The sequence below is a fragment of the Polyodon spathula genome, chromosome 14 (assembly GCF_017654505.1).
Source record: "Polyodon spathula isolate WHYD16114869_AA chromosome 14, ASM1765450v1, whole genome shotgun sequence".
Lineage (NCBI taxonomy): Eukaryota > Metazoa > Chordata > Actinopteri > Acipenseriformes > Polyodontidae > Polyodon > Polyodon spathula.
Genome location: NC_054547.1, coordinates 15,831,073 through 16,077,299, shown reverse-complemented (window position 1 = coordinate 16,077,299; position 246,227 = coordinate 15,831,073). Strand labels below are relative to the sequence as shown.

At 39.1% G+C, this 246,227-nt stretch overlaps 1 protein-coding gene and 1 long non-coding RNA gene across 11 annotated transcripts; one reads left to right on the top strand and one right to left on the bottom strand.

Moving 5' to 3' along the window:
* Positions 1–12,398: 12,398 nt before the first annotated feature.
* On the bottom strand, positions 12,399–197,591 carry LOC121327010 (leucine-rich repeat-containing protein 7-like). 10 transcript variants are annotated; one of them, XM_041270756.1, is made up of 27 exons: positions 196,928–197,591; positions 116,557–116,759; positions 108,137–108,254; positions 105,647–105,725; positions 104,789–104,878; positions 104,510–104,566; positions 97,958–98,021; positions 72,288–72,362; positions 71,112–71,256; positions 70,402–70,474; positions 66,869–66,886; positions 64,671–64,800; positions 56,368–56,483; positions 54,019–54,088; positions 53,389–53,488; positions 52,684–52,805; positions 51,621–51,821; positions 48,980–49,102; positions 47,531–47,608; positions 42,466–42,577; positions 42,080–42,260; positions 30,437–32,114; positions 27,413–27,532; positions 23,007–23,258; positions 20,915–21,007; positions 14,510–14,584; positions 12,399–12,892 (listed from the first exon to the last, which is right to left on the bottom strand). In XM_041270756.1, exons 1-27 carry the CDS (start codon positions 196,950–196,952, stop codon positions 12,785–12,787), a joined length of 4,506 nt encoding a protein of 1,501 aa, XP_041126690.1. In that variant the 5' UTR covers positions 196,953–197,591; the 3' UTR covers positions 12,399–12,784. The 10 variants fall into 10 exon arrangements, with proteins under 10 accessions (XP_041126690.1, XP_041126693.1, XP_041126687.1 ...); XM_041270759.1 differs by having other exon boundaries at positions 23,007–23,207; XM_041270753.1 differs by having other exon boundaries at positions 23,007–23,297; positions 51,633–51,821.
* LOC121327013 lies at positions 40,508–44,581 on the top strand. The gene is made up of 3 exons (XR_005951522.1): positions 40,508–40,743; positions 41,313–41,479; positions 43,588–44,581. It is a non-coding gene; the product is annotated as an uncharacterized LOC121327013 (long non-coding RNA).
* Positions 197,592–246,227: the final 48,636 nt, after the last annotated feature.

Below are 246,227 nucleotides of genomic sequence, written 5' to 3'. Positions count from 1 at the left end.
TCTTGGAGCACAATAAAGACATTAAGACGTGGAAGGTCTATGGCACCACCAAGACCCTGCCTAGATCAGGCCGTCCTTCCGAACTGGATGACCGAGCAAACCGACTGATCAGAGGCGCTACCAAGAGGCCAATGGCAACTTTGCAAGAGCTACAGGCTTTTATGACCAAGACTGGTCAAAGTGCATGTGACAACAATATTCCAAACACTCCACAAATCTGGCCTGTGTGGTAGGGTGGCAAAAAGGAAGCCATTACTCAAGAAGGCCCACCTTGAATCCCATTTGAAGTATGCAAAAAACCACTCAGGAGAGTATGTAGCCACGTGGCAAAAAGTTTTGTGGTCTGACGAAACTAAAATGGAACTTTTTGGCTTAAATGCAAAGCGTTATGTTTGGCGTAAACCCAACATAGTGCATCACCCCAAGAACACCATCCCTACTGTGAAGCATGATGGTGGCAGCATCAGGTTATGGGGATGTTTCTCAGCAGCAGGGACTGGGGCACTTGTCAGGATAGAAGGGAAAATGAATGGAGTAAAGTACAGAGAAGTCCTTGAGGAAAAAGTGCTGCTGAAAGCTGAAACTGGGACGGAAGTTCACCTTTCAGCATGACAACGACTCAAAGCACACAGCCAAAGCTACACTGGAGTGGCTAAGGAACAAAAAGGTAAATGTCCTTGAGTGGCCCAGTCATAGCCCCGACCTAAATCCAATTGAAAATTTGTGGCATGACTTGAAGATTGCTGTCCATCAACGCTCCCCAAGGAACTTGACAGAGCTTGAACGGTTTTGTAAAGAAGAATGGTCAAATATTGCTAAATCTAGGTGTGCAAAGTTGGTAGAGATCTATCCCAGCAGACTTACACCTGTAATTGCTGCCAAAGATGCTTCCACCAAGTTTTAACTCGGGGGTGGAGACTTCTCCAATTATGATCTTTCAGTTTTGTATTTTTATTTTATTATATAATTTTTTCTCAATAAAAACGTTTTTTCCCCTTAACAGTGTGGAGTATGGTGTGTAGATAAGTGGGAAAATGCATAAAACTCTGAGGCACTGACACAACAAAATGAAAAAAGCTCAAGGGGGTGTAGACTTTATATAGGCACTATATATATATATATATATATATATATATATATATATATATATATATATATATATATATATATATATATATATTTTTTTTTTACACATACACACACACACACAGTGTGTGTGTCTATCTTACATATGTTGGCCATTCTTCAGAAATGGACACCTTGGTTACAAATATCTATTGTTTAAAAATCCTTTTCTATTATAAAAAATGGCCAAATGCACAGATCACTCCACAATATGGCATTTACAATATTTTTAGAACATTTTATACCAGTATGTTTGTTCTGTGTGTAACAGAAATGAAAAGCTATACCTACATATTGTATATTGCAATCTTAGGGAGAATGTATGCCTCCAATTTGGTAGATTTCAACTTCAGTAGCCCCCCCCAGCTTGGGAATCCATTAGACCGATCCAGTACCTACCCTTTAAACAAAAGTACCAAGCCTGTGGTAGAGAGATACTGGAGAAAAGTAAGGTGCTTAAAATACATTGTTTATATTTAATTGTAAGAGTAAAAGGTGGTGCCTTGGTCTCCATAATCTTTCATGATTTAATATATTTGCTATTTATATTACACTTTGTAGTAAATCATGTTGCACATTTAGACATTTAAATAAATGTAACACAATAAAAACCTAGAAAGTTATTACTAATAAGGTCAAACAAAAGAAAATAAAGTAGATAAACATTTTGGCACAGTACACTGAAGAGGGCACTAGTGGATACATTTCACTTTATAATTCTGATTTAGAGTTTGGGATGATTTTTTATTTAAAATAATCCTATGATTTGCATCATTAGTACACTCAGGACATGCACAGCACAATTTGGACTGTAGGTAGCATAAGGAATGGTTACCATTTATTATTCTGGTGTCGATCATCCTTTATCAAAACTTTTAAGGACCATAGGCGATTGTACCAAAATAACAAAACAAAAAATGTACGTTAAGATGGGATTTGCATGTAATTTAATTTCTCCCCAGGGGGTGTCATCGTCCTGTGGTGATTATGCTGGGATGACTTCTAAAATAAATAAATAAAAGAGATTATAAGCCTGAGGTACCCTGAATGATGCTTGTAACGTATCTTCTGTGATGGCAGGGTAAATTTCAATTAAGTTTGAACCAGTGTTTTTTTTTTTTTTTTAGTTAACTAATCATAAAGAACATCTCTATTAATGAACATAAATCATATCCATTAATAGTAACTGTAAAAAATAATGTAAAACTATAACAAAATAGTAACAAAAAAAAAAAAAAAACATTCTGTTAGTTAGGCTTGCTGCTTCTCGTTTGTAATCGGTAAAGCTCATTAAACTTCCCAAAAATATGAGTTCGACTGAAATAAATGTATCTATGTATAAACGTATGTAAAACCACTTGCTATGTTTTCTTACCAAAAAATAATCACTTAGAAATCCTATTTGGTCTATGTAGTTTTTATACTTGATGTCTGTCCTGTCTCCATTCTGCTCTGAATGGCTAGATGTCTCTGTCAGCGATGTCGCTGTCACTCAGTGGTCCCAGATCTTGTTGACTAAAACAGCGCTAGAATGCTCTCATTTGTTTAAATGACTGTCAGTCATCAAGACCTGGACCCTGTGCACTTTCATTTGCCAGCTACAGTGCCTGTCATTCAAGCGCCTATGTTGAAATTATCGGGGTAAGGTGTAGGTAAGCTTTTGCTATAGGTATACAGTGAAAATTACTATTTTGATTTGAAAATGGGGCATAAGAGGAAAACACTTAACAGGAGCATAGCGTATAGCCGCCTCGGTAAAAATCAGCTAGGTAAATTTTTTAAAGAAAAAAACAAAAATATATATTTTTTTTTAAATGTCCCCACTTACATTTTTAAGAGTGGCATATAATCAACATGTTTTCATATTATTTTTTATTTGCCAGTTCTTTGTAACATTATTGTTATCTTAGGCTGTATATAAATTTGATAGCCAGGGTATTGAAACTTCGCACCAAACAGATATGTTCGCTTCTCGTTCTCATTGATCAGTTTCCTTAGTTATGCTGTGTGTAGCTCCAGAATTGTATCCAACGTCTGTTTATGATCCGACTCCAGTGAATTCGGATCCAATCCCATTTTTTGTTCTCGTTATTGCAACCAGACCCTGGAGCAGCGGGTAGTCCCGTATATTATTTAGCGGACGGTTCGGTACTGATACTTTTTCATAAATCGGTGTTTTTTCTTGTGCAATGGTAGATCCTCAGGCCATCCCTCTAAACTGGATGACCGAGCAAGAAGGAGACTGATCAGAGAGGCTACAGGCTTTTATGGCCAAGACTGGTCGAAGTGTGCATGTGACAACAATATCCCAAGTGGCCTGTATGGTAGGGTGGCAAGATGGAAGCCATTACTCAAGAAAGCCCACCTTGAATCCCGTTTGAAGTATGCAAAAAAACACTCAGGAGATTCTGTAGCCATGGCACATAAATTTGACAGCCAGGGTATTGAAACTTTGCACAAAACAGACACGTTCGCTCCTGCTCCTGCTCCTGCTCCTCCTCCAATGGGACAGTCGCTGCTTCATCCTGCAGATGAGATGTTAAGTCAATGTCCTATTGTGAGTGACTCTGCATATAATGATCACAGCCTACTTCTGTAAAGTTCTTTTTGATGGTGGTCCACTATGAAAGACGCTATATAAAAAAAAAAGATATTATTATACAGGAACTGTGCACGGACAGTGCCTGTAGCTCACTGACCCACTTATCGAGGTGATAGCTGACAGAAAGGTTGTCTTCAAAGAGAGATATTTCAGCTCTATGGTATCTATGGGCTCAAACGGGGCCTTTGTGAGAGCCTCCAGTACCACGTCTAAACTCCATTCAGGGAGGACCTCCTTTATAGTAGGTCGCAGCCGCTAAACACCCTTTAGAAAACAGGTCACCATAATATAAACGCCCGGGGATACCGAGTCGATGGAAACATGGAAGATATGGCTGGAAAGTACACTTTCAATTTAGAGGGGGATTTACCCACCGCTAGTAGATCTTGTAGAAACTAAAATAACTTCTATAGGGTAAAACATGGGATCATAGTCTCTGGCCATGCACCAGTTTTGAAAATATTTCCACTTATAGGCATACAACACTCTTGTGGAAGAAGCCCTAGCGTTCTGCAGTGTACTAGTGAGTCCTAGGACGGACAAACGGTCCCATTCAGGGGCCAGGCCCACAGCTGGAGTCTACCTGGTTCTGCATGCCAGAGGGCACCTTTCACCTGGCAGTAGGATCTCCCAGGGCTGGTCTTGCAGCAGCTGGCAGAGGCCAATAGTCTGATAGGGTGTCAACACCTAGTGGACCCCCGCAGCTGTGGAGGAAGAACTACAGGGAACATCTCTGTCATGGCAAACAGGTCGACCTGGGCTTCCCTGATGCATTCCCAAATGCGCTGCACCACCTGAGGGTGGAGTCCCCATTCTGACAGATGAGGACCTTCCCTGAAGAGCAGTTCATCACTCCTGGGAGTTGTACAGCCCGGAGGGACAAGAGGTGCCTCTGTACCCAGATCAGCAGTCCAAGGGCTATGCGGTGTAACACGGGGGACTGAAGCCCTCCCCGGTGGTTCATGTACGCAACCACTGACATGTTGTCCGTGCAGACAAGGACATGTTTATTGTGGAGCACAGGGCAAAAATGTTGCAGAGCAAGGTGAACTGTCTCGGCTGTAGCTCATTTATGTGGAGGGACGGCCAGTGGCTGACCAGGATCCTTTCACCTTCGCTCAGGTGAGGGGCTTGCCTCCACCAGCGTAGCACTGTCCAGCACAGACGAGACACTGCCAGTCGCACTTAGGGTGTAGCCGAAAGGCATTGAGCCACACTTGAAGCGGGCGCATGTGAAGTAACCCCAGTTGGATGGCTGAGGATGCTGCAGCCATCAGACTCAGTAGTTTCTTGCACAACACTAATTGCACTATGAACCCTGGTTGAAACGGGGCCAGGCAGTTGCGAATAGCATTGAAAGGGAATCCAGCCGGAGACCCAGATAGACCGTACTCTGCACCGGTGTTAACTGGCTTTTTGCATCGTTGAAGGTAGCCTCGAGAGATGCTCCATCACATTCGCTGTGTGGGCCACTGCTCCTTCCTGGAACTGGAAACAAATCAACTAATTGTCCGGGCAATTCATCACCCTGATCCCTTGCAGCCACAAGGGAGATAGGATGGCATCCATGCACTATGAAAATGTGCGGTGGGCTAAAGAGAGGCCGAGTGGCAGCATGGAGAACTCGAAATGTGAAGCAGAGATATTTCCTGTGCGCTGGACAGACAGGAATATGAAAATACGTGTCCTTCAGGTCTACTGTTGTAAACTAGTTGTCCGGTGGGACATACTGTAGGATATGGCGATGTGTGACCATGTGGAACCTCCTCTTCCTCAAAAACCCATTGAGGTGTCTAGGGTCTAGAATGGAGCAAAGGCCATTGTCCTTTTTGAGAACCAAGAAATACCTTGAGTAGACCGCACACACCAAGTGGTCATACTGAGGTCGCCCAGATCCCTCGAGTCAACAGTGGCTGTAGAGCGAGACTGGACTGGCTGGAGGGTCGTGTTCCCTGTTCTTTTTTTTTTCTTTGCAAGAAGGAGAGGAACTTATAGTAAGAACGTGCAGCAAGCTGCAGAGGTTAGAAGCAGGCTGCAATCGCCGAGAGATGTAGGCCGATGAAGAAAGTTTTTTTTTTTCAAAACGAAACGTAGTTGCGCGTATGTGTTAGCTCAATCTTCAGATGCCAAGTTTCTGCTTACTGGGAAGTGGCAAGCTTACTTCCAGCAAATAATTGCAAGGGAACTCACAAAAACTCAAAGAAGGAGCTCTAAAAAGTCAATCACAACTGGAAAAAAGGGTTAGAGTAATACCCATTGATTTACCTGTAATACTCAATGATTTACACTGATTTGTCTGTGAAAGGCAAGAGGCTGAGATCTCCGCTCAATGACTATTTATTACCTCGGTGAGGCGGGACCGAGGACGTCACTCCACGGAGGGCCTATCGGCAGCTGATATAAAATGCTCAGCAAATACCTGACAAGCAGGCGTATCCCAAAAGTATGCAAATTGGCAGTCATCTTTGAATTGAAAGGGAACCACTGTTTGGCAACAAAAGTTAAAATAAATAAATAAATAGTTATTTTCCTAATGTTTTTGTTAGAGCAAAAACTGCAAGAAAGTACTGTTTTAATATTGATGATTTTTAAAACATTTTTTAAATAATTTTCACTATCTTTAAACAGCTTGTTCAATGGTAACAGCGCACTGGATAGAGAAGTAAACTGCAGCTATGTTCTAGCATGAGTGTGACAGCGCGTCTCTTTCAACTTTGACCTCTGTACACCAGAAGCAGTTTAAAGTATATTTAAGTAAATTTAAAGCAATGTTGTCTGTGTTGATGGTTTATATATGATAAGTGTATTGGTTTGGTTATCAAACAAAAAAACAAAAAAGCTACATGCTTTTTGCCGAGCCCCAAGTGTAAAACAAAAAATTCTCCGACAGCATATGGACAATCCGTGTTTTCAGTAGCAAACAGATTCCTAGGGTCCCTGTTCATGACAAGAGTTTAACTGAGTGCATCATTTTGATATGTTTGATTGGTCTTGCAGCAGAAAGGTAAAAATAGACTGAATGGCCATGCCATGCTCTGTGTCCCCAGAGACATATGTCCCAGGAGGAAGTGTTACAGCGTTTCGATTGATAAGGCCACTGGAGGATTGGCAAACTATTTAAAGTAAAGCCTTCTAATCAGTCTTTTTAATCGTGGCATCATACAGTCTCAGCATTCTTGCACTAGTATCGGCAATCTTACCAGTCCCAGCAGTGTCAGAACCAGTCTTACCAGTTCCAGCAGTGGCAGCATCAGTCTTACCAGTACCAGCAGTAGCAGCACCAGTCTTGCCAGTGGGTCGTCAGTCGTCGTGGGTCAGACACGGTCAAGGTCAACATCGTATCATCACAGTGGTCAGAGTCGTAATAGCAGCACCACCTAGTACAAAGTCATCGTCACTTGGTTTGTCTCCAGAGTTACTTCATATACCTTTTTGGGTAGATGAAAGGTATGCCGTTGTTTTTATATAAAAAGTATATATTATTTACACATACTAGAATATAAAAGGGTTTGTAGTTGTAGTAAGCAAAAACTTAATTTATCTTATATAATCAAAAGATTTAATATATATTATAGTTCTATAAAAAATGTAACAAATATGTGGTTTTAACCCGGGAAAAACATTTATACTATTTTTATACTATATACCCCTTTATGATTTATATATATATATATATATATATATATATATATATATTATATATATATATATATATGTGTGTGTGTGTGTGTGTGTGTGTGTGTATATGTTAAATAGATCTTTAATGCTTCTAAAATATAAAGTAAATATACAGAGAAATATAAAATTCTTTTGAAATACATGATGTACACATTTTGAAATATTGAATTTAATACATGTACTCATGTTCGACACAATAAAAAACAAACAATATTGCAGCCGAGCAGAGCACTTAAAATCACCTTTATGGATTCATAAAGGAAGCAACAACTTGAGCTCTTTTTAAAACACCAGAGGTGTTTCACACACACACACACACACACACACACACACACACACACACACACACACACACACACACACACACACACACACACACACACAGGTGATTTTCACTGATTTAATAACAGATCACAGAAATACTCCCAAATGAACAATAAACATGTAAGACAATAGCTTGTGCAATTATCACAAAAACATTAATCAAATATTTACAATAATCCACAAATAATAAGTTTCAACGCAAAGAATCCCAAGCCCCAGCCTCCTTTGCAAGCAACTAAAGCAACTTTACAAGAATCCCCTCAGGCAATATCTATATATTACAAATACATGTTTTAGGCAGTCCGTTTGCAATAGATATATATTACATTACATATTTAATGCTTATTATATATACATAGATAATTTGTCCTTTTAAACAAAAAAATGTAAACAAGTTCAATACAAGGAAATATATTATTTAGTGTACGGGAGGTACATACCACTATAAACGAATCATTTACAAAAAAAATAGTTACAAATTAGTTACCGATTCCAGTTGTAGTGTATATATATATATATATATATATATATATCTATATATATGATATATATATATATACATATACATATACTATTTTTATTAAAATGTACGCAATGGTGATGGATGACAAATGGATTTTACATGCGTGTTACCTCATTTTTATACCCCAGTGAAACAGGAAGCCATGTAAGGCCACAATACAGTTCCTTAATTCTGAGATGTACTTAAAAAGTAGAATGTTAATGTAGATTTAATTTTGATTTGTTTGATCTTATTTATAAGAATCTTTCAGGGTGTCAATAATTTTTGAGAAAAAAATTATTACTTGTTAAAAATAAATGTTTTTTCTGAACAATTGTATTAGTATAAAAGAATATAGTTTTCCCATATTTTTGAGCATAAAATATAGCTCATTACCTGGGTTGTTTATTTTATACAGCCTTTTTTGCTTAACTTCATCAAGGGTGCCAATAATTTTGGAGGTCCTCCCTCCCTCCTCCCTCTCTCTCTCTCTCTCTCTCTCTCTCTCTCTCTCTCTCTCTCTATATATATATATATATATAATGTTTTTGCAGTCACTTTGAGTAGACTATACATATTTTGAGAGCACTGCGACACAGCCTTGTGTGCTTTAAAAAGATAACACCAGGTCAAAATAGAGTTTTGTGTTTAAGATCAATGGTACGGGTTTAGCTATGTGTCAGACCAAGCAGTTCTTAATAGCCCAGGCTTCAATTATGCAAGTATATGGGAGACATGTTTTGTGATGGTTGGCTTTGGTCTTTACTAACTATGCAGTTATGAGACAAAAACTCCCAAAGCATTTTAACAATAAAGTGACATTTTATTGTTTGTACAATAAAGAGACTTTCATACATTATTCAAAACACTTCTTAAATACTGAAAAAATTGTACTTCCAAAGCCGAAAATTGCCCTGTTATACACTGCACAGCATTTAGTTTTAGTTATTTTTGTTTATTTAGTAAAATTTCTTTTAAATATATACAGGTAGCATCTGCGAAATGCATTCTAGACATAGAATATACTTTATCAATTACATATCTTAGTGTCAATACATAAATAAAACTCAAAGGATTAAACTTGCATGTGCAAATCAAGAAACATGATAATAAATTCTCACAAAATTTGTCAACCTAAACTGAATATCTTCATTAATTACTTTTTGCACAAAAAATGAAGCAGCATACTGCAGAAGTCTTCATACTGCAGAAGCTTGGAATACATTCACAATTTATATGAATAAATTATTTAAATGTGTCTTCATTCACAATTATTTACATCAATACTGCAATTAGACTGAAAAGTACCATATATTAGCTGTATTATATTTAGCTGTCTTTTAAACACATACAAAAAATGACCAATGTTTTGTTTTTTTACAGATATATTTTTATATATATATATAGTATATATAATATATATATATATATAGATATATATATATAATAAGACAACGAATATGTGTTTTAATGACACAAATTCACAATTACTGTAGAAATTAATTTTATAAGTCAGTTGTCCAACTCATTATCCTGAATGCTTATCTCTTCCTTATACTCTTGGATTCACTATAAAACAGCAGAATTTGCGCAAAGCTAAGTATACCAATGCATTAGAAAGTCAATTACCTGAAAACAGTTGGTAGAAAAAATTATATTATCAAAGTTTTCTATAGTACTTTTTATTCGCTGTAGCAGTATTTTACAATGTGTAGCTTCCTATTTTTTATGCTCTTATCCAAACTTCTGTTTGGCAAAATTGCAACACAGCACCTGTACTTGTAGCTGGCAAAGCTAGGAACGCATTTATTAGATCATTTCATAGGTCTAGAAATTGTAACTGCTTAGATTTGCTCAAAAATGTCTCGAATGCTACATTTGTTTTTGTTTTTTTTAAAGTAGTAGAACATTCTATATAAGGTGTTTCTTGGGGGTTTTTTTGTCTATACATATTTGACAGCAATTCATATGGCACTGACTGTTACAATATTGACTTTCATTTGCATATTGAAAACCGCTTTATTACTGAAATATGAAGAAAAGTTAACTTAAACATTTATAACTGTCAAGAAAGCGCAAAGTAAATTTATTTTTTAAAAATACCTTTCTTGATATGCAATGGTATACTTTTAAAATAACATGCTAAAAGGGGATTCCCTCAAAAATGTGCTACATTTAAAATGCCCATTCCCCGATGTTTCAAAACTTGAATTAAAATGTCCTCGTTTGAAGTTTAAATAGCATACTGTAATAATGGGATGAACAGTCACTTTCTTTTTCACTTATTACTAAGCAAGTCTGGCCTTTCAGATTTAGTCATTTACATTCTATTCATTTAGCTTCTCACACTTGTCACGATTACATCTTAACGCCACACACTGGATTTGTTGTGAAAGTAAATGCTATTAAAAAAATACTTAAAGCCTTTGTGCACTAAGGTTACAAAATTTATTTATTTTAATTTATTTATTTTTTCCCTAAAACACAAAGGTTTTATGTCTTCGTAAATACATTGCTAAAAGAAATTGATACTTGGCTGCACTCTGCCTAGGTAAGAATCACCGGGCTTCCTACCTTAACCTTGCAAGGTTCTGAAGTGCTTTAATCAGCTGCTGCTTATTTTGTCCCCCCTTCTTTCTTCCCGGGACTGTGTGTGTACTTTTAATTATGTGTAATCAGGGTTGACTGGAAGTATAGTACTCAGGGGCCAGTGCTATGGGAAACTGGAATAGCAGAACCACTGTAGTGAGTTTTAGTAATTTTGGACCTTTTGTGTCAGCACACATTCAGAGCCACGTCCATTATAAAATGCTTCAAAATCAAAATAGTACATTTGTATTAAAGTCCACCGGTATAGAAAGACCACCTGTCTATAGTCGCCAATTCTCCAATACAGGCAAACAGTGTAAACTAGAGGTTTCCTTAATATTGTATAACCCCAATACACAACCTCCAATTGTTACATGCAGGTGTGGTCAAATCCCATAATGAACACTCACTCATATTCTGGGCATACTGATAACAAAATAACATACTCTAAGATATTATACTGCTTAGAAAGCAAACCTAAAAAGTATTTTCCAAGTTAGCCATGACCTCAAGAGTAAAGAAATCAAATATTTTCAGTTGGGCCATGGCATGTTAGATTTCTACAATGTTACCATTAACGAAACCAGAGGGTGAGATGAGATTTTTACAAAAAAAAAATCTGACACAACCCAGCAGCTGCAGTGTGTGTTTTTCAATAACAGTAAGAAAGGCAGCGAGACTGTATTTAGTGAAGATTTTTGATTTTAAGATCGCTGATCCTTCTATTTAAAACAGATCCAGAGAAGCAGGTTCTGCTTTGGAAGGATGTTATTCTGACTTAGTGCACATTTACTTAACGCCTAAGTTCAGATCCTCTCCTTACTTATTCTTTTGTGACATCCACAACATCCTCAAATAATGTCATCTCCAACCTCAAAATGAACATGGTTTATCTTGTATTTTATACAATTTAAAAACATTTTGCATTCTTTTTTCTTAAATTGACCCTTGAAAGCCATGTTGTAAGTTTAGCTGAACTTTTCGATTTAACTGTAGGTAAGCTATGTATCAGTGCACTGTATTATTCACATACAGTATTGCACTACAGTCCTGCAAGGAAGAGCCAGTCCTTACACCAGTAGGTGGCACTGTAGCATGCACTTACCACTGCTTTGGTTTACTTCATGGCGTCTTTAGATGACTAGTGCAGAGGAAAGAAATGTGTCTGTTGGGAAGCCTTGCAATGTAATGTGCTTACAGTGCAGATGGGATAATTGTTCTTAAGCCACAACATTACTGTCATGGCAGCACACACTCAGTCACATCAAACACTGCCATCCATTTTATACATATATAATGAGAAAGCTGGAAGATGCCAGAAACAATACAAAGCAATTAAAAATGTATATAACGAGTTCTAAATTTTTTTTTTTTTTTTTTTTTTTTTTTTTTAAATATAATTTGCAGGGCATTTTAAAAATTCCATACTATATATATATATATAAATATATAGATATATATTATATATATATATATAGCATACATTCTTTTGTTTCTTCACACAGAATCTGTCTAGACAATGTTAAGTTTTTCTTTTTAAATATATATTTACAAAAGGCATATACAAACTTGAGGCAGTGTTAATGGCAAATGTAATTCCTAAAGAGCTTGTATGCTTTAGTGCTCTCAATATCTTCAAAGAAAAACCTACTAATGGAAATCAATAAATAAAAAATAAATGCATAAAAAAAGAAAAGAAAATACATATTGGCACCAATCTACAGCCTCTGGCTGAAAGATATAACTGAATTGCAATTACAACAACACATTTTAAACAGACAACTCTTTTCTTCTTAATATTCATGATAATAATACTATAAGATATGTAACCTATTATACATTTGGCACTAATATTTGCCATTGGTCCAGCAATTGGCAAATGTGACTATTCCTAGATATAAATCAGTATCTATATATTTTTGTATGTCCTTTCCGATTGGGTTACCAGCGTAGTATAAAAATATTTAAGATGGATTCTCCCTCAAGATTACCAGGTCCACTGTTTTCGGGAAACTCTTCAGCAAAGACACAGCCTCTTCATGTTCCAGGTGTGAAAAACTATGTCCATTCGCCTGTAATGCAAGAATGGAGATGCATCATTACTGTCAATGCAGAATTATCGAATGGGATCAGAGGAATTCTGGGAGCACCCTAAAGGGGAAGCTTTTTGAGCCCCCTAACAACATCCTTGCACGTAGTATCGAAACTGCAGCTAAAATAACTCAGCAGTCACACTTGCTTAATGTCTGTGACTGTAGCCTTCATGTTTCCTTTACACCACCCTGCTGGGCTCACCTAGAAAACTGGTTTGCCTCCTAGCAAGAACGTCCACTTTCTTAGCACATGTAATATTTTTAATTACACAGATTCCTCCCTTTCCTGGTTCTCTAGCACAAACCGTATAGCCTTAATAGTGAAAAACCAGCACCTCATACAGGGCTGAATAGAGCACCAATTCTCATTTGCCATCTCTTCGTCATCATCGGTACAGTAAAAGTCACATTTAGAGCCAGTGAAGTTGAAAACATGGAGAACCAATAGAAGACTCACGTTTAAAACACTTGGTGCCTATAATCTGCTATACAGATACATGTCAAAAGTAAACAGACCCCCCAGGGTCATGAGTGGTCAGCAGCCAGATACACCCAGGTGTTGATTGAAGGACTCTGTCTTTGCAGAACACTGTGTCTGTAGATTGTGGTGCATCATCAGCGCTCCGCGTGGAGTGGAGGATGCGCCCTATTTACTTCTGACATGCCTCTTTATTTCTTGTATTATTCTGAAGCTTCTCCTTAAACTTGTAACTAGACATAAGGAAAGTTAAATGCAAACTGATTTTTCAGTGGTAAAGGAGGGGAAAATACATGCTGAAAAGGAAAAAGCAAAAATAAGTGATGCCTCGACAGGCCGTCCCTCAGTAAATACTGTGTCTGTGGAGAGAGCAGAAATGTTTTGATCAAGGGAAATCTAATTTCGCACGGTCAAAGCAACACAACACTCAAGACAAGTCAAACTATGTACACGCCACAATACAACTGTGCTGCTTCTTGTTTGTTGTAGTGCTGCTCTCTCAAATGTGGCTTACGGAACTGTAAATCTCCAATGCCCTAAAGGTGACAAAATTGTCTGTAGTCCTTTTTAAATTAACTGGATTTGATTGGTTAAAGCTAGTTCTTTTTATTTTGAGTTATTTCTTTTAATATTTATATCAATGTTATCTTTTTTTCATGACATGGTTCGTTAGTAATTCATTAAAATATATACTAGAAAATACCTAATTTTGTAAAGATAATGATCTGGTGTCTGTGAGTGATCAATGTCTAATATTAAGGTTCAGACATTACCTTATTATTCACATTTTGCCGAGCTAATATTTCCATTAGATCTTAAGAAAGACTTGTTAATGTTCAACGTATTTCCAGAGAAATACTTTGGATGTATTATTTATCAGCCGAAACAGACAGATCACATATAGGACGGATTGACAAGAAGCAATCGCATCACAAATAAGATGTGATACAAAAATCAGTATGCTTGTATAATAATTTGCAAGGAAAAACCATGCAAGAAGGGGTTAGTAACTAACATCCTTAAGAGTTGCCTCATGCTACGCTTTTAAAAGCACAGTACAAGCGCAATGTTTTAAACAGCAAGAAAAATGCAAGAAAAGAAAATAACTGTCCCCTTACCTTTAGAATCTTATCCCCAGGTTGTAAGACATTGCAGGCCGCTCCGTCAGGCTGTACCCTAGTAACAAAGATACCCTATAAGTCAGAAGTGATATGAGGTTAGGAACCACATGGTAAAGATTGTCTAGAATCTTTGCCTTTCAGTGTTTTTTTTTTTTTTGTGTATTCTAAACAGTGTGGTGTCGTGCATCCTTTCGGATGTACAGAACTGTTTAACAAACTGACAGATGAGTCACATACACACTATTTGACACATGAGGACAATTATGAAAAAAGTTGCCATTTTTAAAAACAAATACTACCAAAGCAATGCATTGTTACTAATTTACATTTTATTAAAAAAAAAAAAAAAATAATAATAAAAAAAGTGTAACAAAACAGTTTTGTATTGGCTGAATCGCAAAAGGGAATTCAATTTTTGATTACAGTAGATTACAACTAACCATTGGTTGGTTACTACTCCAATACTCTAACAGTGCTTTTGATTAGCTGTTAATGTTTTTGTCAAAGGGGTACAATTATAACAGACACAAAGGGCCGGACCAAATCAAACCCTGACCGCTCTTGCAAAGGAGTATTTATGTGATAATATTGCTAGTTTCTATATCGCACTTGCTTTATCCCGAAACCAAAACTAGCCATTTCCAATCCACGAAAGAGGGGGAGAGAAGTTTCGCAGGAGTAGAAGGGACCGCCGAAAGCAACATGAAAACAGCTGTTGATCAAACCCCAGCTGGTATTTGTGACATTTTGAAGGGGTGGAAACAAGACAGTAACATGCGAAAAGTCACACACTTGTCAATTACCTTGTTTCCACGACGTCTGCAGCATCGTGCTGCATTGTTCCGTCACTGTTCTGAAAGCGTGCCACATTGTTTTCATGATTTTTGTAAAAATCCATACCATGCCCTGGCCTATTGTCAGCCCCATGCAATCAATACCAGTATCCTCATAACTGACTAGGGTTGACACCCATTCTGTTTTTGCCTGGATTGTTCTCTTTTTGAGGCAGCTGTCCTGGGAAATCTGTAAGACTTCCTGGAACTTTAAATGTCATCAAAATATATGATTTTTGTGTTTTTTGTATGAACTGACTGGTGTCTCGTTTTTTGTAAATCAGAGGTGGGAACCCAATACCCGACTTGCACGGTGCTGCCCAGAGCCCTGTTGTGCACAAGGCTGTATAGTAGGTAATCAGGATCGGTACTGGTACATATGCTATCCAGTGCCATGAAAGTCTACTGCAGATTTTTAATTTTTTTTAAATGGACGGGTAGTTTTATTATTATTATTATTATTATTATTATTATTATTATTATTATTATTATTATTATTATTATTATTTCTTGTCGTAAACACAAAGCAAATTTAAGACTTAATCTTGATGCTTCTGAGATGACAGTTATATCATTATAGGTATTACGTAATTTTGTTATCTACACAGATTTATAGGTTTCGAGGTGACCGCTTGCCATGCTGACACGGTAAAGCCAAAATAAAATGTGTGCTCTCCTCTACTGGAACGGTGGGCTTGTTCTTACCTGCCAAGAAGTTGGGCTTACTGTAATGTTTCTGTGTAGGCCTACATGTTAAAGTACTGTACAACAGTAACCAAATGTAAAAAGTAAAACTTAACATCTTTAAGTGGTTAAAACATTCTAGATTCTTTATTAGCATTCTAGTTTGTTTACATTTGCTAGCCCTGAGTTTGATCAAAGTTCAATGTAATGGAGCATTGTGCCTTTAAGAAATGAATCATTTGAACAGAAGGAGGTGACGTCACAAATAACGTGTGAGTATGTCCACAGACTTAAAAATAAAAATGCACCGCAGTCAAGCTTACTACAAAGATAAGAAATAAAAGAAAATATCTCTAAAAAGCTTTACCATCACTGAAAGAGACACTGCTCCACGCAAAGCTCTCTGTGCGTAGAAAATAGTTTATTGTTTGTACGTATTAAAGAAATAATACATATTTATTTATTAAACATTTAACTCAAACTGTGGCAAAAAAATAAATAAATAAATTGCAGGCTAAAGAAGAAAATGGTCTTGTGTATGTTTTGTTTAAGGGTGTGACAAACACAACATATATTATGATAATAATATGATTACTACATATAATAATATTTGATACTGTAAATTATTAATTTAAAATTTAAAATTATTGCAAATATCAGGATGTTTAGTGTTGTTTTTTTTTTTCTATTTGCTTCATACGCGATAGCTTTCGACAACTTCGAAGTTGACTATAAAATCCAGTCCTGCGAAAGTCTTGTGGTGTGATTTATAGCTGGAACTGAGTAGATTTGGTCAGGCGATAGAACATCACTCCCCCTTCTCAACCCACTTGTAGTCAACAAGCGATAGCTGCTTTTTGAAGAGTGAAAAGGGCTTGTTTTGGTTCCGCGAGATTTCGCTTTGAATTTTTCTTATGTTTTAAGTCCGTAAATGCTTTCACATCCTCGTTTGCTAAGTGCTAACTTTGATTTGGTCCGGCCCAAAGGTATCTGGAAATACTGTTTGTCAGTTGGCAACCCCAACCTTTCTTGCACCACAGTACATTTTCGGTAATGGAACATGGTAGAGTACTAGTAGCAGTTGAAGCACTACATAACATTGAGATGACTCAATTTACTATATAAAACTTGGTAAAATCTTTGTATTCTGTTAAATTATACAAGCAGATCCTCTAAATCTTGCCTCGATCAAGCATACCTAGTTTGTATATAATTTCAAGATATAGATCATAAATTCAATAATACAAATATCATTACAGACAACTCACACACACACACACACAGACAAACAGATGTTAGATTGACATTAAATACAGAACATTCTTATTATTTGTTGCAAATTAAAGATCAGCTGAAAACAAGTAAAATGTTATGAGGTTAATGGGGACCAGTCTTAAAAAACAAAGAACAATTATTTCAGCATATGCAGAAATCGATCCTCTTTTGAAAAGTTATTAAGACTTTATTTTATAAAGAATAATAACTTTTATTTCAAAGCGTGAAGTGACAAAACAAAAAGACCACATAAGAAAGCTACAGTTAGACGATGCACACTCGGAGTACAGTACTGTTCCCAGGATGATGGCCTCATCATTGCTAAACTGTAGACTACAATGCAGCAGTGATCCAGGAAAAGGCTAGACCCAGCGAAGAGTACAGATAGGCTGATCTTGAAGGGGGAAGTCATCGAGAAGTGGAGAGCAGGGAGAGCTTGTTAGATCATGATCACTTACACATCAACAAGATACTCGTAACTATGTGCATTGAAAATTATATTTATGGTATTTTACATAAAGTTTGATCTATTAATCGTGGTATATTTTCTACTTGAAACTTGGCTTTAACTTTTGTTCAAAGGAGTACAACCAAAAATCATATTTTTGTTATTTTAATTTCATCAAAATGGAGATGCTATTTTGTTAATTGCACTGTTCATATCCTTACACTTTGAAATGTTTTTTTCACACCAACTTTGGGCCAAATATTCTACCCTCCTCCTTTATAAAAGACTTAGTCTGCCCAATTAATGAATACATACAAAATGAATGAACCAATTCAAGTTAATTAAAACAAGAAAATTAATAGAAATGGGAGAGTGTTTTGGAAGATTATAGGCTTTACTTTGGCTATCTAAAGGCATAATAAGGTGGGGACAAGTCAAAGATAAACAGGTACCTCCTTGTATCCCCAGATTAAGATTTGTGTGAAGGATGTCCTTACCAAATTTCATCATAATTATTTCTACAGAGGCAACATACAGATTAACCTAGGTAAATAGGTACTAAAGGGGCCACTTTTATATCCACAGTGCCTAAATCCCCACAAGGCACACTGTGCAGTACAAAGACCTGCCAGTTCAATTTGGCAGGCTTTGATACCCAACAAGACAACAGAAACCTAACGCTTAAAGGTAATAGAGATGAAAAAGTCAATCAATATCAACAATCAATAATCAAGGCCGCCTGGAAAAAAAGAAAGAACATTTGTTAAAATGAACTTAAGGCCTCATAATCGTCTCAGTTAAAAAAATATCTTTCCAATAATACTTGAAATTACAGAACTTGTCTGCTTTATCTGAGCATGTGCTATATAGGCTCCGACACCCAGAGAAGAAAGATATTCGACTTTGACACTGTCCTGGAGCACAGCCGTCGGTGAACATACCAACCCATCCAAAAATGTTCTCTAAGATAAGTCCATAACATGAGCCTGTTTTGCACTTCAATTAGCTACTTTAGGTCTCAAATGTGCAGTTTTGAAAAATATATATATATATATATATATATATATATATATATATATATATATTTAAATGTTATTGCAGACAGCTTTCTTTCATCAAGTTCCATAACAGATATCAGACCATGTTTTCAAAGAGTTTACTTTAGTCTTTAACGAACAAGCATGAAATATCTAAGTAATTAAATCAAAGGCCTCTGAAGCACTCAAGTTGTTTGCTTGTCAGTTTTGTGCACTAATGTAGAATTTGTATCTGTCAAAAAACAGGAGATTAAAGACTGGAGTAAATGCTTTGAAAATATGGCCCATCAAGTTTTAAAATACAAATACATATTTACTATAACATGTTTATGGAATTATTTTGTTAGATACAATCACTTTTATCTCCCAATTTATTGGTATTCAATTCCTGACTAAGTCTCTTGGCACTAGTATTCTTAGGCTGCATTCACACTGGGTCAGTGGGTCAATGTGCTTGCTGTTCACACTTATCTGTGAGCAAAGGGATGCACTGTTGTCCTACTGTCGGCAATAAACAAAGTAATTTATAAAACACTGAATATATTTTACCAATCCAGTTTGGCTTGGATTTTGTTGTCTGACCAAATTTCTGTCAGAGCTCCAGTTTCTAGTTTTTTTTTTCACTAATTTACTGACGCCGTAGCAACGATACAAGGGCATGATACAAGGGATCCTCCCCTCTTAGTTACTTCTTACCAATAACATCTGCTAAACCCCTACTTAAACTCAAGCCATAAGACCTCCCCTCCTCCCCCACTAGTTTCCTCATCTAGTCTGCCTCTCCACCTCTGGAACGGTCCCCCTCTGGGAGCAAAGTGAAGCTCACTTCCCAACTTTTGAAGCCCAGCGGCAGCTGACTTCATCCTCCACAGTGGAAGGTTCATGCCAGAAGGGGAACCCCCAGCTCTAGATCCCCCTTGGGGGAAGTATTGGTTGCTTCCCAGCCTTGGAGACAGATTGGTTTGGTCTCATCTCTGTGAGGGCGGCTTTCCGCGAGACAAGGGGAATCTCCTAACTCATCTCTTAATACATACCTCCTAATCAAATTCATGAGGTCTTGTCCTCTACACAGCCCTTGATCATGTCCACTGAATATTAAAACTATTATTGATTTCTGTAGGAAGGGCCTCAAAGTGCCCTGTTCCCCATGGACACTGTGAAGTACAAAGACACAACTGTCTAATTTGACAGGCTTTGATATACAGTGCCAGTGATAAGGGAAACCTAAACATTATAATGTTGAAAAAGTATATAAAGAATGAAGACTGTCTGAAAAAATTTTCAGTTGAATGTAATGCTTTTCTAAGCAGTCATTAGACATCACTGAAACCTTTAAAATGGTTGTTTGCTTGTTTTTTCAGCATGACTTTCTAAATGCATTTCTTAATCAAGGCTTTTACAAGTTGTAGAGTCCATTTCTTTGTGATTCTGGATACTACAGTGTTATGAATTATATATTCAGAACAGAGTGTTTACATGTCAGCAGCAACACTATATCTGAAATATTTCAAATTCACATGCTCACCAATATCACTAGTAATTCCCTGACCATTCATGTAAGGGTTTTGTTAGCAAGACATTTCTCCAACATAGTTCATAGTTTCATTGCCGTAACTATGTTCATGCAACAGTATACATGGACTATTGCTAAAAATGAAATAGAAAAGCCCATAATACCTTTTAAAGCTACTACAGGTAATGTTAAACTGAACCCAAATTGTTTTTACATTGTGTGTTAAACTCATCTTTCACCAACATACTTCTAATACAGCACTATAACGATCACAACATACAGTATAACACAATGTTACGATTAGAATGGAGCTGGATATTTCCCACTGTATTGTCAAGTTCAATAACCAAAATCAAATTTAATAACTGTTCTTACATTAGTCGTCAGCATTACAAAACAGCAATGGAAGTGTATTACACTGATGTGCAGTCCTTGCAGTACTTGTTTCTATGGTAAGAATTCAATGAGACCTAGTTATTTTATTTTCCACTCAAAGCTTTCATCCCCCCAAACAAACGTTATGTCATTTTCTGCATGAAAAGTACAACCACCTCAGTAAAATGATGAGAACAATTGTTCTAAACTGTCTAGAACAGTTTCCAGCAGTCTTACCATATCTGAAGGCTTAAATGGGTTACCCTGTCCGCTAATTCCTCCTGAGATGCTGAAACCAAGGCCAGGATTCTTCTCGATTCGAACACAAAACTGCAACAAAAACACATAACAATAACATAATAATCTTTATTTTATATAGAACCTTTCATAGTGGACCACCATCACAAAGCCTTTACAAGATAAGAGACTAGGGTGTGTAAACTATGCATCAGCTGCAGAGTCACTTACAGTAACGTTTTACCCAAAAGATGGAGTACAAGGAGGTCAAGTGACTTGCTTGGGGGGGGGTCACATAATGAATCAGTGGCTGAGCTGGGATTTGAACTGGGTACCTGCTGGTTACAAGCCTGTTTCTTTGATCACACAGCCTCCAAAGCCACAGCTTCCTATAGCACAATAACACACGTTGTAAACACTGCACACATAGCACTAGGTGTCCTGGGTCTGAAAAACCTTTTGAAATCGTTTCTGACATGTATACTTAAACATACAACTATGGACACAGGTTTTGCATCACCCACAATTTTAGGATTGAGACATAATTAAAAAAAAAAAAAAAAAAAAAAACTAAACTATGAATTTTGATCTTTTATTTAACATCATGTAATCAAAGAAACTACAAAATGATAATCGCAAAAGTCTACCATAACCTATAATAGTGATGCAGTATTTCATGTTAGATTGTCACAATGTCACAAAGAATGTCACATTTTTTCAATTATATGGAAAACTACATTTTTCAATTATATGCGATTCAATATGTTAACGTTACATTATTCACCAGGTTTCACTCAACTTTATGAAGCAAAATTTGTTAATTCTATAGGGTAATGCAAAACTTTTGGCCAGATCTGTACATATATTCTGAGGGTTGCTGGTGTCATCTGTTCCTTGAGGTTTGGAGTCCTTTTTCTTTTATAGGTGTCAATAAATAATTAAATGATTGGACCTGGAAGGAGGTTAAATTGGTTCAATTAAGTAATTTAAGGTATTAGTGAAACAGTGACCAGAATTGTGGGTTTGACTTTTGTTCACCCGGTGGCACAGTGGCAGGGTGCCCCACCCGTGTGCGTATTTTTGTGTTTTATGTTTTATGTGGTGTGTATGTATTGGTGCACGGAGTGTGGGTTATGTAGCATGGGTGACTTAAAATGTATATTTGTATTTAGGCACAGGGATTGCATAATCACTTCACTTGCAGATAAAATGTGTGTTAGTATGTAGACATGGAGATTGAGCAAATTTCAAATGCTGGGATTCAAGTGAATGATTCATTAGTAATTGGATCCCCGCACAGCTGTATATATAGATGCACAAATCATTTGCTTGAGATTGGTGTGTTCAGGGAGTGGAGAACGGGAGAGAGCAGGAGAAACAAATAAATATAACAATTTCTACTCGGCGGGAGGACCGGCACAATATTTGTTTGGGGTTCATCCACTGTGTGTTTTCTGATCACCACACGAGCAACCCGTGACAGACAGAAAACTAGCTATTGCAAGACCGCATTATCCGTTAGTCATTGTGCATACATTCCATCACCTCCATACAACTGGACAAGAAATTGTTAGTAGCAAGAAATACCAATGTTCATATTGCTCACTATTCTTTATTATTTAAACTGCTAATTGTGCTATAATCAGTAACTGACATTAGCTATCAACATTGCTTACCCTTTTGATAGTACATTGCCTAGTATGCTGCAAGAGTATTGTCTATGTTTAAAACACAATGAGATTTATTCAATTGGTCTAAAAGGTGATAGATCTAACTGCCATTGTTTAATCATTAAAAGTACGTGGCTTTGTGATAACCAACATCTATAACAGAGTGTGGGAGTCTCTTTCGTGTATAAGTCTTTGAAAGTAAGTAATATATCAGTTGGGTCCTGTTTATAATATTTAAACAGTGACAGTATTTAGATCGGTTTAGATAATTTAAACAGTCTCCAGTGCTGGACACTGTTCTTTATCCTGTATGGCTAACCATTACAGTGCAGCTTGTTACAAAGGTCACCTGAATTATATGTTGTTTCTGTCTTCCTGTCTATCCATGCTTGTAATTAAATAGCTTGACAAAAAAAACCAACCTGGTCCTGATACCCATCCATACTCTTCTGCCCCTTCGTCTGTATCAGGCAGCGTCCACTTTGAGCCCCCCGCGGGCTGGAAAGGCTTTGCGTGGAGGAGATGGAGATGGGGATGGGCAGCGGTGACTGATACTGCTGGATGGAGATTTTATTGATGGCACCTTCGTACTGTTGGTCTCGGGCGGATCGGTGCTGGGGGTTCTGCGTGGAGGACAACATCATCGTCTGAACTTGGTGAGAGTGGCTACCTGCCTGTGGGTAATTTAACCCATTGGGCAAAGAGTCAGGGAGCTGAAAAGATGCAAATGTTACATCTTACACAGGACTAACAGACATCCAACAGATGTTTATGAGGCAGGCATTCATGAGGCATGCAACAGGAGCAGACAACATAATCAAGTGGCAAATGGGCAATCTAAAAACTGGCACTCGTCAAGCCTACATTCCTGCCCCTTTTGGTGCATCAGTGGTGCTGAAAGTTTAACAAAATGCAACTAACCAGTGCTGATCCCCAGTTTAGATTTTTACACCTCTCTGATACCAAGGAATTTGAAGTGAAAGTCTATTTCCATTGGTACACAAAACAGGGGTCCTCTCATTGTCTCCGATACTTTGAATGCAGCCATGCTTCTGTCAAAAGCCCTATTCTGATTATCACAGATTGGTTCAACAGAAGAAAAGTGCTTTGTCATTGGCTCTGGGATCTGAAGAACAGTCACACACTAAACAATGTCAATGTCAATCAATTCAAGTATTGATCCATTATACAGTACACATGAACATAATCTTTGGAAATTTTGAGACACTTCAACAGGAATAAAAAATTATCTATTTAATTTTATTAAGTAAACCAAAATGTCCTGCCAGACAAACCAGAAGAAACTGCACCATGGGCAGCTGTTAACCAACATCAAAAATGGCATTATAGCATTCCTGTTGTCCTGTCAGGGTAAAGGTAGGTATTTAGGTACATGAGTCCCAAATGCAGTATTTTTTTTATCTATTTATTTTGTGCTTTTTTTTTTTTTTTTAATGCTTCTCCTGTATTTTTCAGCCCCTTTTGATTTCAAAGAATAACGTTACAAAATAAAGGAAAAGAGCCCTAATATCCAGGCCAATTGTAAACAAAATAATAAGCACGTAAACACAAAAACATCATGCCCTTTGGTCTTAAGTTCATGTTTATTTTTGTTCATTAAGCAGACACTCTAGTGGACATTGCCTGCATGTTGCCATAGTAATGAACAACAAAGGGCCACTTCAATAGGCCTGGTTCTGTTGCACTGCATTCATATAATGTAGGTTATGTAAAGATTCATATTTCACGAGATACAGGTAAGTCTATAATTAAACATTGATTCCTCACAATTACTGTATACATAAAGCAAATACTGTTAAAAATAATAATACCAAATACATTTTGTTTACCCCTCTCTTGCATTTTACAATGTTTCAGGTTTTTTATTTTATTATTATTTTTGCTTGAATTGACTGCCATCTTGCTTGATGGCCGGTGTTGTTGTACCACATTTTTCTTTGATGGTTTTGAAAAATCATGTGCTATTGTGTTTTGTATTGAGTATATGTCTTTTAAATTGCATGAGACACAGTTAAAAGTTCACACACAAGAAAGTGCCTAAATATAAAAGAGCTGCATGCCAGTACTGTACTTGTTTTTGTTTTTATTATGATCATTGTAGAAAGTTATGCTTTAAAACTCTATGACTAGTTGTATGATTTAAGACTGGTTAACATTTTCTTAGCCTTCCAACTTGATCTGAACTGAGGTTGCCTTGTGAACCTTACAATTGAAGCATGAATCAATGCAGAGATGGAAATAAGACTCCAATTGCATAGCAGTTTGATCCATTCCGCGTTTTACTATAAGTTTAAGAAGACACACCGGAGCTTGTTACTTATACACTATGGCATACCAAGGTTGAAATGAAACCTGGAATGGATCAAACTACTATGCAATAGGAGTCTTATTTCCAACCCACATATGAACTGCTAGTGTACGTTAGAGGAGTGATGAGATCTTCAGTCTGCCATTAATTTTGCGTTGCACAAACACACACAGAAACACATAAAAGTTACAAAGAAATATGGTATGTCAGTTATCACACAGGACACAGAAAACACAGAATAACCTTTTAAAATCATAATGTACAAATACAAATCAAAATGCAGGGAGAACTGTTTGAAATGTACTGCAGTAACTGCTATGGACTGAAAAAAAATGTCATTGTTCTTCTGAAAATATAATAGTGCTGGGTCACGGTTAGGACTTGTGCTATTACAGTAGCTGTGACAGCCTGGTTTACTGATTGAAGCCAATTGTAAATAAATCTCATAAGTAGTCTTGCCTCTAAACATGAATACTGAATGCACATTTTCAGCCATTTTATAAAAAAACAAACATTAAATGTTTGCAGAGACCTCTCAAAATTGCTTTCAATAATGCTGTATAGGTGGCAAGAAGTTCACTTTGAGCCCTGAATACCAGTGGGAATGTTTACATTTAAACCTACAATCAGAATTATGTAGTTAGCTTAAAATATACTTTCTGGTAGTATGACAATTAACCGTGTAAAGCATTGAAATGCTACCAAAAAATGACTACATTTAAATGACTACAGTAACAAAGCCCAGACAGTGTTACTCATCCTTCCGGAAACATTTGAATACTACAGCTTGTTGTTCTACACAAAGCAATCTATTCTACAGGACTGGACTGTGGGAGTTCCTCAGAAAGTACCGCTGAGTCACCTGACAGCAGTTGCAGAACCTTGATCTCCTGAAGAGAAAACAGCTCTTCCTCAGGTAAACAGAGTGGGTTTACAAAGTCTCCCTTTCGTTTCCGCTGCTGCTTACCGCACTGTCACAGGGCAAACCAGAAATGCTACTCTAATTAAAATATTATTGTATGTTGCAAGAGTGGGCTCCACTCTGACTGAATCATCAGAAAAAATCAGGCGGGTGTGTGCAATCCGGCATGACGGCTTTGATTTGTTTCAGATCTCTAATCAGAGTACTGGGTCGATATGGTCAACACATACCCGGCTGGGATGAGACGCTGTATTCTAGCAGCATTTTACATCACAGGGGAACCACCCCGGGTTGCTTCAACCTCCTGTTTTTAGAGATAATCCTGGATAACCATGGTTTGATGGTTGATGCAATCCAGGGTGATGCTCCAGTGCTGTGAAATGCTGAAAACAAAACAGCTGTGGCTTATCCCATTGGAGTTCAGATTGATCAAACTGACCCCTAAGATTACTTAAAAAAGAAGAACTAGGATCCTAGGGCCATACCCACTTTTATTTCCCTTTACAAAGTATTTGAGTAGACAATGGACAATTAAAATGAAGAGAATTTCAGTTGTAAATTGTAAATAGTTCTATAACTATCCTATCCTTTTATTATGTAACCAAGTATTATAATACAAAACAATACCCCGGATCTGATCTAATCACCAGTGCTCCACAGCTGAATTTCACCTTTAATATGTAGTTAAATACACATTGTTCCTCATAATTATAACCACTGTGAGTACTGTTGCTGATAGACACAGCAATACAGTTTGTATAGCCTTTCAAAAAAAAAATTATTTTATTCTCAACACCACATTTGTATGGGTCAATAATTCTCAAAGACTGCCTGGTTAGTCAACTAATAACTGAGGCAGTCCCTTCAACAGCTGGAGCCAAGCCAGATTTGTATACAAAACACTGATTCAGTAAAAGCCTGCAATTTCACAAATCACAGACATTAAAATCCAGCCTGAATAGCAGTCAATGGGGGAAAGCGCCTTATAATACCCCTTTGGTTACTGCCACACTCCCATTAATGTATCACTCCTACAACTGATCCTCACCCCACTAAATTCCTCTTTGGAAAATAAAAACATGAGAAGATTTACATTCAAGTTAGTGAATGTACAGTATTGAAATCTTCCAAACATAAAGCAAAAAGAACAACACAATATGTCTACTTACTGCTTAGTCTTTACTTATTACAATGTGTTGTACAGCTATAGTGTAGCAGACTGTATCAAAAACTATTGTAGACACTACTTTTGTAATAAATGCAATATGTCATATTTATAGTGCATCAGCACCTCTGTGTTTCAATGGCTATTTTGCCAGGTTTAAGTCAACTATGTTTAAATGTCACAATTTTTCTCTGTTATTTTATAGTGGTGTTAAAACTGCATTTAGATCTGGCCTCATTTTTTAAATCTTTTATTTTTATCATTTGTCATATTAGCACTGCAGTAAAATGTCGCTAATCCCTCAATATTACATCAGGGAATACCCATGTAATCATTGTGGGCTGCCCATTTCTGTGTGACTGAATGTGAAAGAACCCATCTTGTCACTGAAGATTAGCAGCTCAATTCTTACTTTTTTTATGACGTTCTCCGGTGGTACGTCCCTCCGGCCCAGTGAATATGGAGCCCACTGGCTGGTTGGAGACATGTCTTCCTGTCCATTATCCAAGACGTTGCTCTGCTGAGATGGAGTCTAACAACAAAAGGGAAAAGCAGAATTAGTGTGTACAGTAATCCCTCGCCAACCGCGGGGGTTACATTCTTGACAACCCCCGTGGTTGGCAAAACAGTGTTGGTAAATACTAGACCTTATGTGAAATAGGGGGTTAGGTTCTCCACGGCCGCGGTTACGCTTATCAAAGTCTATGTAAGTTGCATTTTCCTTCACTAAACACAAGTGAAAAATACAGTAACATAAAAACAATGCAAATACTATAACACACTGGGTAATGTTACATGTAAACAATAATAAAATTATAACATAATAAAAAGTAATGTTCTATTTATCTTGAATCGTTAGAGTTGAAGGCCAGGGTGTTGTTGACTGGTGACAGTTACGCTAAGCTAACACGGAGCAACGAGACTGAATGCGCACACTGCTATGACTAGTACACGAGACAAAGCTAGAGATGATGCTGGTACTGGTAGCAGGAGATGCTGGCGAGATGGGAACGCGCAAGAATACACACGAGGGCACAGAAGCAAATGTGGATGCGTCATATATTTCCGTGCAAAACTGCATATATACAAATCTATATGCCGCGGTTGGCAAATTGGTATACAAAAGGAAAACCACGTACATATGAATTCTGCGGTTGGCAAATACGCGGTTGGCGAGGGATTACTCTATATATTTTTCATTCATATTTAACTAAATACCACAATCCTTGAGCAAGTGCCTTCAAATTTATTCCACCATCATTGAGAGTGGTTCTAGGTTCTGTTGTTCCAATAATCATTTATCATTTTTTCTCTATATCTGTCTTCACCTGACTTAGAACTGGCTTTGAACTTGCTTTGAGTTTTTCTGAACAATTATAACTGCCTACATGTGTCTGCATTAATGTAAAAAATAAGCAAAGCATAAAAACATGCTCAGCTAGTGCTAATAGGAAGCACTCCTTTAAGAAACTTCTAATATATCTGCAAAAGTATTGCAAACATTCTGCTGTTATATTTGTATGTGTTAACGTAGAATAACAAAACAAACACCATTTAAAAACCCTTTACAACTAAACTACAGGTGAACTGCAGAAGGAAGCCACATTAACTAATGAGTTTATTAAATGACAAGCATGATGTTCTGTAATGCTTTATCATATATAACGTAAACACACATATAATAAAACTACGATTTTGTACCAGCATGTCTATTGCACACCCAGAAATAAACATATAGCGGTGTTACATGTTTTCTCTAGGTTGCTATTGAATTCGAAAAGTATACTCATATTGAGGATGTAGCCATTGTGTCTTTTGGCATTCATGCTTTGGGTTATTATAAAAGTTTAAAGTCATGCTTCTGTTTGCATGCACTGCAGAAAAACATCCAACATATAGCATGCCAAGGTTAACAGTTTTGTGCTTAAGGGAAGCATTCTGATTGGAGGAAACAGTCAGGTGACATGAGAGAACTAAGAGGAGGACACTCCAACTCATAACAAGCAACTTGGGTAACCAGCAAGGTTTCCATGTTTTATATTACTGTACATACATTGTCTCTTCTCTAAAGAGCAGCTTGGCACGCATCTGAAATATCAGATATCGAAAGTATTGCATGCTTCTCATTGTTTAGATTTGCTTTGTATATCATTTTCTTTTTCAGCTGTCACATCCCTGTGGCCTCTATAGAGCTCAAACATGTCTTCTCTCAAAGTAGAACTGGTACACCGGAGTGTAATCATTAACCTGTCCCCCTGAAACACTACCCCAACTGGATGTAAAAAAGACATCTGTAAGAAACGCCACCTAGAACCTATGTTTTGGTGGGGGGCGGGGGGGCAGGTTAACTGCTTACACACTTAGAGAGCATGTAGGAAAGCTTTAGTAAGGCTACTGGGGTGCTTTAAACTTAAATGTGATGACTAAAAAAGAAACTGATATACAAAGTTATTCCAAACAACAACAAGAATACTGTACTTATCCGAAATACCATAGTTACTTAAACTAATTTAAAAAAATGTTTTTTTAAGACAAGACTGTTTGCATACACCACAAACATGGAAAAAAAACAGTAGCTCTTAAGAAAGACTAAAACGAATACATCAATTTAGTACCATTCACTAACTAAAATGAAATTCTTTGTTGAAAGAACCACGCTTCCTCCAACTGAGCCTAATGCATCAAGTGACATGAGATTCCCAAGACTGCCATTCAAAAAATCAGACACATCTTGAAGTGAAATGAGCATATTCCATAATCAATAATTTTAGGCAACTGTAGTGAACAGCTTTGTTTTAATAGAAATATTTACTACATTATAGCTTTTGTCAATATTTCAAATTATATATTGCTGATTTGCAGTCACAACCTACTCTAATAATAATAATAATAATAATAATAATAATAATAATAATAATAATCATCTAAGTAGGGATACTGCAGATAGGAACAATTTCAATTCATCTATCTGGCACTGAAACCTAAATTGGCAATTTTACAGCCAAAAGCATGTGGTTGCAGATGACATAGCAGATGCTATACTGATAACTAGCAAGCTTAACAGATGCTTGGTAAGTCTCATACATGAAGATGACCTCTATGGCAGTCCACGACTTTGCCTAAGTAAGCAATACAAATTCCTTGGTCTGAAATTGGATTGTTTCTGGACCAACACATTATTAGTACATATTTTTACAAACCTTATGTTGTGCTATTTTCGTGCTTGAATGTTTGCTGTTGCATTGCTTCAAACTGCAACAGCACTTAAATTACTGACTCAGTTTTGCACACTACACAACACAGAAAGCTACTGTAACCCAGTGTACCTAAAATCAGTTACTAGATAACAGTGTCAGTTGTAGTTTTCTTTAGTATTACAAAAGAAGTACAGTTACTTTGTTATCAATAAAAAGTTTAAAAAAAACAAACAACTTACCCGGTCTAATCTTTTAGCCTCTATATGTCTAAGCAGCTGTTGCCTCCAGTCCACTGGCATTTTTGAAGAGCTGTCATCCCCTTTCATCTGTGCAGTACGCATCTTCATCTCGTTGTCGGAGGTCTTTTCCGTACAGGTGCTGAGATTGTAATCGGAAGGGACTTTTTCTAAGAGTGCAGCCATAGTAGGCCTTGCAGACACCGGTCTTGCTTGGGAAGCCCCGTAGCTCTCCGTGCTGTAGCTCCGGGCTGACAATGGCCGCCGCTGGGTTAGGTTTTTCACAGGAAAACCTGTGATGGGCTTTTTTGTCTCCTGATACGACAAGTATTCATCCTCATACCTACCATTCCTTTTGTGGAACTGGGATTCTGTCATGGTGGACATGCTGTTCTGGTGCTCCAACATGCCTTTATAATGCGTCCTGTTATACCGGTCGTTGAGTGGCAGCTCTTGGGCTTCTGTTACCCTTCTGAAGAGAGCCATCTCCGTGGAGCTGACCAGGGAGTCTGATCTCCGGAGGAATCCAGGCCGGGACCTCTGGCTGGGAAACTGCTGGCTGATAGAGTCCTCATTGACTGAAGGCTGGGAAAATGAGAACATGTGCTCCATAGGTGTATACCCCCTATATCCCCTTGGACTCAGCACCTCCTTGGGGATGTTCTTACCCTGTTGGCTCATATACTCAGGGTTGGTGTTAAAGGAGGTAGGTAGCCTCCTCTCAGACTTCACATCCACTGCCCCTTTAGGGTTGAAGCTTTGATCGAAGTGGTAAACTTTTTTAGGGATGGGAGGCTTCTGCTGCTGGGACCCCTTGCCGCTGGCGTACCCTTCCAAATCTTCATCCAGCATGGGGACTGACTGACTGCGCGACATGCTTTGTTCCTGCGATGGCTGGGTTTCGGGCTTATCCAAGCTGCCTTGGTTTTCCATACTGGAGCCGTAGTTATCAAGCGGGATGCTGTACACCTTATATGATCCGATATCAATCTCATCAATGCTCTGGGATTTTTTGAACTTGGCCTTCACTTCCTTCATCATGGGAGACAACCTCTCTGTGCTTTTACTGATGACAATAGCACCTTTAACGGGGTCTTGCCTGCAGTGGAATATGTTCGAATGGCTCCGGCTAGCTCCCGAATCTCGGGATTCCAAGAAGCCCCATGCCCCAGTAGACGGGAAGGTCCCAGGTAGCTCACCCATCTCTTGCTCAAAGTCCTTCTTGTCAGGGGCTGGGCTGCTTGCTGGAGTACTTTCCAGCTTGGAAGGAAACGCAGTCCTGTCTTCAAAGGGGCTGGGGGTTCTTGTCCAGTTCTGCCAAGGATTAGGAGCAGGCACTTCAGTTTCGGGTGTGTTTCGGACATTGTGGAACGTGTGTGGTGACTGCTCCAGCTCTAGAGGGACACCCACTATCCTATCCTGCCTTATTAGAGGCCTGCGTCCATGGCTGGAAGCGCTTCTGGAAGTGGAGCCTAGCATCGGGGTGGTGCCTGAATTTTCCATGGTGGTTTCCTCTGCAACGAAGCCAGTGTTGTCATAATGGGAGCTGTCGTTCCAGTTGTCGAAGGTATCGGTAAGTGGGTGCCTCTCATTGCGCTGCTGTGGGATTCCTGCTGGGGCAGATTCTCTCTGGCTGATCAATGGCTTTGTCTCGATGGGCTGGGGGAAAGATTGAGCTAGCCTGCAGAAAATAATCAGACAAAAGCAATTTAAAAAACAATACAGTATAGTAAGTTTGCTGACAGATTCTTGTAAATGTAGAAAGGCAAAAGTAAATTACAGCTGCATTCATAATATGAATATTACATTTTTTATTATATAATGTATTCATTTTAATATTGATTTTCGATAGCGCCTGCGATTCTGACCTGCTTGCTGGGCTATGACAAAGGATTTGTAAATTAAAAAGATAACATTTCTATAGATTTATTCCAGTACTAACTGAAAAAATACAGTATCACATACAGTCGCAGACAAAAGTATATGGGCAGTTAAAAAAAAAAAAAAAAGAGAAAAGAGAAAAGCCACAAAGAAAGGGATTAAGATTTCTGAATTTATGCTAAACTGAGTAGCATAAATGGTATTAAAATTGAAAAAAAAAAAAAAAAAAAAACGGTCCCACGGTTTAGCAATAAAAGCCAATGTGTGGCTGCTGGTTGGCAAAAGCAAACAGCATTTTCTGAATATATAAATAGCTATTATTAAGTTAAACTATGTTGTTTCAATCTGTGACCAATATTTAGCTTTATATATACGAATTCTAAGCAAAATTACACAACATCCTATACTTTAGCCTTGACTTAATTTTAATAATCTTAATATTTGTTTTTATATTGTGCCTTTCATAGTGGACCACCATCACAAAGTGCTATACAAGAAGTTTAGTGCCTTGGTGCCCTCGACAAATTTACTGAACTGAAGGTCATTTTGCACTTGCCATTTTTGTTGCCAATTTAGAGTCCTGTGAGTATATGTTATCTATAACAAAAACAATGTAAAAAGTAAAAAATGTAAAACAAAAAACAAGTTAGAAAAACGCAGCAGCCGTTTAAAGTGATGATATCAAGCACAAAAGCCTGGGTTAGGAGAAGCAACTGGGGCAACATTGTCAAGCATCAAGCAAATGGCACAATTGGAAAGGTGCTGGGGCCCAACATTCACACAATTGTTGCTTCTAACTTGGCTTCTTTTTTTCATCCACTCCACTTTATCGCTCCACTTTACTTTGAAATGCTCATTCCCTTATCAGCTTGGTTTAACCAGAATAAAGATGCTAAGACACAAGGAAAGTGCTCAACACAGAGTGAAGTGTTCTTGGTTATCCTTACAGGCACTACTACAGAGAGAAAGACAGACAGGGTATGGTAGAGGCGTCATCACAGGCGCAGACAAGTATGCTTTGGGAAGACACATGGACAACATGCAGGTAAGGCACAGGTAGATCAGGGCACACATAGACTTTAGCCCATACATACAAGAATACCTGAAAGAGCATGAAGCAATATATTTCCAACAATGAAGCTGATGAACAAGACCAATAATGGTGCAAGGGATAATGAGAATACAAGGCAAGTGTATGGGAAGTGACAGTTGATAGGGCAGGCATTGCAGATCCAGGGCTGGGGTGTTGGAGCCTTTTGTTTGGTTGTGCATTGTCAGTGTTTTTTGTTGCAGATGTGACTTTTGAGCTGAGAAGGGAATGGTCAGACTCCCCTTGAAGTTGTCCAAAGAGCATTTCAATGTAAAGTGGAGCGAGGAAAAAAAGAAGCCAAGTTAGAAGCAACAAATGTGTGAATGTTGGGCCCCAGCACCTTTCCAATTGTGCCTATTTGCTTGATGCTTGACAGTCTCAAGGTTGCCAATTGCTTCTCCCAACTTAGGCTTTTGTGTTTGATATCACCACTTCAAACGACTGTTTTGTTTTTCTAACTTGTTTTTTTACATTGACAATGTTTTTTGTTATAGATATCACTTCTATTTTCTACTTGATCAAATAATGAATAAAGCGAGGGAAAGCTATTCGAGAATGTGTATGGTAACTAGACAGACAAGACAAGACGGTAATAAGTAGAGTAATATAAGAGAAATGAGAAAATATTTAAAAGGAAAATAATGGTAGAAGGGACTTGAAGAGTATTGAAAGTGTAAACATTGTATTCTTTTAGTTGCAAATGTACATCCACGAGTGGTGAAAACAATATGTCTATTTTGGTAGGTATTAATATATTGATATTTATGTAAGTACAAAACTACAATGTTATGAATGGTTAAAAAGGTACCTATGCATGTCAGTGCTAAAGGGTAGTACACGAACACATTTTAATGCTGAAAAAAACCATTATTCTCCTTGTTTTAGATGTGTTATAAACTTCGGCCAATGTAAGGCATTTGTACAGCATTCAATCTCTTGATAAAAGGCCATATCCATGTCCTTTGCCTTTCTTGGTCATGGTTTGACTTCAATGAGTGCATCATTTGCATGCACCCATTTTCCAGTAGCACCCTCAGCAAGAAGAGACACACCCACACACACACACACACACAAAGAACACACTGTCCAGTGGCCACGCCCCACTTCTCGTGCCACAGTTCTGACTGAGGTCTCAGCTGTCAGTCTCATGCGCAGGACCACCCAGAGTGTGAGCAGAATGGAGCAAGCCAATTGTATATGGAGCGGGGGAGTGGAGCGGAGCGGTGTAGTTCCTTGAGCGGATGTTTCCGGCCTGCTCCTTTACAGCATTGAGAAGAACTGAACACGGTTTTATTTTTCTTAAATATATGTTCGGCCATGGATTTTGGACAAAAGAGTTATAAAAAAAAAGATGACAAATACAGATGCAGTCACTTTACAGTATTTCCCATTATGTCTGTGCATGGTAACCACTAATTTTCCAGTTTCAAACCACAATTAGGCACTTTTATGTTTTATAGACTTGAGAATTTTTTTATAAAAGGGTTTATTCTTCTTTTATATACAATGTGATTGATGTGGCACTTTATTAATTTTGATTGATATATATGATTGATATATCTACTATAAATACTAATGAGAGCAAAACAGATACAAAAGAAAAACAAGGGCATTGCAGATCTTTAAGAAAGATGGGAGACTTTGTATAAATGGATTTTATATTTTTAAATGCTGCGAAAACAGTTCTGCTTGTGAAGCATCCACACTATAATTTGACAGAACAGGTGATTTATTTGCACTGTGCAGAACATGAGTTTACCTACGGTAAACCTGGCTCCCTGAAAGAGAAGATGGCCACCAAACATCATTATGGGATATACTCCTGACTACTGGAGCTCCTATATAAAAGCTGCCAATAGGCCCCCTCCCCACTGTGGCCCCTTCGGTCCAGCCTCCCGAGGGTACTTAACCGTCACGCAGGGGGAAGAACATCCTCTTTCATGACAAACTGTGATGTTAACCGAAGCAACCTCGTGGTTGGTGGCCATCTTGTCTTTCAGGGATTATGGATATATGATTGATATATCTACTATAAATACTAATGAGAGCAAAACAGATACAAAAGAAAAACAAGGGCATTGCAGATCTTTAAGAAAGATGGGAGACTTTGTATAAATGGATTTTATATTTTTAAATGCTGCGAAAACAGTTCTGCTTGTGAAGCATCCACACTATAATTTGACAGAACAGGTGATTTATTTCACTGGCGGTTTCAGACCAATTATGGACCTCAGGGTCCTCAACTTGTTCCTCAAACAGAGGAAGTTCAACATGTTGACAGCACAGTGTATCCTCCAGTCCGTCCAACTGGGGGACTGGTTCACATCGATCGACCTGCAAGATGTCTATTTTCATGTCCTGATCCGTCCCACCGACAGAAAATATCTGCGCTTCGCCTTTAAAGGCAACACGTTCGAATTCTGCGTGCTGCCATTTGGCCTCTCGCTGGCGCCCCGCACATTTTCAAACTGCAAGGATGCAGCACTGGCTCCACTCAGGCTGAGGGGTAATCAGATCCTAAACTATCTGAATGATTGGTTGATTTGCATGCAGTCAAAAGCACGCATACAGGCGCACACAAAAGAGGTCATAGATCATGTGGCAAACTTATTGCTCTCAATACATCAACAGAAGAGCAACTTCTTACCGTCTCAGTCCACAGTGTTCCTTGGGATCAAACTGAACTCTGTAAGCATGCTTGCCTCACTGTCGGAAGACAGGATTCGGTCATTGCAGACCACACTCTCCCTATTCAGAGAGGACGCTCTCCTACAGGTCAAACTATATCAAAGGTTGTTGGGGCTGATGGCAACTGCCTTGAGAATCTTTCCACTTGGGCTGCTGAGAATGCGTCCACTTCAAGCCTGGGTGAATACGCTCAAGGTGCACCCGGTCCGAGATCGGTATCGGCTGGTGTGAGTGTCCAGACAATGCCGGAAGACACTGGAGTGGTGGCTCCATCACGGCAATCTGCGCCTTGGATCTCCCCTCGGATTCCCTCACAGAAGGGAAGTGATCACTACAGACACCTCCACTCTGGGCTAGGGAGCGGGCTTGAACGGGAGAGGAATAAGAGGTCAGTGGAAGGGACATTAGCAGCAGGCGCGCATAAATGCGTAAAAGCTGCATGCAGTGAGCCTGGCGTTATTAAATTTTCACCAGCAATTAGCGCACAAACATGTGCTGGTCTGGACGGACAGCAACACAGTGGTAGCCTACACAAAATCACCAAGGTGGCCTGCGCTCACCGGGCCTTCACCACGCAGCGCACAGATTCCTATCATGGACACATAGAAACTTGTGTTCCATCAGGGCAGTTCACCTCCCCGGTGTGAACAACAAGGCAGACAGCTCGGAGTGGGGGCTGCATCCTCAAGTGGTGAAACAGATTTGGGACATTTTCGACTGATACGAGTCCACTCATTGCCCCCTATGGTTCTCCATGGAGAGAGACGGGGGCCCCTTGGGAGGAGACGCGTTAGCTCACCCCTGCCCACAGGGGCTCTTGTATGCGTTCCCTCTGCTACCATTAATACCCAACACTAGAGAGGATCAGAGCGGAGAGAGCACAGGTTCTGCTGGTTGCACCCAGATGGCTGAGACGCCCCTGGTTTGCTCTCCTCTCCGACATGTTGTTGGATCAGCCATGGCAGCTCCAGCTGCGCAAGGACCTCCTGAGCCAAGGGGAGGGGCTATTATGGCACCCGAACCCAGCCCAGCTCCAACTCTGGGTCTGGCCGTTGAATGGAGCTGTCTATTCAGACGAGGTTTGCCAGATGCAGTAGTAGAAACACTAGTCTGCTACAGGGCCGAACACTAGAGCCCAGTACTCACACAAATGGAAAGTTTTCCAAGACTGGTGCCTTACCGAAGGTCACGATCCAGTGACTTGCCCGATTGAGACGAGAATAACCTTTTTACAACACCTGTTTGATGCAGGAAAATCAGCGTCCACTTTAAAGGTATACCTGGCAGCAATATCAGTGTGCCATGACAAAATTGACTCAGTGTCCCCTTGGGCACATTTCCTGGCAGTGCAATTTCTTAAAGGGGCTCGGAGGCTTCATCCTCTCTTGAAAAGTATGGTCCCCAAGTGGGATCTAGAACTGGTACTGCGGGCCCTTATGGGTCCCCCTTTTGAGCCCATGGCGTCATCAGAACTGCGCCCTGTTTCATTAAAAGTGGCATTTTTAATAGCCATTACGTCTGCCAGACAAGTAAGTGAGCTTCATGCGCTGTCCATCAATGACACTTATATGGCTTTCACTGGAAGTGACTCGCGGGTAACATTAAGAACAAATCCATCCTTTTTGACAAAGGTGGTATCCTCATTACATTTTAACCAATCAGTGGTTTTTTGGAAACCCCGCATGAGTCAGAGGAGGACCGTAGACAACATACACTATGCCCAGTTCGGGCTCTGCGCTGTTATTTGGATAGGACGGCACCCTGCAGACAGTCCAACCTGCTGTTTGTCTGCTGCGGGTCCCACTCTAAAGGTCAGTACCTATCGAAACAACGTCTAGCACACTGGGTGACAGATGCGATACGCTTGGCGTATGAACAGACGGACTCCCCGTTACTGGGGGACATTACATCCCATTCTACCAGAGGCCAGGCAACTTCGTGGGCTTTCCTTCATGGCGCCTCCTTAGATGAGTTATGCAATCCTGCTACGTGGACAGGTAGTCAGACATTTGTGCGTTTTTACTGCCTTGATGTGACAAACCGAACAAGACCCTCTCTGGGCTCTAGAGTTTTGCAAGCGGCATGCCCTTAGGAGTCATGTGGGCTTTGTTGCTATCGCCGTGGGGCTGTACTGTCGGTAATCTGGAACCACGACAGCTTTGGTACACCTTTCCCATTCAGTAATGGTTGTCATTTGAATTGAAAGGGAACGTTAGGTTATTACCATAACCCTGGTTCCCTGAAAAGAGAATGATACCATTACCCTTCGAGGTTGTGTCCCCAGCTGACCTCTGTTTTCGAAAGAAAATGGCAATGGGCTACTGTGAGGACGTCCCTCTTCAACAGGAGGTGGGCGGGACTTCCCCCCCCTCACAGCAGGGCCCTGATAGGGTAGCATTTGCAAATTTGCTCAGAGATTGACAGTCAGAGAGGCTCTTCCCATTCGGTAATGGTTGCCATTCTCTTTTCAGGGAACCAGGGTTATGGTAATAACCTAACGTTACTTTTCTTAGACAGTTCTACGGTTATGCACCATACAGCGATGTGAACACGGTTTATATTTTCTGCACTCTTAAATTAAGGATTGTTCCTACACTAGCACAGGGTGGTCTGTCAGCCCCGTCGACTCACTCATTTGTGTTTGTGGGTTGCTTTGAGCTCCCTATGACATATTCGGATAACAATAAGTCCTGTATAAAGCTAATTTGATATGAATCATATGGTTAGGGTTAGGGTTAGGGTTAGGTTTAGGAAAGTTTGAAATGTAAGCATTTTTTCAGTACCAAACAATAATAATGAGAAAGCGAATTCAATTAGATAACTTCTCTGAGCACTGTATGCAGCGTTTTTCATTGGTGGTCATAGCTGGGGATTTTTATTCATTTTTACTTGGGTCAAGGTATGCGATTAATAAGGACAATTAAATGTTATTCTTTTCTGAATTTACAATACATCTTTTCATTTGCAATCCGCAACACAATGGGGGAAAAACTGTTCGTTTATTTATAGATATATATTATAGATATATATATATATATATATATATATATATATATATATAACATTATTATATATATATATATATTATATATATACACACACACACACACACATACACACATATATATATATATATATATATATATATATATATATATATATATATATATATATATATTAATATATGGTATTTTGTCTGGATGTCTGGAGCAGGGGAGCGGAGTGGAATGAAAGAAAGAGCCGAGCAGAGCGGAGGGTATTATTATGAGCGGTGAACGGAATTGTCACCGCTTTGCTCCGCTCACATTCTCTGAATGCCGTTACAATACATTATCTTTAACACAGGATTTGCACATCACAGGAGAGTAGAAGTGAGTAAATGCTGTATCCCTTATACGAGAACTGGGTAAATGATACAGTGCCTAAATTCAAAGTGGGTAAACACCGTTTACCCTCGATTACACCACTGAGTAAAACTGAGTAAAAGTTTAAAGTACCTGGTATATCCCATCCAAGTACGCGTTGTATAACTAAATCTTGGCAGTTTCCGACAAGTTTTTCTAACTCTTATGAGGAACTATATATATATATATATATATAATATATATATATATATATATATATATATATATATATATATATATATATTACATGAAACTTGTACTTTTTATATAGATATATAAATGGCAATTGCTGTGGTAAACGCATCAGCTGAATCAATTAATATGACATGTATTTTTCTAGCTTGCTATTTATTAATTTATTTATACTACTGTAGCAAGCACGATAATTATTGGAGACACACACAAAGGATCTTGGGTTTAATGCAGTTTATTAGGCAGCTAACAGCAACCATCACACACACCACACACACACACACACACACACACACACACACACACACACACACACACACACACACACACACACACACACACACACACACACACACACACACACACACACACACACACACACACACACACACACACACACACACACACACACACACACACACCACACACACACACAGCCTTTCCCCACCCCAGAGCACTACTCCTCCTCTCAAGATGACATCCACATATTACACAAATAATACTGAAAGGGTAATAATTACAGCGTAATGCATTTAAGAATATTGGAACTTTACAATAACTAATAACGAAACACAACAATAATAATTCAGCTTCCCCTACCATATGTCTCACTCCCAGCATCCTCTGCTACACATTAACCTAAGTGTAGAAAATCTCTGAGTACGGCACTCCATTCGCCAACAGGTGGCAACAGCGAGTCAGTCCAGCTGTGCCCCTCACAATATAAACATGTATTCATTTCTACATTTATTTATTTATAAATGTATGCATTCCTCTATGCATTTGTTTAAATCATTTATTTATTTCTATCAAATAAATTATCCCTTTATTTTTGATTAAACAAAGAACTACAATCTACCAAACAGGAAGCCAGATATTTTCAAACAGGAAATAAAGCATTTCTACAATCGAGCAGAAACTTCAGGTTTTCATCCAAAGCTGATCAGGCATGGATGTAAGCTTAAAAAAATTGCACATTTCAACAACTGCCTGGTGACACAGCGGGCTAAGGCCGTGTGCTCTTCAAGGACGTCATGTTGCAAGTTCAAACCACGGTAATTATTATTTGTTTTATTTATTTTTTTTTTTTTGCGATATGTGCTGTTTTAAAACATAAATACATTGTTTAATATAAATGGTGTGGGTATCAAACTGCTTGCGTTCCCTGGTTTATTTTGACGCTGACCAACATGTGGAATCACATGATTGGTAGATGTCCAGTTATTTAGCTTTTCTGTTTGAATAGTCGCTACACACTCTTTAAAAAGTAAACGGAAGAGGAAGTAGGAGAATAACAATTTCACCTTAGTTTGACGACTTATATCTCATTGTGTAAATGAGGTATTTACGTTTGTTTTTTTTCACATTTGATGTAAGAAAGTTTCACACTTTTGGTACTGGTACAGATGGTAATTCTAAGTGATTTAGTTTTACCGCTGCAACATGGTGAAAACAGCAAAACTCATAGCGCTGTATAGAGACTCGCGGTAGTTTCAAACAAGTTTTTTTCTAACTACGAGGAACTACTGTGCCTCTAAATAATTAGTTTTTAACGATTGAGTCTTATCATAATTTTTAAACCATGCTTCAATTTGATCTTTCCTATTGTCATCCCAATGTGTAGCCTGACAAGATATTTAGCACATTACCAGCTATGTCCTAGACCAGATCCAGACTAATCCCAACACTTAAAGGGATAGGCTTCGAAGACAGGGTGATAGGACGCAGCAAGCTTCTTGATCTCTGTAAGGCTAGACAGGAGGAATGAGCCCTAACAGCCTCCTGCTTCAGGTAAGTTAAACCTGGACAGGCCACTGAGCCTTGAGCAGTAAAAAAAACTCAATGCCTTGACTTTATTTCCAATATATGAGGCTGAAACTGGAAGTGGTTGTTATATGGAGGGATTTAATTCACTAATACACTACAGGTGAACATTTTTAACTTTGGTAAACAGATTCAACAAGTTCAAGAATCATTATGGGATAGCTTCCATGACCACACTTCAAGAAAGTTTGGCAAAAGCGGATTGGATTACATATGAGAAGACCAGGCTTTTTTGTTTTACAGGCACTTTAGGTATGCACTGTAATATCAACCACCAGGAGAAACTGCCTAGAAGTGTGGTGGAATCCATGACTGATAAGCAAAGATGCAAGCTAGTTGCTATTGCAAAGCCTTTTAACAGAGGAGGTTGCAATATTACAGATAAGTCATGTGTTCAAGATGAAGGTTAACAGGGTTTAGTATAGTAAAAGGTATGCTAATAGTGAAAACGCTGTAAAGGAAAGGGAATCAGAGAGAACTACTGCTAACAGTGTGAAGAAGTTGATACTTAAGCATCACTAGCCACTGCAGTGGCTGTTGTTTTAATTTAAATAAAGCTCTGTATACCTGTTTGTCCAATGGGTGGGCACCACCCCGTCCTTGGAACCGGTCTGCAGTGCTCCCACATTCCCCGGGGGGTTCGAGGAGCCTGAGGACCCCTGGGAAGGGGAGTAGTCTGAGTAAGTGGCAGAGGAACCGCTGTTATTTGGACAGTGCATTTTATCTGCGTCTGACTCGTCTGTCGATTCTTAAAAAAAAAAAAACAATACACAAGAGAAAGCAATTAAGGATGGCAGTGTTAAAGATCTAATAATGAATGTCTATAATGATCACTGTTCTATGTTTCCTATCTTAAATTATTAATATTTATAAGAAGAAAGCCTTGCTTTTGGATGGCACATTACATCTAGCTTACATTGCTGTTTGAAACTTCTGCAATGTCCTGGCAGTACCTTTCTTTTCTTTACCCATCAAGACGACTTTTGGCTTGTACAAAGGAGGTTCAACTAAGGTAGGTCGCATATCCGAAATTCGAATGTCATTTGGGGAGCCTCCTAAGGAATCCTGCAGAAAAATTGAAAAAATACGGAGAACATTGGTTTAAACTGAATGTAGCTAACTCAGAACTATTCTGAGAATCTGCCAGTTATTGACACCACCATTTAGGCAGGTACTGTATGTCATTTTATGTATTTCTTGAAAAAAGCATACATTTGTGTTACAGGTTATTATAAATTAAATACCTCAGACATTATTGTACCCAAATCCATGTCCATTACTGGTTGTGATTACACAATAAAGTACTGTTGCCTAGTGAACTACAGACTCCGTTCTACCTAAGGTCTGTTTATAACTATCAGTACACTTTTCTCCATCTTGTATCAAAGCCTGAAAAGTAACCTTAAAATAGGATTTACGAACAGCTGCTTTACTCTTTCTTAATCCACATCGATGTACAACTCGAAGCTCACTGCCCTCCACTAATTCATGCAATAATCTAGTTCTTTGCTGCCGCTTGCTTCTTTATCCTGCCGTCTGTCAATTATCATGATACAACGACAGGCAGCTGATCATTTTGAGCTGCTGTTGTAGGAAAAGAAAACCTTCACCGTAGAGCATCTTGGCAGGTGGAGTCATTAAATGACGGGGAACATGATTCTAGAATAAAGGCCCTGAGGCAATCATATTAAGTTGCTCTGCTTAATATGAGCACAGTCCTCCACAACACAAGAAACACCATAATGCAGCCTTTTCCCAGGCACACACTGAAATTATAGTGACCCTGTATGTATAATCAAAAGGTATAATGTTCCCATATGAATACCATAGTATACTGCAGGACTGGTAAAACACTACATAGTAGGTTAATATATCTGCAATTAGTTCTGGCACCTAAAACCCAGCAAATCATTGGAATCGCCATAATTGATTTTTATCAGTGTGTCCACCTGTTCTGGGATGCTAAGTGTAGCGGACAGTAGACTCAAATCAAGTTATTGCTGGATGTAATATACACTGTTTAAACTTTTTTGAGAGTTTCGAGTTAATCTTTTTTCTCTTTTCCCCATCTCTAGCTCAAAGTAGATTAGATGCAGCTTTGAAGCACAGTCTAAAAATTCCTTTGCGTTACCACAAACTGAAATCTTTGCACAGGCCATTCTGGCAGACTGACGAGACACAGACACAAGGGTGAGTCATCCCCCCCCAAGAAAGCAGAGGGGGGGGAACCGTCAATCCCCTTTGACAGGACAAATGATATTCGAGTGAACTGTAAATCATGAGCAAGGGGCAAGACCAAGGAGTGGCTCCAAGACGAGCTAACCAATGCTTAGGCACGTTGTGTGACAATAAACGTCATCTGTGAATTCATCGGTTCAATCGAGATGGGTCGGCGCTTACTTCAAAAAGAATGGGACCGGCAAAGAAAGGGGGAAGTGGTTCTGAGGAATGAAATGGAAGCTGAACTGCCAAGAAGGAAGTTTCTGAAACTTGGAAAAAGCAGTGGGAAAGTGTGCTGGAATCATGGGAGAATCTATGGTCTGAAGAGAATCTAAGAATCTCTGAAGTCTGAAGAATCTAAGCTCTAAAATTATGTTCCGAGAATGTTGAAATTAGCTTTGCAGAGAGGCCTGCTCTTAAACTGAACCGCTAAAAAGGACCCTGCGTTGAACTGAAATCGGTCATGTACTAGTCGTACAGAACAATTGCAACGAGAATACTTTTACAGACAACGTAACTGTTAAATTGCAATGCATTCTTTGAACTGTGAGTTTACGTCTGGTCAACAGAACTATTTCCAGTTATCAAGTCGAAGATAATGTTGCAAGACTATTGGAAACCAACAAGCTGACCTCCATTTGAAAATAAGCATTTGTTTATTGCAAGCTGATGCAATACAATGCATACTTTAAGCAAAGTACCATCTTCTTTCGTTGAACTTCAGATCCAGGGAGAGAAGCTGCTGCAGTGTTCATCACCAAAGAATTATTTGTTGAAAATCAATAAGTATTCAACATATCAAATATTAAACATTTTATGAGAAATAAACTGTAGCTAATGCTATCAAGTTAGTCGATGAATTGTTCTAGGAATAGAATATAACTTCCTGTTTTAGAGTTTGTAAGAAATGTATTTTGTTTGTTGAAAAATGTGCAACTCAAAGGAGTTGCCTCGTAAATGCAGAGAATGTCATCATTGCCACATTTCTGAGTTACTTTGAATATATAAGTAACTGAGGTTGATAACATATTATTAGTTTGGTACATCATGTCTAAACTAAATTAACATGGTAAAACTAATTTGCCAAATTAGGTACTAGAATGTTGGATTCTGTTCTGAATGGGAAGTTGAATTAATTCTTTGCATTTTGATATGCAACATGATCGATTACAATGAGAAATGAGTTTTGAAAATACTAATGCAAAGTAGACACTTTGTACGATCAGCCACAATTTAATATTAGTGTATTAACCATGTATGCTAATAATGATATGGTCGTTGTAATCGCTTGACTATGAAATCAATGAACTGTATACTATACATCCATATCTCTAACCAATCGCCTTTCCTTTCTGTAATATTAGATTAGTTGTGCACCATTTTTATTCTTAAATAAAATATTGTTTTATATTTCTGACAAGTTGTGTTAATGTTGATTATTGTCAAGCCAATCTGAGTTCTACATGAACTTTAAACATGGTATATCTAATTTCTTACATTTTAATGTCCATGGGTGGGTGACTACAGACTATAATTAAATAAATTGTGTAACTAATTCTCTACATAAGCTTAGTAAAATATACCAATATGACATCCACTAGACGCATAAAATGCAGATTCTTGGTCTAATAGTTTATGTAAACAATCCCTCTTTTAGGTGTCTGGTTCTGGCAGAAGGTTCAGGTGCAAGGCCCCAACACACATAACACAAGAAACAAGAAAAACAGCCAAATGTTTCAAACTATCCAGGTGTGCTACCCGAACAGTTTGGAATGCTCACTATCCAAACAGATTGCTGGATATTTTAAAGCAGTGTATGTAACATGTTATTACTTTTCACCTGGGTGGTACACTGTATATGGAACACATGGACTGCAGCTGTGAATTGCTTGATTGTTTCTTATTATTTTCATTAGATGCCTGCTGTTTTCTAAAATATTCCGCTTCGAATGAATGGAAGTAAGCAGCATAATTCTGGGATAAGTGGTGTGGGTTTCAGAGACGCACCTCAGTGTGGGAGGTTAAGAATTAATATGAACAACCCTGTGATGCTACCGTGTCCCTACAGACTTTCATGCTGACTGAAAAATATGAGTCGGGGTCTAATCAACGAGAGTACTGATAAAGTGTACTAGGCTACACAAACAGACAGCAGCTGTTTGTTATTTTAAAACAAGCATGTCTTACAAAAGCACACTTATCATTCTGTGGTTCAACATAACAAGGGGCTATCGACTCTTAGAAGCCTGTTAACAAAGTGAGAAATCTGCACCATCTTTCTGAAAGGAAAATAGTACTTGCAGTGTTACCAAAGAAATTAGATTTATCTCATGATGCTACCTGAAGGCCTTTCATGTCCTGCCAGGTTTTTGTGACATTACTGTTGTGTTTTCCTTTTACACAGAAAGGTTAACCTGAAGTACAACACTTTGACAAATAGGGACCCTGGTCTCAACAGGCTGGAAAAGCATGCAGTTCATATTACTGGTTAACTCATCATTTTTTTATATAGATTTTCTTTTCAAAAGCTGTTTTTTATTAATACAATCTGAATAAAGCAGTGGTAGATGGTTTTTGAAGGAGACGCACTCATTGGCTGTTCTGTAACACTTTCTCATTGCTTACTATATTTTGTTACATTCATAATAGATTGATTGTGTTTGAAGGGTTGAGCTTCTTTGATGATGGGATGAGCCTTCCTCACTGCTTCCTCTGATAGCAAACTGCAACTCAGAATACAGAGCATATCACAAGAGCGAAGCCAGCAGCCGAATAAGAAGCTGGCGTCGGCATGCAGTAGCTAGGTGAATAGTGGTCTGGCCTGGCCTCTTTCTTCAAGCTAGCGTTGTTTAATCAGTCATGTATGAGAAATCCCAAGATAGGCAAGCAGAGAAAAATGAGGACAGTCAGCCATGAATGCAGTGATAATACGAAAAGAACTACTTGAAGTTAGAAATACTTACTTGTTGGGGTTGTTGATATAGGACACTTTATGGGGTCTATTTTTATCACTTTAAACAGCTGCAATATGAAATACCACATCGGTAACAATCTAAAACTACGGAATACCTCCTTCCTTGTGAGTAGAAATCTTTGGCTATAATTTTATAATCTTAACAACTTCGGAGCTAAACTCCTTAAACTTCACACGACTGTATTTTCATTGGATCATGTTAACCCCTTAACGGCCTATGTGAAATTTCACATAGGCAAAAAGTAAACCCTTTGCTTACTATACTGATGATAAGCCCATTTTCAGTTATGCTAGGTTGTTTCTGAAGGTATCCTCTAGCTGGCAGTGAGTACTATGCTCTTTTTTTAAATTTAGAATGCCCAATTATGTTCCTCACTGCAGCAACTCCCCACAACAAGCTCAAGAGAACTAAAGGTCAGTGGGTATCCTCTGATCCCACTACCAAGCCAGTTGCCAGTGAATGTCCACAGACTACATGTCCTTGGAGTACAACGGTCAGTAAAGGCCACTATAGTGTGGTTAAGAAAAGCAGACACAGATGATTTTCCTTCCATAACCTGTGGAGGTGCCAGAGTCAACGCAACACTGTGGGTAACTGCTACATGAGGTATTTAATGGCAGTAAATACACTTTTACTATTATGTAGTACTTAGTTATCACTATTGCAAGATAATATTTTGCACTGTTTAAAATAGACCCTTTTGTTTACATCATTCAAACTCAGACAAATGGAGCTTTTCCAAAGCACCCAGTGATTAAAGCAGTAGCATTTGACATGAGCGCAAATGTTTTCACATTCCCCTCGCTTTGAAGCAGCCACTTACTATGAGGCAGAAACAGGAAGCTGTAAGGGAGAGTGTCTCTGGCTGTTGCTGCTTGGGGACGACTCGATGTAAAGCAATCTATGCAAAAAGAAAAAAATATGGGATAGAGCACATACAGCATGACATCACAAGCGTGGTGAACATGGTGAGATGGGTTGTGTTTTGTAATGTTGTCATGGGGGTCGACCCTGAAAATGGCTTGAGTATGAAGGCAGTGTGAAGGTGACCCAGGTATAATTGCGAAAAGGTTATCCTCCTAGCAATCCCAGAATCACAAACAGTAACTGGCAGGAAGTCAATTCATCTTGTTTGATAGGTTTGCATTGACATTTTATATCATCATGCAATCTGAGCCCTTTACAAAAAAAAAAACCCCAGAGTGGCTGATTGTTTTAACCTTGATTTTCCCACCATTGTCCAATAATATAATGTCCAGTTGTCTTCCCTCACCACAGCAATTCCCCAAATAACTCAAGATAACTGAAGGTCAATGGGCGTCCTCTGATCCCACGACCAGGCATTAGCCACTTTTCTCCCAGGAACTTGAGCCCTGCAGGTGTCCACTCGAGCTTACTGGGTGCCTGGTCAGTAGGGTCTGCTGCAGCGCAATAAAGAGAAACAGCCAGGATACGGATTTGTGCTCCCCTAACAGTATGACTCACCTTGCACACACCACACATGCCTTTACCAGCTGAGCCATTCGGGCGCCCACCCCCCCATTATCCCCTAATCTGACTTCTTTTAAAACTGTTTGCATACTGTATCTTAAAATCCCGCTTGGTGTTGTGTGGTCTTTTCCTTAAAGGTACAGTATCACAGTGGTTATAGCCAATACAAGAATTCTATAAATCGTACATGTCATGCAGTTCCATTTGCTGGTCTCACATGCAGTTTTGAAAGCAACACATATTGTAGCAAACATCTTTAATGATATCTGGAACTATATTAAATTTCAAAATTTCTCAACTTTGCTAGATTTACTTTCAGGTAGTCTGTTACTGCTAGAAGTGTAAGATAAGGTAAGATTTGTGCTCATGTCTGCAGCAGTGTCATCTGCCTACAATATTATGCTGATAGAATTACAGCAGTGTCATCTGCCTACAATATTATGCTGATAGAATTCCCTGTCAACATCAACTAAAATGCAAATGCAGAATAATGTGATTGCAAGTCTGAAATTGTTCAGTTTGTGTTTTTTTTTTCTTTATAATCTTCATGTATTGTCTTTGCAATGTTGGACAGGGTTTCTTCATCAAGCTTGCAGTAATAGTAATGTGCCTTGTAATCTCCACCCCAAACCTTTTTTTGTACTCATAAAAGGGGGTTTCATATTTTCTAAGGCTATTGCATATAGATTTACTCATATGCAATTGTGTTTTTTCCAACATGGGTTATAGCTGTGTTCTCCCCTCTCTGGTGTTAACCATTGTAAATACCATCAGACTCTACCTCTGAGCTCTCAGTTAGCTCATCCTTCTCCTTTCGCTTTGGGATTTCCATGGCAGAATTATGGCTGGTACTTGATTCAGTCATCTGTGTCTTCTGGAAGTCTTTGGTTTCTCGCTCTGTAACCTAGCATTAAAAAGACGCCTACTAATTAGTATCACTGTAAATATTATCTATTTATATCAGGACGGTCCAACAGACACATTGTTGAAGAGTAAGTAGCTTTCTTATTTACTAATTTTTTACCGTCCGCCTTTTATGATGTTTGCAATGACTCTGAGTGATTCTTATTGCAAATATCGTGTCTTTAATAAGACTCTGTGAAGGCGCTTTTGCTACAAGTTTAGGAGATGCTCTTCAGTTCTAGTAGAATGATCTCCATGAACGTACCCAGTGGGGGCGTTCACGGCGATCATTCTGCCTAATTTAGCCAATGATCTTCTTAGAATTATCTCTGTGAAGCACCCATTGGCTAAATTGGTCAGATTCTGCACCGAATCTGCGCAGAATAATCTCCATTAACGCACCCATTCTATTAACAAGATACTCAACTCCGCTGATTTTCAATGGAGACTTCCGTCTCGCTGCGTGCAAAGCATTGTGGTATATACAGAGAGCCTGGCAGAATTTTGTCTATGGAAAGTCAATGGAGGCGTAAGAAATTTTGATGGTTTCCTGGTTTTCGCCATGTTAAAAAAATGCATCAAACTTTTGAAGTAGATTTAACATTTGCCCAAGGCCTTTTGAAGAAAACGGCAACATTAGCAAATAATGAGAAATATGTAATTATGAAAAATGCTATTTTCTGAGTACTGTCCCGTTCAGTGGCATATGCGCAGTAAATACAGTTTCAGCTGACCGCACATGTCTGATGATAATATCTATTGGCAGCTTTCCGAAGCGGGTAACGGGAAATTTAAAAGCTATATAATGTCACATGTATATTAATTATTTTTGAAATAATAACAATAATAACATATATACGGATGAACATTACCTTTTTTTTTTTTTTTTTTTTTTTTTTTTTTTTTACCAAATTGGTCAAGGAGCTACTGGTAGTTTGTTTGCTGTACTATATTGCTGTGTCTTGATAATATTTTATGTTGTAATATTATGTATTTCTAATGTAACCGGTGTTACCGGTCTGTTAAATTATTAAAAAATCAAATCAAATCAAGAACAAATGTGTAAATGTAAGTTTCTGGTTATGTAATTGTTGCAAATTAAGTTTTGTAAGTATAAACTGCGATCTGTTGACTTTACACTTTGTCTCTTATCCTCACCCGTATTTAATAAGATAATGTATCAATTAAAATACAAAAGTGTTATAAAAAATATAGCTTTAACTTCACTTTACACATAAAATACTATATAGTATGTAATTTCATGTTTAATTGTAATACCTATATTTAAATATATATAGATAAAAAAAGATTTTTAAACAAGGCTTTAACTTAATTTCAATATTAAGAATAATGAATACATAACTCACCAGCCTTTCCTACACACATCTGGACTTGCATGCAGTAGTCGCTTCTTTATAGCGATGTTTCTGCGCATGAGCCACTGAACTGGGCAGTGCTCAGAAAATAGCATTTTTCATAATAACTACGTATTGTCATAATTTGCTAATGTTGCCGTTTTCTTCAAAATGTCTTGGGCAAACGTGAAATCTAATTAAAAAGTTTGATGCATTTTTAACATGGCGAAAACCAGCACAAACCAGCAAAATTTCTTACGCCTCCATCGACTCTACATTGAAAAATTCTGCCGAGCTCTCTGTGTGTACCACAATGCTTTAAGCGCAGTGAGATGGAACTAAAGGCAGAGTTGAGTATCTTGTTAAATATAATATATTTGCTGAAACACTCCCTCCAGCGCATCAGAGGATACATCTCCCATAAAATTAACAATAAATGGCTTGTTCATTTTCGTTTTCAAAAAAATTAATTGTTTTTTTTTTTTTTTTTTTTTTTTTTAATTTTTATCACAACGACACAATTTTTGTTGTGTCCTTCAGTGGAATGACGAGAACGTAATAACGTGAAGCTCGGACTTACGCTCCAAATGCGCATGCGACGTCCTCAGTCTGCGTGAAAGCTGAAATGGCTGTGTAAAAGCAACACCACTGATCGTGCTGAAATGTACCGATACATTTGATCCGGATCAGAAATGTCAGTGTAAACGCGCCTAACGTTTGTAGTTTTCAATTACACAAAGTGAATCATGTACTCATTTTAAAAAAAGTAAATAAATTATTCATTGTTTCAGTCTGCAGCATTAACACATTTTTTTTGTTTAACTGAGGTTTTTATAAGCAATAAATAAAGAAAAAAGGAAAAAAAAAAACATATTTCTCTTTATAATTTTAAATTAAGATATTTTACACAGCAGTTCTTGGTGTAAATGAAAAAATGTGAGCAAATGAATTTCCATACATAGTACATGCATACCCATATTTCCAAAAGAAGGTAGTATTATCAATGTGAATTACAGACATTTTAATTGAAAAAACAGAAGAGGGTGGTAATACTTTTGACACTATTGTATGTAAAGTAGGATATAATTAAGCCTCTGATTTTTGATCTGATCTGTGCCCACAAATGAATTCAATCAAATGTTTTCCCCCCAGCTCTGATGTTACCTCGCTTGTTACCTCCTTTGTTGAGATGGGCCACTTGTGTTCGTATTTGTCCTTGACTTGGAGCTCCATGTTGGTGCTGGAATCGCGCTTATCTCCGGTTAGAGCGTGGCTAGTCTTTCCCACCAGATTCTGCACTGACTTCACCATGTTCTTCAGGTCCTCAGGGTAGGGTGTGGGATAGCGCTTCAGGTTTATTTCAACCTAACACAGAAGGAAAAGCTGGATTTTTATTGTACTGTCCTGAGTTGTCCGGATAAACTATTCAAATATGTATAAACATAGATCAGATCACAGATTTTATAGTTAAAGCAACAGAATTGATATTGGATAATACAAATGATTATAGGGTTATACGTATATTTACAATTCAGATAATATCACTGAAACTCCCCAAAGAGTAACATTCAGTAATCAATGTACTAATGCCCATCTTTTTTGGAAATTAAACAATTAAGATCAGATGTCTTAAAGAATAACAACATGATATTTGTCTGGTTTTATTCCACTAGGCATGTGAATAATAAATATCAAAAGCTAGAATATATATAAAATCCAAGTACTATTCTATCCTGGAATCATCCCTGCAAAGTTCTTGCTTTAATGTGTCTGTCTTGCTTGACCATAGAATGAATACAACTTCAGGGTTCCAAGGTTAAATTAACTTACTGAATTGAGAGTTCAGTTCAATTGAAGGGTTCCATTCAATGTAAGAGTCCCTCCTAATCACATGACAAGGAGCTTCTGTGTGTATATGTTTGTCAGTATCTGTCACAGTGTTTTTAAATCATTCAGTTGCATTCTGTTCAATGCTTTCAATGCTTGCTTGGCTTACACAACAGGTTTTATGAGTGGAATTGAAAACTAAAGAAAACGAAATGTTTGTTTAACAGCTCTTGCCTGCATTTTCATGCACAATTCTTTTTAGATTTAAACATTGCCATTGTATTTAATACAATACACCTGGTTCACAAGCTGAAAGTTACCCCTTTCTGTGGGTCTGTGTGTTTTTATTTATTTATTAAAGAAACAAACAAAAAATGTAAGAAAATGCAGTGACAGAAACCTTAACTTTCCCAGAGTTCTCCTCTTCCTTCTTGTCTTCAAAGTCAAAGGCCACAGTCATGCGCTGCTGTCGCTGCTCCTCCCATAGGGTTGGGTTGAAACTGTCGTTGTCTGACTGGTAATCTACAAGAGTCCACAGGCACACAATCAACACTGGGCGTTAGCCTAAAAAATCTGAAACTCAGCGTGAGCAATTAAGAATTCACATCTGACGCAGCGCAATACCTGTTACATACTCCACAGAGAAAGATAACAAAACAGGGTCAAGTAAATAATTACGCAGCTGATTGGAACTAAGGAACTAAGGTTGCCTTGGTTACCTAACCCTGCACTAATAAATACATAATATAATCAAACTTAGAAATTTCCTAACTTTCATCCGCCAATCAGGAAGCTCAGTTGCACGGCACGGTTTTTTAAAAAAAGGGAATGTAAGGAGATCAAAACATTATAAGGGTACATAAATCTGTACATGAAAGACATCATATCTTCACAGTAACAACAAAGGCACTGTTTACCAGTGTCTAATTGTAGTAAATCACGGATTATCAGGCATTCCCTTTTAGTTGATCTTGTCTCTACGGTAGCCTTCTCAACGTTATCAACTACCAGACTGTAATGCACTCTAATCAGGGTTATACTGCTTGACTACAACCCAAAAATGTAACATTTCATACAGATATTTTCAAATATGACCCAGTCCCACCTTCTTCGTTGCGTGGTTGCTGTGGAAACATGTAGTTGGTAAGCACCCTCAGCTTTGTTTCTGGATGAGCCTCGCTTTGTAGGGGAATAAGTGCCTTGGACTACAACAAAATGTGGAACAGTGGAGATTTTAGAATGAGGAACACTCTTGACAGTGCTTACTGGAGTCATTTTACAGAAGAAGTGAAGCCGAACACAAAGAGTTACACACAGGTTATTATACAAAAAAAAAAAATTGTTTTATTGTATTTGAATTTCAAGTCCAACAAATCAATTGCTAAATGTAATTGCAGCCTAAACATCAGTGGTGACAGTTGTCATGCAATTTCACATTTTGCTGTGGTGTCGTTAAACAGTGTAATTCCAATGAAATTCATGAAACTTCCAAATAAGGAGTCTCCAATAATTGAATAGAGCCACATGTGTGTATCTGATTGGTTTTGCTCAGTGTACTTAACCACTAATTAGTGTTGAACTTTTGTTTAAGATATACATTTTTTCACAGTACAAGCTAGGCTTTCGTTTGGCCTAGTTTGTAGCCTACTTTTCACAATTCAAATTGGGTGCTACTGAAATCTTATTTGTAACTTCTCTCTTTTAATGTTTGACTAATCAAACTAATCATCTGTACCTGATTATCTGAAAGCCAAAGTGCTGCAAGTTCCTTCAGCTTTGTAAAACTGAACGGCAAGTTTCTCAACCTGCAAAACATGACACTTGGTTAGTCAAGTATAGCCCAGAATTTTTTTTTCTTCTTCTGGTATCATACTGTTCTCACCAGATTACCTTTTTCATCATCTGTTGCTAGGAAACAGTTTGTAGTAAAAATTCTAAGCAGGACTTTGTTCTGAAAGTGCATCCATTGCACAGATCAGGGTTTCCTAGCATGGGGCACTTAATTAAAGTCTGGTAAAGCTTCTTTTCCTCATTCATTTATATCCCTATGACTGTTGTTTATTATTGAAGATATTTCAACAGGACAGAAACACAGAGATTAAATATTTAACTAAGTCTGTTTAGTCTCTCAGATTTTATGATGTATTTTCTAAAAGAATAAGCAGCTGTGAAGGTATAGAACTTATTTGTAGAAAAACCTTAAGCTCTCATTATGAATTTGCTATGCTTTACTACACTTCTCTATACTTTCAGCAATAGAAAACCACAGTACATTTTTAGCTTTTGCACTTATTTTAAAATAGGAATCGTTAAAGACAGAGCATACACAATGTTCTATTATAACTACTGTCAGAAGGCTGGTATGTGGTACAGTGTATTCTAATGTATACATAGTGGCTAAATGTAGATGTTTGACACATTGTTAAGTAAAGCCAGAGTGCTGACTACACCAATGGGCTATAATAGATTATTAATCTTGTTTTAAAACCTTTAATTAATTCTTCTAATAACAAACGGAAGCCCATTCTCAATAAGAATATTTCTCAACAGTAGCATATAATCAGTGACAGAGAATCAGAGATTTTGCGGCTTTAATTGGTGCCCCTCTTCCTTTTAAAAATACAGCTTTACAGCATCACTGTGCTGATCCTGTGCTGTAATCATCAGATAGCGGCTCTTTCAAAAGAATATGAAATATTTATAAGAATGCCTGCTGTTGGAATTTCTATAAAAAAGCAACATATTTTATTCTGCAGTGTGTGGGAGTTGGAGAAGACTGCTGTGACCAGGACTTGTGTAAACATCGATTGCCCTTTTGAATCACTCTTGTTTAATTATGCCTTTCAATAGAATTTAGACAGAGTCATTATGGTGCTGAATTCATTGTTACATGCCTGCTCAAAAGTAGTAGGAGAGGGATTTCACAGGGTAATTAACACAAAAAAGGGGAGGTGGTATCATCAGAAGATTCTCTCCACAGCATGTCCGTAGCCCCTTGAATTCAGCTGTGAATGGCATGTGTGCTTCACAACCTGGTTTAAACTGTTGGCCAAGCACTCATGTCTCTTTCCCGGTGAATGGAGGACCTGAGTCGGCTCAAAACAAATGATTCAAAAGGGAAGGGTCTTATTACGGTATTTTGTGCGTTGCTCAGAAATAAAACATTAAAAACACCAACAAACAATTACAAACTGTTAGGGGTAGAAATACAACTTCCATTGCCTAGCAGTTTGATCCTGTTTTGCTGTGGTCTTCAATAGGCCCATCTGAGCTCCTAATTGTTCAGCTTGCAGTTAGTCCTGTGTCTTGACAAGCACTGTTATCTTATGAAAAGCATCTTCTTGCCTTGGAGGGCACAAATATTTACAACGAAAACAGTTTTGGCTAATCATTTCAAAAACCTGCCTCAAAGTGAACAATATTTAGAACATCATTATCCACTTCACTAGCTTTTGAATATTGTATGTAGTAATTATAGGACAGTAGAATTTAGAAGTTAAGACATAGCCCTGGTATGGTTCAATTCTGTATGCAATGGGAGTCTAGTAATGATGCAATATTCTGCTCTACTAATCTAAACCCCTGACTTATCAGTTACCACAAGCAAACAGACCAAAGAGAGAAACAACAGAATCAAAGACATGGCACAATCAGTGTGCATTTCCATCCTGCTGTGCCTCATATCTCTCAGGATGAATGTTTATATCAAGCAATCATGTAGCAATAGGGTGGCCCTCGTGAGATAGGTTTGTGAAGATCTTCTGAAGAACAGGAATATGTTGAAGTTCTATACACAAGTAAGGGGTTCCTTAACAAACATGGTAGAAATGTACAAAGATGTTTTCTAAAAGGAGAAACAAAAACACCCACTGATTAAATAAAACCTTAAATAAACAACTGCATAATTTAATTTGTAATAATTTAAGTTGTTTGTTTCTAACTTTATGAAAAAAAAGTGTGCAAATAGACACTTGAGTAAATGTCTACCCTTTACTGTGGAATCTAATGAAACACAGCAGTACACATTTCAGGATTTTTTTAATTTTTTTTTTTTAAGAAAGCATTTTAAAACAGTAGAAAATACCTGTTGTCGCTCAAATTTAAAACCCTCAACTTCTGCATCTGTCCAATCTCCTCAGGCAGAAACTCAAGTTTATTGGAGCGCAGAGACATGACAGTCACATTTTTACAGCTTCCAATCTACAGACAATAAGGGACAGAAACAACAGATTTAAAAAAAAAAAACACATAAGTAGAAGTTTGGCATAGTCTTTTTTTCTATCTGACAGATATGTTCTGTCACATGAACATTGTAATTACAACAGATATTATTAGATTAAATTTAGTCAGAATTTCTCCTCATTTACCTTGGGCTTGTCATGTTATTCCACTCTACCAGAGATAAACAAGATATATTTTTTTACAAATGGCCACAAATGTGACCGTATGTTAGGTCTCTTCATCAGGTGAAAATGGAGAAGGTCTGTGTAATCTGTTTCTTTAATATGCATAATTAAACGATTAATTACAGTTTACTAAATGAAGCTTCAGCACTCCAAAATGGATACACATGTCTTGTTGTGCATATTTTTGGTCATCTATTATTTTACATAGTACTTGTTTTTGGCCATCAATTATCTTATATAGTATTTGGCCACATAAAGATTAAGCACATTTGCAAGAGAAATCTCAAATCAATGTTGGCAAAAGCAGATTATGTAGACTTTAGATTATGGGGTGTATATAACCATGTAATACCATGGTAACTGCTGTTCTAATCACTACATGTGTAAGGAATAAGGTCTTGTCTATCTGAGACTGATGTTTTTTTTTCTGCTTTTATCTTTTGGAGCTTCTTTCAGAACACACTTCTTTAGCCACATTGACAGTGCTGCAGTGTATTTATTTCTGACCAACTAAAAAGTCACATAACCAAATAAAAAAAAAAAAAAAAAAAAAAACAGTGGATCTTTAACAGGGAGAGATCTGTGCTGACTCTGCTGGCGCGTTCACAGAGCTGCAGGAAGAGGGTGGCAGTCGTCCAACAACCGTTTGTGAGTCATGGCAGTGACACGGGGAGGTGGGAAAGTGGGTGTGTGGACTTTCCCCCTCTCTGAATGGCTGAGAGGCGCGTCTTGGGAGATTGTTAGCCCTATAAATTAACGCTCTGTTGTTTCCTCAGGTCTGCCCTTTTAAACGCGCAGAGTGCGCGGAAACGCTGGTCCACGACCAAACGGAACGGAGGTTCAGAGCATGACAGTGACGGAGGGGGGAACCCTTGGGCAGATCCCTGAATAAGTATAGCTGAGCAGGCTAGGTGGCCGGCAGTGTAGGATGGTGATCCGGGTCGCATGGGCAGCGGCGACCGGGATATTGCTGCAAAATGCAACACCTTCTCTTTGTAGTTTTGTTACTGTTTTATTTTCCCTGTTTCTTTGTGCCTTCGATTTTTGCAGTATTGTTTTAAAGCACCTGCGTGTGCGCCTGGACTGTTTACCATTGCTTGGTATTCCCGTGGTTCTGTTTACCATAGTTGGTAAGCAGACCAAGGACTAACAGCACCCTCTGCGGGCTAAAGAAACCCAATGCGCCCCTGAAATAAAACTGGCCATCTGTGTGGTGTTTTCAATTACACCTGTCTGTCTCCTGGTCAGTGAATTACCCACACCCCTTCCACACGTGGTGTTAGCGGTGGGATTCACTGGCATTGCCCCAAGCAGTACATCCACAGAAGGAGCAGACGAGCCATGGATGCTACACAGTTTGCTGCGATGATGGACCTCCTGCGCCAGGCGCTCACCGCAGCAGTGCAGGGGGCGGTTAGATCCGCAGCTCCAGACCCCCAGTTACAACGGCCCACAAAAATGACGGCCGAGGATCGACCCAATGCCTATTTAGAGGTGTTTGAGGCAATGGCGACCTTGGCCGGGTGGGATCCAGCCCAGTGGGCTAGTTACCTGCTTCCTCAGCTCACGGGGGAGGCGCAAGCAGCGGCAAGAACGCTGTCCCAGGATCGGATGATGGGTTACCCCATGTTGAAAACCGTCATTCTTAATCGCGTGGGGGCCACACCGGAGGGGTATCGGAAGACATTCCAAGAGGAGCATTTTGCGGCAGGGGAGCACCCACGAGCCATCGCCCACTGTCTGAAGGATTACGCCCTTGGTTGGTTGAACCCGGATCTGAACACCAAAGCCAGGGTGGTGGAGATGATCGTGGTGGAGCGCTTCCTGGAGTGTCTAGCCCCGGGACCTTGGCTGTGGGTCCAGCGGCAGGCACCAGACACACTGGACCGGGCGGTCGAACTTGCTGAGCAGTACCAGGCAGCGGAGTCAATGCCTGCGAAACTGCCTGGGAGGAGTGCGGTTACTGGATGGTCCCCTCAACTGGCCCCGGAAAGGGAGAAGGGACTGGGGGGAAGGGGTAGTCCAGGATTTGGTCGGGGGGTGTTGGCGGAAGCTCCCGGCCTGGGAACTGGGGCAGGGTGGGGATACCCACGGGCTGCTGCAGTGTCGGACTGCCCCGTGATGGAGTGTGACCTCAGCCGACCAGGTAGGCGCATTCAATTACCTCAGTCACTTCAGCACCCGGGTTTTGTTATTCCTGTGACAGTGGATGGTACAAAAACCCAGGCTCTCCTGGACTCAGGGTTTAGTCAGTCTCTAGTACAGGAGAGCCTAATCTCACCGGGGCATAAACGCATATTGGGACGGGTGCATATTAAATGTATTCATGGGGATGTCCGCTCTTATCCCAAGATCAATTTATGTATGACTATTGGCCAGCAGGTGACGCAGGTGCAGGTAGGATTATGTCCTCGATTGCCGGTACCAGTAGTTCTGGGACGGGACTGTGAGCAGTTTAAAGATTGGTTGGCTGCTCTGACAGCCCCATCCTCTTTATTGGCTAAGAAAGAGGAAGTAATTGGAGAGATTTTTCCCTTTCGTGATCCAGAATGGTTTTGCCATAAACTTAAACCCCGTAAAACTAAAAGGGAGCTCCGGATCGCTAAGAATGAGGGCTAGCAATAGAGGGAGTCGGAGAAGTTTCAGGTGGGGGCGGTTGGTGAAGAATCCGGGGGGGAGGTCATGGAGCCAGCGCAGGGGTCTGGCTGGGCTGCCTCTGCTCGGGACCGACCTGACCCCGAATTGGAAGCCATGGGAGCTGATTTCTTAGCTCGCTCCCGTGACTTCCGACTCGAGCAAGGGCGTGACGACGTGCTGGGCAGGCTCTTTGACCAAGCAGCGGTGGTTAATGGTCGGGTGGTTGAGCCCAGACGCGCCGCCACATACCCCTACTTTGAAACTGATCGAGACCTGCTGTACCGTGTTGATAAATTACTCCAGACCGGTGAAGTACATCATCAGTTGTTCATTCCTCAGCCCTTTAAGGAGGATTTGTTGCAGCTGGCTCATGCTATACCCCTGTCTGGTCATTTGGGAAGGGATAAACTAAAGCAAGGCTTGTGTCACGGTTCTTCTGGATGGGGCTGAATGGCGATGTTAAGCGGTTTTGTGAGCGTTGTGGGGAATGTCAGAAGGCCAGCCCTAGAGCCGTTCCACGAGCCCCACTGGTGCCTTTGCCCCTAGTGGAAGCGCTGTTTGAGTGTATTGGGATGGACATAGTTGGGCCACTAGAAAGGAGTGCAGCAGGATACACCCACCTACTTGTCATTCTGGATTACGCTATGCTTGAGCTTGTGAAGGTTTTCTCCCGGGTGGGGATTCCAAAGGAGATACTAACCGATCAAGGCACCAGTTTTATGTCCCGGCTAATCTGCGGAATATGTAAGCTTTTGGGAATTAAGACCATTAGGGCTTCGGTGTTTCATCCTCAGACCGATGGTTTGGTGGAACGCTTTAATAAGACCCTTAAGAACATGTTGCGCAGATTTATTCGTAGTGATGTGCGTTACTGGGACCAGCTGATTCCTCCCCTTCTCTTTGCGATCAGAGAGGTTCCCCAGGCTTCTATGGGGTTTTCACCATTCGAGCTGTTGATTGGGCGGAGACCCCGGGGCGTGCTCGATCTAGTCAGAGAGATGTGGGAGGAGCAACAGGACAATTCGACCAATACCGTCCGGTATGTGTTAGACCTGCGCAAATGGCTTGAGTCTGTTGGAAAACGGGCGCATGACAATTTGCAGCAGGCACAGCACAGACAGGAGACCCAATATAACCGAGGAGCCCGGTTGCGCACATTTCAGCCGGGGGATAAGGTACTTCTCTTATTACCCAGTTCTGAGTCAAAACTCTTGGCTAAGTGGCAAGGACCCTTTGAGGTTACATGCCAGGTTGGGAAGGTGGATTATGAGATCTGCCAGCCGGAGCGACGGAGAGAGAAACACATTTATCATATCAATCTCTTAAAGCCTTGGTTGCAACCAGAGGCGTTGTTAGTTGCGCATGCAGATGATGTCACGGACCTGGGACCTGATCTTTCTGTGTTGGCAAGAAAAGTATCGGTACAGATTGCTGAGAATCTGACACCAACGCAGAAATGTCGGGCTCACGGTCTGGTGGCGGTGTTTCCTGACGTATTCTCTCCCGTCCCGGGGCAGACTCGAGTGAGCCAATCATCACACTGATATTGAGCCAGGGGCGTTAGTTTGCCAGAGGTCGTACCGTATACCTGAGCGTAAAAGACTAAGGTAATAAAAGCGGAAATTGACGAAATGCTGAGACTGGAGGTAATAGAAGAGTCCCAAAGTGACTGGAACAGTCCGATCATTTTAGTCAATAAGCCAGACGGGTCAATTCGATTTTGCATCGATTTCAGACAAATCAATGAGAAATCGAAATTTGACGCTTATCCGATGCCCCGGGTAGATGAGTTGCTGGAGCGTCTAGGCACAGCTCATTTTATGACGACACTGGATTTAACGAAGGGGTACTGGCAGATACCCCTGACCCCAGAATCTAGAGAGAGGACGGCGTATTCGACTCCCTTCGGGTTGTACCAATTCAGGACCATGACCTTTGGGTTGCACGGAGCCCCTGCCACTTTCCAGCGGATGATGGATTGTATCTTGCGGCCCCATCAGCAGTATGCCGCTGCTTACATAGATGACGTGGTTATCCACAGTGAGGATTGGCCGAGTCCTCTGTGTAAGGTGCCGGCGGTGCTGCAATCCTTGTGGGAGGCGGGGTTCACTGCTAACCCAAAGAAGTGTGCCATTGGGAAGAGTGAGTCGGAGTATTTGGGGTATCGAGTAGGGGGCGGCCAGATCAGACCAATAGTTGCTAAGGTGAAAGCCAAAACCCAGATGCGCTCTTTCTTGGGACTAGTGGGTTATTATAGAAAGTTCATCCTGAGCTTCGCTACGCTCGCTGCTCCCTTGACAGACCTCACCCGGAAGGCTGCCCCAAATACGGTTCAGTGGATGGAGTCGTGCCAGAGGGCCTTTCTCGGCTTGAAGCGGAGGCTATGTAGTAAGCCAGTACTATGCAGCCCGGATTTTGGTAAGAGGTTCTCCCTGCAGACGGATGCGCCAGAGACAGGTCTCGGGGCAGTGTTGTCTCAGGAGGTTCGGGGAAGCGAGCACCCAGTCCTGTATATCAGCAGGAAGCTCCTTCCCTGCGAGAAAAATGATAGCACCATCGAGAAGGAGTGTCTCGCAGTAAAATGGGCAGTCGAGTCACTCCGGTACTACCTCCTGGGGTGACACTTCACCCTGGTTACAGATCATGCCCCCTTAGCATGGCTTCACCGGATGAAAGATAGCAACGCCAGAATCACACGGTGGTACTTGGCCTTGCAGCCCTATGCCTTCAGGGTAGTCCACCGAGCAGGAAAGCTGCATCAAAACGCAAACTTTTTCTCTCGGGAAGGCATGGGGGTGTAAGATTTTCAAATGAACCGGTGGTGTCATTCTGAGGGGAAGGATATGTAACAGGGAGAGATCTGTGCTGACTCTGCTGGCGCGTTCACAGGGCTGCAGGAAGAGGGCTGCAGGAAGAGGGCGGCAGTCGTCCAACAACCATCTGTGAGTTATGGCAGTGACACAGGGAGGTGGGAAAGTGGGTGTGTGGACTTTCCCCCTCTCTGAATGGCTGAGAGGCGCGTCTTGGGAGATTGTTAGCCCTATAAATTAACGCTCTGTTGTTTCCTCAGGTCTGCCCTTTTAAACGCGCAGAGTGCGCGGAAACGCTGGTCCACGACCAAACGGAACGGAGGTTCAGAGCGAGACAGTGAGGGAGGGGAACCCTTGGGCATATCCCTGAATAAGTATAGCTGAGCAGGCTAGGTAGCCAGCAGCAGAGGACGGTGATCCTGGTCGCACGGGTAGTGGCGACCGGGATATTGCTGCAAAGTGCAGCACCTTTTCTTTGTAGTTTTGTTACTGTTTTATTTTCCCTGTTTCTTTGTGCGTTCGATTTTTGCAGTATTGTTTTGAAGCACCTGGGAGTGCGCCTGGACTGTTTACCATTGCTTGGTATTCCCGTGGTTCTGTTTACCATAGTTGGTAAGCAGACCACAGACCAACAGCGCCCTCTGCGGGCTAAAGAAACCCAACGCGCCCCTGATATAAAACTGGCCACCTGTGTGGTGTTTTCAATTACACCTGTCTGTCTCCTGGTCAGTGAATTACCCACACCCCTTCCACAGGATCAAACTGGGGAATAGAGGGCTTCATGACAGAAAGCAGACTCAAAATGTGTGAGAAATCATTATATTCTAAGCCACTACAAAAACAGACACTTTTTTTTTTTTTTAGACAAAAGAGACATCAGAAATTACAGCTCACCTCCCTAATTGAAGGCTTTTAGTGTACTGTATGTAAGGCAAAACTAAATGGAACTGAAACTATCATTTATAAGTGCAATACATAATTTACAAAGAAAGTCTGTGACAGGGAGCTGGGTCGCTGGCTCCTGCCCAAGTATGTCCGCAGCCAGAGACAGGCAGGCTGGCCGTGAGCCAAGGTGATCGGGAGGTCCGGATTGGCTCGGGGGCATGCCTGGGGATGCTGCGCAGAGCTCAGAAAGCAGCTGCGCTACAGCTCGGGGTGATTGCAATGCCATTTGCACTCAGACAGGCGCTGTGTGTTTGTTAACATCCAGGAGGGAAACGTCCGCTCTGCTTGAACTACTACCATGGAAACCTTTAACTGCAAGATGGGGCTTGTGAAGGCAAATGCCCAGCCAGGACCGTCAGAGTCGCTGGGAGGTCGGGACTTCAGAAATAACAAAACAGAAGTAGGTCAGCTTAGTGGATGTGGATCCCAAAACAGTACAGAGAGGATTACACAGAGTAGTAGGCTCCTGGAGCGGGACGTTCCTTTTAGTGGGACTAGCGCTCGTCATTTTGTGTGGCAAACTTTTATTTTTAGCTTTTTGTTTTTATTTCTTTATTAAATGTGACATTAGGTCTACCATTGCTGGTACCCTAGTGTCAATTCTGTGTTGAATTTAAATCTGCACGCCTGTTCGGGATATCAACACCAATGCTCTGTGTCTGTGTCAGTATTTATCAATGACTACCCACACATGTAACACATCACCCTGTTACAGAGTCTTTTCAATGTATTTTACAGGGAAGGCCAAAGTGCTTATTTATGATCAGCATGACATTGACAGAGAAGGAGGATAGCATAGGATAGAGTGCAGCAACCAACAGATAACATGATTTGAGTTTTCTGACTCTTTCCTTGACTATACATTCTGTTGTGTCATTTACGGTTTCCTTTTAAGTACTTTAACATGTAGAATTGCTACACAATTTCACAGAAAAAAAGTGATTTGATGTACCATTTTTAGCTTGAGCAGTGGGCTTTGATATATCACGGAAAATTATCCATGAATGTCTATGAAGTACTAAAGGTATTCCACAAATAAGGAAGGCTGAATAACTGATGAGCCCCCAAAGGGGGCGACTCGGAAACGTACAGCCATCCTTATGAGTTAAATGACCACAGCACTCCATGAATGAGTATTCTGCTCATATAACAAGCTCAATGCATGGGAAAGAAAGTTTAAACTTAAATGAAACAGCTGAACTTGGAACATTTTCTTTAGTTCAAGCTCTGCATTTTCTGAGCAATGCAGTATAATTTATAAAAGTGCGATTGCAACACAGATTCCAAAATATTCACAACAGGGTTTTTTTTTTTTTTAATACTAGAACTATCAACAGTAGAAATGTACTGTATAAAATTTTTCAACAAGTCTATCTCATTATTTTACATTTAGTATGCCCAGAAAATAAAAATGAGAATCGCATTCAAACATGGATCAGATGTTTGCCTGGGGACTGTGAGATAGCTGGTTCAGCATCTGTCAGTTACACCAAGATAAAAATCATATGTGTGAGTGTGTCTGGAATGGCCAGTGCAGTGCAATATGAGAAAGAGCCCTGGGCCTTGCCAGTGGGGGTGACAATGCTTACCTCTCTTGGCAACTCAGACAGAAAGTTTTCATCAGCAGCTAACGTCCGGAGATTATGGAGATATCCAATGGTGGGAGGAAGGGACTCAAGCTCGTTACAGCTACAATCAAACTCTTCTAAAAGCGATAAACTGAAAAAGGGAAATACAAATATAACCTGCTGTAAAAACAACTGCAGCCACACCAGTTGCTGACCTAGCAAACAAGATTCTGTCCTGGCCTAACTACTATTCACTCAAAGAGGAGAGGCCATCAAGAACGGAATTGTACTTATATTTATAATATACCATTACAATTGAACTTACTCTGATAAGCACTATTAAAGCAACACTATAAATTGGATGACAGGCTGAAGTAACACAGATCTAATTTCATAATTAATAATGTCGTTCCATTCGTTTCAATAGGGCACATATTTTGCATTTGGCATTTGCGTTTACAAAAACAAATTACATAATTATATTCTGTGATGAACTGGGATTTAAATTCCATTTAGTAATTCAAAATTACATTTTAAGCCCAAAACCAATAAACAGTGTCATTTCGACAAAAAACTACACCATTAACAAGCTTCTGAACAAGCTTCCATTACTAGATATACTCTTGTCACAGCCCCACTACTGATTTTAACACAGTCATTTCATAAGAGAACTATTATCCATTATTCTTCTTTAAACCCACAATTCTGACTAAAATCAAATGTATTCCTTGTGTGGGATTGACAAGAGCAGACCTAGTAGGAGTTATGCAAATATAAAGTTGCTAAGCTGTGATAATTGCCACTTGCTCCTGTATGATGCATTGTCGAAACTCTGTCTATTGGAGTGTCTTTAGTTCTATTCAGATCTTTCTCTGTCCTCATACTTTTTTTTTTTCTTTTAATCTAACATTACTCACAGCATAAGACTTAACAATCTAAAAAGTTATAAATAACAAGCTGTTGAACAGCTCTAGGTGTGCTATATTTATCCAGTCAAGTGCACATTATTTGACAAAATATTTTTTCATAGCACTGCAGTAGCTGTGACCATTCTGTGACCAAATATGGTGACCTTCAGAAAATGCTGGCAACATACATTGGTCCTGATCTCCAGCTGAATTTTTGCTTTGCTGTGAATGTCTCAGAATTTATTGGTGAACACATTCTGTCTCATCCACTGGTTTATTGGTTTATATTACATTGTGACTGCATACATTTGAATACATGACATACACCTCTAATTACTTGACCAGTGTAAAACAAGCAATAAACTAAAACAATACTGAAAAACTGCTCCTCCTTATAGCTAAGTTATTATTTTGATTGTTTTATTCCCCTCAGAAACTTTGCCTTTGATTGTGTGGCTTTGATAGCAAATATGTGCACTTATAGGATTTTACTGTAAACCCTCTTATTCTTGTGACATTCATTCTGAGACTTGACCACAGTGCTTTAGACCGCTAGGCCAGGCTGTCGTCTCAAATTTCTGTTTTATTTTCAATATTAGCCTGAGTCACAAATGTTGATCTTGTTTCTCTATAGCCCCAAACATTCCCCAGTTCATCTCAATCCCTACAAGTATGCCCTGTTTCAGAAAGATCCATCTTAATTTACTATGTTTTGATCCTTCAAAGAGGAGAAGAAGAAGATTGTTTTCCATTTTTCAACTGCCTGTATCTCCTGATATATCAACAGATATTACATTATTGTTTTATGTGTGATCTATTAGAGTGCTTGGAGCTGTCCAAAAAAAAACCCAAAACAATTTTAAATGCAGCTGAAACAACTTGGATAGTTGTGGCAATACCATCAATTTACAATGATGTTTGATCAGAATAGGAGGTCACTGCGGACTTTTCTTTATTCTAACTTGCCCGGAGTAACTACCATGACTCCCAATTAACATCGACCTTCAAAATGTACAGCTTCTAAATTTTGAGTTCAAAACAGAGTCAAAGCTGATAAAAGGGATTTGCAGGATTATAAAAGGACATCTTGGATAAACTGTAAAGCTTCCTACATGGTATTAATTTTTTATGTTTATCTGGTGTGGTAAATTCATTTTCAGTTTATCTTACAGGTGGTCACAGCTGTTTCCACATATGGATCCTTTTAAGCATGCACATTTGATTGGAAAATTGGCACACAGGAGTGCAGTTGACCTGATAAATATGCTATGAGCAATGGATACAAAATAAGTTGATTTTCAGTCTACTTACCCTAATTTGGCGCGTCCACTAAGTGCCCCATTTTAGATGCATGTACAATAAACACACAAAACCGACCAATGACAAACCAGGAGAAATATGCACTAAATACAATATCAAGCATGAAGCAGATAATACAAAGGCAATGGGCTGTGCAAAATTGCTTGAAATGAGCAAAGCAGTTTGACGAGAATATGCACAAGCTAATGCTGGCGTTTACTAAAGTTAACATCTACCTATCCATGCGTCAAAGGGAGATTTGTGAGATTTGAGATAAATAAATGAGATTTATTTATTAAACACATTTCAGTCTAAGCATTTGTTTTTAAAGAATCCTGTGCCACCAAATGTTAAGCTATGGTCATATATAACAATGCAACTATGGTTTCTTGATGAGACAGCAGTGTGGAAGGATTGTTGCTGGCATATACTCAAAGAACTACGACCACAATTTAAATTCAGAATGAATCACCATATTTATTGGTAGTAATTCAATTTCATGTTCTGAAAGTCTGTCAATGCCCCAGCTGTAATATTAGGTACTGTATCTATCCTTTAGAGTCGTTTCCCCTCTAGTTAAAGAACTGGTGTTTCTCAAAGTTCTATTTGCAGACTGAGGCATTGTCACAGATTGGCTGATATTTGTACCTCCACAATGTAAAACAACTACATTTTTTTTTCACACATGGTCTCACAGACATTCACTTATCGTCGACAGTTTCCCGACGATCAAATTTTTTGTGCCAAAATGCCACTGGTCATAGGGTTTCAGCACGGGGGATAAGGAACAGGCTCCATGGGGCTTGTTTATATGCCAGATGGCCAGATCATCTATCTGCCTTGTTTTAACAGAACGTCGAGTAGTCTAGACTGCCAGGGAGCATGCAATCTTTCAGCTGAGGTGCCTGAGGCACATTGACTTTACTGAAGAATCCAAGTTCTTGTGTGGATTATAAGGTTGGATGCTGGGAAGTGTGGTGAGCAATGGGAGAGTGATACTTGACAGCCATGTAAAACAGAACAAGTCTGTTTTGGAGGACCATCTGTGATGGACCAGGAAGGAGCATCATTTGTTATAAATTGGCAAATCAGCAATGAACATTTAATCACTGACAGTTCAGGCATATCAGAAGAAAATGTCACTGCAACATGCTTTTGAGAAAGTGAGATAACTTGTGTGTCTTATAACCTGCTGTTATAAGACACACAAGGAACAAGTACTTATGCAGTGGATGTAACACTGTCACGATTCCTTGTGTCTGGCAAACCGCTTCTCCAGTTGTGATGAAAATTATTAACATTATATAGAGAACTAGATTGTAATGAAATGTATATATATTTTTTACCACACGTTTATTTGACAGGGTACACCCCACCCCTGTGTGTATTTTGTATTATTTTGTATTGTATTTGATTAATTTATTACTAATCTGGAGACAGTCACATTCTGCACGAGTTTAGCATGGATGGGGAATTTTAACTGCACCGATGTTGTAAAATAAAACATGTTTCTAAACACCAAGCCACACATTTAAATCATAATACAACAAATAAAATACAAAATTACACAAACTAATACAAAATGCCCACAGTGAAGGGGTGTACCCTGTCACAGTTTGTTAATCAGATTGTCTCTCTGTCTGTACTCCATCTTATTGTAACTCTAATTTTAAATGTATAGCTGCAGCCTGGAAAGTATGTTACTGATGTATTTGTTGTCATAGAATAGAATAAAATGACTATTGTAATGGATGTAGCAGGACAGGGTGTAACGATCACTCTGCACAACTGAGAAGCAGTTGTACTGTCCTCCCTAAGAAGATACTACCGGCCCAATATCTATAACTAATTAAGTCAGCAAGAGTGACAGACAGCAAAAGTAGGGAAGTCAGAGGTGTCAATTTCACAAATAAACGGTTTATTGTTGTGAACTATAACGTAATAAATGAAATATAATGACAATAACTTATTACAGATAACAGTTAGTTAAGTGGAAGGTACAGGTGAGTAAGAAGAGAATTAAAGAAAGAATTAAACAAACATCCAAACAAACTAACACTAAAGCAAAATGAATGCGGTCCAGTGGGCCTCCAATAAACCCACACACACAAACACCACACCAATTAACAACTAACACACGGACAGGCAAAAGAGACGAAGGTGAATGAATAATTATACGGGGAAAACAATTACAAAGACAGTCTTGATGGCAATGGATGATAAATGAAATTTAGGCCTAACAAGTCCAGTGAAGCAATGCACATGTAATCCAAAGTAACAAAAGAACAAAACCAAAACTACAGGATCCAAAGTATCAAAGTAAAGTAGAAAAAACCAGCAAACAGAAAAGGAATAATCTCAACAAATAATGAAGTCCCGAATAGAGTCCTGTACTGATGATGGTGGATGAAGGTTGATGAAAAAATAGCAATCGTAGAAAATAGTGAGTCTGTTGAGTAGTACTGGGTTTAGTGGTGAACAGCCGTTTGGAAAATATCAGGAGAATCAGGAACAAAATGGAGACTGAACACACTACCAAAAAACAAACCCTGAACAGACCTTGGACAGCAACTAAACTTAAACAAGTAACAGTGTAAACAAAAAAGAAAGGTTTAGACAAAGTACAAGATTATGAAAAGAGAAAATGGATGCACCAGTATTTATCTAAAATAGTTAAAGGTACACTGTTAATTAAGTAATATGCTATTTGTTTGTAAATGGATTCCTGAAGAGAAAAATGGAGTCTCCTCCTGGCCTAGCCAACCAGCTTTAATACCAGAGCTGGCTTCCAAGAAGCTCTGAGATTGGAGGAGTGGATACCCGAATGAGCCAATGGGGGGAGAGGATGAACAGAGGGTGATAGCAAGGAATAAGGGGAATTTGAGTTTTAACCTGGCCAGGCTACTGACCCTAATTAAAGGAACAGGTGGGTGAAACTTACACCCACTTCATGGAGCAAGTGAATTGCTACAAGGGGGCCTGCGATCCCAAAAGTGTCTGCTGTATGGCAGAGATGGGGATAAAAAGCCTCCCTGCCAAGCTAACTGTTTAATTTAATTTATTGTTAATTCTCCCCTGCACCTGGGAACAATTGTGAATTAGAACCGGGTGCAGGGTATTTAAGGAGTGCAGTCAGTCCGCTCGGGACTGCTGAGTAGAAGGAGGCAGAAGGTGTGCTCTGCTTCCAAGCAGTCAATATAAAAAGTGCTGTGTTAAAACTGTTTGTTTTGTTTTTATGCCAGTTAAACTGCTTAGCCGTTCTGCAAGCTAGTCAGGGACCTGCATAACTGTTGAGTAAGAGCTCCGAAGGAGATAGGTGTTTGTTTTCATTGTTTTATTTTTATTTTTGCCTATTAAGATTAGTGCGCAAGCACTTTAAAAATTCCTGTGGCCTGGGTCTACTTTTAAAGGGGCAAACGAACAACTGTGAGTGTCGGACGATTACACTATCTATAAGTGTAGTGACTGAACTATTCTGAACCTAAATTGCGACCTTTAGTTTTACTGAGTATATTTGCGCATTTCATTTGCTTTGGCGTACTCACCTTCCTATTGTGTTAGGCAGAACGGTCAGCTGGTTGTCATCCACTTTTAGAGTTGTCAGCTTTTTTAACATTCCTGTGAAGACCGACAGGGAGACATCAGTAACTGTCATCATCCAGAATAAACTTTAAGGGTTCCAGCTTGTGGAACCATTTCAAAAGATGAATGTTCGCTTAAGGCATGTAAAAATCTATTTGGAATTTATAGCGACAATTAAAAACACCCCAGAGTGATACATATTTCTCAAGGGCATAACAGCTGTGACATCTGTAAGAAAACTACGCAAAAAATATTTGCATTTTTGTGTTTATGACTGAATTTGTATTTTTTATAATAGAGTTAATATTAATAAAGACAAGTTTAGATGCAGTAACCCAGGAAAAAGGTGACAAACCTTTACTGTTAGAGTTCAAGTGCCTTATTGTGCAACAAGACTCATCAAAGCAGTAAAGATCCATAGTACCAGCTTTCTCAAAATATTAACGGTGAGTACAATTTAATGAGGTGTCAAAACCCTTCTTAAAAATACGTTTTCCCAAGTTCATTCATATTACTGAGTTTCAGTACTTGGTTTAGATATGGCTGATGCTGCAATGACTATTAGTTTCTCCCTGCAATTTCACAATCTTTTCTCTGTGATATAGAGACAACAGAAGGTGAAGGAAAGCAGGTAAAGCATGCATGAGTCCCCATGAAGACAACATCAACTTACCTATAGAGTCTGGCAGCTGCTGCAACATATTGGATGACAGGAGGAGGTCCTCTAGAGCCTCGCAACCAGAAATCTCACTGTCAATGGTTTCTACCCTGTTCTTGGACATGTCCAAATACGTCAACTGCTTTAACTTCCCTATAGACTTCAGCAACAGGGAACAAAACACAACAATAAAACAACACGTATTTGGGACCTTGTGTGAAGTTGCAAATCCTATTCTGTACTAATCTGTAAAGAGTCATTTTTTTACTGCAGTCGGTAGCTGCACGTTAATTTCATATTTAATACTCAAGAGATAATGTATGCGTGTTTAGATTTTATTACAAATACAATTAAAATAACAACTCAGTATATGTATATCTGCTGATACACGATGTTGCAGATTACGATAGGCTGGTCTATATAAAACAGCAATCTTTTAGGATCATTCAAAATATATTGGTATCACTAATTCATTCGTTCAGTTGAAAGTAGATAACAGCAAGATAAATTAACTGTGTTGATATACAAAATGTTACACCTGAAGGTGAAACAAAACACTAACATTCACTTTTATCAAAAAGGAATTACAAACAGGGACATAATTATAATCCCCTACTCCCTTTTTTAGTCAGTTTTCTATATTTTATTTCTACAATGCGAGTACAGAGCTGTCATTAAAGGGTATATAAGGACCTTTTTTTTATTTTAGCAACACATAGGAACATGTAACACAATAAAATAAAAAGGTCCTTATATACCCTTGAAACGCCTATAGCTCTGGCCAACATCTCAAAATCACAGTTGGTTAGCTCTTAGTCCCACCATTCCTGTGAAATTAAAAATGGTATCTTCAAATGTCATGTTATTTATGTGTTCCCCCTTCCCTTGCCTTTTTATGACATTTGCAATTCTCTTAAGTGGTTCTTGGTTATGTATCCATTTTTTAGTTATTATCATTTTCCTCTTAATATCTGTATTCACCTGAATGTGAGCTTGTCTGCCAAATTATGCATAATTATGCATATTCGACAAAATGGCATTTGAACTTGGCCTCTGTGGCTCTAGTGTGGTTCAAAGCCATCAGAACAATAAAATTACACTGGAGCAAATAAATAGCAACTTCTTTAATTACTGGTACAAATGACAGAAGAAAAGCTGTTTGTTTGCACTGGTAATGTGGGTAATACCTACCCCTGGTAGTGTCTGCAATCCATTGTTATCCATCCACAGCTCCTTCAGGTTTTGTATTTGCTCCAGGACTTCCGGCTGAAACATCAAACACATATCCTAAACTTGAGAACATACCGTCAGGGTTAGACAAAAATAAATAAATAAATAAATAGATAAATAAATAAAAACAACAGAGACATCCACCATTACATTGGCACTAGAATGTACTATGAGCTTTTACTGACAGTGATTTTAGGTGATTATTGAGGTTACGTAAAATAATTAATTTAGTTTCTATAATTTCTTACCTGTTAAATATCCCAATATGTGTCTTGCATCATTCTCTATGGCTGTTTTTGATACAAATTACACCTGAAAACCCCACATGCTGATTTTTGGGAAGAATAAATATAGAAACTACAGAAAGTCAAGTACAGGGTGCCCTGCTCCTGTGTGCAGTTGACGTTATATGTTGTATGTGGCGTGTTAATGTTGCTTGTTATATGTATTATTGTAGTGGTGCACAGAGTATGGGTTATGTAACACAGGTGATGCCAAGTGTATAATTGTATTTAGGCCCTGGGATTGCACAATCACTCCACGTGCAGATTAAAGAGGGTATTAGTATGGACGCATGTGGAGCACAATTAGTTCACGTGTGGATGTACCGAGATTCCAATTGAATGACTGATTAGCAATCGCTCTCGGTACAGCTGCACAAAAAGAGTCAGTTTCACTCACTCAGTTGAGCGTTCATAAGTGGAGAAAGACAGAGCGAGAGAGGAGAGAAAGTCAAAGGAATAACAATTGCTACTGTTGCTAACCCACCTCAGCACGGTACTTGTTTGGATGACTGTTTTTATTTGTCTAGTTACTTTGGCCAATGCGTCATTTTGTTTTGTGAGTCTTTTGTTTTGTGTTTAAACCTTTTATTTTGCAACAGCGCATTTTCACTCACCACTCTGTGTGTATCTTCCTGGCCTGACATCACCCCTACCGCCATCATTGTCACAGGTGGGAAAGCATATTGGCAATGCGCTATGCATTCAAGCCCATCAGGTATCCATATGTAGCCATTTCCTCACTTCTTGTATTGTCGTTCTCTATCATGAGTGTCATGTGTTGTTAATAAACTTTTTTTTTTTATTTAAAAAAAAAAAACACCTTTCCCTAATAAATCACTTAAGCTGCAGTGACACTCTTGTATTCTATATGTCACAAAACAGTTTTATTGTTTACAGTTGGGTGTACATTATTCATTAAATTTATCCTGCTGGTGCTTTCACCCAGCAGTGGCTTATCAACTCCCTTATGAACATCTCAGAATACAGAATACAGTGGTGGCAGTATTAAGAGACATCATTACCAACTGTGACGACAACATAAATAATTTCAAACCGTCCTGAACTGTTTGCTTGTAATGGGTGATTAAAGAAATCATTTAAAGCTGCTGTATTGCTATTAGAGCACTCTCCCTTCGTATGGCTGCTGCCTTCTGTGTACAACACATTGTTGCAATTTAAATGGATCATTTTATCTACATGTCCTCAAGTTGTTTATTAAACTAGGTTCCTGCTCCAAGACAATTTTACTGGCTTCCTCTCAGGCTGAGAACACCTTCACTTTTCCATCTGAGAGGTAGATGTACTAAAATGCTCTGCCTGTTGCAATACTTGCAAACAACTCTGAAATCTAGGATGAAATGTACTTAAACAAGTGCAATGCTGTTAAGCAACTTTTTAAGGAATGCTTTGTGGCAGCAGTTTTTCTTTGTGGTTCAGCCTTCAATGAATATGTAACTATGGGCATTCCTGCATACATTTGCTAAAATGGGGTGGAGAGTGCAAATGAGGGTTCTCAGACATAATAATGAGATGTACTAAAACTTCTGGCAATTGCATACATTTGTTAAGAACTTCTGAAAGCAGGTTTTAAACAGTAATTAAAGGCTGTATGAAAAACACTATCCCCTAGCCATGGCTGTTGTTATTGCAACAAAAAGGAGACATTGTCTTCAGCAAGAACAAGTGATTTGTAGGATGAGAAGAGAAAGGGTATTTCGTGACCACATTGCCTTCTTTGATTAAAATGAAACCAAATTAGGCACAGGTACAGGCTCGGCAGCCACATAATTCTTGAGCTGCTGTCGACCTGGAACATGTCAGACGACCTGGAACATGTCAGCCAGAGAAGCCACGCTATCCCTGCAGCGGTCAAACTAGTGTCCACTCTGTATTATCTTGACTCTGGGTCCTTTCAGGGGACTGTGGCAGCTGTTGTTGGCATGTCCCATTACGTTTTTCCTAGTTCGTTGCCAATTGTGTTCAATGCATTTTTTAGGCAAACACCCAAATACCAATTTTTTTTCCTTAAAAGCAGGGTGTACTTACAAGCCTTAAAAACATTTTTATGACATTTCTGGTTTCCCCAATGTGTTGGGAGCAATAGACTGTACACATGTGCCACTAATCCCTCCAGCTCTTTCTGAGCATCTATGTAGGAATAGGAAACACACCTATTCTATTAATGTGCAGGTGGTTTGTAATTGTACACAATTTAGTACTGCACCACTGATTAACTTAAATAAAAACTGACCGTATACATTTACCTACTCATGATAAATAATACAAATTAGCAGAAGAAAAGCCCTGCACATAATTAGTTGGGCAGGGCAAAGCCCTGCTTGTAAATAAATGTATTGGGAAATGTATTGTGGAGGGTATGAAACACAGGTGATTTACTACTTCTAAATACGCTATTGTTGTTTCGTTTAAATGTGTTCTGGCAGAGGCGGGGTAGAAGCTCGTCTTTGCCAGACAGCTTGTGCAAATGCATGGTCGGCACTCTGGGATTACTGACAATTGTAAGTCGCCCTCCTGCAAGTATCATTTGTCAGTTTGGCACCATGATCTATTTTGTGTTTATTAAAAATAATAATACTTTTCAAAAACTCTGAAATCATTTATTTTCAATTTTAAAAAATACTGATAAAGAGCCGTCCACTAGGATTCTGGTACAGAGGAAAAATGCTGAAAATTCAACAATGGAACAACTCAGAACCATCTAGAATGACAATGAACCTCATTCAGTGTCTGTATCATGGTTGCTTCTTTGAAGTATGGGGGATGTTAGTGCTTCTAGTTTTGACTGCTGGTCCTGCATCTCAAGGAAAGAAGGAAACCGCCACCCTCTGAAAGAGGAACTGATGTGACGAGGCCAGGTCAGCAGGGTGGAACATATAAAAGCCAGGTGGACACTGAAGTTGCAACTCAAATTGAGCTGACAACAGCCAGGTTAATTTCTTTGGGGTGTAAGAGTTAGAAAGAAGGGATCAGTAGGAGAGGCAATGCCCCATGATCCCTTCCTCAAATCTCAGCTTATCCTTTCAATAAAAGTATGGGGGAAATTAAACAGTAAAAATACTACTCTACTAGTAATAACAATAATGTGACATTTGAAGTTGCACATATGAGCCGACATCTAAATGGTGATTATCTACTGAACCTCTGAGGTCTGTTGGCAAACACAGCCCATACAAGTATCTTAATTAAAAGCAGGTGTGATGTGGGTCACTGTGGCTTGAAATGCTGTACCTTTATTGATGTATTTTAAATGAAAGAAAGGACATTATCTAATAACAGATTAACCTAATAGCAGAATGTGACAGGATGACAGAGGGCTGAGGCTCAGAGACAATGAAAAGGCAAAAATAAAGTTCTTTATTAAACAAAAAAATCAAATAAACAGGCACAAGGGCCAATAGAAAGAGGTTCAAACACAAATAATCAAAGTGAACTTATTTAAACAAGACACTCCTTTCTTCCAAACAAAAAAAAAAACCTCTCCAACACAAAGCAAACTCCCAAACAGAAAACACACACCTCCAGCCAGGGCCTCTCCCCTGGCTTTTATCCCCTGTGGCTGGAGCCCAATTAATCAATAATTACTATTCATTCAGTTAGAGCTCCAGCCATAGTCTCACATGTTTTCCTGGCAGGGAGGAATTTAACCCCCTCCCTGCCAGTTCCAAACACATTCATTTAGACGGGGCAGTTCCCCGTCACATATACCCCCCCCCCCCCCCTTGTGCCAAGCACACATGCCCCAACAGCCACCTCCCCCCTCAAGTCCCAAAGTTCTTTGTCTGGTCCTCGAATGGGGAGACATCCGTGGTCCATGGGGGCGGCCAAAGTGGAATATCTTGTTCCCCATCTGGCGTCCTCCCAGAGGGACTGAACCCTCGTGACCGGGAACGGCGGCCCGGCTCCCTCTGTTGATGGAGGTGGGAACGGCGGTGGAGGTGACACCAGCAGGCACTCCTCCCCTGGTGGAGGTGGGAGCGACGGGCAGTCCTCCCGCGACGATGACGGCGGGACCAGCAGGTACACCTCCTCTGCTGGTGGCGGTGGGAACAGCCTGTATTCTTTCCCTGCAGGTCCCTTCAGCCCTGGGCCTGTGGGCTTCCCCTTTTTGGGCCGTGGACGTGCCGAGTCCTCCCGCTCGGGCCGTGGACTCCTCTCTGGGCTCTGGGAGCGGCGGCTCCTCCTCTCTGGGCTCTGGGAGCGGCGGCTCCCCCTCTGTGGGCGACGGCAGCGGCTCCCCCTCTGTGGGCGACGGCAGCGGCTCCACCCCCTTTTCTTTAAGGTGGGGGATCTCCCCCATGTCTATCGCCAGGTATGCCAGGACTATGATGAATATTTCCTGGAGGGACCCCGGGTGATGCCATCTGTCTCACTCCTCCCACCTCTCCCCATCTTGATGCCAGCGTGTTGATGGCGACGGGAAGGTCGTGGAAGAGGTCCGCTCTGGGGTGCACCAACCACTCCCAGATCTCCCGTGATGGTGGTGAAGGCGGTGTTGGTGGGGTGGCTGCTAAGGACGGGGTTGGTAGCTGCTCCTGGTCTGGGTTGTGGGGGCATCCTGCCCAGCTGTGGCCATCCTGCTCACAGCGCCCACACCAGTCAGCTAGTGGCCCATCCGGACAGGACCTCCACCCCAGAAAATACTGCTCTGAGCCTCTAGGTGGCGCTATCCCATTCTGACACCAAGTGTGACAGGATGACAGAGGGCTGAGGCTCAGAGACAATGTAAAGGCAAAAATAAAGTTATTTATTAAACAAAATAATCAAATAAACAGGCACAAGGGCCAACAGAAAGAGGTTCAAACACAAATAATCAAAGTGAACTTACAAAATAAATGGTCAGGTTCCAAGTCTTTAAACAAGACACTCCTTTCTTCCAAACAAAAAAAACTCTCCAACACAAAACAAACTCCCAAACAGAAAACATACATACACCTCCAGCCAGGGCCTCTCCCCTGACATTTATCCCCTGTGGCTGGAGCCCAATTAATCAATAATTACTAATCATTCAATTAGAGCTCCAGCCACATTCTCACATGTTTCCTGGCAGGGAGGAATTTAACCCCCTCCCTGCCAGTTTCAAACACATTCATATAGATGGGGCAGTTCCCTGTCACACAGAGTAATAATCAATTCTTCCCCTTTGAATTTTTAATTGGTAAGGCACTTGGAACAGAGTGAGCACGCATGCAAAAACGCATGTGCATGAGTGTGCATTTTTGCGCATTTAATATGCCAGAAAATATGTTTACATGGAGAGAGCATTTTTCATTCAAAATTCACACTCATATTTCATTCAAAATATGAGGCTATGAAACACATCTGTATCAGCAGTTATCCTTACAAGTGACAGCGCACAACGATATTTCGTGACAGATTTAGTTTATTTGGCGGGCTCTGCCTAATTCTCAGTCACAAACAGCCTTCAGTGTAGACATAGCCTAAGGCTATAACGGCTCAAACAGATTGAAGAAATAACCGTCCATGGGCGATCGTTAGCACTATAACTCCTCTGCTGCTCACTTCCAGAAATGTTACAGTATCACGAATCATGACTATGTAGCTAGCTAGCTACTAGATAGCTGTCAGCAGCCCTGATTAACTCTGTTTAACTAGCTAAGTCAGCCAGTCACCTAACAAAATGAACGGAAGACTGCACACATAAGAGTGAATGAGTTAAAATTTATTAGCTACTCAATGAACAAAATACAAACAACAAAACACATGCACAAAACAGAACACTGCCATACAACCTCTGCTCTGCTCGTTCTCAAGCCAGCCAGCTTCCTGGTAAGGCACCTCTCCATCAGTGCCTTATTAAGCCAAGAGTTGTCATGGAAACTGTCCCATTGGAGCCCATTATAGTTGCTTGTGTGGGTAAGGCCGACCCCTCCCGGTGCCTTACTAGATACATTGCGCTTGCGTGAAATCTCAAGGGAGTTGGAACACTCTCAGCCTAGCCACTGATAGCCTCCAGTCCAGGGCAGCGAATAGCACTAGTTGAGCTGCGGAAGTCTGGCGTTTTGAAAGATGATATTAATTAAGAGCAGTTTCATTGTATTTGTTTAGGAAAAAAAAATAACTGGACATATTAATGGTAAGGCCGTGCCTAACCTGCCTATAGTGACGAGCCACCATGGGTCTTAACCACTTTAACAGCATGATGTACACACGTGCGTCAAATGAAAACCCACTTACAGTACCATGCTGTATGTGCATACGTCAAGTTTCCCATTCTATTCTATGAGTGGTTTCTCAGTCTAGCGTTTCAGGTTTCATTCTCTAAGGCAGTGCAATGAATGTCGGGGGAGGGTCAGGTGACATTTTTTTCCAATTGCTTATCGTGTAGAGATTCCAATCTACCTGTGGGTGTTTAGAAGATTGAGATATATTGTGGTATATATATATATATATATAGATATATAGGGTTTTAAATTATTATTTTGGTTTGTTTTATGATTAGTTTTACTTGTTTAGTTGCAGTTTATATAGTTTTTAGCAAAAGCTAAACATGGCAACGTACGTGGAGAGTGACAACGGGAGTGATGAAGATTTCGAAGTTGGTTCGGAGGATTTTGATATATAAGCAACAGTGATGCTGACTTATCACTGAGCGATGATAATGAAGAGGATGTGGAGCCAAGAACAGCAGGGGATTGGGTGTTTATTACTGATCCCTACCATGATGCCAGTCCTCCATCATTTGATTTGGCACCTGTTTACACAGAAAGTTTGCATTCTCCATTGGAGTGCTTTTTGGCTTTTGTTCCCAAAAAAGCTAATCACTTATCTTTGTGACTGTACAAACAAAAGAACATGCAGCTACTTTACAGGTAAGCTAGGTGCAAACATGAAGCTGTTTGGTTTGAAATGGCAGTGCTGTGACGAAATACTATCAAAATACAGTAATGGGTACAAGGCAATAAAGCAGGCATCTGGTGCAGCCAGATCCATCACAATGCCTGCGCAAAGTAGCCCTGTACATGCATTTGTGACTATCCCTCCAACACAAGGAAAGCAGAGACCGCAAAAAATGTGCAGGGTCTGCTACGAAAATGTAAACAAAAGAAAGGACACAAGAAAAATGTTCACCATTTTCGAAGGCAAGCTGGGTTCTGTTCTGTTCAATAAATGGCACAGAGCAAGTCAATAATGGCACACGTTTTGATTGATTTTTATTTGATAATTACCGTTTACTGATTGGTATTGTTATTAGCAGCGTTTTTGTTTTCACTGTTCAAACAAAAAATAAAAAAATAAAATAAAAATAAAATCTTTTTATCTCTGCATTTAACATGGGTATGTAGTAAAGGGTTAATAAAAAACCAGTTTAGGTCATTTATTTGTGTTTTATTCATCATATGTTAACATTTTACAGCAATTACAGGTTTGTAAAATTAAAATAAAACAATATTATTATTATTTTCAAAATCTGGTAACTGGGAAGGGTTTTCATTTTTACACCTGGAGTTACACCAGAAGGCATGAGTATGTGTGTTTGTGTGCAATGTCAAGTGGGAGTCAGGCTGGAGCATGGTCGAAGGGTTATCAGTTCCAATGTTACTGGCTAAGGAAATGGGTTACTCTGAAGTAGGTCAAAAACCCTGGGAATTCAGATTAAAATGTGAAAGGGCCTGTGGGCCTCATTGCCATGGGCTGAAAGCAGGGTGTACGTACAAGCAAGCTCAACTAACTTACAAACCATCTGTTCAGTTAGCATCTTTAGAGGAAGTTCAGTCAAAATCAAAGAAACAAATGCATATTTTTTTATCATCATTACAGAAATCAGCAGCAATATGTAGTCCATTAGATTATACAATGACAAAACATAAGCAATACATGTGCAATACAAGATGCACAAAGATCTCTCTTACAGTTGCTCTCAAAAGTATTCACCACCCTTGGACTTTTCCACATTTTATTGTGTTACAACATGGAATCAAAATGGATTTAATTTTTTTGCCACTGATCAAGACAAAAATGTCCATATTGTCAAAGTGAAAAATAAAATCTAAAATTATTCTAAATTAATTACAAATATAAAATAGAAAATAATTGATTGCATAAATATTCATCCCCTTTGCTATGACACACCTAAATAAGCTCTGGTGCAACCAATTGTCTTTAGAAGTCACATAATTAGTTGAATGGAGTCCACCTGTGTGCAATTAAGGTGTTTCACATGATTTCAGGTTAAATACACCTGTCTCTGGGAGGTCCCACAGTTGGGACCTCCCATCATGAAGATGAAGGAACATTCAAAGCAAATCCGAAATAAGGTTCTTCAAAAGCAAAATCTCAGGGGGGTGTATTGATCTTGTAGGTGTCTTCTCTCTCGTTGTATGATGTGCATATTCCGCCTCATTCTCCAGAATAGGAGGAGCATGATGAGCTGGCATACGAATCTTACTAATCTTAACGAAGTCAGTAGCCATATGGGCGTGGACCTCGGCCAGAACTGCTTCATGCTGGATTTCAGTTAAAGCTGCAGTGATTTTCTTAATAGTTTGGCTGTGGTCTATTGTGTGTAGGAACGCTTGAGCTTGCTGGTTCTGGTATTTAATCAGATGAGGGGTAAGGGATGAATTACGTGGCTGCCTAAGGTTACAGTATGATTTACATATAAGCAGTAGCTGGTGTTAGTGGCACACTTGACGGGTACCCATTGAACAAATGAACTTGAACAAAGAAGACTACATGGCGACCTAATTCAAGCATTCAAAATTCTAAAAGGTATTGACAGTGTCGACCCAAGGGACTTTTTCAGCCTGAAAAAAGAAACAAGGACCAGGGGTCACAAATGGAGTTTAGACAAAGGGGCATTCAGAACAGAAAATAGGAGGCACTTTTTTACACAGAGAATTGTGAGGGTCTGGAATCAACTCCCCAGTAATATTGTTGAAGCTGACACCCTGGGATCCTTCAAGAAGCTGCCTGATGAGATTTTGGGATCAATAAGCTACTAACAACCAAACGAACAAGATGGGCCGAATGGCCTCCTCTTGTTTGTAAACTTTCTTATGTTCTTATGTTCTTATGATAGGTGACGCCGATCAGATGTCACGCAACAATGAGTCTGGTTTAGTTGCACAATTTGCTCAAATCCCCGTAGTGGGCATACTATCACCCTCAGTGATAGGTTAGCTAAATTCATACGAGCATTACAGGTACATACAACCGTAGCTTTTGTCTGAGTACAACATTCATTACTAAGTATACTGCCATTACCCACCCATCCCACATTATTAAGGGTATAGACATAGTTTCCCTCTGGCATCCCCAACGCTTGTACCCGTCTTAACGTCTGGCGTTGGACAGGTGTCCCGGCTGGGATCATTATTTGGTCTTTAAAGATAACCTGTGCGAAATAGGGAGCCTATTGCTTAACAGATCATTTATATCGTGATTAACGTGTGCCATCATGAGGGTTCCCACTCTATAACACCTTTCTTCATTCTGAGTAATATTTACACCTGACATTATGGCGGTAATTAAATCCCTGAGAGATCTCACTACCAGTTTGACGGCTATCGCATTATGATGCACTCCCGTAGCCGAGTTGATGGAGCTTTGCACATTATACCAGTTTGTCCCATCATTTTGCCGTTTCTGGAATTCGGCATTCACATTGTTCATAGTGGACTGACCACCCCAAACCACCCTGCTGCTTCAGACAGGATTTCCCGTTTACGCCTATGGGGCGTCATCGTGCTGGGGGGGTGCTAGATTGCACGTATCGCGTGAGGGCATCCTTCATTTGATCTAGGAATACCTTAGTTAGAGATGGGAAACCGGAGTAGTTGGTCTGGAACAGTTTCAGCGAGTAATCACAATGCACTGTGACTCGATGCCAGACCACATCCTCGATGAGCCCGAATGGTTCCCCCACTTCTATGAGCCCATGTGGTGAGGGAGTGAAGGTCTGGGGACATGGGGGGCAAAGGGGTATCCGAAGGATCCCCGATTCCATGTTTGGTTTCCTGTGACTGTGGCATTCCGTATGTTACACCAGGTGTGGGCTCTGGCGATTTGGTTGAGGCTTGTTTGATTAGTGGACTCGTACACGTTGTATAAACCATATCCTATAGGGGTCAGTAGGAGTGTACTCGTGTGGGAGAGTATATATGAGCCCTAGGTCTGAGCAATTGCCTCCGTCTCCCTGACATTGAGACTCCCGGTATCTTATGGTATATATGGAATGGTTGGACGGAGAAACATGGGGCAGAGAATTATCATTCCGGAGGGTAGGGACATCATTACAATTTTGGTCGAGGGGATAAGGGCGTCCCATTGCCCTTGGTTTTGTTTTTGGATGCATACACTGGTTGGAGTGGTCATGAGCACCATGTTGCACGAGAGCCATGAGGAGGGCTATCATTTCTGCCTCTTGTGCTGAGCAGCCCCCTCCCAGCTTCTCTTTTAGGATGATGCCATGATCGCCTTCTTCAGACAACCATGTTGCCCACCCGGTGACAAATTCTCCATCGTTCCAGTATCTGGAGCCATCAGTATATATGTGGAGGTCCCCAGGGGACCGTTCCTCCAATACCATACCTTTTTGCTCCTTTCCTGGTTCGCATACATGCGCGTCGCCGGTTTCTGGCATGGTGTCCGACATGGACACCCAGTTGTCTCGGACTACTGTAATGTCCCATTCCAAGAGGAGGGCCCATCGGGCCTTTGTAGCAGGTGCCACTCCTCTCACCTTACCCTGAACCATCATTTGTAATGGGGTGTGATTAGTATGTATGATCAAAGGGGTTCAGTAATGTTAATGGCCCAACATACAGCCCCTAAGTAGGTCTCACAGGTGGGGTACCTGTACTCGGTAGGAGTTTTCTTTCGGCTATAGTATCCCACTGGTCTTAGACGGCCGCCATGTTCTTGGCTTAATACACAATGTATGGTGTGTATTTTTACTGTAATTTGGAGATGAAAATCCCTATCTAGGCTGGGTATGCCGAGTGCAGGGGCCTCACTGATCTTTTGTTTCAGGTCGTTGAACCCCTGCTCCGCTTCCTCAGTCCACTCAATAGCTTCATATTTCTCATGGGTCCTGCTGCTATAGCATAGTCTTCTATGTATTCCCTGACGTAATTAGTGGTACCCAAAAACTGTCTTAACTCAGTAACAGTTCGAGGCTTGGGTATCAAGGTGAGGGCCAGTTTCCTATCTGGGCTCATAGTCTTGCTGTTATAGCTGAGAATATGTCCCAGGTACGTTACCTCTTGTTGTAGGAGCTGAGCCTTCTTTGGGTTGGCCTTGAACCCTTGGTCTTTTAGGAGCAGCAAGGTGGCCCTCAGCAGTTCCTTCAATTCTGTAAGAGAGGTACTACACAACAACAAGTCATCCACATAATGCAAAATAGTGCCATGTGGGTTGTCCTTCAAGGGTCTTAGAGCCTTGGCAAGACATTGGTGAAACACTACTGGGGAGTTATGATACCCCTGTGGCACGCAGGTCCAGGTGTATTGGACCCCTTGCACCGTGAACGCAAACTTCCATTGATCTGCAGGTCTTATGGGTAGGCTCCAGAATCCATTGCTTATGTCGAGGACAGAGAACCAGCTGGTCTCGGACGGTACTTCAGTCAATATAGTGTGGGGGTTGGCTACTATTTGAGCCATCTTGGGCAAGGCTTGGTTCAAGCTTTGGTAGTTAATAGTAAGCCTCCACTTGCCCTCTCCCTTAGAGATGGGCCAAATTGGGCTGTTAGTGGGGGAGTTACACTCGACTACAACCCCTTGCATTAGTAAATCAGTAATAATGCCCTTTACTGCTGACACTGCTTCAGGCTTGACAGAGTACTGCCGTTGTGGAGGATGGGCGTCTCCGTTGTGGAGGATGGGCGCCCACACTTCCGGGTACTGCTCAGTCAAGTCCTGGAGTGTGAGAGGGAAAGATGAGACGTACATTACATCTAACTCTAAAATGTTTTGCTCATGCATTTTAGCATGATACATTTCAACTAATGCGGATCGTGAGCCAATTACAAATTCCACGGGTTCAGTTCTAAATGCTATTTGCGTACTTCCATTGACTCCTTCGATTACTACAAACTCTTTTGTTACCGGGATTGGCAGATTCCAGCCCCAGTATCAACTAACATTTTACATGGGTGGCCTCTTACCTCTGCGTCTTTCATCCCCATCATCATTACCTCCCCCCTTTACTCCGACCGAGGCCACCGCATGTCACTCCCCTATCTGTGCCTGCAGCCGTCGAATCTTATCTTTCAACATTCTTCCAGTTCTATTGCATCGTTGTTGCAATCCATATTTTATTTTGTTATAAAATGTTATGTTATAATGTTTGTTATATTTTAGTCCCTGGCTTATACTACAACTGGAACATCTGCAGTTTATCACTGCATCGTCAATAATCACCTGTCATACATGATTTATTAATGTCTTAGTTCCCACATTAATTTAGTTATCATCACCTCTCCTGTTAGAAGCTCCGTAAAAATGTAATTGTGACCAACATAAACAAAACACCTCTATATGTGCAAATAAAACCAGTTAATACTAGTAACTTTGGTGCTTCATTAAACCAAGTGTTTTCCATTCAAGAAATCGCTATCTTCCTATTTAGTTCAACACAAATTAAACAATCATCAATATGCAGACTCTTGAAAATAAAAAGTTGATTTAATTCTGCATTTTAGAAACCAAATATTATACCTGCCATCTATTCTGTGTCGATTACTTTCCTGCTCAGTCAAATCTTTATTCTTAACAGACAGTTACTTACAATTTACCTTTGCAAAATCACATCACATTTGTAACTCCTCAACAGTTTGTCTCATCGTACTTATGTTCAGTTCCCAGCACACTTAACTACACTTACACTTACTTTCTTCACATCCCCTTTTCCTTCTTTATTCATCTGTTCCCAACCATACCTCCCCATGCCACCACCGCATCGGTTTCATGCTCTGCCTGTTTGCTTTCTGATAAAGCAGCCTGACATTGCTTTAACTCATTTATGACTTCCTCAAGCTCAGTGGCTAACCGCTCTGCCTTATGCAATAGGATTATCGCAGCATACTCTTGTCTGTCCTTTTTCTGTTATTGAAACCACTCAGTCTGCTTGTGGTCAGGACTGTCGGGTTGCCAGCCCTTTTTTAATGCTTTCTTTTTTTTTATCATCTGCCCACTTTGCGGTTAGGTACTCTCGTACTCCCGGCTGTGGCTTTGGTGTTGCCATCTTAATTACTTTCCCGTGGCTGATGAGACCACCTCTAAGCTATATCGTCTGCAGGAATGCTTCTTAGATATACTCCGTAAGCTATATCGTCTGCGGGAATACTTCTTAGATATACTACGTGGGTTAACTACCTCTAAGCTATATCATCTGCGGGAATGCTTCTTAGATATACTGTGGGTTAATACCACCTTACTGTATCAGAATACACAACTACTTATGTAATGGGGATGCCACCCCGCTACTAGAGTGTCTCTACTTACAGCCTGACTATGTAGTGATGATGCCCAACGGACAATCACCCCCTACCTAGTCACAACAGGATGTACACACTCAATGCCTTTTACTCATCAATCTCATACAACTTCACAACCCACAGGTTAAGGATTCCAGTTCACCCGCTATGCCACCCCTTAATGGAATTTCTTACCCCAGACCTCTAGTCCCGAGCCTACACACCAACAGTAGCACAATGAACATCCTGGAATCCTGCCGACTACGCCAATTTGTAGGGTCGTTTTAGGAAGCTCAGAGAAAATCAGAGACAATCACGCCAGATCGTTGCTTCAAAGGTTTATTGCAGTGATCATCAAACAACATAGTGCTCCAGAGAATAACAGTCACGTCATCAGTAACTAGTATATTCTACCAGGGTACAGCACATACATGGTTTATATAGTGTTTTCATAGAATCCCTTACCACTATTAGAAGTTAGCACGCAGTAAACTATTCTTTCTTTTACCCCCAGTTTGTACATATCAGTACTGACCTTGGGGCTCAATTATCCCCCTCCTGTGTGGTTGTTATGTTCGCTTTTAGGGCTTAACCTCCCTCCTTTGTGCTTGTTATGTTCAGGTCAGAAACCAGTTTAATACCAGTTTTTGATTGTGTAAGGATAAATGCTTATTTAACTTTCCTATGCCCCCGGACATCTGGCCCAACCTATTTGTGTTACAGTCTTCCACGGCTGAGCTGGGAGACACTGTGCATACGGCAACATTAGCCCGGGTGCTTCATAAAATTGGCATTTATGGGAGAGTGGCAAAAAGAAAGCCATTGTTGAAAAAAACTCACATCAGATCTCATCTAGAGTTTGCCAGAAGGCATGTGGGAGACTCTGAGACTGTGGAAGAAGATTCTATGGTCTGATGAGACCAAAATAGAGCTTTTTGGCCTCAACGCTAAGCACTATGTTTGGTGCAAGCCTAACACTGCACATCATCCTGAGAACACCATCCCTACCGTGAAGCATGGTACAGAGAAATCCTGGAGGAAAACCTGCTGAAGTCTGCAAGAGACCTGGGTCTTGAGAGAAGATTCATCTTCCAGCAGGACAATGACCCCAAACATACAAACAAAGCCACACTGGAGTGGCATAAAAACAAAAAGGTCAATATCCTGAAGTGACCCAGTCAAAGCCCGGACCTCAATCCAATTGAGAATATGTGGAAAGAGTTGAAAATTGCTGTTCACCAAAGATCCCCATCAAATTGAATGAGCAAATTTGCAAAGAAGAATGGGCAAAAATTGCTGTGTCCAGATGTGCAAAGCTGGTAGAAACTTATCCAAATAGACTCATGGCTGTAATTGCTGCCAAAGGTGCCTCTACCAAATATTGACTCAAGGGGGTGAATACTTATGCAATCAATTATTTTCTGTTTTGTATTTGTAATTAATTTAGAACAATTTGTAGATTTTATTTTTCACTTTGACATTATGGACTTTTTTGTGTTGATCAGTGGCAAAAACTCTTAATTAAATCCATTTTGATTCCATGTTGTAACACAATAAAATGTGGAAAAGTCCAAGGGGGGGGTGAATGCTTTTGAGAGCCACTGTATGTATTGTACTCTACAGGCATTAAAGACATCATGCTGGGTCTTATTAAAATGCGGAGTTTAATCATTTTCAGATATGCCTGAACTCAAGAATCTCAGAGAATGCAATACAAAATTTCCTTAAATCGATCTAACAGAACCTTTATTAACAACCTGAACCGAACAGCTTGGCTGAGAAACAGTCTTTTAACTGCTGGAAAAGTACTTTTTTTATCTGAACAGTTTTCAGTTTGGTTTATATTGTATTCATTCATTGGTATGGTTTAAACTCTGTGCTAAAGTCCCACCTGACTTCTTAGCTGTATTCTGAGCTCCTACTCAGATGTTTTTAAATCCTAAGCCAGCACTTCAATACAATATTCAGTACGTTTATCATGCCTGTTTGCCTTACACTATTGTCACGTGTGATCCTACAACCCTTCCTCCCTTGTAAAAGGTGTGAGCATCTTTTTGAGTAAAGGGTGTATTCAGCAGAGATGCATGGCTCTTTGATAGAACCAGCTTCATTTCTCTGGAGTTTCCCCCACTGATGATGGGAATAAGAATGTAAAGATGGGAGCCGAACTAACAAGGTTTAAGTTGTTTGCAGGTTTCATGCTTTTAAAGACTGTCACCCAAACCTGTGATGGGCAGAAATGGATAATGGATCCTGTAGTGGCTTGAACAGACCCACTGAGAGTAGAGCCTGACCCAAGACTGTCACGCCTGCTGGAAGCAAGCTGATCTTTGGGATAGAAATTGAACATCTGTGGGACTGCACCAATGTTATAATATTGTAATAATTCTGTACTGTGTTTTAAAGGATATAAGACCAGCAGAAAAAAATATTGAAGAAAAGGGTTAGCAGGCAATTATATAATATTAGAGAAAACCATGTCTGTGTGCCTCTGTTATGGGAGTACGTATGAGTTCTTGGAATCTGTCCAGACTTAAGACACGTGCCTCCTTTATCTGAGAGCTACTCAGAGCTGGACAAGAAAGAGGATTTGAATCTTGCTGGAACCAAGCTGCTCTGCTTGACATGAACTGGATGTTATAAACAAATTGTTAAAACATATTGTTCAGGATAATGTTATAATATACTCTGTATTAGCCTATGAGCATATTGTAGGACCCTATATTCCTTCTGAATATTTCAGTATAACTGTGTAAGTTGAGTTGAGGTTGTGCTGACTGGTAACACCCATGGAATGTACTAGGCTTTCCTTATCTGAGAGCTGCCGGAGCAGAAGTTTGTAACCTTGGGAGGAAAGGCAAAAACTAGCATCTCTTTTTATTAACTTGAAAATATGTTCACAGTGAAATTTCTTATCACAAAAAAACCCTTTAATTTGGAAGCTGTTTTTAAGCTAAAACACAGAGCCTCTTAGGTATTGCAATCTAGTAAAAAAGAATAACAAACTTTGGTAAATTAAAATCAGTGTTTCACTTATTTAAGGTTTTGGTGTAATAGAGAGCACAAGTATTATTACAGGAAAACTGTTCAGTCTAAAAATGAGACAATCAGTGCAAGCTATGATCTAATTTAATAACCTCTGCACAAGCAAGAAGCTACAAGCCCTTATCAGTAGACTTACCAAAAGAGGCCCCTAGTCTTTGCCTGCCTGAGTGAAGCAGTATTAGGCTTAGAAAATAGGAGTGATGAGCTTTGACATCCAAACTAAATGTATTGGTCAGCAGCTGTTCAAATTCAAGGTTTACCATGTATAATCCTGTTTATTCACTAACAAAATATACCTTATGGTACAACAAAAACAGAGTTAATGGTCTAATGTCTATTACCTCATTATGTTATCTATAAAATTAATGACAGCTTGGCAGTGAGAAGTGTAGGCATCTTATCAGTAGAGATATCGTTATTAGTAGTCTCTTAACTCTAGCAAGGTATGACTTCATGCAATGAATTTGGAAACTGCTTACAGTTGAGTTTCTTTTTAATTAAAAGTAAACTCTGGTTGGAAAGTGGGCCCCTTGAGTCCTTATCTATAAGTTGTCAAGGACTGCTGAAGCAGGGGATTTTCAGCTAGACAGAAGCCAAGTTTGTTAAAACACATTTATACAGAAAACAAAACCAGCTTATTGAGAACACATTGAAAAACAAACAAACAAAAAAAACAGTTTTACTATTAAGAAGGAAATATATTTTAGACCAAGGCTAGAATAATTAAACAGAGATTTAAAAAACACCTGTCTATATATACTTGTATCTTAATATGCAATAAAGAACTCTGTAGTAGAGGTCTGCTCGGGCCTAAATTTAAAATTTGATCCGATCTGAACCTGACCCAACCAAACAAAATCCGAACCTGACCCGAGTCCACCATCTTTGAAATATTTGCATACGGACCCAACCCAACCCCTTCCCACAAATATATTACTAACATACACTATTTTAACTACCTTCAGTGTAGAATATTCCTGGTTTCCAGTTAAAATGTAAATAAATAAAGAAAAAAATCACTCTCAATTAATCATGTCGCATTTACTTCCTTTCCTAATAATCCAACACTGTATGATTTAAAAGAGGACAACAACAGGCTTCTTCAAAACTTTGTTACTATAAACAGCCACACAGAAGATGCTCTTGCAAATTCGCATACTCATTTTGGACAAGCCCATATCATATGAAACCGTTAAATTGACAAACATTACACCACAACTATGGCTTTTAAAACAGCTACAGGACAAATGCATCACTTTTCAGTGTGCCGCTGCAGAGATGAATTTCCCTTCTTTTCGCTGTTATATTTCAATAATATTTGGCAAGATTTGCATTGTACAAAGCCACATAGACTTTTATTATCGCTGAATACAACAATGTAGTAATTTTCCAAACAGTGGATTTAGATGTACCCTTTCCAGCAACAGAACGCTCCACCATCTATGATAGCACATTACGAGTGCGAGAAAATAAGAAATAATGGTGAATTAAAGAGCAGTGTTTTAATACTGTACGTAAACACCCCGTTCACACTTACTGAGTCGGCCTTGGGCCGCCTCAAAATTTCCGTTCACAGTTGAGGTTTTAGAGGGCCTAAATGCGTTCACTTATGTGGCTGAAAAGGAAGCCTAAATTGTGGCGAAGTGCTTGTCGGGAATGTAAACAGTGACGTAAACACCGCATTCCCGGAAATCAACATAAGAGATTGATCTGGGAAATTTGCTTATGTAAATATAGCAATCTTATTTTTTGCAACACTGTTGGTATTGTACTTATTGCACAAGATACGATAAAGGCGTGTGTTGACAGTGCAGTCGGTTACTGTGGAAAGAAGCGATCGTGTTGGATCATGTGTAAATGCAACAAACAAGGATGTGTACATTACATTATTCACAATACAGATTATTATATTAATGGTGACTGAATACGCAACGTCATATGCATTATTTATCAATATTGGTACTATACAATCTTAGCTACAATCTGAAATGTATATATTGTGATAGAGAGAGAAAGGATCGATGCTGTAAATCTCCCTCCCGATTAGAAAGGGCGCTGTGTAAGGGGGAAGGTAAACTGCCTCCTACAGCTGCCACTTCTGTGGTAGGTGGAAACCGGAAGGTGACCATATTAGGAGGGGCGCGTAGCTGCAAGTACTCAGGACGATTCCATTGCAGTCAGCTGCGGGGCAGCCCTCTATTAGGGAAACCATGGCAACGCGGTGACTGCAGGGAGGAGTTTGCTGGGTACAAAGGGGAGCAGCTATGTCAAAACCTCCCCTTACGCTGATAATGAAAATAGACAGCCGGAGCCTGTATTGCTTTGTTTTTGGGATTATGTGTGTTTTGTGTTGCAGAGGAGGAGCGAGCCGCGGACCGGTAAAACACAGAGCACGTCCCTGCACAGCACAGCACCGCACCACTCACGGCACCACGCTTCTCAGCACCAAGAGCACTGCGTGCACGGAGAACGTGGGGATGGACAAAGTCCCGTTTTTGTTTACTTTTTATTTTCAACTAAGAAGAGCTGCTGTGTACCCCCCAATACCATTGCTGGTAAAGGGGTGAACTTATTTGTGTTGTTGTTTTGTTATTATTTTTGTTATCATTAAAACAAGCACAGTTTTGGGAGAAAGATTGTGTGGACCTGCTTCATTCACTGCACCTGACCACAATATATATATATATATATATATATACACACACACACACACACACACACACAGAGCGCGAGAGAGTGCAAGTTTTATCGTTTTAATGAAAGTTGTACGATGAAGAAATACTTACTATTCATGACTGACCCAGCATCATCATCGTCAAAAGTGTCGGTGTATTCAGTGCATTCCCCATTGCTATTTAACGTGCTGGAGATCGACGTAGGTGCCATAAAATCCAAGATCCGTGGTGGGTTTATCTCTGGCCCGCTGCTCAGAGTTCTCGGACAAACTTGCAGATTTTCACCAGAGATAAGAAGGATAGAAAGGAGATAGCTGCTTCTGCATCCAGCGCTCAAAGACCACAGACATATCATGGACATTTGCAGAGCTTTTTGAGATGTTATAGTAATAAAATAATGACTTGGATCGCATTATTGAGGAGTTTGGTGATAAAACGATTGATCAGGATTGTATCTATGTCTATAAGGTATGTGAAAAATACAGCAAACAAGGGGTGGGGCTTGGCTGGAGATGCAGGACTGTCCTTTTGCAATTCAATACATTTTAAACCTATTTTACTCTGGAAAAAAAAAATTTCAAACAGTGCGTGTGAAAATAAATTGGACCTGACGCGCCTGACAAGCGCTGAATAAATGGACCGCTAAGGGTTCATTTCTGCATCGTCCCACGTGCTACCCCTTAAAACCGACATTGTTTTGATCTACTACGCTCGACCTAGTAGGGGAGTGGTTTGACATACATCACCACACTGACTCGTTAAGGCCGGCCCAGGGCCTGCGTTGGGTTCACACATGCAGATAGGCCGGCCCTCAGGTGGCATTGGTACTTTAGGCCTCAGCAAAAAGCTGGTCTAAATTTCACCTGGCCCAGGGCCGCCTTTTCATTTTTCGAGTGTTCACACATGAGATAAGGCGGCCCTGGGCCGGCCTAAACTGCAAGAGTGAACGGGGTAGTCATTCTTTACATTTAAACAAATGTATATAGGTTAAGATAAATATGTTTTGTACCATTAAATGGAAGAAAACAGTCTGTGTCATTATCTAAAAAAAAATTGTCGACTGATGAGCACTATCATTTAGGCATTGCACTTGGTGTTTGTTTTTTTTGTGTGTATTTGTATAAGACTGACTCTGTTAAAATTTGGTGAGGTTGGTGTTTTGAAACTGAACTGTATCCTGTTAAGACCACCCATGCAGCATTTGTTGACAGGCTGCACAAAAAGTCTGTTTATCAGCCGAGATGATTATTGATTTTTAGTTGCGTTGGACATCCTGTTACTTAGTAAAGCCCAGCCACACAGCATTTGACAGGCTACACAAAACGAATAACCACGTTTGTGAGACGATATTAGAGAGGTAATTTGTCAAAGAACCTATCCTGCATGGCGAGTGGGTTTTCAAAAATCGTGAAGCAGGAAGTGAGTTTTAGGAAACAACTGCACATAGAGAAAGAAAAAAAAATACTCACGGAAAATAAAAAACGCCATAATCCTCTCACTGATAACACTAACCCAATCCAACCCGAACCGAGCCCAAACCATAATATACAAACTACACCTGACCCAACCCGAACCTGACACTTATTATGTGTAGAGTATTTTTTTTAAAGGTTTTATTTTAAATTAATTTGCTGTGTATGCAGTTATGGGGGATAATTTGTACCAAAATTAAAAAAATAAATACATAAATAACAGATGTAATTTATTTCCATTTTTATTTAATTATTTAATTATTTATTTATGTATTTATTTATTTAGCTTGTTATAATGTATTAGAACATTTTTATATCGTAGTTTTCCTTTGCAGCATGTTTACTTCTCATGACAAAAAAACTTGAATTATTGCATTACGTTGTTGCCTGTGTGTTGCCACATCACAAACTGTGTGACCTGTGTGACCAGGCAACCAATGTGTGTTCCTCTTGTTGCCGTCGACCAAAAGTGGCCCATGTGACCAGGCCTTAAGAGTGTGCTCAGAGCATAAACAGATTAAAGAAGTACGTGGAATCTGACACTATGCCTTACATAATAAGGCTTTCGTTTTATCAACTCAGTAAACCCAGGAATGGCATCTTATGTACAGTGGGAAGTATTCTATTTGTTATATTTAGTTTGTTTATTTTTGTCTGGTTTATTATCAGGTATGTTCATAGTAAATTTATATCTCTACTAGACAAAAAAAATGTTCACCATTTTCTTTTTTGAATACATATTTCTGTGTTGGGCTTTCGATCCTTTCAATCTCTCTTTCCTACTTTCACCTGAAGAAGAGACCTTTGAAGTCTTGAAAGCTTGTGAATAATTATTATTTAGTTAGTTCAATAAAAAGTATCACTTCCCCTTCTCTCTGTCTATCATCACTAATACGGCTACCATTTCATCTATCTACGGCCTTTAAGCAAAGTAAAATTGGCCCTTCCAACAGATACCAAAAAGATGACGGACAGAAGGGAGTATAGGCATGACTTTGAAGGCATCAGAAATGTCTGCTTTAGCTAACCAGGAACCCCGTCCTGATAACGTATAATGGGAAATTTTGGTGGGGAATTTATTTTTTCTTTATTGGCGGCTTTGATTGGATAGCCAGTAATATTTCCGCCAATCAGTGTTGCGTACTGTGCTCCTAACAAAGCGATCCCGCCCTCTGGCTGTGTAGCGTGGCGGAAAAGAGAATGTTCTTAACACAATTTAACTCACTGTTATATTGTAAATTAAAGCAAGGGAAATGTCTATTTTAAAGTACTTTAAGCGGTTAGACGGATTACCTGCTGTGCCCGACTGATCCAGGGCTTTTTGAATGTGAAGTGAATACTACAAATATGTTAGTGACTCAAGTTTTTGAAGACTCACAATTTGTAAGTAGAAAAAAACTTAGCACTGACCCTCGAGGATCGTATGCAAATTATACAGCCAAGCAGTGTCTTGAAATCTGTAAATATGCAAGTTTGTACAATGCTGCTGAAGTAGTTAAAAAATGTGGTATCCCTGAAAAAACAGATCAGCTTCTTAAAACATTATACAAGAGCAAACTGAAGTCTAAGGCTGCTGAAATGAAAAATAGCATAGAGATGCTTCAGTCTCTCTCAGGAAAAAAATGCAGCAGGTCTCTCTTACTTGGGGAACTAGATGATAAGGTCAAGCTCCACTTAAAAGCCTTACATGACTCTGGAGGAGTTGTCAATACTGTGGTTACTGTTGCTGCAGGAAAAAGAATTGTAATGTCACACGATTGTCTCCTGTGTCTGAGATTGGCAGTCCACTTATTTTGACACTGACCTGGGCTAAGTACTAGTCGAAATATGCCACTAGCAAACTTTGACAGTGTGAGAAATGAGTTTCTTAACATAGTGGTCAGCAGAGTGAAAGACGACAGCACCCCGGAAGAACTCATTTTTAACTGGGATCAAACAGCATTACCACTGGTACCATGTGGAAAGTGGACCATGGCTCAAGAAGGAATTAAAGCTATAGAAATTGTTGGATTTGATGACAGGGGTATTTCTGCCACCACAATTACTGTATGAAGGGAAGACCATCGGTTGCCACCCATGTTATACATTTTCACCGGACTTCGATGTATGGAATACACCAACTTATTGGAGTAATGAAAAAACAATGCTATGTTACATTGAACACATCATTGTGCCTCATGTGGGCTCTGTCAGACAAAGTTTGGGAATAATTGCAACACACTTCGCTTTAGCAATTTTTTTATGTGTTTAGAGCACAGAGAAGCCCATTAGAGTGGGGGTGGCAGCGGTGAGCCCGGTTGAAATAAACAATAATTAGGCTAGGAATAAATAAATAAATAAATAAATAAACAAATAAACAAAAAAGTAGACGGAGAGTTCATCAATGGATTTAAAAAATCTGGAATTTATGATGCTGTCAGAAACTCACAGTATAAGCTGCGCCTGCTATTGTAGTAACTGTTCTTTTTTATGTTATGCATGTTTGTGTTATTTATTATTTTGTTTACAAGGGGTTAATATTTCCTTTTTAAAAGTAACAACCACAATGTTTATGCCAGACTTGTTAGTAGTCTGTAACAAAATGGTGCACATTTGCTTTGGGTTGATAGTGTCGATACACAGTGTATGTAGACACTACCAGCAATTAATTTATTTTATTGCCAATTAAAATAAATCAGAGCTGACTTGCCAGTTCTTAACCAGTTTGAAATAACTGAACCATTTTTGTTTGTTTCAGTTTTAATGTTAAAGTTTTCAAACGTGGCAATACTGTGATCCTTTCTACTGTGTTACGTAGATTAGTGAACCATAGCTAAGTTTTAAAACTATCAGTTATAAAATGTGTATCGTGAAAGTTTGCTGCAATTAAAAGCTATATACTGTAAGAACGAAGGATGCTGTAAACCGCTTAGAAGACTGCCTTTGTTGTTCTTCAAGTTGCTGCAGTGACATTGTATGTGCAATAATGAGTTACTGTCAATCTGATGCTGGTACTGTTTTATCAGACAGATTTAATTAAGTAAAACATGTTTGAATGATTTTGAAATGAAAAGTGTTTTTGCATTTATAGAGAGAGAGAGAGTGTAAATGCAAAGCTGTGTGGCATTTATTTATTAACCATTGATTTTGAAGAGCATCTGATAGCTGGGATGTTGATGGGGGTAGAGGCTGTTAGTAATGATGAATGGCATTTAGATGAAAGAGGGCATGGTGGATAGGAGGAACGGCAGATGGATGATTCCTGAAAAAATAAGTGTTGTCGAGAGTAGGGGAAAAATAGTTTGAGGCTGATGAGGAGACTGAAGAGGAGGCTGTGTTTGGACACAGAGAGGTAGAATGGCAGGTGAAAGTACAAACACCACAAACATTAGCACAGAGACCACAGAACAATCTATTAAAAAGAGATCATGATCAGGTTAATACCAGTCAATCAGTGTATTGTCCAATGCTAACTGAGAAGCTGCTTTGGCTCAAATGGTACCGCCATATCTGACCGAGAGAGTAACAATGTTAAGTAAATGTGAGTCCAGTTCTTGTCGGTGGTGAGCATAAACTTCACAAAGGACATCGCGAAAAACACAAAATGCAAGCACAAATTCTCCAAGAGTGAGTTTTTTAGACAGCTGAGGATCCTGAGATTTTTTGTAAAACTTAAATCAGAGGAAGGATCAGATGAAATTGAGAGATGAATCAGAAGTGAATGGAGCCTGCACTGTGGGAACGGAGCATGAACTGACAAGTTTGTATCTCTGCTATGCCTTTTGAGGGGGAAGAAGAGGCTTGGCTGATATAGAATTGCAGTACAAAATAAATAAAGCAGCCCGATCGCTTCCTACTTCAATGGGGAATCCTTTTTTAAACAGAGCTTTCAGGAGTTTGTCGATGGGCCAATCTTTGTAAAAACGTTGTGCTGGAGAAACAGCCTGAGTTCTGAAGAGGAATGGCAGCGGGGCACAACTGAATGAATAGAAGTTGAAGCAGCAGCGTTGTCAGATGGAGGCAAAGTGGGATGGGCGGATTTTTTTTGAAAGTTTTTTCGTTGGATTATTTGTTGGAGGAAGACTGCCAGAAGGAGAAAAAAATTCTTCATCTGATTCAGATGAAAATGAAAGCTGCCTCGGGTGACTAATCATTTTATCTTGATTGAAAACAAAGGTTTGTTTTAAGGTTGATTCTGCAAGTCTACATTGTAACCGCAAACTGAAAAGCAAGCCGAGAATTAGGAAGCTGGCTATGGTTTAAATAGGGTCACTGACAGGTAATGAAATGTTGACTGACAGATGTTTTAGCGGGATAACACAGGGGAAGAGTCCCAGCTCCAGCCCCCCGAAAATTTTGAAAGAGGTCTATTCATGAGGTGGGAAAAGCTTTGGCTGACTCATGTTTGGATGTATTTGCAATAAAACAACTGATAGAGATTTTAGTTACCAGCATAACTAGAATGTTTTAAGTTTATTATATTGATATGAACCTGTGGCCCTTAATTTGTTAACAAAAAAAATGCAAAAAAAACCCCAAACATTTACTGTACATTGCCTGACAACGTAAATACTATAAACTTTTTGTTCTCAAAAGCAGAATATCCACACCAAAAGGCACATTTGAACTAATGAGTACTAACACATTGCTTCTTTGTCATAAAGGCCCATTTAAAGACAGCTGTTTCAGTCAAAATTGACAATCGCACTTTCCTTACCATTTCAGTGAATTCATTATTGCCCAGGTCTAAACGCTCCAGCTGTGTCAGTTTGTGCATTGACCTGCAGTAAACAACAAAAGACAGCATCAGCATGGAAAGATTATCACAGTGTTGAAAAAGAGGTGTTGGGAACTTCAAATGAAAAGGTTAGAACTTATTCCAGGACTTGAATTGAAATACATTTCATCATGAAGCCTGCGACATAATACATAGTATGTACATTCATGTTTCCATTACTCAAAACTGAATGTTATTGCTTGTCTTCATCTGTTCTTTAATGGCTCAAAATAAAAGAAAGAAAAGAAGCCTAAAAAAGACACAACACACATTTCCACAGATTGTTCGGTAATTTTTTATCCTGAAGGAACTTGTTAAGATATCTGTCTGTAATTTAGAACAAAGACGTTTCTCATGATGTCAAAATAAAATGATGACGAAATACCCCCAAAAACTATTGACTCGGAAGGATGGTTAGGCAGAGATCATTGTGGAGAAAGGTTCTGATGAATGATCGCCACTGGTCGTTCAAATCAATAAGAAAATAAATAGGTTGGGTAAAAGGGGTCTCTGAAGGCCATAGGCTTATCAGATTGGAGGTCCAAATTGGAGATATATGTTTGACTATGGGTCACACTGGAGAGTTTACAGAATCACTGAATTCACTCAGAAATTGATAATAATATTAATAATAATAATATAATAATAATAATAATAATAATAATAATAATAATAATATTATTATTATTATTATTATTATTATTATTATATTATATATTATTATTAAAACGCTCAGTATTAAAATGAAAACACTGTACAGGAAAATTGTATTTTTCCTGAAAGTATTTTTCCCGCAGATGATGCTATATCAATTTCTGAAGTGATACTCTAATCTATAAAACAGGCTACACACACAATAAATACTGTCCAGACATACTGCCAGTCTTATATGTGCCTCTCTGTGTGAAGGTACATTCCGGCTCTCAGTATTGTAGCACTCCAAATGTCCTAGATTCCCAGATAAATTCCCTAAAGTCCCTACAAAATTAAAATATTTTGCAGGTTACCAAAATATATCTATTATAACACAGCAGTAGTACCCTATTTTTTTTTACAAAGTCACACTTTATTGACTGAAATGAAATCAATATGGGCATTCAGGGGTGGCCTGGATTCTGGGTTTTCTTTACATTTGCAGGTATGTTTTCAGGGATAGTAGTACATATATCTGGAACCGTTGAGGGCTGCCACATCATGAAGGTCCTGGGAAGGTCTTACGCGAGTTTGGAGCGAGTCAACTTTGAATAATGCAATCACACACAAACACTGCTACTCTGTTTCTGTTTGAGATACTATACCCGATGCTTTTGCTAATGTAATGAATCAATGTTAGTACATTAAAATGAATGTTTTCTTGAGTAATAACAGCATGCTTCTAAATGCAACTTGCACTTAGGGATTTTTTTTTTTTCTTGAAGTGTGTGGCTTGGATTAATAGACTATTTTTTTCATGCAACAACACACATTTTGAGGATACACAAAGCAGCGACAGACCATCCCAAGTATGACCTTGATTACAAACAAAGGTGCACATGTACATCTGCATTAAATCAGGTATCTTGCAATGAATGGCAGTTTGCAGTGCTTCATTGACAGCCATCTTTTGTCACTGAGTGAACTGCTACTGATTGGCACATTGGAAAGTAAAGGGCATTATAAATGTACTTTGATATGCTATTTATCTTGTTTAATTAATATACAATCAAAAGCTCTACAGCTCTTAAAAGAGGTTTACAATTTCACCTGCCCCATTGCCATATTAATCATGCAGTTATAGAACCACTTTCGATCTCCACTACTAGGTTAGCACAGTCTCCTGGGAGGGGATTATAAATGAAATGTGATAAGTAGATAAATCAGTGTATGAAAGGCTGAGGTAATTGGGGACATCTTATTACTTTGTTACATTGCAGCTTTTCCTTTACTCACTCCCCTTTTCAGTATACAGTACTCAGCTTTAACCTTTTACTTGAGACTTACATGAGACCAGTCAGATACAGAATGATTTCATGACAGCTGTGGTAATGGAGCTGGTCGAAAGCCTTTCCAAAAACATATAATTCTACAGTATCATATGCACTCAATACAAACAACACTATTCTTTGGCAGCACATGATATGAAAAGTAAAATAATGTACAGTATATAACAGCCCACATAAATTGTAATACAGTACAGTAAAACATAAAAGCAAAACAGGTGTGTACAGTACCTTACTATAGATCTTGTGATTAGCAAAACAATATTTGATGGAAGTCTGCACAGTATTTGGCTGATTGCTGATAAACAACTGTAAAAAACTGTCATAAGACTGACAACCATTTGCCTCCATGAAGACTCGTAGTGTGCTGAGGGTCAAGACTTTTACAGATCTGCTTTGCCATTTTCTGTGCAACAACGATCTGCTAAGGATTCACTTATATTGGACAGGAGTTCATTGTACAAACACAGTTTTATTATTTGGGCGATAATAGTTGGTGAGTTTATATGCTACATTTACCAAAATATAATCACTTTTTGCACATGGCTATTTACTGTAGATTTGTGAGGCAACTTTACAAAAATGAAACTAAGACTAAAAAATTGCAAGGAAAAGCTTCATCTTGAAGAACTTTTGTGGTAAATTAATTCACCACTTTTTGTATTGTTGTCATTGCCTTGGTGTTGGGTATGTTTTCCTGATATATTATGTGTCCTTGAATAACAATATACAGTGCAGTTAACTGCACAGTAAAATACATTTCAATAAAGAAAAAATATAATAATTGAGTGCTGGGAGTTACAGTCTTCCACGGCTGAGCTGGGAGACACTGTGCATATGGTAACAATAGCCCGGGTGCTTCACAAAATTAGCCTTTATGGGAGAGTGGCAAAAAGAAAGCCATTGTTGAAAAAAACTCACATCAGATCTCGGCTAGAGTTTGCCAGACGGCATGTGGGAGACTCTGAGACTGTGGAAGAAGATTCTATGGTCTGATGAAACCAAAATAGAGCTTTTTGGCCTCAACGCTAAGTGCTATGTTTGGTGTAAGCCTAACACCACACATCATCCTGAGAACACCATCCCTAACGTGAAGCATGGTGGTGGCTGCATCATGTTAGGGGGATGTTTCTCTGCGCCAGGGCCTGGAAAGCTCGTGAAGATAGAGGGCAAAATGGAGGCAGCAAAGTACAGAGAAATCCTGGAGGAAAACCTGCTGAAGTCTACAAGAGATCTGGGACTTGGGAGAAGATTAATCTTCCAGCAGGACAATGACCCCAAATATACAGCCAAAGCCACACTGGAGTGGCTTAAAAACAAAAAGGTCAATGTCCTGGAGTGGCCCAGTCAAAGCCCGGACCTCAATACAATTGAGAATATGTGGAAAAAGTTGAAAATTGCTGTTCACCAAAGGTCCCCATCCACCTTGACGGAGCTTGAGCAATTTTGCAAAGAAGGATGGGCAAAAATTGCTGTGTCCAGATGTGCAAAGCTGGTAGAGACTTAACCAAACAGACTGATGGCTGTAATTGCTGCCAAAGGTGCCTCTATCAAATATTGAGTCAAGGGGGTGAATACTTATCCAGTCAATTATTTTCTGTTTTGTATTTGTAATTAATTTAGAACAATTTGTAGATTTTATTTTTCACTTTGACATTATGGACTTTTTTTGTGTTTATCAGTGGCAAAAACAATAAAATGTGGAAGAGCCGGAGCATGGCCAACTCTAGAGAATACCCGGTCCCAGATTGTCTACCTGTGCCGACTTCTAAATACATATTATATAATATGTTAATGTTATAATTATAAAGCAAATTGACATGATATTTTTCCTTTAGAAAAATACAAAAGCAACTGTATCAACCCACAAGATATGTGAGGCTCCAATTAGAGCACCAGGGTGATTTATTGATCAATGCATGTTTGATTGAGGCTTGCAAACTAAAGTCATGGTGATCAATAATCTATTAATTGATTACACACTTAATTCAGTGGTTCAAAACTGGAGGTCAGATCTCCTGGTAGGTGGACGGTTTTAGGGGTCTGACCACATCACAAGCAGCAGGTATATCAAGAAACCATTCAACTGGAAACCTGTCGTTGCTTTGATATTTATAAACTTACTGTACTGAAAAACAGAAGACATTTATATAATTTATTAGTAATGCTATATTTTATTAGGATCCAGGATCCTGAAAAATCTGCCTCTGTTCTCTCTGTAAAACTGTCCTGCAGCTGTGAGATAGTTAATTATTATAGGATGTATATCGTTTGCATAAGAAGGCTACAGAAATGTCACTTTCCCTGGGGTTAACTTGTGAAGTAAACCAGGAGGTCACATGTTATTCTGCTTTAGTAACTCAGTACATCATTCAGTCTGTTGCCTTTTACAGTATGCTAAGACACCATGTTACTGCATACCAGTTTAATTTTTATTATGGGTCATTCCACCCCAGCAAGCCAAAAAAGTGGTTGTATTAGCAGCATCAATTTGTTAGCTGATGTTAGATCCCCTTTTTTTATTGTTGATAAATCGCAAATGAAAGCCACTGTAGTGCAGGCTGGGCTTGATGGATCGAACCGCCTGCACCCCTGCAGCCTGGAGAACAGGCAGGGGAAGAGGTGGAAGGAGCAATGTGAAATATGACAATGTGAAATATGAAATGAAATTAAGACAGGGGCACTGTTTAAATACTTACATGGGTGCAAATTACATCACCAATGAAATGCTAGGTACATTTACAGGTAAAAAAGGATCAGGCTTTAAACTAGAATGGGATGTTTTGATGAACAAAAACAAATTGGGGGGGGGGGGGCATAATGTAAGGGGACTAGAATCTCTGAAAGAATGGTTTGTACAGATGAAATAGATCAAATATGTGAACAAAATACATAGTGGTTACAAACTTTCACTTTGAATGAATAGAAGTAAGTCCAGTTCCCACCAAAGCCTTACATTCCCTTTCTATGCTGCACATACAATAGTAAACCATGGGGGGGGGGGGGGGGGGGGTGTTCTGTTTCCTGAAACACGCTGTGGATGTTGTGGATGGATACACAGGCTTCATTTATAGAAAACAGAAATCAATATGTGTGAGAATGTTGCTATGCTAAAGCCTGAGCAACCTTTAAATGCAATGTGTTCTGCAGAGTAACACAAGGAACAAAAGTGCTTCTCCTAACACAGCATGCCCTGTTACATTTGTAAATCGAAGCTGACAGGAGATTGAAATGTCGACACTGCAAGCGTAGTACACTGACCTGTGCAACTGCAGACAGGAATGCCATTAGAAAAGCTTCTGAATTAAAACAGCTTCATCTGTATGCCCCAGTGAGGACCTTCACTGTTGATATATTCCAATTGAATTGAATCTTTTTGTAAAGTACTTTTTGTTATGGAGCTGGTCAAAAGACTGTGTCCTTGTTGAATTGTCCTGTAGGCTGGCTAACAGCTGACACTGTATTTAAGGTAACAGCAACATTTCAGAGTTCAATCACTGGCTATGGTACAGAGAGTGAACCTCCTAAAAATAGAGGAATGTGGGGGAGTTGAGTAGGCTTCTAAAAAGACTGACACATAAATGATTTCAAGTGAATTGAGATGATGCATAATGAGGCATTTTAGGAATGATCAACATAGTCTGTTTAAAGCTTAAGAGTGCCCCCACTGAAGAGTTCTGCTAGCCCAGTGCTGTTAGTGCAAAATGAACTGGAGATAAAGTGATAGTTGAACACATTAGATTGTCTCCTGTTTATACACCAAAGCTATATCATGCTTCGGTTTTAAGAACATTCAATTATTAATTGATTTTTAAGGAACAAGAACATTGATAGTCAAAACCAATGCAATTACCCAAGTTGTGTAAGTTCTGCTTTGGAAGGTCATCCGACTTCTCTCTGTCATATTTCATTTAAGTCCCAACACTGCAATTTCATCTGGCCTATAGTACTTATCAATTATGTAAAACCTGCGCATCCCAACACCATCAGCAGCAACGAAGATGGCAGATGTTAGTGAAAAAACTATGAAACTCCAATTCAAATAGACAAGAAATACCCCAGACAACCAAGGGAGCTGAAATTTAACATCAGTAACCATGCATGATGGGGAAGCTTATCCTGTTTAAGCCAAGAAATACCAACGAAGCAGATGGTACAAGGAGACATAATATATCAGGAGAACATGCCCCACACCAAGGTAATGACAAATGCAATGCCTTTGGGGAGTGGGGATAGGGGTGGGGGAATCTGCAAGGAATCATAATACAAACACTAGCCCAGATATCAGGAAAATAATTGATATGTAGCAATACGTTGGCAGTAGTCAAGTTCCTTTGTAATATCTTTCTGTATTCTTGTCAACAAACAAAATAATAAGATCACTATTGGTGACTCATGTTTGTTAATATAATTGTGGCACTAAAACAGCAAATCCCATTTTTATGATGATCAAATTGAGTAATTTTACTCCACTTAAAAGTTTTGAATAGAACTCCCAAGGTAGACTACTTACTTTGGTAAAGTTTTCAGGTGATTTTCCCGTAGTTCCAAGATGCGTAATTTGGTAAGCCTAGGAGGAAGATCCATAAATACGAAAGGGTTAGGGGTTATCATATATACAAAAACCACAAAAAATGTCAGCAGCCCACTTGGGAGTTAAGTTTCTGAAACTCTTTTCACTTGTAAATTGAGCTGGATTTGAACCCACACCTCCTGATAAGAAGACCTTAAACATGTAAAGATACATAGATAAGGGCTGGGTATGCAGTTGCCCTGAACTCTTGCTCCTTACCTCCCGAAGTTGGCAGGAAGATATTCCAGAAATGCATCATTTAAGTAGAGCTGCATTAAGTTTAACAGCTGTGTGAAGCCATCTGGGAGTCTGGAAAAACAGGAGTTAAGAATTAAGTTCAATTGTGAGGGAGTTTCCATGGTGATGGCATGAAAAACTAAGCTCTGAGAATACAACAGAAGAATCCGGCAATGTGACAAAACCTTAATCCTTGGTTGTCAATGCCCAGGAAAAGTGTTATATTTCCTGTTTAGTTTTCTGGGAAAAAAATAGAATCTATTAATATCTGTCCTCTTCTTGTACATGGTGCATTTGTGACCTAAAGCTCATGAAAGAAAATCCCTTGGAGCAACATTTTTTTAAATTTTACTATTCAACATGGATTCAACAGTTATTAACACAAAAATAATGGTTCATTGGTAATACGAATATAAGTTTGTTAGTGCAGCTGATTTGTAAACAGATAATGTATCATTTAATGTTATAATATTATATAAAATGTCCACTGTTGTCTTTGGACAGATTTTTTCCATCTAATAGCAACAAATTCCATTATCAGTCTTCGTAACAAGGATGGCTCAGGGTGTAACACTTATATTATTCTTTTCAGTATTAAAGATTGTCACGATACATAGGTGGATTTGTAAGCACACTCCACCTGTGCAGTATGAAGAAAACAAAGCTTTGTGTTTTTTTTGTCTTTTACAGTACACAGTTATTGTAGTGTAAACACATATATCTCTTTAAGTAGAAAATTCATCCTTCATGTTCTGTTCATGTATGGTGGGTTAGAGTAGGCCTTATGGATTATTGAATATAACGGCACAGCTATGCTTCTTATGACAGTACTGTACTTACTTGGCAATTGGATTGACACTGGCTTCAATAATTGTTAAACATTTACAGCATTTAATGTTATCTGGAAAATCTTGAATACCTATAAGGACAAATAGACAATATTCATTTAATAAGCACATGTATTTAATTAAAGTGTTTATAGCTAACAAAATAGTTCCATACATGTTACATGTTGTGCATGTCAATGTGCTAAAGGTCTCTTAAGGGCACTTCCTGGAATTAAGCCAATAGAGAACTTATTTATTTATTTAATTAGTGAGACTAATATAGTGAATGAAAGCACACAATTAAGATTGTGTTAGCTATGACCTTAAAGAAAAAAAGTAGGAAAATACAGGAAAGGTAACCACACAAATCAACAAATTGTTGATACAACTAAATATAACTAAGAATGCTGGTCAGCAAACATTTCACAGCATCTTGGTGTGTGGAAGAATGGCATTTCATTATCATGTGGTGCTTTTAACATGTGTTTTCAGGATTTATAACACCGCCAAGGAACATCTTTTTAGTTGAAGGGCATTAAGGCTTAGTGGAACAACCGAGTTAAAGTAAAGTCACTCAGTGAGTAGACAGCTGCACCAATAACACACACAACACTGTTTGGAATTACAGTAGAACCTCATAGTTACGAACACCTTGGGAATGGAGGTTTTTCATAACTCTGAAATGTTTATACCTCCGAAAAATACGCTATGGTTTTTCTTTCACAAATATTTAAAACTGAACATTGCCGTAATACTCATTATTATAGTTTGAAATGCTGTGGGCTGAATTTAACCATCTTAATTTTAATGTGGCACAAACACAGATCCAGCTTCATTTTAGATTTGAAAAATGTTTAACGGTATTGCGCTTTAGCTTGCTAACACACCTTTGTACTGCCAAACTGTGTAGCTCTTGAAGCATCATTAGGGTGACTGGTGTGGCTTCAGGCTGTTGTTCGAGCCATTGCTGACAGGTAGTGATGCACTCTAGTTGATTTATTTCTGTCTGATTATTGTTTTCCAAATGATCGTGTTCGATGTCATCACATGGCCAAAGTTTATTCCACAAGCGTCTCAAATACGCCAATCTCACTCCAGGCCTTAGCACACATGTAGACAGCCTCTTTGATTGCCAGCTGTTTACAAAAATTAGTGTAAAATTCAAACTCTACTGATCCCAGCAACATTTTTCAGATTGCCTTGGTCCATTGGCTGGAAAAGCTTGTGACATTCAGTGGCAAAAACAAACACTTCCGGCTTCCGTCATAAAAACAAACACTTCCCTCTTCCGTCACTAGATTTTCAATGGCAGGGTGGGATGGAGCATTAGCCATCAGTAGCACAGCTTGGACAGGTAAAGATTTTGACCAAAGGTAGTCTTTTACAAGTGGAACAAAATGCTTAAAAAAACAATTGGAGAAAATGCCTTTATCCATCCAAGCTTTGCACTGGCTGTAGTAATGGGCAGGTAGAGCTGACATAGTAAATTTTGCAAAGCAACAAGGTTTTGCACTTTTGTGAATGAACACCAAAGGGAGACGGAAATCCCTGCTCGCATTTGCAGTAGTCATCAGCGTGCCCTGATCTTTACTGGATTTGAAATTCTTGTCCTGTTTTTCGGAACTATCTGCCAGAGTCTTACTTGGAAGCAGGCACCAGTACAGGCCCGGCTCGTCACAGTTAATCACTTAGTCCCGGGTAAGTTTGTGCTGTTCAATAAATGATTTCAAAGTGTTTTTAAACTCATCAGAGGCATTCGAGTCAGCTGACAGGGACTCTCCTTGCATACTCAACTCAACATATTCCATGTCGATTTTTGAACTGACAGAGCCACCCCGCGCTTGCTTTAAAATGGTCCTCACCTTTCTCTGGATACATCTCTTTGCAGAGTAATTTTGCCTTTTCCATAACCATCACACCGCTTATTGGAGTGCCTTTTGATCTCTCCTGTGCAAACCATAGATGCATTGTCTTATCAAAATCATCCGAAGCAGCTTTACGTACAATACCCCTGCTTTTAACTGCTCTGCTGTCTTTGGCTTCTTTTGCAAACTGTTTTATTTTTTTCCTTGCTTTTCCTAATATCAGTGACAGTTGATTTCACGATACCATATCATAGAGCTATTTTGCTAAGGCTAACGCCACTGTCAAGTTTTTGTAACATTTTGAGTTTTGTGTTGATTGAAAGTGTAACTCGTTTGCGCTTCCCACCGCTTGCCATTTTGTTTACAGTTCGCTTCTTTTTTCTTGCGGCTCCCTGATTGCGTACTTCCGGTTCCAAATGAGGTGTGCGCAGGACAGGTCAGTTCATAACTATGGTGTTCGTGTCTCTGTGGTTCTACTGTACATATATGTCATAGCTATTGTACAAATACAATGAGCTAGGCAGCATTCAGAATTTGCTACTCATCATTCCATCAGTTCTTTATATATTTGAAAAGACTTTCCATTCAAATCCAATTGAGTGAAAAGTGAAAAAAGAACAGCTGGTCAGAACCCTTACCGTTTTTGCTGATGTCTAGCTCCTTAAGGTTTACAAGGCTGGCGATGGTGGCTGGCAGACTGGAAAGATCATTGTCGGGCATGCTCAGTTTGCGCAGTGCTTGACAGTTAAATAATTGCTGGAAAACAAAACGATGCAGACACTACTTAATGGCAAATTATTTGGGGGTACTTTCAAAATTCTGTATGCAGATTTTTAGTAAAAAGTTGAAATATACTTTCCTTAAAGTAATGTCCAGTAAAGTTTAGATACAGTGACATTTTCTACATTTTGTTATCAAAAGTTTTTGCCAATGATCAACACAAAAAAGTTCATAATGTCAAAAAGAAAAATAAAATCTACAAATTGTTCTAAATTAATTACAAATATAAAACAGACATAAGTATTCACCCACTTTGCTGTGACACACCTAAATAAGCTCTGGTGCAAACAATTGTCTTTAGAAGTCACATAATTAGTTGAATGGAGTCCACCTGTGTGCAATTAAGGTGTTTCACATGATTTCATGTTAAATACACCTGTCTCTGGGAGGTCCCACAGTTGGGTAGTACATTTCCTAACAAAAGCTACATCATGAAGACCATTCAAAGCAAATCCGGAATAAGGTTCTTCAAAAGCACCAATCAGGGGTAGGATATAAGAACATTTCCAAGGCATTGAATATCTCCCGGAGCACACTAAAGTCCATTATTAAGAAATATGAATTAATTATTAAGAAATATAAATTAAGGAGACAATATGGCACAACTGTGAATCTGTCTAGAACAGGTCGTCCTCAAAAACTGTGTATCCGGGTGAGAAGGGCACTAGTCAGGGAGGCCACCAAGAGGCCTATAGCAACTCTAAAGGAGTTACAGTCTTCCACTGTTGAGCTGGGAGCTGCATACGACAACAATAACCCGGGTGCTTCACAAAACTGGCCTTTATGGGAGTGGCAAAAAGAAAGCCATTGTTGAAAAAACTCACATCAAATCTTGGCTAGAATTTGCCAGAAGGCATGTGGGAGACCAAGTGGAAAAAGATCCTATAGAGCTTTTTGGCCTCAATGCTAAGTGCTATGTTTGGAGCAAGCCTAACACCACACATCATCCTGAGAACACCATCCCTACCATGAAGCATGGTGGTGGCAGCATCATGCTATGGGGATGCTTCTCTGCGTCAGGGCCTGGAAAGCTCGTGAAGATAGAGGGCAAAATGGATGCAGCAAAGTACAGAAAAATCCTGGAGGAAAACCTGCTGAAGTCTGCAAGAGACCTGGGACTTGGGAGAAGATTAATCTTCCAGCAGGACAATGACCCCAAACATACAGCCAAAGCCACACTGGAGTGGCTTAAAAATAAAAAGGTCAATGTCCTGGAGTGGCCCAGTCAAAGCCCGGACCTCAATTCAATTGAGAATACGTGGAAAGAGTTGAAAATTGCTGTTGACCAAAGGTCCCCAACTTGATGGAGCTTGAACAATTCTGTTGCAAAGAAGAATGGGCAAAAATTGCTGTGTCCAGATGTGAAAAGCTGGTAGAGACTTATCCAAATAGACTGATGGCTGTAATTGCTGCCAAAGGTGCCTCTATCAAATATTGACTCAAGGGGGCGAATACTTATGCAATCAATTATTTTCTGTTTTATATTTGTAATTAATTTAGAACAATTTGTAGGTTTTATTTTTCACTTTGACATTATGGACTTTTTTTGTGTTGATCAATGGCAAAAACACCTAATTAAATCCATTTTGATTCCATGTTGTAACACAATAAAATGTGGAAAAGTCCAAGGGGGTGAATACTTTTGAGAGCCACTGTAATTATACAGAAAATGTCTTTTGCTTTTTTAGTTCCAGATATTTGTTGTAGTACATAAATACGAATATACTGTACAGTTCAATGTATTCAACATACAAGTAGTACAAACTTAGTTAAAATATAATAATAATAATAATAATAATAATAATAATAATAATAATAATAATAATAATAATAATAATACAAAAACTCTAATTCATCTTAATGGATTTATTTTACGCAGTGACAGATTTTATCTCTTCCTGCTGCCAACTTTAAGCCAGGTTAACCAAGGGGCACAATTAGTTACCCAATAAACCACAGAAATGAGTTCTAAGTGAACAGTGCCTAGGATCTATTGCGATAGTTTTGTTTAGATGCTGTGATTGGCTGGTTAAGAAGAGCGCGCAGCAATAAAGATTCAATGGTGTTCAAGCTTCCTGACAGGATGATAGGCTCAGGAGACAGTTTCACAGGCAGTGCTTCAGCCCTGTGATTCTAATTATGGACTCTCAGAGCAAACCAACTTCCACTGAAGAGAAAAGAGTCATATTTCTACATTTAGTAATATATTACATGAATGTAGAAAATCACTCAAAAAGAATAAAAATAGATGTCTGATTGAGTGATACAGGAGAAAGGGTGTTGGGAGTAGTATATTCACTGTAGTAATAGATAGAAATCACAGTCAAAGATTTGGTTCAAGTACTTCTTATACTATATATATATATGTCACCCTTTGCAAAGAACATACAGTATCGATCTAAAGTTAAAACATTTTTATACTTAATAGTTCATGAGTAAAATCTTTAATTTTGTGATTTAAAACAAATTAATACTCTTGTCTAGACTGTCTCTTATTATAAAATAAATTATTTCCCACAGCCTTGCTTCGCTGCCAAAGTGCACAAGATCACTACATCCTGAAATGAGATTGTAAAGGTCCTATTCGACAACACTTTAGACGACACTTCAAAGTGCATTGACCGCCCAAGGATTTACGACATATTGAAACAAACACTATGGCTGAATCTGCTAAAATTACTCCTGACACCTGACAACCAACAAAAGAATTTTGCTCAGTTTGAGAATATTCTGCAATGAACAGACTACTGTTATTTTCTCCTGTGGTGTGCAGCCTTTTCCCGGTGTACAGAAATTTCAGATGGGTTCTACGAAAGGAAATGTTTCCAAAGGATTGTTCATGCTCTCTGTTTAAGTAATTGAGAATGACTAATTCTGTTATTTTTTGTTTCATCAAAGTTAAGATTAAATTGTGTGTGTGTGTGTGTGTGTGTGTGTGTGTGTGTGTGTGTGTGTGTGTGTGTGTGTGTGTGTATGTGTCTGCTTTCATTGTTACAAAGCTAATGCCATTATTTGGATAAGACAAACGAACAACATTTTATAGTCTGTGATTTATTTACTGCATTACCTAGACCACAATTACACAGGAAGAATCAATTCCCAACCTTTTGGAAATCTACATGAGTGTCAAAAAGCTGTCTTGTATAAAATTATTTCATAAAGTATACGCACACATACACAAAATGTGTTAACTTTTCACTATATTCATAATTTACATTTATTATGGAGAGTAATGAACAACAGCTATTTTGTACATCAATATGAAAAATTGTGGACTGCAATAAACACTATTGTATCTATGCTATTATTAGATCCACAACTGAACAGGCATATTTGTTGAATAAGCACTTCTTTTGTGCTTATAATGATTATATTTCCAGGGTATTAGTGAACTCCAGATAAAGTCAATTAAGTTTATTTTTTGTCACAATTTTAGCTCAGTAATAGTCAAAGGATTTGGCCATGTTAGTAAAATGGAGTCACAGAATTATAAACAGAGTAAATGCATTGATTTATTGTAAAAGACAAAAAAAAAAAAAAAAAAAAAATGCCGTATGTCTAGCCCAAGGCCCTGGTTCTGCAAAGATCATTTAAAGTTGCGTAAAATGATTTTCAATTTTTTTAACTGGAACAAAAGCTTTACGAAGGGAATGTGCACAGATTTGAATCCTAAGGGCATCTGCACTGGATGCCGCTATTTACAGAAGCTTTACTTACATAGCCGTTTATGTGCTTTAAGTCAAAGCCATCTCTGAGCTTGCTTCAGCACAGGAACAGCATACTGTCAATTGGAAAGCTTGCTATGCACCTGGTGTCCTCATTTATTTGATTGAATCGCTTCAATTTTTTAGGTCAAATCATAGTATGCAGAGTTTTATAGTGGTGTACAGAATATTACAATATTTGTAATCAAATAAGACCTTTTATAGTAATTTTGTATATGAGAAATAAGTCAGTACTGGGGAATGTCTGTAGTTATGCCATATTTTGTGTAGTCTAATGTAAGCAATCGCAAGGGTGGCTTCTGGTAACGTTAAGTGCCTGGGCACACTTTTATTACAATATTTATAGGCTGGTGCAAATGTTACTGTCACTTTAAATATTCAAACAAATAAGCAATCAACTTTTTTTTTTAAATGTCTTTCTTTTTTTTTTTTTAATTTAGTCGTTCCCAATTATTATTTTTTTATTTTCTCCCAATTTGGGGTCATGTGCGACTGCATAAAAGGGGACGGAGAGACGCAACTTGTTCCTTCGCTTTGGTTTGTGATTTGAACCTGAAAGGACCCACGAGAAACCCAGAGATAAAACCTATTGTGAGTGTTTTGTTTGTTTGTTTATAATTGTCTTGTTTGTTATTATTAAACAGGTACAACTTTCCGGAGCTGTCGCCAAGGGCCAGCACAAAACCTGGTACAGTAATTTAATTTTGACACGCTTAAACTTGTATCACCCACCACGAGCACTACAGCATGCACTCAAGACTGGTGACGGTGTTTGTATATTGTGGGAAAGATACGTGTCTTTATTATTTGGGACTGTAACCCGTTTATTTATTCCAGTACATTACATATTGTTGTGCATTGCCTGGAGTTATTGTTTGGTCACCAGACCAGGATTATAATTTAAAAAAAACCTTTTCCAACTGAATTACAACTCTCTGTCTGTTAATTACGCACTGCATCACTCCTGCACCTGTACACAATCAACCACTTTGCCACAGTCCGATACCCTATACTTATAAAGGAAGGAACATAAAGCTAAGGCCGATTTGAAAAGAGAGGCAGGTTTTGTAGATGAGCGATCAAGACAAGGATTAAGCACAGAATTAAAATCAACTCCAAGGATTAAATGGTGGGTGTGAATGTCTGGCAAAGATGAAAGTAATTTAGAAATAAACTGGCTATCATCCCAGTTGGAAGAGTAGATGTTGGCCAGAATCACCAGGGTATTACAGAGAGTGCCTGTCATAATCACATGCCAGTAAAAGGGATATCTATATGAATTAATATTGCCTCCCCAATGGATTTGTTATGACATTTAGAGTGGAACAGCTGCCCCACCCACCCCCTACGAATACAGAATTGATCAGTAGTGCAAAAACGAGTTTCCTGGAGGAAAGCTATACCCACCTTTAGATGTAAAAGATGGCTTAGTACTTTATTTATTTGAACTGGGTGGTTGAGCCCTTTGACCTTCCAGGTGATAAAGTTAATAGGGTGCTCGCCCACAGAAACCCTTCTATTTACCACTCACTGATAAGGGTGGAAAATAAATAAATATTGGTTAATAGAACATATCCCCCCTTTCGAGTACTAAAGAGTTGCAAAAAGCAAGGACACATAGGTGTTTGTGTGAAAAAAAAAGTCAAACGACAACCTCAAGACTGGTTGTTCATCCCACCTCAGCTCCTTTGGAAGAAAAGCCTCCCACCCCCTTAACACCTCCCCAAACAAGATGTACGCACACCCAAAAAACTACAATATCAGAACTGTGCATCTTGCACAGGTTGAGTACCACTTAGATACTCATGCTCCTACATATACAATAAACATGGTTTGCAGACCTAGGAAACACATATATATAAGCTTGTCACTCAAAGCGAGTGAAGCAGTTAAGGGCACTACGGATATATATAGATATATATATATATATATATATATATATATATATATATATATATATTCCCTAGGAAACTTATGTAAAATAATATTAATACCTATATCTTATATAGACTTCTGGTAAATGTAAACGATCCTCGCACTCACTGATTTATAGACCCATTACAAATTGATCTTTTACGGCGCTGACGCGCACTTTTTAATAAACACAGAAATGAAAACAAAACAAATGCCTAGCTCCCTCATTGACTAAACATAGACTGGTACCTCACTAACCCACAGGACGGCTAATACCTGACAAACACCAAAATCTCTCAACATCTCTTCAATACGACTGGACACTCACGCAGTCGGGCTCTTCACTCAGCACCCCCGATCAGTCTGGCTGCCTCCCCAAATACCCTGCACCTGTCTCTAATTACGATCAGGGGCCGAGGATTAACTAAATCATTAAAACAATTACAATTAAACCCAATAACACCCAAATGTGCATTCTCACAAGTTTTTTAGCAGGGAAGGATTTACCCCCCTCCCTGGTACCTACAATTCGTACGTCCGCTGTTCAGCTGTTATTTCCTGAATTTAAATTAAGTTCAGTGTTATTTCCTGACAATGTTGAGATATGCAGAGACCCAAAGTCCCAAGAAACAACAGTGATACCAGTAGCTTTCTATTGAGTTATATCATGGAAATGTGAAGATAAAACAAGGCTAGGGTTTGCACCAGTATTCATGCTGTGCACATAACAGTGGTACACAGCACATAAATTATAAAAACAGTGAAAACAGTATTGGAAAAAAGGAGGAAATGACAAAAAAAAAAAAGGAACTTGGTGAATCTCATATCAAACACTATCGAACTATGTGCCACATAAAGAAAACCCCACACAAATTGGAAATGAACGTACCACTTAGATAAACATGACCACAGTAACAAAAATAACACCTTCTTAAATGGATAGTAATAATTTAAAAAAAAAGCAACAAACATTATTATCATTAAAAGTCCAGAAGCCAGCAAGGGTTCAGCACCACAGTTCGGGTAACAATAATATCATTAACGGTTGTAAATCTAATAATAATAAAAGTCATGAAGCACAATGAAGTTGGGCACTCATCTGGTAACCTGTGGAGTAGTGGCACCTGTGGACTCCAGGCTTGGGATGACTGTCGTTATAGAAAGAAACTCAGGAGTGTTGAATGTGAACAGGGATTTGTTAACGGTGATCTGGAGACATGCAGGGTGCAGCAGGCCATATTGTATCCTCGCTTCATAGAGCTGAAACTTAACCCCTCCAAAAGCTGCTCTGCATTTTGAAACCTCAGAGCTGAAATCAGGGACGATGTGTTCTCTCTTGCCATGATAGTGAAGGGGGCCATATTCTCTGGCGAGACGCAAGATTTGCTTTTTCGCTTGATAGTGATGGATTCTGGCAATAATGGCTCGAGGATGCGCTCCAGGTTGTGGCTTTGGAGCAAGGGACCGGTGGGCCCTGTCTATTGTCAGGGGGCTATCAAACTTCTGTTTCCCAAAAAGTTCTATAAAAAAGTTAGCCATAAAAGCTGTTGGTTGTTGCCCTTCACTCCCCTCCTAGATCCCAATCACATGTAAAGTCTGTCTACAGATCCTGCATTCCAAATTGTCCAATTTATATTTTATGATAGAGGATAGAGCATATTTTTTGCAAGGCAGAAACCCTGCTGTCAACATCACGACAGATTTCTCCACTTCTTGCAGCCGGCTCCTGTGCCTTCAATTGTGGTTTGTAGGGTGGAGATGGAGGATCAGGTCTCGATTCGGAAAGATTCAATCAGGCCGTGGATATTAGACATCGAGGCTGCCAGCGAGGCCAGGGACGAATCACCGCCATCTTCAGCTGCATGGTCTGGCCTGTGTTTCAGAGGTCTCTGCATTCTGAGCCCGCTTGGTCTTGAATTTTGACATCATAAAAAGTGCTAATAACTTTTATAAAGCAGTAAATAAGAAATAATTGAAAAAATACAGTAGGTTTGCAGTAATTAAGAAAGGATTTTGTAGGAGCTAGCTTGAGACGCGTTTACTCACTTAGAATGCTAAACAGCCCCATATCCCATTCATCAGGGTCTTAAGCTTGCTTTATGTGGCAGGCCAGTTGCCATATTAAATCATTATCTATTTGGGAGCAGGCTTGTTTAAAAACTTTTTGCATAGAAATACAATCAAAACCTTTATTTATCCATATGAGTCAATTGAGAACACATTTTCATTTACAATGACGATCTGGCAAGAGGCTCACAGCAAACAACATAAAACACAATAAATAATCAATAATAAAACTTAAAACCCAGCAGCAACTTAACAGGTATAGATGTCAGTCAACATGAGTTGACCCTACGGCTAAAAGCAACCTCAGATATTGGACTGATTTACCATTTTCCCTTGAATTTAAAATGACCACTCATTCAGATGAAAACAGCCAGAAAATTATTGTACCCCTGCTTTTCTCCTCACTTTAGGATGTGAATCCCCTGTCACCCATTGGAGCTTCAGAGCCAATACAGCACTCCCTGAGGAAAACCCCAAAAAATGAAATCACAGAACATGTGATACAGTATATTTACTACATTAAATGTGGAAACAGTGGAAAATGCATTGTCTGTAACTATAGCTGCATGTACCTTGGGTAGCTCTTCAATCTGATTAGCATCTAGATAAAGTTCCTCTAGCGTGCGCTCGAAACTGAAGATCTCCTTTGGCACCTGTTGGAGGCTGCAGTGGGAGTAATCCAGCACTGAGATGACCTCTTCCTCACCCCGGAAGCATCGGCAGGGCACCAGGCGGCCAATGAGCTTCCTCTTGGTTGTCATCTCCAGACACTGCACTGGGGAAGAGAAGGGAAATAGACAGCTCTTTAGAATCATGAACAAGATAACTTACACTGCAGTGCATTCCCCAAAGCCATGCCCTTTGAAACAGGCTCAGTTATATTGGCATCCATGTATAAAAAAGGAATTATTCTTTGAATCTTCTCAATGTCTTTTGAAGCCCACTGGTTAGGAACACATTATCCCAACTTTTGCTATTACGACAAGTCAGCATAGGAACTTGACACAAATTTTGTCTAATGGCAACTCAGTTGTGCTGCTTGTGTGTTAATATGTGTACAGATTAGGGCCACAGGGAAATAGTTTTCAACTTTAAGCAACTCTGCTGTATAAGTAGATTCTTTACAGACTTTCGTACTGTATATGATCCCTCAGGAAATTACCCTTCTATAGGTGGAACATGCACTTTTTCATAAATTTCAATAGCTTCATATTGAGAGGCTCAAACAGGTGAAACAAAATAGAGAGATGTTCAGGTAAAGACCTACAGAATCCATAACTAATAAATAATGAAAAGTATTGAATTAAGTCATGCTAACAGTTTCTATTGGTATTTCTGAAAGGCCTACAGTACCTATGTAAGTGTTGCATATTTTTATGCAACATTTATCCATGAGGGCCATTCTCAAAGCCGGGAGTTTCAAACTCTAAAATGAAGAAAATACTAAAAGAAACGTAATAAATTAAATAGCAAGCATTTTTGACTAGAAGTCTTTCTAGAAGTATCTCTCAGCGTTACATTGAGACTTCTAGTCAAAAATGTTTGCTATTTAATTTATTATGTTTCTTTTAGTATTTAGTGAAAACATGTGCTGCTGAATTTTATTTTTTTAGTAATGCTTAATTTAGCAGTATTCAGTGTTTAATAATAATGGTTCATGTTTATTGGATACACAGAGTGAGCATTTGATTGAAATTGGCAATAAATCTTTCCAGAGGGTGACTTCTTAAAGTTAATGTAAAGTTCTAGGCTGTCTCATCCTGCAAGGTCTGCCTTTGCACTTACGCTCTACTCCACAGTTGAACGTTTTGGTTGTCATTCAGGCAACTTAATTAAATCCCTGGGTATAATGTGGTAATAAATAGCTACTGTTTCTAGATTATATTGTATGGGTCTGTACACTGAAAAAGTGTACTGAGCAACCCTTTCCACACATGCAAAACCACAAAATGTTTTATCAAGGCGTAAAAAAAAAAAAAAAAAAAAACAGTTACATAGACAGACACATAGAAGTCAGATGGCTTATGACAAGATTAAATGATTTTAAGGGATGAATGTACAATGTAGAAAAGGAATGAGCGAGAACATCCATCAATAATTGAATGTCCAAATGAGGCTATATCAGGAACACTTGGGAAATTAGCAATCCAGGTTGCTTTTCAAATTCTGGATAGTTTTAATACAAGACAATACTTTTGTGCATAGGATGCCTATTATTATTGCCATCATAAGCAGTTATGAAAACTGAGAAATAAAACTGAGCAAAATCACAATGAAAAAGAGAAATACTACACTCAGCTTATAAAATTAAGATAAATCAATAAAAACAAATTTCTCTTAAACATAAAATCTATACAGGATTATAAATCACATATGAGGAAAAAGAAAACCACTGTTGATTGTATGTCAGCATACCAGTATATCTTATATTGGGTACAGAACATACAGCAGAATTCTTTCAACAATGTTTAATATTAGTGTCTCAAACAGTTTGTGTAACTTAGCTTCGCTTTATGGTCCTCTCGCCCCAAACTGCACAAGATGACACCTCTTATACAATAAGAAATACCCTGCACACGACGATACAGCAATTTTTACAAACCAGTCATTGTGATCTGTTGATTTCAACAGTTAACTGCACAACCCAGTAATAAACACATTGGTGGGTAATCCAGGTATTCCAGAAGTTTCCACCATTTTATTCAGTTTCTTAATCTGAGCTATTCTGCTAATGCACGTTTATTCCTAGATACTGAGCATGTGTTTACAGTCGGAAAGTTACAATTCACTGAGTTTCTAATATAAACAGGTCAGGAAAGGCAGTGACATTCTTGACAGCGACTGACAACTTGACAAGTTGTCAAAAACTCTAGAGCTAAAAGATAAAGAGTGGGCCTGGTCAGGAATCTGGGATCTGTTTTAATTGAAACAGCAGTATGGCAGTTTAGTGGCAGCCTGGGAGGAATTATTTTACTTTTGTCTCGCCCCTTCAAAGAAATATGCCTTCAATTACTTTGTTCTTCCTGTTGTTCTTTTAGACATCTCAGATTGAAAACAATAAATGTGATATTAACTCAGACTTGCACCAATATAATAAAAAGTAGAAAGCAATAAACTCCAATGGAAAAAGAATAGGGTTTTCACAATTTACACAATCTCTTTATTTTGAACACGGCAGTTAAAATATAGCACCATACACTTCAGCTGTACAAAAACAATTTGCAAAAAGGCAAGCTCAGATGTTTTATAAAACAATGTTTTTAAAAATCTCCTTAGAATTGTAGATATTCACACATCTCCACGGCCTTTAGTGTTATAATAATTGTAGTTTCTTGTACCTCTTGTTTGAAGTTATGAATGTGCCGAATGATTCCCACTTTTCAGATTACACAATCCTCTGCAGCTGCTGTGGTTCCCCTATTAGTCAGTGGTCACATACAAACACATACTGACACTGGCCCTTCCTTAACAAGGCGAGACCCAGCGACTCTTAGTTTTGTGGTTGCAGCTGCAGATCGGGAGGAACCCGTTAGCAGTTGTCACTGAGGCTATACTACCATTGTATTGGAAGACTGGATGGGACTGCTGTTTATATAAAGACTGATTGGTGGACTTATTCTCTCCAGTGCATTTTCTCATGACAGTAGAATTTTCTTGCATTTACTTTTTTGGGTAATGTTCACAAAACAATTGAAGGTGAGGTTTCCTCGCTTATAGGTTCTAACAGGGATGTGATTCGTAACAAAAAGAAGGATACGTCAAGCAAACTCCCTCTTCACAGCATCACCACAGAAAAGCACAGTCCACATGTTGGTATTACTGTAGTGTTTTGATTGTTTATGCCCTCAACAACTAAACCCTGCTCTAAACTGACATTTTACCTTCATAAGTGCCTGTTCTCAAAGGAATAGCCATGTAAGTTATTGTGCTAATTAATTACAAAGAATGTATCCCAGAACAGTTACTAGAAAATGACATTTTGCTTTCAAGGATGACATCATTTGATTGTGTCTGAGTCATGCAGCACGCTCAGAACAAATCCACCTGCTGCCTTCTACAGTGCAGAATTGCCACAGACCTTAAAGTTCTGAACTGCATCCAAACAAGAGTTTAGAAATTCCACAATGTTATATCACTGGGCTACCAATGGCACCATGGAAACCAAATGACGTAAGTGGAAGAGTCTGCAACCATGACACTAAGCCCTTTAAAGCAAGAACAAAGTAGCTTTTAATCATGCATAGCTGTGCATGAGTGGGTGGTTTGAGAAGGAAAAGTGTTGCTTTCCTCTTAGACTTAATGCTTAATGTTTAGAGAAATAATGTTTGGATTCTAATTAGAAACATACATACATAACACACACACACACACACACACATACATATATATATATATATATATATATATATATATATATATATATAATTATGATGACACTTGTAAAACTTGCTGAAATACAACTAAGAATGGAAGAATCAGTATAAACTATTGATTTATATGAAAATATATTAACCTCAAAAGAATATGCAAAAAGCATGGTTCCTATATTCAAAAGGTTTGCGCATTGTGCAGAGGGGTATGCGCATCACAAATGGCCATTGTGCCAAAATTGTGCCAAGTTGCCATATTTGAAACGACCTTTTGCGCATCACAATACATTCTGCGCTGTGCAGAAATAAAATGTATGTGTGGCCGACAACATGCATGATCTTGGTATATTCGAAAGATTGCACCAAGCACAAAACCAGATTTGTGACGCACCGAATAAGGATTGTAAAAGGACTGTGTTAACTCCACGTGCACTACCATTCCAGCACTGACTACAAACATGTAACAATGGGAAACGTGGGTAGCATGCAGCGTGTCCGTCGACATGTGGATGTGAATGATGCAAGGCACACCCAGCAACAGCAACCCCGACATAGGCGAAGATATGCTGAAAGAGTGTACAGGCCTCGGCACACACATGAGGAGCTCAGCAATGAGTAAATCGTGTCCAGGTATCGTCTCGACTCATCTATGCCACATGCTGTATGATGACCTGGCTAGAACAAACCTGCGCAGTCATGCCTTGTCTGAGTAATTGGTAGTGTCTGTCTGTATGTGTATCCTGGCTACCGGAACCTTCCAGAAGGTAGCAGGTGATACAATGAGGATCAGCCAGTCAGCCATGTCCACCACCTCGACCGGTTCATAACCGCGTTGCTGCGAAGTGCTGAGGAACATATTAAATTCCAGAGCAAACAGTGAGTAGATAATGCAGGGTTTTTATGAGGTCGTGCACCTGCCGCACATGGTAGGTGCAATTGACTGCACCCATATTGCTATCCGGGTACCTGTTCCAATTGTCCTGTTCTACCAGGATTCCAGTTGTATTCGGAATAGTGGGAAATATGAATAGCTATTCCATGCTATGTAAACAAGGTATTCCGAATGAATCCGTCCGTATTCTGGATACCAGTATTCCGAAAATGTGATACCGAATACCCACTTAGGACACTATCGGAATACTAGCCCTTCTAGACACCTTATTCAGAAAACCAGTTTTTTTTTTTTCTAGACACACGAGTCATCATTTTATAATCTATAATATATGACAATGGCTTGTGTTCCCAACAAAGCCTTTGCAAAAATTGCACAGAAATATATTAGTACTTGTATGACCCCAAACTGTTTGCCGATTATGCAATATCTTCCTATTTTTTTTTAAGTTTTTTAGTAGAGCAACAGTCAATACCTGTTTATATATATATATATACACTACTGGTCAAAAGTTTTAAAACACCCCCATTTTTCCAGTTTTTATTGAAATTTAAGCAGTTCAAGTCCAGTGAATAACCTGAAATGGTACAAAGGTAAGCGGTAAACTGCCAGAGGTTAAAAAAAAAGTTTAGGTTAACAAAAACTGAAAAGTCATGTACATTTCAGAGTTATACAAAAAGGCCTTTTTCAGGGAACAAGTAATCGGTTAACAACTTACAGCTGTTCTGCAGCAATGGAAGTAAATTAAGCCTTGAAAGTTGATGCTAACAATTCCTACAGGTGTCCCAACTTTTGTTGATTACTTACAAACCCTCTGTCTGTATAAAAGCAGTGTTGGAACAGACTGTCACTACACACTCTTAAGCATTATTTGGACAGTATGGTACTGCAAGAAGTAGTATATTGCTATCATAATGGTGAGAAAAAGGCAATTAACAAAGGAAGACAGACCGACCATTATAACCTTTAAAAGTGTAGGTCTTTCCTTTAGAGAAATTGTAAAGAAAGCCAAGGTGTCAGTGAATACAGTTTCCTATACCATCAAAAGGCACTTGGAAACTGGAGAAAACTCTGACAGGAAGAGGTCTGGCAGACTCAAAACCACAACAGAATCAGAAGACAAGTTTCTGAGAGTCAACAGCTTGCATGATAGGCAGCTCACAGGACAACAGCTTCAACCACAGCTTACCACTGGTCGAAGTAAGCAAGTCTCAGTTTCAACTGTGAAGAGAAGACTTCGAGCAATAAGAAAGCCATTGCTAAGATGGCAAAATAAGAAAAAGAGGCTTGCGTGGGCCATGAAGCACAGCCAGTGGACTACTGAAGACTGGAAGAAGGTCTTATGATGAATCAAAAGTTGAAATCTTCGGTTCATCACACAGGGTTTTTGTAGGCCATCGAGTAGTTGAAAGGATAGTTCCTCATTGTGTGACACCTACTGTCAAACATGGAGGAGGAAGTGTGATGGTCTGGAGCTCTTTTGCTGGATCCAGAGTCAGTATCTTGCACAGAGTGACTGGCACCCTGAACCAAAATGGCTACCACAGCATTTTGCAGCGCCATGCAATACCCTCTGGTATATGCCTAGTTGGTTAGAGGTTCATCCTACAGCAAGATAATGACCCAAAACATACCTCCAGGCTATGTCAGAACTACCTTAGAAGAAAAGAACAAGACGGTAGGCTTCAGATCATGGAATGGCCAGCACAGTCTCCAGACTTAAACCCCATCGAGCTGTTATATCTGCAAAAGGTGTGTACTTTGATGAGTCAAAAATTTAGATTAAATTTTGTTAAACAAAATGATTCCATGATTTCTTTTTTTTCTCCAGTTGTTTATTTGTTCTATGCTTTAATTTCACTGAGTACATTGAGACATTAAACTGCATAAATTTCAATAAAAACTGGAAAAATTGAGGTGTTCTAAAACTTTTGACCAGTAGTGTGTGTGTGTGTGTGTGTGTGTGTGTGTGTGTGTGTGTGTGTGTGTGTGTGTGTGTGTATATATATATATATATATATATATATATATATATATATATATATATATATATATATACTTAATTATCATTGAAGTCACATTGATATTAAAACCTCTTTTACCAGTGAGACCTAGCCAAGCAGGTAACAGCAAGTCAATCGGACAATAAGAACAATACACAATAAAATACAATTAAGACACAGGCAAATCACATTTAAAACAATAATCAAAATACACAAAAGTAGTCAACTGTTTAAAACAATTACAACTCTCCGTCACAAAATCATGCAGTTTACTCTTAAATTGCAATAAAGATATCTGGGTCTGCAGTTTTAGTTTGGACTGGAACTCATTCCAGGACCATGGGGCATAATAAGTAAAGGATCCTTTACCAGCCTCAGTACGCACATTTGGGATTTTAAAATGCAAAAAAGAATGAGGTCTGAGGCTATGGTTACTATGGGAAGCTATAAGGTATTCATTTAAATAAGTATATTCATATAATTTACATTGAATACTTATATACCAGAATATACCAGTGCTTCAACCTGCGTAAAGCCAAAGAAGTCCAGCCTACCAAATCGTATAATATACAATGATGAGTATTAAATATTGTATTTGTATTGTACCTTAATGCTGCATGATATAGCAAGTCCAGTTTACCTAAAGTTGATGGTGATGCAAACCTCTATACTGCATCACCACAGTCAATTTGTGCAAAAACATACAAGCAATAAGCCTCTTTTTTTTGTTTCCATAACATATATAACATGTTCATATCATATTGACGTTTCTAGCGTATTCCCATGCCCAACAGACGAGTGTGGAAACATGCACTCACCTCTGTCCAGCACACTGCCTTCCTTCTGTTCCTTTAATACGGTCCTATTAGCATATTGTAATGCATCGGTAAATAGAAACATGAGATGCAAATGTATTCTAGGTGGACATTCAATATGAACATAGCGCAATCCAATTTGAATTGGTCGAAACCACTAATTCGTCTGAATATACCAATATCTGTGCGATAATTGTGATGCGCTAGTTCCAATAACTGTGCACTGCTGGCTCAAATGGTGTCGGAGTAACAGTCCACTCTGGAGTTGGGTACAATAGTACAATCGTACAATAAAACAGAACCCCAACCCCCCAGATGGGCAGATCAGTTATGTGTTTTATCACTGTATTGATATGATGGACAGCGGTAGTGTGTTTGCATATACAGTTATATGTGTTCTTCACTGCTCCACGGGCATATCGGCATCCAACGTGTACCATCAAAGTATGGAAATGTAGATTGAGAGAAGGATAAAGAGGGGAGGGGGGTCCTGCCAGTTATCTTTGCTGTGCCGTCTGTAAATTAATTGTATAAATACGTCATACACCCATCTTGTGGCCCATTGCTTTATTTGGCTATTCCATAGGTTGCTGTGCATTACAGGTGAGGGCTGGGCAGCTGCAGTTAACGTTTTCCTAAATTCAGACCGGTGATATGATCAACCAACCAAAGACCTGTATTTTCTGTGCAGTATTCCAATCATAAGTTTGTGGAGGTGGGACAAACAGTTCTATTAACTGTAATTTCTGGCCGTTTTTATGCAGCTGTCCAGTCTGCTGAATGTCGGTGTTGCTAATTATACAGAGACTGTTCATTTATTGGGAAATCATAATAGGCTACAATTAACATTTTTGGAGCATATTTAGAATTAATTATAATTCTTACAAAAAAATGGCATAATGAAAAAAACCTTACAAACTGGGCTTAATCATGATGTTCAAATAGGTGAGTAGAAAGAACAACATAACGCATTTCTGTGTATTGTGTATATAAAAAATGCTTGATTGATGTTTATTTTGCAGGTGAATGACCTCGTTACATTTACAAATCAGAGAGTGTGCTACCACAGTAGACTTTGTCACGGCACGACTTATATATATATATAAAAAAAAAATCATTCAGAAAAAAAGTATCCAAAGCCCTTTTTTTATTTTACTTAAAAAAACATACAGCTATGTTGGATCAGCTGGCCTTTAAAGAAACCTATATAGTATTTCCTCGTTATACAATACTGTCCGTATTCAATAAAACAGTGGCGTTATCAGTACATTAATTTGAAAACTCGGCGCCTAGCTATGGATCCAATTGTGTATTTGAATGGTAAGTATGTAGGTTTGCACGATATATTGTGTGGTCTCATCTGCTGTCATATCGGTACATACTGTGGCAACACCAATGATAGCAGCTTGTCGCATTACTAATGGTGCCTGTCCATCATTCTGCATTCTCGTTTGGCTGTTGTGCGCAGTTGCTATATTGGTAGTGAATGCACAAATGGTTTTGCGAGGCACAAACCGATTTGCGAATTGCTAAAAGAACTGCTATATTACAATGTCTCAGAACTGCTTTGTGCTGTTTTGGAAGATTTTCAAGATTTTCTCTCATTTTGTGTCAAAGCACTAATTTTGCGAGGCACAAATTTAGCGAGGGGATTGCACGAAGATTGAAGATAATTGAGTGAAGATACTTTTGTTTGCATAGCTACCAATCTTTATCTGTTGATTGTCATCTGCACTCTACTGTGCAAAACATAGACCCTTCTTGCAATTTCCCTACTGAATACTCTTCCTCACGAAGGATAATTATGAATACACAATCATCATATTTGATCTCCTTCCTTGGAGCCATGACACCTCACCTACTGTACACTCCATCTCCACCCTGTTTCAGGCTCCCCATTTAAAAGAACCAGCAGCTGATTGCCCAACCAGTCAGTAGCTGGCTTGTCACAGATTTTCACATGGCTTCCTAGGCTGTGGTTCTGAACGCTGTCTGTAGTCTTTTTGATCTATTATTTAGATTTGATGCATTTATTCCACATAGCGCCACCTTTAGTCCAAACCAAACTGCCCTTATGACTGCTGTACAGTTCTGTGTTAAAAAGTTTAATTTAGAGATATATCCTGATATTTCAAATGAAAATGAAAAGTCATGGAATGTATAGTACACATACTGTACTGTACTCCAGTACAGTATGTACATTATTTTACCTTTCAATTGATTTATAAACACTTCCCAGTGGGGTAGGCTGCTTGTCCATACAGACTCGCCCTACAGATAGCTCAGCTATGATGATATTATATTTTATGCTTATTAAAAATGTATGTTGATCCAACAGATTAAAGTTTAACAGGCAGTGACCACAGATTGTTACCAAGGCAACCATCTCTTGAGAGCTGTAGTTTACTCTTACATCAATAACATCTCAAACTGACAGACTAAACTATAAAAAGGTATACTAATAAATGCATGAAGTATAGAAAGACAACTGTTGTGAAGCATTAAGAAATCGGAAAACAATCCAAAATAAAGCCATTCCAATCTAGGCCTATTTTCTAGACTAATGGCAGTATATGACACAGAGCACAGTTGTAGGCTCACATATATTTGATTCACAATGCAGCCAAACATAGTATTCGCAGAGTGCCAAACAGCAAATACAGTAAAAAAAAAAAAAAAAAAAAACAACAACAAAAAAAACATAAAAAGTTAACTTGTAATTCATATACTTAATTCATAAAAAAATATGTTATTGATCCTTATTAAGCTTTGTTTAGCCTTTGAGTGCTCTTCAAACGCTACTGACATTTTGTTTATATTCCCTCAATGTAGTTTTTGCTGTAGGCAAGCAATATATATTCCAGACCCATAACTGCTGATGTGAGATAAGCAGATTATAACATTATTATTACTTGGTGGCCAAAATGCAAAGTTGTTTATCTTACTCAATGATGGTATCACAAACAGTGAAGAGGTATTACACACAGAGGACACATCGCTCACATACATCAAATAGGACAAAATATGATTCTCCTCCCCTCTTCCTCCCCCACCACTGACCTCTATCTCTATTCTGCTTGAATCCACCACCCTCTCCCCTCCTCATCCACCAAAAACCTTGGTGTCACCCTTGATCCCTCCCTTTCCTACTCTCAGCACATCTGTACTCTGGCACATCCTGTGCAACATGTGCATTATAAATATCAAATAATATAAAAATGTGCATTATAAATATCATGTGGGAGATATTGAAATTGAAGAAGGAACCTATGAAAAAGACCTAAAAGTTTATGTTGACTCAGAAATGTTTTCATCTAGACAAAATGTGGGGAAGCTACAGAAAAGGCCAACAAGATGCTCAGATATATTGTGAAAAGTGTTGAATTTAAACCAAGGGAAGTAATGTTAAAACTGTACAATGCATTAGTAAGACCTCATCTAGAATAGTGTGTTCACTTCTGGTCACCTCGCTACAAAAAGGATATTGCTGCTTTAGAAAGAGTGCAAAGAAGAGCAACCATAATTATTCCGGGTTTAAAAGGCTTGTCATATGCAGACAGGCTAAAAAGAATTAAATCTATTCAGTCTTGAACAAAAAAGACTACGCGGGGACCTGATTAAAGCATTCAAAATTCTAAAAGGTATTGACAATGTCAACCCAAGGTACTTTTTCGACCTGAAAAAAGAAACAAGGACCACGGGTCACAAATGGAGATTAGACAAAGGGGCATTCACAACGAAAATAGGAGGCACCTTTTTACACAGAGAATTGTGAGGGTGTGGAACCAACTCCCCAGTAATGTTGTTGAAGCTGACACCCTGGGATCCTTCGAGAAGCTGTTTGATGAGATTCTGGGATCAATAAGTTACTAACAACCAAACGAGCAAGATGGGCCAAATGGCCTCCTCTCATTTGTAAACTTTCTTATGTTCTTAACATACGCAGAATTCTCCCCTTCCTCACTGGTACTGTCCCGCCTTGACTACTGCAACTCACTCCTGGCTGGCCTTGCTGCCTCTGCTAACTGTCTGCTCTGGCTCATCCAAAACCCTACTGCTCACCTTGTCTTTTGCCTTCCTCGTTTCTCCCACACTACACCGCTGCTCCGCTCTCTGCACTGGCTCCCCATTGCTGCTCGCATCCAATTTAAAACTCTTGTACTCGCCTAACGCTGTCCTGACCTTTGTGCTCCCTCCTATCTCTCATTTCTCCCTACTTATCTGTATTATGATATTCTGTAATGTGATATTTTATAATGTGATAACTTGTACTGTGATATTTTGTAACAATTGTAAGTCGCCCTGGATAAGGGCGCCTGCTAATAAATAAATAAATAAATAAATACATAAATAAATAATAATAAAACTGTATTCTGTTGTTCTAACTATATTATCTTCAATAGATAGGATTGTATGAATTTTACTGTTCAAATTCACTTTCATTCTAAAACACTTTAATAATCTTCACACCAATTACAGGAAACACAGGGGAAAAAGTAATTTAACAGTTTAGTCAATATAACTGCCTGAATTGCCAAAACCAAATTTAATTAACTGAAAATTGTAAAGAAGTTCACTGACATTTTAGTGTTCTATCTCATTTCATTTGACTGTTAAAAAGCCAGAGACATAGAGGAATGGATGAGTTCTGGATGCTAACTGCTGAAGCACATAATGATGTCTCCTTTTTTTTGTCTGCTGAAAATGAAGTACTGTAGATCTATGAGGCAGTCTCCCTTTTTCAGGTCAGAATTGTATATATTGGTTTACAAGATTGGTGTATGAATTGGACTTATTCGTATGGCTGCAATGCTCTGTGTTACAACCAGCATTACCTTTTATCAGACTCCCTTTGTAAACACACTTACTATGTGCATCTGTACATGTATTCCTAACATTTTTGTTTCAAAACCAAAAGTACGATTGAAAATCCAGTGTTTCAAGAGCATGACTGTGGTCCTCACTACTGCTGTCACATCTTAAACCCAGCCAGCTAAAGGCAGATTTAGAGAAAATGGTAGCCACTCAATATTACTTCAATAGAACCCAGAACTACTGCCTATATAAAGTGAAACCATCTTGTGTTGAACCAGACATCATCATGACCCTTTACCTGAGTGGGCTAAGAGTATCCAGACTTTGATGGTGTGATGTTCATTTTAGACACTCCATTTTCCTTTTCTAATCCTCTGCTTAATTTCCTCCTGGATCCCTTTTTCCAGGTTGTAATCTTCATTTCATTTTCCACACTTTATTCCTCCATGCATGGACTCTGTATTGATGTTTGTAATCTTCTTCCTAACAACTCTCCCCCCTCCTTGGTTAAATTCATCATGCCTCAATTTCCAAGGCTTCTTTAAGTCTTGCAGTTTAGACTGGGAGTGCAGTTCAGGAAATAAAGGACAAACTGCTACAGCTCCGAAAAGCCATGCTGAAAGAGCTGATTGCTTAGCAGACTTAAAACAATGTTCAGCATTGGCAGTTTGTCTATTTAATACATTTCTTCTTTATTTAACTGGATTTGGCATCACCCTAATGTGGGGCTGTCACAGGGTGGATACCGGCAGGAATTAGACCCAGAGACAGAAAGCTGCCGTTTAAGCGTGTATGCGCATGTTTATTAAACACAAAAACAAACAGGAACAAACAAAACACAGCACGGGGGCCAACATAAAAGATTTAAACAAAAGAACAACATACTTGTAGGCTGGGCATGGGCCTTCATTACCACGTTGTAAAACAATACAAAAATCACAGCACAAACTCCTCCAGCAAACAAAGGATTTTGCGTCCTTTTTATACATGTGTCCACTCCCCAATTAGCACTCAATTACCTAATTGGGGAATGGTCACACCTGTGATTTTTGGCAGGGACAGACTCAACCCCATCCCTACCAACCTTACATTTCCCCACAAACTCTTTACATCAGCAGGGGCATGTTCTACAGTAGTATAACCTGGGTCCTGAATGAATGCCATAGTTTACTTAGATATCTTTGCCGATCAAGTCTACAACAATGCTGCATTTGTACAACGTTGATGACGATTACTTTCAAGATTATAATGCACCCATACACTGTGTCAGAATTGTGTGTGGATGGTTTGAGGAGCATCTTCCATGGCCATCTCAATCCAGTTCAGCATGTTTGGGATTAACTTGAATAACAAATGTGTCATCGAGATCCTTTGCTGAATGGATTGAGACAGCTTCCTTGTGGAGTCTATATCATGCTATATCAAAGCTGTAATCAGGGTAAACCCAAAATAAAGTTCCTAATAAAGTGATGAGACAGTGTATGTCCCTAACTATAGGCACATCACAAGATAGTGTTATGCAATGGGGTTGAACCTTTTGACGTGACACTCCTGTGCAGTATATCAGACCAAGAGCAGTTGGCTGGTAAGTTAGTAAGTCATTCAGTGCACACAGTAACCCAAATACTGAATCCAGCTAGTGAGCAAGCATTCTCGATCAGAACATTTAAGCAGAATCTTGTCTGCGTCCTGGCCACTTCATGTGCTATTAATGACTCTATTAGTATTTGTTACATAGCTATGTTTTGATTGCACAACAAGTTTGCTTGTTTTAGTTTCCAACATTCTGCCAGGTTTATAATTCAAAGTAACAGCCAATTATAATTGCTTATTATAGTAAGTACACAGCTGCATAGATTTACCTAGAACATTATTTTATCATATACTGTAGCCGGCTTTCTGGTTTTATTTCTACAGTCCAGTAGCCCAAACCAATACACATTATACATGTCATGAGAAAAGCATTGTGACAATATCACCCAGCACACTTGGGTTCACTGACATTACTCAGTACCTACTGTGTATAATTATTCTTACTGCCTGAAAATCCCACTAAAACACTGCATTATACAGTATATAGCTTGTATGGTATGCTATTGGGAAGCAGCTGTAACAACTCAAGAATCTGATCTCGTCATATGTTCGGAGCTCAGGAGAGCTTGGCCTGGTTTGTGCCTTGATGGGAAAACTAAATCTTCATGTAATTCTGAGGTAGTTTTAGAAATGACACAGTTAGTAAATGGAGAAATCAGAGTTGCAGAGGAGAGAGAAATTACAGTTGCACTTTAAAATCACCTTGTCTTTCATGGGTTCTTTCAGAGGTAGAAACGTTGGGATATGAAACCTGGTAAATAATGTTTTTAGCAGAAAACAATTAGAGAATAATAGTGAATAGGATAATTAATGGGAAAACTAATCTGAAAATTCTGACATTAAAATGTTTCTTGGCACACTTTAAAAGAGGTTTACAGAAAAATTTAAATACAGGCCAAAATCTTGACTTTCAACGTCTTTAATTCCACTGCACCTCTATATAAGAGGGGACATCCATAAAAAGCAAGATGTTCCCTTTAAGTATCCTTTCCTATATTTTTTCACTTGCCTCCTTCTGTTGAGCAGCTTTGAGTCAGTAGTCTCTTCAGAAGCTTCAGAAATCACAGTTTCAAAAGGACCAGCTGTTTCATCAACAGTAAGCACTGTCATACTTTATTAGCAACAACAAGCTGAACTTATTGTCCTGTCACCAGTCTATTCCTGTTACAACATTATTCACAGTTATTAAACAGCAGCCTTGAAATCCTCTTTTTTTTTAGTAAAGGGATCACAATTTTCCGAAGGCAACACAGGAGGAACCTTGCTTTTTCACAGCTGCTTGTTTAATGACCTTAATTTACATGACTTTCAGCTAAGATGCATGTGATATAAAAGGCTGTGCAATGTACTTTAAGCTTTTGGTACATTAACCTCCTAAGAACTATGTGCAATTCTACTAAAACTTGAACCAGGGAACTTGCATTTTGATATCTTCAGACTATCATAAAGTTGCTATAGAAATATGTTTTGAGATGTTGAGCAACAACAACATAGTGACAGGCCAAAAATATGTCCCTTAAAGGGTTAAAAGCTTCTGCAGCCTTAATGTAGCTATGGGTAAGGCACCAGGAGGCATATTTTAAAAGTGTCCATTAACTCCTTATTTATTTAAAAACACATGTTCCTTTTACAGAGCTAGAACACAGAATAGAGCAATAACTTTGATCTATCACAGCAAACACAGAATTCAAAACCTGAATGCATAACAATGAAAATAAAAGCATAATTAACATGCATTCATTGACTATACTTGCAATAATAGCAGAGGTTTCTCCTGCAATGTTTCCTGTATCATTACAAAAATTATTATGACCAACATTCACTCTGCTGCAAGTAAAAATGTGATATAAATACTTATGTAAGAATAGAATGACCTCCACAGAACGCTCAATAAATTGACTGTCACCCAAACCTGTGATGCGCAGAAATGGATAAAGAATCCTGTGGTGGCTTTGACAGACCCACTAAAGCAGAACCTGACCCAAAACTGTCACTCCTGCTGGAAGCAGGTTGATCTTTGGGATATAGACTGAACATTTGTGAAACTATAACAATGTTAAAATACTGTAATAGGTATGTGTTTTAAAGAATATAAAGCCAGCAGAAATACTATTGCAGCAAATTATGAGCAGGATAACAGGATTCAAACTATGAAATAACATCTGTGAAAAGTAGCCTACTAGCTTTTCTTATCTGAGAGCTTCCAGTGCAGAATCCTGTGTAACCTAGGGAGGAGAGAAAATAGGAAGACTAAGGGTTTTATTTAATTAACTTGGAAATGTGTTTGCAGTTGAAATTCCTTATCAGAAAAACAAGTTGTGGAACATCTTTTTAAACTAAACACAGAAGCTTTTATAAGCATTCTGATTTAACAGAAACAGAGTAAAACTCTCTGGAGAGTAATTATATGTTTTAAATAAATTCAAACAGAATAATTGAACTAAAATAAGTGTGTGTACTTGTTTAAGGTTTTACTCTAATAAAAATAGCCTTGTTACAGGAAGACTATGAAGGCAGAAAATGAGCATCTAATTTAATTGGCTTGAGAATGTGTTCACAGTCAAGTGTCTTATGAGAAAAGAAGGTAAACTTGATTTGGAAGCAGTCTTAAAGCTAAACACAGGTATTCTAATCTAATTGAAACATAAAAGAAGTGTACAGGTTTTGCTGTAATAAAACACCAAAGTATTATAACAGGAAAACTGTTAAGTCTAAAAATGAGACAATTCAATGCAAAACTGTGAACTAATTGAAAACCATTGGGAGATGAATGAAGCTTTTTCTTATCAGTAGATTGCTGATATATTTTGCTTCATATAAACTCTTTAGTACAATAAAAGAGCTTAGTGGGAAAATTAGGATATAAGGTTTTTCTTATCAGTGGACCTACCAATGTGGGCAGTTTCAAGTCCGGACATGAGCTCATATCCAATCAATTTTAAAGGAGTTGCTGGGACTTTTAAAATATATTATCCAAATAAAGATAAGCACTGCCAAATGTTTAGATTTAATTAAGTCTTCTGACGCATGAATTGGAGAAAAAGTTCTACAAAAATCGAGGCAAGGCTACAGTCAAGTATCATTCAACCTGCTAACACAAGCTGTTTGGTCCATTCTCTGAAGATCTCTGAAAAAGCTGGTTTCTGTTTGGTCATATTCAGAAGCCTCTGCCTACGGTGTCCATTTTAGGACATCCTCAGACCCCTCCTCTAGTGAATCGTCACCCCTCCTCCTCCTTAATCCTCACTCCTCCTTGACTCATTCCTCACCCCACCTTGACTCAAACCCCTTTTTAGTGGCTATACTGGAATAGCTGGACAGAAATTTAAGAGTACAGTTTTACTTGCTAGAGAGACCAGTGAGTACTATGATTTTTATAAAATAAAAATACACAAATTAAATAGGCCTATATTAATATAGGTACACAAATGTACACTAATAAGGCACTGTGAGTTAGTACAGTTAAATGTGTTATGCGTTAATTTGAAAGTACATTAAACAAACTACATAATATATTGTAATGTATGTGGGGTCTGTAAAGTACAGGAGCACTTGGGATGGGAGGGGCTGTGTTTTGCATCGGTCCAGCAGCCAATGGGCGACGGGCATGGAGTGCAGGAACTGCTGATGATTGGTCGTAGAGTTGGATGAGGTGGGACTGGCTGGTGCTGTACACCAGTGACAGGGGGAGTATTTATTTTTTGTTGGAAGCAGAGAGAGAAACGAGTAAACCTATATTATATTATATACAACCTATATTAATATAGGCCTATTTAATTTGTATATTTTTATTTTTTAATTTTTAAAAATGTTAGTACTCAAATTTCTGTCGAGCTGTTCTAGTATAACTGCAAAAAAGGGGAGGGGTCAGCATGGCTTGAAGCCGTCTGACGATTGAGTTGAGGAAAGGTGAAGATTGACTCAAGGAGGGGTGACGACTGAATCAAGGATGGGTGAGGTCTGATGTCTGACAACTGAGTCGCGGATGGGTGTGGACTGAGTTGAGCAGGGGTGAGGACTGAATTGAGGAGGGGTGACGATTGAGTAGAGGGGTGAGGACTGACACAAGGAGAGGTGAGGATTGACTCGATGAGGGGTGAGGTCTGAGCATTTCCTAAAATGGACACCATATCTGCCTTCAAAGACAGCTCTTGTCTTTACTTATATTCTGCACAAAGCTTACATATATTGGGAGGTAAGCACAGTCTTGAATTTATATCTCATTTATATTGAAGCATTGCTATGTGGATATGAATTATATTTTAGCTTTACAGAGTGACATATTGGATGCTTTAGGATTTAGCAATGGGCGCTTTAGCATTTTTGCAAGGGCAAAAAGTGATAATCATAATTGCATTGAAGTGTTAACACTGTTAAATCTGTAAAGCTACTGAATGGCCCAGATTGTCTATTAGCTGGGATCCGACGTGGTCTGTAACTGCTCGATCCATTTTTAAGCATTTAACATTATTACTACTATTACTGCTCTGATTCAATACAACTTGATTATTTGATTAACAATCCACTTACAGGAGTTCAAAACATCCCTGTGTCCTCCATAAACATCTCCCATGACTTTAAGAGTGTGCTCAGAGCATAAAAGAAGTATGTGGAATTTGACAGTACGAATCTAAAGACAGACAGTAATTTCCTTATAGACTCTGATTCTTTTTTCTCTTTTTTTTTTTTTACATCATGGATATATTTAAAGTATAGCTGATGTAGGGCAATAATCAAACTGTATAGTTACGTTTTATGTTTATTTGTGGATTTTTAAATGATCAAAAAATGATGTTCATGGCTTCTTTTTTTCATAGTGCCTGACAGTATATTGACTCTTTCTTACATTGTGCCAAAAAGAACTTGATTGGAGTTCAAAGAACAGCTCAAATTAAAACAACGATAAAGAAGATATGTTTGGACCTGACCCTATATGTACACTGGAAGCAAAGTGTTAACCACAAACCACAATGTAGGTTTCAAATGACTGAATCTACTGAAGTGAAGGCCTTTACACAGTAACTCTCCACATTTTCAAATATAATTGTTGGGCAACATTGTAACAGTTTTATTGTATACACACAATAACCCTTACTTGCTTGTCTGTTTGTACAGATATACAACACTGTATTTAAATTCTGATGCAGCAGCAGTATATACCTTCTGAAATTTACATTTAGATCGAATAAATTAAACTTTGTAAAGTGCAGCCTTCTCCTTCAAAGGAGATTGAAATAACCCAATGATTTTGATGCGCAATTTATTATTGCCAGAGGGAAGTCCAGAAATATCCTTTATCAAACAATTGCATTACTATACAGTAAGAATGAATAATCTATGCCTCAGTTCGTGTGAAAGCTGCAAGAGTGTCTGCAATACAGCATTGTATTGTTATGACAAAAAATGGCTATGCTGTATTACTTTATAAACATGAAACATGTGTTAACATGAATAACCGTGCTTTTGCTAGACAAGAAACTTCTGTTGTTAGGGAACACAAGGCAATTTACTGTGAATCTTACCCTAGGATTACATTTTAATTATGGCACTGCTATCCTTATAGCGGCTTTTAAAAAACACTTGCCAAATTCTGCTATAATGATAGCAGTGGGGTTAATATATTTAACATAAATATTATCATAAATTCATATTCATGTAATGTGCAGAACAGAAAAACACAGAAACCATCATGGAAAGTTTTATCCCAGGTGTTTTTGTTTGAGTCACCGGAAAGGAAGGTTCACAGCAACCGACGTACAGGTCAGCTCCCAACACTATGAGTGGCCCACATAGCAGAGCCCCAGACGAGTTGAATCTATCCTTGCTTTGCTCTGATGACCTTCACAGACGTCAGAGCCTAGCCACAAATTAAGTTTTGATCTTAAACCAACACATGTGCTCCAATAAAACCAATAGCAACCCAAAAACATGAGAACAAACCATGGGCATTAATTTAGCAAGGGACCAGGCTGAATCGAGTACCCAGGTTATGAGGAGAGTGAAGTAACCTGAGCCCAACTCTCTTTAACATCTATGTCGATGAGTTGGCTACATTGTTGGAGCAGTGCAGGAGACTCTGGATGACACTTAAATTAAATGCTTGCTCTGTGCTGATGATCTGGTTCTGTTATCTCCCACACAGCATGGGCTCCAGCAGAGTTTGAACCTGCTAGAGCAGTGTTGTGAAACATGGGCATTTAAATATAAATTATGGTTTTCCAAAAAATTAGCCACGATACACACAACAAATTACACCTACCAATCATGGTCTGGCTCAAACTCTTTGACCAAGTTATACAACCAATCATTTTGTACAGCACTGATGTTTGGGGTCTAAATTATGAGTACAGTAATTGGGACAAAAGTCCAACAGAAATCTTAAATGTAGAATTCTGCAAAAGCATCTTGCAGTTGCACAGAAATGCTCCAAGTAATGCTTGTAGAGCTGAGCTAGGATGTTTTCCCTTACTGCTCACTGTACAAAAGAGAGCTTTGAGGCGCTGGAGCCACCTGAACCAAAGCAACCCTGACTCCTACCTGTTCAAGGCCCGGAAGAGCCAGGAGAGCAACTCAAATAAAAAGACCATGATGGAGAAGCTCTGTGAGGAGAACCAGATCAGCATCACAGACCCTCAGAACGGGTGCTCTAATCAGGCTCCAGTGATATCAAAAAGCCTCCGTCCTGAAAAACAAATACCTGATAAACTGGGAGAACCAAATAAAATCACAGCATAAATTAGAGTGCTGCCAGAACTTAAACAGGCCATACGCCCTCGTAGAATATTTGGTCAGCGATTGAAAAGAGTTGACACAGAGCCACCTGGAGATCCAGAGACAGGAGATTGTGTGAGCACAGTGAGTTAGGCCACATTGATAAAGTTCCACTTCCTACTGCACTGCCCCACATACAAGCTGGTCAGGGAGACATTCGTCCCAAATTCACAAGTCACATAAGTGACTATACCCACCTCACAGAAACTGAAAAATTACAAATATTTTTAGGAGAGGTAGGGACACATGCGGACTAGCTGCAGAATATGTGACTGCCTGTCACAGTCTAAGAGGCAAAAATCTGCACTGAAAATAAGTATTTTCATTGTGTCTGTTTATATATTGTGACTGTCTGTTTGTATGTTTGTGTGTTTTTCTTTCTCATATATTGTCATTAGCGAAACTTGTTTACTTTTGTCCTGCCAATAAAGCTTATTGAGAGAGAGAGAGAGAGAGAGAGAGAGAGAGAGAAAAAGAGAGAGAGAAAGCTGACACGCTATAATGTTTTGATTCACTTTGCTGTGTGAAACAGTAGTGGTGTTATGATACCAGACTCATTTCAGTTCTGACATTAAGTTGGAATTGAACCCTGGCTAGAGATGGAAGGCTAGAGGTGCAACCAAACTGTGCCCTCTCTTGTCTCCTCAATCCTCCCTTTGTAAACTTTTATCACTGTACTGATAAGAATAAGGCCTTCATTTATAAAAGGCAATGGTAATATTTTATTTAACCTTTACTGTCTGATTTATACATGATATTTATGTCCAAGGTGACATGTTTTCTGTGGCTTTAATTTGATACATCTACCTTTCCTTTTTAAAGCTGTAGTGTCCTATAGCCATGTTCAGTTTTGCATTCCTGTAAACCTATGCATTTTCAGGCAGGGGACTCTAAATATGCCTGCACATATGATCATTTTATTAACTCTTTGCGGTCCTTTTCCTTTCTAGTTTGATGTTGGACCCTATCTGACATCAGCTAAAAGACGTAAAGCAAAGGTCTCTAGTCGTTTTTTCTCTGGAAAAAGCAGAGAAAGCCTTTCAATGGCCGAGTGAGACCGATAGGAGCCGAATGAAGTCTAAAGAAAAAAAAAAGGGCATATCTGATATCCCCATCCACCACAAAGATAACATGGACATAAAGGAGATAGTTGCTTCCGCATCCAGCGCGCATAGAATATCATTTGCCAAGCTTTTTGAGATGTTATAGTAAAAAATAATGTCTTGGATAGCATTATTGAGAAGTTTGGTGAAAAAACGAGTGCTCAAGAGAGGATTTATCAGTATGTACGTCTATAAAGAGGTATGTGGAAAATACAGAGAGCAAGGGGTGGGGCTTGGCTGGAGATGCAGTACTGATGTCGTTTTGCCATGCAATGCATTTTAAACCTGTTTTACTCTGAAAAAACCCCCCCAAAAAAACAGCACGTGTGAAAATAAATTGGACCTGACACACCTGACAAGCGCTGAATAAATGGACCGCTAAGGGTTAATAGGAAAATCCTTGCAACCATAAACCAAAGCCAAGCAGACACTGGAGGAGAAAACTCCCTGTCACAAAGACAGCCGGAGAATGTTTTTCGCTCAGCATTTAATAAATAAACAGAACAGACAGAAAATAAAAAGGTTGTACAAACAAAAACATAGGACACATTCACCAAAATAAACAGACTAACAAAACAGACGATACAGACAAACACGGTGAGCAGATATTTATCTACTATTATTATTCTTATGATTATTTTTACCTCCGTCTCCTATCCCGTTCTCCACTCACCGAAAACCCAAACCGCGAGTGGGTGAAAACACGTTGCTTTTATGCAGCTACCAAGACTCGATTGCTAATCAATCATTCAATTGGAGTCTCGGTACAACTGCACGTGAATTAATAAACTGCAATTCCCCATGCTCACATATTATTACTTTTTACTTGCACGTGAAGTGCTGTGCAATCCTCGTGCCTAAATACAAACATACATTTTAAACACTCGTGTTACACAGACCCATTTATATCCCGTGTACCAATGACTATACACCAACATTAACACACAATACGCAACATATAACAGAAAATATACACAGGGGCGGGCACTTTGTCACACTCCCACGTTCATGTCAACCTTCAATCAGTGGCAGCTATCATCAGTTTTCAAGCCATCATGTTCACTACTTGACAACTGACTGCTGAGGTTTTATCTGTAGGGTCACATGCTGTCCGAGTCTTTTCTGTGCAAATGCAAATGTCTATTTGAGGAAGAATCCAAGCTTTTTTTTTTTTTTTTTACCTCTGACTGAAGAGCACAAGAATCAGTTAAAGTAACTCAGTTTAAAGTAACAATCACGGACTGCTGTATCCAGCCAAGTCAGTTGAAATCAAGCAGCACAGATGTAGTCAAGACTCGCTGAGATAGAACACAGAGAAGACTGGATGACAACTTGAATATTATATTGCCACTAGATATACACTGCCTGACCTGTACCTAATTCGGGTTGTACCACTGTTTGCCCTGAATACAGCCTTGACACAAAATGTCACAAGGTGCTGGAAGGTGTCTTGAGCTATGTTGCTGTAAGTCCTCCAGTCATTATTACTTCAAGCAATTGGCACAGAGGAAGGCAGAGAACCGTGATGATGAATGTGTTGCGCAAGTTCAACCCAGATATGCTCAACTGGATTGAGATCCAGGGACTGTGGTGACCATGGAAGTTGCTTGAAGTCTTTATCTCACTCCTCAAGCCATGAATTTAGGCATCTTTACACAATTGTGGCCAGGTGGATGAGTACATTAGCTCCATGAATGTAGCTATAGCCTTCAGGGTATAAGTGTAGCCTTGTTGGATGGGCTTGGTCTGCGACAGTGCTTAAGTAAATGTAGCATTTGTTCAGCCTTCCAAAGTAATTAAGGGACTTGATGTATATCAGGAGAACATACATAGGAGTGAATCTGAGGACATTAAGAGGAATTGTTTCTTTTAATTGTTTCTTTGTTCATTTTCGTTTTTCAAATTTGTCGCAATGTTAATAGAGTTCCTGAATTACAGCTATGCTTTTCGTAATTGATTATACAATTTATTTTTGTAAGTAATTCATGTTTTTTATAATTACTGTCCAGTAAACTCAAATATCTTCACCATTTTTCTAAATGCTGTGCATAATTGCATGTTACTGGCTATTTACTGTGTTTTTATATTAAGGAGACCCTCTGGGTTTTTGTTTTACTGTGAGAAAAAGGCACTCCTATTAGGGGCTGATATAAATTTTCCTGACATCCTTCTCCTGCTTTACATCATTCACTGTAATTGCAGTCCTCCCAGCTCAGTATTAAAAGCAACATTGAAAGCAATATAGCTAAACTACATCTACATCTTTTAAAAAAAAAACAATCTATAACTACTTGACCATTCTTTTTCCAGTTTCTGATCGATGGCCCTCATCACTGGGAAATCATTGCTTTAACCCTAAGTGAAGGGCTTACAACTGTTGTCTTATATAAAACAGAATATACATGTACAGTACAGGGTAGCAATGTTATTAGTTTAGAGTTTGAACAATTAAACGTTTTCCAAAACTTACATTTTTTAAATCATTCCTTTGTCAAAGATACGCATGTCAACTATAGCTGTCAACTGAAGTGTATCTACAGCAGACGGTTATTTATTCAATATTTATTCAAAGCCTTTTCCATATACACAAAATGCTTTACATGTGTAGTCTCATCCACAATATCACCCTTACATGGGGATTTAAAGGGTAATTTACAATGCTTACTTAATATGTCAGTAAAAAGACTGAATCTGAGGTCAAGTTCTTTAAAAAAAATGTCTGCCATGTGCTAATTCACAGTTGCTAAAGTTGCAGAGTCACCAAAAAAAAAAAAACAGACCTTAGTAGTCATTTCTAAAACCACTAAGAAGCAGACCCCAGTTTTGTAAGTCTTAAAATGATCTAATAATGTGTCAGAAACATAAAATCTTAAAATTTTACAAGACTAGCACATACAGTGCCTATAGTAAGTATTCACCCCACTTGGACATTTTCACAGTTTGCTGTGTTACAACCTGAAATCTTGTAAATTTGCTTTTTTTCCCTTTGATTTACACAACCTACTCAACACTTTGAAGAGGCAATAGAATTGTGAATTGTGTTTATTGTGAAACAACAGTTAATGAAAAATAAAAAATAAATAGAAATGTCTTGGTTTGATAACACCGTGTAACCGTTTATTTTATTTTTTTTTTGTTCCTGGGTAGTAAGTGTTATTTCCTAATTGCTTATGCCTCAAAAGTATAGAAAATGGCTATTATTCCCCACAAACTTTGCTTTTGTGACCAGGACAGTGATATTTCAAAATATCACTATTTCCAATGGGAAAACGGGCAAATGTGTGTCTTTTCGTTCACATAAAGTCAGAAAAAAACAACATATGAATCCAAATTAACATGTATTTATACTAAAGTAGTATACTAAAAGTGAGTAGTTTTTCGAGATTTACGATTATACTGTATTTACAGTATAATCGTAAATCTTGAAAAACTACTCACTTCTAAATCTTTTGTAGTCATTTTTGTATTACTCTAGTATAAATACATGTTAATTTGGATTCATATGTTGTTTTTTTCTGACTTTATGTGAACGAAAAGACACACATTTGCCCGTTTTCCCATTGGAAATAGTGATATTTTGAAATATCACTGTCCTGGTCACAAAAGCAAAGTTTGTGGGGAATAATAGCCATTTTCTATACTTTTGAGGCATAAGCAATTAGGAAATAACACTTACTACCCAGGAACAAAAATTGTGTTACATAGTGTAATTATCCCCCCGAGTCAATACTTGGTAGAACCATCTTTGGCAGCAATTACAGCTGTGAGTCTTTTGGGGTAAGTCTCTACCAGGTTTGCACATTTGGATCATGCAATATTCGTCCATTCTTCTTGTTCAAGCCTTGTCAAGTTGGAAGGGGATCGTTGGTGGACAGCAATCTTCAAGTCTGGGCTTTGACTGGGCCACTCTAGGACATTCACTTTCTTGTTTTTAAGCCACTCCAGTGTCGCTTTGGCGGTGATCTTGGGGTCATTGTCCTGTTGAAAGGTGAATCTCCGTCCCAGTCATAGGTCTTTGCTGACTGAAGCTGTATTTAGCTCCATCCATTTTGCCCTCTACCCTGACAAGCATCCCAATAGCATGATGCTGCCACCACCATATTACATAGTAGGGATGGTGTTACCTGGGTGATGTGCTGTGTTGGGTTTGCGCCAGAGAAAGCGCTTTGCATTTAGGCCAAATAGTTCAATTTTTGTTTCATCGGACCACAGAATCTTTTCAGTCTCCCACATGCCTTTTTGCAAATTTACTTGCCACTCTTCCATACAGGCCAGATTTGTGGAGTACCTGAGCTTTTGTTGACACATGGACAGTTTTTCCCATCTCAGCCATGAAACGCTGTAGGTCTTTTACAGTTGTCATTGGTCTCTTGGTGGCTTCTCTGAACAATGCCCTTTAGTGCTGCTCAGTTTGGGAGGACGACCTGCTCTAAGCAGATTCTGGGTGGTGTTGTATACCTTCCACCTCTTAATGATCGACATGACTGTGCTCAAAGGGATATTCAATGCCTTTGAAATCTTTTTATACTCCTCCCCTGATCTGTGTCTTTCCACAACTTTATCCCGGAGTTGTTTTGAAAGTTCCTTGGTCTTCATGGTAGTATCTTTGCTTTGAATCCACTGCCCAACTGTGGGACCTTACAGAGACAGGTGTATTTAATCTGAAATCATGTGAACCACATTTATTGCACACAGATGGACTCCATTTAATTTATTGTGTGAATTCTGAAGGCAATTGGTTGCACCTGAGCTTGTTTAAGAGTATCATAGCAAAGGAGGTGAACACGTATCTAATAATGTTGAGTAGGTTGTGTAAATCAAAGAAAAAAAAATCCCATTTAAATGCATCAAGATTTCAGGTTGTAACACACACTGTGAAAATGTCCAAGGGGGGGGGGGGGGGGGGGGGGGGGTGAATACTTACTATAGGCACTGTATAGCAAACCATGTGATAATAATCCTATCTTCAAAAGCATAACCTTTTTGTCTCACAGCTCTACAGGACATATACTTGAAAATTAATGGAGCATGACCATAGTCATTTTTCAATTTGCTGGGTTATAATGTCAGATGCACTGTAGTCTGGGACTGAGAATTCAAATTTATAGGCTGCATTTCATATGGCTTCAGAATATCCTCAGTTAATTGAAGATGGTTAGATTGAACCTGAAAGCAGCATTTTATCATCATTAACCGTCTGTAAGATCATTTGTCAAGAGAACTGGATCAGAATACTGCCTTAGGTAAATAAATGGACTTCTATTAAAATATAGTTGCAGTTTGTAAAAGTTCTGTCATACTAAATTTTCTATGGCAAAACTATCTAGCTGAACAATGCAACGAGATGCCGTCTTTGACAATGAAGATACACTTTTAGAATCCATCATCCTATCAAGTTGCTGCTACCAATCTGTGCCTGCCATTTCAGGGTCATCCTTTCACTCTCAAAAAACAGGACACTTCCTTCCTGAAGTTTGTCCTTGATGTATTCCTTGCTATTACCAAACATGTTTGTCAATTCCCGTCTTTTCATTCTGGCACCAATTATGCGACTAATTGGACTTCCTATGCCCCATGCAGCTTTAGCTTCAGTGTGATACAGTGATAAACAAATGGAACACTGAATGTCATTCAAGCAAAAAGTATAAATGGGTCACACCAAGTACTAGATATGTTTCTGCAGACAGACTGTACTGTAATATTCTGGGAGGAATTCAAAATTAATCTTTCTGTAGGCTGAAAATAGATATATTAATAAACAAATAAATTAATAAATAAATACATACATACATGTTCCGGAATTTATTTAGCGAGAGTTTAGAAACATGTGGTAACTTGTTTGAGAACAAATTCCCATTATTGGAAGCACAGTAGCTTACATGACACTCAAAGGGGGCAGCATATGGTACACTGATAAGTTATACAATTGTGTTAGATGGAAACATGGTGCTTGTTGCTGCCAACTAGCGACACATGAGGGTAGTACATTTGGCATCGCTGTGTAAAACAGTCTTCAACTGTGTGACAGGGGAGGGTTTATTGAAGGAAGGGGGAATTAGTTCCACTTAATACCATGTGACATAGGGCTGTATTCTGATCACAGCGCAAATGCGAGTGCAAATTCTGTGGGTCAAAAATGGAGCGGAGATGTAAAGAAAATGGTACTGTGAAGACATGTCTTGCACTGTTATATAGCGCCTCCCTCATCGCCACATTTCAGACAGCTCTGCTCCAAACCATACTGTACGACAAAGCGACCCGGCACACCACCACAGGGATTTCACCAGCACTGGTGATGACAGGGCACACTTTTCTGTTGCTGGGACCATTACAAGATCATTCCCACTTCATCAACTGGGGCTGGAGTCCATAGCATTAATACAAGTCTGGGAATCAGAATTAATTTAATATTGAATTTATTTTAGTATTTCTTAATTTATATTTTTAACTGGACACAATTCACACGTAGGCACTTTATGAACCAACACAAAGACATAAAATCACCTATCGGCACAACGTAGTGCCTTAACCCATAAACACATAGTACAGGGGTGGTCAAACTGCCTGATCCTACACGTACTGTAAAACATTAAATGTTTGTGAGCAAGACATTTTAAATACTACCATTGCTGTGTAGTACAGCAGTTGTCTTCATGGCAGCAAAATACACATGAACAAAACATTGAACATTGCAGAGCCTACACAGTGTATGTGTATTTTGTATAGTAATGCAGATCTTTAGTGTATTAAACTTTAAATGTAACACTATGTTGTTTTTCCATTATTTCTGTTTATACTGTATGTATTACGCACTTTGTATAAAATATATTCAGTTATTATGAAGAAAAATACAATAACTGACCTGATTTCACAAAAAAAACAACAACATAAAAACACAATTTTTTTGTAATTTTTGAATGCTGGGTTTAACACAAAAAAAAGGGCACTGTGTTTTGTATGACAGCTGCATGTAGTAAATACTTTTGAGAGCTTTGTGGATGATAAATGCACAATGCATGACAATATATAAGATATATAAATATAATATACATTTTAGAGCTGCAATATAACATTTAAACATGCATTCTCTAGTCTAGCGCCAACACTCTAATTTTATAAAAATATTAATTCTGAATAAGGGCACGAGCAATATTTCATGCTTGTCATACAAAACTCACTTGAGTGGTTAAATCAGTTTCTTTAATAAACACCGAAAGGAGCCTCTGTTAACAGAGGACAGCTTGTTTCTCCTTAAGTCTGATCCAGGAGGACAGTCAGATGAAATTTGTTGTGATTTGTTTCATAATGATGTTTGAGGATTCTCACCTTGTATCGACTACAGTATGTATACGATTTGTTGCAGACGAGAGACACGGATTTACCGCTGTTTTCAGTGAAAGCAAACTCTTTTTCCCTGTCTGGTTTAAAACCTCATACGTTTGTTTATTACTTGTGGATGGCTTGCTCAATGCCACTGTCTCCACAAAGAGAACAAGCACTTAATTCAAAATTATGATATATACTTTCAACTGCATATTTGGCTGAAAAATGCAGGCTCAAAGAAACAGGAGAGAACGAGAGAACAGGAGAGAAGAAAGAATAATTAACACGAATGATTACACAGAATAAACATAATAAACTCGTTGGGTTTAGTTTTACTTTCTCTTTTCATTTTTGTTTATTATTCTTTCTTCAGTTCATTTGAGCCGCAAAATGGGCGTCACCCAGCATTTCACCAGGAGAGCACTTGATTGTAAAATAGCCTTGGTTTGGCCACCTCTGACATATGGTAGTACATACAGACATCACATTTACAGAGCTATATGGATTTGTGTGGAATTAAACACAATGGAAAGTTCAGGTGTCGGTACTTGCTGATGAATGTCCAGACCCAAGTTCTAGCCCAACTGGATGAGTGAAATGTAACTGTGAAAATGTAAGGGGGTATAATAAACAAGCTGCCTGCAACCCTTATGCATTGGATTTGGTGAAATTTATACATCAAGAAAAAAAAAAAAAACTATGTGTATTACTGAGTGTAAGAAAAAATATTGGAGGACAAGAATACATCAAATATGACACATTACTGTGTTACTTACACGTTTGCCTTTGGTTGCTAAGAGACAACTTTTACAGTACATGGATACCATTTGACGTTGAGGTCTTTCAGTTACAGTACATAATGTACTCATGGCCTTACATCTACTGCAAGTCTTTGAATTCACACAACTCCAAATATCAATATATTTGAAGCAGACAAAAATAATCCAGTCAATTTCAGAGCTCTTGCAACACCTTTTGATGTCAAATAAATGGAGTAGATATTTCTTGTAAAAAGTACTCCCATAAAATATGTAATTCATTTGGCAGATATAAATAAGGCAAACTGGCCTCCCTGGACAATGCTGTCTTGGCAGCTCTAGGTGATGCAGGCTCGGCAGCCCTAGGCATTGTAGGAATGGCAGCTCTAAGCGGTGCAGGCTTTGCAGGCTCGGGCAGGAGTTGACCACTGGGGGGTAATGGCAGAACCTGACCCTCGGGAGGTAGCTTCAACTCCACTGGTGGTGATGGTGGGAGCAACAGGTACTCTCCATCTGTTGGTGGAGGTGGGAGCAACAGGTAGTCTCCCTCTGATGGTGGAGGTGGGAGCAGCAGGTAGACACCCCCTGGCGGCAAAGGCAGAAGCAGCGAGTAGTCTCCCCCTGGTGGTAGAAGCAGGAGAAGGGAGCAGTCTCCCTCGGTCATAAAAACTGGTGCAGCTCTTCCTCGGTCTCTGGCATGGACGAGCCTACTACCTGTGGTGTTGCTCCTGCCAATGGGAATCAAACCTGTGGGGGCAATCCCATATCTGCAGGTAGTTGAGCAATGTCTGGGAGGGACACTGCGGGGTGTTGCTGTTCCCAGGCTTCCCATCACTCCCAATGACCTATCATGGGATGCTCGTGCTTTACCCTCCTGCACACAGGACGCTCAGGCTCCTCCCTTTTTGGTGCTGGCACTGGCACCTGCTTCATCCCCTTCTTCCGGGGACATCTGCTCCTTCCCTTCTTCCTCCTTGGGACCGGCAGTTCCACCTCCTGCTATGGACCTGCAAACACCATTGTTCACCTTTCAGGCAGGTGAGGCATATGTCCATCCCTTCACCACCATTATTCACCTATCAAACTCACAAAATCCTTTCAAAAATAAAGACAATACTCGCAGTACTATTCCTGGTCTGCGTATTGAAGGTGCTATATCCCACTCTAACACCACATGTGACACGATGGATTGTGTGGTGACGTCAGACCAGGAAGAAGTAACTCAGATCTGTGGTAATAAAAGCACTGATACACAAGTTTTATTAATAAATAAAAAGATTGAACAAAACAAAACATTTTGCAAAAGAAAACAGCACATTGGCCAAAACAAACAGACAAACAAAACCCAGCGAACTAACAAGTATCGTGCTGGTCCTCCAGCACGAGTAGCAATTGTTATTATGTTTATTACCTCATTTTTACTTCCTGACTCACTCTCTACTGTTCTCTCCACACTGAACACCCAACTTGTGTGTGTGAATCACTGACTCTTTATGCATCTGTACCGAGACTCGATTGCTAATCATTCAATTGAATCTCGGCACAGTCTGCACATCAACTAATTGTGCACTCCCTGTGCCCCCACACAAATGCCCACTTTAATCTGCATGTGAAATGACTGTGCAATCCCTGTTCCTAAATACAAATATACATTTCACATCATGTGTGCTACATAACCCACACTACACACACACACACACACACACACACACACACATATATATATATATATATATATATATATATATATATATATATATATATATATATATATATATATATATATATATACATCCCACACACAACATAAAACACAAAATACGCACAGGGGCAGGGCACCCCGCCACAACAAGCCTGCAGTCTTCCTGACAGCATCTATTCTAAAACCCTGACATTGCTATGGGGTTGCCATTCAGGACAGCCAGGTCAACAGTCTTCTTTTCCCTTCTCACAGATCAAACTGATGCATGGCTGCCCAGGGAATGTCTGACCATCAAGGAACAGTAAAAAAAAAAAAAAAAAAAAAAAAAAAAAAAACTCAATACAAAACATTTAATTTTCCGTATCTGATCTAATATATTGTATATATATATAAAAAATTTTTTAAAATTAGTTTTGTTGTTATTTGAATATAATGTAAAAAAAAGGTTGTTCATAAGAAGCCCATAAGTGTTACTTATATTTGTGCATCCATTCTCAGTTCTTCTGCATTATATGTTGCTATTAAACTTAAGCATCATCAGCTGGTTAATGGATTGACATGGCTCTGTGAAAATGTGTCCATATGAAGAAACATTTCTTTCAGCATCCACAGAATTAGTGGATGCTGACAAATATATCTGAGCCTTTCTTGCTAAACTGGGAAATAGTTATTCTGCATTTCTCCAAAATTCGGTCAAAGAAAATCCACTATTGCTTTCTTTTCTATATAGAGTACAACGTTGCATATCTAACAACCTGTGGACTGCGGTATAGGCAGATTTGTGAAAAAGTCGGATTTGCGAACATCCATGGAAAAAGCATTTACGCATGCATAGGTTATTGAGCAAAAACAACACTTAAACTGCTTTATACACAGGGAAAATCTTTGCTTTAAAAGTAAACAAATGTAAACAAGATTAATTAGGCTACAATACAGTGTTGCTATGTGGTTTATTATAAGCCATGTCCAGGCAAAGCTTTAAAAAAAATACAAAACAAACAGTAAATGTACAGTAACCTGCAACTGAGGGCTTCTTTCTTAACTGTAGAAGTCTCTGCCTCCTTGGTTCTGCTTTCTTAATATCTCCGTCACGATACTTTGCGCTCTTTCTTGATATTGCCAACAGCAGATAAGAAGCTTGGTTTAAATATTTTTTTCATGAAGCTTGCTTTGTTTAATTCAAATGCATTTAAAAACTACAACAATGTGCTGCCAATATCTGCAACCAAGTGCTCTATCATATAAACACATTGCACAAAAAAATAGTAAAACACAAAACTTTCTTAACTGGTGTACTGAAACATCACTGCTACACACAACCCGTCTCTCTTAAAGGGGAACGCACCAAAAGGCTGACTGCTATAATGCTTTCTTTCTGTTTCCATCATGGACGCTGCACTTGCTGACAATACCATTACTTTCTGTAGCCTAATTTTAATATTTATTTATTTATTTTGTGAAGTGATTAATTGATCAGGGCAGTTATGTGACAGTCGGATATGCGATGTTCCACTGTAGTTGATATCCCTTTTTCTGATCAAACCTTGGAATACAATCTAACCGGAGGGTTTCCTTATCCAAGTTACAAACATGTTGTGGTGCTAAAATCCTTACTGCCTTCAGAAACTTGTGAGCTGGTTGAATAAAACATGGTTTTATTCTGCATTGATCAGGGTTGCAGCAGCTCATCCATTTTTTATAAACTTTGTGGAAAGTTTTAACACACGGTTTATACTGGCATCTGTGCTGTCCAACTTTTGTGCCAGTGCTTGGTATGTATTTATTCATTCTGCAACTTTATTATATGTATGATGAACTCTAATGTTACAGGTGGATATTGCTGCGTGCAATCTATCATTGTTGTTATCCATATTTTTTCTCTTAGCATGTAAACAGCCTTACTTCAACCAGCACGGATTGGATTCATTGAACACAATAGAGTTTTTTCACTATAACTTTGTATGGTGCCAGGCGGGTGTGTTTCGATTGTCTGTCATAAGCCCTCTTCAGACCATAACTGTGGTATCACAGTGGAATATTACCTCAATGGCTCAGCACAACCTATTCTGACAAGTCATGGTGGTGTTTTTTTTTTTTTTTTCTTGAAAATAAAATGTACTGTGTAATCTGGCACACTATTTAATGTTTCTTTGAAAACCAGTATAGGTATCTAGTTGTTTTTTATATAGGGATCACAGAGGTGTTTGATGCAATTCAGGGTGATTCCCCAGTGCTGTAAATGCTCTAAAAAGACAGTGGTTTATCTCAGCGAGGTATAGGTTGATTAAATCAAACCTTATGCCATTTATTGGAATTTCACTTTAAGCTGCAATAGAATTCTTATCCTCCTCCCTGTATCCAGAAATAAAGTGAACTCAGATTTACATCTCACTTGATTCCTCTTCACACACCATGCAGAGATTACATCTGTTGAGAGAGAAGCTTGTCAAGGAGAATTCAAAGATGTTTTTCGCTATCCAAGAAACGAATGAGCGTCACTGAGTTAGCCAGAACCAGCGTGTCAAAGCAAAGGGCTTCTAGAATGAAAGGTAGGCTGTTGGAGGTGATCAAAAATAGAAAAAAAATGATAAAATGTGATAACGAGGCATGGCTTGCTGAGATTAAAACTTGTGAAATCTTTGTGTGGGTTGGTAAAGTGAATTCCTAGTTGGGCCCTGTAAGAATCAGGAATTTTATGAAACACATCCAAGTGAACCGTAGTCACTCTTAAGCATTTGAATACATTTCCACAGATAAGCAAACAACATTCCGTATTTGTGTCATACTACCATGTCATCAACAGAGCTCAGTAAAACTGTTTAGTGCGACAGTAATCCCTTTCTGCATTCTAAACTGCTTCTTTAAATAAAAGAGCCAGATGTACTCTAACAGATGTGGACTGTCACAAAAGGATGCCGATGCTAGTTTTCAGGGGTGCTTTGTAAAACATAACACCAGAGGTCTTTTTTAATCTTCAAGATTTGAAAAATTTGATACATTCATTTTCGTAATGTTTACTGTATAGTCCATATGCAGTCTTCAGTCTCCAAGGTAAGGCTTCTTTGTGCATTGCTAAATTGTTCACTAAAACAATGAAGTTTACAAAGTCTCTTCTGGCTGGTGTCCAAGAATAGTTTCTAAGACTGTTGATTAACAAATCGCTCTCAAAGGGTGAGACCAGACGTTGGTTGATCCTTTAATATTGTGCTACCGTACATGTTTCTAAGTGTTACTTGTCTTTCTGAGAGATGCGTCTCGTGCATTCGTCACTGTATCAGGCAAAGAGAAACCATTCTCTACATGGTTAAAGTTAGCCATGGTAAACGTCAAATCTAAAAATAAAAAATTGCAAGTCATTAATCTAAAACTAAAAATAAAACTCAAAGCATATATATAATGAACGAGAACCCCACCCCTTTCTATTGAAATTGAAAGTGGTTAAACTTGGGGTGGGGTTTTGACAATAGAATATAGAACACTATACAGGACTGAACCGAATATAGGGTGCTTATTGATTTTTTTTGGTCTGTAAGTTATCAAATTGCTCAGAAGGTACAGTACCTGCTACTGTATGTAACTGTGTTCTGGCACACTGTGGGGTGCTAGTGTAACAGCTAGTGTATTTTGGCTGGTTTCACAGACCCTGATTGCGTTACTTCGAGTCCAGCACACCCCCACCCCTTGGCTGGACAGGTAGTAGTCTGTGACTAGTGCTTCGTCTGTCAATCGAACTGATAATGCAAAAACATATTTTCTGTTTTTATTATTGATGAGCAACATACTGTAATTACATTTGAAGTTGTAATACACTGCTCTGACTGCCTCCTTTCCTTGCTTTTCCAGTGATCAATACAATGCCATGATGCTCCGCTAAACCAGTAATATGTGCACAGGACTCAACTATACTGTAAAACACACGCTTCAGAGCTCCAGCTTATTTTGTTAGGTGTCTCAGTATAGTTGATGACCAGAAAATGGATTGCTGCCAGAGCGGTATATGTTGATGATAGGACTTGGATATAGTGAAGAGAACATTAAATCACTGCTAGGCAAGTGCCTGTTTTAGGAACTTTCATATATGGGAATTCCAACAATGGACTCTTTAAAAGATAATCAAAATTGTACAAAAGCCAATAATAATATCAGATAACACCAACAATGCTGTCACAACAGTAGATCTTAATGCAACAGCGGTTACTTCAATGACGCATAATTATTTTATTTGATAAATACAATTTTATTCTTGTTGCCGTAAGTTAAAAGAACCTTCAAACCATATTATTTTAGGGAGATACATAATATAATTGTATTATTTGCATATAATAAGTATGACAAATACAGTAAAATAACTATAGAATCAATAGTTATAATCACAAGATAGATTCTTATTAAAGGTTTTAATTTAGGAAATGATAAACATGAGGAACAATAAGTTTTTGTAATAGGTTATAAATTATATAACACTGTATATCTGGATGCCCAAACACTAACAAATAATCTGAATAAAAATTAGAAGAGGGATCCTTAGTGTGACTCGTACTGCTAAACTAGAGGCAAAGAAAACGATGCACTTTTCAAGAAAGCCTACATTTACAGTTGTATGTGCTCTAGTCATTAACAAAAATGCAGCACTCAGCTACAGGTCACAGCAATGACTCTGATGAAGGCTTACTTGTTTTGGAACCAAAGACATGACCCCTTTGAATGTTTGAAATAATCTGTTGTGCCAACGGGAACAGCTGTGCCCTGCTCTAAAGACATTCACTTTCTGTGTCAACCTTCACGAGGATGTACATTAGCAGCAAAATGTCAAAGACACAACTCTTGGGGTACAGCAGATTGCTAAGCAAGGGCATGCAGTCCCCCATGGGTTTCAACCATTCAGGATCCTTTTTGGAAAGGCATGCACAGTAGGGGTGCAACAATTAATCAATGTATCGATTACCGATCATATGTCCTTAAATTTCCCAAGCTTCAATTACATATTTGTGAATCGATGCATCAAATTAGAACCCAGTTTGAAGTCTCTTGTTTGCCGGTTTACATTAAAACATTGAGTGTGTGAGAGTGCACTTCTTTTAGTGCTAGTACGGTAGATAAGCGCGTTGCTAGGACACACACTTTAGGCCTCTACAGTTGGGTTGGACAAGCCAAATCAGAAGTAGGAGTATTGTATTCACGTTTTCTTGATTTAAAAATGAAGACAAAATGTTGTGTTTGGATTATATGGCAATATTATATAAAAAATAAGCTGCATTTAGTATGATAGTTAAATTAGTCAGGATTTGTGAGATTAATTGAAATGTTTTGGTTTGCTTTTGGACATAAAATTTTAACAGCAATGAACAACGATAGTTCAGATAGAAATGATTTCTGTTAAAATATAGTGTTTTCTGTTATTATTACAATTGTCTAGAACCTCTGCGGGCAGTTTTATGACTGCGGTCAAGCTATCAACAGACGCTTTCGAAATGCCGGGCAAGCTATCACACACTTATCTCGCAATCAGACGCTTAACTTGTATAGACAGACAGTTTCCCTGTTTCAGGTAGTGAAATTCTTCAATCCGAGAGATTTAGAATTGCACTGGAATAAAATGAGCGATGAAATACAATTTAAAAAATAATGTAAAACGTAATACTTAATAAGTATGAATGAAACCTCACTAATAGCTTATTGTAACAGTCAATGGATGATTCTATGTTGCTTATATTATTGAAAAACGTAATAATTAATAAGTATGAATGAACTCTCACTAGTAGCGTATTGTAACACAGTCATATACCTGTTCACACACTAGTTTCTTTTGAAATGTTTATTTTATTATAGTTTTTCATTTTTTTAAAGTAGTGCTTTATACGTGGTAAGTTAGAAAATAAACCCTTTTATGTTTAATTGTTTATTTAAATACGTTGTTTCGGCTGTGCAGATGTTTGTCGTTCATAGTTTGTCGTTCATTTTAAGACTGATGTTTAAAATGTAACTTGTCATAATAAACTTCGAAATGCTGGTTAAGCTGTCAGACACTTATCGGCAATCAGATGCTTAACTTGTATAGCTAGTTTCCCTGTTTCAGGCAGTGAAAGTCTTCCCTCCGATAGATTTAGAATTGCACTGGAATAAAATGAGCGATGAAATACAATTTAAAAAATAATGTAAAACGTAATACTTAATAAGTATGAATGAAACCTCACTAATAGCTTATTGTAACAGTCAATGGATGATTCTATGTTGCTTATATTATTGAAAAACGTAATAATTAATAAGTATGAATGAACTCTCACTAGTAGCGTATTGTAACACAGTCATATACCTGTTCACACACTAGTTTCTTTTGAAATGTTTATTTTATTATAGTTTTTCATTTTTTAAAGTAGTGCTTTATCGTGGTAAGTTAGAAAATAAACCCTTTTATGTTTAATTGTTTATTTAAATACGTTGTTTCGGCTGTGCAGATGTTTGTCGTTCATAGTTTGTCGTTCATTTTAAGACTGATGTTTAAAATGTAACTTGTCATAATAAACTTCGAAATGCTGGTTAAGCTGTCAAACACTTATCGGACAATCAGATGCTTAACCTGTATAGCTAGTTTCCCTGTTTCAGGCAGTGAAAGTCTTCCCTCCGATAGATTTAGAATTGCACTGGAACAAAATGAGCGATGGAATACACTTTCATACCTTTTCAAAAAGAATGAAAAACGTAATATTTAATAAGTTTCACCCTTCCTTATTCTTTTCATTGTTAACATCCTGACAACTTACAATTTACCACGATAAAGCACTAGTTTAAAAAATGAAAAACTATAAAATAAACATTTCAAAAGAAACTAGTGTGTAAACAGGTATATGTACATACAAAACTGTAAAAACTTTTTTTTTCATTTAAAACAAAAGTAACATATGTTTTCTCTGCATGTGTCACTGTGTGTAGCATTGAATCCAGATTGAGCTGTAGCAGTTTTCTGATCGAAATGTTTCTGCTGAAGCGCTGTTCAAGATATTTTCCCTGGTGCATTCATTGTACAAAACAAAAGAATTGATGGCTGCCAGGTCCAGTAGAGATAAGTCCAGAATCCGCTCATGTCACTGTCCTATTGCAGCCGCCTAGAGCGAATGAGACTGAGGATTTGAAACAGAAGTGCATCCGTTTGCAAACAAAAATGGGTAAGGTCACAGGTACTCTTTATTTGTTTGTTGCTATTCAGTTTTATCTTTTAAATAAATGTTTAGCTTGTTTTATCTACTTGATTTCTGATATGTGGGTTTAAAAATAAGATCTGTTCCAATTATTACATCTAATTGTAAAACGCTGACACCTTAGCACATTGTTAACAGGTTCCCTTCACCTCTCTTATACATTATTCATACCTGTTGTTCCAGACCAGGCACGCTATATTCAAACTTCTTTCATTATTTATCTCTCAAGGGTTTCTTATGGTTATTGTATTATTTGCTTATTTGTATAGGTTATACATATGTATATCTCCATATATTAACAACAGGAGCAAAACAGTTCAATATTCTACACTTGAAGTATGGAAGCAGTGCTCTCCCTACACAAGAGAAGCGGGGGTGGGGGCCTACAATATAACCTACAATATTCTATTTATTTTTTAAATACACAAGCCTGTTGTTATCTCTACTGGACCTGTCAGCCACCAATTCTTTCATTTTGTACAAGGAATGCACCAGGGAAAATATCAGTAGGAGAGATTTCATCTTGAAGCTAGCCACAGCGCTTCAGCAGACATTTAGATCAGAAAACTGCAAAGCAGCAGGCTGCAGCAGCTCAGCCTGGATTCAGTGCTACAGAGTGGCACACGCAGAGAAAACATACATGCTTTCGTTTTAAATTACAAAATAAATTAGTTTTTACAGTTTTGTATGTACATATACCTGTTACACATTACTTTCCTTTGAAATGTTTAATCTATTATAATTTTTCATTTTTTGAATTAGTGCTTTATACGTGGTAAATTAGAAAATAAACCCTTTTGTGTTTAATTGTTCATTTAAATACAACGTTTCGGCTGTGCAGATGTTTGACATGATGTGGTTTAAAACAACTTTTGAGTTGTGTCCGATAGTTTGTCCCTTAATACTGATGTTGTTTAAAATATAACTGTCATAATGACTGCTGGCAGCGGTTTTAGGTGTCAGTATAACCACGGTGGTTAAAAGGACATTTAATGCAGATGCATGCATATTCTTTCCAGTTGTTAAAAACTCAAGTCCCTTGTATGTAATTTTTAATAAATGTTCTTATTTGAATGCAAGTTGTGCCTTTGTGTTTAAATATTATGCACAACAGTGTTTTTTAGTTATTGGACCTTCTGTTAAAAAACAAATATTTGTTCTTTATTTTGAAAACTAAAACGTCAATGCATCGATCCTCGTTGATAAATGCCTATACGATAATCAAATACAAAATTAGGGTGTCGATTGCCCCACTATGGCACAGAAGACTGAAGTGAATTCTGCATGGGTTTATCGGAAACCTCCAGGCATTAAAGACAGTGATTCAATACATTTTGTGATTATGAAAGTATATAACACTTGTTAATGTTCCAGGATCTATTTACTAGTGTATGTCTGGTGATATCTGTCTAAACAAGCCATATTTGTGTATAGGCAAGCAACTGATGACCTGACATTAAGATTCAGAGCACACAGTGACTGACACCTTGCTGTGATGTTGAAAGCCAATGGGCTACAAACATAAGAAGCTGTCACAAGTACATCTTCTTCTCTTTACACATACAAACAAACCCTTGTACAACACAATGTATTAAGAGCAAAAATATACTAAATTTGACTCACTAAGTCATTTGCTATTTAAGGCTAGCAAAAGCAAATGCACATGCTTTATTATTAATGCTTATTCAAATGAAACACAAACCTGAGAATTCCATTTTAATGGTGCTGCCATTGTTATGCCTATACAGTATACAGTACTGCAGGCTACTGGTAATACAAAATAAATCATGCTGCTGCATTGTACACATTGGGGTAAAATGTGAATAAAAGATTATTTCAAATTTAAACTAAATGATTTTAGCACTTTCTAATTATTATTATTATTATTATTATTATTATTATTATTATTATTATTATTATTAACTTGGCCTACTTAGCAGTTGTGACACAAATACGGGTCGCCAAACAATCTAAAAATATGAAGTTCAGATTTTATTTCACTATACAACTTATACCATACACATCATTAGCAGGAATTATGTAAAAAGTATGTTGTTTTTTCACCAGTCTTTTGCTTTAAATAAAAAATAAAGCATAACGTGACATTTTATGTGAGGTTACTTGTGATTTTATAAAACAAAAACATGTCTAATCCTACTTGCAACTCAAAAAACAAAAAACAAAACTCAGTTACCATCTTATAGTAACTGTTTTTTCTTACATTGGTGACGAGGATGATCCGCGTCCTCATGTGTCATTTGTATGAAAGTACTGGCTTCCGAAAAAAGGCATCCAGATTGCGTTGTGAAAGGGCACAAGTTTTTCCAGAAGAAAGCTGATCAATTAGCTAATCAAGACATTCTTAAAAAATAAGACACTGTCTCAGAGAAGGAGATGAATGTATCTTACCTGGTTACAATGCATATTGCAAAAAACTAAAAACTGCACAACTAACTGTTGTTGGTATGTTTGCAATGCTTGATGTTGAATTGAAAATTTAAACTGGTATTCATTATGTTGCAACACAATTTTAAAATGATATTGTAATGTGGAGGTAAAAAGCAATCCAGACAAGTATTCTGGTCTCAAATGAACAGTTTATTTTACAAGAATGAGCAGAACCTACACATTAATAGAACAGGTGTGTTTCTTATTCCTACAGATGTTCAGAATGAGCTGGAGTTAGCGGCACTTGTGTGCAGTCTATTGCTCCCCACACGTTGGGGAAACCAGAAATGTCATAGAAATGTGTTTTCAGGGCTTGTAAGTACACCGTGCTTTTAGGGAAATATACTATTTGGGTGTTCGCCTCAAAAGTGCATTGAGCACAACTGGCAACAAACGAGAAAAGGTGCACTAAGAAATTCCAGCAACTTTAAGTGTCGCAATTGCCGGCAGCTTTAGTACATATCATTATAATATTTGAGACATTTGCACTCCACTCTGTTTTTGCAAATTTATGTAGGAATTCCCATAATTACATATTCATCCCTAAAAAGTCGCTAACAGCATTGCGCGTGTTTAGTGCATTTCACCCTAGACTTCAGACTAGTTTGCGACTATTGCGACAGCCGCAACACTAGATTACATCTAGGCCTACCCCTCAGACTTTTGGGGTGTGTAAGATGCCTGAAAGAATAAGTAGTGGGGTTCCAATCAATACAAATAGAAATAGAACTGTTTAAATAACGTCCCTGTAAATTTTCATTTCATTGTTAGCATCCTAACAGCTTTTTAAACTAACAACTTTAAAGTCTTTTCAAAATGGCCACTCTAGTGCACTGACAGTGAAAATTATTGTCCACATTTTCAGACAGGTAGCACAGCAATAACGATCCATGATGTGGTATGGAACAGAAAAGCCAGAGCCTTCTTGTTATGTTTTTTTTTTTTAAATAATTTTTTTAAATCACTTTTCCTGCAATGATTTAGAGGACAGATCTCAAACCCCAGTGCACTAGTGCGGCCACTTTGAAAAGCGCTTTCAAACAGACTTTAAATTTATAAGTGTAAAATGTTGTCAGAATGTTAACAATGAAAAAAAAAATGACAGGTACGTTATTGTGCCCCGGGCACAGGACAGTCTGTAACACTTGGTTCACCCGGCTTGTTGGCCCGAGGTCATGAGGCTGGTGCATGATATCCCTTTTGCAGGGCACCTCAGAGCTGATAAAAAAGGGAATACATATTGGCTCAATTTTATTGGGTAGGGCTTCATAATGAAGTGTCGAAATATGTAGCCACATACTCAGACTGCCAGCGAGCAGCATCGGGTCGAGTGCACCCTGACCCTTTGGTCCCACTGCTAATAATTTCCACTCCTTTTGAGCGCATTGAAATGCACATAGTGGGCTCTTTGCTAGCTTCTGATTCTGGGTATATGCATATATTAGTGGTGGTAGATTATGCAACGTAATACCCAGAGGCAGTTCTATTGAGGTCCACTAGTGCAGCTGCAATAGCCAAAGCACTAGTGCAGATTAGTCGAGAGTAGGGATCCTCAAAAAGATATTGAATGATCATGAACTAACTTTTTGGCTGAAATGTTACAGCAGATGTATAAAATATAAAAAAATATGTCCCATCCAGACATCCGTTTATCATCCACAGACAGACGGTTTGGTGGAATGTTTTAATCAGATATTGAAGTAGATGCTGAGACGATTTGTGGACCAAGAGCAGAAACATTGGGCCGTGGTCATTCCCTAATTCCTTTTTTGTAGTGAGAGAGGTGCCGCATAGTTCAACAGCGTTCTCCCCCTTTGAGCTCTTGTACATCCGACAGCTTCACGGCATCCTCAATCTGTTGCGAGAGGTGTGGGAAAAGCACAGAGGCTTGATCAAAAATGTAGTGCAGCATGTGCTCCTACTTCGTGATTTCCTGGATTTACTGGGCCCAGGAAAATCTAAAATCAGCTCAGCACTGGCAATAGCAGCATTACAACAAAAATGCATGCATTCGGACCTTTCAACCAGGAGACAAGGTAATGCTGCTGCGTTCCACATCTGAATCCAAATTGTAAATGGCAGGGGACATATGAGGTGATTCGAGCTATAGGGAAAGTGAATTATGATATTATGATAATCCCAGGCAAGGTAGAGGATGATTTTGGACCCTGTATAGAGGCCCCTAGCACACAGAGCATTCTAATAGGGGAACAGTTTCTTCCAGATCAGCAAAGCAATCTGAGTAAGTTACTTGAGGAGTTCAAGGATGTTTTTCTGACTTGCTCGGCAGGACTAACCTTGTTGAATATAACACTATCACCTCCCCAGGTAACTCGCTTCAAGAAAGACCCTACTGGATCATGGAAAGTCAACAAAGTGGCGTTAGCAAAGAGGTGCATGCGATGCTTGAACTTGGGGTGATTGAGTCTTCCAGGAGCGAGTGGTGCAGTTCAATTGTGATAGTCACCAAAAAGGATGGCACCAACCGCTTCTGCATTGATTTCCATAAGGTAAATGCTTTTGCCAAGTTCGATGCCTACCCCATGCCTCGGGTCGACGAGCTTCTCGACAGACTGGGAACCACGAGGTTCATCTCGACTTTGGACCTGATGAAGGGATACTGGCAGATCTCCTTAACCTGCAGATCACGTGAGAAAACTGCATTTTCTACCACTGATGGTCTGTTTCATTTCACAACTATGCCGTTTGTGCTACATGGTGCGCCTGGTGCCTTTCAGAGACCAATGGACTAGGTCTTACACCCACATCATGAGTATGCAGCAGCATACATTGATGATGTGGTTATCTACAGCTCCACCTGGCGAGAGCATTTGATTAGGGTCACAGTAGTCTCTGAGTATAGCTCGGCTGACAGCCAACTTGGGTAAATGTGCATTTGTCAAAGTAGAAACGCAATATTTAGGATTTATTATGAGACATGGGCAGGTGAAACCCGTCGCCACCCATCTTCTATATAAGTAAAAAGATGCTCCCCAGGGGGGTGTAATTACTCCGTCACAGAGAAGGAATGTCTGGCCATTAAATGGGCTACTCAGATCATATGCTACTATCTATTGGAACATTCATTCAATCTTGTCACTGACCACGTCCCACTCAGATGGTTAAGCACGATGAAGGATAGCAACAGTGTCACATCCTCGCCCTAATGCGGTACGTGATGTCTCAGTCATGGATTGGAGGATATGTGATTGAACTAGCTATCGCAGGGGGTGTGACTAAGGGTATAACAAGGGGTGTAACAATGTAATCTGTTCCTTTAATGTGGTTACTGAAAGGACTTGTTTGGGAAACAGAAGTAATGTTGTTTACCGATTACCGTGAGTGTTAAGTGTTTGTTTGTTGCTAACTGTCTGTGCTTGTTATTGTAAAAGGCTAACCTCCGGGAGCTGTAGCTAAATCTCCAGCAATTAAACCTGGACTACACTTCACCATTGCACACAAATAAACCTGTAAATCACCACTTTCACTAAGAGCACTCACTCTGGACTTGTAACCGTGTTGTGATATGTGTGTTTTCAGACTGAACCCCATGATTTGCTGAGCGATACACATTGTTGTGTAGAGCCAGGTATTATTATTTGTGAGCAAATAAAGAGTTGCTTGTGTCTATCATTCCTGAGCACCGCATCACCACTGCACCTGTGCACTACAACCACTTTGTCACAGTTATTTAAACAGTTGTAGCAGCACATGGGGACATTTAATGCTAGGAAAAAACTGAGCTACTTACGATTTGAAGTAAATCTAGATGTTCAATGGCTTAACCCTTAGCGGTCCATTTTTTCAGTGCATGTCAGGAGCGTCAGGTCTAATTTATTTTCACACGCGCTGTTCATTTTACATGTGCAGCTTAATTTTTTTTTTTTTTAGAGGAAAACAGATTTAAGAGGCACGGCATTGCAAAGGACACTGCAGCCAAACCCCATCCCTTGTTCTCTGTATTTTTCACATGCCTCTTCATAGTCGTGCATTCTGATAAATCCTCTTCTGATCACCAAACTCCTCAATAATCCGATCCAAGTCATTATTTTATTACTATAACATCTCAAAAAGCTCGGCAAATGTCCACGATATTCATTAAGTGCTGGATGTGGAAGCAGCTATCTCCTTTGTTTGTGTCCGTGTTATCTCTGTAGTGCAGGGGCTATGTATATTTCTCAGATACGCCCCCTTTTTTCGGCTTCATTCGGCTCCTATCGGTCTCACTCGGCCATTGAAAGGTTTTCTCTGCTTTTTCCAGAGAAAAACAACTAGAAACCTGTGCTTGACATGTTTTTGATGATGTCGGCAGGGTCCGACATCAGACTAGAAAGGGAAAACTAATGCCGGACCTGTTCCGAAATAGGACCGCAAAGGGTTAATATTGCCTAAAATTAAATACAGTCTAAATCAGATATATAAAAAAAAGCTTCCATATTTTAAAAAGCACTAAATGTGTCTTATTCTACTGTAAGACGCATTAATTGTGGCACTCAATTTGTCATGATAACTGAAGCTTTATTCAGCCCATCGAGTTTGTTCCGGATGTACTGTATTCAGTTCTATACCTCCTTTCAATGCACAGGGTCACAGATGCATTGAATAGAACATGCTTTTATTAATGTTCTTAAGGCACTGTCTAAGTTGTTCTTAGATAGCATTCACCAAACTTGCAATACAAGAGCCTTGCACAAAAAAGAGAACAACTTGTGACTAAAAATAGCAGCCTTTACATAAATGAACCTTGAAGAACATTTAACTCAGGACTACATGTAGCTGCAAAAAAGTCCAAATCTTTTTCAATTTTGTTGTCCTAATATTTTATATATGTTCATTGGGAGCCTTGTAAAATGTAAATATGTTTATTAATTTATTATATAAAATGCAAGGGGAACATTAAAAAAGTGACAACCAAAGCTTGTGAAGTACACTTACAACTGGATTGTCCCTTATAAAAGTTTACCACAGTATATTTTGTGGTCATTTTTCAGTTTTTCATAGCTTTTTCTATGTTTATACTATGCATTTCCTACAGTTTACATTGATTTGCGTTTTATATGCTTTAGCATACTGTATCTGTCTGGGCTTTACAATGCTTACTTATGCTTTAGAATGCTTTCACTATGCTTACACTTAGCAATGCTTTTACTACGGGAAACTTTACTGACTCCATTGTTAAATGACACATGAAGATGAATTCCTGTCACATTATAGTGCTGTTAAAACAAGACTCTAGGTAGAAACCTCCACTGTGCAGACAGCATTGATAACTGAGCTAAAACCTTCAGGATGTGGCCTAGTTTTTCACACAGGACTGAACCACGAGGAAACTCTTCTATTTTAAGTTACGCTCTCAGTAGAGCCATTAAACAAGAATGTCTGGCCTAGTATTTCTTCCCTGCATCAAAGTTGATAATCTTAACCTAAAGGAAGTTTACTGCAGCTAATATACTGTAGTATATTAGAATGTGACGTTACAGTGTTGTATAGGCTGCAGTACAGCACAGAATTCAGAACCATGAAAACGTACCACAAAGGGTACAGTAGCTGGAGCCCAGAGCAAGAAACTTTTCCTCTGAAAATCAGCCTAAGGCACTTGCGAAAAAAACCATAGGTACATTACTGTACAAATCAGTTTAGAACAAGTCAAGAGGACAAACATTTTGGCTAATGTTCTCATCCGTGTTATGGACACTGAACTCAACATTTTCTAGATATTTAACATATTTATCTGTAGTAGTACATTCACATTTCATGGGGGGATAACTATTCAGTTGTCCCAACATCAACTTTTCCAACAAATAAAAACAACAACAAAACACAGTTACCTGATCTAGTTCTACAATATTTATCTTTCGTCATTTTTATTGTGTCACATTGTATTATGATGAATAGGTTTGCGACCTGGATGGATTTTGTATTGCCTTGCTGGTGGCTAGTGAAATTGATTTACTGTGCTGTTTGTTTTTCCACTTGGGACAGATAAGCACAGTGATCATACCGGGATGCATATAGTTCTGTATTTTTTTGTCCATTTAAGCTTACAGCAGTATACCTACCCAATTTAACTTATAGACCAGTGTTCCTCATTATATGTTCCCATTATAAGTGCTCTTTGGAGACCCAAGGAGACCCCCAGCTGCCTTCATATAACCCGTACACACTGCGTTTTGTACATCTTAATTATTTATATTACTTGTCTGTTTTTTTTTTTTTTTTAACTCCCGTTTCACCAGCTCCACTGTCACTTTAATCTAAATCATAAGCCTACTTTTCTTTTTGGTTGTTACATTTCAGTAAAGCAGTAATAGATGGATCTGCTGTGGTTTGAAATAAGGAGGCTATTGCCGTGAAAAATAGAGCATTTTTTAATTCGTAAAAAACGAGCAATAGATGAAACGGAGGAGGGTGCACAGCTTTCAACTGAAGCAACAGAGACTGCTCCCACTCAAAGTACAACAAGTGAGTCCCCAGAGCTTTCTAAAGACGGTTCATGCCAGGCCGCAAGTCCTCTTCAAATTCAACTGACAAGGCCTAAACATGTGATGACTAAAATAACAGATCTCTCTCTGGGAAGATTAGTTTTTCTTTATGGAGTTAGCAAATAAAGCCATCTGTCTGATTTGCCAGCAAGCCGTGTCAGTCATGAAACGGAGCAATCAGGAAAGGCATTTTACAAAATGCATAACGATTATTCAATCCATTTTCCGATGCGATCTATAATTAGAAAAGAACAAGTAAAGAAACGGAAAGCTTCCCTGAATTACCAGGAGCAGCTCTTAGCCAAGCAACTGAGCAGGGATCTATAGTTGCTGAAGCATCTTTTCGAATTACATGGATTTTATTTTGAGTGACACTAAAATTGTGAAGGAGTGCTTCATTGAATCTGGTAAAATTCCTTACGCTAACTTTACAAACAAAGACAAAATAGTGAAAGAGATCAGTTTCTTGCAACTATCGGACACAACAACTACAAGGCGATGCGAGACTCTTGGTTCTGATGTATTTGAACAGTTGATAACTGACTTGAACGAAGCACCTTGCATCAATATAGTACTGGATGAAACAACCGATGTCCAAAATATTGCACAGCTACTTGTATGGGTGTGTTTCCAGAGGAGATGTTCTGTTTACTGCCTCTTGAAGGCCACATTTGGGGAAGAGACGTATGTGAGAAGCTGTGACGGGGTGCCCACTCCTTGCATGTATTTTATTTATGTATACTGTATATTATTTGTGTTTATTATTATTATTATTATTATTATTATTATTATTATTATTATTATTATTATTATTATTATTATTATTATAATACAGTGGTTTGCAGAAGTATTCATCCCCTACCAATAATGTCACATTTTGTTGAATTACAAATAATGTGCGCACAGTTTATCAAACAAACTTTTTTTATTCAAAGCTGTAGTTGTTATACTGAACACTGTTATATGAGGAGGAGTTTAAATGTCAGCAAAATTTGCAAAGAAAATGTACAAAATGAAATTTACTGGTTGCATAAGTATTTAGCCCCTCAAGTCAGTACTTGGCAGAAGCACCTTTTGCAGCAATTATTGCTATAAGTCTTTTGGATAGGGCTCTACTAGCTGTGCACAGGACGATGGTGACATTTTCGCCCATTCTTCACGGGAAAATTGCTCCAGTTCTGATAAGTGTGTTGGGGATTGTTGATGGACTGCAATCTTCAAGTCTCGCCATAAATGTTTGATTAGAGTCAAGTTAGGACTTTGACTAGGCCATTCAAGAACATTGATTCTCTTCTTGTTCAAGCACTCCAGTGTGGCTTTGGCTTTGTGCTTTGTGCTTTTTTGCTTCTGAAATGGGAATTTCCTCCCCAATCTTGGCTGACTCAAACAGGTTTTCCTCAAGGAATCTCCTGTACTTTGCACAATCCATTCTTCCCTCTATCCTGACAAGCTTCCCAGTCCATACTGAAGAGAAGCATCTCCATAACATGATTCTGCCACCACTATGCTTCACAGTTTGGATGGTGTTGACTGGGTGATGTGCAGTGTTAGGCTTGTGCCAGACGTAACGCTTGGCATTTAGACAGAAAAGTCACATTTTTGTCTCGTCTGACCACAAAACCTTTTTCCACATGTCTGCAGTATCATCTACACTACCGGTCAAAAGTTGTAGAACACCCCCATTTTTCCAGTTTTTATTGAAATTTAAGCAGTTCAAGTCCAGTGAATAACTTGAAATGGTACAAAGGTAAGCTGTAAACTGCCAGAGGTTAAAAAAAAATCATATTGCTATCATAATGGCGAGAAACAGGCAATTAACAAAGGAAGACAGACAGACCATTATAACCCTTAAAAGTGTAAGTCTTTCCTTTAGAGAAATTGCAAAGAAAGCCAAGGTGTCAGTGAGTACAGTTTCCTACACCATCAAAAGGCACTTGGAAACTGGAGGAAACTCTGTCAGGAAGAGGTCTGGCAGACCCAAAGCCACAACAGAATCAGAAGATAAGTTTCTGAGAGTCAACAGCTTGCGTGATAGGCGGCTCACAGGACAAAAGCTTCAAGCACAGCTTAACACTGGTTGAAGTAAGCAAGTCTCAGTTTCAACTGTGAAGAGAAGACTTCGAGCTGCAGGTTTGACAGGTCGAGTGGCAGTAAGAAAGCCATTGCTAAGATGGCAAAATAAGAAAAAGAGGCTTGCCTGGGCCATGAAGCACCGCCAGTGGACTACTGAAGACTGGAAGAAGGTCTTATGGACCGATGAATCAAAATTTGAAATCTTCGGTTCATCATGCAGGGTTTTTGTACGCCGTTGAGTAGGCAAAAGGATGGTTCCTCAGTGTGTGACACCAACTGTCAAACATGGAGGAGGAAGTGTGATGGTCTGGGGCTCTTTTGCTGGATCCAGAGTCGGCGACTTGCACAGAATGAGTGGCACCCTGAACCAAAACGGCTACCACAGCATTTTGCAGCGCCATGCAATACCCTCTGGTATATGCCTAGTTGGTCAGGGGTTCATCCTACAGCAACATAATGACCCAAAACATACCTCCAGGCCATGTCAGAACTACCTTAGAAGACAAGAACAAGACGTTAGGCTTCAAATCATGGAATGGTCAGCACAGTCTCCAGACTTAAACCCCATCGAGCTGGTTTGGTATGAACAGGACAGAAGGGTGAAAGCAAAGCAACCTACAAGTGCAACACATTTGTGGAAACTTCTGCAACAGTGTTGGGAAGAACTATCCGAACAATATTTGATTTCCATTTTAGAAAGAATGCCACGAGTGTGTTCAGCTGTTATATCTGCAAAAGGTGAGTACTTTGATGAGTAAAAAATTTAGATTAAATTTTGTTAAACAAAACGATTCCATGATTTATTTTTTATCTCCAATTGTTCATTTGTTCTATGCTTTAATTTAAGAGTACATTGAGACATTAAACTGCATAAATTTCAATAAAAACTGGAAAAATGGAGGTGTTCTAAAAGTTTTGACCGGTAGTGTACATGCTTTTTTGCAAACTCCACACATGATTTAAGATGACGCTTTTTGAGTAATGGCTTCTTTCTTGCCACCCGTCCATACAGGCCAGCTTTGTGTAGGGACTGGCTTATTGATGATGTGTGACTCCCATCTCAGACACAGAACTTTGCAGATCTCTCAAGGTCATTGTTGGCTTCAAAGTGACACCCCGAGCCAGTTTCCTACTTGCCTGGCTGCTCAGTTTGATCTGGGTAGTGTCTGGGTGGTATGATGCATCTTTCACTTCTTAATGATGAACTTCACTGTGCTGAGAGGAATAATCAGCACCTTTGAAATTTTCTTGTACCCTTCTCCTGCTCTGTACTTTATCCCTGACTTGTTTCAAAAGGTCCTTGGTCTTCATGGTTGCTTTGTTGGATCACTATGTGAGTTGGACCTTAAGTCTTTATATATAGTCTTTATTTTGTTATTTAATTAAAATACAAGTGCAGCTACGCCATTTTGCCCCATACCATCCTGCTTTTCTGTTTCATTTCCTGGTCTGACGTTACCACTGCAGCCCTCACTGTCACAGAAGCTGACAGATTTCTTTTATCGTCATAATGTACAGTGCGAGAAGCTTGTTTCAGTTTGGGAACCTGTCCCTGCAAGGCAAATGTAAGATGGTGAGTGACATGCTTCAGTCTGTGCTTTTCCTCCAAAGCAAAGTGGGGCTTCTGATCAATGATTTACAAAACCCAGTTTACCAACACTTGCGTGCATCACCACTGACAGACCTGAGCTGAAGGATCACTACAGACTTGATATGTTTGTGACCTACATGACTCAACTGAGGGAAAGGTTTGAGATTTTGTTACTTTTGAAATAGGAAGATGTTCCATTTTTTGCAAAATCCTTTTGTCATACCTGTGAGAGCCACCTCTATTGAACGTGCACAAATGGGGGTGGAAACTGCCAAGTCAGACTGAACTTTTGGAACGTCAAGCTGACTTTGACATGCAAGCAACACATTCAACATGCTCTGTGCCTGAATCTTGATTAAGCACTCCAAGAAAAATACCACACATTGGTATCCTGTGCTTTTAAGGGAATGTCCATGTTTGGTAGCACATGTGTGCGAAGCTAGCTTTTTGGCAATTACCTCAATAAAGAACAAGCAGCGTAACAGACTGTGACACGGCTGCCTGCAGCATTGCCTGCGCACCACAACCACATTCTCCAAGCCACATTATCAGCCAACATTACAAGCAAGTTCACTCATTTCCGAAGTTCCAACCAATAAGGGTAGTTTAAAAACATATTCCGTTTTTAATGTTAGGGGGTTATAATATTTATATGTGGTCCGCCAACAATCGCAGAGTTACTTATGTGGCTCACCACAATATTTTAGTGGGGAACACTGCTGTAGACTATAGCGGAGGCACACTAATAGATAACAAGTCAAATCTAAGAGTTATTCATTATTTGATTGCTAAACCTATACATTATTAATAGACAGTGTACAAATAAATACTGTACTGGGCACTGCACCTTTAATATAATCATCTACCTTAATTATGGAAAACAAAACAATATCATGTTTTGTACTCAGAAACCATCAATCTATGTATCATTTATCATTTTAAAGATAAACCTCAGCGACTTAGCCGGTCATTTCTCCTCCAGCACAGGGCCCAATGGAGCATGAAGAGCAGCAGATCTCTCAAAACCCTCAGTCTGAACTTCGTGAACCTGGTCTTGACTGAGATCAATGGGATGAGATAAATGTGGGCAAGCACAGTTTGTTAAGCACATCTCTCAGGGAATGCGCCACGTTTACCCAGCAGCTGTTTGCTGGCCAGAACACCATGCAGGGTCTGCTTAGTGCTGTGTGGAGTCGGCTAAGCTTTTCAGTGACAGCAGCCTCTGAAACCATGAGTGCCTCTTACTGTATCTGTCCACCAGAAAGAACAAATAACCTATTTCTTTTCTAGAGGAGGCAGTGTGGTCCAGTGGTTAAAGTCTAGTGTTTGTAACTAGAAGGTCACCAGTTCAAATCCCACCTCTATCACTCACTAACTCACTGTGTGACCCTGCGCAAGTCACTTAACCTCCTTGTGCTCCATCCTGTGGAAGAGAGGTTAAATCAATGTCTTATTTTAAGTGACTCTGCATGCAATGCATAGTTCACAGCCTACCTCTGTAAAGTGCTTTATGATGTTGGTCCACTATGAAAGGTGCTATATACAAATAAACATATTATTATTATTATTATTAAGTACAAAGACAGAAGTATTTCAGAATTGCCTTATGTAAAACTCTAAAGAGTGACATACACATGAACATGTGCCTCCACAACATTCCAGTTGACATTAAAAAAAAAAAAAAAATCCACACTTGAGCAATTACATATCTAGTTTTCTGGTTAATCCCAGACAAAACTATTAAAGATGCTGCCAAAATATTTGTTAATAAGATAAACACAGCTTTCATAAATTTTTATTTCTATATTTCATCTGCCTATCGGTTGAAATCTGAAATCAGAAACCCAGCTTTTAAACAGCAAACGTGGAGGAAAAAAAGGCATTATTTTTTTTTTAATTCAGATTTCAATGCTTCAGCTATAATATATTTTATTAATAACCACCGTACCGTACATCTGTCTGGCACACTGACACGGAAGCAAGTTTACACACATACAGCTAAAACTACATTTGGGTAATGTAAACAGAGGTTTTTCTGATTTAAAAAAAAAAATATTAAATATATAATATATAATATAATATATCTATATATATATTATATATATATAATATATATATATGTGTGACGTCCAATTCGAATGAGTGAATGTAGTTTACAACATAATTATATTTTATTGACAAATTTTCATGATATGACTGTACAACACTGCAGCTTTAAAATCAGTGTATGGTTGAATACTTTATTATTTCAGCAGTAAGAGGTCACGAATAGTACAGTTCTCATTGTATATCGTACTGTATAATTGAATTCAACTGCACTAAAGCAGAAACTACAAACACTGGGAATGGAGGCTGAGCTTTGACCAAACGATTTTTCAAACTAAGGCAAAAGCTAAGTATCCCCTTTGATGTTCCAGCAGCTACTTGAAATTCCACACGTTTTGTCTTTCATTTGACTAGATTCCCTAAACACAGCAGAAATCCTGGCTGCAAAGCGTTATTGAGGGCTGAACTGAAGTTGAAAAGCATACAAACATTAATTTAACAAATGAGTACATGTCTTACTGTACCTTGCATGGCAAATCCACACATGACCTAAAGGAAATTATTCCTTTATTGTGGAATCAGAATTACAACCAATGATATTTACTGTAGTGCTGAATACACGAGTATGCCAATATTATGGATGAAGGATAATAAATGACGCACAGAACTTGTTTTCTTAACTTTGCTGCATCTCTGAAGGTATAACACTATAGAGCAGTGATTTTTAACCCTGGTACCCTCAGTGATCTAGGATTTAGTTTAAACCTGGAATTAAATATGTGTTTTAAACATGCATTATTTTCCAGAGCACATAAGAATGCTTTGAAGCAGCTGGTTGGAAATGAAACCTGGACCGTTGGGGTACTTCAAGACTAGAATTGAAAACCACGGTTATGGAGTATCACACTCTCCCATGTTGTTCTGCTGGTACTAGTCCCCACAATGATTTTTGTACTGTACCTTTTAAACTGAATAACTAACAAAATGTCATTCACTAGTCATAGGTTATAAGTTAAACAACATATGTACATAATCTTGTAAGGTATGTAAAAAAAGGTACTCTAATTTCAAAATCTAAATTCAGTTTGTACAGTATATGTTTTATGACAAAGTTAATTATGCACTTTGGTGGACACATTAGGTAAATGTGTCCTTATTTCATGATTACCCCTAGTACTGTTTATGTAAGAAGCACCGGGAAAACATTGTCTGTTTTCCAAGGTCTAATAAAGTCTAATAAGGTCTAATTTTAGAACAGTATAAACTATACTCATCAAGCCCGTTTAATAGCAATCTGTATTCTCTTCCATTCTTCATTAGAGCGCATGCATAATAATGAAGATGATTTGCACAGAAATCATTATGCAATATGAACTTAGCTGTGGATGTTGGTTTATTTCTCAACCATACAAAGGATTCAATCATAATTGTGAGCACATCGCCAGCCTTTTATTAAAATTTTTAAATAGTACTACCAGTATGTGACTCTATAAATCTAACATATTGCACACTTCTGTTTTTTTTTATATACTGTTTGCTGCACTTGCAAGCAGGTACTCATTGGTCCTTTTACCCAGAGAATTACATTTTCCCCACACTTTCATATACTTTGCAGCCAATAACATACTGTAAGAATGACCTAAGCAGTGAACTAGGAACAGACTTCCTGAGAGTAAGGCATGGGAACTGAGAACTTCCTTTAACCTAGTGTAGTACCACATGTCATGAAAACACATGTAAGCTAGCACAGGTTTCTTTCAAAACTGCACATTGTGGACCTATGTAGCAAATGGCAGTGCATGGCATTATGCAATTATTTTGTAAGATACAAACACTGTATTTCTTCACTTGAAGTTGTAATTTATGACCTCCAAAACTGAACTACACAGTTAGTAGCAAGCAGAATGCGCGGTGGGGAAAAAACATTGCGTCCCTACAGCTAAAACTACATTTGATAAATGTACCCAAAATTGATTGTGAAGGTCTGTTTCTTGCTAAAATGGAGCAAACTGAATGATTAACTCTGGAAGAATTTAGCAAACTTACAAAAAGGTATTATATGTCTATGCAAAATTGGACATCAATGTGGGAAAATGGAGCTTCAAATGAGTTATATCATAATAGGCCCAGATAATAAAAAATGAATTAGATCGACCAGGGCTCTCAAAACAATCAGTCAAATTAGCCATTAATATAGTTACGGGTTTAACCATCCCAATGTGTTGCACTTCCAGCCCATGCCATAAAGTTAAATGAAGCATGTAAAAGAATTATCCCACATTTTTACTAAACATTGTTAATTATTCAGCTACTTGCCTACTAAATGAACAATTAATCAACGTTGGTAAAGTGCACTTTTCCTATAGAACTGCTGTGTGCAGTGCCATTGCTCATAGAAGAGCTCCAGCAATGACGTAGACAGCTCTTCTGAAAATGCAGACTAAAACCATCTGAAGTGTGCAAAAGGTAAATCTGAACACAACCCCCCACAGATGAGGCTTGCCCAGTACAGGAAAAGCATTGCTAATTTGCACTTCAGTTTGGACTAACCAAATAGTTTAGCCTAGGCCTAGGCACACACTGAGCAATAATCACTACAGGGTCTAAAGTTGCTGTGCTGTAGCTGCACTGTTGCTCAGAGAGATATTAATTGGTGATCATAAAAACTAACCTTTTTTTTAAGCCCTTCTTAAAACACGTAACCATCAAACTAGGAATAGCTTGAGCTTTCTAGGATGTAGTGAATAAACGTTAGTGTGAAGTGACTATTTTACAACTAGCTAATGGCTTCATCAGGCACTTACTGTAGGGCCCAAGTCAATTACCTTTTTAAATGAAAAAAGGAAAAATATAAACTCTTGCAATTAACATATTTTGAAATATTAAAATAAACTGAAATTAAATTAATTGCTTTGACTAGTAGTAGTTTTCAATGTCTGCTAGTCCAAACGTTTGTCAATGAATTTTAGCTTCTTTTAGTATTTTTAAATTCAGGTCTATTGAGTGTGTAATAGTTAAGATGTTCCAACTGTGATTGTGAACAATGATTTTGTCATTAAATACATGTGGATTAAACTGAAACATTGTAGATTTTCATAAAAACATTTTCTAAGGGAAAGAAGCAATTAAACTGGGCCCTTAGCTAAAAGAAAAAAAGTCACATTAAATTACAAAACAGCTAACCTTTTCAATGGACAACAAAATGGCTGTAAAGTATACATCCATTTCTACAGTCAAATAAAATCTCTACTGCACTGTGGCATTGTGGTGTAATGTGTGTATGGGGGGGAATATTGGGTGGCTGGGAGGGGGTTAAATTCTTCCATGAAAAAACACATGGGAATGTGGCTGTGGCCATACATTGAATAAATGATGAATTCATGGGTGTATAAAATGAGTGATCATGGGTGTTAGTTTAGAATTAATGATGGGGAAGGTGCTGTCCTGTGCGATGTTGTTTTGTGTGGTGTTTTGTTATGTAATTGGAATGCGCATGAGTGCTTAAACTGCAGCTTTCTAGTTTGAGTCTCATTGCCAACACTTCAAGGTCACATGCACCTAATAAATTACTTTCAAGTACACTGTTGCATAAAAAATGTTAGGTTTAAGGGAGTGGGATGCGTTTTTACAGTTTGGAGTAGCAAAGGAGACAGAGACATCCATTAAACTGTGAAAGATAATGCACTGTTCTTGTGCAAGTAATAAAATATGTGCAGAGAGAAAGGAAGGAGGCTAGATATTCTATTTTTGGATCACCAAATTTTCTGCAAAATCTGATAGGCCAGCCTCCAGCAATACCATCTGCATTAAAGCGCTGTCATTTTTTATAGCTTACTGCCAACTATTGAATTGCAACCATTAAGATAAGAGAGTTAGCAGAGGTCTTTACAGATATAGAGGTCAATTTAATAACGCTGTATTAATCATACAGGTATTTCTCTCCCAGGGTTGATTTATAGACCCAGGAGTGATTTACAGACCCACTGTAGATCCAATCACTTATACTACATACAAGAAAAATACAGTGAGACCTGCGTTATTAAGATCCAGCGCTGTTGGACCACTAAAATAGACCCCATCAGACATTCTCTTGAACAAAGGCAAAGGCACATTTTCAGAAACGAAAGAGCACAATTGTAATGGTACAACAGTATTAAGAAACCCAGGATTTGTTCATAGTAAATGCAATTCATAAATGAATACCTGAATATGAATATTTTGTAGATAAAAGACAATTATGCAACCTGTGGCACATGGTTGATATTAGTGTTTCTGTTGTAAAAAAAAGTTTTGATAGAACACAAGGTTTGATAGAAACAGGGTTTGATCATGCTAATAGTTTATAATAAGGGTGTAAGCACGATTGTGACAGAAATATGAGTTCTGGTGACAAATTTTCCTCACGACCTGTGAGGGCGCTAAAGAACGAGAGGAGAAGTATCTGGAAGGGCTGGCCTGACGGTTCGTTTCCGGGACAGGGAAGTGGGTCAGCCTGGAAAGAAGCGAGACTCTGTTGTAAGACTGTATTGATTTGAAAGGTAAACGAGAGGCAGCTGCAAGCAATAAAGCAGCTGCAACCGTTTACCTAGATATCATGCGGGATTACATATAGGGGCCAGGGTAATGCTGATCTTTTCCTTCGTTTGGGTAAAACGCTAGGATTAAAAAGGAGCGAGAGTGGAACTCGCAGTATTGTGATTCGTGTTGTGTTTGTTATTAACTGTCTGTGTTTGTTTCACTGTAGACAGTTAAAGCGCTACTCCGGGGCTGTCGCAAAGTGTCAGCACTGTCCAGAGCACCCCTGCACACCACCGTATCCGTGTTTTCACCACCCACCCTCACGAAAGCACTCAACCAGGACTGGTGACCGTCTGTTTGTCTTTGTTCGGGACTGTGCCCTGTTTCTGTTATCCCCGAGCTTTACACATCGTTGTGTATTGCCGGGGATTGTTTTCATTGTCGGTCACCAGACCTGGAAAAGCAATAAAGCACCTTTCACTGGATTATTGTTGTCTGCCTGTCACTCCTGCACCGCATCACCGCTACACCCGTTCCCCCTACCAACCACTTTGCCACAACGATACATATATAGGGTGATCCATGGGCATTTTTTCTTTGCATATCATCCTCCACATACGCTCCAGATTTCACGATGCTCCAACGATGATGTTTGAATTACAAATTACCCTGTTCTGGGGTCCATTCAATTAATTTAAATGGTGGTGGATCTAAATACCACTGTAGTTTAAAATATTTGAAAACTAACTTGACTAACAGTATGGTGTGTGTGTGTGTCATTGAAAGTAAGTAAGATTACAGGTCTGACTAATTTAAAATGTAAACAGGCAATTTTATACTGATGTCAGTCGAAATACTGCCCTGCCTTGACTCTGGGGGACCCAAGAGAATCACACAAACAGGAAAGGTGACATATAAGGCCTGATCTCTATTTCTTGCTTTGCTATATGTCCTAAAAGGGTTTTGTTTCTCTTTTTGTGTTCTTTATAGTTCAGAGGGTCTTTCATCTATAACTTTGAACTTTAATCATAAATTCTGTTGGTAACAGATCACTGCTTTCCAACTCCTCATGAGACAATCTGAAGCAATGTATGTGTAGGCATGTACAGCTAGGGTTGGACGATAATAATGTTTTCAATGTGTGATTATCAGCTAAAAATGATCATATCAATCACTATTATGCTAAATAATGTTTTAAACTTTTGCCCCAGTTAGTTGTTTTCTCTCTCTCACACACTCAATTCAATTAGCAAGATATTTCAGTTTTTTATTTTTCTTAAAAATATTTCCCAACACAAAATCAATGTCACCTTACAATAATTGATTTTGAGTTTAAGTGTTTTAAAATAAACTATCGAACACAACGAAATTTCAATGTACCATTTGTAATTCAGTAATATGAGAGAATTGGTCAGGGGTCTGAATACTTTTGCAAGGCACTGTGTGTGTGTGTATATATATATATATATATATATATATATATATATATATATATATATATATATATATATATATATATATATATATATTCATACAACATGCATAATGTCTTCTTTGCAACAATAGACACTATCCAACAAAAAGGTACCACTGCATACTGGTGTCCCAGTTTTGACATTTGGCTGAAATGTTTGATCACGAAGAGAGACGGTTTCAAGTACTGGTTAACAATAAAAAAATAAGGTTGAAATCATTTAAAAGTTCTCAGAGCTTCAGCATGAGGTACAACCTTTCTTTTATCTGTACAAACATCATTATTTGTACTGATGCACAGAGCCTATGGGATTTAATGCACAGTCAAATATAACAGTCAATGTGTAAGAAAGTTATCTTTTACTGGGCTACGAAAAAATTATATCTATACAAAAATAAGCCATGAATAATCTTTACCAGTATCTAATCCACATCTGATACACATTCTGGTGTTCTTTTAAGGGCTGCAGTAGAAACTTTGGAATACTGTTCTTTTCCAGAAAAAAATTATGTACTAAAATGTACATCTTTCACTCAATCTGCTCCACAGCTGAAATAATCCTAAATGAAAGTGGACAAAAGAAAAGGTTCTTTTACAATGTGATACATTTTGACTGAATCTCCTTTTAGAATCTATTTTGTATTAATTCAATCCAATAACATAAAGACTGGACGATTGCACTGTTCAAAATGCCATTGTGTTTGTAACCAGATGTTGAGTTTCATGTTAAGAAATTAAGTCCCCACATGTAGCTGTTTAGGTTAAAAGATTAATCATTTCTATACATTGTACTTGCTAAACAGGTTGATTCATAAGTCACGAAACATTGTTGTTTTGCATTGTTTTTAATTCTACCTAAATGCTGACATTAGTGAATAACCCTCTGGTGGCCAAGCAGTGTTTCAGAGTGTCTCTGTCATAGAAGATTTTCCATTACATATCAACCACAACGAACTCTAGTTTTCGCGATGCAACAACAATGGTGAGTGAATTATGAATCACTGTGTCTAAATTGAATACTCCATGAACATACAAGGGCTTAACTCACATTGCATAATGCTCCCTTCCTGTGATCTCAACCTTTTGCTCACATTATTCAACATCACAAAAAGACGGTATAGTTGGCTGAATTCTGCAGTGGCCTTCTCGTTTGAGAGGTCCAGTACTGCTGTAAGTGGTAGGAGTACTCACAGAGCCACACATGGTCCCTGACACAATATTACACACCATCACATAATTTCTGTTCCTTGGTAGGATGCACTGATTGGGGAAAAGTAAATTATACCATGCCAAATTCAATGCTGATCAATTGTGGTCTTCCCATTTATGATTCTGGATGTCCAGTTCATTAGATATGTATAGTTCTTTGTGCAGAAATTGCATCACAATACATGCTGAAGTACATTGCCTTTGTCTTCACCTCAGAAATAGCACTACAACTGCAAATGTAGTTACAGAAAAAAAGTCTACATGTGAAGTTACCGTGCACATTAGGCACTGCAGCGATTCTCTGGATATGTGCAGCATATGAGTTAAGGCAATTAGTTATGGCTTGCTGACAGGGTCCTTTATCAGTCTCAGAATTGTTCTTCCTTTGATTCCAAGAAAAAGAGAAAAAGCACTTGGATAATTAATTGTGATTTTATCGAATGTAAAATGCAATGCCGTTGTTGGCATAGGTGGCAAGCACTGTGATTCCAGTCACTATATCTTTTAATTCTCAATCAGATAGCGTCCCATTGAATCTTTAAACATCTGTCAGCAATACAGGCCGAGGAAAAACAAGACAACAGAAATCCCCTTTAATGCTATAAATAGATAGCCAGAAGCGCTAGAACTGCAATATGCTGATGACGAGTAAAGCTTCAGAGCTTCACACCTGTAACTTGGACATGTTACAGTGACTTGATAATATCATTTTCCTGTATTTTTACATACAGGTGAGTGAGCTCATCCATGATCTATTCCTGTAATACATTAACTGTACTAGTTTTACTTGGAATGTAGGTTTGAGGTACCAATGATTTGAATTTGATACAAAAATGCCTAAAGTAGTTTATTATATATATTAAACCTAGAGTGGAATGGTCCTCGAGGGCCCATCCTGGGTCTATGGTTTTGTCCCTAAGTAAGTTGATGGCCTAACCATGGAGAACCATGTTGATAGACTGTAGTCTCTCATGGTATATTGCAGATAGAATGCTGTCCGTTCCTGGACACGAGACCCCAGGATATACAGTATAAAGATTTCTGCAGAAGTTATTTCCTTGACTGTCAGCCTTTTACTGCATGGTTATTTGGAGGTCGGCCTTTCAACATGTCCCTTGAACTTCCAACAGTTACAATGGGGATTCAGTCAATACATCTTGCCATGTAAAAAAATATCCCCTTTATATACTCAGAGCAATAACATGGGAAGGGATTTTAGGCTCTATGCCCATTGCTTTGCCAAATAAATCTGTCATTGTTTTAGTTACATAACTGGCACAGTTGATAAAGCAACCCTGTGAGATGCATTTAATTGAGGCCATTTACATAGGCCTCTGTACCAAGGTAATAAAAGACAACAAAGTGTCTTTACAAGCAAAATACCAGAGGAATAACTTTAACACTGATCAGCTGAATAGACTGCCCTTTTAGCCATGTATCAGGATAACAGCTGCAAATACAATTTTGAAATATGATACAGCAAGACTTATTTCTGCAGCCTAGCAATAAAATCACTCACCCTCGCCACCTGACTTAATAAAATGCCCACACTTCTTTGAATCAACACACCACTGGAGTTTATCATCCATGTCATAATAAATTAAGTTTCCTGTCATCATTACAACAACAACAACAACAACAACAACAAAAACAAAGGGTAAGCTTAAATTGATAATGTAGAAGATGTCAGCTTTGTGCTTTCAGAATTTCTGTCTGTGATATACAATACATTCAAGGCAATACAACGCAATTGGTTTTGTCAGTGCTTAACTGGAACCTACCCTGTCTCTACACGCAGTGGGTCCAACAGTTGTGTAATAATTTAGGCTGTCCGCCATGTGTGTTCTTAAATAACTACATTATTATCTGCTCTCCCACTTCTAGGTAGCGGAGGGCCTCAAACAAAAAAAAGTTGCATGCTGAATCTGAAAGGACTTACTGCATTGTTTTACAGTACAGCAGGATAACGTCAGACTCAATTAAGCATCTCTTTGACACCAAGACGTGACCCACTGTTCAGTGACACAGTGCATATATTTTCCACTATGCCGTAATGACAAGGCATGACTTATTTGTATCATTTAGCATTAGAAATCACAGGTAAGGATCTGTCAAAATTCCAGTACATCTTATCCTGTGTACAGCTATCATCCTGTGCATACTGCATAATTCTAAAGTAAAAAAAACAACAACAAAAAAAACAACTATGCTTTTTTAATCTCTAAAAGTAGTTCATGAGTTCAATCTTCGTGTGTCTCGTCATTACAAAAATAATTTTCCAGTTTAAGCAGCCAAAATCTCTCCTCTCACCCACTGCATACAATTTTTTTTTATACAAAAAGAGAGACCCTTTACACAACATATTTATTTATATGTCGAAGGGTGACTACACAAGTATGTAATTTTGTTTCTTTTATTGCACATTGTGATTTTATTATTTTCAATTTGAGTGTTTTATAGTTCACATATTATTTTCTTGCATGTTATAATAGAGTAATTTGGAAATTGTATATTTTTTGTTTTAACAATCATTATTATTATTTCTTTTAATATCCTTTAGTTTACATTTGCTTTGAGTGTCACCGGCCACCGGGCGAAAAAAAAGAAGGAAAACAAATTTCCACAAAGACGAAATTGACCTGTTAGTTAGTGAAATACAAAAAAAAAAATATTATTTAACAGTTTGCATGGACAAAAAACATTAATAAAAGAAAAATGGAAAGAAATAACTAACAAAATAAATTCACTGTGACACTGTAAGCGACAGACACTTGACATTAAAAAAAAAATGACATGACCTTAGAAGGATTACACAAAAGAAAGCAGCAGAAAATAAAAAAAAAAAACACACAGGACAAGCTGGAGGTGGCCCCTCGTCCAAAAGCCAACTGACACCTGCAGAAACTTTTGTTTCATCTACAATGGACATTCCTGCTGTGGAAGGTACTGTCGTGGGAGTTGTCGATTCCTTCAAGAAGGCAGATTTGCCCCATAAGTAAAGGTTATATTTCCCTAGCATATAGTAAATAGTGTCATTTTCTGATTATGACACTGTATAAGCAGTGGATTTATCAACGTTTTCACGAGACACTTTGGAGTGTTTAAAGCAGTTAGACAACAGTAGCGCTACGTTAACATTTGAATGTGTCTTCAAAAAAAGTTTGCATATGACACCTTTGATAACCCACTCCCTTTATAAATCTGATTTTTAAAGAGCCGCAACTGCACTTGTAGTGTTGTCTACTCATGTTATTTTTTATGTCAATTTCAGAAACTTCATCTCCCATGGAAGATATTTCTTCGTTGGATTTAATGATGTTACCTCCCGAGGAATTTAGAGAGCCTTCTATCGGAGAAGCGCAGGATAACAATCAAATTAATGAATGCAATCACACAAGCACGCGTACTCCCAAAGCAAATAGAAACAAAAAGCCAACACAAATGCCGACCTAATATTGAAGTCTATGTCCAATGTCAATGAGTCAGTTGCTAACTTTGCAGCTGATCAAGACAAATGTCTTGAGTGTTTCCGTGAAATCAGTGCAAAGTTTGATTATCTGAAAGATATTCAAGATTCAATAAATGATTTAACCTCTGCAGTTAGACATTTAACCAGAATTAACCCTGTTCAGATTACTTCAAATGAGCCAGTGTTAAAATACGATGAAGAATGTAATAACGAAACACTACAATGCAACAATGTATTATGACAAAATGAATGTGCAGTGCAAGACCATGGGTACGGTGAAAACAAACAAAAATGTAAATCTGAAAGTCTACCATGTTTGTACTCTGTGCTTCCCTATACTTTAATTGATTTAATTATATTTAGAAATATAGCAGAACTTTTTAATGTATACTTTAGTTGTGTAAAGAAAAGAAAAAAAGTAGCCTACAAACAGTAGTCTGTGTATTTCAGTTGTCTATGGAGTACATAATTAGTGATAGGAAAAAAAAAAAAAAATTGTGTTTAATTAAAGAACTCTGTAATCTTCACCCCAAAGCTCCTTGTCAATATGAAGTATTCATTTTTTACAGCAAGGTTGTGAAGCATGCAGCAGACTACAAAAAATGTGACTTTACACAAAGAATTTCTGAGGAGAGTATTGCAAAAATTCCCCAGATTTATCCAGACACCTAAAACTAATTTCTAAAATTCCAAAGGTGTGTTCTATCACATTACTAGTTTTACTATGAGCATCATTGTATTTCTGTGCTGCTTCACTGTCTGGGTTAATAACTTGAGTCATAAACCATGAACACAAAGTGTCACCTACAATAGAATAAGAACAATATTATAGTATTAATAAATCAGAACTGTAACTGTAATCAAGGGTGCTGGAACTAGAAGTGCTGGGGGTGCAGCAGCACCCCCTGGCTTTGCATGGCAGGGGTTACAGTTTTGTTCAATGGCTTTCAGCACCCCCACTTTAAAAATTGTTCCAGTGCCACTGACTGTAATAACTCAGAATCATATTAAAATATGCACCTAAAATTAATCCAAGGGAAACAACCGCATTCTCCATATATTCTCCCACAATCCAGATTGTCTTGCAGTGAAGGCTTCGTGACAGGATCCAGGGTATTTAGCAACGACATCAGTTATTATTCCTTGAGCATCACACGTAACCTGATGGTTTGCACTGTGGAAGTTCTTTCTTTTTATAAAAGCAAAGCTATCTCCAGGGGGTGCTTTAATCGGAATGTGTGTGCAGTCAGTAGCCCCTATAACATTTGAGAATCCTGCAATTGAGTAAAATGTACTCAGCTTCTCTGATACATTCAGCAGTCTTAGGAAACTGAATAAATTCTTCATGGTGTCTAAGTAAGGCTGTTGTAACTTTATGTAAAGACCGTAACACAGTGCTCTGATGTATTCCTATTAAATCAGAAGTCGTTCTTTGAAAGGACCCGGTTGCTTAAAATGATAATGCTGCTTATAGTTTAATTTCAGTTGCATTTAGTATTGCTGGTCACATGAGGTTGTAAGGCACACAATTCGTGTACTGATTGTTTATCTAAACGGAATCTGACAGATGTTCAAAAATATTTTTGGCTCTGAATAATCTTGTTTGCCGTATTCTCTCTCTGTCAGTATTGCCAATGCCTGGTTGTAATAGCATAGCATTAGCGAGTTCAATTTGAGCAGCAATAACACCATTCACTGCTGTCACTTGTTTTGTAGGCAACATGTGAGGTGTGGCTGGGTGCTTTGTAAGTTTACAGAACTTGGGAAGTTTAAACTAAAGCACCTTGAAATATAAAAGAACCTAAAACAAAATGTATATATTGTTGTTGTTATTTAACATAAGTTATTAATAAATATTTATTTTATTATAATTTTAAGGTGCTTAAGTAACTAAATACCCGGAAATAGTTAAGCAGGAGGTTTCACATACGAACAGTCAGTTGAATCGACATCAGTCAAAGGAACGTGTGAAATAAGAGGCTCAAATCTACATCATGAGTCAGGAGAAAATCATATTACATCACTGGTAAGTGCGAACCTTCGATATTATAATGAGATTTGTATATTTGCATACAAAAGTAGTTTGAAACGATTAGTCGTAGCTAAACCACTGTAGCAGTTACAAAACTAAGTTACGAGAGTCAAAATGGCCCTTAAACTGTACAATAGAATGGTGGCTCTTACAATACATGACCAGTGTTACAATTAAATGAGGGAGGGCAACCCTGCTTCTGATGAGACTGTAGATGAGACTAGTGGGTGCCCATGGGCATTCTAGGATACAAAATATTACTGCCTATAACTACTGTGTAGTTACCCTATGTACTGTATGGTGGCAAGTAAATTAACTAACAACGATGTGTGATAAAATGTAACATTTCAGAAAAGTGACATCTAAACGATGACTAAATTAAAAATCAATAAAAAAATACTGCAAAGATCAACTTATTCAATTTCCTTTTTTTCTGCTTTAGCTTAAACACTTCAACCAAAATAAAATATCTCCTGTTTCCTGACATTATGAACAGTTTTATGTTTGCTGTTGATAAAATAAATCAAGTGTAACTTAAATTGCTCCTTCGCTAAAATGTCAGCAGACTTAAATCGTATGTATAAAGTAGCAATTATGAAACATTTATGATTCTAAGTCAAAAGATGTAGTATACAAGAATTCTGACAGATCTTAAAGTGACAATGTCATATTTATTAAGCATGAGCATGCTGGTAAATGCTGTGGCATGCAAAGCCTGTACGGTAGTGGCACAGTAATGGATTATGAATCAAAGCCTTGCCATAATAAAATAGCTTTGAATTACATTGGCAGGTACTTAGTAGCTGGATTAGAATCCATATCATTGCACAAGCAGGGCATAAAATATATTGATTAGACTTCATACAGTATGTCAGACTTTGAGAGGAACGGTAGTTCCTCGCGCCAAGATATCAGCGAAGTGCGACAACTGCCTGACTCTTTATACATTAAGGATAGTTTACGTGTTTTCAGGGTATTGGCACAGCAAAAGTAAATCAGCCAAAAGCAGCACTTCATTTTTAATTTGTAGTTCCCAAAACTTTTAGGTGAAAAAAAGTCAATACCTGTAAGAGAAATAAGTCGCCAAAGTAAGATGAAAATGTCTATCTCCTCCTTTTACTATCAATGTATTTTTTTGCAGACCCCAGACACACCACGCATATGTATATTACATGACATCCAAGTTTAATGACAATTACATTGTTTTGTCAACATGGAAATATACTAGTGAACAAATTTATTTTGACACCTATCATTTATATTAAATTATTTATTGACTAGTCACACGCATTGCAGGCTAATAAGAGTTTTAATTACAGGGCATCGATTTTAATGACAATTAACTTCTTGTGACATTATATTATATTATATTAATGGTTTATTTCTGTTTTAAAATAGTACATTTGCCTGCAAAAAAAACTTCCTTTATATAAATATAAAAAAAGGTCTGGCTTTTTCACCTATAACCTTCTGTTTGCAAGCATGTTGTGTTAACTGTCAGTGCTACACGATTAGTTGAGACAAGTAGTATTTTGAAAGATGAAGTCAGCCAGCTCAGAATTCTCGAGACTTATATTTTTTAGATTCTTCGAGTCATCTTTCATCTTCATCATCATCATCATCATCATTCTGAGATTCTGATCTTGAGCTCTGAAAATTTTTGGTTTCCTGTCAGTGTAACGCTCACTGTGGTCCCTATTGGAGTAAGGAAGGAATAAATAAATACATTAATATAAATAATGAAATAAATGAAGACATTTATTTATCTTGATATTTATTTATCTATTTTTCACTATCCTATGAATACTGCCATTTAATCCTGTATGAAACGAAAATAAATATTCAACAGTTCTTGTTCAATTGTATATTAGTGAAGATTTTTGTACGTAAAGGTCGTCGTGCTTTTATATATTTTGACTTTCAAATTAAAAAGTATATTGTAACGACCTGGACAATTGCTTTGTTGCAGGACTTTTTGTCTCTTCAGTTTGTCTGTCTTTTATATATGTTACATGTATTGTAAGGGTAACTAGTCATGCCATTAGCATGGGAATGGGGAGTGAGTGAATAAGTAGGGAGAATGTGTGTTGTTGTTTATGGGGTTTGCAAGCATTTTGAGAATTCAGCACTGTCTCCCTGTATTAGGGTTGTCACCTGTCTGGATTTGACCATATACAGTGGCTTGCGAAAGTATTGACCCCCCCTTGGCATTTTTCCTATTTTGTTGCCTTACAACCTGGAATTAAAATGGATTTTTATTTGGATTTCATGTAATGGACATACACAAAATAGTCCAATTTGGTGAAGTGAAATGAAAAAAATAACTTGTTTAAAAAAATTCTAAAAAATAAGTAACAGAAAAGTGGTGCGTGCATATGTATTCACCCCCTTTGCTATTAAGCTTCTAAATAAGATCTGGTGCAACCAGTTACCTTCAGAAGTCACATAATTAGTTAAATAAAGTCCACCTGTGTGCAATCTAAGTGTCACATGATCTGTCACATGATCTCAGTATATATACACCTGTTCTGAAAGGCCCCAGAGTCTGCAACACCACTAAGCAAGGGGCACCATCAAGCAAGCGGCACCATGAAGACCAAGGAGCTCTCCAAACAGGTCAGGGACAAAGTTGTGGAGAAGTACAGATCAGGGTTGGGTTATAAAAAAATATCCGAAACTTTGAACATCCCACGGAGCAACATGAAAGCCATTATTAAAAAATGGAAAGAATATGGCACCACAACAAACCTGGCAAGAGAGGGCCGCCCACCAAAACTCATGGACCAGGCAAGGAGGGAATTAATCAGAGAGGCAACAAAGAGACCAAAGATAACCCTGAAGGAGCTGCAAAACTCCACAGCGGAGATTGGAGTATCTGTCCATAGGACCACTTTAAGCCGTACACTCCACACAGCTGGGCTTTACGGAAGAGTGGCCAGAAAAAAGCCATTGCTTAAAGAAAAAAATAAGCAAACACGTTTGGTATTCGCCAAAAGGCATGTGGGAGACTCCCCAAACATATGGAAGAAGGTACTTTGGTCAGATGAGACTAAAATTGAGCTTTTTGGCCATCAAGGAAAACGCTATGTCTGGCGCAAACCCAACACCTCTCATCACCCCGAGAACACCATCCCCACACTGAAGCATGGTGGTGGCAGCATCATGCTGTGGGGTTGTTTTTCATCGGCAGGGACTGGGAAACTGGTCAGAATTGAAGGAATGATAGATGGCGCTAAATACAGGGAAATTCTTGAGGGAAACCTGTTTCAGTCTTCCAGAGATTTGAGACTGGGACGGAGGTTCACCTTCCAGCAGGACAATGACCCTAAGCATACTGCTAAAGCAACACTCGAGTGGTTTAAGGGGAAACATTTAAATGTCTTGGAATGGCCTAGTCAAAGCTCAGACCTCAATCCAATTGAGAATCTGTGGTATGACTTAAAGATTGCTGTATACCAGTGGAACCCATCCAACTTGAAGGAGCTGGAGCAGTTTTGCCTTGAAAAATGGGCAAAAATCCCAGTGGCTAGATGTGCCAAGCTTATAGATACATACCCCAAGAGACTCGCAGCTGTAATTGCTGCAAAAGGTGGCTCTACAAAGTATTGACGTTGGTGGGGTGAATACTTATGCACGCTCAAGTTTTCTGTTTTTTTTGTCTTATTTCTTGTTTGTTTCACAATAAAAAATATTTTGCATCTTCAAAGTGGTAGGCATGTTGTGTAAATCAAATGATACAAACCCCCAAAAAATCAATTTTAATTCCAGGTTGTAAGGCAACAAAATAGGAAAAATGCCAAGGGGGGTCAATACTTTTGCAAGCCACTGTAGTCCGGGAATTGGCATCTGTGTCCGGGTGACAGGAATTAAAATGCCCGGATGTCCTAATGTCTGGTTTTTAAGTGAAAAGCATAAGAAACACCAAGTTTCCTATAATATTTTCTTTGACATACATTAGTTGCTTAAACGATTTCAAATATCTGATTAGAAATGTACTGTTTAGTACTGATCTGTACATTCTACTTTGTCCCCAGCATTTGAGTAATGCTGAGGACAACAAACATATCCACGTGATGTAAACGATCCAAGGGAGGGGTTACAGTCACCTGACCCCAGCAGGCTACATACTGGCAATTAAAGCAACCATGACAGCTAATGCAGAAACGGTATCGTCCACAGCAAAATGTAATGCATTTGCAACCACAGAGCATACTTCTTACCTCTAGTCACAGGAATTAGAAAGATATAATTTATGACGTGCCAGATAATTGGAATTTGTGACCCCTACTGTGCACCCCCAGTGAGTGAGCACGCTTTGATGTGATTTTCCTTTTAAGAAAACTTACTTACCAGTACACGTTACCAATTAAGAAAAAGTACATTTGTAATAGTTACAAAATACAGCACTAATATGAATTATATACAGTATTTCTGTGTTCATATATAAACATATAACATCTTTCGTTAAATAGACTCACAATTAAAACAATGTACATGACATACTTGGTATAAGAGTATCATAACTTTGTATGGGGATAAAAAAAATCCTTCGTTCTATGAAGAGTCAGTAACTAGAATCTGTAGATTTCCTGTAAAATCAACTTCAAGTGAAAGCTAAATGATTAAGCTAAGCCAAGGAGACTTCTAAACGGACTACGCTGCTCAAAAAGATGCACAGCACACACAATATGTTTTCTGTTCCGTTTTCAAATTGGAAATGAGAAACCTGGAACCACTCAGGCAGCATTTTATAATGTGTTTACCCACAAACCAATAAGACTGCTGATCTGTGTGTACAATGTTGAATGACAAGGTTTGCAAACAATGCTGCCACATCCCAAGTTTTGTTTAAAATCTGTGCTGCTTGTTCTTGTGACTGACTGGGGGCCATCTTTGATTTGTTTTGGTGTGTACCCTACCGTACTGTATATACAGGATAAATCCATTTTTGGAGGTGTACTGGATTAACCCTTTGGTATTAAAATCTATATATACATTTGTATCTTTAGGAACCTGAATACACAATTTCAGATCACTTCAACAAGGCATTCAGAAGTTGTCGGGATAACAAGCTTTCATAGACACATCTAAACATCCAAACAAACAATTGGCCCAGAGGGAACAGCATCTCATACTGAGCTACCAGCATTACTTAATACACACAAGATCCAACCCCGCTCAGCCTCTGAGAGCTCTCAAAAGCTATGTTAGAGGACGTATCCTAACAAGGTGTTTTGCTGTAGTCAATTTTAATGCATTGACACCAAAAGGCTTTTAGGGAATCTTATATAATTTTACTTGCATTACAAAAGCATATTCTTTACACTTACCAGTACAACAAAGCCTACGGTGCACTAAACTATGCTCATACAAGAAGTACATTGGAAAAGTTTGCGTTTCTTAGCCTGACGGCACATTTCCATATAAAGTACTTCGTTAAAGCTAGCCATTCCTGGTAGTTTATATTCCATCTCCATGGGTTACTGGCTGTGTTCCCACCAAAACAGGCACCAGCTACCCAGCTGTCGAAAAGACATTAATCTGCTGACAGAAACATGACCAATCATATCACCATCACCTATTCAACTTTTGTTCAGCCTTTACTCCTTGTCATTGCCCCTGGGTCTGCCTTCCTGGGAGCAATTTAAATATGTGCCAGGTTTAATTTTTAAAACACCTCAGCTATTTATTTATTTATTTTTTTGATTAGAAGCATCTGTCCCTCTCATTCGTCTGGTCTCCATCACAGAAAATATGTCTGTTTTGTATTCTTCTCAATCCTGACTTAGTGGAGGGTTTCATTAAAAATAATAATGGCAATGTTCAATTAAAGGGTGTAGCAGGGTAGGGTCAAAAAAGAAACTCCGAGGCAAGTAAGCTGCAGTGCAAGCGCCAAAGCGCACATTTAATAAACAAAATAACACAAACTGAACACAGGAACAAATAAACAGGCAAAAACAAAAAGGTTTAAACAAAATATACAAATGTACATAAACTGCTGTTAGGCTGGGCATTTGCCTGCACTGAACAGATCTAAACACACAAATCAAAAACTCCCTCTCTAACCACAGGCTTTCTGCCTGCTTTTATGCAGATGGCCACTCCTCAATTAGCACCAATCTGCACTAACTGGAGAGTGGCCACACCTGTGGTTGCTGGCAGACACATTAACCCTGTCCCTGCCACACATCTCCCCTCGTGTTTAGCACACATGGCCTCCATGGTCACATCCCCCTTTAAAGTTCAAAAAGTTTTGACCCTTGCCTTGGGCCACGAGTGGAGGCATCCAGGTGCCCACGGGTGGAAATGTTATCCATGGCCAGGATGGCAGCTGCAGTGCTGACAGCGCACAGGCTAGCCCATCCAGCTGTGGTGTTTCTGGACATGGAAAAGCTGCTTCCTCCGAACATGTTACCAGGCAGGACAAGGCTGGCAGAGCCAATGCTAACAGCGGCACAGGGCACTTTGGCAGCTGAACTCTGGACTTGCAGCCTGCAAAGGCAATGCTGCCAGTGGAGCAGGACTGGCAACCCTACAAAGTGCAGGTCAGACCTGGATCGGACCCTCGGAAAACGATGACTGGAGCGGACTCTCGGGAGGCGATGGCTAGAGCGGACCCTTGGGAGGCACCTTTGGGCACTCTGGATGTGGCGGTGGCGCTGGGCACTCTGGACTTGGCAGCGGAACTGAGCACAGCAGACGTGGACGTGCAACTGGCTTTCGTCGGGCTCCACTCAGCAGCAAGTGCAGTGTCTGCTAAGGTTTGTCCGGCTGTTGTCCTGTAGACTCCACAGCCCGCGGCGGTTCTTCCTGTTGCACTGGAGACAGCAGGGCCTCTCCCTCTCGTGTTGGAAACAGTGGGGCTTCTCCCTCTCACAATGGAGACAACGGATCTTCTCCCTCTTGTGCTGGAGATAGCGAGGCCTCCCTCTTGCGCTGGAGACAGTGGGGATTCTCCCTCTCGCGCTGGAGACAGTGGGGCTTCTCCCTCTTGCACTGGAGACAATGAGGCTTCTCCCTTTCACGGTGGAGACGATAGGGCTTCTCCCTCTCGTGTTGGAGACAATGGGTCTTCTCCCTCTTGCTCTGGAGACAGAGGGGCTTCCCCCTCTCACTCTGGAGACAGAGGGGCTTCTCCCTCTCACGCTGGAGACAGCGGGGCTTCTCCCTCTCACTCTGGAGACAGAGGGACTTCTCCCTCTCACGCTGAAGACAGTGGGGCTTCTTCCTCTTGCGCTGGAGACAGCGGGGCTTCTTCCTCTTGCGCATGAGACAACAGGGCTGCTTCTTACACTGGAGACAGTGGGGCTGCTCCCTCTCGCAAAATTATAACGTATACTGTGCATAGCTTCATCCATAAGCTTCAACCACTCAATCAAAAATTCAAACAGTACTCTTGGATCTTTCCAATCCAGAGGACAGATTGTGCTGGAAATTCCACCCCAAATTCCCTGTAGGAATGTATGCAGGCCCAACTGACTTTGGTGACAACCTATTGACTGTGTTAGCAGTTGTTTTACGTTTGATTTCATCTAACTTTTGTAGAGTTCAGCAAAAATACTGGAAACAAAGACTTAACATTTGGAGTTTTGTATTCTTACTCTGGAAGAAAAGTAGTACAAAAATAAGCAATTTTCCCCCTTGTGTTCTCCTTGCGGTATGTAGCCTTAAATTTGTAAATAGTTAAAGAGCAAGTGCTGAGCACAGCTAGTCTTGCCCTGAATGCTAATGTACAAGCGCACAATCTGAATCATACATCCATTAATAAGAATCCTTAGAGAGAGAGTGGGAAATCCCTCCTGGACATTCACTATTGTAGAACAATTTTCAACTGCTATTCCCTCATGTTCCCTTGCCTTGAAAGTGTAAACCTGGGATATCACCATGGGAGCCAGATACTGCAAGTTATATTGCAAAGAGATCAACAGCCACTAGGCTTTGATATTTGGCCTATGCTCAGTCATGTTAGAAACCAGGAACATAAATAAATAAACAATAACAACAACAACCTAGAATACTTAAGAAGCTTCATTTTACATTGCAAAACCAAATATCTGTCTCCAGACCCGAGAGTAAACACATCCTTTTCATACAAAATGTAGAATCTTTTGGGATGGTCGCCACAGGCAAGGCTTGATCTGGCTTGGGTCTTACCTGGGGCAATCAACTATGTATGGCAGTCAGTAGTTGTGGATGCTGTTGCCAATGAGAGACCAGCACCGATGTATTCTTTGACTGTATCATGCCCAGGATTTCACCAGTTCAACTTGATGTAAATTACCCTATTTGACACTCAGGGATTCCCTGATTGTAAAGTGACAGAGCACAGCTTCAAGCATCAATCTAGAATTACATTAGCAAAAAGCAATTCAAGGGGGATTTTGGCTTTTTTATTTTTTATTGCATCCAACAAAGAAAGTAGCCCCCTGACTGGCCTATCTAAAATACAGTTAAAACAGCTAAACCTCTAAAGCATTGCCTACAAAGCCAATCGATACAATTACAAGCGTAGAATATAATGAAAGGAGGCCTGAACTAATTACAAGACAGTAATTCCGGGTTCACACAAAATTAGAAAAATTGAATTTCATGCCTTGGTTAGCAGAAATAAAAATAAAAATATACTTATTCAAGGGTCCCATGTACAGCTTTTAATCTTCTTTTTTTTTTTTTTTTTTTTTGCTGCACTACTAATGTGGTTGTTACCATCAAAAATAGTATGTTTTGTGGTTAGTTGAAACTTTGGGCAACGCTATGTCGATACTAGGACCATAAGTTTTGCATCAACTGGATTGAGACATAATAATAATTTAAAAAAAAAACTAAACAAAAACAAACTATAACAACATAATTTAGAACTTTTATTTAACATCATGTAATCAAAGAAACTACAAAATGATATTGCAAAAGTATATTGGAAGCCATAATAGTAATAAGGTATTTCATGTTAGATTTTGAAATGTCACATTTTTCAATTTTTTGGGATATGGAAAACTATATAGCTGTAGGTAATTCAGTGTTAACGTGAAAATTATTCAGCAGGTTTCATTCGATTCTATGAAGCAAAATATGTTAATTCCATTATGTGATTAGCATTTAAAAAATAATTTAAAAACATATATAGAACTAATTATTTATGGATATTCATAAGAAATACATGAAAATAAACTGATGTTTGTTACTGTGGCCCACCAGTTCTTTTTTATCTTCTTTTTCAAATTTGATGACGTTGATGGACCGAATCCTGTCCTCTCTCTTCTTTCAAGGATCAGTGATGAAAAGCACTATGAGCCGCATTCTGAGCAGTTCTGGTTAAAATAAAGAAATAAATAAAAGTAGTGTTGGATATTTTAAGTGCCGAGTGACTTTATTCTCTCGTACGTGATTATCGGCCGAAACTCAGTACACTGCAGTAAATAAACACTTTTGAAAAAAAAAAAAAACAATATTAAGTCTACCTAGGTTTTTGCAAGCGGTGACTTTCGCTTTAACTCTTAAAACTCAGCCCCATTCATTTTGGGGTACCAGCCCTCCAAAGGTTAAGCACATATTACTCAGTCACCGTAAAAGCCACCTACGTGGTTCATGGCTTGTTTAAAAGTACAGACTCGGGGCTTTCCATTGACGTATTCAGTGTGTGTAAGTGGGAGAGGTGTCTACAAAGGTACCACGAAATGTTCCTGTCAGGACAACTGAGGAAGTTAGCACCTCCGATTAGGTTTGTTTAAAGTAACAAAACGCTTATTCACTGCCAAACATTAACTACTTCAGGTGTGTAATGGCTGCAGTATAGGATACTGACCTTAGGTTTAGGGTTTCGGTGTAAGGAGAGGATTATTCATTGTTTTATTAACAATAATATGATAACCAGTCAGAGTGCAGTGTCCTGACAGGAACATTTGGTGGTACATTTTGTAAGGACAACGTATGCGGTACTCCTAGCCAGAACTACGATCTCCTAAAGTTAAGCCTCTCATCATGTGACAGAGTTCACAGCTTAGGTTTCGTTTTGATTATTTTGCTCCATCATTTAGCAGCTAAACTGAAAGGGGCGGTACCGTTGGAAAGCTTAGAAGCTTAGCTTCCCCCCATATTCATTTCATATTGAGGTTCAATGGTGCAGTGTTTGTGTTTTTTTAAAACATATATTCTCATCTCTGCCACATAGTCTATGCCAGTGTGAATGATGATGCAGTTATATATATATATATATATATATATATATATATACACACACACACACACACACACACACACACACACACACACACACACACAGAGTGTACAAAACATCAGGAACACCTCCTCTTTCCATGAAATAGATTGACAAGATGAATCCAAATGAAAGCTATGATCTCTTATTGATGTAACCTGTTAAATCCACTTCAATCAGTGTAGATGAAGGGGAGACAGGTTAAAGAAGGATTGTTAAGCCTTGACACAATTTAGACATGGCTTGTGTATGTTTGCCATTCAGAGGGTAAATGGGCAAGACAAAAGATTTACGTGCTTTTGGTAGTAGGTGCCAGGCGCGGCGGTTTGAGTGTGTCAAGAACTGCAACGCTGCTGGGTTTTTCACGCTCAACAGTTTTGCGTGTGTATCAAGGATGGGCCACCACCCAAAGGAAATCCAGCCAATGGCAGGCCATTGGTCGAAAACGGCTCATTGATTAAAGACGCCAAAGGAGGCTGACACAAATTGTGCAGAGCAACAGACGGGCTACAGTTAGTCAACTGACAGTCCAGTACAACATTGGTGCCGAAAGACCCATAAAAGAATACACAACTTGTCGTACCTTGACATGAATGGGGTATGGCAGCTGACGATCTAACAGTGTTCCACTTCTTTCAGCAAAACACAAGAAACTGCGGTTGCAGTGGGCTAAGGAACAAAAACACTGGACACTGGAGGATTGGAAAAACATTGCCTGGTCTGATGAATCCTGGTTCTTGCTGTTTCACGCTGATGGGAGGACTAGGGTATGGAGAAAACCACATGAGTACATGCATCCATCATGCCGCCTGTCAACAATACAGGATGGTGGTGGTGGTGTAATGGTGTGGGATGTGTTTTCATGGCACACATTGGGTCCCTTGATAAAAGTGGAGCAACGTTTGAATGCCACAGGATATCTGAACATCATTGCCAATCAGGTGCATCCCTTCATGGCAGCAGTGTATCCATCTGCTAATGGATTTTTTCAGCAGGATAACACTATGTAACACAATTTTTGTTCCTGGGTAGTAAGTGTTATTTCCTAATTGCTTATGCCTCAAAAGTATATAAAATGGCTGTTAATCCCCACAAACTTTGCTTTTGTGACCAGGACAGGTCAATTTCAAAATATCACTATTTTCAATGAGAAAACGGGCGAATTTGTGTCTCTTCGTTCACATAAAGTCAGAAAAAAACAGCATATGAATCCAAAATAACATATATTTATACTAAAGTAATACAAAATGACTACAAAAGATTTAGAAGTGAGTAGTTTTTTTGAGATTTACGATATTTTTACGTTTTCTCATTGGAAATAGTGATATTTTGAAATTTACCTGTCCTGGTCACAAAAGCAAAGTTTGTGGGGAATAATAGCCATTTTCTATACTTTTGAGGCATAAGCAATTAGGAAATAACACTTACTACCCAGGAAAAAAAAAAAAAAAAAAAAATTGTTACACGGTGTAATGCCCCGTGCCACAAGACTAGGATTGTCCAGGAATGGTTCCACGAACATGACAGTGAATTCAGCTTACTGCAGTGCCTGTCCAGTCACCAGATCTCAATCCAATTGAGCATATGTGGGATGAGATGGAACTAGCTATTCGGAGTAGAGATCCACTACACAACTATGGAAAACATTGGAGTCACATGGGCCTTTTTTTTCATCCCCCCCCCCCACAATTTTTAAATCCCCCCTGCACACAAAAATGAAATTCAAGCCATGATGTCTTTGAGAAGTGAAAAGTCATTGGTTTAACTCTTTGGAAAGCTTAAGAAGAAAAACAAGGTTTTTGCACAGGTTTCATGTTTCATTATGCGGTAATAACTGCACATATAACCTGGATTTGTTCACATAATCAGATTATTGCTGCTAGATTATGGTATTTCCGATCAAAATAGTTACAATGTAATGTCTTTAAACAAGACATTAGCACACAGTAAACACCAGTAATAACATCTTTTCTTACAACGTTACACACAGTATCACAGTATTACCAGGGGGCACTTCAGAGCATAGTTTGTAAAATTAACAATAATTATAGATAGTTTTTTCATATATTTTTTGGTTTCTACTTCATAAATAAGTTCTAAGAAAGGTGTATTAGCTAGAGCTGAGACACTGTAGTTTGTTTTAATATCGCAGGTACAAATGAATACAACATTAAAAACGACCGGATGGTTTTTAATTGTAAATTAACAGAATCCACGAACAATGAGAAATGTAATTAGCAGCCACATGCAGTATATAATGTGTATAATTGTGTGAAAGAACAACCAGAGCTGAAATGCGTGGGGTGTACTGAGCGAAGAGCATTGTCTATATGTGAGCTAATGAAATATTTGTATTAACCCATTATTATGCTGTCTTATTCTTACCAAGCAGGAACATTATAGATGAGGCAAAATCAATCACTCCTTTCTCTGTTCAAAGGCACTTGTCCTACTAATAGCTACACTGTTACATTGGCATATAATTTGTTAAGTAAATGTTACACTAATTTCCTGGAAGGAAACCTGCTTTAAGTCAGAAAAACAGATATCACTGAACCGCACTGACTAGCATCTTTTTTATCTCTATTTCTCAGAGGGTAAAGGCATTACGTACATAGACACCAAACACAATACAAATTTAAATTTAAAAACAGAAGCATCTATAACTGATTCACTGATACAACCATCCTTTCAGTGAGAAAATAAATGGTGTCAGTCAATATCGTTCTTGGTTCTGTTTTGCAATATTATGCCTCAAATTTTGATTAATAAGACCGCACATGCCACCTGTAAATTATAACAACATAAATGTCTTCACGGATTTAAAAAAAAAAACGGTGTAAAGCAACTAGTAAAATGAACAATTTAAAGTGATGTCCTGATTATTTTGATTCATGAGGAGGAAGATAATTCAGTTTATCTTTTACATCTGGGTATAATAAATAAAGTACATAGTACTTGTACTTGTAATGGAATTACAGCCCTTTATAAGGTGGCCCTTCATACAGCGGAACAGGTTATAAGGCAGTACGGTCATGGCTCCCATTTTTACAATAATGCTATTACACTAACACTAGTATTCTCATTATAAGGCAGAACACAAATAGCACAGTCTCTTAGCTATGGCTCCTGACTACAGCACTATAAAGGGGAGCACTGTATTATGTACAGTTAGGTGTACGCTATTCATTACACTATTTTTGCTTGCTTTTGTTTTTCAAAACTAAATACAAATTACTAAACTAAATTTAAGGATAAAGTCTAGCAGAGATGACTAACTGATTCCTTAGAGGGACAACTCAGGCTTCTGAGGCAGTCTTCCAAGTAGGTCATGCAGTACGGTGTATCTGGTATTACTGGCAGTGAACTTCTATCCAGTTCAGTGCCAGCAATGATACAATTCAAGTGCCAGCAGTATCACTGGAGAACAATTCAATATGTCACAGATAAACAATGAACAATTATGACAGATAAGGACAATAGGGTGCCAGATGTTTCGATTCTGCATATGTCAAAGCAGATGTGGTGCTTTATAAACGCCTTAGGGAAAGGAGAGGACAGCAAAACCTTTGCATTATTTTAAACCTTACTTTGTAATGGTCAAGCCATGTATGTAAAATGTTATTAATCCAAATCTTGCATTCAGGATAACTCCAGAAGGAATGCATCACATACTGTACCACTCTCCCTTATCATTATACCAGAACACATCTTGATTAATTGGTACTGCACATCTGGTAGGTGACACTTTGTGCTAAACTTACCATAAAACTGATAGCTCTTGAATAAAAAACAAGGGATCTCATAAAATATAAATCTGAAAGTTACCCAGTCAGAAATGGTTAATTGCCAGTGCTCTATCTTTAACCAAGACATTAAGATTCTGTTTCCAAAAATATTTTCATGGCTACTGTACTGTACATAATACATTATTCAAACTGTCTACAGAGCAAAGACTAAGCATTTGTTTTGTAATGCAACCATTATTAAACTAAACAGGAAAACAAGAACTATATCTAATCAAGTAAATGCTGTTAGTTTACTTACACTGAAGGGTTGAGTAATTGTCCATTAGTGTTCGCTCATGTGAAATAATCAGAAGTAATTGTAATTCCAAACCAAACAGTTGATCGCTGGAGTCTATTGAGTGGTAAAAAAAGAAATAAATCAGGGAATACTAAGCCATGGTGTAGCCCACCTTTCAAGAGTGCTAAATAGAAAAATCACAGACCAGATCACAAAGCAGGGGACAAACAAGCATTCTGAATACCCAAAACAATTATGGTCATTTAAAAAAATGAACCAAAAAAAAAAAATGTTCTGAGAAAGATTTTAAGACAGTTTCTAAATCTATTTATGTATTCATTTATTTTTGTAACTTTGAATCTTAAGAGCACTGTGATTCATAGTCCATAGCTCTCGGTGTCTTGTGTCCAAGAGAAACCTGTCTTCCAGCAGAAAAAAAAAATCCATCAAAACTGCAGTGGAGTGAATGTTGGAATTGGTAGCCTCTGTAGTAAACCTGTTCTGTGTACAGGTTTCACATAGAACAACTCAGCTAGATTGTGTAGTTCACAATAAACCACAGCTCACAGTATAATACAATGAGCAGGTGCATATTCTTAGTCTCAGCAATGCTGAAATGCCTGTAGGATGCTTGAAGCTTCCTACAGATAGTACTAGCAGTTTTATCCTTTGCATTGGAATGGCAAAATAAGATATCGAGAAAGAGAGAGAGAGAGAGCGAGCGAGAGAGAGAGAGAGAGAGAGAGAGAGAGAGAGAGAGAGAGAGAGAGCGAGAGCGAGAGAGAGAGAGAGAGAGAGAGAGCTAGAGAGAGAGAGAAGGGAAGGGGGGTGTTGGGGAGGAGGGTGATGAAAATCGCAAGGATCCCAGCAAGCTGATTAAATGCCAGAGTGCTAGCACAGCCTCCAGCTCCCCCTCCCCACAGCCCCAGCCCCCACATCGCAACACCACTCTTCTAAAATGCTTTCACATGCTGTGGTTGACTTAATGATTCATTATGTAAGGGATGCTAAGAGTCTTCTTCTCCAAGTGCAAAAAGATACAATGCAGCTTTTATTACATCACTCCTTTCCAAGACAATGAATCCAGCACTTGGATGTGCCACATCCCCTTAGTACATTACAGATGTTGTTATCTGGGCCCAAAAATAAACATGCAATAATTGAATGCTGCGGAGCACCACAAAGAAAAAGTGGCTGACTTCTGTTAACTACATCAAAAGATACCGGGCACATATTGAAATGCTTTTTTTTTTTTTTTAAAGATGTCCAGAAGCTGTATCAGGCTTAAACAGGGTTTTAAATTATGTTTCCGTGACAACATATCCATGTGAAAAACAGCCAAAGGAAAAACAAGTGAATAAAAAAAGATCATAAGATAAAATTGTAGTAGTAAACTGTGGTACTGAACGTCAACTAATGACAAAAAAGCAGCACTTGCTCTATAAACAGTTCATACCATTCTTCATGTGAGAGTAAATAGGTTGAGACTGAACCCAAATTCATGTTTATTTATAACAAAGATTTAGAAAACACATTAACAAAAATATAGGCATTTTTAGCACATGTAGCAGCAGAATGCAATAATTGTGAGCAGCAATTGTACATTTCCTTGTGTCTTATTAGCATTATCACTTGGCCCCCAATTCTTGAAGAATTACATTTTATTAAAGTGATAATTGGTTTTAAGTGTAGTGTACAAGGAGGTAAATGATTTATTTTTGTATGTACCCGAGAAACAGGAGGATCATAGTGGACATTCAATGCTGCTGACCACTCCCCCCAAACACACACTCACACATATGAAAAATAAAACACGACAGTAACCATTGCCTCACCAAATTGAGAAATTCTAAATGAAAATGAATGAGTTGGAAGACAGATTATAACAATATAAGGTTGGTAAACTTACTATCGGGCCTTGAGGGTGACGACCCATTTGTTACCCATAGAAGATGGTGTCTTGCTGGATCCCAGCCCTTGCTTCGGCTGCCCCTGTACTTATTGAGATCAACAGAGCCCACTGTGTTTACACAAATCATTTGAACATTTCACAGGCCCTGTACGCTGCTGTCCAGGGTTCTACGTTATGTTGATCTCCAGGCTATTCTGCAGGGAGCCTGCAAAGCGCAGCCAACCCCAACAGTCTGGCAACATCCCAGAGCAGAAGATCTTTCTAGGGGTGTGACAAAGTGCCCGCCCCTGTGTGTATTTTCTGTATATGTTGCGTGAGGTGTGTTAAATGTTGGTGTATAGGCATTGGTACACAGGATATAAACTGGTCTGTGTTTCACGTGTGTTTAAAAATGTATATGTGTATTTAGGCAGGAGGATTGCACAGCACTTCACGTGCAAGTAAAATGTAATAATATGTGAGCACGGGGAATTGCACTTTATTAATTCACGTGCAGTTGTACCGCGACTCCAATTAAATGATTGATTAGCAATTGAGTCACGGTATAGCTGCATAAAAGCTACATGTTTTCACCCACTCGGGGTTGTGTGTTCTGTGAGTGGAGAACGGGATTGGAGACGGAGGTAATAATAGTAATAAGAATCGTTAGTTAAAATATCTGCTCACCGTGTTTTGTCTGTATAGTCCGTTTTGTTTGTCTCTTTTGTTTTGGCGAATGTGCCATGTCCTGTATTTTTGTTTGTTACAACCTTTTTATTTTCTGTTCTGTTTATTTATTAAATGCTCAACTCCACCAAACTCCACCTCTCTTGTTTATTTCCTGGCTCTGGTCTGACGCCACCCACTCCAGCCATCTTTGTGACAGGGGGTTAGAGCTAAACTTCGGCAGAACGGTGTGGATTCCTTTGTAATCTATCCAGCAGTCTTGAAGGTCTTTCTTTTGGAGGGTTTTTTGTCTGGCTTGGATTCCTCAAAGTCTGTGTCTTCAAAATGCTATAAAATCCCTTCAGTTCCAACCTGCTATTCTTTTTTTTTTTTTTTTTTTTTTTAGTCGTTGCCAGTTATTTTTTATTATTTTCTCCCAATTCATATGTACAATTCTTTTTTTAGGCTCAGCTCACTGCTACCTCCCCTGCGCTGACTCAGGAATGGCGAAGACGAGCACACGCCGTTCTCCGAAGTGTGTGCCTTCAGCCGACCGCTTTTATTCACACTGCGGACTCACCACGCAGCCACCCAGGAACTACAGCATTGGAGGACAACGCAGCTCCAGGCAGCTTGCAGGCTCCAGGCCAGTCTACAGGGATTGCTGGTGCTCAGTGAACCGAGGACACCCTAGCCGACCTAACTCCCACCCCGGGACGACGCTCGGCCAATTGTGCGCTGCCCCCTGGGAGCTCCCGTCCACGGTCAACTGTGGAATAGCCTGTACTCAAACCTGCGACGTTTAGGCTATAGGGTGCATCCTGAACTCATGCGGAGCGCCTTTACTGGATCTTTTTTTTTTGTTAGTAGTTGCCAATTTGTTTTTGTTTTTTCATCATTTTCTCCCCAATTTGGAATAGCCAATTATTTTCACCACTACCACCCCTGCACTGACTCGGGAGCGGCAAAGACATGTTGTCCTCTGAAGCATGTGCCGTCAGCCTACCATTTCTTCTACACACTGCAGGCCCATCACGTAGGCACCTCAGAGCTATAGCGTTGGAGGACAACGCAGCTTACACGCAAGCTCACTGGCGCCAGGCCAGACTACAGGGGTTGCTGGTGCGCAGTTTGCTGAGGACACTGTGGCTGACCTAAGCCCTGACTAACTGCTTCTGGAGATGGGTCTTGAACAAAGGGAGTGCAATTCTGATGGAATGAAACATAAATTTAACAATTGAAAAAGTCAGCTCGGATCACACTGGCAGATTGACTTTCTGCTGTGTCTCCGTCCAGGGTAAAAAAGTGGTGTTTGTTAGTATTTATGCACCCACCATATTTGACCCTCTATTCTTTCCATGGCTTACCAAAGAGTTACTACCATTAGCAGAGTATTCACTGAATGAGCATGAACACTTTTTTTGATTGCAAACTGGATAAATCCAGTATTTTTTTATCACTAATGCACAAGCTTTAGCTTCTAAAGCACTCACACATTTTTCTAAAGATTTAAATTTGATTGATCTGCTGCGATCATGGAGACCACTGGTGGGAATTCTACCAAGCCCAGCACCCCTGTGCTTTATAAAGAAGCCGGCGAGGTTGCTCATTTTACCACACTTGGTGCCAAGGCCGGGTGGTTCCAAGAGGACCATACCTCTTCCAAGAAATCTGGGAACGTCGAGAAGGGCTGAAGATGGGGCAATGAAGCCTGCATCCTGAAGATGGACTGGCACAGTTTGGGCGCTACCGTTCAAGGTACTTGGAGTCTGGGTCTGAAGCATCCTGGGCGACCACCAGTAAGGGCGATGTCAGTCCTGAGGCGCCGAAGCACTGGAGTCACCTAACGCCAGAGTACTCAAGTGTCGGGGAGCCAAAGCACAGAGCCACGGAGCATCTAAGCACCGAGGGTGCTGAAGCATCAAGGCTCTGAGGCACCGAGGACAGCAAGCAAGTAGGGTGCAAGCACCGAGGGTACTGTAGGACAGATGCCTAGCCTTAACTGCGTGCACTCCCACAACCCAGAGTAGCACGTAACATGCTAGGGTTGATAAGGCTTGAATGGGTGTGGTTAGGCAACAAGTTAGGCTTAGTGCTGCACCGGGGCACAGCGCAGTTGATAGCCTGGCCTGGACCGCGGGCAGTCACACAACCGGGGCAGCGCACAGTGTACACCAGAGTGGAGCACAGTCTCAAAGAGATGAGGTAGGCATGGGCTGAACTGCTAAGAGACAATTAAGAAAAAAGTTTTTTTTTTTTTTTAAGGCCCAACGCACTGAGGTGGGTGGGTCAAGACAGTCGGAGAAGAACATGTTGTCTAGTTGTTATTATTTATTATTATTTTTTTCTTTTTTTTAAACTGCAAGAACAGTAGAAGAATAAACACACACATACAACAGCCAAGCTGTGGGGGTAGAGCAGTCACCACACCAGGTGGGTAGACTGCGAATAAGCCTTTTTTTTTTTTAAGGCCAAGCGCACCGAGCGGGCGGGCCGAGACAACCAGCAGAATGGACTCAACAGTGGGACAGGGCAGAGCTGGGCCACTGTGGAGGAAATCACGAGTCTCTTTTTTTGTGCTGCAAATAGCAGGACAAATACACACACAACAGCAGATGCTACAGGTTAGAAAGAAGTCTGTGATGAAAAAGAGAAAGATTTAACGAAGCGCAGTTGCGCAAGGATTATAGCTCAGTTCACAGATGCTGAATTACTGACTCTAGGGAAGTATTTTCACTAGAATCCAACAAATTCTCACAACTCATGTTCACGTTGACTCAGACAAGGGGAAACTTTGTTACCAGCTAATGAAACCCCCATCAGAAGTCCTAACACAATTAGAAAAACGATGGTAACACATGCTCCTGTTAAACTAACCCATCAAAAACAGCTCTTATCAGATTAAGAGTCGCAAAGGGATTATTGACGTACATTTAATGACCGAGACAGGCAGGTGGCATAGGTTTTAAACTACCCCGTGTGGTCCAAGAGTAAGCATATAACCGCATTTGTATAAAATCAAGGCAAAGACATGTTAGCACCTAAAGCCTCGGGTCACATCATTAGGAAGAATTAGGAAAAAAAAATAGGTATGTCATGTGATTGACTGCATAGCACACAGCATTGAGAAACTAACTGCTTAAGAGCCAAGGAGCCAAGTGACCAACTAGCTGGAGGAGATACCAGGTGGCTGCAGCTGTTTGGGACCTGTTTTTCACTGAGCTGTAAAGATCACTTAGTAAGACACTTATTTGTCATCTTTCATTTAGTAAGTCAACAAATGACTATAATCACCATCTTTAATTACACTGGTCTAATATTTTCCTCCCGATAATAATAATAATAATAATAATAATAATATAATAATAATAATAATAATAATAATAATAATAATAATAGCTAGAAGTTGCAGGCAACTGTACAGCTTCCAAGCATTTACAGCACAACAAAGCATGGTTTCAGATTTATGTAAATGGAAATCATATGAACATTTTGTTAATTGGAAATTATTGTATGCTTACTATCAGTAGCTTACAACTATTCAAACAGAGTAAATGCGTTAAGAACATTTCTTATTTATAACAATTAATGTACATTAGTATATGACTTTATACACCAAGTTTCACATCTAAGCAATAAGCGGTTTCAGAGAAGATCTTTGAATATTATCAAAAACGCACGTAAAATTCAATACTGTGACCATACCATGTGACATGTCCACACCATTTTCACTCATAGGCTTTACCCATGTATGAAGTTTCGTGAAATTTTGAGCAATATTTTCGACACCAGATTTTGTTTGGTCCATGTCAGCCATCTTGGATTGACAAAAATTTAACAAAATTAGAAACATAAATACTCTATAATCTAATCACATATATGGCACAAGTTTCACATTATTATATACTTCAAAAAAATGCATATTGAATACAGCTAAAATTAGATAGGCTTGTGGCAGCCATGTTGTTTTATGCAGCAACATGCCAAAAGCAGCAATGAAAAGGGTGTTACTAATTTTATGATTCCAAAGTTTCACAAAAATTGGTCAAACTGTGTCCGAGAACAGGACATTAGCACATTTGTGAAAAACGCACTACCAAGTATGGCTACGATATCCGTTTGTCCTCATTTTCACACACAGCATTCCAAAAGTCTCTACCGTCCTGAAATATAAGAATATAACACTCTACCACAGATACATCGAGTGAAAAAGGCCAATATATGCACATTTAGAAAAGATGCAATTTGACTGGCTCACGGTGGCCATGTTTTTTTTTTTTTTTTTTTTTTATGTAGCAATTTTGCTTAACAACACTGATAGAGAACAGTACAAAGTTAAAGTATACCAAGATTCATGTCAATCGGCCAAAGAGTTCCTGAGGAGTTTCACAAAATCCAACATGGCCACTACATCAAGTGACCTATAGATGTTTTCTTAAAGAGAATTAATCATGGACACAAAGTTTCACAGGCATACTATTTTCCAAAAACCACGCACAATCCAATATGGCAGCCATACCATGTGACCCAATATCACAATTTGCACTCAGGTACAAGTCTGCATAGGTCTTTACCAATATCATGAAATTCCAAGCAACTTTTTTGATACTGGATTTTGATTGGTCCATGTTGGCCATCTTGGATTGACGAAAACTCACCAAATGAATAACTTCTGATGTTCTCATGTTTAATAAGATACCTTCAAAGTTTCAGTTTAATCGGTCTAGCGGTTCTGGAGGAGTTGCATTTTAAGGTCAACCCCAAAAAGTGATATGTGTAATTGCATACCGTCATCAACACATGTGTGAAGTTTGAGGGCAAAAGTTGCAATAGTTTTAGTGGCTTCAAAACGACACTTTTGATTCTGGCCAATTTTGGTGGCGGAAGAAACGTTTCATGGCAAATCTGGTTAGTCAACGTATTCAATGAAGACAGCTCTAAATTAATATTAAAACAAGCCAGTATATGGGGTAGAGCTGAAATGCCGCAGGAATCATAGCTTCTGAATGGATTACAAGATTCAATGGTAGTCTGCATAAACGAGGCTGCTTATGACCTATATTACAGGGGAATAAATGTACTGTACCCTGGAGACTTTGAATAAATATTTACTGACAAACATTTCTGAACCAATTTGTATAGCCAGGCTTCTGGCTCCTACTAGATTGCAATTTTGTAGCAGCAAAGCAAATTAAATTTCATTAAAGATAATAAAGACCCCAAACATTGGTCAGTTTCCATTTAATGTCTCTTTCTAAAAATGTAATGTTGATTTAACCCATTACTAATTTAATAGGAAATCATATCTTAGTTCTTAGATAATTACAGTATGTCTAGAATTATAATTACATTTGAATTGCTCATACACAGTATCTTACATAGCATAACCTTACATACCTTTTAACCTGGAATCTAGCCATGGCAAGCATGGAAAAACACTGATTCATACTGAGAAAGAATTTGAATTCATTAGATACATTTATGTAAATTACAAATAGTTTGAGTGCTAGTTAACGTACTGTCATCAAGGTAAAGGTTAACTTCACCAGCATTCCAAGGTCACTCAGAGAGAGGCAGTGAGATACAATGGCGTTACGGATTCTGTCCCGTCGGTAAGATGAGAGGGGATGCAGTTTAAAGTTCTATAACCATGAGTGTAAACGAGCCCGGCTCTTTTGCATTGTGTTAAAACGCTTGCTTGCAGTGTGTGGGGTTCCTGGTTTGCCCAGTTTGCACCTGGTTAAATGTACGTCGCCAGCACTAAATGAAAACTGGGGCTGTATTTGCTCGGTTTTTCATCCTGTTTTTATTTGTATTTTGTATTATTATTTATTTATGTAGCAGACACTGATTTCTTGGCAAAAGGGGTCTTTAATTATAACGTGGCCACAGATAGCAAAATAAGAATGCTAATTCAAATGCTGTAATTGATAATGCCTGTGAATTAGGATACGCAAGTCTGAACAAAACATATTCCTTACTTAATTACTTAATATTAAAACTTCCTTCCTGAAAAGTAATTATTCAATGATGTAGTCATAGAGATTACACAAGCACTTTAAATGGCAGTTTGAGTTTCTATGAAGGCTTGTCTAGTTTTCAAATTATGGCATTGTGTTTGACTAGTTCTTCAGGTAACTTCTGTTTTAGATTCATAATACATTAGTGGAACTCTTTCCCAGCTTTGGTGCATGGTGCTCCCACCGTCGCTCGCTTTAAATCAACTCTCAAGACCCACCTGCTCTCTTGCTTTCCATGCTCTTTAAGCCTGATATCTGCTATTAGCTGCTGTGTTGCTGCTACTATTTCATGTATTATGCTACTATTATGTATTATGCACTTTCCACTGTATTTAATGTATTATGCTTTTTTTTTTCCTTTACTGTATATCATGTATTATGCATTTCTCTGTATTTAAAGTATTATGGATTTTCTTGTTGTTACTGCATCTTGTAAAGCACTTTGTGATGGTGGTCAAAAATAAACATATTTAGCATTCAACTTCTGACTTTTGTCTGACAGTTACCAGCATGTCAAACAGCATGCAATTTATGATTCTCACCCACAAGGAAATATAACTGCTGAAATCAATAATGCAGTTAGCAAACTCGTTTAAAATACCCCAAGCAAACTAAATGTTTTTGTTTCCTATTTGTTTTGGAGTATGCACCACAACTTTTGAAGAGTTACACAATGCAGAAAACAACAATATAAAAGACTGTGTCTTCAGTGTAGTTTTTTTTCTAAATGCCTCACAGTGAAATGCATTTACACCTACAGACTAATCAAGCAGATCAGTGTTTAGAGGTCTCGCTTTGAATTAGACAGAAAGGTTATTTTGGGATAGGTAGACAAAAACAAATAAGGAAATTGTAGGCTAGGAATAGATTTTAAAAAATCTATTAGAGATATATCAGCACTGTGGGGGAATTGATATTCCAAACAGGAATATAGCAGCAGCCTCTGTGCCGTACTTCTAGACTACAGTATAATGAAAAACGCTAAACTGGTAATGATGAAACTCTGTCTGAAAGATGTTAATGCAAAGTTAAAGCATAGCAAAGTCTAATAAAGCATAGTGAAAGCACGGGAAAGCATAGGTAAGCAGTGTAAAGAATAGCAAGATATGATAAAGCATATTAAAAACCATGGTAAACTACAGTGCCTATAGTAAGTATTCACCCCCCTTGGAAGTTCTCATAGTTTGTTGTGTTACAACCTGAAATCTTGATGCATTTAAATGGGATTTCTTCCACTGATTTACACAACCTACTCAACACTTTCAATGTGTCCATCTGTGTGCAATACAAGTGGTTCACATGATTTCAGATTAAATACACCTGTCTGTAAGGTCCCACGGTTGGGTAGTGCATTCAAAGCAAAGATACTACCATAAAGACTAAGACCTTTCAAAACGACTTCAGGATAAAGTTGTGGAAAGGTACAGATAAGGGAAGGGGTATAAAAACATTTCAAAGGCATTGAATATCCCTTGTCAAGTCAAGTCAATCATCAAGAAGAGGAAGGTATACGACACCACCCAGCATCTGCTTAGAACAGGCCGTCCTCCCAAACTGAGCAGTCGGGTAAGAAGGGCATTGGTCAGAGACGCCGCCAACAGGCCAAAGACAACTCTGAAAGACCTACAGTGTTTCATGGGAAAAACTGTCCATGTGTCAACAATAGCTCAGGTACTCCACAAATCTGGCCTGAAAAAAGCCCTGTAAAATCCCACTTGGAATTTGCAAAAAGGGATGTGGAAGACTCTGAAAAGATGCGGAAAAAGATTCTGTGGTCTGATTAAACAAAAATTAAACTATTTGGCCTAAATGCAAAGCATTATGTCTGGCGCAAACCCAACACAGCACATCACCCAGGTGACACCATCCCTACTGTGAAGCATGGTGGTGGCAGCATCATGCTATGGGGACGCTTTTCATCAGCAGGGACTGGGAAGCTTGCCAGGGTAGAGGGCAAAATGGATGGAGCTAAATACAGGCAAATACTTGAGGAAAACCGGCTTCAGTCTGCAAAAGACCTAAGACTGGGACTTAAGACTTATGTAAAATAAAGGGGAAAAAAATCAAATTTAAATGCATCAAGATTTCAAGTTGTAACACAACAAATTGTGAAAACGTCCAAGGGGGGGTGAATACTTACTATAGGCACAGTAAATGCATATTATAACCATGGGAAAAGCATGGTAAAATTGCAAAAATACTGTGTAAACCTTTATAAGGGAGACAACAAACATGAAACCTTTAGGACTGCAGACAAGTGCACATGATATGTAGTTCATTGACCTACATTGTAATGATTCAAATTATTAATTTAGTGCTGAATGTATGTATTGTATTCACAATTTTAATTCTGTTATACTGGGTCAACTTGTACAGCAAAATAATAAGAATGGATGTGATATTCTAAAGCTACTATTCTATGATCTGAACATTTATTAAAAGCCTTAGTTATTATCCCTTTAACAAAACATGCAGTACTCCTGCCACTATCTGAGCTCTGGGATGTAGGCTGTAGCATTTGCCATTGTCCCATAGTCCCGTAGTACAAGCAAGCCAACAGGTTTTATTAAACGTGGGAAATTGCATAAGTTATTCCTTATGAATCATAAAGTTTTCTGAATGTTGGCATTAAAACATTTGAGGGAATTTGGAGAAGTTCTTATGGATCCCAAACGGTATTTAAAAAATCAGAAACCCTTATCAGACACTCAGTATTAACCCACAGGCTGTTCTTCATTAACTGTTATGCAAGAGGTCATACATGCTGTGTAAGGTATAATTTGGTGCTGGTGGCTGTGACAGGATTTGGCTGAGTGGTGACGTCAGGCAAGAATGAGGAAGCAAAACGCAGAGGTGAGGTATTGCAGGCAAAAGACGTGTGGTGCACTGTTTATTAAAGAACAAAAAAGAAATGAAAAGTTAACAAAAATAAACACTTGTTCACAGAGCACAGAAAAGAAAACGGTGAACAAAAATAATTACAAACACAAAACACAAAACAACCCTTACGGTCCGGCTGGGCAGTAGCCTTCACAGAACCTGGAGGAATTATTTTTAATTTTTTTTTAAACTCCTCTCTCACTCCTCGCTCGTTCTCATTCCTCCTCTGAACACCCACCATGAGTGCAGAGCTGCAGGTTTATATGCAGACGACCATCTCCTGATTTAGCAACAAATTAATCACTTAATTCGGGAGATGGCCACCTTCTGCACAAGGTTTTTAATCATTCCTGGCAGAGGACGAGTTTACTAACATCGACTCTGCCAGAACACGTTGCAAAAAATAAAACAACAACAAAAACACACAGCGCTTCGCCATCATATATATATATATATATATATATATATATATATATATATATATATATATATATATATATATATATATATATATATATAAATAATACACACACACACACAAATAGGGGGAGACCACCGTTCTATACAATAATATACAATAAATAAACACATACAGAATAACACAGGGGTGGAGGGGGAGACCCCGTTCTAAAAATAAATTCTGTACAGGGCTCCTCGCCCTGTTACAGTGGCAAATAACATCCATCTTGACAATAATTTCCATTTTTAATGTGTGTAATGTACAATAAGGTTGAAAGTCAACACCTACTGCACTGTTTTCAGTTGAAGGAGATATTGACCAGAACACCCTGCACTTTCATAACATATGTTACATTTTCAAGTTGATTTCTCTTTTATATAAGGGTTACATTTAAATGCAGTCAATTTGCCAAGTCACTGCACTACTGTGCTTCAAAACAGCAAAGACCAGCACAAATATACCCCCCCACACCTCCTCAACCCCCCCCCCTCCCCCCACATACACACACAAAATGAATTTCCCTCGATAGCAAATTGAACCAGGATAGCTAACACAGACTCAGAATCCTAGTTTGCAATGTAGTCATATTCTGAATGTCTGACATGTTAGCAGTAATGCCCATTCATTTTCTGTAATCTATTGTCAAGTTATAGACACTTAAAACCATGGTTAAGCTATTGCTTCTTTTTCTGTGTGTAGGCGTGGGGGTGTGTGTGTGTGTTTCCATGGCGACAAAGAGAAATACTGCTTTACATGGTTACCATGGTAACATGATTTCTACCATCACCCAAATCCGAGGAATTAGGGCATACTTTAGTCTTTTTTTTGGCAAACGCTTAAGAAGTTCTATTTAATTGTACATGGTGGGTATTTTTTTCTAATTAAACAGTCTGAATATTTGGCAGCATCTGTGTTCTTGTAAATAGAAAAATCAACAGATGCACAGTAGTGGATACAAAATGGCTTTATGGGCCACATTTAAATAAATGTGATCCAATACTAATATGTCATCACAAAACAGAACTAGTAGAATATAAAACATAACTAATTTATTTTTGCATGTATTCATCTAATCATCTACTACTGTTCCTAATCAGAATTACAGTGGCTTGCAAAAGTATTGACCCCCCTCTTGGCATTTTTCCTATTTTGTTGCCTTACAACCTGGAATTAAAATGGATTTTTATTTGGATTTCATGTAATGGATATACACAAAATAGTCCAAATTGGTGAAGTGAAATGAAAAAAATAACTTGTTTAAAAAAATTCTAAAAAATAAATAACGGAAAAGTGGTGCGTGCATATGTATTCACCCCCTTTGCTAGTAAGCCTCTAAATAAGATCTGGTGCAACCAATTACCTTCAGAAATCAGATAAATAGTTAAATAAAGTCCACCTGTGTGCAATCTAAGTGTTACATGATGATGATATATACACCTGTTCTGAAAGGCCCCAGAGTCTGCAACACCACTAAGCAAGGGGTACCACCAAGCAAGCGGCACCATGAACACCAAGGAGCTCTCCAAACAGGTCAGGGACAAAGTTGTGGAGAAGTACAGATCAAGGTTGGGTTATAAAAAAATATCCAAAACTTTGAACATTCCACAGAGCACCATTAAAGCCATTATTAAAAAATGGAAAGAATATGGCACCACAACAAACCTGGCAAGAGAGGGCTGCCCACCAAAACTCAAGAACCAGGCAAGGAGGGCATTAATCAGAGAGGCAACAAAGAGACCAAAGATAACACTGAAGGATCTGCAAAGTTCCACAGCAGAGATTGGAGTATCTGTCCATAGGACCACTTTAAGCCGTACACTCCACAGAGCTGGGCTTTACGGAAGAGTGGCCAGAAAAAAAGCCATTGCTTAAAGAAAAAAATAAGCAAACATGTTTGGTGTTCGCCAAAAGGCATGTGGGAGACTCCCCAAACATATGGAAGAAGGTACTCTGGTCAGATGAGACTAAAATTGAGCTTTTTGGCCATCAAGGAAAACGTTATGTCTGGCGCAAACCCAACACCTCTCATCACCCTGAGAGCACCATCCCCACAGTGAAGCATGGTGGTGGCAGCATCATGCTGTGGGGATGTTTTTCATCGGCAGGGACTGGGAAACTGGTTAGAATTGAAGGAATGATGGATGGCGCTAAATACAGGGAAATTCTTGAGGGAAACCTGTTTCAGTCTTCCAGAGATTTGAGACTGGGACGGAGGTTCACCTTCCAGCAGGACAATGACCCTAAGCATACTGCTAAAGCAACACTCGAGTGGTTTAAGGGGAAACATTTAAATGTCTTGGAATGGCCTAGTCAAAGCCCAGACCTCAATCCAATTGAGAATCTGTGGTATGACTTAAAGATTGCTGTACAACAGCGGAACCCAGCCAACTTGAAGGAGCTGGAGCAGTTTTGCCTTGAAAAATGGGCAAAAATCCCAGTGGCTAGATGTGCCAAGCTTATAGATACATACCCCAAGAGACTTGCAGCTGTAATTGCTGCAAAAGGTGGCTCTACAAAGTATTGACTTTGGGGGGGTGAATACTTATGCACGCTCAAGTTTTCTGTTTTTTTGTCTTATTTCTTGTTTGTTTCACAATAAAAAATATTTTGCATCTTCAAAGCGGTAGGCATGTTTTGTAAATCAAATGATACAAACCCCCAAAAAATCCATCTTAATTCCAGGTTGTAAGGCAAGAAAATAGGAAAAATGCCAAGGGGGGTCAATACTTTCGCAAGCCACTGTATATATCATTACAATTAACGCAATTTTGTACAGGTCTAAAATATCTAATTTATCATAACAAATTCATTCTTCTTGTTGTTTAGTATTTTCTTAAATCCACTGTGAGCAGAGTGTAACAGATGTACCTAGACAGAGCTCTACAGAGGACACAGAATATGAGCTTCAGTCTGCTGGTGATTAACGGTACTCAATAATCACTGAAATTCCAGTTTGTGATCAGAAAACTACAAGCACCATCTCAGATATGTGTTTTTAACTGAAATTAAGCATAACTTCACAGCGCAGCTTGGGGAGCTTATGTGGGGAAAGGAGTGAATTGAGTAATTTTAGTAATGTGAAAGCAAGGAGATGCCAGTCATGTTTTCCAACTTCCAACTTCCCAGAAAGGAATTAAAATTACTGCAGATGTATCCCTCCAGAACAATTTGCTAGCTAATCACATTGAATTAGTTTCCACCTATGGTGACCTTTTACCCTATTGGTATTTCAGTTTTCTTTTGTGAGCTCATTACAACTGTGAGGAGCTGCGAACTGCTCAATATCGAAAAGGTACCAAGAAGGGTGGTTCAAATCAGGTCGCCCAGTCACCAAATGCGACCTTAAATTTTATATATGGCCAGTAGATTTTACCATAAAGTCACCATATTGCTGACTAACCACTTATGGTATAGACAACATAACTTCAGTTCTGTAGTAAAGGCTTTCTTCTTCACTGCCAGAATCTGCTGCCCTGTTGATCTCGCAGACCTAATCCTTTCGTGGAACCAGACCCATTTTCTTGCTTCCATAGTGACATGCATCAGTCAAGTTAGGGTAGAACAGCGGAAATTTTCACTCCAAATTCATTCTGCGTTGTCTGCAGTTCAGAAGAGACGGCTATTGACAAAAATTTAAATTAAGAAACTAAAAAACTAAAAAAAAAAGTAGATTTCACTCAAAAAGAACGAGTGTCGAGGTGTCCGTGCTGCCTTACGGTACAGACAGGGGGCGTTTATGCATACCATCCCCTGGAATTGTAGTTAGGTCCCTGGCACATCGACTGTATATTGTTCTCCTCCCACAATTTAAAGATAATAAAAAAACAACATCCATTACATGAAAACAAAGCATGCAAAAGCAACGTGTGTGCAAAATATACAGTACATGTCTCCTCATATTGTCCCCATTTGAAAATGTTGACCACCATAAAAGTTCACTTGGCCATCAGGTTTTGTAAGCTAGTGAGCAAATGGCCACCAGCATAGTAAATGATCTCTTCAGGTCACCGATAGACAGGGCCGGACTAACCTATACGCAAATTACACTATAGCGTACGGCCAGAAGAATTGGGGCCCACACGTAGTCATTGTTTGTTTGGGACATTTTACGAAAACTACATGTGGGTGGCCACGTCCACACACACAGTAAGAGAAGCGCAGCGAAGCTTGTTTTCGGTTAATTTTTTTCTTTTATGATGGCTAGCCATTTCTTTCTTGTTTACAGCATAGTGGTCTCTGAGTCTCTCACGGAAGCAGCTTCCTGCCAACGTACAATACCAAATGCGTCACACCTTTTCCTTCTGGGAAAGATCCTTCCCTAGTCCCATGTCAGAGGCATCAGTCTGCAGGATACAATGTATGAATCATGCTCAGTTTACGCATTCTTTTATTTCAGTTTTAAGGCCAATTTAATTCTGTCCTGTCTCAAATGTGTACGACAGTATGACTTTCCTTTTTAATTAGGGGGTTGGAATTCTAGAAAAAAAAGGCAAGTAGGTAAATGTGTACAATGCGGAAGGCTTAAGGAAATTCAAATATAGATTCTGCAGCCGACAAGAAGGGTTTAAGTCCATAGAGTTTTCTCTCCCCTTATAGCTAACCAAAAGTTTAACACAAAAAAGTAAAGGACAGTCAGAAAAGTTATTCTCTTTTTTGTTAATCAAGATTGTTTTTTTCTATTATTTATTGAATGCACGCTATATATATATATATATATATATATATATATATATATATATATATATATATATATATATATATATATATATAGTAGGCCCTGTGTAAATCGCAATTTCACGCACTGCGCATAAATTGTGAAATTAGCCCAATCTGCAATTGTTTCAACATTCTTATAAAATAAAATTAATTTATTTCATAATTATTATTTGTATTTCATACAAAAAAAACACATTAACTAAACTATACAGCTCTGATGTGCGCCTGTGTGTACTATTCACCATGATGCACATAGTGCTGTGCAATTAGTATGTCATGTACTGTAGACTTGTCTGTAGACAGACATTTAGATTCAAGTATTGATACTGCAACTGCTTTACTTGAAAACAATCAAAAACGTCGACTTCCAAGTTCCAAAAGTCTTCTGAAAACCGTGAAGCACAAAATACATTACATTTTCACCTGACAGGCATTTATTTGTGCAAATATCCCTCCTGAAAAATTGGACATGATAAATTCTTCATTGAGTGTAACAAATGGCGGGGCAATTCCTTCATCAGCCCAGCTGAGACGTGAATAAGCTGCTGAGTGGACACTGATGAGACGATTGGTGAGTCAAGTGGTGCCCAAGATCAGAATGTTTTACATATTGTATTTGTTTTGCAAGGCCTAAATGGTGAGCATGTATCTGACGTACTAGAACTAAAAGCTGTCCTTGCAGATACACTTTACCTACAGGCTGTTAATTACAAAACCGTTTCACAAGCTATTGTAAAGTGCTTGAATAACTTTGATGTTGATTTTGATGATGTCAGTACATTTCTCTCTCTATTTGCTGTTTAAAAAAAAAAAATCTATATCCACAATTTATAAAATAGTTCCACGCACATTTTGCTAAATATGATACTTTACCTGTGATACTGCCGTGATTTAAAAAAAAATAAAATATTCCGCGATTTTAGAGGGCCTTAATAATAGCTGCTGGACTTTCTGGTAAACTAACAAAACCACTGACCCATTAACCCCAGTGGATGTTATATTATGCCCTTGCTAATGCTTTGCTTTACTGCCTGGGGCTGAAGCTTTTTTTATGTCTTGATCCATATTGTATCATTTTGTGTTCTGTGTTCCCAAAGATGTTTGAATGTAAATTAAAATGATCATTATTAACAGTAAGATTGAATTATTATCACTTGCATGTGATTTCTGTTGTATGGTACAAGGCAATAAAGACATAAATAGTTTAACAAGCCTCATACCTTGAGTACTCTGGTTGTTGTGAAAGAGTCAGTATGTAGATGGCCCCCAAAACATGGCTTGGTATAGTTCCCAATGTAGGGCCAGATTAATCAATATACCGGTAACAGCATTCAACATAATATGCACACAGTGGCTTGCGAAAGTATTGACCCCCCTTGGCATTTTTCCTCTTTTCTTGCCTTACAACCTGGAATTAAGATGGATTTTTTGGGGGTTTGTATCATTTGATTTACAAAACATGCCTACCGCTTTGAAGATGCAAAATATTTTTTATTGTGAAACAAACAAGAAATAAGACAAAAAAACAGAAAACTTGAGCGTGCATAAGTATTCACCCCCCCAAAGTCAATACTTTGTAGAGCCACCTTTTGCAGCAATTACAGCTGCAAGTCTCTTGGGATATGTATCTATAAGCTTGGCACATCTAGCCACTGGGATTTTTGCCCATTTTTCAAGGCAAAACTGCTCCAGCTCCTTCAAGTTGGCTGGGTTCCGCTGTTGTACAGCAATCTTTAAGTCATACCACAGATTCTCAATTGGATTGAGGTCTGGGCTTTGACTAGGCCATTCCAAGACATTTAAATGTTTCCCCTTAAACCACTCGAGTGTTGCTTTAGCAGTATGCTTAGGGTCATTGTCTTGCTGGAAGGTGAACCTCCGTCCCAGTCTCAAATCTCTGGAAGACTGAAACAGGTTTCCCTCAAGAATTTCCCTGTATTTAGCGCCATCCATCATTCCTTCAATTCTGACCAGTTTCCCAGTCCCTGCCGATGAAAAACATCCCCACAGCATGATGCTGCCACCACCATGCTTCACTGTGGGGATGGTGTTCTCGGGGTGATGAGAAGTGTTGGGTTTGCGCCAGACATAACGTTTTCCTTGATGGCCAAAAAGCTCAATTTTAGTCTCATCTGACCAAAGTACCTTCTTCCATATGTTTGGGGAGTCTCCCACATGCCTTTTGGCGAACACCAAACATGTTTGCTTATTTTTTTCTTTAAGCAATGGCTTTTTTCTGGCCACTCTTCCGTAAAGCCCAGCTCTGTGGAGTGTACGGCTTAAAGTGGTCCTATGGACAGATACTCCAATCTCCGCTGTGGAACTTTGCAGCTCCTTCAGGGTTATCTTTGGTCTCTTTGTTGCCTCTCTAATTAATGCCCTCCTTGCCCTGTCCGTGAGTTTTGGTGGGCGGCCCTCTCTTGCCAGGTTTGTTGTGGTGCCATATTCTTTCCATTTTTTAATAATGGCTTTAATGGTGCTCTGTGGAATGTTCAAAGTTTCGGATATTTTTTTATAACCCAACCTTGATCTGTACTTCTCCACAACTTTGTCCCTGACCTGTTTGGAGAGCTCCTTGGTGTTCATAGTGCCGCTTGCTTGGTGGTACCCCTTGCTTAGTGGTGTTGCAGACTCTGGGGCCTTTCAGAACAGGTGTATATATACTGAGATCATGTGACACTTAGATTGCACACAGGTGGACTTTATTTAACTATTTATCTGATTTCTGAAGGTAATTGGTTGCACCAGATCTTATTTAGAGGCTTACTAGCAAAGGGGGTGAATACATATGCACGCACCACTTTTCCGTTATTTATTTTTTAGAATTTTTTTAAACAAGTTATTTTTTTCATTTCACTTCACCAATTTGGACTATTTTGTGTATATCCATTACATGAAATCCAAATAAAAATCCATTTTAATTCCAGGTTGTAAGGCAACAAAATAGGAAAAATGCCAAGAGGGGGTCAATACTTTCGCAAGCCACTGTAGGACCCCAAAAATATGGGTTAGCTTAGGGCACCCTGCCCATAGCAAGAGACATCCCATCCAGATTCCTTTGAAATTGCCTTAAAAAAATGCCAATCTGTGATGCTGTTAAAATTGTAGTAGTTACTCTGCCTGGAATCAGTGAACTGAAGCAGCCAGTATTTCAAGGGTTGGAGCCTCGCATGGGACACTGGTTTAATGTTGGTATGCACTTTATCAAAAAAAAAATGGCATGTTTGTCAGGAATGTTGATCCATTGTTGATGCCTTGTATTCATTTTGCAATGTTTCTTCCATCTCCAGTTAGTGTTTTAGATGCACAGAATGCCTTCACCATGCCACAGTAAACAGTTAGCAGACAAAACAATTAAAACACCCACCATGACAGTATATGCCTCTTAGATCTCCTGTCTTGTCCATGGTGACTGCAACAGAGAGATTAAACATTTATATATTACAGAACAAAATGTATGGGATTCCATTTGCTTAACAAATTAAGCAGTCATGTCCATTCCCTGTATTATCCAGTTTAAGGGTGTTGAACACAGTTTAAATGGTGTGCAACAGGCTGTTTAAAGCTATTATAAATAATCCAGGTCGCTTCCTGTTGAGCAAGGAGGAAATACATCAGGGGGAAAAAAAGAAGCGGATGTATGCACCTGAAATGCAATCAGATGTCAATTATACTTATGGCTGTTTATAATTTAAACAATTTTAAAATATGGAGAAAAATAATGTGTTTTGTTAGGAATGAGTGGTTGTTAAAAAGGTTTCTTCTGAAAATACATTTGAGTGACTCAGGTACCACAAAGAAACTGACCATTTGGATGACCAGATCCAACCTTTCAGTAAATTTTAAACCTTGTTTTGTAATTTAGATTTGTATATGTCCCTTGTACCTTAAAGGGTTAAGCCAAGGGGCCCATATAGTGCAGGTGTGCATAACTTTTTTTTTTTTTAAGTGAATACAATAGGAAATGTGTTTTTTATATTATCAAAGTTTCAGTGTCCTTTAGGAGTTGTGCAGTTGTTTGTTTTCAGTCAAAACTTAAGATTTATTCATGGTTTTGGCATGGCCTCACTATGCAGGGCACCTGGTTCTGCCTTTCACCTTGACTCCCAACCCATTGGTTTGAATACTATTGGTAGCTGCCACTGACTAAAGGTTGACATGAATGTGGGGAGCTGCCTCCTTAGTCCAATGTCTGCTTGACTTTTGTTAATGGTTGCAAAGGTTTTTCTGTCAATATAATGTGCATATTTGCAAACTTCCTGTCTGGAACTTTGCAAAGGTTTACAATCAGGCTGAGCAAAGATTTTGAAGTCAGCAAAAACAAGCTAGCATGCACAGATCAGATAGTCACAATATGGATATGAACAAGACCTGCGACACAGGGAATTTAATCCAGCCTGGCCTCAAATACGCATAAATTTAACTGATATGACCCCTAAAACTCTTCGCCTGGCGTTTTTGCCCAAAAAGCAATTTCATTAAGCAGATCTGACCCATTTTTTCAGATCAAATCAGGAAACTGAGAAGCAGATCAAGTGAGCTTTTAGTTGATCAGCAAAGCTAAACCCCAGCCCTTAAAATTGGAACTAAGATATGACTAATTCAGGGAACCAGCATATTAGCTGCAATCTGCATCCTAGATCCTGAAGATACATTAGTTGCTCTGGCTGTGTTCAGCTGTCGTCTACGTCAAGTCACTCACAGCAGCTGCATAAACTCTGTCAATGTAACATTCGTACAATACTCACTGAAGATATGTATATGACTGATTCCCCTTTAGCTAGGTGTTACACATCTCTGGACCAATATCACCATGCTCACAATAAAGGATGCATGAACTGAAGAGGACACATATTTTAAACAAAATGTGTACTGGGATCTGAGCAACAAAATAATGAATAATAAACAGACTATGCTTGGTTTCAGTATTTTTCACTCATACGGGTTTCCTGTTAAAACACACAACATAATTTCTTTTTTTCCTTCTTGAATACCAAACACTACAGTTTTACCAGCCTTCCACTCTAAATGTAAATCCACATTGCAAAACTCAAGGAGCCATATGTGACTCGAAAGCAATCAGTTGGAGAGCCCTGGACTAGACACAGCCAGTGCCAGTGAAGATTTTCACAAGGCTGCAATAAAAAAGGCTGTTTTTTCTGTAAACCTAATTACTCAACCTTAAATATTTGTACACTCAACTCCATACTACTTTATCACCGATAGATTATTGATGTTCAATCGCAGCAGTTAAAGTGAATCAACACAAATACAATGTGCTGTAACCAGATCGTAATAACCCCCTCCTTTGCTCTTTGGAGTGAGGTTACAGCAAACCAAGATTTTACTAAGCTAAGACTTTTAATAACACACATAGTTGTATGTCTCAGGCAAAGCCATGGAGCCATTGCCCTAATTTTCTAAGGAGGTAAGGCTGTAGTGATGAGGTTAATGAACACCTCTGAAGGGGCCATCTGATACAAAGACATTTTAGACGGCGGTATCACATCAATGTCAGGGACTACTATATATTTTTATATAACAGCTGCTCTATTAATAAAAACAATTTAAATAAAACTCATCTGTAATAGCTACCTCTCATTGCATTATGAATCAACAGGACAAGCAGTACTGGGCGTCTTTTCACTGTAGCTCCTAACATCATTGTAAGCTTTTCTCAATGGGGATGGATTCTGCAACTCATTGTTTGCTCAATCTATTAAAGCACACATTGTAACAGCTCCACCATACAGTATCTGGATTTTAAAACTCATGGCAACAACTGCAACTGTCAGCTTTTCTGATGTAACCAGGTGAAAGAAGGTGATTTGCATGATGCCAAAGTGCAGACAAGTTCTGAGCTATTGCTCCTGGTAGCACAGAAATCCCCATATGAAACCTCCCAGAGCGACACACAGTAGCTGTCAAACTTAAAACCAAACCAGGGGCATTGCACACATGCCCATTCACAGTACACGAGGCATGCAGAGATGCGCAAAGATTTATTAACAGTGTCACTTTAAATTAGCATTAGTTGTGTTGCTTGTCAGTTACTGCAGCACCAGGAGACACCCATGTTGACAATTTATAATTAGGATTGAGTTAAAAAAAATATATAAGCACCTCTTTATGATTGGACAATTTCATTAAGCTTACAGACAAAAGGAGAGGTGAGGTGTCTTCTTATTTTCGTACTCAAAAAGTCTCCAACAAGCTAGAGAGCTAAATTTACTAGACTGTGGATTTTTAAGTGACTGAACAGTTTTTCACAATTCCCTCATTTCAGAATAAACCCACTCTCAGACAATGATTTAGATTCCAGTACCTGTTGTATTGCAATAACAGGTACAGCTTTGATTAAAAAAAACACCACAACTTCCTTTGAGAGGACATTCAGAGTGGAACCAGCATATAGCTTTTTTTTAAATTAAAATCCATCACATTAAAAGAAGTGTCATTTAAGCATTGTAAGATCAATGAGACACGTACAACAGTTTCAGCTCTTTGTACTAATATTATTTCCGTGTTCGTAAACACTGAAAATTCGTAGCCTCCGTCCTTCATAGAATGTTTGCGTGCGATGTACCAAACAGCTATTTTTCTCGAACAACTACCGTAACTGTGGTATTTTCTGGGATACTGCCGGCACCTTGCAAAGGACCATACAGACAGCTGGAAATAAATAATCTAAATTCATGGCTGAAATCGTAGTGCACACAGGATGGCTTCAACTTCCTTGAACATTGGACCACATTCTACAACAACGACTATCTATACAGGCGGGACAGACTGCACTTAAATAAAAAGGGAACCAATCTATTCAGAGAAAGGATCCTCGAGGAGGTTCAGAAGCATTTAAACTAGAAAGGAAAGGGGGAGAAATCAACAAAAAATCTGAAGGGAGACTACATCAAAACAAGGGCAACAACTCAGGTACGATAGCCATTAAATGTATATATCTAAATGGTAGTCTCAAAACAAAATATTAGAACTTGAAGCTACTGCTCTAACAAGTAACTACGATGTGATAGGTGTTACAGAAAATTGGTTATCCGTGAGTGATGGAGACGAATATAATATTAGTGGGTATACAATGTATAGGAAAGACAGGCAAGACAGAAGTGACAGAGGGGTAGCACTACATCAAAAATAGTCTTGAAGCCCAGGTTTTAAATCTGGAAGAGAGAGATAGAAATGAACATTGCAAAGGAGGCTAAACCCAATTCCAAAAGGTTTTTCCAACATTATAACCGCAAAAGAACATTAAAAAAGGAAGTCAGATGTCTAAGAGATACAAGTAGCAACATCATAGATTAAGAGAAAAAAATAGCAAATATATTAAATGATTACTTTTCATAAGTTTTTACAAAGGGACTAGGAGCTCTTAAAATAAACAAATCCCCTGGACTGGATGAGATCCTCCCAATAGTACTCATAGAAATGAAAGAAGTTGTTTACAAACTGCTAACCAAGATCATACAACAGTCTCTTGAGACAGGGGTTGTACTGACAGACTGGAGAACTGCAAACATAATACCGAGCCACAAAAAGGGAGACAAAACCAAACCAGGTAACTACAGACCAAAAAGCCTGACTTCTATTATAGGTAAACTTATGTAAACTATAATAAGATCCAAAATGGAAAATTACCTTTTTGGTAAGAATATCCTGGGAGAAAGTCAGCATGGTTTTATGAAAGGGAGCTTGTGTCTAACAAACCTGCTTGATTTTTTTTGGATGCAACATCGACAATGGATACTTGCAAAGCATATGACATGGTTTATTTAAATTTCCAGAAAGCTTTTGACAAAGTCCAGCATAAAGGATTAATTCTCAAACTGAACGCAGTAGGGATTCAAGGAAATTGATGCACATGGATTAGGGAGTGGTTAACATGTAGAAAACAGAAAGTACTGATTAGAGGAGAAACCTCAATATGGAGTGAGGTAACCAGTGGTGTACCACAGGGATCAGTATTAGGTCATCTGCTATTCCTAATCTACATTAATGATTTAGATTCTGGTAGAGTAAGCAAACTTGTTAAATTTGCAGATGACACAAAAACAGGATGAGTGGCAAACACTGTTGCAGCAGCAAAGGTCATTAAAAAAAAACAGCACTCAGAACTGGGAAGACACATGGCAAATTACATTTAATACAGAAAAGTGTAAGGTACTGCACGCAGATAATAAAAATGTCCATTAGAAATACCATATGGGAGACACTGAAATTGAAGAAGGAATCTCTGAAAAAGATCTAGGAGTTTATGTTGACTCAAAATGTCTTTTAGACATGTGGGGAAGTTATACAAAAGCCAACAAAATGCTCGGGTATATAGTAAAAAGTGTTGAATTTAAATCAAGGGAAGTAATGTTAAAACTTTACAATGCATTAGTAAGACCTCATCTAGACTATTGTGTTTAGTTCTGGTCACTTTGCAACAAAAAAGGATGTTGCTGCTCTAGAAAGAGGGCAAAGAAAAGTGTCCAGGATTATTCCTGGTTTAAAAGGCATGTCATATGCAGACAGGCTAAAATCATTTAATCTATTCAGTCTTGAACAAAGTAGACTATGCAGCGATCTGATTCAAGCATTCAAAAAATTGTAAATGTCAACCCAGGGGACTTTTTCGACCTGAAAAAATAAACAAGGACCAGGGCTCACAAATGGAGATTAGATAAAGGGGCATTCAGAAAAGAAAATTGGAAGCACTTTTTTACACAGAGAATTGTGAGGGTCTGGAACCAACTCCCCTGTAATGTTGTTGAAGCTGACACCCTGGGATCCTTCAAGAAGCTGCTTGATGAGATTCTGGGATCATTAAGCTACTAACAACCAAATGAGCAAGATAAGCCAAATGGCCTCCTCTCGTTTGTAACCTTTCTTATGTTCTTATGTTCTTAATATCACCACAAGTTTATGAACAGCATACATAACTGTTCATTATACAGGAGAGATCTCATTATAAAGTCAAGATTTACAACTTCCTTCTGGCAAAGACAAGTGAGTGGTAATAGTGAACAGAAAGAAGTGGGCAAATATAATAGGATAAAGCTATGGCTTCTGCAGACTCCAACCTTGATGCAACTATGGCACTGGCCTAAAAGAAAAGGCAAACAAAATGGACCTGTTAGTGAAATGGAAAAAAAAGCAAGAAATATTATTTAACACGTCGCAGGGCCAACAAACATTAAGAAACATGGAAAGAAATAACTAACAAAATGAATTCACTGGGACACTGTAAGCGACAGACACCTGACATTAAAAAAAATAAAATAAAAAATAGCATGACCTTAAAAGGATTCTGTAGAAAGAAAGCAGCAGAAATTAAAAAACAAACAGGGCAAACTGAATGTGATGTTAAACGTAGCGCAGACCCTGGGCAGACCAAACTTGTAAATCAGGAAAAAATGATAATACATCAAGGGTAAATGCGAAACTTCGTATTATAATGAGATTTGCACATTTACATATGAAAGTAGTTTGAAACTGCTGTGCGGCAGGTACCAAGTGAGCATTGCAGTAGAAACCTCTGTAGAACAGTCAGAGGTAAGATTATTCTTTTGTTTGTTCCTGAAACTGGATTCTTGAACTATGACCAAACTAAGATGTAAAAGAATATTACATTTACATATTAGATCAGAACTAAAACACCATACAAAGGTAAGGGCTGAGTAAAACGTGCCTCTGTTTATTCCTGCATTCGTTTAAACCTTTGTCTTTCCCTTTGTAGCTTTTCCCTATAATTGAATGTCACTGAAGAACAGGAGAATAATGCAGATCAGAAAGCCAACATTGACAGAGACAGAGTGAAAGAAATGTACTGCAGGCCTGAGCCACAGTGCTCACTGCTGGTTTCCTGACTGGGGTTTTGATGTACTGGAAGAAAAAGCCTGAGTTGTCATTACAGTACACCTGACCTAGCTCTCTGTCCTGACTTTCCATCAATAACAATCTGCACCTTAATGAGAACAACAATGCAACACTAAACCCAACAACAATCACACCTGATGGCACCTCACTTGCCTCCGCTCAACTACCATGTTTTCTTTGTTAATACTGTTTTTAGCATCACTGTGCTAGGTCACCAGCTAACCAACCAGTGGAAAGTTATTTTTCATTGCATTTATTGTGTTATACTATGTAAAAGCATAGCGAAGTTAATAGCGGAAATATGGTAAAGCACACAAGAGTGTGGCTAAGAATGGTTAAAGCATCATAAATGACAGGAAGAAGTAGGATGAAAAAGCATGGTAAACTGGTAAATTCCATGTGTCTTTATAAAATGATTAATGGAAATGCAGTGGTACTACAACAATAGTTATGTACTTGGGGCAATGGAATCACAAGGTCAGTTCAGCGGCAATGGTCAAATGGTACCACAGTGGTAGAATTTTCATATTTTTACATTTCAAAGGCATCACAATAATATAAAACAATACACATTGGAAATCCATTTGTTTTCAGGCTATTATACTTGTATTCCAATTGTGTGTGTGTGTGCGCGCGCATGTGTGTGCGTGCGTGCATGCGTGCATGTTTATGTGTGTGTGTGATTCAGGCTGTCCTTGAAAAATATCCTTGCAATATTCAAATTTGCTCTGTTACAAGGTATGAAAGCCCTGTAATATACGCTCACAGGGAGCTCTCAAAGTGTGAATATGTTTTCAGAAACCCTATAAAGTGATTATTCTGTTGGATAATGTAAGCTGACATACAGTATATGACACTGTAGCAGTTGAAAGGTGGTTGGTCTAGCAGGACTTAGTATCAATAGAAATACATACTAATCATATCCATACAAAAATTCTTTGTCATATAAATTCTCACTTTGACAATTAAACGCTTAACACATGCTTCAGGTACCAGATATAGCAATACAATCCTCTCCGATGACCACTTACCATTTTGAACCCATCTTTACAAAATCTGTTACGGAAAGAGAGTACTGGTTATAAATTTTGAATCCCAACTTTCCTTGTAGACACGGAAAAGTAACTCTGTGACAGAAAGATGAGTTCTGGTGATAAATCTTCCTCCCGACCTGTGAGGGCGCTAAAGAACGGGAGGAGAAGTATCTGGAAGGGCTGGCCTGACAGTTCGTTTCCGGGTCAGGGAAGTGGGTCAGCCTGGAGGGAAGCGCGACTCTGTTGTAAGACCGTATTGATTTGAAAGATAAACGAGAGGCAGCTGCAAGTAATAAGGCAGCTGCAACCGTTTATCTAGATATCATGCGGGATTACATATAGGGGCCAGGGTAACGCTGATCTTTTCCTTCGTTTGGGTTAACGCTTGGAGAGAGAAGGAGCGAGAGAGGAGCTCTCGTTGTAAAGAGAATTACGTGTTGTGTTTTGTTGTGTTTGTTTGTAATTGTCTGCGTTTTGCACCACCAGACAGTTAACTCACCGGTCCGGAGCTGTCGACCAGGGTCAGCACAATCCGGATCACCACTGCACGGAACCGTCACGAAATACAGTGTCTTCACCCACCACAAGCACGTCTGCACTCACCCAGGACTGGTGACCGTGTGTTCGTTTTGTTCGGGACTGTGTCTGTATTATTGCTATCCCCGTGCTTTACACATTGTTGTGTATAGCCGGGGATTTATTATTTAACGGTCACCAGACCTGGATTATAAATAAAAGCACCTTTTCACTGGAAACTGTTGTCTGCCTGTCACTCCTGCATCGCATCACCGTTATACCTGTTCCCCTCCACTAGCCACTTTGCCACACGTGGTGTCAGAACACGGGACTATGGACCGCAACGCGCTGGCGGAGTTGCTGCAGGCACTGGAGACCAGACGGGATGCAGAGGAGAGACGGAGGGAGGAGCGCTATACGGCGCTCATTGAACGGGTAGGGCTGATCGTTGCTGCAGGAGCGACCCCTACCGGAACATCATTGATGTCGGCCCCGAAGGCACGGGCCATGAAAATGACGGCGGAGGATGATCCGGAGGCATTTTTGGTGGCGTTCGAGCGGCTGGCAACCGCGGCGGGATGGCCTCGGGAGTTCTGGGCAAGCCAGCTAGGACCTTGCCTGATCGGGGAAGCGCAGGCAGCTTACCAAGCCCTGAGCGACCAGTACGCCACTGACTATGACCTAGTCAAGCAGGCTATCCTCCGTCGTCTCAACATCACCGCGGAGACCCACCGGACGCGGTTCCGCGAGTACCGGAGAGCCCCGGAGACACGCCCCAGGGTGGTGGCACAGCGGTTGTGCGACCACATGGTCCATTGGCTGACCCCAGAGAAGAAGACCGCTCAACAAATGGGGGAAGCCATTGTGGTGGAACAATTCTGCCATGTGGTCGGCGCCGAAACTCAGGCGTGGGTACGGCGCCACAACCCTGACACCCTGGAGGAGGCGGTCAAATTGGCCGAAGATTTTGAGGACTCTTTGACGTCAGCCCGGGTCGGGATCCTGTCAGCCCCTGCCCTGCTCAGGAACCAACCTCTCCCTCCCTCTCCTCCAACACCACCACCATCACCCTCGGTCCCGGCACCCAGACCTCCCAGACCGCCGACCCCGTTGGGCCCCCTTGCCTCCCCCCCATGGAGACCGAGGATGGCCCCCAGCTGGGGTAGAGGTGTTGCCCCTGCCCCGTTGCCCTACCAGCAGCGGGACAGATATTTAACCTATGCCCCCTCTGTCCCTCCACTCTGTTTTAGGTGTAACCAGCCAGGACATAGGGCCAGGTCATGCCCCGCTGCTATGGAGTGTGACGTGGCTGCATGCAACTGGACACCTGGAACGGGTAAGCAGGGGGAAAACGGTTGGGAGGGGCCCTGTCTGATTGACGTGGTTTTAGGGAATGTGAAAACCCACGCGTTAGTGGACACAGGGTGTGAGCAGACCTTGATCAGGACAGCTCTCTTGGGCGGTATGTCGTGGCGGCCACAAGGTCAGGTGGCCATCTCCTGTATCCATGGAGACACGGCGGCATACCCCACCCTAAAAGTATATTTATCGGTAGGACCGATAAAACGTCACCTTGTAGTCGGGGTGGCGGAAAGGTTGCCGCACCCAGTTATTCTGGGCCGAGACTGGCCAAAATTCAAAGAATTGGTGCAAATAATGGCAGTCTCAGCCACACACGTAAACGTGGCAGAAAAAGGGAAAAAGGAACGGATTGGTGATGTGTTTCCTTTTCATCCTGAAATGTTTTCCCCTCTGTTCCGTCCTAGAAAAACAAATAAGGAGAGACGGACCGCGAAATGGGAGGGAGCGTCTTTGAGACAAGGCTGGGGTCTGGTGGGAGAGTGCTGTAATGGTAACAAACGCCAGTCGAAGGGAGTGGGAACGCAGTGCGACCGAGAGAGCGAGGTTACTGGGCCGACTAGGGCAGAGGTTATTCCAGCCCCTCTCAATATACCGGACCCGTGGTACTCAAGCGCGGACCTAGTGTGGGGCCAAAAGAACGACCCGTCACTGGTGCACGCTTGGGGGCAGGTCCGGTCCATTGAAGGTAAGGATGTTGATGGCGCTGGGCCGCTAGTATATCCACATTTCAGTATAAAGGGGCAATTACTATATAGGGTAAACCTAGCCGCGGGCACAGGACAGCCTGTAACACAATTATTGGTTCCCCCGTCTTGTCGGACCGAGGTCATGAGGCTGGCGCATGATATCCCTTTTGCGGGGCACCTCGGAGCCGAGAAGACGAGGGAGCGAATATTGGCTCGATTCTATTGGCTCGGTCTTCATACTGATGTGTCGAAATATGTAGCCACATGCCCAGACTGCCAGCGAGTAGCGCCAGGTCGAGTGCGCCCCGCTCCTTTGGTCCCACTGCCGATTATTTCCACTCCGTTCGAGCGCATTGCAATGGACATAATGGGCCCGTTGCTACCTTCTGACTCTGGGTATACGCATATATTAGTAGTGGTGGATTATGCAACGCGATACCCAGAGGCAGTTCCATTGAGGTCCACTAGTGCAGCTGCAATAGCCACCGAGTTAGCGCAGATTATGGCTAGAGTAGGGATCCCCAAGGAGATTTTGACTGATCACGGAACCAATTTTTTGTCCAATACGTTACAGCAGGTGTACAAAATATTAAAAATACGTCCCATCAGGACGTCCGTTTATCATCCACAATCGGACGGTTTGGTTGAACGTTTTAATCAGACCTTAAAGTCGATGCTGAGGCGATTTGTAACACAGGAGCAGAAACATTGGGCATCGCTTCTTCCCTACCTCCTTTTTGCGGTGAGAGAAGTGCCGCAGAGTTCAACGGGGTTCTCCCCCTTTGAGCTCCTGTACGGCCGGCAGCCTCGCGGCATTCTCGACCTGCTGAGGGAGGGGTGGGAGGAGCACAAAGGCTCGTCTAAAAATGTAGTGAAGTATGTGCTCCTACTACGAGATCGGCTGGATTTGGTCGGTCGTTTGGCCCAAGACAACCTCAGATCGGCTCAGCACCGACAACAGCAGCATTACAACAAAAATGCACGGATTCGAACCTTTCGACCAGGGGACAAGGTAATGCTGCTACTTCCCTCATCTGAATCGAAACTGTGTGCTAAATGGCAGGGGCCGTATGAGGTGATTCGGGCTATAGGGAAAGTAAATTATGAAATTAGACAGCCCGATCGCCGAAATGAACGTGAAATTTATCATGTCAATTTATTAAAGCCCTGGCAGGCAAGGGAGGTCTTATTTATAGCCCCAGGCAATATGGAGGATGATTTAGGTCCCTGTTCAGAGACCCCGAGCACAAGAGCGATTTCTATGGGGGAACAATTGGTTCCGGATCAGCAAAGAGAGCTGCGTAAGCTTATTGAGGAGTTCAGCGATGTTTTTTCTGACGTGCCCGGCAGGACAAACTTAGTTGAATATGACATTATCTCTCCACCAGGTGTCACAGTGCGAGAGAGACCGTACCGGATCCCGGAAAGTCGACGAAGTGGCGTTCGCAAAGAGGTATGGGATATGCTCGAGCTTGGGGTGATTGAGCCTTCCAGGAGCGAGTGGTGCAGTCCGATCGTCATAGTGGCTAAGAAAGACGGCACCAACCGCTTCTGTGTGGATTTCAGAAAGGTGAACGCTATTGCTAAGTTCGATGCATATCCCATGCCTCGGGTCGACGAACTTTTAGACAGACTGGGAAAAGCGAGGTTTATTTCCACTCTGGACCTGACGAAGGGATATTGGCAAATCCCTTTAACCCGCAGCTCCAGAGAGAAAACCGCATTTTCAACACCAGAAGGGCTGTTCCACTTTAAAACCATGCCGTTTGGGCTACATGGTGCGCCCGCTGCCTTTCAGAGACTGATGGACCAGGTTTTACGCCCACATCATGAATATGCAGCAGCGTATATTGATGACGTGGTGATATACAGCTCCACCTGGCGAGAGCATTTGGCTAGGGTTGCAGCCGTTCTTCAGTCTCTAAGGGCAGCCCGGCTGACAGCTAACTTGAGGAAATGTGCGTTTGCCAAAACAGAGACTCAATATTTGGGATTTTTAATGGGGAATGGAAGGGTGAGACCTGTAGTCACCAAAATCCAGGCTTTGGTTGATGCAGCGATCCCCAAAACCAAGACTCAGGTGAGGTCACTACTGGGCTTAGCCGGTTATTACCGCCGCTTCATCCCCGAGTACGCCACAGTGGTTAACCCGTTAGTCGACCTCACCAAAAAGAGTGCTCCAAATTTAATTAAATGGTCAGCTGAGTGTCAGGGAGCGTTTGATACTATTAAGCGTACACTTTGCCAGGCCCCCACTCTTATTACTCCAGATTTCACCAAGAGATTCATCCTCCACACCGACGCATCGGATGTAGGTTTGGGTGCAGTCTTGTCCCAAAAAGTAGCTGGAGTAGAGCACCCGATATTATACCTCAGTAAAAAAATGTTACCTCGGGAACGCAACTACTCCGTAGTCGAAAAAGAGTGTTTGGCCATTAAATGGGCTACTCACTCTTTACGATACTACCTGCTGGGACACTCATTTGATCTGGTCACAGACCACGCCCCACTCAAGTGGTTAAGCACAATGAAGGACAGCAATGCCCGGATAACTCGGTGGTATCTGGCATTGCAGCCCTTCATGTACCACATGGTACACCGTGCGGGGAAAGACCACCAAAATGCGGATTATTTTTCCCGGGAGGGGGGAGTAATGGGGAAGGTAGATTTAGCCGAGTGTTCCTTCGGCTCCACTCTGAGCGGTGGGATATGTGACGGAAAGATGAGTTCTGGTGATAAATCTTCCTCCCAACCTGTGAGGGCGCTAAAGAACGGGAGGAGAAGTATCTGGAAGGGCTGGCCTGACAGTTCGTTTCCGGGTCAGGGAAGTGGGTCAGCCTGGATGGAAGCGCGACTCTGTTGTAAGACCGTATTGATTTGAAAGGTAAACGAGAGGCAGCTGCAAGTAATAAGGCAGCTGCAACCGTTTACCTAGATATCATGCGGGATTACATATAGGGGCCAGGGTAACGCTGGTCTTTTCCTTCGTTTGGGTTAACGTTTGGAGAGAGAAGGAGCGAGAGAGGAGCTCTCGTTGTAAAGAGAATTACGTGTTGTGTTTTGTTGTGTTTGTTTGTAATTGTCTGCGTTTTGCACCACCAGACAGTTAACTCACCGGTCCGGAGCTGTCGACCAGGGTCAGCACAATCCGGATCACCACTGCACGGAACCGTCACGAAATACAGTGTCTTCACCCACCACAAGCACGTCTGCACTCACCCAGGACTGGTGACCGTGTGTTCGTTTTGTTCGGGACTGTGTCTGTATTATTGCTATCCCCGTGCTTTACACATTGTTGTGTATAGCCGGGGATTTATTATTTAACGGTCACCAGACCTGGATTATAAATAAAAGCACCTTTTCACTGGAAACTGTTGTCTGCCTGTCACTCCTGCATCGCATCACCGTTATACCTGTTCCCCTCCACTAGCCACTTTGCCACAAGCTCCCACGACAATTTTTAAAGCTGAATTAAATTTATGATTCATGGTGTTTTGACAAGAAGGGACACAGTATCCATGGTGTAAAACTCACAGTAGCCATGCAGCCAATACTGGCTTTTAGAACTACCCTCAATTAAAGTGATTGTAGGTAACAAAATAATTCCATAAATCTTACTTATTGTGTACTTTCATTCATTATATATGTTTCAAATCTCGAGTTTTTTAAAAAAGCACATTGCATTGTAAACATGTATTATTCTTTTTTAAACATGTACTGGTACTACACTTGGTTAAAGAAACCTGTTTGATTTCAATGCTTTTAGACAGTGTTGCACCTTTCTCTCAAGAACCAATCAGCTGCTTCTTCTATTGACTGACATGCTTTTAGCCACTAATATGCTATGTCCCAGAAGACACTGCTGAGGTGAATTGACCCAAGAAGCGTAAGTATAACATACTTCCTGCAAAAAGCAGAGAAAATCTCAACTTCTTTCAACATAAAGTGGTAACAGATATCATGTGCTAAAATGTGAATGCATGTTGTAACATACTTACATGTTTCTTTCAAAACTGCGGGCTTGAGACCTATGTATCTAATAGAATCACAATACAGCAAAGAGTCATTGAATAATTAGCTACAAATATTTTAAGTATATTATTTAAATGATTAGAGCCAGGAGGTTGATGTTAAATTAATTGTTCCTCATCATAGCTACAGGAACAACTCCCGTAAGTAAACCTACAAACTCAGGAGTGACTTATTCAGGCTGTGATAAGTGTAATTGATTCATGTACACATTTTATGCAAAACCCTGACACCTGGTCATTTCAATATTATACATAAACAAGAGATGTTCTGAAACTCAGAACTGGGTGCAGGGCTAGAGCAAGTTTCAAGTCTTGAATATCTGAACAACACAATGACAATGGCTTCTTAGCAGGTAGCAGAGGGATGAAAGGTCCCTTGCTGGAAGAGCCAGCACCTCTGAATGCTTACTCTAACAGGGAAACCCACTGTGGAAGTGATGTAATCTACTGCCAGGGCAATGTTCATGTACTCTTTAAGAATTACTTTCCAGCGAATTTACATACTTGTTTTAATTATGAATAATTGAATACTGAACTGTCTACCTTTACATGAATTATTTCTAGTACAGGAAATTAATAATGCTTTATGCAAAAGTATGTTTGAAGATTTGTAAACCTGGTTGCTTTTCTGGAAGGGGAATCTGCCCATAACCAATACGTCACCAGCAAGCACATAAAAGCTCTGTGTGTTATTCTTTCTTGTCGCTATTTTTTTTTTTGTTTCGGCTGCTCAGTGAAGCGCTGGGAAACCAAAACGGGAATTGACGTGGTCGAGTTTGAGAGGCTGGGCTCTCTCCCTCAGTGCAGTCATGCTCTAGGGGACGGGCCGTGTCTCAGCTGCTGATTTTCATTAAATTCAATATTTGGGGGTTAGGTGGCAGAGTGCCACAGTGGAGAGCGTTAAATATTTTTCATTATTCATTCATGGTTTAGCAGCCTCATCATTTCGGGGAGAGATGGCTACAGCCACTTCTTATCTGCAGCACTGGGATGCATGTAACTGTTCATGTTTTTCTAGCTGGCCTCATGCAGGTAGCCATCGGGCACCCACGGACGAGGCCTCTGGCCAATTTTATCTCGCCAGTTGTGGGGTGCGTTAATTATTTTTTATTCTCCATTCATGGTTTGGCAGGTTTGTCTTTTGGGGGGAGGTGGCTCAAATTTATATTTCACTGAGCGCCCTTCACAGTCATAAATCATCTGTAATTGCAATCGCTATCATCATCATTCATTCACTGCCACTCATTTAAGTGGGTTATCCATGCTGAATAGAAGAGTAAGTACCTTCATATGTCATTTTAATGTCTTTTAAAAAAAAAAAAAAAAAAAAAAACATGGTTCTGTTGTGCACATATTGAGTTATTATCATTTGTCATTAAATCTGCCTTTACCTGGCTTTCAGATTGATTTTAGCTTGTCTGGAGCAAACTAATTGGTTGGACTGGATAACCTTCCTCATTCCATTCAAACAATTAGTAATGATGTGACTTTTCAATTCTGTCCTCCCCTCCTCTACATATATACTGTACTGTCCATCAGAGAGAGTAGGTGGGGATGACAGATTGGAAAGGTTAGAGAAAAATGATAATTCCTCACTACTGGAGCAACATTACCCAAAACCAATCAGAATTATCACCACTTGTACAAATTGTGTGGGAAATGCAAAACAGAAATGAAAATAACATTTCTTCAGTGTCTGATCAATAAAGCAGAAACCGTATACATGAATCCTTACCAGCAGTGCTGTGGTGCTGCACTCAAAACAGGTCCCCTTTTTATTTTTTTAAGCTCTGGATGAGGTAGTTGAATTAGGAACAAAAAATGAAACGAAGGGGACCTTTTCTGACTTCTGCACACTGATACTACTGGTAAGCTCTCTGCTTTCATTGATTGGTCCCTAAATTAGGGTTTTTAGGTGAGTTGTTGTGTTTCCATAGCTGGTAATCTGTGATATTTTTCAAAGATGAGCTAAGGCACATCAACCGTTCATTCTGCTTTTGTTGCAATTACTTTAGTAGTAATGCAATTACTATGTTTTATCGTCCACTTAACTTATAGAAATGATGCAAATGACTGCAGTAGCACGAAGAGAGACATGCCATCAGTATAAAGTATAAAGAGGAGGCTGTGTGGTCCAGTGGTTAAAGACCAGGGCTTGTAACCAGGAGGCCCCCGGTTCAACTGAACAAGTTACAAACAACATTGGAAGAGACAGACCAAAATCCCTGCAAAACAAATTCAGAGAGCTAGGAAGGAAATTAAAAGAGAAAACCAAAACTGTGGTATTTTCTGGTATACTACCCGCACCTTGCAAAGGACCATATGGTCAGCTGGAAATAATAAATCAAAACCAATGGTTGAAGACGTGGTGCACACGGGAAGGCTTCACCTATCTTGATCATTGGACCACTTTCTACAACGAGGACTATCTGTATAGACGGGATGGACTGCATTTAAATAACAAGGGAACTAGTCTACTTGGAGAAAAGATCCTCGAGCAGGTTCGGAAGCATTTAAACTAGAAAGGAAGGGGGGAGAAATCAACAAAAAAACAGAAGGGAGACCGCACCAAACAAGAACAACAACTCAGGTAAGACAACCATTAAATGTATTTATCTAAATGCTAGAAGTATCAGAAACAAAATTCTAGAACTTGAAGCTACTGCACTAACAGGTAACTATGATGTGATAGGTGTTACAGAAACGTGGTTATCTGAGAGTGATGGGGACGAATATAATATTTGTGGGTATACACTGTATAGGAAAGACAGGCAGGACAGACGAGGAGGAGGGGTAGCGCTATACATAAGAAACAGTCTTGAAGCCCAGGTGTTAAACCTGGACAAAGAAAATAAAACCGAATAAATATGGGTCAGAATAACAGACAAAAATTCAAAAGGCATAATAATAGGAGCATGCTATAGACCGCCAGATTCAGACGGTGAGCACAATAATCTGTTATACAATGACATTAGAAATGTGTGTAGCAAAGGAGAAGCCATACTAATGGGGGATTTCAACTTCCCCCAAATAAAATGGGAAAACCCGGTGGGTAGCGCGAAGGATGAAATAGAAATGGTGGAAATGACAAATGACTGCTTCCTAACACAATTTGTGAAGGCACCCACTAGAGGGGAGGCATGCCTTGATTTAGTCTTTTCAAATAACGAAGATAGAATAACTAAAACAGAGGTCAGAGAACCACTGGCAAACTCAGACCACAACATGGTCTCATTTGAAGTGTTTTTTAAATCCTCAAAAGTAAAGACTAAAGCTAAGGTTTACAATTTTAGAAAAGCAAACTATGAAGGCATGAAACAGAGACTAACAGAAGTAGATTGGAGTAAAATAGAGAAAACACCCACAGAAGAAGGATGGTTGTTCTTCAAAAATGTAGTACTAGAGGCGCAAAACAATTATATCCCTAAAGTAGACAAATCTAAATGTAAAACTAAATTGCCAAAATGGTTTAATAGATCAATTAAAAAAAATATTCAGCGAAAAAAGGCACTTTACAGAGCATTAAAAAAGGACCAAAAAGAAAGTACACAGAAAGAGTACACAGAACTGCAAATGCAAGTCAAAAAGGAAGTTAGAAAGGCCAAGAGAGAAATAGAAATGAACATTGCTAAGGGAGCTAAAACCAATTCCAAAATGTTTTTCCAATATTACAACAGCAAGAGAACATTCAAAGAGGAGATTAAATGTTTAAGAGATACAAATGGCAAAATCGTAGAGGAAGAAAAAAAAATAGCAAATATGTTAAATGATTACTTTTCACAAGTTTTTACAAAGGAAGATACTGACAACATGCCCCACATGTCATCCAGTTCCTATCCAGTTTTAAATAACTTTAGCATAACTGAGGCAGAAGTGTTAAAGGGACTAGGAGCTCTTAAAATAAACAAATCCCCTGGGCCGGATGAGATCCTCCCAGTAGTACTCAAAGAAATGAAAGAAGTAATTTACAAACCGCTAACCAAGATCATGCAGCAGTCTCTTGACACAGGGGTGGTACCGACAGACTGGAAAATTGCAAACGTAATACCGATCCACAAAAAGGGAAACAAAACTGAACCAGGTAACTACAGACCAGTAAGCCTGACTTCTATTATATGCAAACTTATGGAAACTATAATAAGAGCCAAAATGGAAAATTACCTATATGGTAACAGGGTACTGGGAGACAGTCAACATGGTTTTAGGAAAGGGAGATCGTGTCTAACTAACTTGCTTGATTTTTTTGAGGATGCAACATCGATAATGGATAATTGCAAAGCATATGACATGGTTTATTTAGATTTCCAGAAAGCTTTTGACAAAGTCCCGCACAAAAGATTAATTCTCAAACTGAACGCAGTTGGGATTCAAGGAAACACATGTACATGGATTAGGGAGTGGTTAACATGTAGAAAACAGAAAGTACTGATTAGAGGAAAAACCTCAGAATGGAGTGTGGTAACCAGCGGTGTACCACAGGGATCAGTATTAGGTCCTCTGCTATTCCTAATCTACATTAATGATTTAGATTCTGGTATAGTAAGCAAACTTGTTAAATTTGCAGACGACACAAAAGTAGGAGGAGTGGCAAACAATGTTGCAGCAGCAAAGGTCATTCAAAATGATCTAGACAAGATTCAGAACTGGGCAGACACATGGCAAATGACATTTAATAGAGAAAAGTGTAAGGTACTGCACGCAGGAAATAAAAATGTACATTATAAATATCATATGGGAGATATTGAAATTGGAGAAGGAATCTATGAAAAAGACCTAGGAGTTTTTGTTGACTCAGAAATGTCTTCATCTAGGCAATGTGGGGAAGCTATAAAAAAGGCTAACAAGATGCTCGGATACATTGTGAAAAGTGTTGAATTTAAATCAAGGGAAGTAATGTTAAAACTGTACAATGCACTTGTAAGACCTCATCTTGAATATTGTGTGCAGTTCTGGTCACCTCGCTATAAAAAAGATATTGCTGCTCTAGAAAGAGTGCAAAGAAGAGCGACCAGAATTATTCCGGGCTTAAAAGGCATGTCATATGCAGACAGGCTAAAAGAATTGAATCTGTTCAGTCTTGAACAAAGAAGACTACGTGGCGACCTAATTCAAGCATTCAAAATTCTAAAAGGTATGGACAGTGTCGACGCAAGGGACTTTTTCAGCCTGAAAAAAGAAACAAGGACCAGGGGTCACAAATGGAGTTTAGAAAAAGGGGCATTCAGAACAGAAAATAGGAGACACTTTTTTACACAGAGAATTGTGAGGGTCTGGAATCAACTCCCCAGTAATGTTGTTGAAGCTGACACCCTGGGATCCTTCAAGAAGCTGCTTGATGAGATTTTGGGATCAATAAGCTACTAACAACCAAACGAGCAAGATGGGCCGAATGGCCTCCTCTCGTTTGTAAACTTTCTTATGTTCTTATGTTCTTAAATCACCACTATAGCATTAAACTGTTCAAAACAAAAAAAAAATGCCTGAGTTACAAGCTCTTGCAGTGTCTAAAAAAAAAAAAAAACACATTCCAAAATATGGATTGTAGCCTAACACGCAAGGGGATTCAATCAGTCTGCGGAGTATCATCTGATCCGAAAACACCGAACTCCACGTCATCTGAGCCTTCATCATTGATGATGCAAGCAGTTGTCTGTTATTAGTGCACACAGCAACTACTCAAGGCAGTTTTTTCTCAAGAGCCGTGATATTTCCCCTCAGGCAGTATTTGCGCATGGTTATTATAAACTGGAAATTAATGGTGAAAATGTTACTTTCAGCTAAAAGTGTGTGTGTGGGGGGGGGAAGGTCAGTCGTTCAAACCGAGGAGTTGACTTGGCAGAATCTGGTATACATAAAAAGTAATTTAGTACCACCTAAATGAACACCTTACCCAGGCTTGATTAAAACAAATCCATGTGTTCCTGAAACAACACTGTGTGTGTTACTTATGAGTGACTTTAAATTATATACAGTACTGTGAAAAGCAAAAGCTTCCATGTGTATAATGAGGCTCCTCTTTCAAAATAAGAAAAATATGAAAGAAATAAATTAACCCATTGTAAGTCAGGCTTCAGGGTTTTATATAAGCCTGCAAATATGAGTTTATATAAGCCTGCAAATATATGTTTCTCAAATAGTTTCTGTGATATGTTGAAAGCAATAAAGAACACTGGTGTACATTACTGACACTGCAGATTTGAAGACAATGAGAAACACACTCTAGAGACTAGATTGTTCTTTAATGTTACTCAATCAAGGGCTTTCACTGTAGTCAGTCATATATAGCTATACTATATAAAATGGATGCTGGTTCTGTTTCACATGTAAGCTTGTGTTTTAGACTATCTTACTGAATATAATGCCTCGGAACATCATGACTCATGTACCCTTATTATCATATTTTATTCAACATTTGTTTTGTTCAGTCATTTCTATTTTTTTTTTTTTTTGTTTGGTCTGCCTTGAATGGGCTGTCTGTTTCTATTTGTGTCTTTGTAACCTTGAAAGACGTGGCAGTGCATTCTCTGATTACCAAGATATTACAGTTACCCATGAGTAAAGACAGGAGCACAGCATTGTAGGTGAAAATGTTACAGCCGCTAAATATGCTTGTGTTTTACAATAACAGTTTTGAATCTAAGTCTTACTAAATATGTTTTAAAATCAGGCTGCACGAGAGGCAACTGTTACTGAAAAGCTCATAGTTCACAATAGGGAGGTAACTTATAATATTAACAACCACAACATTGTTTATTACAACAACAATAAAATATACTATTATTCATATTATTATCATTATTATATACTCTCCCTATCCAATTTATTTTTTGTCTTTTAACAAAATGGTCCATCAATATCAATCAATCAATCAATCAATATTTATTTTATATAGCACCTTTCATAGTGGACCACCATCACAAAGCGCTTTACAAGATAGTGAGGAACAATGCATAATGCATTAAATACAGTGAAATACAGAGCATAGTACATTAAATACAAACAGTAAAAACAATGCAAATGCATAAAATACAGATATACTACATTAAATAAAATGTTAGGATGTGAATTCTAAACATTGCGGATGCGTGTGTCATACAGAATCATATTAATAAGATGGAGTGAAAAACCTGAAATAGCAATTTAGGCAACAGCTAGTAACAGATATCAGACTTAAACAGCATTGAAAGCAAGGGAGAATAAGTGGGTCTTGACAGTTGATTTGAAGCAAGCAGCTGTGGGAGCTGCATGCACTAAAGTTGGGCAAGAGTTCCAGTGAGTCTGGGTCATGAAGCTAAAAGGGCGCTCTCCGAGTGTGGTGCACTTTTGCTTGGGTTTAACAAGCAAGCCTGAGTCAGAGGAGTATCTCTGCATCCTGGAGAGAAAGATAGGGATGGACCTTTGAGATGGTAGAAGGAGGATTTGAGTACAGAGGAGACTACTACTACTACTGCTGGTATTAATAAGCATGATGGACATTATGTTAAACTACAATTTACAGTGTATGGCAAAATATCTATCGTATCTAATGGAATTTGGCAATGGCAATTTACTGCTAACTTGACTTTATTACTAAAGTAATATCCAGCGTGTTGAAGAAGTGCTCAGACCTGTCAGGGGCTAAAGATACAATACTGATACTGCAACAAGAAACAGATAACTTGCCTCTAAACCAGAATCACTGGATCTAAAGTCTCTAGTGGCATCTTGTCCCTCACAGCGTGAAATGACAAACCCTGAAACCATGTGCTGAGTACCACAAAGGGGAGATGAATGAAAGGATTTTAATTCTACCGGGCAATTGTCTGATTAAATTAATGTATCTTACTCTTCCGCTCCGTATAATACAATTAAGCATGTGTTTACTGAGCAGTCACCTGTCCTTGATAGACAGTAAACTCTAACCCTAATAGAAGCGAATGACGAAAAAGCAGCCACAGTACAAACGTTCCTGTTTTTTTGGCTGACTGCACAGATGAATCTACAGGCACTGGCACATACATTGAGGTTCTGATTTTACTTAGCTGTTCCAACAATTCCAATGACATCTGTTGCTACTTACTGTATCACAGCTTACCAGATCATCTGTCCTGCCTATCGTGACTCACAACAGGGAGATTGAGCTTTTATATCTGACACTCTTTTACACTTTACGCTACCAATTCCCTGACACTGGGATTAGACTAAAAACTCTATAAGAATACACGCATATGAGCTTGGCTGTTTCTCAACAATCTCCCTCTCGACCTGTGAGGACACTGTACAACAGGAACTGTGTGCCTCGTACTGAATGTTTGGGCAGTTCACTCCAGGGGCAGTCAGAAGCTGGCCATTCAGGAAGGGGGCGGCGTCATGGTACCAGGAGTCATCGCCCTAGTACGGTGAGTGAAGTTTCAGTCATGAATTGGAGGAGACATGATTGAAGTAAATATTGGAGGGGGCAGGGCTTAGGGTATTTTTGGGGTCATGACGTCGTAATCGGTTCCTTAGTTGTAGTTAATGGGAGGAAACGAGGACTGTGAAATCATGAGTGAAGTGTTTTGTTTGTTTTTAGTAACTGTACGTTTGTCTTTTCCAGATGGCTAATACGAATCTGGCAGCTGCCGCTTCAAGCCAGTAGTAAAACTGGACTGCACTGCACCTGAACACAAGCAAGCACTACTGTTTCAAGCACCACACCTGTACCTAGAGCAAGCACTGTCCGGAGATGTGTTTGTATCTGTGTTGTGTGTCTGTGTTTTGTATTATTATTTTTGGACTGCAACCCCTTGGTTTATACACTGGCAATACCCATACTTGCGTAAAGCCAGCATTATTATTTAAATGTTGACCACAAAAGGAAAATAAAAAGAACTTGAACCATGAACTTTGTGTTTGGCACTGTCTGGAGCACCTGCATCACCCCTACACCTACGCACTGCCACCCACACATTCACAAGGGGCTAGAAAATATTTCTTTAATGTTTATCATGAAAACAATATGTGACAAAAGCAAAGGAGAGCCAGAACTCAAAAGAGAAGCTAATGTATAATTCATGCCTGGAAGGTTTAAGTTGGATTGCTCACAGCATGTTTGAATAATTGCATTCATTCTCACTCAAGACAGAAATAGATAACAGAATATTTTACCAAGCATAACTATCCTACTTGGCAAAAGATCATTAAGCATATTCCAATAATGGTTTATGGAAGCCGGCAGCAACCAAATTCATAACTTCTTGTTGTTGTCACCAAATCAGAATTAAATGTTATTTGCTCATGATTAAGATTTCACAAACACAGAAAGAACATTAATCCTTTCTTATACAGTTTGACACATTGTACATTAATATCTTTATGCACGGTTTACATTGTCTTTCTATATTTCTATGTTGCAGTACCAACAGTGTCTGAGAAGCCTGTGGAAAGGGAAATGGTATGATGGGGACCTAAAGGACATAGTTTATGTGGGAGAAGTGAGACAACAAGCAGAGCAAGGATTGAAGAGCATAGCCAGCAGCGCTTTACTGGACAACTCTGGCGATTTCAGTTTGGACTACTGCCAAGACTTCTGTGACCACTCACTGTTTATGAGGTTTCCTTGACAACAGTATAGAAGCTGGCACCATAAATCAGTTCATATATCGGGAAGTGGTTGGGAGTTCCACGCTGCCTCAGCAGAGTGGGACTGTATAGTAAAGAGATACTGCAGCTGCCAGTCTCAGCTCTAACCATGGAGTTTAAATGCTCCAAGGGTCGATTGGAAATGACATTGGTAGTAATAAAGTGACACGACAAATGTGTGAGGGAGGCAGCACCTGTGTTGAAAACTGGAAGAAAGTGGGCGGCAAAGGAAGCTGTGGAAGATGCAAAGGCTGCCCTTTGTATCAGTGATATCATGGGGCAAGTACAGCACGGAAGAGGAGGCCTTGGTCTCAGTTCAGCTCCTCCTACATGGCACAAAGCAACCCCAGCTCAAGGGAGGAAGCTGGTAGTCAAGAAGGTGCAAAAGCAGGAGGAGAGGTTGAGGTGTGTAAAGGCAGTTTCCCAGGCCAAGCAGGTAGAATGGATGAGATGGGAGAGAATGTGCATGATCAGTTTCCTCATCAGGTCAACATATGATGTTCTCCCATCACCACAGACCCTTAATCTATGGGTAGGAGAGGATCCATGGTGTCCTTTGTGTTCATCACCAGCTACATTAAGATACATTTTGACAGGATGTAAGGTGGGTCTTAGCCAAGGAAAGTTTACTTGGTGTCATGACCAGGTGCTGCGATGTTTGGCCTTGGAAGACAAGTGCAGCATGACCAACAAGTTGCCACCAATGCAGTAATATATGACACACAAAGAACATTCCTCCGTCCAGGGGAACAACCTTCAAGAAAATGTATTAAAACCACAACTTGTCTAGGACATCTGGAAGCTGCTAGCGACTGGAAAATGCTGGCAGATGTTGGACAACGGCTTATTTTCCCACCTGAGATTGCCGCCACTAATCTTTGACCTGATATTGTCTCGTGGTCTGGATCAGCAAGCCTTTTTCACCTGGTAGAGTTAACGCTGCCATGGGAGGATGCTGTGGATGAGGTGTACCAAAGTAAGAAAGTTCAATATGCTTAACTAGCTGCTGAACCAGAACAGCAAGGATGGAGAGTCCAGGTTTACCCAGGGGAGATGGCCTTTCGAGGATTTGTGGCACACTCCACAACCCGTTTTCTCAGAGACATCAGATTCAGTGGTCAAGTGGGCTTAGCTGAGTGGGAAACAGTGGGTGATGCTGGGACGCCAGAATAACTGTCGAGCCCTCTTAAAGTGTTGTGGGCTAGTCGACAAAACACCAAGGATGGAATGTTTCCACTTGAAGACCCCAGAGAAGTACCCTGCTCAGCTCAGTCCAGACGGTTGTCATGCTGATGCGCTAGGGAGGCCGCACTGTGCTTGATCCCTGGAGCCAACGTTGCAGCCATTATGTGTGCTGATGCGCCAGGGAGGCAAAATAGGCTGATCCCTGGAGCCAGCATTACACTTCAGCCATCAACACCAGACAGAAGGATATCTACATCATCAGATGGAAGGAAACGCAGGTGGATCACATTAGTTTACAGTAAAAAAGCTATTTCTTAGTTGGTGCTTATCTTGGCGAGAGCTGGGTCCAATATCAGCATGAAGTTTTAACACCTACTCTCATATAATGGAAATCATAATCGTTAGCAGCTCGTAAATCTATTTAACTATTGTATGATAAAATAGCAGGACGCCACTGGCTAGGTTTCAAACACACCAACCACATGTATTGAAGTAACTAGTATTCTGTCAATGCCCTTATGCAAGTTTACCATAATATTTTTGCCCTGTATTTTTGCACTTTTACCATGTTTTTTCCATGATAATACCATGCATTAACCATAATTTACCCTGGTTTACCATGTCAATTAATATGTTTTACCACACCTCACTGTTCTTTACATTGCTTTGCTGTGCTTTACCATGCTTTCACTATGCTTTATTATGCTTTGCTATGCTTTTGCATGGTAAACTTGTATGAGGGTGGTTAAACAGCATGTGCCCATTATTAATTCAGCAACAAATATACCATACAGTAGGACAGCTACATTGTCCCCAGTATAGTATTATAGAAATTTGACATTATTTCTTAGAAAACCTAACCTTAATGAATATTACCCTTCTTAGCATTTATAAATGCCAGGTTATATTTAATACCTTGTGGTCAGGTGCAGTGAATGAAGCAGGTCCACACAATCTTTCTCCCAAAACAGTCTGCGTGTTTTAATGATAACAAAAATAACAACACAAATAAGTCCACCCCTTTACCAGCAATGGTATTGGGGGGTACACGGCAGCTCTTCTTAATTGAAATAAAAAGTAAACAAAAACGGAACTTTGAACTTCCCCACGTTCTCCATGCACGCAGTGCTCTTGGTGCTGAGAAGCGTGGTGCGGTGCGGTGCGGGTGCTGTGCTGTGCGGTGCTGTGCTGTGCTGTGCAGTGCAGGGCCGTGCTGTGTTTTACCGGTCCGCGGCTCGCTCCTCCTCTGCAACACAAAACACACGTAATCCAAAAACAAAGCAATACAGGCTCCAGCCGTCTACTTTCATTATCAGCGTAAAACGGAGGTTTCGCCATAGCTGCTCCCCTTTGTACCCAGCAAACTTCTCCCCGCAGTCACCGCTTCGCCCTGGTTTCCCTAACAGGGCTGCCCCGCAGCTGACTGCAATGGAATCATCCTGAGTACTTGCAGCTACGCGCCCCTCCTAATATGGGCACCTTCCAGTTTCCACCTACCCAGGTCTAGGAGGCAGCTTACCTTCCCCCTTACACAGCGCCCTTTCTAATCGGGAGGGAGATTTACAGCACCGATCCTTTCTCTCTCTATCACATACCTGTACAAATGCTTCACTAAAAAAACACTTAACCGCATGGTGGTTTGTTAAGGTATTCAATCTATATGCTCTTACTAATCGTGTCTATTTATTCAGTCAGGGCACTTTTACTGATAAACAAATATTGTATTAAAGAGCTACTACTAATATATACTGAAAGCTGTTTGTATGCCATACTTTCAAGTAGTATTTCCTGTAGTGTAAAATTGTTCCCACCCCTTCAACGCCTCCCTTTCTTGCCATTAACCACCCTGCTGTGTCCCCTATTAAATGAAATACTTTGATCTTGAAGACATTGACGTGAAATTACAAAGCAGTAACAGACTCCCTGAAAGTAAGTCATGCAAACTCAGAGGTTTGTTTTACAATAACATGTGTATCTTTCAAAACTGCATGTGAAATCTACAATGTATGTGCACAACCTGGAAGATTGATGGAACTGTTTAATTCTGTATAGAACGGCACAATACTATGTGGTACATTATTATGACTTGATTTGATTAACACATTTCAGCCAGCGCACGGATAGTCAGGGAGGCACTATAAATATGCATGACCTGCAAATAATTGAAAGGCAAGAGGATATACCAACGGCCCTGTCATTAGCGATCAACAATGTTTACACAGCCTAATTGATCTACAATAGAGGATAGTGTTGTTAGGGCACAATTTGTGGAACAGTGTGAGGTCCTGCTGTACTGTCATGCTTGCCTTATCTCTTGAACACAAATCATGCAAACCAGTACGTGTCCATTAAACAATATAAGCTTGAAGGCACTTTCAGATGTTGCAAATACTCTTTTAATTGATATATATGCTCCGAGCACACTCTTAAACTCAGGGGAGACATTCAAGGAGGACATAAAGATGTTTTAAACTCCTGTAGTGGTTTTGCACTGGGCGTGCAACGTATCCAATCGTTTAATTTGAAGTGTTAACAAATCAGAAGTGTTAGTACTCTTTCTGTTTACTAAATGCTTTAAAAATTGGTCACTTTCTTAAGACTAAACATAATTTATATACCTTATAGCAATACATCAATATAAGACAGATATTAAATTCAAATATATGCTTACCTTCCAGTATATGGAAGTGTAGCGTAAGAAAATTAAGAACTGTCTTCAAAAGACAGAGACTTGACTTCGATCAAACCTCAGTCAGTTTTTCAGAGATCCTCAGAGCATGGATCACACAACTTGTAGCTAGCAAGTTGAGCGATACTTGACTGGGGTTTTACCTTGGTTTTTATAGGATTTTCTCTCCATTGAACACATCAGGAGTCCCGATTAAATCTGATCATCAATCTGCCTTGACAGTTCCCATCTTTGAGTTAATGATATTTTCTAGAAGGATCCGGTCAACTCCTTTTAAAACCAATTGGAGATATAATGAAACATGATTTCATCGCTCTCTTCTTCCTAACCCCTCCTTTCTCCAAAAAGTCAGGTGAAACAAAGTTCACAGGATCCCTGCTATAATATAATGCAATACGATACAAGTTTATATGTGTATAAAAAGAGATCTTGTTTTATATATTTAACATCAACTTTCTGTGTGATAATATTAACCTGAGCCTACTATATTCCTACTGAGTAACATCTCTTCAATTTGGTTTACTTTCATATACCGATATGTTAACAAAATATGTAACGACTGTAGGGGTTTATCACAAGCTTTTGAATAAGCATACAGTGGTCAGTTCAGTTATTTCCAATTAAATGTAAGCTATAATGAAACATGTTAAACATATTAGTCTTATATTAACTTGTAGCATGCTTGGACTAAGCTTGACCTCTCTCGGTTTCTAAAAATTCACCTGCACAAGCAGGTTTTCAAGCACCTTGTTTACTTGCCAAGGTTAGTGTTTTTTAATATGAAACTCCACTGTAAGCAATTTTCCAAATTCACCGCATGAAGTCATTTTTTGGCTGATTCAAGAGATGCCTGGACCGGTATCTTTTCAGATAATACAAAAAAGCATACATCCTAATTTTCATAACTCATTATTTTCTTATAATATAATGAGATACACACTCCTGTCTTTCTTAAAACACCTTCCGTTGGTTATCATTCAAGGTTGGCAAATGCCGCTTTTAAGAGCCAACACGAATCCTGCTTTGAGGTGCCAAAGACTTTTGAAAGTCTAATGCCCTTCCAGAATTATACTGTGTGTTTGAGATAAACATCTACAGAAAAACCACAGACCCCCAAAATGATTTATTTCACATTCAAACTCTACAGCTTTTTCTGCAAACGTATATTTTTATATTTTGGTTTAATTGATATTGTAATGTCTAAAAGACACTTTGTTTAGTTGGAGAAATTGAACAAATGTTTTAATTGATTTAATTAAATTAACATTATTTCAAATGTGACTTAACATATTTACAATATTGTCAACACCATGCTTCTGTTATAATAAACTTTTACTGTGTTCTTTCAACAGTTTAACTTTAAATGGCATTATAAGATGTATTCTAATTAAGTTACTGCAGTATAACAGTTGCTCCTAGAAATGATAATATTATTTTACTCCACTGATAAATCTTTTAAGTTTTGAATGGAAGGTCCAGTTATTTATATCTAAATACAGGTTACTGTTAACATATTACAATGGTATAGTGTTATAGTGACTGAAGTCTGAGCTTCTTCACTGTTCATACAAAATCTAGTCAAAGCAGGTTTTTAAGACAACCTTTGCTTTTTGCCAATTTTAGGGCTGATTAGTATGAAACACTATCGTAAGCAATTTTCAATACTCATTATTTCAAACCAATATCTAACTTAACGTATTAACACGTCCTAC

What these genes read in the sequence shown, in the direction of transcription:
- LOC121327010 (XM_041270752.1), bottom strand. Translation starts at nt 196,952, where the DNA reads ATGGACAATTACTCAACCCTTCAGT. An exon ending in CAAAGGAGGTAACAAGCGAG is followed by an intron (nt 49,103 to 51,620) that starts GTAACATCAGAG and finishes TTTTAATGCTAG; the next exon opens with GTTACAGAGCGAGAAACCAA. An exon ending in AGCTAACTGAGAGCTCAGAG is followed by an intron (nt 47,609 to 48,979) that starts GTAGAGTCTGAT and finishes CTTTTTGCATAG; the next exon opens with ATTGCTTTACATCGAGTCGT.